General features: G+C 39.3%; 1 protein-coding gene across 10 annotated transcripts; it reads left to right on the forward strand.

The window, feature by feature from the left end:
• Positions 1 to 61,988: 61,988 nt before the first annotated feature.
• On the forward strand, positions 61,989 to 216,179 carry DYRK1A (dual specificity tyrosine phosphorylation regulated kinase 1A). Of its 10 annotated transcripts, none has more exons than XM_034948179.3 (12): positions 61,989 to 66,829; positions 120,966 to 121,051; positions 173,686 to 173,882; positions 179,189 to 179,308; positions 181,636 to 181,824; positions 187,454 to 187,601; positions 191,166 to 191,452; positions 194,007 to 194,153; positions 197,123 to 197,263; positions 206,279 to 206,585; positions 207,098 to 207,222; positions 212,916 to 216,179. In XM_034948179.3, exons 2-12 carry the CDS (start codon positions 121,042 to 121,044, stop codon positions 213,534 to 213,536), a joined length of 2,292 nt encoding a protein of 763 aa, XP_034804070.1. In that variant the 5' UTR covers positions 61,989 to 66,829; positions 120,966 to 121,041; the 3' UTR covers positions 213,537 to 216,179. The 10 variants fall into 10 exon arrangements, with proteins under 10 accessions (XP_034804070.1, XP_063457453.1, XP_057156930.1 ...); XM_063601383.1 differs by having other exon boundaries at positions 179,216 to 179,308; XM_034948178.3 differs by lacking the exon at positions 61,989 to 66,829 and adding an exon at positions 68,206 to 68,268.
• Positions 216,180 to 222,207: the final 6,028 nt, after the last annotated feature.

A 222,207-nucleotide genomic window follows, 5' to 3' on the forward strand; every position in this document is an offset into this window, starting at 1 on the left:
TCCCTTGCTGTCTCTGTCCTTGTTTTAACCCGTACTCTCTTTCCGTAGACAGGATGGCAAACCACGTTGTCCTCCTTATAGTGCAAAACGGGAATTTTCCCAAAAAACTGATTTGGTTTGAATGAACTGTCTTTGGCGATAGTATGAAATTATTATTTATAGGTGCAAAAATAGAACTGTGAACATGTTTTATCTTAAAAAGGGTTCTTGTCTATTAGAGTAACTTTGAAATATTTACACCTGAAATGATGTCAGGAATAGCTTCAAAACAATGCCAGGGCCAGGTGTGGTGGCTCACGTCTGTAATCCCCGCACTTTGGGAGGCTGAGGCGGGTGGATCACAAGGTCAGGAGTTCAAGACTATCCTGGCCAACATGGTGAAACCCCATCTCTACTAAAAATACAAAAATTAGCTGGGCATGGTGGTGTGCACCTGTAGTCCCAGCTACTCGGGAGGCTGAGGCAGGAGAATCACTTGAACCTTGGAGGTGGAGGTTGCAGTGAGCCAAGATTGCACCACTGTACTCCAGCCTGGCGACAGAGCAAGACTCCATCTCAAAAAACAAAAACAAAAACAAAAAAAAACAATGCCAGGGAGGCCAGGCGTGGTGGCTCATGTCTGTAATCCCAGCACTTTGGGAGGCCAAGGTGGGCAGATCACTTGACTTCAGGAATTCAAGACCAGCCTGACCAACATGGTGAAACCCTGTCTCTACTAAAAAGACAAAATTAGCCATGCGTGGTGGTGCATGCCTGTAATCCCAGCTACTTGGGAGGCTGAGGCAGCAGAATTGTTTGAACCCGGGAGGCGGAGGTTGCAGTGAGCTGAGATCACGCCATTGTACTCCAGCCTGGGCAACACAGTGAGACTCCATCTCAAAAACAAACAAACAAAAACAAACTAACAAACAAAAAAACAATGCCAGAGGACAGGAAGTGGGTGAGGATGTAAATGAAACAAGGTCGACCTTGAGCTGATAATTATTGAATCTGGGTGACGAGGGTTCATTGCCCAAGTCTGTCTTCTTCTGTGTATGTTTCAAATTGTCCATAGTGAGAAGTTTTAAAAAATGCTGATTTAGGGGTATACCTATGAAATATCACAAAACCACCAGCCTTCCAAAGTGAGAAGAAGCTTTTTAAATGGGAGATCTAAGTGTGGCTCCAAAGGCAGCTACCCCTAATGGGACTGGGTGTGGTACTGTATGTACAGGTGTGTGAACAAAAACATACGGGGAAATGTCCCTCTTTCCCTTAGAGGAAAATAGGAACTTGGGCTTCGTGTTCAATACATCTCTGATGATGCAATCCAAAAAGAAATATGCTAAGCTCTATGGCTTGCTTTTAAATTAATAAAAGGCACATTTAACTATATACTTTGTAGATTGTATTAAAAGTTATTTGGTAGATTTAAGGGTAAGAAGCATTGCCTCCAACTAGAACATTTTCCTAATAGGTTGAAAGCATATGTGTCGAAAGTAAAGCATTTTGGGAGTTCTCCAGCAGCTATAAAAAACTCAATGTATCTATGCATACCTTCTAATTTAGAGGAGCGAGTGGGAGGTAGGAGGTGGCCGATGCTTGTTGGATATTCAAGAGCATCTGTATTCACTTTTTAATAAATTCATTATGGTTAAGAGTGGTCTTTTGTAGGGGTTTGGATTTCGGGAGAAATCATTCATAATACAAGTTTTCCTTTAAAGTTGTGACTGTCCATTGTACCCTTACGCTCGCCCCGTTTTCAAGGAGGCCAAGTTCTGTTTTCTGTATGAGGACTCAAGGGGGCCTGCTACTCGAATGCCCCGTCGCTGTCTAATTCTGTGGTTAATCTCATAGTGTGGACACACTTGGGGGCCCAGCTCTGAGACCAGGAGTCCCCAACCACTCTGTTCATGTCTGAATGTCTGTCCCTTTTCATTTCCCCCTTCTTTCCATTTACTCCATAATGTCTGCAGTGGAGGTGCTTGCATACTTCACTCGTACTTTGCAATACTTCTCTTTCTTTTTTACTATCATTATATTTTTTGAGAGGCAATCTTCGCTCTGTTGCACAGGCTGGAGTGCAGTGGCGCCATCTTGGCTCACTGCAACTTTCTCCTCCTGGGTTTAAGCGATTCTCCTGCCTCAGCCTCCTGAGTAGCTGAGATTACAGGCGCCCACCAGCACATGTGGCTAATTTTTGTATTTTAATATAGAGACGGGGTTTCACCATGTTGGTCATGTTGGTCTCGAACTCCTGACTTCAAATGATCCACTTGCCTTGATCTCCTAAAGAGCTGGGATTACAGGCATGAGCCACCGTGCGTGGTCATCTTTTAACTGATCTTTCCACTGTAGCCTTCTGCTTTTATAATATATGTGTATTCAGAGCAACGCATCCTACTCTCTAAGTTATGGGCCCTTTGGGTCCAACAATAAAAGACTCACTCTCTACTTCATGGAAACAAGAGTTCATTGTAAGAACACTTTTCATTAAGACACATTGAGACCAAAAATAAAACCGTGTTTCTCCACTCAGGAGCCAGGTGCCCCTCGTCATCACACCTCCACGTATTCATGAGCTGAATGAGACTAAAGGTTTAAAATTACAAGGGTGTTCTTTTAAAATGTTTCTGTTGGCCAGGTACAGTGGCTCATGCCTGTAATCCCAACACTTTGGGAGGCCGAAGTAGGAGGATTGCTTGACCTCAAGAGTTCAAGACCAGCCTGGGCAATATGGTGAAACCCTATCTCTACAAAAAATACAAAAAAGTAGCTGGGTGTGGTGGCACTCAGGTACCTGGGAGGCCGATGTGGGAGGATCCCTTGAGCTGGGGAGATGGAGGCTGCAGTGAGCCATCATAGTGCCATTGCATTCCAGCGTGAGTGATAGAGTAAGATCCTGCCTCAAGAAAACAAATTTTTGTTGAAATAAAATATTTACACGAAACAAAAAATAAAGCAAATAATATTCTAGCTAAGTCATGGACCAATTAATAGTTGACATTATTTTTTCCGAGAGAATAATATTAACAAGAAGTAAAACTTAGAGCAGGCCTCTCATCACTACATTCCAAACCCAAGCTAAATTTTAGTTAAATTGTACATTTCAGATTTTGAAATAATGCATCATTTAAAATATTTTGAAGAAAAATGCAAAGGCCTTTCAAACCACAATTTCTTCTATGGATTATATCTCTGTAGATGTGCCTGACTATGAAACAAACTACTATAATATCAATTATTAGGCCAGGTACTGTGGCTCATGCCTGTAATCGAAACACTATTTTTTTTTTTTATTTGAGACAGAGTCTCGTTCCGTTGCCCAGGCTGGAGTGCAGTGGCGTGATCTCAGCTCACTGCAACTTCCACCTCCCGGGCTCAAGCGATTCTCATGCCTCAGCCTTCCAAGTAGCTGGGATTACAGGTGCACAACACCACGCCCAGCTAATTTTTTCATTTTTAGTAGAGACAGGGTTTTACCTTGTTGGCCAGGCTGGTCTCAAACTCCTGGCCTCAAGTGATCCATCCGCCTTGTCCTCCCAGAGTGCTGGGATTACAGGAGCCACCATGCCCAGTCCATACTTGCTTTAGATCATTTTTTCGAGATCATAGTGGAAGGCACCTGTGTACCCTTCTCACGTCAAATGCATCTTTCTATCTCCCAGAGGCAAGAACTATTCTGAATTTGATGATTACGCTCCCCATGTGTGTTTTTATATAATTGCTCTAGGTGTATGAACCCATAGGGGATATATAACATTGGTTTTAATGTTCACAAATTTAAAACAAATGCTATATTACTCTGCAGCTTATTTTTTTCTGTGTATTATGATGTTTTTAAGATATATTCATATCGGGCTGGGCATGGTGGCTCATGCCTGTAATCCCAGCACTTTGGGAGGCGGGTGGATCACGAGGTCTAGAGATCGAGACCATCCTGGCCAACATGGTGAAACCCTGCCTCTACTAAAAGTACAAAAAAAATTAGCCGGGCCTGGTGGTGTGCACCTGTAGTTCCAGCTACTCGGGAGGCTGAGGCAGGAGAATCACTTGAACCCGGGAGGCGGAGGTTGCAGTGAGCCAAGATCATGCCGCTGCACTTCAGCCTGGCGACAGATTGAGACTCCGTTTCAAAAAAAAAAAAGATATATCCATATTGACATTTTGTTTTGTTTTGTTTTGTTTGAGACAGGATCTTGCTCTGTAGCTTATGCTGTAGTGAAGTGGTGCAATTATAGCTCACTGCAGCCTCGAACTCCTGGGCTCAATCCATCCTCCCACCTTGGCCTCCTGAAGCTGGGACTACAGGCATGAACCACTATGCCTGGTTAATTTTTTCTTCTTTCTTTTCCTTTTTTTTTGTAGGGACAGAGTCTCACTATGTTGCCCAGGCTGTTCTTAACCTCCTGGGCACAAGCAGTCCTTTCCTTGGCTTCCCAAAGTGCTGGAATTACAGCTGTGAGCCACCACATCCAGCTGATGTATTGTTCTAGTTCATGCTTTTTTTTTTTTTTTTTTTGAGACAGAGTCTCACTCTGTTGCCCAAGCTGGAGTGCAGTGGCACAAACTCAGCTCACTGCAACCTCTGCTTCCCAGGTTCAAGCAATTCTCCTCCCTCAGCCTCCCGAGTAGCTGGGACTACAGGTGTGTGCCACCACACCTGACTACTTTTTGTATTTTTAGTAGAGATGGAGTTTCACCATGTTGGCCAGGCTGGTCTCGAACTCCTGACCTCAGGTAATCCACCCGCCTCGGCCTCCCAAAGTGCTGGGATTACAGGCAACTGCAGGGTATTCCACTGTGTAAATGTTCTGTGCTCTTATGATCCATTCTCCTGTTAATGGGTCTTTAAGTTGTTTATCATATTTTATTATTGCCAACAATGTTGCAAAAACATTCTTGGGCACCTCTCATTCTGTACTTAAGCTAACATTTCTGTAGAATATGTACAGGAGCTGAGAGGACTGGATAATGAGCTTTACCACCTATTGACACAAATTGTTCTGTAAAGGGACTTCTGCTCCTACTGGCTGTGTATGAAATTTGCTGCTTGTCTACACCTTGAACAGTGACACAGAGGCTGTCCTTCCAGTCATTGTATCAGCTGTGTCTTCGAGGAGCCATTGCAATATTCTGTCAAGCCAACTGCATCTACATGGGGTGGTATGTGGTTCTATCATTGGACCCCAGGGTCACAGGCCCACTCTGTACCTTCTTGGCTCTGAAATGGGTACCTGGTCACTTCTATGTCATATAGGATTCCTTGTCTGTGGATTAGGCATTCTGTGAACCCCCAGAGAGTGGTGTGTGCAGGAAAGATAAATCCAGAATAGACTTGGTGCGTGTGTGGAAGGATCATTTGGCATGGAAGGGGCTCAGTGTAGACAGGTGCTACCAAGGGATTGGTTGGTCTCGTTGAGGAACACTGTCTTATCGGGAGCTTGACATCGGTCTCTGTTGCTGGCAGTTGGACATTTAGAAGTGGCAGTAGCTAGATTGGCCTTGGTAAGTGGGAGTCCATGCTGTTGCTCCTCCCGTAGCCTCCATATATGCCAAGGGGCAGTCCTATTCAGTTCTCCTTGCTATGGACTGAAGCTTGTGTCCTTAGATTCATGTGTGAAAGCCTAATCTCCAGTGTGATGGTATTAGGAGTTGAGGCCTTTGGCCAGTGATTGGCTCGTGGTGGGGGAGCCCTCCTGAATGTAATTGGTGCCTTTGTAAGAGACAGGAGAGAGCTTCCATTCTCTCTCTCTCTTCACCATGCGAGGAAACAATGAAACAACTGCATTCTGCAAACCAGGAAGAGAAGCAAATTGGCCAGCACCTTGACCTTGGCCTTCCCAGCTTCCATAACTGTGAGAAGTAAATTACTGTTGTTTAAGCCACCCAGTCCATATGAATTTGTTGCAGCTGAACTGACTAAGACACCTGTCATGCCAGTTCCCTAGCAGCCAGTGAGAAAGGCTGGCTCATGTGAACTTGGCTGTTGAGTGTCCCTTCTATAGGGGATACTTTCTCCTTCTCCCCCCCACCCAGCCCCCCATAGCTTTATTGAGACATAATGGATATAAAATAAGCTGCAAATACTTAACGTTTACAAAATGAGTTTTAACATAAGTATGTATCTATGAAGCCATCACACAATCAATACAATGAACATATCCATCACTCCTAAAAATGTCCCTTTGTCCTTTTGTAATCCCTCCCTCCCCAAAAACTTTTTAAGGGACACTTGGAATGTGCTTATCTCAGTGGAAACTGACTTAGGTAAATAGTTCAGAGAAACCACCTGCTTCTCCATACCCCTGACTTCTATAAATAAGGATCACCATAAGAACACAGAATTACCAGAAGGTATATTTTTCTTTAAAAAATTTTTGTTGGGGCCAGGGTCGGTGGCTCATGCCTGTAATCCCAGCACTTTGGGAGGTTGAGACAGGAGGATCACTTGAGTCCAGGCGTTTGAGACCAGCCTGGGCAACACAGTGAGACCCCGTCTCTACAAAATAATTTAAAAATAAGCCGAGTGTGGTGGCATTCACCTATAGTCCCAGCTACTCAGGAGGCTCAGGTGGGAGGATCACTTGAGCCTGGGAGGTTGAGGCTGCAGTGAGCCATGACGGCACCACTGCATTCCAGCCTGTTTCAAAGAAAAAAAAACTGCATTATAACTCATATACCATAAAATTTACCCCTTTAAAGCATAAATTCAGTGTATAGTCACAAAGTTATGCAAGTCTTGCTACTATTTAATTCCAGAACCTTTTTATCATCCCCAGAGAGAAACTTTGTATTCCTTAGCAGTCAGTCCCCAATCCCTTTTCTCCCCAGCCTCTGGCAACCACAGAGCAGCTTTCTGTCTGCTTGGATTTGCCAGTTCTGAGCATTTTATATAAATGGAATCATACATATGTGGCCTTTTTGACTGACAGGCTTCTTTCACTTAGCATAATGTTTTCAAGTTTCACCCATGTTGTGGCATGTATCAGTACTTCATTCCTTTTTGTGGACAAACAATATTCCATTGCATGGATATAGCCATATTTTGTTTATCCACTCATCGGTTGATGGACATTTGAGTGGTTTCTATCTTTTGGCTGTGATAAATAATACTGCTATAAACATTTGTACACAAGTTTTTGTATGGACATGTTTTCCACTCTCTTGGATATCAACCTAGGAGTAGAATTACTAACTCATTTTGTAAAATATACGTTTAACTTTTTGAGGAACTGTCAGACTCAGACTGTTTTTCAAAGCAGCTATGCTACTTTATATTCCCATGTTCCAATTTCTCCATGTCCTAGCCAACATTTATTACCTTTTTTTTTTTTTTTTTTTTTCGGTGGTGGGGCAGAAGGACAAGGTCTCACTCTATTGCCCAGGCTGGAGTGCAGTGGTGCCATCTTGGCTCACTGCAACCTTCACCTCCCGGGTTCAAGCGATCTTCCCCTCTCAGCCTCCCAAGTTGCTGGGACTATAGGCACACGCTGCCATGCCAGCCGACTGTTTTGTAATTACCTCACTTTTTAATGATGACCATCCCATGATGTCAAGTGGTATCTAATTGTGTTCTGATTTGCATTTCCCTAATAACTAATGATGTTGTATATGTTTTCATATGCTCACTGACCTTTTGTGTATTTTCTTTGGAGAAATGTTTATCAAAGTCCTTTGCCCATTAAAAATTGGGTTATTTATCTTTTATTATTGAGTTGTAAGAGTTATTTACACATTGTATATACAGCCCTTCTATCAGATATGTAATATGCATGTTTTCCCCTCATTCTGTGTGTTATCTTTTGACTTTCTTGACAATGTGTTTGGAAGCACAAAAGATCTTAACTTTGATGAAGTTCAATTTATTTCTATTTTTTCTTTTGTTGCTTTTGCTTTTGGTAGCATATCTAATAATCATTACCAAATCCAAAGTCATAAAGTTTTACTTCTATATTTTTTCTAAACGTTTTATAATTTAGCTCCTAAATTTAGTTTTTCAATCATTTTTAGTTAATTTTTATATATAGTGTGAGGTAGGACTATAACTTCATTCTTCTGCATATGGATATCCACAGTCCCAGCACTGTTTGTTGAAAAAACTATTCTTTGTTCTTTTGTGAAATTTTTTTAGTTATTCTGAGTCTCTTGCATTTCCATATGCATTTTAGGATCAGCTGATCAATTTCAATAAAAAAGACAGAGGAAGCTAGGATTTGGATAGAGATCACATTCAATCTTAGATCAGCTTGGGGAGTATTGCTATCTTAATAATATTAAATCTCTCAATCAATGAAACTGGGAAATATTTCCATTTGTAGATGACTTCTCTAATTTTTTCCAATGATATTTTCTAGTTTTCAGTGTACAAGTATAATCTTTCTTTGGTTAAATTTTTTTTCTAGTGTTTTATTTCTTTTGATGCTAAAGTAAATAAATGTTTTTCTTAATTTTAATTCAGAAATTTAATTTTTAATTTAGATTGTTCTTTACTACTATATAGAAACTCAATTGCTTTTTTGTATATTGATCTTCTATCCTGTAATTTTGCTGAATTCATTTATTAGTTTTGGTGAATTTCTTAGAATTTTTGATATGTAAGAAATATTTGATATTTTTGCAAATAAAAATATTTATTCTTCTTCCTTTCTGATGCCTTTTATTTCTGTTTGTTGCCTAATTGGTCTGACTACAACCTCCAATATAATGTTGAATAGAATGGCAAGAGGAACGATTCTTGTGTTGTTCCTTATCTAGGGGGAAAGTATTCCATTTTTCACTGTTAGGTATGACATTGGCTGTGAGTTTTTCATTGATACCCTTATCAGGTTGAGGAAGTTCCCCGCTATTCTTAGTTTGCTGATTTTTTTTATCATCAAAGTGTGTTAGATTTTGTTAAATGCTTTTTCTGCATCATTGAGATAATCTTGTGTTGTTTCCCCTTTTTACATTAATATGGTATATTACATTAATTAATTTTCAAGTATTAATCTAACCTTGCATTCCTGGGATAAATCTCACTTGATAATGCTCTATAATCTTTTTGTACATTGGTAGATTTGGTTTTTTAGTATTTTTTTTGAAGATTTTCATATTAACATTTATAAAGGAGGCTACATGTGGTGGCTCATACCTACAATCCCAACATTTTTGGAGGCCAAGGCTGGAGGATCACTTGAGCCTAGGAGTTCAAGACCAGCCTAGGCAACATAGTGAGATCCTATCTCTAAAAAAAAATATATATATATACATATATTTATAAAATCATGTCATAAGAAAAATTACTGAAGAACTAAAAAGTTAGTGGGGAATTTTCTGGCCAAATTCCTGAGAAAAACTTGAACCAGAGAGGTAAGAGGAATATTAGTACACCTAAGATATTTTTAAACTCTGGATATTTATGATGCTACGAATTTGAGCTTTGATTCTCTGGCTTCAAGCGGGAGACAGAAGTCAAGGATCAGGACTCCCTAGAATACCCACATTTGGCTGAAACCCCGAAGTACTCCACTTTCAACATTAGAGTACAATACCATCACCACTTCCCCTGGTAAAGCATTTGAGACATTACATGAATTTTAGAAGAAGCAAGTTCAAATCTTCTCTAAGTGAAAGCATTCTCATGCTAGGTATTATAGAAACTGCTCAAGTGATTTTTGAACAGCAATAATCAGCAAGCAGGAATACAAGAAAACTTTAGCTAAATACAACAGAAAAAAAAGACAGTAAAAACAGATCTAAAAAACCTGCAAATATTGGAATTATCCAACAGATTATTCAACCATGATTACCATGTTGGAAGAAATAAAGGATAAACCTAAACAAATGTTCAGAGAATAAGAACCTATTAAAAACAACACAGTAAAACTAATTACAACATCTAAACTAAAAATAATATAAATACAATTAAAATTAAAAAGAGGTGCTTGGCAAAGTATTGGACAGTGAAGGAAGTAAGAATTGATGAATTGAAAGTTAGATGAGAAGAAATTTGCAATGTGTAATGCAGACTTTTTAAATATTTATTTATTTATTTATTTATTATTTTTTTGAGATGGAGTTTCACTCTTGTTGCCTAGGCTGGAGTGCAGTGGCGTGATTTTGGCTCACTGCAATCTCCACCTCCTGGGTTCAAGTGATTCTCCTGCCTCAGCCTCCCAAGTAGCTGGGATTATAGGCACCTGCCACCACGCCCAACTAATTTTTTGTATTTTTGGTAGAGACAAGGTTTCACTATGTTGGCCAGGCTGGTCTCGAACTCCTGACTTCGGGAGATCCACCCACCTCGGCCTCCCAAAGTGCTGGGATTACAGGCATGAGCCACCACGCCTGGCAGACTTTTTTTAAAAATGAAAAATAAAGAAGAGAGGTTAGGACATATACATAGGATAATGTCATAAATCTAACACATGTTAGATGGAAATTACATAACAAGAAAATATGAGAGACTGGGGAATAATTAATATTTAAAGGAATAGAATAAGATTTTCTAGATATGATGAAAGACACCAATCCATTAATTCAAAATAACCAACAGTTTCCAGGTAGAATAAATAAAAGGAGATCCATATCTGGATATATCCTAATGAAATTTCAGAATACTTTGGTAAATAAAATCTTAAAAGCCAAGGGGGATAAGAGGTAGCCTTTTTAAAAATAAAAGTATTTAGATTAACAGCTGACTTTTTAATTTTTGTGGGTACATAGTAGATGTCTATATTTATGGGTTACATGAGCTATTTTGATAAAGGCATGCAATATGTAATAATCACATCAGAGTAAGTGGGATATCCATCCCCTCAAGTATTTATCCTTTGCTTTTTGTTTTTGTTTTTCTGAGAGGGAGTCTCGTCCTGTCACCCAGGCTGGAGTGCAATGGTGCGATCTTGGCTCACTGCAACCTCTGCCTCCCGGGTTCAAGCGATTCTCCTGCCTCGGCCTCCTGAGTAGCTGGGATTACAGGCACATGCCGCCATGTTCAGCTGATTTTTGTATTTTTAGTAGAAACGGGGTTTCACCATGTTGGCCAGGCTGGTCTCAAACTCCTGACCTCTGTTGATCCGCCTGCCTCAGCCTCCCAAAGTGCTGGGATTACAGGCGTGAGCTACCGCACCCAGCCAAGCATTTTTCCTTTGTATTACAAACAATCCAATTATACTCTTTTAGTTATTTTCAACTTTCAGTCATTTAAAAATGACAGTTAAATGGCTGAGCGTGGTGGCTCACGCCTGTAATCCCAGCATTTTGGGAGGCCGAGGTGAGTGGATCACCCGAGGTCAGGGTTCAAGACCAGCCTGGCCAACATGGCAAGACCCTGTCTCTACTAAAAATACAAAAATTAGCTGGGCATGGTGGCGCATGCCTGTAATCCCAGCTACTCGGGAGGCTGAGGCAGGAGAATCGCTTGAACCCAGGAGGCAGAGGTTGCGGTGAGCTGAGATCGTGCCATTGCACTTCAGCCTGGGCAACAAGAGCGAAACTCCATCTAAAAAAAAAAAAAAAGACAATTAAATTATTTTTTACTATACTCACCCTGTCGTGCTAACAAATACTAGGTCTAATTCATTCTGTTTAACATTTTCGGTACCCATTAAACATCCCCACTTCCCCTGCCTTCCATTACACTTCCTAGCCTCTGGTAACCATCTTTTTACCTCCATTTCCATGAGTTCAATTGTTTTAATTTTTAGCTCCCACAAATAAGTGAGAACATGCCATATATGTCTTTCTGTGCCTGGCTTATTTCACTTAACATAATGATCTCCAGTTCTATGCACGTTGTTGCAAATGACGAGATCTCATTCTTTTTTGTGGCTGAATAGCACTCCATGTGTCTATTATATACCACATTTTCTTTATCCATTCAGCTGTTGGTAGACACTTAGGTTGCTTCCAAATCTAGATTATTGTGAATAGCGCTGCAATAAATGTGGGAGTGCAGATACCTCTTTGATATACAGATTTCCTTTCTTTTGGGTGTATACCCAGCAGTGGGGTTGCTAGATCATACGGTAGATCTATTTTTAGTTTTTTGAGGAACCTCCAAACTGTTCTGCATAGTGGTTGTACTAAGTTACATTCGCACCAACAGTATACAAGAGTTCCCTTTTCTCCACATCCTCACCAGCATTTGTTACTGCCTGTCTTTTGGATACAAGCCATTTTTGCTGGAGTAAGATGATATCGGGCCAGGCGCGGTGGCTCAGCCTGTAATCTCAGCACTTTGGGAGGCAGAGGCGGGCGGATCACGAGGTCAGGAGATCAAGACCATCCTGGTTAACATGGTGAAACCTCGTCTCTACTAAAAATACAAAAAAATTAGCCACGCATGGTGGCGCGTGCCTGTAGTCCTAGTTACTCGGGAGGCTGTGGCAGGAGAATCACTTGAACCTGGGAGGCGGAGGTTGCAGTGAGCCGAGATCACACCATTGCACTCCAGCCTGGGCGACAGAGCGAGACTTCGTCTCAAAAAAAAAAAAAAAAAAAAAGAGATGATATCTTACTGTAGTTTTGATTTGCATTTATCTGATGATTAATGATGTTGAGCACCTTTTCTATACGTGTTTGCCATTCGTATGTCTTCTTTTGAGAAACGTCTATTTAGATCTTTGCCCACCTTTTAATCAGATTAGAATTTTTTCCCATACAGGTGTTTGAGCTCCTTATATATTCTGGTTACTAATCCCTTGTCAGATGGGTAGTTTGCAAATATTTTCTCCCATTCTGTGGGTTGTCCCTTCACTTTGTTGATTGTTTCCTTTGTTTTGCTGAAGCTTTTTAACTTGATGTCATCCCATTTGTCCATTTTTGCTTAGATTGCCTGTGCTTGTAAAGTATTACTCGAGAAATCTTTGCCCAGTTCAATGTCCTGGAAAGTTTCCCCAATGTTTTCTTTTGGTAGTGTCATAGTTTGAAGTCTTAGGTTTAAGTCTTTAATTCATTTTGATTTGATTTTTGTATATGGCAAGAGATAGGGATCTAGATTCATTCTTCTGCATATGGATGTCCAGTTTTCCCAGCACCATTTATTGAAGAGACTGTTCTTTCCCCGGTGTAGGTCCTTGGCACTTTTGTCAAAAATGAATTCGCCGTATATGTATGGATTTATTTCTGGGTTCTCTATTCTGTTCCACTGTCTGTGTGTCTGTTTTTATGCCAGTACCATGCCTTTCTGGTTTCTGCAGCTCTGCAGTATAATTTGAAGTCAGGTAATGTGATTCCTCCAGTTTTGTTCTTTTTGGTTAAGATAGTTTTGGCTTTTCTGGGTGTTTTGTGATCCCATATAAATTATAGGATTGTTTTTTCTATTTCTGTGAAGAATGTCATTGGTATTTTGATAGGGATTGCACTGAATTTGTAGATTGCTTTGGGTAGATGAACATCTTAAACAACATTGATTCTTCCAATCAATGAACATGGAATATCTTTCCTTTTGGTATATGTATCCTCTTCAATTTCTTACATCAATGTTTTATAGTTTTCATTGTAGAGATCTTTTACCTCTTTAATTAATTCCCAGGTGTCTTATTTTATTCATAGCTATTGTAAACATAATTACTTTCTTGTTTTTTTTCAGATTGTTCACTGTTAGCATATTTTTTGTATGTTGATTTTGAATCCTGCAACTTTACTGAACTTGTTTATCAGTTCTAATAGTTTTTTGGTGGAGTCTTTAGGTTTTTCCAAATATAAGATCATATCATCAGTAAATAAGGATAATTTGACTTCTTCCTTTCTATTTTGGATGCCCTTCATTTCTTTCCTTGTCTGATTGCTCTAGCTAGGACTTCCAGTACTATGTTATATAAAAGTGGTGAAAGTGGGCATCCTTGTTGTAACTGACTTTCTTTTTTGAGACAGAGTCATGCTCTGTCGCCCAGGCTGGAGTGCAGTGCCGCAATCTCGGCTCGCTGCAAACTCCGCCTCCTGGGTTCATGCCATTCTCTGGCTTCAGCTTCCCGAGTAGCTGGGACTACAGGCACCCGCCACCATGCCCGGCTAATTTTTTTGTATTTTTGGTAGAGATGGGGTTTCACTGTGTTAGCCAGGATGGTCTCGATCTCCTGACCTCGTGATCCGCCTGCCTCGGCCTCCCAAAATGCTGGGATTATAGGCGTGAGACATCACGCCTGGCCAACAGCTAACTTTTTAACAGCAATAGTGGTAACTAGAAGAGAGTGGCTTGATAACTACATTGTCCTGAAAAATTTTAAAAATAACTGCTAACCAGTAATTCTACACCAAGAAAATTTATCTTTCTATATTGAGGGCAAAATAAATAATTTCAGACTTCAAATAATTTTCAAATAAAAGCTGAGAAAATTTATTATCAGTATTAAGGAGAATCTAAAAGATATACATAAGCCAAAGGAATAACAAGCAAAAATGGTAGGCCAGGTGCGGTGCTCACGCCTGTAATCCCAGTACTTTGGGAGGCTGAGGCGTGCAGATCACGAGGTCAGGAGTTTGAGACCAACCTGGCCAATATGGTGAAACCCCGTCTCTACTAAAAATACAAAAATTAGCCAGGCGTGGTGGTGCGCGCCTGTAGTCCCAGCTACTGGGGAAGCTGAGGCAGAAGAATCGCTTGAACCCAGGAGGTGGAAGTTGCAGTGAGCCAAGATCGTGCCACTGCACTCCAGCCTGGGTGACAGAGCGAGATTCTGTCTCAAAAACAAACAAACAAACAAACAAACAAACAAACAAGCAAAATTGTTGCTAGATACGTGGGGAAATGGAAGTAAATATTAAATGTATAAAACAGAATAATATTCTAGTGGAATTAGAAAATAAAGAATTAAAATATTTATATACGATATCACGTAGGCTGAGTAAGTAGGTCAGTGGATGGAGTAAGAGTGGTCTAAGATCTTTGTTTTACCTAGAAGAAAGGTAAAGGTTTTTATTATTTTTCATAAGTTAAGTAATACATACTGTAATTTATAAGTGAACAACTAAAAACAATAGAAACAAAGTGTATGACTTTCAAACTAGTAGAGGAGAAAAATCATATGCTAAAAAATACTCAGTAAAAAATAGACAATAAAGGATAAAAGGGATATCATCAAGAAATAACCATAAAAATGGGCAACCAGCAGCCCTCAGGGCTGCTCTGTCTATGGAGTAGCCATTCTTTTGTTCTTTTACTTTCTTAATAAACTTGCTTTCACTTTGAAAAATAAAAAAGGATAAAAGAGAAACAAAAGATGGGAAAATTATGATTTAGTGGCAAATTAAACTATAAATTTATCAGGAGTTACATTAAATGTATGCACAAAAATTGCCATAGTTAAAAGACAAAGATTGTTGAACTAGGTAAAAGTATAAAATGCAACTCTATGCTTTTGATAAGACATACCTAAAATGTAAAACTATAGAAAGGTGAAAACAAAAGCTTGTAGAAAGGTATACTATATAAATACTAACCGAAAGAAAATTGATTAGTAAGACAAAGAGAATTTAAGACAAAAATAATTGTTAGAGAGATTCCCTTCATAAGGTTAATGGTTAAATTCACCTTAAAAATTGTTTTTGGCTGGGTGTGGTAGCTCACACCTGTAATTCCAACATGCTGGGAGGCTGAGGTGGGAGGATGGATCACTTGAGCCCAGGAGGTCTAGGCTGTAGTGAGCTGTGTTCACACCACTGCACTCCAGCCTGGGGAACAGAATAAGACCCTGTCTCAACAAAAAAATACTTTTAAAAATTTTTGTGGGCTTAGAAATATAACTTCAAAATACATAATGCAATATTTACAGAATTATAAGGAGAATTAAACAATCTATAATCACAGCAAGAGATTTTAAGACATATATCTCAATAATTAATAAAACAAGCAGACAAAAAAGTCAGTATTGATATAGAACATTTGAACAATAGAATAAATGAACTAAAGCTGGAGGCATCACGCTACCTGACTTCAAACTATACTACAAGGCTATAGTAACCAAAACAGCAAGGTACTGGTACCAAAACAGAGGTATAGACCAATGGAACAGAACAGAGCCCTCAGAATTAATACCACACATCTACAACCATCTGAACTTTGACAAACCTGACAAAAACAAGAAAGGGGGAAAGGATTCCCTATTTAATAAATGGTGCTGGGAAAACTGGCTAGCCATATGTAGAAAGCTAAAACTTGATTCTTTCCTTACACCTTATACAAAAATTAATTCAAGATGGATTAAAGACTTAAATGTTAGACCTAAAACCATAAAGACCCTAGAAGAAAACCTAGGCAATTCCGTTCAGGACATAAGCATGGGCAAGGACTTCATGACTAAAACACCAAAAGCAATGGTAACAAAAGCCAAAATTGACAAATGGGATCTAATTAAACTAAAGAGCTTCTGCACAGCAAAAGAAACTACCATCAGAGTGAACAGGCAACCTATAGAATGGGAGAAAATTTTTGCAATCCACTCATCTGACAAAAGGCTAATATCCAGAATCTACAAAGAACTTAAACAAATTTACAAGAAAAAATCAAACAACCCCATCAAAAAGTGGGCAAAGGATATGAAGAGACACTTCTCAAAAGAAGACATTTATGCAGCCAACAGATGCATGAAAAAAATGCTCATCATCACTGGCCATCAGAGAAATGCAAATCAAAACCACAATGAGATACCATCTCATACCAGTTAGAATGGCGATCATTCAAAAGTCAGGAAACAACAGGTGCTGGAGAGGATGTGGAGAAATAGGAACGCTTTTACACTGTCGGTGGGACTGTAAACTAGTTCAACCATTGTGGAAGACAGTGTGGCAATTCCTCAAGGATCTAGAACTAGAAATACCATTTGATCCAGCCATCTCATTACTGGGCATATACCCAAAGGATTGTAAATCATGCTGCTATAAAGACACATGCATACGTATGTTTATTGCAGCACTATTTACAATAGCAAAGACTTGGAACCAACCCAAATGTCCATCAGTGATAGACTGGATTAAGAAAATGTGGCACATATACACTATGGAATACTATGCAGCCATAAAAAAGGATGAGTTCATCTCCTCCGTAGGGACATGGATGAAGCTGGAAACCATCATTCTGAGCAAACTATGGCAAGGACAGAAAACCAAACACTGCATGTTCTCACTCATAGGTAGGAATTTAATAAACAACAATTAGAATATCCACAATTTAAAAAATTGAGAAGTGTAGTTTATATAATTTATAAAAAAGTAATCTTTAGAGATATTAGAATTAAAAGATTCATAAAGGATTGCATCCTAAAAGTTGGTGATTGTGGCTAAAATGCTAATTTAGGGAAATTTATAGCCTTGGATGAAAACATTAGAAGTGAAAAAAAATGCTCAAATTATTTTTTCTTTTACTTTTTCTTTTAGACTGTGCCTCACATGATCATGGCTTACTGTAGCCTCAAACTCCTGGGCTCACAAGATCCCCCTGCTTCAACCTCCCAAGTAGCTGCAACTATGGGCACGTGCCACCATGCCTGGGTAGTTTTCTTATTTTTTGTAAAGATGGGATCTCACTGTGCTGCTCAAGGTGGTCTCAAACTCCTGGGCTCAAATGATCTGCCCACCTTAGCCTCTGAAAGTGCTGAGATTACAGGCATGAGCCACCACACCCAGCCTAAAAAGCTGAAAATCAAATTAAATATCTTTCTTCAGAAGTAAGAAAACAAAAAGCAAAATAACTCCCAAATAAATAGAATTATAAAAATTAAATATAAGCAAAGATATTATAAAATAGAAAGCAAGGGCCAGCCTGTAATACCAGCACTTTGAGTGGCTAAAGTGGAAGGATCACTTGAGCCCAGGAGTTCAAGACCAGCTTGGCAACATAGCAAAATCTCGTCTATACAAAAATTAGACGGTCACGGTGACATGGACCTGTAGTCACAGTTACTCAGGAGGATGAAGTGGAAGGATCAGTTGAGCTCAGGAGGTCAAAGCAGCAGCAATCCACGATTGGGGCACTGCATTCCTGCCAGGCCAACACAGTAAGACCCTGTCTAAAAACAAAACAAACAAACAAACACAAAAGAAAAGAAAGTAGGGGGCAAATAAAGAGAACCTAAAAGTTGGTTCTTTGAAAAGACAAACCTCTGGTGACAATGATATTAAAAAGAGAAAGAAAGAATATATTAGAAGTGAGATAAGAGGATACTACTACAGACAGGGTGTACATTAAATAAATAATAAAGTTGTATTTTGCAACACTGTGTTCAATAAATTTTTAAAATTAGACACAATGGAAACAAATCAGAAAAAAATGTATAAAACTGACATAAATAGAAATAGAAAAAATGAATAGTCCTAAAACCTTCAAAGAAATCAAATCAATGCCAGGCATGGTGCCTCACACTTGCAATCCCAGCACTTTGGGAGGCTGAGGCAGGAGGATTGTTTGAAGCTAGGAGTTTGAGACCGGTTAGGCAACATAGCAAGACCCTGTCTCTACAAAAAAAAAAAAAAAAAAAAAAAAAAAAAAAAAAAAAAAAAAAAATTTCTTAATGACCTGGGCATAGTGGTACATGCCTGCAGTCCCCACAACTTGGGAGGCTAAGGTGAGAAGATTGCTTGAGCCTAGGAAGTTGAGACTGCAGTGAGACAGGATCACTCCACTGCACTCCAGCCTGGATGACAGAGCAAGACTCCTCTTCAAAGAGAAAAGAAAAGAAATCAAATCAAATCAACAGTTTAAAATATTCCCACAACAAAAGCTCCATGGCTGATATGAACTCGTTTGTGAGTTATATCAAACATTCAAAAAAGAAATTATTATCATCTTATGAAAAACCATTTAGAAAATAGGAAAAGACTCCTCAATCTATTTTAGAAGACTTTAATAATAATGATACCAAATTCTGGCAGGGATGACATAAGAAATCCAAAACTAAACAAAATATTGGCAAACCCAAACCAGAAATAAAGTATAATACATATGGCGATGTGCGGTGGCTCACACTTGTAATCCTAACACTTTGGAGGCCGAGGCAGTAGGATTGCTTGAGCCGAGGAGATTGAGACCAGCCTGGGCAACATGGCTTTAAACATTAAGAAAATACCTCATTTTTTCTTTAAAGAAATAAAGAACAAGTACAATGAATACAGAAAAGTTACAAACATGGTCAATATTAATTCAACTATATTGAAAACTACTTTAAAAGTGAATGGTCTTTGGGAGGCTGAGGCAGGTGGATCACCTGAGGTCAGGAGTTCAAAACCAGCCTGGCCAACATAGTGAAACCCCATCTCTACTAAAAATACAAAAGTTAGCTGAGCATGGTGGCACATGCCTGTAATCCCAGCTAACTGGGAGGCTGAGGCAGGAGAATCACTTGAACCCAGAGGCAGAGGTTGTGGTGAGCCAAGATTGTGCCACTGCACTCCAGCCTGAGCAACACAGTGAGACTCTGTCAAAAAAAAAAAAAAAAAAAGCGAATGGTCTAAATACACCAATCAAAAGACAGAAGCAGTGGCTTATACCTGTAATCCCAGCAGTTTGAGAGGCTGAAGTGGGCCAGAAGTGTGAGACCAGTCAGGGCAACATAGTGAGACTCTGTCTCTATAAAAAATAAAAAATTAGCTAGGCATGGTAGTGCATGACTGTAGTTCCAGCTACTCAGGAGGCTGAGGCTGGAGGATTGCTTGACCCTGGCAAATCAAGGCTTCAGTGAACCATGATCATGCCACTGCACTCCAGCCTGGGTGACAGAATGAGACCCTGTCTCAAATAATAATAATAGTAATAATAATAATAGCAGAGATCACATTTTAATAATTTAAAAAAGACCCACAATTCACACCCATTAGAATGGCTACTATCAATAATACAGAAAATAACAAATATTGGCAGGGATGTGGAAAAGTTGGAATCCTGTGCACTGTTGATGGGAATGTAAAATGTTGTAGCCACTATAGAAAATAGTATGGCAATTCTACAAAAAACTTAAAATAGAGTTTTATATGATCAAGCAATTCCCCTTCTAGGTATAGATATAAAAGAATTGAATGCAGAATCTTGAAGAGATATTTGTACATGTATGTTCATAGCGTTGTTATTCACAAAAACTTAAAAAGATGGAAGCAATCCAAATATCCATCAATGGATGAATGGATAAACAAAATGTGGCATATATATACAACAGAATATTATTCAACCTTACAAAGGAAGGAAATCCTGACATATGCTATGACATGAATGAACACGGAGAACATTATGCTGAGTAAAACAAGCCAGTCACAAAAAGACAAATATGATAGGATTCCACTTATTTAAGGTATTGTGAGTAGTCAAGCTCATGGAAACAGAAAACAGAATGATAATTGCTGGCGCTAAGGAGAGGGGGAAATGGAGAGTGGTTTAATAGGTATATAGCTTTGTTTTTGCAAAATGAAAAAGCTCTGAAGATTGGTTGCACAATAATGTGAATATATACTTCACACTACTAACCTGTACACTTAAAAATGGTTAAGATGTAAATTTTGTGTTTTGTGTCTTTTACTACAATTTTAAAAAGCACACCCAAAACTATGACCCAACTACATGTCATCAACAAAAAGCCCAATTTAACCGTAAAGACATAGACTGGTTAAAAGTAAAGAGATGGGGAAGAATATGCCATATTAACACTAGTCAGAAGAAAGTTGAAGTAACTATGTTAATTTCAGACAGAGCAAACTTCAGGGAAAGGAAAACATTCAGGGATAAATAGGACTTTACATGATTCTTCAGGAAGATGTGGCAATCCTTAAAATGTATGCAACCACCAACAGAGCACCAAAATAGCTAAGACGAAAATGGATAGAATTGCAAGGAAAAATAGACAAATTAAGATCTATTGTGATAGATCAAGCAGGCAGAAAATCAATAAGGATATGGCTGAACTGTGTATTAATCAACCATCAGTCAACTGCACCATTAATCTGCTGGATCTAATTGATGTTTATAGACTATTTCATCCAAAAACAGCAGAATACCCATTCTTCTCAAGTTCACATGGAATACTCACCAACAGAGATCATATTCTTGGTCATAAAGCATACCTTAACAAATTTAAAAGGATAGAAATCATACAAAGAATGTTCTCACAACACAATAGAATTAAACTAGAAACCAATAACAGAAGACAGCTGGAAATTCCCAAATATTTGGACATTAAACAAAAACACTTCTAAATAGCATATTAGTCAAAGAAGAAGGTTTAAGAGAAAATTTACACTATTTTGAACTAAATGAAAAACGAAATACAATTTATTAAAATTTGTGAGCTGCAGGAAAATTTATAGCATGAAATGCACATATTAGGGAAAAAAAGAACCTAAAATAAAAAATCTAAGATTCTACTGCAGGAAACTAGAGAAGAGAAGAGCCTAAAGCAAGCAGGAAAGAACTAGTAAAAATTAGAGGAGCAACCAATGCAATCAAAAATAACAGAGAAAATTAACAAAACCAAAAGCTGATTCTTTGAAAAGATCAATACAAATGATTAACTTCTAGCCAAACTAAGAATAAAAGAAAGAATATACAAATGGCTAATACTAGAAATGAGAAAGAGGTCATCACTGTTGATTCCATGGACAATAAAAAGATAATAAAGAGGGCCGGGCAAGGCGGCTCACGGCTGTAATCTCAGCACTTTGGGAATCCAAGGCAGGTGGATCACTTGAGGTCAAGACTGGCCAACATGGTGAAACCCTGTCTCTACTGAAAACACAAAAAATTAGCCGGGCGTGGTGGTGGACACCTGTAATCCCAGCTACTTGGGAGGCTAAGGCAGGAGAATGGCTTGAACCCAGGAGGCAGAGAACGCAGTGAGCCGAAATCAGGCCATTACACTCCAGCCTGGGCGACAGAGCGAGGCTCTGTCTTAAAAATAAATAAATAAATAAATAATAATAATTAAAAAAATTTATGAACAATTCCATGCAACAAATATGATAACTCAGATGATGTCAATGAATTCCATGAAACACACAAGTTACCAATGCTCATGCGAGGAGAAAGAATAATCTGAGTGGACCAATAAGTAATAACCTTCTCAAAAAATGTTCCATGTCCAGTTGGTTTTGCTGGTGAGTTCTATCAAATATTCGAGAAAGAAATGATACCCATTCTCCACAATACCTTCCAGAAAACAGAATATACTGTTTATTTCTTTTTTCTATTTTATTTTTTAATTAAATCTACAGAAAAGTGTCAGAAAAAATCCTTATTGGCAAACTAAGAATAGAAGGACAAAATTATAAAACTTTATTAAGAAACATTTAAGAGATCCTAAGTTTATGGAAAGATACATTGTGTTCATGACTTGGAAGATTCAATTTTAAGAAGCTGTCATTTCCTTCTGAATGGGTTTATGCACTCAATGCGATGTCAAATTCCTAACAGTGTGTATGTTTGGGGTGTGCGTGTGTGTGTGTGTGTGTGTGTGTGTGTGTGAATTTGACAAGCTAATTCTAAAATGTTAATGAAACTATAAAGGGATAATAGTAGAGGGATTTAGTTTTGTTCATTTAGTGGTGGTCACATAGCTCCAAAAGCAGAAAGAGAGGGCAAGCCCCATTGCCCTGAGCAGTGCGAGTCTCTACTTGTATCACATTTGCTATAGTTCAACTGAACAAAGCAAGACCAAGCCACGGGTTTATGTGGAGGAGGCAACTCAAAGATCTTCATACATGGAGTGGGAGAATTTCACAATACATGGAGTGTGGACAATTTCACAATCTGCCACGACAAGGTGCCACAATCTGCCACATCACTAGCAAGTGATGGAGGCTGTCCCAGTATGTCCCAGGCAATCTGTCTCCAGGGTTAATGAATGGCCTTATCTACCAGAGTTGCACCGTCCAATATGGTAGCCACTAGCCACATGTGTTTATTTAAATTTAAGCTAATTAAAGTTTCATTACTAACTTAATTATTACCCCAAATTATAAAATTCTGCTTGTAGCCACTAGCCACATGCTAGTAGTGGCTTGTACAAGCCACTCAATACTACACGCATAGAATATTACCATTATTACAGAAACTTCTATTGGATGGCACTCTTTTAAAATATACTGCCTCTCTTAATAATATTGACAATTTTTATATTAGAAATCAAACAGTAGATTAGTTGGATTCTCAACCATGTTCTGTGAAGCCTAAAAGTTCTTTAAAAACCTAAGGGGTCTTGGGAAGGATGCGTCCTTATGGTAGACAGCTCTAACTGACAAGTGTGCCAACATGGATGTGAAAATCACAATTTTGCAACATAAAAGCAATATGTAAGTATGCTCTAACCTAAAAAAAAGAAAAAAAATTCTTACTACATCTTAAAGAGTCATGTTAAAGCTTTTTCAAACAGAAAAATACATAGCTAAGAAACTAATTATTTTAACAGTTAACTACAAGTTAATTAACTTAATGGGAAAAAAATGGGTTCAACTGTTGCTCATGTTTGCTTCAAAGAAATGCCATTCACCTGAGAACTTTGCGCATTCATCTTATAACTGAAAGTTCTGATGTCTGGGGGCTGTAACCCACATGCTACAGAAAGTCATCAGCTCCAAGCATTGGTGGGATGTGACAGACACCGTACAGGCTATCTGACTCAACATCCAATCCCAGTCTCTTCCCCTTACTTACTGTGATTATTGTAGAGTGAAACTGAATGTTTCACTTTCCCAGCCTCGATTGCATTTATGGATGGGCATGACACACAGTTCTGGCCAGTGAATGGAAGTAGCAGGCTTCTGGGAGCCTTATTTCTGGAAAAAGTTGAAGAATCTTAAACTCCCATTGTCTCCCTTCCAATCCTCTCTGCAGTTAACGTTAGATATTTTACTGCCACATATGTAAGTAACTCCACAATATGTTGTTGTTATTATCATTTTTGTTAGCCCATGCATTCTAGCAGAAATGATATTGCTCCCCTGTCACCAGGGGTGGGGGAGATTCTATTAAAATGCCTTAAAAAGCTGCTTGGGAGGATGTTAATACAAAAGTGACAAACATTGCTCTAGAGAGTCAATTATCTCTTAAAGAAAAGTTAAATATACAAGAAAACTACATTTAATTCATACCCACATATTTACAATTTCCCAGTGCTTACTTACTTATTTTATATTTTATATTTTATTTTATTTTTTGAGACAGAGTCTTGCTCTGTTGCCCCAACTAGAGTGCAGTGGCACGATCATGGCTGACTGCAGCCTCGAACTCCCAGGCTCAGGCCTTCCTCCCACCTCAGCCTCTTGAGTAGCTGGGACTACAGGTGCATGCCACCAGGCACGGCCAGCTAATTTTTTGTTTGTAGTTTTTGTAGAGACAAGGTCTCACTATGTTGCCCAGTCTGGTCTTGAACTCCTGGGCTCAAGAGATCCTCCTGCCTTGGTCTCACAAAGTGCTGGGATTATGGGCATGAACCACCACCCCTGGCTTTATTTTATTTTATTTTTTTATATAGAGATGGGTTCTCACTATGTTGTCCAAGCTGGTCTTAAACTCCTGGCCTCAAGCAATCCTCCTGCCTCACCCTCCCCAAAGTGCTGAGATTACAGGCGTGAGCCACCATGCCCGGCTTTATTTTATTTTATTTTTTTACTTATTTATTATTATTACTATGATTATTATTATTATTATTTTGAGACAGAGTCTTGCTCTGTTGCTAGGCTGGAGTACAGTGACACAATCCTGGCTCACTGCACCCTCTGCCTCCTGGGTTCAAGCGATTCCCCTGCTTCAGCCTCCCAAGTAGCTGGGACTACAGGTGTGTGCCACCACGCCCGGCTAATTTTTTGTATTTTTAGTAGAGATGGGGTCTCACCATGTTGGCCAGGATGGTCTCGATCTCTTGACCTTCTGATCCGCCTGTCTCGGCCTCTCAAAGTGCCAGGATTACAGGCACGAGCCACTGTGCCTGGCCCCCACTGCTTTTTATTCCTTTGTGTGGATCCACGTTTCCATCTGGTATCATTTTCCTTCAGCTTTAAGAACTTTCTTTAATATTTCCTCTAGTGCAGACTTGCTGCTGACAGGCTTGGTCAGCTTTTATTCATCTGAAACAGTTTTTTTTCACCTACATTTTTGAGGGATGTTTTTGCTGGATATAAAATTCTAAATTGACAGGTTTAAAAACAAATTTAAAGACTTTAAAGGTGTCCTCCAATTCCTTCTGGCTTTCATAGTTTCTGATAAGAAGTCCACTGTAGAGGCTAAGGACATGAACCTCTGCAAGGAAGACATCCGAGTGACCCACAAACACATGAAAAGATGCTCATCATCACTAATCATCAGAAAGATGCAGCTCAAAACCACAGTGCGACACCGTCTCACACAGTCAGAATGCCTTTGATCAAAAAGTCAAAAAATAACATGTTGGCAAGGCTGAGGGGAAAAGGGAATGCTTACACACTGTTAGTGAGAATGTACATTAATCCAGCCACTGTGGAGAACAGTTTGGAGATTTCTCTCTCTCTCTTTTTTTTTTTTTTTTTTTGAGACAGGGTGTCATGCTGTCCCCCAGGCTGGAATGCAGTGGTGTCATCATGGCTCACTGAAACCTCAACCTCCTGGGCTCAAGCAATCCTCCCACCTCAGCTTTCCAAGCAGCTGAAACTACAGGCGTGTACCACCATGGTTGGCTAATTTTTTTTGGGTCTCACTATGTTGCCCAGGTTGATCCTAAACTCCTGGGCTCAAGCCATCCTCCTGCCTCAGCTGCCCAAAGTGCTGGAATTACAGGCGTAAGCCACTGTGCCCACCCGAGCTTTCTGAAAGAAGTAAGAGTTGAACTATCATTCTGCCCAATAATCCCATTACCAGGAATATACCCAAAGGAAAATAAATTTTTCTACCCAAAGGACACACGCTTCCCGTATGTTCATCACAGTGCTATTCACAATAGCAGAGACACAGAGCCAACCCAGGTGCTCATCAATAATGGATTGGGGCCAGACGCGGTGGCTCATGCCTGTAGTCCCAGCATTTTGGGAGGCCTAAGCGGGTGGATCACCTGAGGTCAGGAATTCGAGACCAGCCTGGCCAACATGACAAAACCCCTACTAAAAATACAAAAATTAGCCGGGCATGATGACAGGTGCCTATAATTCCAGCTACTCAGGAGGCTGAGGCAAGAGAATCAATTGAACCCAGGAGGCGGAGGTTGCAGTGAGCCGAGATCGCGCCACTTCACTCCAGTTTGGGCAAAAGAGCGAAACTCCATCTCGAAGAAAAAAAAAATAGTGGATTGGATAAAGAAAACACGGTACAAATACACCATGGAATACTATGTAGCCATTAAAAAGAGGGAAATCATGTCCTTTGCAGCAATGTGTTTGCAGCTGGAGGCCATTATCCTAAAAAAACTAACACAGAAACAGAAAACTAAATACTGCATGTTTTCACTTACAAGTGGGAGCTAAATTTGAGTACGCATGGACATAAAGATGACAAAAATAGACAATGGAGGCTACTAGATAAGGGAGAGAAGGAGGGGGGCAAGGGCTGAAGAACTACCTATTGGGTGCTCACTACCGGGTGATAGGTTTAGTCATACCCCAAACTTCAGCATTATGCAATATACCTTCATAACAAACATGCACATGTATCCCTGATTCTAAAATAAAAGTTGGAAAAGGAAAAAAAAGGGGCTGGGCATAGTGGCTTATACATGTAACCCCAGCACGTTGGGTGGCCAAAGCGGGAGGATGGCTTGAGCCCCTGAGTTCAATACCAGCCTGGGCAATATAGTGAGAACTGTCTCTACAGTTAATTTAAAAAATTAGCTGGGCGCAGTGCTGCATGCCTGTAGTCCCAGCTACCTGGGAGGCTGAGGTGGGAGGGCCGCCTGAACCTGGGAGGTCGAGGCTACAGTGAGCTGTGATTGTGCCACTGAATTTCATCCTGGGTAACAGAGCGAGACCCCATTTCCAAAAAAAGAAAAAAAAAAGAAAAAAGAAAAACAGTTTACTGTAATATTTTTTGTGCTTTGTATATAATGTGTCTTTTTTCCCCTAGAGCTGCATTTAAAATCTTTCTTCTAATATTAGTTTTCAGTAACTGGATTATAATGTATTTAGATTGGTGGATGTTGTGTGTATGTTGGGTGTTGGGTCTATGTATTTATTGTTTTCAAATTTAGAAAAAAATTTTAGCCATTAATTTTTCAAACCCATTTTCTGTTCTTCGCTCCTTCCTCTCTTTTTAGGTCTCCAATTAAATGTCTGTTAAACTAGCTTATACTTTCTAAAAGTCACAAAATCTGTTCGGTTTTTTTTCCCGGTTTTTTTCTCTATATGTTTTATTGTAGATGTATCTCATTTCCTTTTTTCTGATGGGAAATTTATTTCTTAATTTTACATTGATACATAATAATTGTACGTATTTATGGGGTGAATTCTATGTCTATGTCTTCGAGCTGCCTGATATTTTATTCTGCAAGGTCTAATTTTGTTTAGTTCTAGCCAGTAAAATTTTTATTTCGTATATTGTATTTTCATCTCTAGCAGTTTCATTTGGTTCTTTTTTTACTTTCTAAAATTGCTCATTTCGTTATGTACATGTTTTCACTAACTTTTCTAAACATAGTTGTATTATCTGTTTTAAGGTCTTTGTCTACTAGTTTCTTCATAGCTGTCATTCCAGGGTCTCTTCCATTGACCAATTTTCTCCTGGGTATAGGTCACATATTCCTGCATATTCCTGATTTTTTATATATCTAGAATTTGCAGTTGAATGGTGGACATCGTGTGTGTTACAATGCAGGTGTCTGGATTGAGTTCTCATCTTTTTTTTTTTTTTTGAGACAAGGTGGAGTGCAATGGTGTGATCACAGCTCACTGCAGCCTCAATCTCCCAGGCTCAAGTGATCCTCCCGTCTCAGCCTCCCAAGTAGCTGGGATCACAGGCACACGCCACCAAATCTGGCTAATGTTTTGATTTTTTTGTAGAAATGAGATCTCATTATGTTGCCCAGGCTGGTCTCAAATGCCTGGGCTCAAGTCATCGTCCTACCTTGGCCTCCCAAAGTGCTGAGATTATAGGTGTAGGCCACCACGCCTGGTTGAGTTGTCATCTTTTAAAGACTTTGTTTCAATAGGCAGTTAATTTACTTGAAGTTATCAGCTTGATACCTTCAACCTCTGGGAAGTGGAATGGAGAACACAGAAAGGGAAAGCTTTTCTTTATATATTTTTGTACATGATATTTTTTCAATGAATATGCAATAATTTTTGTAAAAGTTATTTTAAAATCTTTCATGAACATGTGTGGTCATACATTCTTGCCTCGGCTGAATCTACTAAGCATAGATTGAGTATCCCTAATCCAAAATGCTTGAGACCAGCAAGTGTTTCAGATTTGGGAATTTCTTCAGATTTTAGAACATTTGCATCCACACAATGAGATATCTTAGGAATGAGATCCAAGTCTAAACAAAAAAGAATTCATTTATGTTTCATATACACCTTCTCCACATAGCCTGAAAGTAATTTTATACAATATTTTAAATAATGATGTGTATGAAACAAACTTTTTTTTTTTTTAGAGACAGGGTCTTGCTCTGTCATCTCGGATCACTGCAGCCTCCACCTCCTAGATTCAAGCGATTCTCCTGCCTCAGCTTCCTGAGTAGCTGAAATTACAGGCACATGCCACCATGCCTGGCTAATTTTTGTGTTTTTAGTAGAGACGAGGTTTCACCATGTTGGTCAGGCTGGTCTCAAACTCCTGGCCTCAGGTGATCCACCCGCCTGGGCCTCCCAAAGTGCTGGGATTACAGGCGCGAGCCACCGCGCCTGGCCTGAAACAAACTTCTGACTGTGCTGTGACTGTAACCCATCAGGATGGTCAGGTGTGGGATTTCCCACTTGTGGTGTCATGTCAGTGGCTCAAAGAGTTTTGGATTTTAGAGCATTTGGGATTGTGGATTTTTCAGATTATGAAGCCTCAACCTGTATAAATTAATCTTCATTTGTTGCATTGTCATCATCTGCTCTTCAGGGTTTCACTATTTGCACAATAAATACTTAGATATGTGACTGGACTGAAACTATTCTAATCTATTCAGAGTGTTTTGGAATCAAACCCTTTATAATGTTTATTAATTTCCCACTTGCCTTTTTCTAAACATACAATGTATTGTTTTTTTAAAGTTTATGTAAAAGCTTTCCAAAAATGTTATGAGAAGATATGCACATTCCCTACTACTGGGATTATTTGAAATTATTTTGGAGGTTCCAATCAATGCTATAGATATATATAAAACATATATCTATAGCATTGATTGATTAATATATTATATATTATATATTATATATAATATATAATATATTATATATAATAATATATAATATATAATATATTATATAATATATATAATATATAATATATTATATATTATATAATATATTTAATATAATATATAATATTATTATATAATATATTTAATATAATATATAATATATATTATATATAATAATATATTGGATATAATATTATTATATATAATATATATTATATTGGATATAATATATATTATATATTATAGAATATATATTATATAATATAATATATATTATATATTATAGAATATATATTATATAATATAATATATATTATATAATATATATTCTATAATATATAATATATTTTATATAATATATTATATAATATATAATATAATATATTATATATTATATATTATATATAATATATTACTATATATTAATATATATTTATATATAATATATTAAATATTATATAATATATTATATATTATATAATATATTTAATATTATATAATATATTATATTATATAATATATGTAATATAATATATTATATAATATGTAATATAATATAATATAATATATAATATAATATATAATATATTATATATAATATATTATATAATATATAACATATTGTATTATATATTATATAATATATTGTATATTATATATAATATATTATATAATATATATAACATATAATATATATAAAATATGTATATTTTATATATATTATATGTTATATATAATATATTGTATATTATATATAATATACAATATATTATATATTATATAAATATATTATACTATATTTATATTTATAATAATATATTTATATTTATAATTTATATTTATATTTATATTATAAAATATTATAACTTTATATTTATATTTATAAATTTATATTTATAATAATATATAATTATATGTATAATTATATATTATATGTATTATACATTAATATATATTTTATATATATATTTCACATATGTATGTGAAAGAAATTATTTGTGCATGACAGTGTTGTCTACCCAGAAAATCTGAAAAAATAAACTGAAAACCTATTGGAACCAGCAGTAGAGGTCATTAAGGTAACCAGCTACCAGATAAACACCTCCCCATACCAACTAAGAGGAAAAAATTTCAATTTTATTAAAAATAATATTTCTATATACCAGCAGAAACCAATCAGAAAATAGTTCCTAAAAGGAAAAAATTCCATTCCCAACAGCAACCAAAAGCTAAAAAATAGTCCAAGTTTAATAAATGTTTGAGACCTATATGAAGAAAACTGCTGACATTATTGAAAGACGTTCTGAACATATGGCCAAGGGCTGTCTGTTCTTGGATAGGAGGGTTACATTTATGGTGCATTATTATGTGGCAGGCATTTTAAATGCATTATTCCACTGAATTCTCATCATAACCCCATGACATGAGTATTGTTATTACTTCTGCTTTAGAGATAAATAAATTAAAGATTCCTGAGTTGCGCTAACTTGTCAGAGCAGAAAGACTGAGTTTCTGGTGCCTGTCTCCTGTCTTTTTAACCATGGCTGCATCATACTGCATCATTTCTCCCTAAACAGTTATAGATTTGGCCAAGCACGGTGGCTCACGCCTGTAATCCCAGCACTCTGGGAGGCCAGGGCAGGTGGATCACCTGAGGTCAGGAGTTTGAGACTAGCCTAACCAACATGGTGAAACCCCGTCTCTATTAAAAATACAAACATTAGCTGGGCGCGGTGGCAGGTGCCTGTAATCACAGCTACTTGGGAGGCTGAGGGGGGAGAATCGCTTGAACTTTGGAGGCGGAGGTTGCAGTGAGCCAAGATTGCACCATTTCCCTCCAGCCTGGGAGACAGAGCAAGACTCTGTCTCAAAAACAAAACAAAACGAAAGTTATAGATTCAATGCAATTCCTATCAAAACCTTAACAGGAATTTTTTTAACTTAAAAGTTCAGCTGGGAGAGTAAATACTAAATATTGTCAAGATGTTTTTGAAAAGAATGACAAGGTGGAAATTGCCCTATTAGGTATAAAAAGAGACTACCAAAGTAATGGAATTAAAAGTGTTAATAGAAAAAAATTAGCAGGGCATGGTGGCATGGGCCTGTAGTCCCAGCTACTCGGGAGTCTGAGGTGGGAGGTTCGCTTGAGCCTGGGAGGCAGAGATTGCAGTGAGCTATGATTATGCCACTGTACTCTAGCCTGGGCAATAGAGCAAGACCCTGCTGATTTAAAAAAAAAAAAAGAAAAGAAATGAAAAGAAAAGAAAAGGAAGAGTTATGGTTGTACGGGTATTTCAACTTTGGGGTAAAGTAAATTCAGTAAATGGTTTGGAGATAAATGGCTATTCAGTTGTAAACTGTGGACTAGATAGCCACTTCAAACAAAAAATAAAAGTAAAATGAATCATAGTTCTAAACGAAACAACAAGAGCACCAAGAGAAAATCAAAGAGACTATGCCCAGGGATAGTCTAAGTAAGACACTAAACTCAAAAACAATACAGACACAAAATATTAACATTTCTGGCAAATGTGATTAGGAGAAAAAGTTTAACATCACTGGTGAATAGGAAAATGCAAAGAAAATCAAGAAACCATTTTCCTCCTATCAATTTAACAATTGCTTTTTTAAAAATGATACTATCCAAGCTAGGTGCGGTGGCTTACGTTTATAATCCCTGCACTTTGGGAAGCCTAGGCAGGCAGATCTCTGGAGCCCAGGAGTTCAAGACCAGCCTGGGCAACATAGCGAGACTCAGTCTCTACAAAAAATACAAAAATTAGCCAGTGTAGTGGCTCACACTTGGGGTCCCAGCTATTTGAGAGGTTGAGGCAGGAGGATCACTGGAGCCCAGGAGGCTGAGGCTGCAGTGAGACGTAATTACACCATTGTACCCCAGCACGGGTGGCAAAGTGAGACCCTGTCTCAAGAAAAAAAAAAAAAAGGATATTATCTAGTGTCAGTGAAGACTTGGAGAAAAATCCTTATCATTGGTGGAAATATTAACTGAAACAGCATTTTTGGAGGACAAATTAACATATCTATCAAATGTTAAGACTAGATCCTTTTTGACAAATGAGCGCTTATTTAGAGTGGTAGATTGACCATAAAATATGGATCCAATACTGACACAGAGGTTAAAAAGAAAAAGCTCTCTCTCTTACTTTATCCCAGAAGAATTTTTAAATTTTGTATTTTGATAATATATTGTTTTATAAAGATTCAGAGCTATCATCTTTTTGGTGCATTGGATCTTTTATCAATGTATATATTCTCTTTAGCTCTCTCTCTTAAGGTGCTTTATCATAAAATTATATTTTGTCTGATATTCATATTGCCACCTATATTTCTTTCAGTTTGCATTTGCTGTTGTTCATCCATTATTTTCTTATTCTCTTTCTTTCTTTTCTTTGTTTAAATTGAGACAGAGCCTTACTCTGTTGCCCAAGCTGGAGTGCAGTGGCATGATCATGGCTCACTGCAGCCTCGACCCCTCGGCTCCAGTGATCCTCCCATCTCAGCCTCCCAAGTAGCTGGTACTACGGGCACGTGCCACCACCATACCCAGCTAATTTTTTTTTTTGCATTTTTTTGTAGAGACAGGGTTTCAACATTTTGGCCAGGCTGGTCTCCAGCTCCTGGACTCAAGCCATCTGCCCGTCTGAGCTTCCCAAAGTGGTGGGTTTACAGGTGCGAGCCATTGCCCCCAGCTATTTATTCTTCTTCTTCTTTTTTTTTTTAAGATGGAGTTTCCCTGTTGTTGCTCAGGCTGGAGTGCAATGGCGAGATCTCAGCTCACTGCAACCTCTGCCTCCCTGGTTCAAGCGATTCTCCTGCCTCAGTCTCCCTAGTAGCTGGGATTACAGGCGGATGCCACAGTGCCCAGCTAATTTTTGTATTTGTAGTAGAGATGGTGTTTCACCATGTTGATCAAGGCTGCTTTCAAACTCCTGACCTCAGGTGATCTGCCCGCCTTGGCCTCCCAAAATGCTGGGATTACAGGCGAGAGCCACTGCGCCTGGCCTGCCCCTAGCTATTTCTTATTTTCAAAAACTGTTTTGGTTACTGTGTATCTGATGAACATCATATTGTTGGCTTTAAAAATAATTTTAATAGACTATTTTTAAGAGCAGTTTTAGGTTCATAGCAAAGTTTAATGGAAAGTACAGAGAGTTCCCATACACACTCCTCACCCCCACACGCATAGGCTCTCCACTCTCAACATTCCCTACAATAGTGGTATAGCTGTTACAATCGATGAACTAACACTGATGCATGAATATCACCCCAAGTTCACAGTTTACATTAAGGCTTCTTCTTGGCGTTGTACATTCCATGGGTTTGGGCAAATGTAGAATGAAATGCCACCATCATTACAGTATTGAACAGGAGAGTTTCACTGCCCTAAAAATCCCCCGTGTTCATCTATTTATTCCTCTCTCTCCCCAAGTCCCTGACAATCCCTAATCTTTTTACTGTCTCCATAATTTTGCCTTTTCCAGAATGTCATAGAGTTGGAATCACAGAGTATATGGCGTTTCCAGATTGGCTTCTTTCACTTAGTAATTTGCCTTTATGTTTCTTCCATGCCTTATTTATTTTTATTTTTAATTTAATTAATGTTTGTGGGTACATAGTAGGTGTATATATTTATGGGATACATGAAACATTTTGATACAGGCATGCAATGTGAAACAAGCACATCACAGGGAATGGGGTATCCATCCCCTCCAACATTTATCCTTCGAGTGAGTTACAAATGATCCAATTACACTCTAAGTTATTTTAAGATGTACAATTAAGTTATTATTGACTATAGTCACCGTATTGTGCTACCGAATAGTAGATCACATTCATTCTTTCTATTCTTTTGTACCCATTACCCTTGCCCACCTCCCCACCCTCCATGTCTTCTCATGCCTTGATAATTCCTTTCTTTTTAGCTCCGGATAATATTCCTTTGTCTGGATGTACCACAGTGTATTTATCCATTTACTTACCCAAAGACAGTTTGTTTGCTTCCAAGTTTTGGCAATTATGAATAAAGTTACTATAGACATCCATGTACAGGTTTTTATGTAGACACGAGTTTTCAGCTAATTTGGGAAAAACCAAGGAGTGTGATTGCTGGGTCATTTGGTAAGAGCATGTTTAATTTTGTAAGAAACTGTCAAAATGTTCTACACTACTGGTGGGAATGTAAAGTGGTACAACTGCTATGGAAAACAGTGTGGAGATTCCTTAAAGAACTAAAAGTGGAACTAACATTTGATCCAGCAATCCCACTACTGGATGTTTACCCAGAGGAAAAGAAGTCATTATACGAAAAAGATACTTGCCCATGCATGTTTATAGCAGCACAATTCACAATGGCAAAAAATGTGGAACCAACCCAAATGCCCATCAATCAATGAGTGGATAAAGAAACTGTGATTGAGATATATATATATATATAAAACAGAATACTACTCAGCCATAAAAAGGAATGAATTAATAGCATTCGCAGCAACCTGGATGAGATTGGAAACTATTATTCAAGTGAGGTAACTCAGGAATGGAAAACCAAACATTGTATATTCTCACTCATAAGTGAGAGTTAAGCTATGAGTTAAGCATTGAGCATAAGAATGACACAATGGACTTTGGGGACTCAGGGTGGAAAGGGTGCAAAGAGGATCAGAGATAAAAGACTACAAATATGGTGCAGTGTATACTGCTGGCATGATGGGTGCACCCAGATCTCACAAATCACCACTAAAGAACTTACTTGTGTAACCCAATACCACCTGTTCCCCAATAACCTATGGAAATAAAAAAATAAAATAAAATATTTGAGAAGAGAAACTGAAATTCTTCTACTTAAAGAAGAATAGCATTTTAAGAAGTTGCCTTGATACTAAAATTTGCAGGTATTAAAAAAAAGGAACTGTCAAAATGTCTTCCAAAGGGGCTCTTGATTCTGCTTTCCTACCAGCAATGAATGAGAGTCCCTGTTGCTGCATGTCCTTGCCAGCATTTACTGTTGGTGTGTATTAGTCCGTTCTCACACTGTTCTAAATAACTTTCCAAAACTGAGTAATTTATGAAAAAACGAGGTTTAATTGGCTCACAGTTCCTTAGGCTACACAGAAAGCATGGCTGGGGAGGCCTCAGGAAACTTTCAATGATGGCAGAAGGCAAAGAGGAAGCAGGCAAGTCCTACATGGCTGGAGCAGGAGGAAGAGAGCAAAGTGGGAGGTGCCACACACTTTTAAACAACCAAATTTTGGCCAGCATGGTGGCTCACACCTGTAATCCCAGCACTTTGGGAGGCCAAGGCAGGCAGACCACTTGAAGTCAGGAGTTCTAGATCAGCCTGGCCAATATGGTGAAACCCTGTCTCTACTAAAAATACAGAAAAATTAGCTGGGGGTGGTATCGGGCACCTGTAATTCCAGCTACTTGGGAGGCTGAAGCAGGAGAATCGCTTGAACCCAGGAGGTGAGGTTGCAGTGAGCTGAGATTGTGCCACTGCACTCTAGCCTCAGCGACAGAGCGAGACTCCATCTCAGAAACAAAACAAAACAAAACAAAACAAAAACACACAAAAACCTCCCCCAGCTTTCATGAGAATGAACTTACTATCACGAGAACAGTGAGGGGGTCATGATCCAATCACCTTCCACCAGGTCCCTCCTCCAACACTGAGGATCACAATTCGACATGAGATGTGGGTGGGGACACAAGTCCAAACCATATCAGTGTTTTCAGTGTCTGACATTCTGATAGGTATGTAGTGGTATCTCATTGTTGTTTTAATTTGCATTTCCCTTATGACAATTATGTCATTGCCGGATGTTTATGTTTTCATTCAGCCTAAGAGTATTTAAAAGTTTTTTAACTATGGTAAATGACACATGAAATTTACCATCTTTATCATGTTTAAACCTACTGTTTAGTAGCATTGTTGTGCAACCGTCGCAATCCATCTTTAGAGGTTTTTCATTTTGCAAAACTGAAACTCTGTACCCATTAAACAACTCCCCATTGCCCCCTACCCTTAGCTGCTGAGAGCCACCATTCTACTTTCTGTTTCTATGATTTTGCCTATTCTAGACATCGCATGTACATGGAATCATACAGCATTATTTGTCTTTTTGTGACTGGTTTATTTCACTTAGGATAATGTCCTCAATGTTCATCCATGCCATACATTTGTCAGAATCTCCTTCCTTTTTAAGTTTGAATAATACTCCATTGCATGTGTAAACTACGTTTTTTTTTCTTTTGAGACAGAGTCTTGCTCTGTTGCCAAGGCTGGAGTGCAGTGGCTCGATCTTGGCTCACTGCAAGCTCTGCCTCCCGGGTTCAAGTGATTCTCCTGCCTCAGCCTCCTGAGTAGCTGGGATTACAGGTGCCCATCACTAATTTTTTGTATTTTTAAGTAGAGAAAGGTTTCACCATGTTGGCCAGGCTGGTCTGGAACACCTGACCTCAAGTTATCCACCTGCCTCAGTCTCCCAAAGTGCTGGGATTACAGGAGTGAGCTGCCACTGCGCCCAGCCTTTTTTTTTTTTTTTTTTTGAGACAGGGTCTCACTCTGTCGCTCAGGCTGGAGTACAGTGGCACTATCTCAGCTCATTGCAGCCTTGATCTCCCAGCTTAAGTGATCCTCTCACCTCAGTCTCCCGAGGACTACAGAGGTGCACCATCAGGCCTGGCTAATTTTTAAATATTTTTGTAAATTCCAGGTCTTGCTATGTTGCCCAGGCTGGTCTCCAATGCCTGGGCTCAAGTGATCCTCCCACCTTGGCCTCCCAAAGTGCTGAGATTACAGGCATGAGTCACCTTGCCTGCCTTATATTGTTTATCCATTTATTTGCTTCTACCTTTTGGCTCTTGTGAACAATGCTACAATGGACATAGATATGTAAATATCCCTTCAAGATCTTGCTTGCAAATCTTTGGGGTATATACCCAGAAGTTGAGTTACTGGATCTCATAGTAATTCTGTTTAATTTTTCCAGGGACTGCCATACTGTTTTCAATAGTGGCTTCACCATTTTACTTTCCCATCAGCTGTGCACAAGCGTTCTAATTACTTCACATTCTGCCAACATTTGTTATTTTTGTGGAGTTTTTGGTTTTATTTTTATTTTTTATAGTAGACGTCTTAAGGGGTGTGAAATGTTTCCCTTTAACAGAGTTGAGGCTGAGTGTGGTGGCTCACACCTGTAACCCCAGCACTTTGGGAGGCTGAGGTGTGTGGATGGCTTAAGCCCAGGTGTTCGAGAGCAGCCTGGACAACATGGCGAAACCCCGTCTCTACCAAAAATACAAAGATTAACTGGGCGTGGTGGCACATGCCTGTAGTCCCAGCTACTCAGGTGACAGGCGGGAGGGTCACCTGAGCTTGGGAGGTCGAGGCTGCAGTGAGCCATGATTGTGCCTCTGCACTACAGTCTGGGTGACAGAGTGAGACCCTGTCATAAATAAATAAATAAATAGCGAGTTTAACCCATTCACATTTAATATAGTTACTGATTTCTGATATTTTATGTTTTGTATTACATTGTTCTCTTTATTATTTCTTTTACTTTCTTATTTCCTAGGTTTTTTTTTGATACACTGAATTTTCTTTTTTTAAAACTCTCTTCTGGTTGTTTGAAAAGTTATACATACTATTTCTTTTTTTTTTCTTTTTTTTTTTTTAGAGATGGGATCTTGCTATGTTGCCCAGGTTGGCCTTTGAACTCCTGGCCTCAAGGGATCCTACTCCGTCAGCCTCCAGAGTAGCTGAGACTAGAGGTGCACCCCACAGAGCTGGGCTTTCTTCCTATTTGTCTATTTTCAGGTAAAGGCTCATGTTCCTTGAACACCTGCTATGTTCCAGCCCCTATGCAGATCTTTTTATATTGATGATCTCATTTAATCCTTACGACAGCCCTATGAGGTTGCTCCTATTTTTAAAAATAAACTTTATATTTTAGAATAAATTAATTTTAAATTAGAATTAACTTAGAATTATTTAGAATAAATATTTTTACTTCAGAGTAATGTTTTTAGGACTTAGATTCTAAAAAGAAAAAGGAAAGTGCTGTAGGCAGTACAGAGAGTTTCTGTTTACTCTACACCCAGTACACCCAGTTTCCTTTAGTATTCATAGCTTCCATGGATATGGTACGCTTGCCAAAATTAATGAACCAATAGTGACACATTTTATTAGCTAAAATCTGTAGTTTATGCACATTTCCCAGGTTTTTGTCAAAATTTTACAATCTGTGTCAACATACCACACGACATCAGCCTCCTGTCTCCCTTAGGTTCTTGTTGGCTATGACAGTTTCTTTGTTTCGATGACCTTGGCAGTTTCGAGGAGATGGCCTTTAATTTAATAAGACCTTTTAAACATCTTTCTCCATAAACATTTAGAATGAATCAGTATCCATAATTTTTCCCTCTGGAATAAGATAAGATCTTAAACATCTCATGCTTTGTAGGAATAATCTAAAATTTCAGTTCCAATTGAGCAATAAAATTCTTTCTACATTTCTCTTTCTCTTTAAAATAGTTTCTTAAATGTCTTAATCTTAAGATCTCAGTATAAATTTTATCAGTTTATTTATATTTCTTACCACTTTTTCATGTTTTGAATTTAATTATCTTTCTTGAATTACTTTTCCCCTCCCGAAGGAAATATTTTCAGAAAGGATGGATGGGTGATAAACTTTCTGAGCCCTTCATGGTCAAGCTTTTCTTATTTGCAACATGGAGATCAAAATACCTATCCCACAGAATTGCTGAAGATGAACGAGTTCATACTTTTAAGCTTTTAGCAGAGTTCACTATATAAGCAATCAATAAATGTTAGCTCTTGTTACTATTACAATGAGCACATATTATTTTGTAATTATAAGGAAAACTATGCACGGACGCACACAAGGAAGGAGGGATAGTGGTAAAGAAGGTGATAATACGGAAAGTGATGTGACAGAATGGAAGAGCAGGTGACATAACCACTATTTTCAGCTTGATAAATGTGGAAAAGTCCTGAGCATTTCTGCCAACCAGCTTAACCTGGGCTATGCTGTCATCCATGGTCCAGACAGCCACGTGGGTATTAGAAGCCACATGGCCCATCTGTCTCCTCTGAGGTCACTGGAGTTTATCAGCTGTTGTGTACCCTTAGCATGAGTCAGGAGGGTTCTGGAAAAATGTCTTTCTAGTTGAAGGACTGGCAATTCAGTTCAAAGATTAATAAACACAAAATAACACTTGAGAAGCATATGTCATGTCAAATGCAGAACGTGTGTTCCAGAGGGAGGAACAAAACACGAGTGCTCTCTAAACAGACCGAAATTTCTTCAATTGATTCTTTGCTATTCATGAGCAAGGGAGGGAGAACAAATTGTTATGCCTGACACCAGATTTCAGGCCTGGAATTTTGTAGTGTGATTCATGCAGCTATATTTAATATTTGCAGAGTCATCCAGTAACCCCTGTCAGAGCCCAGGGAAGCCTTCACCCTGGGGCAACTCCCTTCTCCACCATCCATGCACTGCTTAGGGATCCTTGTAGGACGGTCTTGGTATGACGTATCATTCCTCGCATGCTTGAATGGCAGTCGTGTCTCCATAAACACCAGTGCCGGCCAAACACAGCCAGGTCTTTCATGTCAATTTAGGAATGTGTTGCCCTCATAAAGATAAGGCATTTAGTGCTCTTGACCTTGTTAAAGGTCTGTGACTGGCTCAGAATTTTTAATACCCGGGGAGTAGTGCGGAGGCGCGGTGGGGGATGGACTCTAGTTGTTTCCTGTGCTCAGGATAGAATCCTGGAACCTGAGTTGCCAAAAAAAAAAGAAAAGAAAAAAAGGAAAAGAAAAATTGGATCATTAAGTTAGGATATTATGTTTAAATCTTATAATGTACTTGTAAATGTTGATGGCATAATATGTAAGTAACAAAAGACATGGCTTCATCAATTTCTACTTTAAAAGCTTTCACAGGAAAGAGATAAAGAATAATGTGGCTAATAAATGACATGCTGATAAAGTATTAAAGAGAACAGAACACTTCTGATGGCTTCACACTCTGGAAGGATGGGAAATAAGCAAACGCAAAATAAAACAGCTGGGTAGACTCAAAGGAAATAAAAAAGGGGTTTCCCCCACCCCTGTACATTCCCTCAAATAGGAGCTAAAAAGGAAAATAAAATTGCACCAAACCATGAGAGGGGAACATTTAAGCATTCTAATATTGTAAATAGACATTCAGGCTGAGTTTTCCATCCAAAAGCTAGGACAGGAAATAAATCCTTAAGCATAACTAAGAGACTAATAAGGAAATATTTTCAGGGGTTTAAAGCAAATAGTTTTTTTAATGCAAAAACAACATAATCAAGACATAGTATCACATGTCATATATGACAGCAAATATGCTTACCAGGCTTCTTCCAAGAGCAAATGAGATAAAAGTACTTTGAAACCATAAAACGTTATGCAAATGTGCAGTGATATTAGCGTTATTTGGGAAAATGAAAGCACTGGGCTTCTCCCTTTTCCTGTTTCCCATTCCTTTTATTTACCTTAAAATACAAGTTTATTTCTTCTCAATATACCTGAGGAGTTGCCTAGTAGGAAATGGAACACACACAAAATCCGGCTTTTTCTTCCTGTCTTATTGTTCGTTTGTCACAATATTTGTTTTTCCTGGTTGTTGTTTAAAAATTGTTATGGAAAATTTCAAACAGACATCAAGTTAGAGAGAATTTGATCATGAACGTCATGTCTTCATCCCTCAGACTCTACATGTGTTATTAGCTTTTTGGCCAGTCTTATTCCATCTATAATCCCACCTACTTTCCAACTCAGATTATTTTGAAGTAAATGCCAGACATCCTGTCATTTCCATTAGAATTCCTAAAAGATAAAAACTATTCAAAAAAAAAACACGGGACAGAGGCAGGCGGATCACCTGAGGACAGGAGTTGGAGACCAGTCTGGTCCAACATGGTGAAACCCCGTCTCTAGTAAAAATACAAAAATTAGCTGGGTGTGGTGGTAGGCACCTATAATCCCAGCTACTAGGGAGGCTGAGGCAGGAGAATCGCTTGAACCTGGGAGGTGGAGGTTGCAGTGAGCCGAGATTGCTCCATTGTACTCCAGCCTGGGCAACAAGAGCGAAACTCCATCTCAAAAAAAAAAAAAGAATACAGGCTGGACGTGGCGGCTCACACCCATAATCTCAGCCTTTTGGGAGACCCTGGAGGAAGGATAGCCTGAGCCCAGGAGTTTGAGACCAGCCTGGGCAACACAGAGAGACCCAGTCTCTACAAAAAATACAAAAATTAGCCTGGCATTTTGGCTGCGCCTGTAGTCCCAGCTACTGGAGAGACTGAGGCTGGAGGATGGCTTGAGCCCAGGAGATTGAGGCTGCAGTGAGCCGTGATTGCAACACTGCTCTCCAGTCTGAGTGACAAAGGAAGACTCTGTCAAAAAAAAAAAAAAAGAAAGAAAGGACCTTACTATAACAATAATTCTTGAATATCACCAAAATCCAGTCAGTGCTCCATTTCCCCGATTCTCCTGTAATTTTTTAAACAAGTTGTTCGAATCAGGATCCAAAAAAGTTCCCATTCATTGTGATTGATTGAGGTGTCTCTTAAGATTTTTTAAGCCTGGAGGTACTGGCACAACCTCCTTCTCTCTCTCTCCCTCCTCCTCCCACTCTTTCTCTCCCACCCCCTCCACCCTCAAACCCAGCAGGTCTGACCAGGCAGCAGTGATCATCTGATTGACGCGCATTGCACTCTCTGCCTGAAAAGATGCTGTACTTCGTTGAGTTCCTTCCTTTTCTGTTCTCCCCAAGCTGTAATGGCTCTGAGGATTTGGAAAAGGTTTCAGAATCTAGGAATGAATGAGAAAAGTGTTTTAAAGGGCCCCTCCACACTACTGAGGTCATTTACTTTTTCTTACTCTTTACCAAAACCTGTATAGATCACTGATATAATAGATGCGAAGGATACTGTAGTGGAAAATGTCATGTAAATGTAAAGGACTGCTGATGGTTATGTTATCATTCAAGAATGTTTTACAGGGGGAGATCTTAGCAAGCGGAAGTACAAGTAAAACTGAATCATGAGCAATTTATGTTATTACCTTCAGGGCAACCATAAATTAAGTTAGATAATTGTTCCCGGGCTCTGAACACTATGGGACAAGAAGCCATGGCTATAAGCCAAGAAAAAAAAAGCTGTATTTTAAAAAAATACCCATTTAAAAGAGGAAAAGCAATTAGGGAGCAGATCCTGTAAGTAAAGGAAGATGGGGAAATAGCATTAAGTAGGTATCCAACAAGTTATTTGATATGACAGTGGTACAAATGATGCAAAAATATTCTCTTTCTTCCCTCAAATTTACAGAAACTGGCCCACAGTTTTTTGAGCAGTGAAGAATTTTAGGGCCGGGCGCAGTGGCTCACGCCTGTAATCCCAACACATTGGGAGGCTGAGATGGGAGGATCACTTGAGCCCAGGAGATCAGCCTAGGCAACATAGTGAGGCCCCATCTCTACAAAACATTTTGAAATTAGCTGGGACTGGTGGTGCACGCCTGTAGTCCTAGTGTATTAGTCTGTTCTCACACTGCTATAAAGGGCTGTCTGAGACTGGGTAATTTATAAAGGAAAGAGGTTTAATTGACTCATGGTTCCACATGGCTGGGGAGGCCTCAGGAAGCTTACAATCGTGGTGGAAGGGGAAGCAAACATGTGCTTCTCCACATGATGACAGGAAGGAGAAGTGCAGAGCAAAAGGGGGAAAAGCCCCTTATGAAACCATCAGATCTCGCGAGAACTCACTCACTACCATGAGAACAGCAGCATGGGGATAACCGCCCCCATGATTCAATTACCTCTCACCAGGTCCCTCCTGTGACACGTGGAGATTTTGGGAACTACAAATCAAGATAAGATGTAGGTGGGGACACAGCCAAACCATATCACCCAGCTACTCGGGAGGCTGAGGTGGGGGGATCCGCTTGAGCTGGGGAGGTCAAGGCTGTGTTGGGTCATGATCGCACCACTATACTTCAGCCTAGGCATCAGAGTGAGACCCTGTCTCAAATAAATAAATAAATAAACAAATAAAATAAAAAATTCAGGCCAGGCATGGTGGCTCACGCCTGTAATCCCAGCACTTTGGGAGGCTGAGGCAGGCGGATCGTGAGGTTAGGAGATCGAGACCATCCTGGCTAACATGGCGAAACCCCATCTCTACTCAAAATACAAAAAAATTAGCCAGGTGTGGTGGCGGGTGCCTGTAGTCCTAGCTACTCCGGAGGCAACCCAGGAGGCGGAGCTTGCAGTGAGCTGAGATCGTGCCACTGCACTCCAGCCTGGGCAACAGTGCGAGACTCCCTGTAAAAAAAAAATTAAAAAAAGAATTTTAGAGACAACTAAATCTGCCATTCCTGCATCCCCATCTTTTTCTTTATTTCTTTTTCTTTTCTTTTTTTTTTTTATTTTGAGACATTGTCTCACTCTGTTGCCTAGGCTGGAGTGCAGTGGCGCAATCTCAGCTCACTGCAACCTCCGCCTCCCAGGTTCAAGTGATTCTTCTGCCGCAGCCTCCAGAGTAGCTAGGATTACAGGCGCACGCCACGGCACCCAGCTAATTTTTGTATTTTTAGTAGAGACAGGGTTTCCCCATTATGGCTGGGCTGGTCTCGAACTCCTGGCCTCAGGTGATCCACTCTCCTCGGCCTCCCAAAGTGCTGGGATTACAGGCGTGAGCCACCACGCCCAGCCTCCCCATCTTTTTCACAGATGAGAAAATGGAGACCTAGATGGGCTATGAGGTATGCCCAAAGTTGAAGAGCCATTTAACTGTGTTGTGGGTTGTAAGCCATAGGTCTCCTGATACTGAATCCAAAGCTCTTTCTCTCTCTTTCCTCTTTCTTTCTATCATGCTTTGAGAGAATTTACAAAGTGTTGGCCATAATTTTACGGAAATAACGCTAGCAATAAAGGTAACTTGCTATCAGCAATAGTCTTGAATCTGGAGTTTCAATTAAATTTATTAAATGTGTTGGGTACCTACCACCAGGTTATAAGAATACTTTGAAATTTCTTTTGCTTTTAACATTACACTTTTTCTCAGGTTTTTTATTTGTTTGTTTGTTTGTGACAGAGTCTCGCTCTGTCGCCCAGGCTGGAGTGCAGTGATGCCATCTCCGCTCACTGCAACCTCCGCCTCTTGGGTTCAAGTGATTCTCCTGCCTCAGCCTCCCGAGTAACTGGGATTACAGGTGCCCGCCACCACACCCAGCTAATTTTTGTATTTTTAGTAGAGACGGGGTTTCACTGTGTTGGCCAAGCTTGTCTTGAATTACTGACCTCAAGTGATCCACCCGCCTCGGCCTCCCAAAGTGCTGGCGTGAGCCACCGCGCCTGGCCACTCAGGTTATTTTAATGCCACAGTTTACTGTCACATATAGGAGGTAGAGATTCCTTTCATCAAACTTACCACTCGTGTTGGCACCATTTATGGTGCATTATTTGCTTTTCTCCTCGCCATCCTCCAACCCATCTCTTCGTCTCCCATTCACAGCCAAGGATTGACTTATTTTGTACAAAAGTGGCCGTGCCTGCTGGTAGGAAGGTCAAGAGGGACGTCCACCAGTGGTGCATGTGGCCGTCTGCCTTTAAACTTAAACTTTCGTTTCTGCTTGCTTCAAAATTATAGTTTGAAAGGTCGCTTTCATTAGTAGCTAGATCTAGCTGCCTCTTTTCACAGGTAAGACCACAGGAACCCAGAAAGGCAGAGGGCTTGCTCAAGGTAACTCGAGGTATCAGTGGTAGATCCAGGCACAGAGCCCAGGTCTCTGCAGTGCTCTATCGTTGGATCTTATACACAAGAGAATCAAATCTACTCAGCTGCCTAGGGATTTGTGCAGAAACAACTTCCATTTGTGGTTGAGATAACTGATGCGAGAATTTTCAGTAACAGGATTTCTTGGGTAGAAGTGGGAAAAAATCCCCACTGGGAACAAATTTAAAATGAAAAGATGTGAAAATATATGCCTCTCAGAGAAAAGATGTTTAAGCTGCTTCCTGGAGTGACTTGGGTTAGAGAATGAGTTTGTAAGTGCGTGGTGACCCAGTTAATGTAGGAAGTATCAAACTCCAGGCACAAGTGACCTGAAAGAGAAGGAGTCCTCTTTTTAATAAACGTAAACAAATGCTATCTTCATTTTTCCATTTAATTTTTTTTTTTTTGAGACAGGGTCTCGCTCTCTTGCCCAGGCTGGAGTGCAGTAGCACGATTGTGACTCACTGCAGCCTCGACCTGTTGGGCTCAAGCAGTCCTCTCACCTCAGCTTTTGAGTAGCTGAGACTAAAGGTGCACAACACCATGCCCAGCTAATTTTTGTATTGTTTTGTAGAGACAGAGTCTCATTATATTGCCCAAGTTGGCCTTGAACTCCTGGGCTCCAGCAATCTGCTCACCTTGGCCTCCCAAAGTGCCAGATAACAGGCAGGAGCCATCACACCTGGCCTAATTTTATTTATTAAAGTAATATATGGCTGGGTGTAGTGGCTCATGCCTATAATCCCCACACTTTGGGAAGCCAAGACAGGAGGATCGCTTGAGCCCAGGAGCTCAAGCTCAGTCCTGGCAACATAGTGATATCCCATCTCCATAAAAAATAAAAATTCAAACATTGGCCAAGTATGGTGACATGCACCTGTGGTCCCAGCTACTTGGGAGGCTGAGGCAGGAGGATTGCTTGAGCCCAGAAGGCAGAGAATGCAGTGAGTAGAGATTGCGCCACTGCACTCTAGTCTGGGTGACAGAGTGAGATCTCAAAAAAAAAATAAACAAATAAAACAAAACAAACAAACAAAAAGAAAGTAACATATGCATATAGGAACAGTTCCACTAGGAACCAGAATCTAATCATGAAGAAACATCTTAGCATGTGAGCCATTCTGAGACAACTAGACTGCTGTCTTCAAAAAAGTCAGTGTCATGAGAAGCAAAAAGGCCTGATGGGACAGGGACTATTCTATATTTTAAAAGTCCAAAAAGACAAAACAACCAAATGCAAAGTGTGAAACTTAACTAGATCCTGGATGAAAAAAGATATATAAAAGATATTTTGGGGACTACTCAGGAAATTCGATTGTGGATTGGATATCCAATGATCATGGGAGATTATTGTGAATTTCCTTAGATGTGAAGATGATATTCTGGGCATGGAGGAAAATGTCCTTGTTCTCAAGAGACAGCATCTGCAATATTTCCGAATGAAGCGTTGTGATGTTTTTTAACTCACTTCAAATGGTCCAGAAAAAAAGGAGGAGAGATAAAGCTTATGTGGAATCCAGGTTAAAGGTATATTGGTATTTCTTGTACTATTTAACTGTTACATAGATGTGAAAAATTTCAAGCTAATAGGAAAAAAAAGTCTAATGCAAAAAGACTCTTTACAAAAAATATGGTCTCCACCCTATCCTTTTCTGTTCCCTGGGATATCTGCTTTTATATTTTATTTTTATTTTATTTTTGAGACAGCGTCTCATTCTGTTGCCCAGGCTGGAGTGCAGTGGTGCAATCTCAGCTCACTGCAATCTCTGCCTCCTGGGTTCACACAATTCTCCTGTCTTGGCCTCCTGAGTAACTGGGATTACAAGCACACACCACCACGCTTGGCTAATTTTTGTATTTTTTAATAGAGATGGGGTTTCTCCATGTTGGCCAGGCTGGTCTTGAACTCCTGACCTCAGGTGATCTGCCTGCCTCGCCTCCCAAAGTGCTGGGATTACAGGTATGAGCCACTGTGCCTCGCCTACTTTTAATGTATCTAGTTGCTTGTTCTAGTATTTAACTCCAAATTAAAAAATAAATACAGATACTGCTATTTCTTGAGTCTATAACTTTAGATAGTTCTAATAATTTTCTCTGATACTAGGTGATGTTTTTAACTCTTTTTACACCCCATGTCTTTTCACCACGTGATCTCAGAATTATTCTATCAAATTTTGTGTTGAGATCCATATTCAATATTTTCATTATTATTACTAAATGATACAGGAACATGTACTGATTAACAAAAAAGCATATAATTATTACAGTTCCTTTATTGTGACACCTGCTATTTTTTTACTGAATTTAATCATTGCTTTGTTTCTTCAGTTGCTTTGCTTTTATAATCCATTGTTAAGTATTTCCTCACCTGAAGAAAACAGCTTGGTTAAACTTCACCCAAGGCCATTTTTTCCCCTAAAATCTCTTCTAGTTCCTTTTTTTTTTTTTTCCTGAGAACACCTGATGTGGAGCTCTCTAACCACCTGCTGTGGTCTGGAGTGCATGCTCACCAGGTTTGCTCCATAATTCCTAACTAGGACTTTCCTCCACCCCTGCCCTGGGAATTCCCGTTGCATTGCTCCTATGTTGGATCCCCTCTGGCTCTTGGGTTCCATGCTTCCTTGCTTCCCTGTCTTACGGCTATCAGCGTTGTGTTGAGAAGTTGAATTCCATTTCAATTCCTGACTCTTTGCATGTCACCTACTTTTTCTCTCTAAAAATTCTTGGGATATTTTCTTCTATCTGATGTCCTGAAATTACACCATGATGTTCTTTGATGTTGGTGTTTTCCATTCAGTGAACTGGACATTGCTTGGAATTTTTCATTTAGAGGGACATGTTCTTCAACTCTGGGAAAATTTATGAAATTATTCAATAATGTTCTTCTTTCCATCTTCTCCGGTCTATCTTTCCAGGACCCTTGTCAGTCAGATATCGAGTTTCTATATCGAACTTCTGAGTGTGTTCCTTTTTTTCTCAATATGATCATCTTCCTTTTGCTCTACATTCAGATAGATATATTAAATGTAATCCTTCAGTCCTTTTTACTATTTTTAAATTTCTGCTATCGTGTGTATTTATTTGTATTTATAGTCACCATATTTTCAGTTTTCAAGAGTTCCTTCTTTTTTTCTAATCCATTCTATTTTAAGCATTCTATTTTCATTTTATGAATATAATATTTCTCTGGTTTTTCTCTTTTTTTTGTTTTTTATTGAAGTTTAATCTCTATATAATAAAATACACAAACTTTAGGGGTAAAACATAATGAATTTATATATAAACATATATTAGATCTATTACATATTATTATGTTTATATATTTGTTAAATATTATTATATATCATATATTTATATAGTTTACATATTTATTTGTAATGAATTTTAAATTTTATATCACTATATAAATATTATTTTATTGTATATAATAAGTTATATATTACAAGAAACTAAATCATATATGATGTGACATATTTGTATATATGATTTATATTCTTATGTATGATTTATGTTTATATTATTTATAAGTTATATGTATTTATAATATAATATACGTAATTTAAATACATCTGCATAGCCACCAGTCAGATCAAAATAGAAAACTTTTCCAGCATATCATTAGACTGCCTTGTGCTGCCTTCCTGATCAATTCCCTTCACAAAATAACCACCATTGCCACTTCTATTGTATTATTCATTTTTTCCTATTAGCTTTTATATTAGATATTCTTACATATTTTTGCAGTAAGAGAGATCACAGTGTGACCTAATAACTTATATAGTCTACTTTGAATTGGTCCTTTTACCACTTACAAACAATGCAAGAATCTAACAATGGCTTAACTCTTTCACTCCTTCCTTAGCTTTGTGATACTGTTGTCACGTATTATACTACTGCATGTGTTATAGAACACATAGGACAGTGTTATTATTGCTAATTTATATGGAAATAGTCCTTTATATTTTCCCATATTACTCTTTTTGGTGCTGTCTGGTGCTTCTTTTAGTAACATACTTCTTTCAGTGATCATTTTACTTCAATTTCCAGAAATTCCTGTGGTATTTCATTGAGTACACATTGGATGGCAACAAATTCTCCCAGTTTTTGTTTGTCTGAAAATGATTTAATTTTGCCTTCATTTTTGAAGGATATTTTCACTAGGTATGGAATTCTATGTTGTCAGTTTCGTTTTCTTTTAGCACTCTAAAGATGCTCTTCCATGATTTTATGGCTTCCATAGTTTTGTTGAAAAATCAGCTGTCAGTCTAATTGTAGCTTCTTACAGATGTGTTTTTTTACTCTAACAGCTTTTAAGATTTTCTGTTTGTCTTCAGTTTTCAGTAGTCTGGATATAACATTGGTGATTTTGTTTAAATTTTGCCTAGATTTTGCAAAGCCTCTTGAATCTGTAGTTTAACATCCTTCCTTCTCAGACATCATCTCTTCAAATATTGCTTCTGCCCCATTTTCTTTCTCCTTTCCATACAGGACTCCAATTTTACATTTGTGAGACCTTTTGCTGTGACTCATAAGTCTCTTATAGCACGTTTTCTTACTTTTTTCTGAGTGTCAGTTTGAATAATTTTCTATTAACCTTTCCTCACATTTGCCATTTCTGTCTTTAGCTATGTCTAGTCTTCTGTTAAATTCTTCCCATAAATTCCTAATTTTCATCATTGTATTTTTCAGTCTATGTTTCTTTTATAGATTTAGATCTATAGGTTGAAGTTTTTATTTAAATTCTCCATTTTTTCATCCATTTTGTCCACCTTTTCCTCCACTTACTTTTACACAGTATTTAGTTATTTTAAAGTCCTAGTCTGCTTATTCCAATATCTGGATTGTCTGTTGGTCTGCTTCTATTGTCTGTTTATATTTTTATTTATTATTGGCTATATGGTCTTGTCTCATTGAAAAGTTAACTGTTTTTTAATTATATATTAGGCATGGTACATAAAAGAAGTGTAGAGCCTCCAGATGATATTATTTTCCAACAGAGAGGGCTTCATTTTTTCCTATGTGAAGTACACAGGGTGAAGCACTAATCACTTCAATCTAGTTAGAAATTAAAGTGGATCAGGGCTAGGCTGCAGTTTTTGTTTGTTTGTTTGTTTGTATTTTTTGAGACAGAGTCTCACTCTGTTGCCCAGGGTGGAGTGCAGTGGCACAATCTTGACTCACTGCAAGCTCCATCTCCCAGGTTTGTGCCATTCACCTGCCTCAGCCTCCTGAGTAGCTGGGACTACAGGTGCCTGCCACCATGCCCAGCTAATTTTTTGTATTTTTAGTAGAGCCTTGGCCTCCCAAAGTGCTGGGATTGCAGGCGTGAGCCACCGTGCCTGGTCCTAGGCTGCAGTTTTAAGAAGATTCAATTCACCTCTGATTCATCTCTGTATCTTGGGTAATCTTCAGCCTGACTTATAGGATTTCATTGGTCTCTCTCAAATGAAAGCATTAAATTAAATTTTTGTTTTGTGTGTTGGGGACTTGGAGTTGGCACTCAATGAATGTCCTTTCTTCCATACCAAATTATATAGTTTGAAGAGAAATTATGGAGGCCAAAATATTATACTTATTAGTGTTAGAAGCCCTGCTGGAGAACAAGGCTGTAAGCTTGCTGAACAAGTTAGCTTGTCTGTATTAAATCTCAAATTAGGCAAACTTTCTTACCTAGAACCAGATAATGCTGGATGGGATCAAGTCTCCTTATACCGGAGTACTGTGTAGGCATGAGGGCACAGCAGAGAATGTTTGGTTCTACAAGCAACTTCCTCCCAAGAAGAAGTAGAGCAGAGTTGAGTTGAGCATGCTCAGTTATCTTCTTAAATTTATCAATCAAATTAATGATTCCACCTCCCTTGTTTATGGGGAAATTTTTCACTGTAGAAAATAGGAGTGGGAAAAGGTATTCCTCCTCTAACATGCACTGGACTGTGTTCTTGATAGGGCCACAACGCTGAGGCAGAATCACCATCCTCATTTGAGTAAATAGTCCCCTTCATGCATTCATTCCCTAGTTAAGAATTAAAGAATGCCTAAAAATTAGTCATCCAAAGGTTTTCTTATTGCCAGTTCTCCCCACATTCTCTTACACCAAGGGCTGATAAACTGTGACCCATAAGCCACATCTGGCCTGCTCCCTCTTTCTGTAAATAAAGTTGTATTTGGAATGCAGTCACAGCTGCTTGTTTACATACTGTTTATGACTGTTTTTCACACTTCAATGGCAGAGTTGAGTACTTATGACAGGGATTGTATGGCCCTCAAAGCCTAAAATATTTACTGTCTAGTACTTTACAGATGAAGTTTATCAACCCTTATATTAGACCATGACTGATTTTGTACCAACCTTTTTCTCTTTCTGAGGCTTATTTAAAGAAAGAAGGAATAACTGGATAAAAGGCCAGCTACCCTCCTCTCTATCTCTAACACACCTAACATTTGAGGATCTCTGAATATTTCTCATAGTTGTTTCTTTCTGCCTTTTAAACAATAAAGGTTCCAGTCAGAAAAACCAAGGCATGGTATGGATCTGGGAGTTAGAAGGAAACAAGGCTTCCATGATTGATATCAGCTCTGGTTTCCTGCAAAGGACAAAGTCAAGCAAGGTTACCTATCAGTTCTCCATAGCAGGTAGTGGCCAACGGGTCTCAGACAATACAATGACCTTGAGTTCATTGTTTCTCAGGCTTGGCAGTCTCACTTTGGACAAGCGGGATAAGTGCTTACACACACTTTAAGAATATCTCTAGCCAGGTGCGGTGGCTCATGCCTGTAATTCCAGCACTTTGGGAGGCCAAGGAGGGCGGATCACGAGGTCAGGAGATCAAGACCATCCTGGCTAACACGGTGAAACTCCATCTCTACTAAAAATACAAAAAAAAATTAGCCAGGTGTGGTGGCGGGCGCCTGTAGTCCCAGCAACTCAGGAGGCTGAGGCAGGAGAATGGCATGGACCCGGGAGGTGGAGCTTGTGGTGAGCCAAGATCGCACCACTGCACTCCAGCCTGGGCAACAGAGCAAGACTCCGTCTCCCCAAAAAAAGAAAAAAAAATTGGTTGATTGAAGTGTTCTTTTAATTCTAGGGCAGTTTTCTTTAGTTATATCTTTAAATAACTTTTCCTATACTCTCCTCCTCTTATTTCTAGTGAGATGAAGCCTATGTGTATTGAATCTTCTTTGTCTTCCATATTTAAAACATATTCTCTCTAATCTTTTAAAATATTTATTCTCATTTATTTATTTTTGCTTTTCTCCTCCAGATCCTCCATATGCTTTATTACGTTTTTCAGTGTTTATTCTCCTTTGTGTTACTTCCTATTTGACCTTTATTTCTAGGATTATTTTCTCAGTTTCTCTCCTGGGCTTTCATTTCTTTGGTTGCCTGGGCATCTTTCCTGAGCACTTGATCTCTATGTGTGCTTTTTTACTGTGGAGAAAATAGTTTTGTTGGGCTTTTGTAATTCAGTTTTATCTATTTGGAATCAATTTTCATCTACTATATCACAATTTCCATCTGTTCCATGACAATATTTTTCTATTTAATGTCCATTATTTGTCATTTTTATATCATTTATTTCTGCCAATATAATTATATAGATTATTTTAATTCATTTTTACAATTATGAGTTTTGCTTAAATAAACTAAATGTACTAGGGATAAGCTCATTTCAGGAGGTTCAGATGGAGGAGAGGTGAGGATTATGTTCCTCACCTATTAGACAATATGTGATGTGCCCTAGTGAGCTTTTTCAGCCTGTATTTCTCCCAGTTATCAAAGCTCAGCCCTGCATTGTTGTTCATAATACAGAGTTGCTCTGTCCACCACTCCTCTACAAGATGTCTCCTATAAATATGACTTTTCTGTGTGAGGCTTTATTTGGTAACATATTCCTTGTTCATCAAGAATCTATGCTTACGCTGGGCATGGTGGCTCATGCCTGTAATCCCAGCACTTTTGGAGGCCAAGACAGGCAGATTGCTTAAGCCCAGGAGTTCGAGACCAGCCTTGGCAACATGGTGAAACTCTCTACAAAAAATGCAAAAAAGGCCAGGTGTGGTGGCTCACACCTGTAGTCCCAGCACTTTGGGAGGCAGAGGTGGGTAGATCACCTGAGGTCGGGAGTTTGAGATCAGCCTGACCAACATGGAGAAATCCCGTCTCTACTAAAAATATAAAATTAGCTGGGTGTGGTGGCACATGCCTGTAATCCCAGCTACTCGGGAGGCTGAGGCAGGAGAATCGCTTGAACCCAGGAGGCGGAGGTTGCGGTGAGCTGAGATCGCGCCATTGCACTCCAGCCTGGGCAACAAGAGGGAAACTCGGCAAAAAAAAAAAAAAAGTAATAATAATGCAAAAAATAGCCAGGTATGGTGGCACATGCCTGTAGTCCCAGCTACTTGGGAGGCTGAGGCAGAAGGATCACTTGAGCCTGGGAGGTGGAGGCTGCAGTGAACAGTGATTGTGCCACTGCACTCCAGCCTGGGTGACAGAGCGAGACCTTGTCTCAAAAAAAAAACACCAAAAAACAAAAAACCATGTCCATTTAAACTACTTAAATCCCTAAAAGTTGATGCTGAAAAGCTAATAGAGAAAATACACATGATGAAATTTATACATGTGCTTGATTTACCCAAGAGAAACCACTAAAGAAAAAAGAGACAAAGTACAGATTGCATTGCACAGGTAGAAAACAAACGCCAAGACAGAGGTGTAAACTCAGTTATATCAGACATCTAATTAACCCTTCTCGTTTAGGAAAAAAAAAAGTGCATCTTGCTGCCAGTGTTCATATTTTACATAAACACTCTCTTTGAGGCTGAAGCAAATCTGACTGATTTTTTTCTTTTTGAGACGGAGTCTCACTCTGTTGCCCAGGCTGGAGTGTAGTGATGCGATCTCAGTTCACGGAAACCTTGACCTCTCGGGCTCAAGCGATTCTCCTGCCTCAATCTCCTGCTGATTGATTTTCAATGTGGAAATAAAATAGAAAAACTGTTCTTGGAGTTACTTCTAAACATAACTAACAGAATCATCAGAATCGTCTATTTCGGAAAAATAGGATTCATCAAATGAATCTTTGGCTAACAACTGTTCGAGAATGATGTTAACATCGTAAATAGGAATGCTACGTTTTCTAGCATTTGACTTTTTCAGTGATCGAGAATTACTATATTTTGTAATGGAAATACCACTACTAAAAACAAAATGAATGCTATAAATAGAATGATGTCTTTTGTTTCCAAAGTAGATAAACTAGAGCGATGCAAAAATAATAATAAGAGCGAGATATTTCATGGCAAAGTTATCTCAGGATAAACACTGCAGCCGTAAGCACCGGAGACGAGTATTCTTGGGGCAAATGGAGAGGGTTAACTTAAAATGCACCACATCCTGCAATTAAAAGGCAAAGATTGTCAGGTTCAATAAGAAAAGCTCCAACTATATACAATTTCACAGAGACACACGTTAAATATAAAGGTAGGGGAAAGGTGAAAGTAACAAGATGGGAAATGACATACCATGTAAACACTAAGTAAGGTTGGTCCGACAAATTAATCTTAAAAACTAGATTGAAAGGCAAGAAGTACTACTAGTGACAAACGGGCATTTTATAACAATAAAAGGGGGAATTCAGCAGGAAGACATAACAATTATAAATGTATCTATATCTAATAATGAATCTTCAAAATATAAAAAGCAAAATTTGACAGAAATTAAAAGAGAAACAAGCAAATTCACAATTGCAATTGAAGCAAATCCACAATCGCAATTGAAGTAAATCCACAATTTCTCTCTCAACTGATAGAGCAAGCAAACAAAAATCAGTAAGGACACAGAAAATTTTAATAGCACTATTAGCCAAATTGCCCTAATTGACATTTTAAAAACTTTCCGCCTAACCACTAAAAAATACACAGTTTTCAAGTGCACATGAAACATTCACCAAAATAGAGTATACACTGAGCCATAAACTGAGTCTTAACACATTTTGAAGTGTTGAAATCACACAGAAAATATTCTCTAAAAACGATAGAGTTAAAGTTGAAATCAGTAACAAAAATTAATATCTTAATTTGAATATTTGAATATTATTCAGCATATTCCTAAATAACCCATATCAAAGAAAAAAGCACAATTAGAAATATTTTGAATTACCAGCCTGGCCAAGATGGTGAAACTCCGTCACTACTAAAAATACAAAACTTGGCCGGGCGTGGTGGCACATGCCTGTAATCCCAGCTACTTGGGAGGCTGAGGCAGGAGAATCACTTGAACCCGGGAGGTGGAGGTTGCAGTGAGCCGAGATCGCGCCACTGCACTCTAGCCTGGGCAACAGAGTGAGACTCTGTCTCAGAAAAAAGAAAGAAAGAAAGATTTTAAATTGAAATAATAATTTAAAAATAGTTTAAATACAACCTATCAAAATGTGTAGGACAGAGCCAGAACAGTGCTTAGATGGAATTTACTGCCTTAATGAATAAACTGGAAGAAAAGTTCAAAGCTATATATATTTCCATCTGAAAATGCTAGAAAAATGAGACCAAATTTAACCCAAAGAGAAAGAACCTTTATACAAACTCTTTCCTCCTCCCCACTCTCTATCAGGCATTCCAGATCTATCACAAGCTGGGAGGGTAAGTGACAAAAACTTCAGGCCGTTGATCTGGGATTCCCCCAGATGGGGTTCAGGGGCCTCTTCCTTCTTACTCCAGAATTTATCACGTTATAGTTTCTTTGACCCATTTGGTCTTCCCTACTGGTCTTGGACGTTTTCAGAACTGGGGTCCAATCTCAACCATCTTTGCATCCCCAGCACCGATCAGAGTAACTGACACAGTGCAGACACTCAACGAGTGCATGTGGTATAAATGAATAGCTATGCACTTCACTGCAGGTAACCTGTGACTCAACTGTAGAAAGATTTTACAGGTTATGGGGTTTGAGAGAATGGTGACTGCATCCACGAAGGCACCGTCTAAGACAGCCGGTTTTGGGAAAAGGTGATCTCTGGTGTGACAAGTTGAGACCTCTGGGCTTTTTGTTCCATTTGTTTTGGTTCTCACTGTCTTGACCTCCTTCTTGGAAAAACCTTTAACATGCAAAATTGCGAGTGGCACGTGATACTTGCTTTTCTCTCTCCAAGGCAAATAATGTCAGTCCCTTTGGTGATCCAGGGATCAGAAACTAGACTATGCTCTGATAAGGACATCACCCGTATGATGGCAGGATTAACTCCTGGCCATTCTATTTTAATTTTACTGGCTTAAAAATACTGCAAAAATGGGGAAGCTGTTGTGCCTTCTATACTTATGTCCCTTTAAAGGGGATGTGTCTTTCTCTTGCTGTTGGAGCTGGTAACTATTAGGGACCTCTGATTAATAGCCCAGACAAGCCAGGTGTGGTGGGGCACGCCTGTAATCCCAGCACTTTGGGAGATAGAAGCAGATGGATCATTTGAAGCCTGGAATTCAAGACCAGCCTGGCCAATGCGGTGAAACCCCATCTCTACAAAAAATACAAAATTTAACTGGATGTGGTGATGAGCACCTGTGGTCCCAGCTACTTGGCAGGGTGAGATGGGAGGATAGATTGAGCCCAGGAGGTTAAGGCTGCAGTAAGCCATGATCGTGCCACTGCATTCCAGCCGGGGGCACAAAGCTAAATCCTGTCTCAAATAATAATAATAATTTTAAAAAGCCCAAAGTGAAACATACAGCAAATGTCCTTTGTAATACGGAGTAGAAATCAAGCCATAGGAAGCAGCTGAGAGAAGGTTTAATGAGATGGAAGGATGCGAGAGTGCTTTTCAAGTACTTAGGAAAGTAAAGAAGAAAACAAATATTTGTTGAGTGCCCACTGGGCTCCTGGTACTCTGAGGCTATTTGCTACACATATTAATTTCTGAAATGAGAAGTAGGAAGAAGCCTATTTTGTGATATTCTAAAAATCAAGGTCTCAGGTCATTAGGTAAAAATTACAGGGACACGGGGTCTATTTTTTCTCCTGATTACCAGTAGTTGATTATAGGAAATTTGAAAAACAAGCACAAAGAAGACAAATTATCACCTGTGATTGTACCCTCCAGAGATAAATGTTACAAAATTTTTTTATTATATACATTGTTTATTATAAAGTTGAAGTCATGCAAAATATACTAACTTACAGCTTTCTTTTTGCCATCTAACTGCTGTAATCATTTTTCTCATGTTGTGAAGTATTCTTCATTTTGTGTTCTATTTCCACAAGTCGATGAGCTATATTTTGAAATTGAGGCTCCACCGCTGGACACTTAGGTTGTTTCCAAGGTTTCACTTAGTGATGTTATTAACAGGAGCCATACGAGGGTGGGGGCTGGTCTGGGGAAACATACTGGATGAGCAAGTGAGAGAAGAAAACGTGTTTAGCCTGGGAAAGTCACAGCTTGCTTCAAATGTTTGAAGGTTGTCATTTGAAAGAACAGTGAGACTTGGTCTATGTGGTCTCAAATGGGAAGATTTAGAAACTGGGTGGAAAGCGTGGGAAGAAGATCCATTCACAGAATGCAAAGGCAAATTTCCTGTAGTTGAGGGTGACTAAAGAAGGTCTGGGCAGCTTTAGGAGGTAGTGAGTTACCGGTTAGTGAAGACATTCAAATACAGGCAAAGAAAAATATTAACTTACAGGAATATAATGGGTTAAATGTGTTTACAGCAGAATGACCTGAATGTTTTGAGAACACGGAAGATGTTATTTATTTATTTGAGATAGAGTCTTGCTCTGTCGCCCAGACTGGAGTGCAGTGGTGTGATCTCGGCTCACTGCAACCTCTGCCTCCCAGGTTCAAGCGATTCTCCTGCCTCAGCTTCCTGAGTCGCTGGAATTACAGGTGCCCACCACCACGCCTGGCTAATTTTTGTATTTTTAGTAGAGACGAGGTTTCACCATGTTGGCCAGGCTGGTCTCGAATTCCTGGGCTCAAGTGATCCACCCGCCTCGGCCTCCCAAAGTGCTGGGATTACCGGCATGAGCCACTGCGCCTGGCCTTTTATTTATTTATGAAAGGGGAAAGGGTCTTGGGAAAGGCTTCAAAAGTTAAAATTTGAATCGAATCAAATCCTCTTATTCTTTACATCGGGGCCCAATATTTACACAATGATTTATAGTTCACAAAGGATTAAAGACTTCCCTTAAAGGATAAGGAAACAAATTCAGACAGGGTAAGTACACTACCCCAGTTCCTGTGGCAAGGAGGTAGTTGAGAATCCCCCATGTTCTCTGTCCCAACAGAGAACTCTTGTTTCCAGTTGCTATTATTATTATTATTATTATCAAGCTCACCAATCCCTTCTAAAACATCCAGACTTGCAAGACATTGTCTGTGCCGTGCTTCATTACAATAAAATGAAAATGTCTCCGATGACTAATGTGAACAAAATGTCATTGTTGTCAGGTAAGTTTTCCTGCATGGAAATTCCATACCCTTTCTTTCCCACAGCAGCCACTGGATGATTAGAGTTTATGATAGGTAACGATTGGGCTCCCCTCAACTCCAGCATCTATGTGTGAGTCTATGATGTCTCTGCTTGCCTTTTGCTCAGGGCGGGCCTCCTTCCCTGGTGGTCTGAGACCCGTGAATGAAGGTACTTCCCACATTAGCCCTGTGTCTCACAGATGCCTTGCATTCTGTCAACTCAGGACCCTGGAAAGCTGGGCTTCCATCCTCCACTCTACCTGTGCAGCTGCAAAGTTCATAGTCCACGAATGTGTTCCTGTTTCCAGCGTCTCCCCTGAACCCTGGGCTCCACCCCAGTTCTTCTGGGCTAGACAAGCTAGAAGGAAATGTGGAGGTCCCCTTTTGGCTACAGGAGTGGGCTGTCACCACCCTCAGGAAACCAGCTCCCTTCTGCCCCTGCTGAGGTGTCCCTTCCCACCCAGCCTTTCTAGCAAAAGCAAATCAGAAGGTCTCTGTGCCATGACCCACCTCATCCAAAAGGCACCCTCATCCAGCACTCCACTAACGCCACCACAGCCATCTGTGGGGCTGACAGCCCTCCCACCGAACAGCCCTCCCTATCTTCAGGAAGCCAGCGTCCAAGCTGGGAGCGAGAGGAAGGCCGGATGCAGATGGCCACCTCTTTCAACTCCAGAGTGAAGTGTAGTTCTCTTGCTTTTAACCATTTCCTGGATTTAATTGCTTGCCTACTCCATCCTGCCCTTGCTGTTTTGCAATTCTCTGGTGACTCTGTTCTTGCAAAAACATTCATTTGGTGATCAGTAGATACCAGGCACTGGGCGAAGCACTGAGAATAAAAATTCCCAGGGAGCTAGGTTTGTACCCCTGGAGGGTTTCCTTTTCTCCTAGTGCATGGAAGAAGAAACCTACCATGAAAATACAGTGATAAGTGACTTGACAAGGGAATGAGGCTTTCCTGGAGACAGCAGAGGAGATAAGAAAGAATGGGTTGTGTTCTGGGAGCGAAAAGTGGTGGACCCTGAGCAGAGAAGGCCTGAGAGGTCAGATCATGAAGGGATTTGGCACCAAACTAACATGTAAGAATGTTATCCCCAAAACAAAAGCTTAAAGTCTTCTAAGCTTTTCAGTGGGCAATGATGTGATACCCAACTGTAGAGTCCCATGAAGCCTTGAGGAACTGGGTGAAGGACAAAGGAGTCCGGGAGGCTGGTGGGAGGCTTGGACTGTTTATTTGACTCTTTTCTGTTCTGTTTGGATGTTTCAACCAGGTACTTGATTTTTTTTTATCTTGAAAACAAACAGGCCAGGCACAGTGGCTCATGCCTGTAATCCCAACACTTTGGGAAGCCGAGGCGGGTGGATCACCTGAGGTCAGAAGTTCAAGACCAGTCTGGCCAACATGGTGAAACCTCATCTCTAATAATAATACAAAAATTAGCTGGGGGTAGTGGCGCATGCCTGTAATCCCAGCTACTCGGGAGGCTGAGGTAGAAGAACTGCTGGAACCTGGGAGGCGGAGGTTGCAGTGAGCTGAGATCATGCCACTGCTCCAGCCTGGGAGACAGAGCAAGACTCCATCTCAATAAATAAATAAATAAGAAAACAAATGGTCATGGCTAGGTGTGGTGCCTCATGCCTGTAATCTCAACACTTTGGAAGGCTGAGGTGGGAGGACAGCTTGAGCCTAGGAGTTTGAGACCAGCCTGGGCAACATGGGGAGACCCCCATCTCTACAAAAAAAAAATAAAAAAATTAGCTGGACATGGTGAGGCATACCTGTAGTCCTAGGTACTCACGAGACTGAGGTGAAAGGATTGCTTGAGCCTAGGATGTCGAGGCTGCAGTAAGGCATGCTTGTGCTACTGCACTCTGGCCTGGGTGACAGAGTAAGATCCTGTCTCAAAAAAAAAAAAAAAAAACAAAAAACCAAAAACCAACCAACCAAACAAAAAACTCCAATCCTAACCAAACCAAACTAAATCAAACAGTATTTATAATATTCCAGATATGGTGCTTGTGATACAAAGATGAAAATACAGGATGCTTGCCCTAAAAGCACTTCTAGTTTAGAAACAGACATGGAAATACAATATAACAAAATAGTACTAATGCTATAACAACTATAAACATATTTTGCATTGAATTGAAGCAAAAATAGGAAAAATGTTGAAAATGATAGCAGTAAGCGTGCAGATCAATAAATACTGTAGAAATATTAAAAGATGTTCACTACATACTTAGATTAAAAAGCCAAGAAAATAAGCTAAAACTCTCAGGAACTATTGAGCTAATGAGCCAATGCAGAAAGTGATCTTTGTAGAACTCTGTGCCTCCTGCCTAATTTTAAATTCCATTACTTAATTGTTTTTCACAGTTTCATTAGGGCATTTTCCTCAACCTGTTAATTTTGAGGAAGCTATTATGTACGTATGAATCAATATACAAAAGTGGATTTCTTTTCAAGTTTTGCCAAAATGTTGCAAAATACGATTTTCTTTTTTTTTTGAGATGGAGCCTCACTCTGTTGCCCAGGCTGGAGTGCAGTGGCGCCATGCTGGTTCATTGCAACTTCTGCCTTCTAGGTTTAAGTGATTCTCTTGCCTCGGCCTCCGGACTAGCTGGGACTACAGGCACCTGCCATGACACCTGGCTAATTTTTGTATTTTTAGTAGAGACAGGGTTTCACCATGTTGGCCAGGCTGGTCTCGAACTCCTGACCTCAATCCGGCTGCCTCGGCCTCCGAAAGTGCTGGGATTACAGGCGTGAACCACCAGGCCCGGCCGCAAAATATGATTTCAAGATATTCTGAAACTGTGGAATACACACTTTAATAATTACATATTTACTATTCAAGCTTTATCTTAATGTCACAAGAAAAGAAAATGTTAATGGCAATTCATAAAATAATATTGGTAAACATGCTTACATGATAAGGAAGGAAATGAATATTGTCCTCTCTCTCTCTCTCTTTTTTAATGGCACCATGAGAACCACATCTTGACATAAACAACTTTGTAACCTTAAGATTCTGGGAGAGAGTCCTTGGTTGCAGGTGCCTGGTTAAGAGGAGGAAGGAGGCCAGGAGCCGTGGCTCATGCCTGTAATCCCAGCACTTTGGGAGGCCAAGGCGGGTGGATTACCTGAGGTCAGGAGTTTGAGACCAGCTTTGCCAACATGGTGAAACCCCATCTTTACTAAAAATACAAAACTAGCCAGGTGTAGTGGCGCATGCCTGTAACCCCAGCTACTTGAGAGGCTGAGGCAGGAAAATCATTTGAACCCGGGAGGTGGAGGTTGCAGTGAGTCTAGATCGCACCATTGCAGTCCACCCTGGGCAAAAAGAGCAAAACTCTGTCTCAAAAAAAAAAAAAAAAAAAAAAAAAGAGGGGGAAGGACAGTGAGAGCAAGAAAGGCGTCGGGCTAGCCCTACTTGGGAGATGGCTAGGAGAATGAAGATGGCCACAGACACATTGACTGGGGTGACATTCATGTATCAATCTAACAGCATCCCATGGCCTTCCATTTTTCTTTTTTTTTCTTCCTGTTTCTTTTTGCAGTAAAATCTCAAAAAAGAAATCAATTAAAAAAAAAAAAAGGCTGGGCGTGATGGCACACGCCTGTAATCCCAGCACTTTGGGAGGCTGAGGCAGGCAGATCATGAGGTGAAGAGATCGAGACCATCCTGGCCAACATGGGTGAAACCCCGTTTCTACTAAAAATACAAAAATTAGCCGGGCATGGCGGCGGGCGCCTGTAGTCCCAGCTACTTGGGAGGCTGAGGCAGGAGAATCTCTTGAACCTGGGAGGCGGAGGTTCCAGTGAGCCGAGCTCATGCCACTACACTCCAGCCTGGGCCACAGAGTGAGACTCTGTCTAAAACAACAACAACGACAACAAAACAAAAACAAACCACAAACAAAAAACCAAAAACCCCAAATACTTCTCTGCTTTCCCAAATAGGCATCAGATAGATATACACAGGCAGGGCACAAATACACAACAAACATATTTTTAAAAAGTCACAAAATGTCCAAATAAATGCAAATAAAAATAAGAGGGTGTGGCAGGGTGTAGGAAAAAGCCATTGCCACACATTACTTTTAGGGAGTGCATATTGGTGGAATCACTTCTGAGGAATATTTTGGTAACATGAATCAAAAGCTTTTTAAGGACGCATACTTTTATCTGAAGGAGATAATTGGACAGGTGTGTAAAATGGATGTAGGCCATGTTTATACAACTTTATCTGTAGTAACAACAACAACAAAAAGGAAAAACTTCCTTAAAAAATAGAGGAGCAGGTAAACAAATTATGGCCTATTCAACTGATGGAATACTAGTAGCTGTTAAAATGATTATCTAAATTTCAGTTGATTAACACTAAAATGTGCCCATAGAATAATTGTAAGTAAAAACGGCATGAAACATATCTGCAGTGTTGTATGCGGGTGAATGTACTCGTGTCTCCCTAAGAAAGTCTGGAAGGACATATGCTAATATGAAAATACCAATAAGGTTTTTTTTTTTTTTTTCCCTGGGTGGTATCTATGAGTAATCATTACCTCTTCATTGTTTTCCATATTGTAAAATCGTCTGTAATGACCATGCATGACTGTTACATTTTGTTTTTGGAACTTAGGTGCAAAGAATTAAGAATTAACTCCTCGGCCAGGCGTGGTGGCTCACACCTGTCACCCCAGCACTTTGGGAGGCTGAGGAGGCAGGATGGCTTGAGTCTAGGAATTTGAAAGCAGCCTGGGCGACACAGAAAAACCTCATCTCTACAAAAAATACAAAAAGTTACCCAGGCGTGGTGGCATGCGCTTGTAGTCCCGGCTACCCGGGAGACTGAGGTGGGGAGGATTGCTTGAGCCTGGGAGGTGGAAGCTGCCGTGAACTGTAATCTTGCCACTGCACTCCAGCCTGGACAACGGAGCGAGACCCTATCTCAAAAAAAAAAAAAAAAAAAAAAGGAAAAAAAAAGAATTAACTTCTTATTTCATAGCATACAACCATTGTCAGTTTATACAAGGCCTTTTTCTTGTTTTAATTAATTTTGTTTCTTTGTAATCTGTTTTAGATAACGAATTACCTTAAAAATAAGAATAAACAAGGCCGGGTGCAGTGGCTCTCGCCTGTAATCCCAGCACTTTGGGAGGCCGAGGTGGGCAGATCAATTGAGGCCAGGGGTTCGAGGTCAGCCTGGCCAATGTGGTGAAACCTTGTCTCTACTAAAAATACAAAAATTTGCCAGGTGTGGTGGCGGGCACCTGTAATCCCAGATACTCAGGAGGTTGAGGCAGGAGAATCGCTTGAACTGGGGAGGTGGAGGTTGCAGTGAGCCGAGATCACACCCCTGCACTCCAGCCTGGGTGACAGAGCAAGACTCTGTCTCAAAAAAAAAAAAAAAGAAAGAATGAACAAACAATAAAGTTTGTACAAGGGCAGCAAGTGAAGACTTTTACCCAGAAGTCTGTAAGAACAGTAGGGGTGTCAGATGCCACGCCATGCCACTGTCTAGGGACCAAATGCAAATTGTTCACCTTCTCGCTTGGCGTGAGGAGCATTGATAGGAATACTGGTTAGTTTGCTTGTTTGTCCTTGGAATATTTATTTGGGTTATAACTCTCAGCGAGATTCCAACTACTGGACTTTCAGGCTTAGAATAGTGCCTCACCAGGAGTGGTCACTAACGGATGTGAAGCCAACCAAAAGAAACCACCATCTTGGCACGCATCTCTGTGTTAGTTTCCCTTAGTGCCACTACAAAGTACAAACAACTAGGTGGCTTAAACAACAGAAATGTACTGTCTTGAATTTCTGGAGGCCAGAAGTCCAAAATCAAGATGTTGGCAGGGTTGGTTCCCTCTGATGGCCGTAAGACAAAATCTGTTCCATGCTTCTTTGTCAGCTTCAGGTAGCCTCAGGTGCGCCTTGGTTTGTAGATGGCCACCTTCTCCTGGTGTCTGTACGTTCTTCCCTGTGTTCGTTTGTCTTGGTCCAAATTTCTCCTTTTTATAAGGGCAGCAGTCATTTTGGATTAGGGTTCAATCTAGAGACCCAACTCGATTACCTCTGTGAAGACTCTAACTCCATATAATCTTGAATCATCTTGGTGTGGTGGAAAGAACATGGGCTTTGCAATTATACCTGTGTTTGAATCCTGGCTTCACCACTTACTGGTGAGTGGTGACTGCCTTGAGAAAGTCATGTAATCACTCAGGACTCGTTTTCTCATCCACATAATGGGGATGTAATGTTGCTGTGAGGATTAGAGATACTCTAGAACGTGCTGGGTAAGTGCAGGCTGTTACTACCTATGAGCTGAGGGCCTTTGCTTTTCAAGGTGAATAGTCTATGAATATACACATCTGTAAGTGAATCTAATGGGAAGATTCTTAGATGACAAGGATTTCATCTGTGAACCAGGTCAGCTGGCATCTATACCGGAGTCCTTCCGGCCTACATGTGGTCACTTGTTTGGAGCCAGCTGTAATTTACAGGTTACGTTTTTAGGTGAAGCCTGTATAAAACCATTTTACAGCATTCCAACCTGGCTATGACATTCATTGACCAATGTTGTCTAAGGCTGTCACACTGGGGAGAAAAGGGGTGCAGCCTTCTAGATACGAAGACCAGCAATGCCTTCTATACCCGCATGTTTATAATCTCAAGATTCTGCCCCACTCCGATATCTTCTAGGTTGATTTGAACTGAAGACAAGGACACATATCTTGAGGCATTGTCATATTCTGTTCAGGTTACCTGGAAGATTAACTATACAAGTTTCTTCCATTACCAGGAATAAAAATTTGAGTCAAATTTAATTTAGTATTAAAGGTTGCAAATGCTGACGTGCTCTGATAGAAGCGAAAGCTTGGTGAATGGGGTGGGATGGGGTGGGGGCAGGAAGGAGACCCACAAGCAGAGAGGAAGAAGTTGGTTGTATAGGTGGAAGCTTGAGCTTGGGAGGAACCAGGTAGGGACCTCTCCTCTGAATAAGGGGCGCTCTGGGCCACTTCCTCTTTCTTCAAAACAATTAAGTTGATCGTGGACCTTAATCACACTAGCAGGGCAATTTTGAAACAATAATCCGAAAGAACTTTTGCCAGCTACGGCAACTTTTTTATATCATGGAGATCAGCCTGAAAGCAAGCTATTTGCCCGACCACTTTTTGACCAATTTATTTTCGGTTTAGTCAGGTTTCTTCCAAGTCTGTGCTAATCTGAATGGTTACCTTAGTAATTACTTTTTGACTAATTTATTTTCGGTTTAGTCGGATTTCTTTCAAAGTCTGTGCTAATCTGAATGGTTACCTTAGTATATCAATGTCCTAGTAACTGTAGCAAGGACATTTTTGCTGGAAATCATTTAAAGCAGGTGTATTTGAGTCATGTAGCATAGACAGCGGCATTTACTGCGAGTTGTTTACATCTAATATTGTTTATAAGATTTTATCTGTTGTCACATTTGTGAAGTTTATGAAAAAAATTGGTTATGAACACTATCACAAGGTGGCAAAATCAAGCTTAGAAATCAATTAGTGACTCTGCTGTAAAATAGTATATATATACACACACACTCTTTTTAGGTATACATTTATTAAATGCCATTAGAGTTGGTACAAAATACAATTTTTAGCTGGTGGCTCTCTACCGATTACAACGCAGCCAGCACAGCATACTTGGGTTTTCACCCAGCAATACACAGCTGGGGAGAAGGGGTAAGAATAAAAATCAGCGAAAGCCAGGATATTAATAAAGAGTTTTGATGGTTAAGGACAAGCAGGCGAATTAAGACTCTGGAAACCGAGAAGGTGTACAGAAAAGAAAACCAGAGAGCTGGACGACAAGGACACAGTAACAGCACAAGGGGATTCATCTAAGGGGCATTCCGATGGAGCAGGCAGGCTGCGCCCAGAAAGGTGGGGAGGGGTTGGAAGCAGATGGGCAGGCACGGGCGAGCGTGCACAGCCTGAAAAAGTTTTCATGATGGCTCCAGCCTAATTTCCCAACGCTGGTCTCGGGCGCCACAAAACCTGGGCGGCCCGACTGGAGCCGGGTGCCAGCCTCAGGGCCGCCGGGCCCGGCGCAGCGTCCGGAATTCCTGCGATGTCTGGGGCGCGGCGGTGGCTCCTCCCCGCCCCCACCACGGCCTCCGCCGGCATTTTCCGGCTAGGAGGCCCGCCAGCCCTTCGAAGAACCGGCTCCACGCGCGGACGGTCGCGGCCGGCGCGCTTCCCGGGGAGAGAGGCGAGCGCTGCGCCCGGACCGCGGTGAGAGCCCTCCAGGCCCGGGCGCGCGGGGTGGGCTTCCCGGGTCCCCGCCCGAAGGCCGCGGCGCCCCTCCCCCTCCCCCGCCCCCGCCCGGGGCAGCCCGCCCCTCCCCCCGGCGCGGGCGGGGCTGCGGTCGCCGACGCGGAAGCGCGGGGCGCTAGGGCTGCGGGGGCGGCGGCGCGGGAGGCCGCGCGCGCTCCCCGGGCCGCAGTCGGCGCGGGCGCGGGGCGGGGCGAGGCGGTCGGCGCTCGCGCACGGGCCTGGCCGCCGCCTCGCCCCCCCTTCCCCAGCCCCTACCCTCCCTCGGCCTAGCCGTCCCCCTCCTCTCCCCTCCCCCGGGCGAATCACGCGCCCTCCTCTGACACTCGTAGCGGACCCGAGCTCCGAATTTATCCTTCACGTGACCTGAGGGGGTTGGGTGGTTGGCTGGGGACAGAGGGGGAGACGGAAAGGAGGGAACGGAATCTGCCGTTACCTGAGCAACAGGCCCCGCCCGCCGGCTCGGTGCCGGGGGGCGGGAGGAGGACGTCAGCACGTCAGCCGGGGTTTTGCGTTTTGATTGACAGTTGCTATAGCGACCGGGTCGGTCCGTCGCCATTTTGTTGGTTGGTTTTTTTTTAAACCCTTTCGCTTCCCGCCCGAATAATAATAAAAAGCCCCATTGGAGTGAGGCGGGGGTGGCGGCGGCAACCGCGGCGGGGGTATCCGGGGAGACTGCTGCTGTCGCTGCTGCTGATCGCGGCCCAGGTCGGCCTCAGGGAGCGGACACCCCGAGCGGGGGGTGCGGGCGCCGCCGCCGCCGCTTCTGCTGCTGCTGTTCCTGCTGCTGCTGTTGGTGCCGCTGCCGCCGCCGGCGAGCGGGCGGGACCGGTGTGAGTGCGAGTGTGTGTGCGAGGGAGCGTGTGCGAGGGCGAGTGTGCGCGCGAGTGTGCGGGTGTGTGCGAGTGTCTGTCTGTCTGTGCGGGGACTCGGGGGCGGGCGGTTCGGGCTCTCCTGGCGGAGGAGCCGCCGCCGCCGCCCGGGCCCCGGCGCTTCTCGCTGCGCAGGTTCGGAGCGCGCGCCATTTTGTGAGATTTACAAAATCCTCCTCGGGAAGAAGCCGCCGGCAGCAGCCGCCGCTCGGCGCCCGGCTTCGCCGACGCCGCCCTCTGCGCCGGGCCGGGCCGTGCGGCCCCGCCGCCTGGAATCGGGGCCCGGGGACTGCGGTATTTGCCGGGGAGGGGGCTGTCGCCTCCCCGGCCCCGGGCGCCGCTGGAACCGCGAGCCGAGGAGAGACTGAGCAGGCTGCGGCGCGGCCAGGAGCCGGAGCGCCGGGGGCGGAGAGAGGCTGCCGGGGCGGCGCTGGCTGCGGAGGCCGCGGCGGGAGCGGGAGCGCGGCGCGGGAGCCCGAGGCTGAGACTCACCGGAGGAAGCGGCGCGAGCGCCCCGCCATCGTCCCGGTGAGTGTCCGGCCCGGTCGCGGCCCCGCCCGGCCTGGCGCTCGGCTCCCCCGGCGGCCCGCAGCCGGGCCCGAGCCGAGGCCGGCCGGGCGGAGGGAGGGACCTGCCATTTTAGGAGGAGGCGCCGCGGGCCCAGGGCCGGCCGCCGGGGGAGGGAGCCTCAGGCCGGGTCCCGGAGGAGCGGCGGGCGCGAGCGGAGGGAAAGTTGCGGAGGGTGGGAGCGGGGGCCGCGGCCTCCCGGGAGCCGGGGCCTGGGGGGCCGTAGACAGCGCCAGACCTTCACTGGCCGCCCGAGCGAAGGGGTGGAGGTTGTCTTCCTCCTCCTCCTCTTCCTCCTCATCCTCTTCCCCCAGCTCCTCCCTCGTCCCTCCTCTCGGTCCCCACCAGTGTGGGAACCGCCGGGGTGCTTCGCAAGGACAATGCACGGGTTAAGAAAATGGGGCCGGCTGCCGGGTGGGCGAGGACGGCGGGGCCGGGCCGGGCGCCGGCGAAGGTCGGGAGCCGCTGCCTCGGCGGCCCTGGGGGTCCGCGCCGGAGCGAGGGGCACTCACTGGCCTCCGAAGTTGGGCGGGGAGCGCGAGTGTCCCCGGCGGCTCGGGGTGGACGGATGACCTGCCCGGCAGCCGGGGGAGTTGATGGCTGAGGAGAGGTGAATTAGAATAGATACCTGTGTATCGCCACAAAACTTCACGAGTCTATTTATAGGCACAAACCCACTCTCGCTTCGGAGCCACCAAAGCTGCTGAGTAGCTCAGCACTTGGCGAAAGGCTCCTCCCTAATCTGAAATAGTTAAAAATGGTAAAATTAGTGAGTCAGTGACTCTGGTTACTTGCCTGTGCCTTTCGCCCAAGCCTAGGTGACACGAATCCCATAATCTGGGCGCAGCGCAGGAATGTTAGCACCATTTGGTTCTTGAATTCCGCCCAAATTGTCAGAAAATACGCCTTAGAACATTGTTTTCAAAAGTGCCAGGCTCTGTTTTCAGGGTTTTCAGTGGATCGACCAGCTTGCCCAGCCAGTAGGAACTGTTCCCATTTTATAGATGAGGAGAGTGAGTCTGGAGAGGGGCACTGACTGGTCTAAGGTCATACAGCTGGGAATCCAGGAGCCAGAAGGCTGTAGCCAGTCTGCAGTTGTGAATCATTAGGGTGTAACTCATTATTAGAAATACTGGCAAATTTTGGAGTGATTCGTGTTTAATGACTCAGGGTTCTAACCTAGAGATGTGTCCCCGTAAGGTTTTTAGCGTGGAATTACCTTTGTGGCTTGCCGAGGCCAAAAGGTAAGGTAATGGTGATGAGCCCTCTTAATAAACTTTTCAGGCCCTTTTCCCCCCCAAGAAAACTATGTAGTCAATTTTTGAATGAAAGGAATTAAAGATATTCCTTGATGTGTTTAGTACTTCAAACAATTTTGATTATAGTCATTTTCTGAGTATTGATGAGTCATAAGAAAGTTTTGTGTAAAGTTATTTTTAGTTATTCTTTGAATGCTTAAGGGTTCCTCTGTGACCCTTTTATAGTTTATGTGTCCAAAGTATTAACGAATATATTTAGCATTTTGATTTTGAGGTGTTTTAATAACTCAGGGGAATTATCTTTAGCTTTTGTTTTCTTTAATTTCTCATATCTTGATCAGTTACTTTAGGAGAATATTGTTTTCAAGTAGACTTTTAAAAATGTGAGACCAGAACTAAAGTTTCATGTGCTAAGGTTTTAAACTGCAGAAGATCATTTCAAAGAAACTGGTTATGAAAAAAGCTTACTTGATTATAGTCAAGATTTTTTACGTATACTTCAGGTATCCCAGTACTTTGGAGGATTTTCCCTGGTATAGCAGTGGTGTTTATGGTAGCTGTCTAAATTTATTTATACTTCAAACCCTGCCAGAAAGTTAAGGACTTCTGTCAGTGTCTACACCTAGTTCTCTTGTAAGACTAGTAAAAAGTTCTCTTGTAAAAAGTTCATTTTTACCTCGAGAGGCATAAGCTCAGAGATTATTGCAGGAGGAAGGGTCACCCCTTGTGTTTGCGCCATGAAGGCACACTCCTTTTTACCTGGTGGGTGTTGAAAAAATATTTGAAGGAACAGACCTGAATGAATGGTAATTATTGGTAGGGGTGGGAAATGGACTAAATGACCTAGTGAGATCTTTGTTTTGAGATCTAAGTATAAGATCATCTCTTAGACCTTTTAACAGTATTTTGGTGGAACCTATTAGAAACTTAACAAACACATTATTGTGTGCAAGATATCTAAAAATAAGTCCAGTTTTTTAGAGGCAGTAACATTTAAGATAATTTAAAACATTCCATATTAGTGTAATGTCTTATTAGGGAATGTGGACAGTAAAAACGACCATTTGTTAAATTTTTTTTCCCTTCCAAAATATTGTCTCATGTTTGCTCCTTCGTGTTACTTATGGAGAGTTACTGTTTATGACTTAAAGATATGGGGGTGGAGAGGCCTAGGTAACTGCAACAATGTATTTAAGTAATTTACATTAGGTTTTTAGAGGGCTATGACTATCTGCAAAAGGAAAATTCAAGATACCTTGTTATAAACATGGTATACAGTGACCTTTGGCATGCATTTTGTTTTGTAACTACACGAAGTGTTAATTTGGATTGAATCTTTGTTTTCACTTGAAAACCTTTTTTTTTTTTAAGAAATAGCTTGGAAATTTAGACTGCCCTGAGGTGTTTTCGTGTGTCTGTTTATGGTTGACAAGTATCTAGTTATGAGAAGAAAATGTGGATAGAATTAACTGTATTATAGACGAGAAGGGAATTGCCTTATAATCTTGTGCCACTAAACACAAGATTAGTAGAAGAGTGGGCTTCACTTGTGACTTTCTTGGTATTTGTGATTAGGCGTGTGCCAATTTCTCTTTGCTTTGGCATTAGCTTTCCTCATATTTTAGAAGACTTTCACATTTCCTGTACACACACAGGAAGCAGTTTCACCCCTCCCCAAAAAAAAACTTATCTAAACCCAGCAAAACCCAAAAACTTCCAGAAAGTCTTTATCAAGAATTTAGTTCCTCATCCCCCAAGTTGTATTAGTCTTATTTTGTAGTAATCATAAGCAGTTATTTAAACTGAACCAAGAATCTTTACTTTCTGTTGAGTGTTTTGGTGATTTTACCTCTATATATGTTCGTCTGTTTTCGATTTAGAAGTAAAGATATTACGTGAAACTATTAGTAATGTTTCCTGAAACTTGATACTAACAGTTTGCCCTGTGAAAGTGAATTGTGTGACCAGTGTAATAGCACCTTATGTATATATGGTGGTTTTGCCTTTTAAAAGACTTTTTACCAGATGTTATCTTGACTGTTGGGCAATTTTCTGATGGCTAGAGAGGTGGTAATTTATAACCCAAAGCTTGCTCAACTTTGGATTAAAAAGTTTGGAGAGTTAAAATTTGTGTTTAATTACTTGGAAAAATCAGCAAATTATATTAAATTACCTAAAATTTCTCCTCAGTTGCTCCCAAATGAAGAAAGCTTTTTGAAATCTTGCCTTATGTCAGTGCTACAATATTAAGCTAGAGTTGTAAAGTTTACCATAGAGTGTTTGAAAGTGAAATGTAGACTTCATGTGACTAAAATAATCATTGAAGGTTCGTTCATATTGGGTAATTGAAGAAAGATCTTATTTGTTAATGTACTGGCTACAAGCAGCCTTAGTTTGATTATTTTTTTTTATATGGAAACAAAATGATTTGGAAATATTGCACTGTGTAAGCCAGCTAGGTATTTAAAAAGTTAAGCTTTTGCTTTGAAATCCTACTTCCAGAGTACTAAAACGAGTGAGAATTGTTTATTGGTGATAATACCCTACATTGAACACCTGAAATGGTGTGGTTTCTCTTGGGCATATATGTTTTGCTAATGTAGAACCATTTTGGTGTCTTGGCAATTGGTTCTTATACCAGAGCTATGTATCTTCTCTTCTAGAAAGCGATATTTAAAAGTTTGTATTACTGTTAAAACTAGGTTTTGACAAATTACATAATTTTTTTTTGGTTTGGGGCAGATGCTCATATCTGATATATAGTGAGTAATAGCTTAAAATGTGTCTTTGTTCTTGTCAGTGAATATTCTTGTTTTATCTCCCCATGTTAGAAAAGTTTGTTTTAATTGATTTTTTGGGGGGGCCCAGTGAACTAACTGGCTTAACATAGAATGAAACTGGCTTTCAGCATCAACTCTATTTTAAATAACATCCCTGTTCATTAAATAACCCCCTGATTTTTCTTGAGTGTATAACATTTCCAATGACAAGATTTGATTTTTTAATTTTTAAAAAAGCTTTCACAAAAAGTTTTTCCATATTATCATTATCTATATTATTTGATAATATAGAGCCATTTCGACATCTTGGCAGTTGGTTCTTCTACCAGAGCTATGCATCTTCTCTTCTGGGTTTTTCACAAAAGCTTTTGCATGTCCATAAAATGTTATGGACATGTATGGTTAAGGCTTGCATCTTGGCACCCATGTATTTGAGTAAAAAGATGCTTGAGGCCTGGCGTGGTGGCTCACACCTGTAATCTCAGCACTTTGGGAGGCCAGGGTGGGCGGATCACTTGAGGCCAGGAGTTCGAAACCAGCCTGGGCAACATGGTGAAACCCTGTTTCAAAAAAAAAAAAAAAACAGGTGTGTTAGTGCCGCCTGTAGTCCAGGCTACTCAGGAGACTGAGGTGGGAGGATCAGTTGAGCCTGGGAGGTGGGGGTTGCAGTGAGCTGAGATTGTGTCACTGCACTCCAGCCTGGGTGACAGAGTGGAGCACTGTCTCAAAAAAAAAAAAAAAAGTTTGAACTGTGACATCTGTCTGTCTGCTTGCTATCCAGTTATAGACAGCAGTTGAGGCAGCATGATACTGTGGAAAGATCCCCTGCCCATGAAACCATGAACAGAGGCTCCAGAGTCTGGGTGATCTGAGTCTCAACAGGTTCTGTTGGCTGTGTGAATTTAGGTACAGTGATTTCACCAAACATCAGTTCCCTCATCTGTAAAATGAGGTTGATAGTAATTAGCATAGGAATCTTGTGAAAATTGAGATAATGCATGTACATTTCTTCATGGATTTCTTTCTCCTCCTTTTTTCTCTCCTCATCTTCATTCATGCTCATTCTGTGATCCTAGCATAAATATTTTCTTCAGAGAGGCCTTCCCCAAACCAGGTGGTCTTCCTTGGCCATGCATTCTTTTTTTTGGCCAAGCAGGACCATTTGTTTTTCTTTCGCAACCCTTACTGCAAATATAATTATTCATATATGTTCTTATATATAATTGTTCATTAAATTTCATTTAATATAATTGTAAATTTAATTTCTCCATTAAATTTTAAAGTCCATTTGGACAGGAAGAAGTCTTTCTTGATCATGGCTGTAACTCCAGTGCCTGGCACATAGGGGGTTTAGATTCATAGAATGACAGAATGCGGAACCTGTATGTTGAATCCTTCCTGACTACCACTCCTTAGCCATGTCATCTTGGGCTGTTAAAACAGCTTCTCCTCGCTTCAGTATCCTGTATGCCAGATATAGATAGCACCGGCTGCCCTGCCCAGGCTTTTGAGAATGTGAAATGAGACACTGTAATGAAGTGCTGAAGTGTAAAATGCCATATAAATATAAAATGGCACAGTAGCAATAATCTCAGTAATGGGGTTATTCACTAGGAAGCTCTATTGTGACTTAAGAGTATAGAATTTTAGCTTTGCCGAGTTGGTTGGTAGCTAATATTTAAGAGTTACGATAAATTTAAGCTTTCTTATATGTACCAGTTAGAATGTAGATGGGCCCTGTTTCTGACTAAATACAGTGGCTTAAACGAGAAGTTTATTTTTCCTTCATAAAACAACAGTATAACTTATCTAAGGCTGATATGGTGGCACCACGATATGAGGGAGCTTGGTTCCTTCTGTCTTGTTGCTTTCCTGTGCTTACCATTTTCTTCATAGTACAAGGCAGTTTCTCACTACATCCACAGTCCAGGAATAGGATTTTGGGAAGGCACATTCCATCCCTTTAAAGACAAACCTGGAAGTTGCATACATGATTTTTCTTCATACCCTATTGGTCATAACTTAGTCATGTGGCCATGTTTAGATACAAAGGAGTCTGGGATATGTGGTCTTTGATAGGTGACTCTTTGGCTGAAAATTTGTGTCTACTGAAGAAGGGGAGAATGGGGGATGATTAAACATTGCCTGTCACACTTGAAAATGTTTTGGGAGACGCTTCCAGAAATAGACTTTGAAAATACAATGGATTGCATTAGTTAATAAGTTTATTTTCTGTATTTAATCATTAATTTTTTAAACTATGGTATGTGAATTCAAATAGACCGTTATGCAAAATATAAGTAAGTGGTCAGATTAGAAAAATGTAGCTATACTTTTAGTAGTGAAGGGATTTTGGGTCTAATAACAGTTATTTTACTGACGCTTTATTTTCTGATAGAAACATGGTTCTTGATTGCTGTGCTTGTATCACATAAGCAATGTTTGAAATCTGAGCTTTTGCATTTAGTGTTAATAGTCCACTGGACCAACTGTATGTCTTCCTGCTCATACCCTCAGCAAACAATGCTACAATAACACTCGCATGTTGTCAGGATGTCATAAAGATTTGAGTCACCGAACACTGCAAGAAGGATGATAGCAGAGATATTTAAACGTACATTTACTATCTAGTATGTTCCTCTTGAATTCCTGTGGGTTTGAAAAAAGAGAAATATAAATATCTAAGATTCCTTTAAACTATGAAATATTATTAGCTCTAGTACAGACTTGGGAAAACTAATGGTTCCCAAACAGTCTTCTGGAGAACTTGTCAAAGTTAAGAGATTTCCAAGCCCAGATGCCTCTCTTTCTGTAGGTTTAGAGTGATGCTCTGGAATCTGCTTTCTTTTTTTTTTGAGACAGAGTCTCGCTCTGTCGCCCAGGCTGGAGTACAGTGGTGCGATCTCGGTTTACTGCAAGCTCCGCCTCCTGGGTTCACGCCATTCTCCTGCCTCAGCCTCCCAAGTAGCTGGGACCACAGGCGCCTGTCACCACGCCTGGCTAATTTTTTTGTATTTTTAGTAGAGACGGGGTTTCACTGTGTTAGCCAGGATGGTCTCGATCTCCTGACCTCGTGATCCGCCCGCCTTGGCCTCCCAAAGTGCTGGGATTACAGGCTTGAGCCACCGGGCCTAGCTGGGATCTGTTTTCTTAAGGACTCCAGGTAATCCTGATGCAGTAGGAACATTTTGAGAAACACCGATACAGTTCATTTCTCACATATTAGAGAAGGAGGTGGGTGCAGAGAAGCTGAGTGACTAATCAGTGCCTCAGAATAAGCAGGCCTGGGACTAGCATTGTTTTTCCTGACTCTTCATTCTTTGTTCTTTCTACAGAAGAGGGAATAAAGGACAAGGTATACAGAGTGCAGCGGGATTTTATAGGAATAGTTATCATCTTAAAGTAAGTATGTGGCTTTTAATGTGGGAGCTCATGTCTAGTGAATGGTTGGCCCAGTTGTCCTTTTTGCCCTATAGAAAAATAATGTGAATATTTAAATACTCAAGTGAATGTTTAAAGGTTAAGTGAATATTTAAAGGTGAGAAGCTGAAGGTTTTAAGTAAGGTTTTGTTAGTATCAGCACTATTGTGGGCAATGTATATACAGCATTAGAATAGATGCATAGGCAGCTACTTACTTGACATGATTAGAAGGAACAAAGGTAGTTCTTGTCCTCAAATTACTACCTTCGTTTTAGGTTGCTTGTAATTTTCACTGTTGGAATTCATTTCATTAGATTAAGGTAAAATCTGGAATTCCCTAGTTTAAAATTTTTAAATTAGAATATTCCTAGAGGAATATTCCTTTTCTTTTTTTTTTGAGATGGAGTTTCACTTTTGTCACCCAGGCTGGAGTGCAGTGGCACAATTTCGGCTCACTGCAACCCCCGCCTTCCAGGTTCCAGCAATTCTCCTGCCTCAGCCTCCCGAGTAGCTGGAATTACAGGCGCCTGTCACATACCCGACTAATTTTTTGTTATTTTTAGTAGAGACGGGGTTTCACTATGTTGGCCAGGCTGGTCTCCAGCTCCTGACCTTGGCCTCCCAAAGTGTTGAGATTATAAGTGTGAGCCACCACGCCCAGCCCTGGAGGAATATTCTTTACCTGTTATGAGGTTAACACTTTATTTGTATCAGTTATTATTATTAGATCTAGCCTGAAAACCCATAGCCCTAAATTGGAACAGGCATGCCTGTTTTTGCACCCAAAAGTTGCCTTTTGGCCCGCCAAGCCCCCCTCTTCCTATACCAATATAAACCTGAAACCCCAGGCCCCACAAGCAGACGAGGAGATGAAGAACAGAATGACAGAATGGCTTGGCAGAGAGAAGAGAGAGTCTGAGTGCTGGGAGGAGTTCCACTGGGAGTGGTCAAAGGGGAGAACAGCTGCTTAGTGCAGGTGTCAGTCCAGAAATCAGAATGATGGCTGCACTAAGAATGTTTTGGAAAGGAGGGAAGAACACAGTCCATGTGCCCTTTACTGAGAAAAATGAAGGGTATGTTTAGGCCAGGCGCAGTGGCTCATGCCTGTAATCTCAGCACTTTGGGAGGCCGAGGCGAGTGGATCACGAGGTCAGGAGTTCGAGACCAGCCTGGCTAAAATGGTGAAACTCCCATCTCTACTACAGATACAGAAATTAGCCGGGTGCAGTAGTGAGTGGCTGTAGTCCCAGGTACTTGGGAGGCGGAGGCAGGAGAATTGTTGGAACCCTGGAAGCGGAGGTTGCAGTGGGCTGAGATCGTGCCACTGCGACAGAGTGAGACTCCGTCTCAATTTTTTTTTTTTTAAGGGTATGTTTAAGAAATGTCACCTTGTGTTATGGTCATGGGAAGGTTCATGTGAGTATTCTCTGGTGGCCAGAGGTTGGTAGTGTTAGCTTGCTTCGATGGCTTCCTATCACTGAGAGTGTTGGTAATGGCACTGTGGGTAATTCTGCCTAGGACCCTGCTCTTGATTAACTACTGGACTAGAGGGAGTGTCCCTGTTTTCTTACTGTCTTATTTGTTAGGGGCTGTATTTGAGCAGTGTTATCAAACATATAAGGTACGGTTCTGATCATCTAGGATATTCTAGTTTTTAAAGAGATCCACAAGTAGTATATAGTTTAAAAAAACAAGCTCTGTGGAATGATAGCAGATCATTTCCCCCTTCTCATGTTCCGTAATAATAACTGTTCAGTTTTTCCTACCAGAAATGTATGCATCTGTATATATACACACTCAATTATATATATTATACTTTTAGTATGTATTGTGTTAGAAAACTATGTATGATTCCATTATTTTTAAGTGCATAGACATTAGGTGTGTGTGTGTGTATGTACACAGTGTCTGTGTATTTAAAATCCAAACCAAATGGGATCATACATACTAAACACACAGTTTTGCAACTTAAGCTTTTTATTTATTTAGTTAGTTTTTGAGACGGAGTCTCGCTCTTTCCCCAAGGCTGGAGTGCAGTGGCGCAATCTCGGCTCACTGCAAGCTCCGCCTCCTGGGTTTACGCCATTCTCCTATCTCAGCCTCCCGAGTAGCTGGGACTACAGGCCCCTGCCACCACGCCCGGCTAATTTTTCGTATTTTTAGTAGAGATGGGGTTTCACCATGTTAGTCAGGGTGGTCTCCATCTCCTGACCTCGTGATCCGCTTACCTCGGCCTCCCAAAGTGCTGGGATTACAGGCTTGAGCCACCGTGCCCCGCCAGCATTTTTTTTACTTGACCTATGTTAGAAATATTTCCATGTCAGCTCACAGAGCTCCCATTTTTTAAAATTTGGGACAGAGTCTCGCTGTCACTGAGGCTGAAGTGCAGTGGCACGATCATAGTTCACTGCAGCCTTGACCTCCTGGGTTCAAGCGATCCTCTCACCTTAGCCTCCTGAGTAGCTGAGATTATAGGTGCGCACCACCACGCCCAGCTAATTTTTAAATTTTTTGTTGAGACATAGTCTTGCTATGTTGCCTAGGCTGGTCTTGAACTCCTGGCCTCAGTGATCCTCTCGTCTTGTCCTCTCCCAGTGCAGCTGTGAGACACTGCCCAGTCTCTATTGTTTTTAATGGTTGGAAAGTATTCTGTTCTATGGTTGTACCTCTATTTAGTCAGACTGCATTAAAGGACTGAGGCCTACTCAAGAACTATTTAAGTTCATATTTTTGCTCTTTTAAACAATGCTGGTGCGTACTTCCTTGCATGTATAGTTGTGTTCTGTGAGTATTGGCCATAGGATGTCTATTTATAAGGAAAGTGGCTGGTTCACCAGGTGTATGGATATTTGAGTATATGTTGCCATATTGTCTTCCAGAGAGTAGCAGTAGTTTATGCTTTCACCAGCAGTGTCTGAGAGTGTATAGTTTCTCAAATCTCACCAACACTGTTGTTATCTTAGATTTTTGTGAATGTAATAGGTGAATAATGATGTCTAGTTTGTTTGGATTTGCATTTCTTTAATTATGACTGAGTTTGAACACCTTAAGTTGTACTATAAGATTTTTATTTTAGATAACAAAATAATTCATTCTTCATCAGATATATGTTATAGTTAAAGTATTTTCTGGGGCCAGGCGTGGTTTCTCACGCCTGTAATCCCAGCACTTTGGGAGGCCGAGGTGGGCTGATCACCTGAGGTTGGGAGTTTGAGACCACCCTGACCGACACGGAGAAACCCTGTCTCTACTAAAAATACAAAATCAGCCGGGTGTGGTGGCACATGCCTGTAATCCCAGCTACTCGGGAGGCTGAGGCAGGAGAATTGCTTGAACCTGGGAGGCGGAGGTGGTGGTGAGCCGGAGATCATGCCATTGCACTCCAGCCTGGGCAACAAGAGCGAAACTCCATCTCGAAAAACAAAACAAAACAAAAGTATTTTTTGGGTTCCCTTTATTTCGTTACTCTGTTGATTGAATAACTGATGTTTTGATAAATTGTAAATGCCTACAGAAAAGGGGGCTCTTGTTCTTCTTCAATTGAGTAAACATTTGCATGTCCTCTGTATGAGATATGAGTCGTGGTAGAAGCTTTTGATTACAAAAGTGAATAAGGTTTGGTTCCATCTGCTTTTAATGTTGAGATAGGTGTGTGAATACAGGAAAACTTGAACACAGATAAGACCATGGCCGTTAACAGTTAGAGGGGTTGACATGTGGAGAGCTAGAAGAGTACAGGAAGTAAGACAATTATGGGGATTCGAGTGTGCATTGTGGAGGAGATGGGACTGGGTCTCGATCTTGAAGAGTGGATGGATGGGCTTTTTATGGTGGAACCTGGGGACTTGACAGTCTATTGGAGGAAGTCATGTGGGCAATGGGTGGTGGTGGGAAATGAAGGTGACTTTGAAGAATGACAGAGTCATATCCCTGGAGCATCAGATGAGGGAGAGAGGGAGGGAGAGTGAGTTTGGTATGCTCAGGGAGTGAAGGGGACACTTGTGGACATGAGAGTGGGGTTGAGTCTTAAATATTATAAAGAATATGAATTTGGGGCGATTGAGGGTTTTTCAGCAGGGATTAGGACAGATCTGTGGGTTGGAGGGAGGTGACACTGTAAGAAGGAGGGTTTGGAAGGCAGGACCATTCTAGATATAACGTATAGGCATGAGGGAATACGAAGAGGTGAAAAGTGGAAGACAGATGGGAAAACCTTAAAAATATTCTTAATTATACTTTAATTTCCAACAGACCAAAGTGAGTATTTCTGGATTCAAACAGCAACATGGCCAAGTTTTTGGAGATAGGAAAAAGAGTATTAAGCTTTGTTGGCAGTATAGTAAAAGGTTCTAGGAATGCAGTGGTTAGGTTTTAGTGGGACATGGATAATATGTCCTACTGAGGACCTGAAGGAACTGTTGAGGAACTGAAGATAGAATTATTATTGTAGTTCAGACCTTACATTAGGGACAGGTGGAAATAATTTGCAGCACCATTAAATATGAGCTAAAAAATAGGGCAATGGGAGAAGGCAATGTTTGAAGCTGTGAATCTGTAAAGGAAAAGGTTGTATCATAATTCATGGTTTGGAAAATGGAGAGTAGCTGAGCATGTGAGCAATTTCATTTTTTCTGAGCATCTTAGTATTTGCCTGAAAAAAATCTCGTATCCTCTTTTTTTTTTCATGTATCCTAATTGGAAGATTGGTTATTTAAAAAGCATTTATCTTGTAGAGTGATAGAACTATTTATTGAGCACCTGCTGGTGCCAAATATAGAAGAACCTGGGGCCTGGGAATCAGTGCTGAAACAAAGGCCACTCCTGTCCCTGCTATCACGGATGTTACATTCTGGCTGGGGGAATCTTTAATAGTTCTTGAGTAGGCCTAAGGACTTAGTCTAGAATAGATATAAATTAAATTTTCCTTAAAGCGAACATAGAGTCTATAAAATGGAATAATTTTTGATGTTGCTTTTTGAAGGTCAAAAAATTTTTGTTTCATTTTAGAGTCCTTTTAACAGTTAATTTTGACTTAAAAGTTTGTTTGGATAAAAATAGGACTCTAGCCCTTAAGACAAATACTGTCTGTTGAAAAATTTATTCTGATTTCGTTATTTTCCCTCGAAAAAAACAACTGTTACCACAGTGGTGTTTTTTACTTTATCTTTACATCAAATGTTCGTTATTGAGAGACATTGCTTCTGTGATATAAAAGATTGTTTTGTAAAAGTTTGTTGAAACAACAATGGTAAGAAAACTAATAGGATCTCACTGAGTATTTTACAGTTTAATTTTTTTTTTTTTTTTTTTGTATTTCGTTGTTGTGGTTCTGTAGTACAATTTAAAACATCAGTAAAGCTAGGTAAATTTACCTAGGAATTGGCCTGAAGGCCCACAGTTACTCAGCAATATTAGAGACAGCTATGCAAAGGGAGAAGCCAGGCGTTTTCAGATTCACGGGAGACAGTTTGTAGGAAGGCTGTTTGCTGAATAAGACAAAGATACAGACATGCAAAGTAAAGGATGTGGGCCTATAGGGAAGGTCAAAGAATAAGGAAAGTTCACTTGAGTGAGCAGAAATGGAAGAGGGATTTAAGCAAATAGATGAACAAGAATTGTCTCTCCTAAAAAAAAAAACCTACACAATTCTTTGATGATTTATTATGACTTTTGGGGTAGAGACCACGCTAGTCACAGGATCTGCAAGCCCTGCCACCTGGATGATCTGGCTCCAGCTGGCTCACTGCCTCTTCTCACCAGTCTCTGGGTCATGTGACTGTACCGGCTCCTGGTCTTTGCATATGCTGCTTCCTTGGCTTGGGATCTTCACTTCTATCAGCTCTTCTATCCCTTCTGTGCGCTCTTCGTTTTAAAAATCTTATGTGTCCTTGTACTCTTCCTTCATAACGCTTATTACAGTTGATAATTTTTTAGTGCTTATTTGATTAATGCCCTCCAGAGATCAGGACCAGTAGTGTTTTGCTCTCTCTTGGAATCTCAGTGGTTGGCAGGGTGCTTGGCACATAGTAAACACTAAATAAACATTTGTTGAATGAATCAGTGAACTACATGCTTTGGTCTTTACTAGTTGGTCTCAAGGACCAAAAACCTACAGTAGGAAGATGTTTGTTGGACTAAGAGATTAGCAGGAAATATGAGAGCTTTGAGGAAAAAGGAAAAGATGAAGTTTTTTAAAGATAGGATTAGAAAGTTCTATGTAGTCAGGAGAAAGAAAATTATTCGTGGAATAATTCAACAAATGCATATGAAATGCCTACTATGTATTGAGAATTAGATACTGGAAATGTGGAGTGGAAAGATTCTGTCTTCTGTATTAAAGGAGTGTATAATTGTAGTAGTTTACTGAAATGGGGACAGTCCTTAGTGGTTGTTTGGAGCAGGTGTAAGTTGTGGAGAGGGATCAGCCTGGATCAGGATATTCTTCACTCTTCTAGCCGACACAGTGAAGTTCATTCAGCAGTTATATCTGGAATGTAGCTCTGGCATTTGTAGTAGCTTTCAGGTGCATATCGAATATAAGTGCTATAGCCAGGTGTGGTGGTGCGCAGTCCAGCTACTCGGGAGCCTGAGGCAGGAGGATCGCTTGATTCTGGGAGGTTGAGGGTGCAGTGAGCTGTGTTTGTGCCAGTGTACTCCAGCCTGAGTGAGTACACTTTGAGTGATACCCTGACTCAAAAACAAAAACAACAAAAATCCCCGTAGCTTTGATTATTTGTTTAAAGACTGACAGAATAGTTAAAGTTCATTTGGATTCTTTTTGGCTTTAACTTCAAGTTTGGACAACAGAACAAGAATGAGGAAAAGTTTGTAGTATGGACAAGTTTTCAAAAGAATGAGTCGTGTAGTTAGAAAATTGAAGCTGTTGATGTTGTCAGCTGAATGAGCTTTCTTAAAGCTTATAAAGGGATATGTTTGAATATAGTTTTATAACCTTTTTCAGTGACTAATTTCTGTAGTAAATATTTGGAAAAGCAAATCATCACATAATTCCTGCAGGTCTCTTTGTGCCTGGCTCCATGCTAAGCTCTTGGGACATAATAGTGAATCAGATGGATATTCATGGTTCCTGCCCTCATGAAGTTTTCTTTCTTTTTTTTTTTTTTAAAAAAAAAAAATTAAATTTTTTTTTATAGTGAATTCACTTTTATGGGGATCTCACTTTGTTGCCCAGGCTGGTCCAAACTCCTGGGCTCAAGTGATCCTCCTGCCTCAGCCTCATGAAGTGTAAGCCACTGTGCCTAGCAGTTGAAGCTTTCAGTTAGTCAGAACTCCCTGGAGTGAGTGTAAAGGAAAACCTGGCTTGTGGATTGGGTGAGCAGTTGTATTGATTTACTTATTTATTTATAATTTCTTGAACTTAGTTTTGGTAGCACCAATTTAAACTACTTTAAACTACTTGTTGCTTTATTTCTGGTAACATAGGGAGTGTGGGATCACACTTATTTTACCAAGGTAAAATAAAAACTTGGATCTTCAACCTTTTGGCAGATTATTTTTTAAAAAAGGTATTCTTGTAAATCTGAGTCTCTCCTCTTAAAAAGCAAGCTACTATTTAGTAACAGTAACAATAGCTACTATTAAATCAGTTACCTGCAGCAGACCAGCCACTGGCCTACTGAATGAATAACTATTTATTATTAGTTATTTTAATATACCTAGAAAGTGATTGGTATTATCCGTGTTTACCTCCAGATGATAAAAAGCCTAAACAGTTAAGTGCCGTAAAGTTGAACATTTAGAGAAAAAGAAGAGTTTCTGTAACCCATTAACTGAAGAAATAGATAAAAGTTCTGGCATGCTGGAATTGATACCTTGTGTTATTGGTTCATTAGTTTTTTTGGATTATAAACAAGATAATCTAACACCTTTCTGTGTTTGGGGAAGTCTTTATCTTAGGAGTCTTTGTGAGAGGGAGAGCGATCTCCACCATTAAGAAAGCTAATTGTTCACTTTCCCCACTGCTTTTGCAGTTAGGATGCAATCCTGTGGCCTCCATGACTGGCTGTGCTTGACTACCTCAGAGGCCAGTGATCTGCATAGGCAGGCGGTATGTAGAATCTGTGTTCTCTAGTCAAGGAGGGATGGGGATGGGATAGCAGCTTATCTTTTCCATAGGCAGCAGTGACTGAGATTCCAGTTGCAACACTTAGTGCCTGGTGTTGGTATCAGTATAAGTTGCAGTGCCTGAGTCTCTTTTGGTCTTCACTGGACCATATCTGTGGTTTGAATTTTGGATGTTCTTAACTATGTAGCTTTCCAGCCTGGTCCCCATGGGGTTTTCTGTGAGTTGCCTAATACACTTTAATAACTTCCTTTCAGCTTAAACAAAACCAGAGCCGGTTTCTTTGTTTGCAACTAAGAACCTTTACTTGGAAGATGCTAATTAAGACAATAGATAATTCCAAGGAACTCTCCTGGGTCAGGTTTACCTGCATGTAGATTAGAATTTACTGAGAAGAGTTCACAGTATATATTAAGTGAAATACTTAGAAACCTGTTTATTGATTTAATTAGTTTGCTGAATTTGAGTGCCTCTTCTTGGCTGTGATATGTTTTAGGTGTTAAGGATACAGGAGTGACAAGATTGACAAGGTCCCTGCACTCACAGAGCTTATGTTCCATTGTAAGATGTAGAGTAAACAAGAAAGCAAATAACATAATTACAAAAAGTGATAAATGCCATGAAAAAAATAAAGATGGGGTGATGTGATAGGTAATGGGGTGTGTGTGTGTGTGTGTGTAGGAGTTGTATCTTAGTGTAAAACATTTAAACTTCAGTGTCAGGAATCATGGCTTCTGCTTTTGACTATTCTGAATTTGCCTTCCTACTGTAAACATCTAGAAAACTGGACAAAACACAGGGAAGAACTGTTTTCAGATATCAGATAATAGGTAGCACAGAACTGTGATCCCTGACAGATGGGAACCAAGTGAGATGAGCCCTGTGATGGCCAGTTTTCTGCTTGAAGGCACTTTTCACACCTCAGTGCAGGAAGGGGATCCCAGATAAAGCCATGTGGCCCCACTAAGTTGAGAAAACAAAGATTGGAGTTAGGGATAACCAAGGGTGGTTGTCATTTGAGGAGCAGAGTTCCAGAGAGGAGGGAGCTATACTGAGAAAGAGTTCTTATACATCTACTTAGTGGTCCCCTTAAATGTTTGATTGTACATGTATAAGGTGAAGTTTCACAAAAGAACAGTTTCTGGGGGAGCTGTAAGCAGAAAAAATCTCAGAGTTTACAGAGGGCTGAGAATTATTTGAGTACCTTGTAACCAGAGTGGAAATGCAGGATTCATTGAGACCCCAGAAGAGTTATGTCTTGGTAGTGGGGCTAAACTAGTCCTGAAGTAAAGACTCCTAGCTTTGCCTGAAAAAAGCTTAAAAGCAAGCCTTCAAAGAAGCAAACTAATCTGAAACTAATGTAATTGCCTGTTACTACAGTGCCCAACATTCTTTAAAGGAATATAACAGATCCCAATATTAACCATGTAAAATGTCCAGCATGCAGTCAAAGATTACTAAATGTGTAAAGAAGCAGGTTAACATGACTCATAATTAGGAGATCAAGCAGTTGAAACCTAGAACTCACACAGATGTTAGGGTTGACAGACAAGGATATTAAAACAGTTATTGTATTTCATATGTTCTGAAAGTTTGGCAGAAACGTGGAAGGTATACAAAAGACCCAGATCAAACTTTTAGCAGCAAAAATTATAATATGTGATATGAAAAATATACTGGATTGCATTAATGGTATTTTAGACATTTAGAAGGAAAGATTAGTGAACTTGAAGACACAGAAGAGAAAACTCAGTCAATAGAAACAGTAATGACAGGTAATAGAATTAGCAGACAAGGTTGTTAAAGTGGCTGTCATAAAATGCAGGATCAGATTGTGGTTAATATTGACATCTTGGACGTGAGGTTTGCTTAAGAACAATTGTGACAAGCAGAAGTTGGCTTCATATATACATCTACATGAAGTTAGAGTAGTTGAAAATCAGTATTTGAGCAGAGCAGGGAGTATGGTAGAAGAACTTTATTATGTAGCAGTATGTTTATCTCTTGCTAAATGACAATATCACCACAGAGTTAGTAGCTTAAAACATACACTTCCATTTATTATCTCAGTTTCTGTGGGTCAGATGTCTGAGCACAGTTTAGCTGAGTCCACTGCTTTAGGGTCTTAGAAGGCTGTAAAGATGTTGGCTGAGGCTGTGGTCTCATTTGAGACTTAACCACAGAAAGATCTCTTCTAAGCTCATATGGTTGTTGGCAGGATTCTGTTCTTTGTACACTGTCAGACTGAGGGCCTCAGTTTCTTGCTGTCAATCAGCAAACATTTGCCATCAGTTTCTTGCCATGTGGTCCTTTCTGACACACCCACTTACTTTTGCAAAGCCAGTAAAAGAGTCACCTTGCAAGAGGTGTACATCTTACATGTCATAACCATGGACATGCCATGCCATTACCTTCGTTGTATTCTCTTGCTTAAAAACAAGTCACAGGTACTGCCCACACTCGGGGAATGGTGTGCACAGGATGTGAACACTAGGAGGTGGGTCATGGGAGCCTCCATCAAAGTTCTCTGAACTTTTCTTTCTTACCGCTTCATGACTTGTTTCACCGGAATTTTAGAGCTATTAGGCTTTATTGCTTTAAGAAAGCACTTTTAGTATTACCATACCATGTTCTTCTAGTTAATGGAGAAATTAGTCTGAAAGATTTTCCCTCTGTTTCTGCTCTTCTTCCCTAAAATTTGCTCTGCAAACCATTCCTCCTTGAGATGGTATGAAGGAAATAAGCCTGGGGAAAATTACCTTCTTGGAGATTGACAGCTCATATTAGCATATTGTAGGAAACCTTCTTTGCACCCGTTAACATAGTTAGGGCAATCTTTATTAAGCTTGTCCTGAGCACTTTATAAACGTACACATACCACTAGCCAGTAAGGTACTGTTTTCATTTAACCTATGATGAAACAAGCTTAGAGGTGAACTAATTTTCCCATTTTAAATGGGAAGTGGTTGATAGGGTAGGATTCAAACCAGGCCTTAGTTTCCACTCTTAGATTTTATTCTGTATTGCTTCTATATTATGGTGAGTTGTATAATTATTTCACTATATATTAATATTACAAGGTAATACTAATAGAAATAAAGTGCACAATAAATGTAGTGCGCTTGAATCATCCCAAAACCATCTCTCCACCCCCAACCCCCACCCTGTCCTTTGAAAAATTGTCTTCCACGAAACTGGTCCCCGGTGCCAAAAAGGTCAGAGACTGCTGCTGTAGAGCAATACTTGTCAAACTTTCTCACGTCGGGACCTTCATGGACGAAATTGAAGACACTGTTTCGGGTATTCTGAGGGTTTTAGGGGGTCTTTGCACATCTAAAACATCTGTGGTGCTGTGTGCCACACACAACAGTTGGCAAGCTCTGCCCTATAGGTAATCATTTTTTCCTCAATTCTTTTAGCTGCTGCTTCAGTTTACCTGTCTATTCTAAACAATGTGCATGTTGTATCAGGATGCTTTTGGATGCAGCTATTGAACCTGATCCATACTGGCTTAAAATAAGAGGACTTAACTCACAATTGGAATTCCAGGGGACAGGCTCAGGGGCTAATTGATTTGGTAGCACAGTGATGTCTTCAGGGCCCCAGGTTTTCTCATTTCCCCCTTTAGTCACTGGCAGGCTCTATCCTCAGATTAATCAGGTGGTTGCGGCAGTGTCAGGAGTTGGATTCAGATGCAACAATGCCCATGGGAAGAAGGGAAGATTATTTTTCTTGTAGCTGGATAAGAATGTGGAACCTTGGCCTAGGAACACACCCTGGATTCAGGAAACACTCACTAGAAAGGGAAATGGGATTACACTTAGACCAGTTAGGCTCACTCCTGGCACTGGGCACGCTCTCCTTGAACACATGTCTAAATGGACGTGGGTCCCTTGGCACTGGGCATGCTTTCCTTGAGCACATGCCTAAATGGAGGTGGGTGTGCAAGTGGGTTCTGAACAAAATTAGCTTCTGTTACAAAGAAAGAAAGGGAATTTGGAGGCCGGGTAGGCAACCCTGTCCCTATTTTTGTATTTGACTTAAGATTTAAGACATTATTTGTTGATTTTATTTAAGGTCGATGCCTATTTAACATTAAGCCACCTATCACACTTTTTTCTTCCAGCTCCTGATTATAGTTATATAATCTTTTTTGGTAAAATCAATATTCCATGCTTAATTATGACTAAGTTTTGTTCACCATAAACCAGATTGTGTACTATGATTACATTTTCCACCTTGTATAATCTTGTTTTTCTAAGAGTTAGTAATTGTATTTCCATTCGCTTTGTTTTCTAGTACTTGTAAGTTTTCTCATTCTTTTTAGTAGCCACTCAATATAGTTTTTGGTATAATAAAAAATATCCGATAGTTGTTTTTGTTCCCTCTTAAGAACCATCTTATAGAGCCTCAATCAAACTGCTCCTCTATGAAATTCTTGCTCTCTGGACCTAATAGGATCCCTTTTGCATATTTTCCAGCATGGTTGGATCTCCTGTTTCCTGGCTTTCTGGCCATTATCGTTTCTGTTTTTATCCTTCGTTTTACTGGAGGACATCTTTCAATACTTCCTGAGAAAAGGGTACATGGGAGGCTAATTTTTTGAGATACGGTCAGAAAATACCTTTAATCTGCTTTCATTTGTAAAAGTTTTGACTGGGTATAGAAATGGAGTTGGAATGTAATTTTTACTGAGAATTCTGTATGTGTGGCTTCATGGCCTTCTAGCTTCATACAGCAGATACAGTTTGAATTTTGGATTCCGTTAAAAAGAAAACACAGCACTATGGAAGAGGTAGAAAATACAATGAGCTCCTCGTACTCATCATTCAAATTCAACATGTGTTAACTCATGACCTCTTTATAAATGTCTATGTTTTTATCTCTCCCTCTTCCCTTCATGACCTCCTTATAAATTTCTGTGTTTTTATCTGTCCCTCTTCCCTTTGATTTTTTTTTTTTTTTTTTACTCTTGCCCAGGCTGGAGTGCAGTGGTCATGGCATACAGCAGTTTTGACCTCCCTGGGCTCAGGTGTTGCCACCTCAGCCTCCCAAATAGCTGGGACTATAGGCACATACCACTTTGCCTGACTAATTTTTCTGTATTTTGTAGAGACGGGGGTCTTGCCATGTTGCCCAGGCTGGTCTCAAAACTCTGGGCTCAAGCAGTCCACCCACCTTGGCTTCTCAAAGTGTTGAGATTACAGGCATGAGCCACCGGCCTGACCCTGCCTCTTTTGCATTTGTAAAAGCAAACCTAGACGTATAATTTCACTTTTGAAAATTTTAATGTGTATCTGTAAAAGATAAGGATGCTGTAGCACCAATTCCTTTGTCATACCTTTAAAAGGTTAACAGTGAGTCTTCCAATATCCAGTAAGAATTCACATTGCCTTGTTTGCCTCATCAATATTTTTTTTAACAGTTTATTTTAATCAGGATCTAAGCAAGGACCAGAAATTGCCTTGTTTGACAAATCTTTTGAGTTTTTTTTCTCCATTTTTTTTTTTTCGGAGTCTCGCTCTGTCGCCCAGGCTGGAGTGTAGTGGGGTGATCTCGGCTCACTGCAAGCTCTGCCTCCTGGGTTTATGCCATTCTCCTGCCTCAGCCTCCTGAGTAGCTGGGACTACAGGCGCCCACCGTCATGCCCGGCTAATTTTTTGTATTTTTAGTAGGGACGGGGTTTCACCGTGTTAGCCAGGTTGGTCTCCATCTCCTGACCTCGTGATCCACCAGCCTCGGCCTCCCAAAGTGCAGGGATTACAGGTGTGAGCCACTGCGCCCTGCCAAAAAAGTTTGTACTTTATTATTTTTTTGAGGTGGAATCTCATTCACTCTGTTGCCCAGGCTGGAGTGCAGTGGCCAAAAAAAAGCTTTTAAATTAAAAAAAAAAAAAATTTTTTTTTTAAAGAGATGGAGTCTTATTGTGTTGTCCAGGCTGGTCTTGAACTCCTGGGCTCAAGTGATCCTTCTACCTCAGCCTCCCAAAGTGTTGAGATTACAGGCATGAGCCACCACTACTTGGCCTTACTTTTCTCTCTCTCTCTTTTTAAAAAAGTATATATATATATATATATTTAAACAAATATATACTGCAGTCTTGACCTCCCTGGGGTCAGGTGATTTTCCCACCTCAGCCTCCTGAGTAGCTGGGAATATAGGCGTACACCACCATGCCCGACTGATTTTTTAGTATTTTTGGTAGAGGCGGGGTCTCATTGTGTTGCCCAGGCTGGTCTTGAACTTCTGGGCTCAAGCAGTCTGCCCACCTTGGCCTCCCAAAGTGCTTGGAATACAGGTGTGAGCTACTGTGCTGGCTTAAAAGAATATTTTTGATTCGAGGTTGGTTGAACTTATGGATATATGGAGGACTGTTTTTTTTGTTTTGTTTTTTGTTTTCCATCATAGCGTTGTCTCAGTTTCCTTTGGATTCCTGTTTTTCTGCTTGTTTTGGTTTCTGTCCTTGATGTTGGCAGCTTTCCTCAAATATTTGGCCATCCTTGGGCATGTGGCTTGTATTTAGGAGTAAGGCATAAAGCTGATGGGAGCTCTTTGTGAGGGTGAGGCTTGTTCGCTGGAGGCTTAGTAGGCGGATTGGTGGACCCATGAATATGAGTATCCCTAAGGTTTTATGGCAGTGCTCTTGGGTCTCAGGTTGGGGTTGTGAATCCCATGCTGGTGTTCTGCAGGCAGAACTGTGGAAGAAGGGCTGGCATGCACAGTTCTGTCTAAACACTCTTACTCACTTCTGTAGTATTTACTTATGTATTTTGTTTGTTTGTTTTTTTTTTTTCTTTAGAGACAGGGTGTTGCTCACTTGCCTGGGATGGAGTACAGTGGCACAATCACAGCTCACTGCAGCCTGGAACTCCTGGGCTCAAGTGATCCTCCTGCCTCAGCCTCCCAAAGTGCTGGGCTTGCAGTTGTGAGCCACCGTGCTCAGCCTTCACTTTTGTTTTCAGTCCTGTGCCTCAAACCTATTTTCTGTTGTGCTTGATACCTGTCAGTACCAAGTCTCCATATTCACTGGTCCCCAGAGAATATGTCTTTGATGTCTTTGGAGCTAGGATAGTTGCCATCCTGGATGGGGTTTGGGCCGCAATTTTGGGGTCTTACTACCTTTATTTATTTATTTTTCTTGACAATAACTGAGAAAACTTGCAGGTATGGTACAAATAGCTTATTTTCTACACCATTTAAACGTTGTTGGCATGAAGTCCATTATTTGAATTCTGTAGTGCATTTTTCCTACAAACAAGGGCATTCTCTTACATAACAGCAATACAGCCATCAAAGTAGCAGTTTAACATGGAGACATTACTGCTATCTAATCCATGTGACTCCATTCTGTTTTTGGCAGTTGCCCCCATAGTGTAGTGTTCTTTTTGGGGAGAGAATGTTGCCTAGGATCATTTACACATTTTGTCGTTACTGTTTTTCTTTTTTTATGAGACAGTCTCGCTCTGTCACTCAGGCTGGAGTGCAGTGGCATGATCTTGGCTCATTGCAACCTCCGCTTCCCGTGTTCAAGTGATTCTCCTGCCTCAGCCTCCCAAGGAGCTGGGATTATAGGTGCCTGTCACCACGCCCGGCTAATTTTTTGTATTTTTAGTAGAGATGGGGTTTCGCCATGTTGCCCAGGCTGGTTTCTAACTCCTGAGCTCAGGCAGTCCGCCTGCCTCAGCCTCCCAAAGGGCTGGGATTACAGGCGTGAGCCACCACGCCCGGCCTGTTACTGTTTTTCAACTGTCCTGATTTAGAACAGTTTCTTACCTGTTCTTTCTTTTGTGATGTTGATATTTTTGAGGAATACAGACCAGTGATTTTAGAGTGTTACCCTCAGTGTGCGCCTGGTGTTTCCTCATATTAGATACAGATTAGATGTCTCAGGCAGGAATGATGCTGTTTTGAATTTTGATGAAGTCTAATTATTAAAAGTTTCTTTTATGGATTGTGCATTTGTTACCAAATTTCAGAACTCTTCCTAGTGCCGTGGTTCTTTGGAATGGAGAATGGCATTTGGAAACCTATGTCTGAATGTTAGGTGTGCTTGGTAGTGTTAGTGTGTGGGCGCTCCTCGGCTTTCAACGGACAGAGCCAGAGAATATGTGCATGTCCTGAGCCTCCTGTTCGTCATCTTTCCAGGTTTGGGGATACATGAGCTAGTTTCCTTGGCATCTCCAACTGTAGACACTTACTCTGTGGCTTCCTTTAGTCTCCTAAGCCTGCCACTACCGTGCCATCTTCTATCCATTGTCTAAAAACTTCTTTGTCCATCACTGTCTTGTATCTTGTTTTATTATTTTTTAACTACTGATTTTAGGTGAGTTTTATCTTCAGTGCAGTTTTGTGAGAGAACAGAGGTAAATGTATGGATTATTCAATATGTTGTTTGCTTGCTGAAGCTTTAATACTCTTTCAAACCAATTTTTGCCTTTTATTATTTTTTGCAGTCATCCTTAACCCCTTGTTTACCTGCTCTGTTCCTGATTGGGCTGTTCTACAGCCTATAATCTTCCACGATTCTCATTTGTATGGAATGAAGACAAATTTATTAAACTATTCAGATTATCTTGATAACCTAGCCCTAGTTTATCTTTCCGTTTTCTTTTCTGCAGTTCTGCCATCTTCCCTCTACTTCAGAGCTTACATTTTCCCACTCGTGTTAGGCTCCTCTTCAGCTTTGCCTTTGGAGCATACTGTGCTTTTCTGATAACGTTTTCTATATGGCACAGAGCCTCTGCCAGGGCATGTAGTAGGTGTGTTCAGTGCATTAAAGAAACATACAGATCCTCTAAACTAATAAAGCCACCCAAACTTGTTTGTTGCCTGTTATCATTTTCCAAATACTGTCATTTAACCCTCAAAGCAACTCTGTAAGCCATTATCCATCTTTCATAAATGATGTTGAGTAAATTGCCCAAGGTTACATAGTTGTAGTTGTTAACACTGAATTTAACAAATGTTTGTGTGCCTGTATGTGACAGGCTGTTTGAGGTTGTAGAGACAGTTGGGGAATAAAGCTGACAACATACCCCTAATGGAAGCAGTGTTAAAATGCTCAATCCAAGTGAAGCTGATTTTGGGGCAAGTCTTCTGTAACCTGACGTACTCATCTCAGATGTCGTCTCCTGTAGTCTTTCCTGACTTTCCTAGAAGGAGGCAGGGGAGAAGTGGAAAGAATAGCTCCATCTTTTGTTCTCATTAGTTCCTTCCTTTCTTATTGTATTATTATATATAGCATTTATAAAATTATTATTTGTATTTGAGGCGTGTCTTGGTCTGTTTGTGCTGCTCTAACAAAATACCTTGGACTGAATAATTTATAAAAAATAGAATTTATTTTTCACAGTTCTGGAGGCTGAGAAGTCCAATATCAAGGCACCAGTGGATTCGGTGTTTGCCGAAGGCCTGCTTTCTGCTTCATAGATGATGCCTCTTTCCATGTCCTCACATGATGGAAGGGCAGGGCAACTTCCTTTAACCTCTTTTACAAGGACACGAATCCCACAGTTCCCCAAAGGCTCCACCTCTTAATACTGTTAGGGCCTAATGTAGAAATTCTGTGGGGAACACCAATATTCAGACTGGTCATAGTCTGTGCTGCTGTAACAAAACACAGGTTAGGTAATTTACAGAAAACAAAATAATTTCTTACAGTTCTGGAGGATGGGAAGTCCAAGATAAAAGTGTTGGCAGGATTGGTGTCTGGTGAGGATCCAGTCTTTCTGCTTCCAAGATGGTGTTTCAAACGCTGCACCCTCTTGAGGGGAGAAATGCTGTGTCCTCACAAGGCAGAATGTGAAAGAGCAGAAGAGACCAAACTTCCTCTGTTAAGCCCTTTTATAATGGCATTAACCAATCTGTGAGGGCAAAGCCCTTATGACCTGAACATCTTCCAAAATCCTCATCTCCCAGCACTGTTATGTTGTGGATGAAGTTTTCAACAAATGAATTTTGGGGAACACATTCAGACCATAGTAGGGCCTTTGATAGATTGAGCTGCTTTGGTGGGGAGCGGTCTCTTTCTGGTATCCAGGATGCTTGCCACATGATGTGTAGTCTCAGTAAGTGAGTGCATTGATAAAGAAGTATCCATGATGTGCTTTACCGACAGCAGGTAGCAGTACTCTCTGTTACTCAAGACTGCCTCTTTGTAAGGGTACAAGTAGTTTCAGAAACTCCACTCTCTGTTTAGTTGGGAGGATGTGCTCTCAAAGAGGTTACCTACAGGCACATTTTTACCAAAGTTTAATAAACTGTCTTTTTTCTGGGTGCATATAGGTCTCTGGTGTGGAAGATGGAGTCTTGACTCCCCCACCACCAATAGTAACCATCTGGTAGGAGTTTTGAATTATTTGTTAAAGAAGTATGCTGATATGAGATGTCACAATGTACAAGCCTCTTTTCAAATCAGGAGATAAATTATTTCAGAAGAGGTAGAATGTTTATTTTGAAACATTTTGCAAACAGGTTTGTTGTAATTCTTTCCTTGTATTTGTTGTCATATAACATGTTGAGGTTATCTATTGCTGCTTAACAAACCATGGCGAAATTCAGTGGCTTAAAACAATATTCATTTCTTTGCTCACTGTGTTCCAATTTGGGCAGGGCCTGTCTCCATCCCATGTGGCATCTGCTGGCACTGGGCAGCCCAAGGTGATGGATTCCCTTCCATGCCTGGTGCCCTGGGCATCTTCCTCCAGGTGGCCTTTCCACCTGGCACACTTGGGCCTTCTCACAGCTGTGACTGGTTTCCAGAGGTGCCCAAAGTTGAGGCTGCCAGGGCTTCTTAAGACTTACACCTTGAACTGGCAGTGTCATTTCCACTCGATTCTGTAGGCCAGAAGCAAGCCACAGGCCAGCCCAGATTCAAGGGGTTGGGGGTGGGGTGGGGATTGTACAAGGTGTGAACACTGGCAAGAGTGGTTTATTGGGCCACCAAGGAACACTACCACATGAACCAAGTCTCTTTCTGAAAGGGAAAAAGAAAGATAACTTTTTTATTCTGTTTGTTTTTTATTGTCTAATCCTACTGACCTATTCATTTTGTAATGCAGTGGTGTATTTCTTTTTTTTTTAAAACCTTTTTTTCTTTTTTTCTAATTTTTTTAAATTTTATTATGCTTTAAGTTTTAGGGTACATGTGCACAACATGCAGGTTTGTTACATGCAGTGGTGTATTTCTAACTTTTGCTATAACTCCATTCAAATAGCAGTATAAAATTAATATAATTTTTTCAAATTTAGTTGAACTGTACTCATCTTGATACGGATCATAAATACAGATTTGGGGGTGAAGAAAGTAGAACAATGAATACTTTATGGCAGGGGTCTCCAGCCACTGGGCCGTGGACCGGTACTGGTCTGTGGCCTTTTAGGAATTGGACCGCACCCCATGAGGTGAGCTTTGGGCAATCGATCATTTCTGCCTGAGCTGTGCCTCCTGTCAGATCAGTGGCGGCATTTGATTCTCATAGGAGCGCGAACCCTGTTGTGAACTGCACATGTGAGGGATCTAGGTTGCATGCTCCTTATGAGAATCTAACTGATGATCTGAAGTAGAAGAGTTTCATTCTGAAACCATTTCCCACCTCCTCCCGTCCGTGGAAAAATTGTCTTCCACAAAAGTAGTCCCTGGTGCCAAAAAGGTTATGGTATACTCAGCTCCACGTTGCACCTAAAGTAGCAAAAGACTAGATAAAAACCCTGAATATGTACTTGTGAAATCCTGAATATGTACTTCGTGAAATCAGTGACATAAACCTCCTCCTGGGTTACGTGTTACAGTTCACAAACGATCTCAAGTATTCTACAGTTCACCTGTGGTTGTCCTTTGTACAGTTGGAAGAAGAGAGGGATCTCAGATTCCCTGTAGTTGCATCCCCGCCCCCAGACAGATCTCTCCCTTCTTCATGCCCTGGATTGTTGCATCCATTTAAATAGTTCTCTTCTTGATTCTGACTTGAGGGATGGGCATCCTGTGATTAGGTTTGGATGTGACAGTGGAAGTTTGTCAGAAACATTTTGGCTCATGGGCCAAATACATTGGAGTCCGTCCGAAAGCTCACTAGGAAATGTAGATTCTCAGGTTTAACCTAACTAGGCTAACTATACCTAAGTATCTTAGTAGAGGCTTGGATGTTATAGAGTTTGAAGATCGCATTTTTAGGCCCTGTATTGTTATTCTCTGTAAGGATGATGTCGCCCTTCAAGGGCGTAAGGATTGTTAGTGGGGAGTATATATTCAGGGCAGGTTGAATTTGTGCTCCCACTCCTCACCTCATTGTTTTTCGGAGGGGGATGGAAAATCTTAGATATTAATCATGGTTTGTGGCCCTCCAGAAGTTAATCTTACCTGACAAAATCTTATTCCTTAATGTTTAATTTCCCTTGTTAAGAATACATTTAATTTATTGAATTAAATTTAAATTAAATTTCTCTCCTGGGGATGGGATACTCAAAAAAAGGTTGAGAAACATAATCCTATAAGAATTACTCTGGCATAGTACCTGCCCTGCATTATCTGTGTCCCCTCTCCCATCTTAGGAAACCTTAGGATGTGATTTTGGCTATATTATTTTAATACTAAGATTTTACTTACATTTAATGGATTAAAAAGAAAAACATTCTAGATGGGTGGAAACATTTACTCTGTGAAATTTTGCATCCAAGTCAATTGGTTTTTATCCTTGTGAATAAAGCCCTGTTAGGATAGACTCTGTTCTGGGATTTGGAAACCTTTTGTCTTCATAATGGCACTGTATACTGAAAACTCTTCATGTTTTCCACCTTGTTAACATACGACAAGCCAGGGCTTTTATATGCCACAGAAAACAGGAGATGTTCTCTCAGGGACATGTTCTTAAGTCATTGCTGTCTTTCCTCCTGGGAGTGACTCCTGGCCCCATGTATCTGTTTTCTGTGTAGTGCAGGCCAGTAGGTGAAGTTGGTGGACCACAGGTCCCTGTGCCCTTGTCCTCTAGGAAGGAGACGGGGTATAGGAGGCATATTGTTATCTGGGTTTATTGGTTTGTGGCTTTGGACTGGGTATAAATGAAAATGCCTCTTTTTTTTTTAGGTTCGGGATGGAGGGCAGTAGTGGGAGAAATAGAATAGGGGTTTCTAATATATTACCCTCTTTAAAGAAAATTTTCAAAATTCGAGTTATTTTTCTGTCATTTAAGGTAATGTTAACTTCTTTGTATTTGTCCATTTTCTGTGTAATTTGTCCAGGCTCAGGAGAGTTAAAGGCATAGTATAGCCAGAAAACCGAAGTCCTCTGGAAATCTCCATTCACCTGAAAATACATTGCTTGGCAATTGATAGATGCTGGGGTAAATTATTTTTTGAGTCAGTGAATGAAATTAATCCAAAGTTTTTTTTGTTTTTTTTTTTTAATGTAATTCCCTGTTCTATGATTTTAGAATCTAGTCCGTAGCGTAATATTGAGGGAAAAGTGAACTAGGAAGTTAAGAGACCTGGCATCCACTATTCTTACTACCTACCATGTTTTAAAATTTCCATGGACTTAACTTTCGTTGTTTATAAACTTGAAGAATTGGTAGACGACCCTTTGAGAGCCCTTCAGGGTGCAGAATTTTATCATCAAGTATGGTGAACACATTAGAATGTCCTCAACTGATGTAGTTGTGAGAAGGAATTAGTTCCATTTATCATGTAGAGAGTAGTGAATTAGGGTAAACAGTTGAGCCACTGTAACAGTTCCAGCAATTTGATGGCTCTAAGAGCATGGAATCATCTGGAGGTGAGTGCCTAGGTTGGTGGTGGTGACTGCCTCACGTGGTCATCTGGAGTCACGCATTTTTTTCCGTCTTGTTCCTCCGCTGTGCCCTAGGGTATAGTCCTCGTGTGTTGTCTCCGCACTAGCTCAGAAGATGCAGAGTAGGAGGTGCAGAGACAGAATAGAAATGCTCACTCAGTGTCCTAAGGCCCAGAAGTGGCACTTGTTTTCACGTTCTTTCCATGCGAACTTAGCCACATGGCCATACCCAGCCACAAGGGAGCCTGGGAGGTATAACCTAGTTGGGCTGTCATGTGCTGGGCTACCGTTACTATGGAAGATGATGACTGGAGTCTCTGCCGCAACTAGTATATATGAAGCTATTTCTTAGTATATTTCTGGGGACCCTTTTTCCTCATTTTTGTTTAGCAAAGAATTAATGTAATTAATGCAAAAAGTAAATTATTTTGGCAAGTTGTGCTAAGGGTAGTATATTGAAAGAGAAGTTTTGAAATTAATTAGAAACCTAAAACTAACCAGCCCTGATTACACCTTTGTCTCCTCTAATTAAAAGTCCGGTGAAGAGTAGTTAGAAGTTTGCTACACTCTGGTTTCTTAGGAGCACTTAAGTACACATTTAGTCACAAGGGACATCTCTTTTCCAGAGCAGGAACCTATAGTTCTCTTCAGTAAACTAGTCCTATAAAAGGAAGCTGCTGCTTGAATATCACCAGGCCTCTTGGGCTCCAAATTCTTACTCTAAATACCCAAAGTTGGCCATGTTTCAGAATTGCCTGGGGTCCTTGTTCAAAATATAGGTTCAGGCCTTACCCTCTGGAGATTCTGATGGTTGTGTTTCTGAATCTGAATTTTTAACAAGCCCCTCAGGGTGATTGTGATGCAGCTGTCAGTGGTATGGGATCCAGTACCTTAGCTAGCTGTGCCCCAATCGCCTTACGTGTGAAAGTGCGTAATTAATACTTGCCTGGCTCCTGTACCACACAGGATTCAGAGAGCATGAGATGAGTTGTATTTCAAATTCTTTCATAAATTTAAAAGTACCGTAAAAGACTGGGCACAGTGGCTCACACCTGTAATCCCAGCAAACTTTGGGAGGCTGAGGCAGGAAGATTGCTTGAAGTTTGAGAGCAGCCTGGGAACATAACATAGCAAGACCTCATCTCTTTAAAAAAAAATATATATATATATATTATATATTTTTATATATTTTATATTTATATATGTGTATATATATATATATTTTTTTACCCTGCAGTGTACACACACACACACACACACACACACACAAAATAGTTAGCCTGGCACAGTGGCAGGCACCTGTAATCCCAGCTACTCTGGAGGTGGGAGGATTGCTTGAGTCCAGTCTTGAGTCCAGGGCTGCAGTATGGTAGGATTGCACCTCTGCCTTCCAGCCTGGGTGACAGAGTGAGACCCTGTCTCTTAAAAAAAAAAAAAATAAAAGTACCATAAAAATTTTTAGGTGGTATTACAAGTTGTTTGGCAAGATTTTGTGTACAACAGCCCTGAAAGGTAAGTGCTATTATCTCCATTTAGGAATAAACTGGGAAATAATAGGTAAAACCCTAGGCTTCTTGATTTTGCGTAATTAAACAGACTCAGAAAAAGTTATCTGTCCAGTGTAACTGCCAATAGCAGAACAAACTGAATAATTTATAGATACTTTTGTTTTTACATAGTTTATAAAATACCAGATGACAACTTGATGCCTTTGGTGTCCTGTGTGGAAGAGTCCGCTTTGTACTTTGGCGATGTCAAGTTGAATGAGACACATTGTCTGCCCGTATGGAAGTTACAGTCCAGTAGAGGAGAGAAGACTTAAAAACTATTCATTATAATGTCCTTAAGAATCATTTTCTTTTTATGAACGAGCCCTACAACCATAACAGGACAGGTTGTGAATATATTGTACAAGTTCAGAGGAACGGAGAGGCCATGTGAGGTGATCCTTTTGTAAAGAGCACAGCTTGAGACAGGAGGAGAAACTTTTTTTTTTTTTTTAAACCGCAGAGGGAACAGCGTCGGTTGCTCAGAGGACTCTTCTTTCTCCCCTGGTGCATTTACTAGGACCTTGTAGGCAAATAAAATGATAGAGAAACTTGCATAGATGAAGGATGTGTCCCATTCCCTGAAGTCAAGGGAAGCAGAGCTAAGATTGGTTATGCAGACCATGGGCTAGGCACTCCCTACAAAGTCATTTTAATCATTCCCAACAGTCTTGTGAGTAGAGAGAGGCAGAGCCCTTTAGTGGAAAGAGCATGAGATTTTTAAAACCTAGAAGTGGTTGGCAGTGGTGGGGCCAAATCTGGATTGTGTGTGGATATTCAAATAAGTGGATTTTCCTTTTTTATAAGACCCATAAGACTCTTCCTCCTTATTCAGCACATTTGGTTTGCCTTGATTTTGACAAGAGTGTGATTGCTGCTACCCCATTATGAAATTGGGGATAGAGATCTGTGGATTCATTGTCAAGCTGGAGGATGCAGGCAGGGAAAGAGTGCGGGAACCATTCCTGCAGAGTTTGTGGTAGGGGACCTTTACAGGAAATGTAAAGGTTAATTTATTTGGCAAAGATTGTACCAGATGTTCGGGGTAAAGTAGTGAAAAAAAGACAAATACAGTTTGTACTTTCATGTTGTTGACAGTCTTGGTGTGGCATTTTAACATTTACTGTTCTTAATAGAATATGTGACAACTTTCTAGACAGGTACTACTGTTTAGGATTGGGTAGCTCAGTGTTGGGTTTCACTGAGCATGAGAGGCGTGGAGAATTTACATTACATGTCTTCCAGTGGTTCTGTCTTTCTAAAGCTTGAAGGTACTCACGAGAAAGCAGTGAGACTGTACATCATTCCAAATGAGATGTTGATGTAGATTAAGCACAGTTTTTCATCCCAGAATGCAGATTAAGAATACAAACACAGGTTGGAGCATTTTTCATAGGTGACATTTGTAGAATGTATATATTTTAAGAACATTTGGAAAACTTTTTTTAACCTCCTTGTATTAGTTCCCTGTGGCTCCTGTAACAAATCACAGATTTAGTGACTTAAAACAACAGAAATTTATTCTCTTACAGTTCTGGAGGCTGGAAGTCCAAAATCAGAATCATTGAGCCTAAATCAAGGTGTTGGCAGGGCCAGGGCTGTGCTTCTTTAGGAGGCTGTAGGAGAGAGCCACTTGCTAGTGGCTGCCAGTACTTCTTGACTTGTGGATGCCAGCATTTACTTGACTTGTGGCCACATTACCTCAATCTCTCCTGCGATGGTTGTGTTGTCTTCTTTCTGTGTCAGATTGCCCCCTCCCTCTCTCAACATTTGTGATGGCATTTAGGGCCCACCTTGATGATGAAGGATAATCCCCTCATCTCAAGATTCTCAACTTAATCACACCTGCAAAGACCTGTTTTTCCCCCAAATCATATAACATTTATAGGTTTCACAGTGTAGGATGTAGATATCTTTTGGTGGACCATTTTCCAGCTTATCACACTCCTGTAAATTATTTGGAAAAGTAGGAAGGTTGCTTTTGAAGTAGCAACTTGTAGATATATCATAAGTATACTTCCAGCTATAATAAGAATTAGTCATAGTTTTATAACTTTTTAGTGTTAACTTGATGATCCAAATTTGAGATCCAACCTGGGAGACAGCTCCCAAAATTTTACCACCTAATCTGTTTTTTATAACAATGGTTTTGAGTGACTTTTCTCTAAATAATGGAAGTTATTGTTCTTTTAGGGTCAGTGTAAGCTGACAGTGGTAATTTTTATCAAGTATTAAAAATGAGTCTGAGTTTAGGGAAATGATATGAATGATTGGAATTTATTTTAGCATCTAGGAATTTTATTGACTGAGAAAGTGCAGATTGCAGAAGAGTAGCCAAAAATATACTGTGATTGTACCCTTTCTAAAGTTGCTTGGTTGAATCAAGGTTGAAAATAGGGGCCAGGTGCAGTGGCTCACGCCTGTAATCTCAGCACTTTGGGAGGCTGAGGTGGGCGGATCACTTGAGGTCAGGAGTTCAAGACAGCCTGGCCAACATGATGAGACCCTGTCTCTACTAAAAATACAAAAATTGTCCAGGTGTGGTGGTGCACACTTGTAGTCCCAGCTACTTGGGAGGCTGAGGTGGGAGAATTGCTTGAAGCCGAGAGGTGGAGGTTGGTGGAGGTTGTAGTGAGCTGAGATCGTGCGACTGCACTCCAGCTTGGGTGACAGAACGAGATTCTGTCTCAAAAAAAAAAGGAAAGAAAATAGGTTATAATTGGACTATATTTTTCTTATTGTGCTATATTAGGTAGTTAATTTTGGACTGGTCTAATATAGCCCATTGTGAATAAAATATAAGCATATGTAGTGTTTAAAAAAAAGATGTTCACACTTAGGTGCCAGTGGAAGATTTTCATGGTCATGAGCCAGTCATGAACATAAACATGTGTGTATTAATTTTAATATTTGATTTTTTTTCTTGAACCTGCCTGTTTTTTGTTACCTTTTACAAAATACTTTTTATTTCTCTACACCTTAAGATACATATTCTGAAGTTTTTCAGATAGTCTTGTTATTTCTAGTTCTTCTTTTTTTTTTTTTTTGGGAGACAGAGTTTCGCTCTTGTTGCCCAGGCTGGAGTGCAATGGTACCATCTCGGCTCACTGCAACCTGTGCCTCCTGGGTTCTAGCAATTCTCCTTTCTCACCCTCCCGTGTAGCTGGAATTACAGGCGTGCCCCACCACACCTGGCTAATTTTTGTATTATTAGTAGAGACAGGGTTTCACCATGTTGGCCAGGCTGGTCTTGAACTTCTGACCTCAGGTGATCCACCCACCTTAGCCTCCCAAAGCACTGGGATTACAGATGTGAGTCACCACGCCCGGCCAATCCTAGTTCTTTTGGTGTGAAATTTGGTTTCTCTTTTGTAATGAAAGGTTCTTTGTATCTTTCACAATTACTGTGTATAAGCTCTTCTTCACATGAACTTTGGAAGGTGTTCTACATTTTGAGGGATATACACATTACATATTTTCAAATATTTAGAGTTAATATTGTTGCATCTCCTACTTCACACTGACAATTTCCACTTCCCACTTCCCATTCCCCAGTTGCCAAATGTAATAGCCATAAAGAGCATCAGATTGATTTATCTGCCATCCCTTTGTGCAATTGCTGCCATGTTTTTACTCCTACTTATATTATACATTATGTACAATTTTATTATTTTTGCTTTAAGCTGTATTTTAAACAACTAAAATTTATTTTTGTTTAAAACTCTCAGTTTTTAAATATAAGTATCCAAAGGAAAAAATATTTATGAAAACTTTGTTTCCATTTGGTATCAGTTTTCTGTCTTAACACTCTTCAGCATTTCTTGTGCAGGTCTGCTGGCAAGGACTTCTCTCACTTTTTTTTCCTTCTTACAAATTTTAATCTCTAAATATCTGTATTCAGTCTTGAGTTTGAAGGTTTTTTCACTGAATGTAGAATTCTAGATTGATACTTTTTGTCTTTTAGCACTTTAATGGTGTTCCATTGTCTTCTGGCTTCCATTGTTTGTGATGAGATGTAAGTGGTAATGACTATCTTTATTCCCTCGATATACCAGTCTTTTCTTCTGGCTGCTTTCAAGATTTTCTATTTCTCTGGTTTAAGCTGTTTTACTCTGCTGTACCTGGGTATGGTTATCATTTGAAAGATTTTAAGCTATGGTTTCTTCAGATATTTATCCCTTTTTTTTTCTGTGACTTTATTTACTTGCATTATACAACTTGATATTGTTCCACAGGTCACTAAGGGTCTGTTCAGTTTTCTTTAGTCTTTTTTCTCTCTCTTCTTTAGACAATTTTCTTTCGCTTTCTCTTTCCCTTTCCTTTTCTTTTTTGAGACAGAGTCTTACTCTGTTGCCCAGGCTGGAGTGCAATGGTGCCATCTCGGCTCACTGCAACCTCCGCCTCCCAGGTTCAAGTGATTCTCATGCCTTAGCCTCCCAAGTAGCTGGGATTTACAGGTATGCACCACTATGCCTGCCTAATTTTTGTATTTTTAGTAGAGATGGGTTTTCACCATGTTGGACAGGCTAGTCTCGAACTCTTGACCTCAGGTGATCTGCCCCCCCCAGCCTCCCAAAGTGCTGGGATTACAAGCGTGAACCACTGTCCCTGGCCTAGATTAGATAGTTTCTATTGATCTGTCTTCCGAGTTTGCTGATTTTTTTTCCCTACCATCTTCAATATGCTATTTAATTTCATCTAGTAAATTTTGCCCTTTGGTTATTATGTTATTCATTTTTAGAGTTTTCTTTTTGTTCTTTTTTTTATAATTTTTATTTTTCTGCTGAGATCCCCTATCTGTTCACACATTAAAGACCATGTGTTCCTTTAAGGTTTTGAAAATAATTCTAATTCTTTGAATGTATAAAATAGCTGCTTTAAAATCTTTGCTGCTAAATTTAACATCTGTTCTAACATGGGGTTGGTGTTTTACTGACTCCTTTTTCCCCCTTATTTGATCACATTTTTCTGTTTCTTTGCTGCCTACTAATTATTTTTGTATTAAAAAACAACAACAGAGGCAAGGTCTTGTTCTGTCACCCAGTCTGGAGTGCAGTGGTGCAGTGGTGCAGTCATAGTTCACTGCTACCTCACACTGCTGGGCTCAAGTGGTCCTCCCACTTCAGCCTCCTGAATAACTGGGACTACAGGTGTGCACCACTATGCTCAGCTAATTTAAAAAAAAAAAAAATATATATATATATATATATATATATATATATGTTCACCAGGCTGGTGTTGAACTCCTTGCCTCAAGCCATCCTGCCTTAGCCTCCCAAACCATGCCTGGCATGCTTCCCTCGTAACTTTTGATGAATACTGTTTTTTTTTTTTTTTTCCTCCTAAGAAGGTTGATTTTTGTTCTAAAGTCTGGTTGGTCACCTTGAACTTGTGTAGGCTTGGTTTTATACTTTATTAAGGCAAAATTTATTTACCTTAGGTAACCTCAAGGTGATTCCTTACCCTGTCTAATATGGTGGACCATGACTTTCAAACTGGGTTTTCCTGTGACTCTTGTCTGGATTTTGTTTTAGACGTTATTGGTGCTGGTTTGGAGTACGCTGTATGCTAGAGTGTGGTTCTTAGTCTTGAAGGAGGAAGGGAATGTTCAGGTGTGTATTAGGGTTCTCCAGAGACACAGAACCAATAAGAGATACACACACACACAGGCGTGTATATATGTATGTATCCATAAGTAAATAAACAAATATAAATTGATGTAAGGAATTGGCTCACGTGACAGTGGAGGCTGAGCAGTCATAAGATGCACATACCCAGAATAATGCTTGACCAAATGTGTGGGCACCCTGTGGCCTAGGCAGGTTGACACATAAAGTTAACTATCACAAGGTGTTAATGAGATTTCTTCTCTGTGGCTGGGTAGGGACCCCAGATCCCCCAGACTTGCTCATTGTCTATCATTTTGGTTCTGGTCTCAGCCTCTAAGTAATCATTCTGTGGCTCAGGTTGTTTCACCTGGCCCATGTGCATTCTGGTCCTCATGGCTCTCCTACATCCAGACTTCTGGAGGTCCCCTTCTGTGCACCTCCCTTCTCTCTGGCACATGGTTTCAGATGCCTGAACTCTAAGCTTTACCAAGCTTCACCTTCACATCTCAGCATGCCCGCCATGCTTTACTGAGCCTCTAGTTCGTTTCACCATGTTGGGAAATTGTTCCCAGACAACCAGGAGACTCATGACCCTTCAGGGATCACAGTCTTGGGCTACCATTTGTTGATTGTCAGAAAACAGTTGGCGCAAATATTTTCTTCAGTTTTGTGGTTGTTTAAAGTGGAAATAGCAGTACTAGTTATTTTCTTGTACAGAAGCAGGATATGTGAGGATTACTGTTTAATAGCCGTTAGGCATACAGGTTCTTTGCAGGTGCTTGGAGGAATGTAAGGATTAATACAGTCAGTTTCCTATTGAGCATGGCTGGGGTGGGATTGTGTAGTGGAATGTATGGATTTAGAATGGTTCAGTATAAGCAAGTATCCAGCGTCATGATTCCAGAATACAGTTTTGCTCTTACGGCATGTACATTCTCAGAAAGTACAGAATCTAAGGATGAAAAAACAAGCTGAGTGGTGGAGACAGTTTTCTTTTAAATTTTAGCTGTTCCTCTGATTATATTTCATGGGGTAGGTAGATATTTAAATGATTTTTTAGTGATGTCGGCCTTTGGGTGAAGATGAGGCCCACTGAGAGGACTCTAGAGCAGTTGAACCCCGCTTCCCACCTAGGGTTGGAATCATGGCCCAGGCAGATGCTGTGGGTCCCAAGCTCTGCAGGAATGACTGGGGGCTGCCATTCATGAAGCAGCTGTCCCATTATTGGATGTTTTTGTTCTTTTATCTATTTTCTGCCTAGTCTCCTGCATCCTTTTCCTAATTCTTGGCTTTAGTTCTGTTTTCTTCAACTATAGGGAGCGAGTCAAGTCATCCCACCTCTGTGAGACTTGCTTGATTATTTGCAGGCATCTATGCATGACTCCTTCAGTCTTTCATTGTCTTGACTACACAGCCTTAGTACCTCCAGATCCCCACCCACCTATTACTTTCTCAGGAGTTTTGAACTTTCTCACTAACTTTTTTAATGTGGATCTAGGATTGAAAAGAATCGTGAGCTTAGGAAGCGTTACAGATACAAAGACTACAAATTCAGGTCTCACTTGTCAAATATCAGAAAGGTTATTTCTGACAGTCCTCCTTCTCCAAATCTAAATGTTTCCCTCTTTTAGCAATCTTTCCCTCCCTCATAACTTTAGCATGGTGTATGGTGTGTGCGTAGTCATACATTAGTGTGATTTTTGTCTGTTTTATACACTATACTGTGAAGTCCACGAGGTGGAGGCACAGTGACAGCAAGCCTCACTCTACATCTTCAGTGCTGGACGTCATCTAGTGTCGTGGCATTATGTGATTTTTAGGGTACTATTCGTGTGTGTTCAGTTATGTAAACTTGTTTCTCAGTTGTATCAATAGGCGTAAATAAGTTCTCATTGTTGATGTTATTGAAGTGTATCCATATGTATGTATGGTCATTCCTCTTTTTTTTTTTTTAAGGATGATACATATATTTATTTCTTAAAAATTTCAGGGGACGTCCCAGTGTTAGCCATTTCTTGTCCCTTCTGTGGCTACATCCAGTTGTAATTGTTCAGTACAACACATCAGGTATTTGAAATGCCTCAAATGTCAAGAAACACTAACTTATCTCTAGCATACCGTACTTTTTAAAGCAGAAGTATTTTCTGTAATGGTTACTACAGAGTGTTTACTGGTTAATTTTTAGTTAACCAGAAGCATACATTCCATAGCTATTCCAGTTAACTGAGGTTTATATCCACAAAGACATTACCAGAGATAGAAAAATTTCCCTTTTCTTCAGCTAGAGACCCCAGGCACCAACACACCCTCACCACCTTCTTGAAAATATAAAGTGATGGGACAGGGTGCGGTGGCTCAAGTCTGTAATCCTAGTGCTTTGGGAGGCTGAGGCAGGTGGATCACTTGAGACCAGGAGTTTGAGACCAGTGTGGTGAACATGGTGAAACCCTTCTGTACTAAAAATACAAAAACTAGCCAGGTGTGGTGGCACATGCCTATAATCTATAATCCCAGCGACTTGAGTGGCTGAGGCATGAGAATTGCTTGAACCCGGGAGGCAGATGTTATAGTGAGCTGAGATCATGCCACAGCACTCCAGCCTGGGATACAGAGTGAGACTCTTGTCTCCAAAAAAGAAAAAAAAAATTATATCTATATATATCTATTTATATGTATATAATTATATATGTCTATTTATATATGTAATTATATATATATCTTTAGTAGTGACTTTTACTAGTGAAAATTTTAATATCCTAATTACCGTTATTTAGAAAAAATTCTTTTTGAGTTGATGTTTAAAATTCTTTTGATTTTTTTTTTTTTTAAGTCATCTTTTACAACTCCTCCCTACCGCTACTCCCCTAGCTCTCCAGGCCCATTGCCCTGACTAGTAAAGGTTTGCTGTTTTTTCTTCTGGACATTTTCCTTTGCGTCTTCATTTATATATAAGTGCTCATATTCTTGTTATACACAGATATATTTACACACGTAGGTTGGGTATCCCTAATTCGAAGTGTTTGGGAGTAGAACTGTTTCGGATTTTGAAATATTTGCATATATGTAGTGAGATATGTTGGGGATGGGACCTAAGACTAAACATTCATTTATGTTTTATGTACTGTAGACAGTCTGAAGGTAATTTTATACAATATTTTCAGTAATTTTGTGCACACAATAAAGTTTTGGCTGAGCTGTGGCTGTAACCCATCATATGAGGTCAGGTGTGGAGTTTTTCACTGGTGGCATCATGTCTGTGCTCAATAGATTTAAAATTTTGGAGCATTTTGGAGTTTTGTATTACAGATGCTCAACCTGCACTTCTGTAACAGAGTAGTTTGAATGCTTAATTAAAATGGCAGTTGACTATTATGTTAATTTTGGTTTTATGATTAAACCTTTTCAAAGTTTTTGTTACTTTCAGATACTCATAAGTAAGGCATATAACCCCTCTAGACCTCACTTTCCACATTTGATAAAGGAACGATTTGAATTAAATGAAATTGAAAATCTCTTAGCTCTAAGTATAACAAATTCTGTGTTAAATTGTGTAATTCATCTCTTAGATATCATGAAGAATGTGTTGTTTATAATATGAAAAAGTATGAAGATAAAAATCAAATATGACTTTGAGTAGCAAGAAGAGATTTTGGGGGAAGTTGCTAATGTGTACAGTTTTTTCCCCTAAGAGCGGCGAGAGAATGGCAGCTGATCAGACTGGTGGTGGCATCTGTCTCTATTGCCCAGCTTGGCACTACGAAGTTTGAGCTGTGTCGATCCCTCAAAACTAGCTGATGACATCTGAAAGGGAGTTTTACCCCGGCTCCCTGAAGTTTCACATTACAGCTCTACATTTGTGTTAACACAATGAATGGTTCAAAAAAAAAAAAAAAAGTTATAGAAATCAAAGCTTACATAGGCAAATCTTTGTTAGTGACTTAGTTAAAAACATTTCATGAATAATAGTTGCTCAAGCTATTTTAACCCTTTTCCCTTTCCCAGAAGAGAAACAAGAAAATCCCACACATTTTGCTCAGTCATGGTATGTTTGTAAGCTCTCTTGTCAGAAAGTGTCACTGATTCTTTAAATTTCTTTTAGTCAGCTGCTTTTGTCCAGTAGCTCACTTACTTTGTGGTTTGAAGATGACTGTACTTCTGACACTTTTCTCACATACTCCTGCTTAATTTTTCGAAAAACTTTCAATGGCAAGAAACTGAAAACATATACAGAAGTGGAGAGAATACTAGAATGAGCTCTCACGTCCCTAGCCTCTTGGCTTCAGCAGTACTCAGTGTTTTGCCCATCAGATTTTCTAACGCTTTTAGTGTAAGTAATGCCACATTTAAAAATACTCCTTTTAGAAAAGAGACTGAGTATTTAAAAGGAAATAAACCAGAGTCATTCCCAAGATTTATCTGATTAGACTGTAGAGTTGATAATTACATAGATTTTTTTTTTTTAGCACATAGAACAGTCATTCTCTATAGCAAAAGTACTAGCTTTTGTGCCCTTTGCATTGGATTGAGTTATAGAGCGAAACCACAGCAAACTCATTTGTTCCACTCTTAGGTTGCAAGTATCACTTAACTGTGCTTACTTATCTCATCTTCAATATTTACAAATTTTAACTCACATTTGTTTCAGTAAAGCAACCCAAAGTAGATGTTTTAGGAGATGAGTTGGTTTGATGGTTATGATTTTCTTTTACTCCTGTATTGACAGTCAGCTGTAGTTGAGACTATTAGCCTTCTGGAGGGTGAGGTGAACAGGGCTTTTTCCACTTCAGGGGCTAGAGGCTGACATGCATGCAGTTACCTGCAGTTCAGGCAGAGTGGGGTTAGGGTGGTAATGGTGGCGTAAATACTGTTGTGCCAGGGTCATGTCTATAGGTGTGTGGTGGGAAGCTCTGGGGGAGACAGCACTGGCATTGGGTTTGGACGTGGCATTTACGGGCAGAGGTGGATAAAGAAGACCCATGGAGTAGCCTTAGCAAAAGAGTGGTATTTGGGTAGTAGGACTTGTTCATGTGGCTGGAGTGTAGATGTGTACTAGGAGATAGAGTGAAAAGGTGGAGGTAATAGTAATTTAAAATATAACAGTAAAAAGAAGCAGCTGTGTATTGATCACTTACTGTGCACTGTTTTAAATGGTTTACAGGTGCCACATCTTTGATAATACAGCAATTCTGTGGGTGCAATAAGTGATGGAGCCAGGAGTTCAGCTGGGTCAGTCTGGCTCCGGAGCATCACTGGTGCCTTAGGGCCTCAAATACCAGATTCAGCAACGCTAAGCACTTTTTTTGGGTCTTATTTTTGGATGGTGATAGCTAGCAGGATATTAACTGATTTTTAAAAACAAATATATTTGTCCACTGTCATGAACTTTTAACTCTGTTGGAGTTTAAAAAATTGGAAGTACTTAGTGGTTACTCATTGTGGCCCCTAGTTACAGTTCATGAAAGGGACTTTTTAATGTTAAGATGGAAGCTGAATTTCTTGGACCATTTTTTTCCTCATAAAAGATGTATATATTTATAAAAATTGCGATACATTGAGAAGTATAATAAATTAGTAATTACTCAGAATTTTATTGGCCAAAGACATTCATTATGAATAATCTTAAATGCTTTCTTCGAGTGTTTTCTATGTATTTATTTTACTCTTCTAAAACTGTGCTTTGGAAAGGGCTTTGAGTCCTTTCTAATATAATGGTATAACTTCCCCCCTCATGTAGTGAAGCTTTCAGAAGAATTCAAGTGATCACACAACATCATATCTGTGTTACCTTTTGTGTTGAACATTTATTATTTATAACATTTAATTTTTAATGATAAACTTTTGTATATACATTTTGTATATTCTGTTATGAAATGGATTTCTAAAATTAGAGATTGAACATGAAGCAGAATGGCCTACAAAAGGAACATGAATCTGTGCTACAGACATAAAAACTATCTTGAAGGCTATAGGAACAACCACATTTGCCAGGACTCATGCTTAAATAGACTGTGTACAGCTGTGGAGATCATAAATTGAGAAAGCATGATATTTGAGCAAGAAAAATTTACTGAGGTTTGTTAAGATTTGAGAAGAGAGATGGAAAGTCTTGCTGTTCAGTTGGAGAAGAAGCTGAGGAATAAGTCTTTGTGCATATGAAGAGTGTTTTGTAGGCTGTGTATAGGTATTTTCTGTTTCTTCAGAATGTAGCAAAAAACAGTGTGAACTTAAGTTGGTATAGAGGAATTTAGGAGATAATTTATGACTAGGGATTGGAAGCTATTGAAATAGTTTATCATGACAATTCTTTGAAATGGATGAGTTTTCATTATATTTAGGATTTTATTCTCCATAAGGAGAGGAGGGGTTAAGATGGTGTCTTACAGGTATTTCTAGAACTTTATTCCCAAGATTTATTTATTTACTTAGAGACACTTTCACTTAGTCACCCAGGCTGAAGTGCAGTGGCATGATCATAGGTGGTCACTACAGCCTCAGATTCCTGGGCTTAAGCAGTCTTCCCGCCTCAGCCTCCCCAGTAGCTGGGATTACAGGTAAGTGCCACCATACTCGGCTCATTTTGATGTTAATTCCAGTTTTCTCACCTATTGCACGTCTCCTGGACTTACACAGAAAATAGAAGACAGTTGGCTGGGCACTGTGGCTCACGCCTGTAATCTCGGTACTCTGGGAGGTCACGGTGGGCAGACCACTTGAGGACAAGAGTTCGGGACCAACCTGACTATCACAGTGAAACTCTGTCTCTACTAAAAATAGAAAAAATTATCTGGGCGTGGTGGCGCCCACTTGTAATCCCAGTTACTAGGGATGCCGAGGCATGAGAATTGCTTGAGCCTGGGAGGCGGAGGTTTTAGCGAGCTGAGATTGTGCCACTGCACTCCAGCCTGGGCGACAGAGTGAGATTCTGTCTTAAAAAAAAAAAAAAAAGGCCAGGCGTGGTGGCTCACACCTGTAATCCCAGCATTTTGGGAGGCCGAGGTGGGTAGATCATGAGGTCAGGAGTTCGAGACCAGCTGGCCAACATGGTGAAACCCTGTCTCTACTAAAAATACAAAAAATTAGCCAGGCGTGATGGTGTGGGCATATAATCCAAGCTACTCAGGCGGCTGAGGCAGGAGTATTGCTTGAACCCAGGAGGCGGAGGTTGCAGTGAGCTGAGATCATGCCATTGCACTCCAGCCTGAGTGACATAGTGAGACTCTGTCTCCCCCCCAACCCCCCCCCCCCAAAAAAAATGACAGTTATACTACATGAAGGTTTGTAGTTTTGACTGCAAGGACAAACCAAAACAAGAAAACAAAGAAAACCCCACCTATAATGCAGGTAGAGTAATAGCATGCTCATGTATAATTGATTTGGCAAGTCTGTGAATGAAGTCCCAGAAATTGTATATTCAGTTTAGTGAGGCCAATGGAATTTGAAGTACAGGTGTAGAAATGTTGACATTAACAAATGTCATATGTATTAGGATTGTGACAGTGTGACTACTGACATGGTAGTGTGCCAGTCATTTTTATAGAATGTCTATTGGTTGAGAAAATTCCAGGGTAACAATTTTAAGGTTTAAGTTTTAATTTCATCACAAAATACACATTCATTTTAGAAAATTTAGAGAATACAGATAAGCATGACAATTCCCTGCAGTTTCTCTCTTCTGAGATAACTATTATTTACATTTTGTATATAATCCACCAGTTTTTTTCCTGCACATAACTACTATTCTCTTTTTGAAAAACAAATACAATCATGTTATCTGCATATTGCTTTACAACCCACTTTTTCTACATGAAGCAATATTTTCATTGTATTCCGCTGTGCCAATCTGTTTATTGAACATGTACTGCGATACAGAAATACGAGATCTAGTGGTACTTTTCACCAAGTAGTAGATAATACCACTGGAGTGAGTATATAACATAAACAATTAACAGAATATAGCAGGAGATAAATGCAAGTTAAGAGGAGAGGCTGGAGTGACTTTAAAGTGGATGAAGGCAAATTGAGGTGATCTTGAAAATGGATAGGCAAGAAGGGGCAAATTTCAGGTAGAAGAAATAAACACTAATGCAGAAGGGGCTTAAATGCACTTTATGGAATGTCACATTGAACTGTGAGTTCAGCGGAATAAGATAAGATCATATGTTTCTAAATTATAGAGGGGTTAAATCCAGGTTGAAAGTTCTGTGTCTCAGAAAAGTATGTGTAGCAGCTTTATGCAAAATAAATTAGGGCAGCGGATACAGCTTTTTAAGCACAGTAGTTCCCAAACTTCGCTGGGTCCAGGATTCATCTGTAACATCTTGTTAAAACAAAACACATATTCTTAGGTCCTTGTCCAGGCTTCCTGAATCAGGATTTTTGGGAGTAGAGTCTGATGTAGTTTAGGGAACCTGCCCTAGAGTTTATGACATAACCATCAGGCCTAGGAGATAGTTAATTCTAGGAAGCATTTGTAATACTTAAGGTGAATTAAGGACTTGGTTCAAGTGACTAAAGTGAGCATGGAGAGGAATGGAAAGGCATGAGGCACTTCAAAAATGGATAGGATTTAGTAAGACCATTTAGATAAAGTCAGCAGCTTCTAATGAAATTACTGAAAGAATGGTGGTGCGGGAATAGAGATGGGAAGTTCAAGTGGATAACGTGGTGCAGGAATGTGATGAGGACTTGTAGGCGTAGAGAATGGAGGCAGGGATGTGGCACTGTAGGCAGCCACCCAACAGCTTGTTAGAGTAGATATTGAGTGAGAAGTTTGAGTGGAGAAGAGAGTTTGAAGTATTAGTTTGGAGTAAACCATTGAAAATACTTCTTTTGCAGGGAAAGATGTATAGAGAAATGAGTGAAGCGGTCAGGGGATAGAACCAGAGGTCACATCTGAGGTTAGGGCTAAATGTGAAAGAGACATGGATTATTTGGAGGATAGCTAGTGTTGTGAAATACAAGAACATACATTTTAAGAATTTTTAAGGGGGTAGCATTTCTCTGTAAACTCCACAAAAGTGTGGGAGGGAAAGTAAGTAAAACTGAACTCACGTTACTGCTTTTAGTAATAGACTCATTGGAAGAAAATGTAAGCTATTCATGCAGTGTATGTTTTTGATTATTTCTGGGCCTTGTTATTTTTCTGTGTTTCTGAGATGCAAGGATTATTTAAAGGCAATGGTTTATAAAATGATATATAATTACATACGTATAAAAGTACATATAACCAACTAAGTATATGTATGCATGCACTCATGCAAATCAATTATATATTAACATTTTATATATAAATTATATATGTGTGTATATATTGTATTATAGAACATCCTGTGTGGAAAAGTTGGTGCTGTCAGAAGGGAGAGAGAGCAAGGCAGTTTTCCAGTGCATTTCTTATAAGCTAGTTATGATAAGGGCTTGCAGGTTACTGATTGAACATATTCTTTCTAAATGTCTTCTCTCTGATAGATACTGCTTTGTTAGGGAATATATACATAAATGAGATTACCCTAGATGTTCAGGTTAGTGAGGGAAACGTTACAATCGATAGCACTAAGCGCTGGATCTCAGCTTTGATTCCCAGAGCACCTAGAGGGTCATTGGGCCACCTCTTTTAAGTTCCTCTTAAGATCTAGAATTGATTTGAATAATAGAAAGTTTGAGTACATTTTGTGTAGGTGACATAAAAGAACATCCTTAAGCAAGCATATCAGTTAAAGGACTTGTCTTCATGGCTCTTGGTGTTTTCTTCATACCACTTTGCTCTTAGTTCCTGTGAGCAGAGGGGAAGAAGCAGGCTCTAAGATTAAAATTCATGCTAGTGAAAATTAGAAACAAGCCACATACCCTCAATAGGTGTTTGCTTAAAATGCATTTACGTCTTTGCAGTGGAGTACTGTGCACCTGGTAAAATGATGATGCAAATATAAATTGTTGATATAAAGATATATATGTATATATACATATATTTAAGGAGCAGAGATTCCAACACCAAATTTTGGGTGGTGGAATTTTATTAGGTTGGTGCAAAGGTAATACAGTTTTTGCCCTTGGGAGATTGGGCTGATAGTGACACCCGTTACCCAAGACTGAGAATACAGAAAGGAGAAGTGATTTTTTCTCTGTTTTTCCTGTTGTTTCCTCCCTTTTTGAGTAGGGGAAATGGTAGATTCAGTTTAATATGGCCAAAAGCAGTGGCTTAGTAGTCAGTTTGCTTGGATTTGAATCTCTCTCTACCATTAGTCGTGTGTGATTTGGGATGGTTTCACTTCACCTCTCTGTGCCTTAGTTTTCTCACCTGGACAGTGGGAATGATAGTGGTACTTACTTTTTGTAATTATGGAGTTTAGTGGTTTAAAATAGAAAATTTATACCAGGGCCCATTAAAGATAAGTCATCTCATGCAGTGAAACATAACTGGGACTTTCGAGCTCAGTTCACTGAGGTCTTCTGGGCCTGGAACAAGCCCGCCTTATAAAAGTTGGCTTTACATACTACATACTAAAGTAGTTCTTAATGTAGACTTTTAACCAACTGTCTTAGAAATGAGCCTTTGGAACCTAGGTCTGCATGTGATAGGGGTACTTTCTAGTGTCTACTTGATAGAGCAGTCACTTTCTAGTAGTGGGAGTTAGGTTCCCGAAAAGCTCTGTGGTCTGAGAATTCATTTTTGAGAATATCTATTCACAAGAGAATAGATAAACAGTTGATAGACTTGAGGGTCATACAAACCTGTGCAAATCATTGTAAATGTTTTCACATTCTAAAGGAAGACAGAGGACAGCAAGCAAAATAGAATATCAGTGGTAGTTTACATATTTTGAATTAGTAACAGAGTACCTGTACTATTACTTTACAATTACTGATGATAACTTAACCCCAGAAACTTCTGTTTCTCCCCTTCAGTTTTAGAAATGATGTGTCAGTGCATTATGTATTGTTGCAGGTAATGTGCATATGAGGCATTTCCCTCCTGTTTTCCTCTATTTGTTGGTACGTCCAAATACTCAGTGCCTGATTTTGTCTTTCAGGCCCAGATGTGGTCTCAGAGATACTGAGTTGATGGTTGAGATAGCCAAAATTTGGGGCAAAACTCATTTAATCTGCTCAGCTTTTAGTTCTTAAACCTTCTCCCTAGTTCTTTTCACATAATTGCATGAGAAAGCACATGCTTCTAGCCTCTGAACACAAATTTCAGCTATTCCACTTCCAAAATGCCATTGGAGTAGTATAATCCAGCACCCATGTTTATAATCCCACATGTTCTTTGACCTTGACCAAGGTTTTAATGCAAAATTGACTCATCTGCTATTGGTTTTTACCTTCTTTTCAGTTTGTCTCCTTTAATATATATATGTTTTTTTTCTTTTTGAGACAGGATCTCACTCTGTTGCCCAGGCCGGAGTGCAGTGGCATGATCAGGGCTCACTGCAGCCTTGACTTCCTGGAATCAGGTGATCCTCCCACGTTAGCCTCCTTATTAGCTGGGACTACAGGCTGCACCACCACACCCAACCAAGTTTTTTATTTTTTGGGGTAGAGATGGGGTTTTGCCATGTTGCCCAGGCTGGTCTCCAACTCCTGGTCTCAAGCGATCTACCTCCCTCTGCCTCCCAAAGTTCTGGAATTACAGGCATGAGCTGCTGTGCCCGGCCTAAAATGTTTGTGGTAAAGGGAAAATATAGCAATCTGTTATATGCTGGAATCAAAATTTTTCTACTAGATGAACTTTTGGGGAAATTTTGTATTCTGTTCTAAATTAAATGCCTTTTTCAAGTAATTACTGCTAATGAGCTCTTGTTTTTTCATGTTTAGGGTGGTTGATGCAGAGTAGTGCATATAGGGGCTAAAATCAGACTTAGACACTTGGGGGTTCTTGCATCTCTGTATTTTCTCACAACTATTTCAGTGATTCTTAGTGAGTGGCGTCTTGGCATAGTGAACTTTAATGTGGGACCATAGTTCACAAACTGTGACCTTAGGCCAGTTAATCCTTCTGACCCTTGCTTTCCCTGTTGATGAAATGGAAGTAACACTACCTACTCGTAGGGCTGTCAGGAGGTCAAATGTGTCAACGTCTATAAAATGCCTTAGCCGAGTGATTGGCACATAGATAGTAAGTGTTCCACAAATGTTCATTTCCCTGTAGTTTTACTAACCATTTTGGTGCAATATTATATTCTTTATAAAGTCTTGTGTTTTGGCCTTTTTTTTTTTTAAAGACTGTGACTGTTTTCTAGGGTTTTGAGGGGAGTGATAAATGTTCTGGGTTTTTAGGATTTCACTTGAAATCCTCCTATATAATTGCTTTTTCTCTGTAATGCTGCTTGATCATCTTATTGGAAATAAGATTTTTTTTCTTGTGTGTTAGGCATCAAAACTGTGATACTTCTATTTTCCCTTTGACTCCTTTGGCTATTATAATTCTAGAAAATTATTTCTAAAATTGCTATATGGAAAAAGTACTTTCTTCTGTCACTTCTTTAATTCGTTAGTGTAAATGAGCCAAAGTTGATAAGAGAATGTTAGTTAACTGTATAAATTTTAGATAATGACATAAGTTTAATTTATGGAATCTAATTTTAGATCTAGTTTTTCTTGATTTCTGTTTTGTAGCTTTTCTGTTGTTGCTTATTTTTAATGGGCATCTTCTGAGCTATCTTTTTAGATCCCAGTGTGCACTGTATTTTATCTTTTCATATGGGCTAAATTTTGTAAATTGTGAAATATGCGAGCATTTATATAACATATAAAATGAAGTAATAAAAAACAACTTGGTATTTTCTTCCAGCTTAAGAAATGAGGCAGTACTTAACTAGTACTTTTGAAGCTCCTTGTATCATACTGATTTTTTTTTCATCTGCTACTTGTAATACTTCATACTACTTTAGTTATTTTGAAATTAGATATAATTTTTAGTTTGGTGTCATTACAAAACACTGTCACATTAGAGAACATATTGCACCTGCCATTTAGTTTATTAGCTCCTGGGTTAGTCTGAACTTGCCTGTCATGCTGATGCATTCATTTCAGTCCCAGTCTTAACATTCTTGATCTCTGTTTATTAGTGTATATATATATATTTTTGGAGACAGAGTTTCCCTCTTGTTGCCCAGGCTGGAGTGCAATGGCATGATCTCGGTTCACTGCAGCCTCTGCCTCCTGATTTCAAGCAATTCTCCTGCCTCAGCCTCCTGAGTAGCTGGGATTACAGGGATGCGCCACCACACCCAGCTAATTTTTTTTGGTATTTTTAGTGGAGATGGGGTTTCTCCATGTTGATCAGGCTGGTCTTGAACTCCCGACCTCAGGTGATACGCCCACCTCGGCCTCCCAAAGTGCTGGATTACAGAGCCACTGCTCCCGGCCTTGTATTTTTTATTTTTATTTTCCTTTTTTCTTTTTTCTTTTTTTCTTTTCTTTTCTTTTCTTTTCTTTTTTTTTTTAACAAATCTTAGTGTATCAGTGCTTTTTATTAGGTGACTTGATTTCTCCCCAACCCCTGCCTGTGGAATACAGACACCAAGAGACTAAGCTCAGTACCTACCTGAGTATACCATGTGTTTAACAGCCTGTGGAAACTGTCCTGTCCCTGAAGATATGCTGTAGATTAATTTTATGCAGTGATTTTAAGACAACTAAAAAAATGGTTTGTAAGTTTAACTTCAAAAAACCATGTAAGCTCAGTTCCTGGATTGTTCGTAGACCTTCACATTGCCTTTGGCAAACTGAGCTAGAACATACTGTAGAAGATTTGAGGGTCATGAGAGGTTCCTGTGGTAAAGAGAGATGTTTGTCATTAGCACTTGATTGTTACTCCATAGTTTGTGATGAAAAATATACTCTATATTTTTCTCAAAAAAATGAAAATATGACTGTCTAGATTTTTAAGCTTCTTTAAGAAGAAAATCATATCTGTAGCTTATCTGCAAAGCACATTTGGTGTGTGGAATTATCTGCTTATTGTCATATAAAAACTCTGACCTCGTATTAACATTTTTGTTTTTGAAAAGTGACTAGCCTGAAGGAAGGATATATGGAATAATCACTAGAGTCCTTATTTAAAGTAATCCAAGGTGAAGATTTCTGGAGTTTATTGTTACTTAGTATATGATGGTTTGGTTGCTATATAAGTCAGCAGAAAATTATGTAACTCAGAGATACTTTAGGTGGCCTTTCAAATGAGTAATGATTAATGGATAATGTTTCAAAAAGGTGTCAGAAATTTGGTGTGTCTTAACTTTAGATTTTTAAAATAGTAATGAAATCTAATTTCTAACAATTTTTAATAAAGAATACTGATATCTTAATTGATTCTACTTTCTTACAAAGAACTTTTCTGTCAGTAATATCTACTTCTATCGAAACTGGCGAGGTGTAAGTAGCATTGTAACATTTTCTGGGTGAAGAATATGATGTTGAGAGCCTAAAGGATTTGATTATATAGTTCATAGCTAGAGATTGAATTTATATTTTCTTTCCCCATAGTTCATGTCATAATTTTAAAGACTGACCATTTTAGGGGAAAAATTATTAGAAAATGATGTCCTTTGAGTAAAGATAATCTTGATTCAATTATTTTTACAAATAAAACTATTCTGATGCAGCACTCTAGTGTTCATCCATCTAGTCATACACCCCCCACAATATGATACCAGCTAGTTGTAGGTCTAGTGTTTAATGTAATACCGTAACAGGCATTTGAATTGGAATGGTAGTTCTTCAGGAATGGAATCTGGAATATAGGCAAAGATTTCAGAGACAATTCCTAATTTAAAAATAACTCATATTGTCTCTGAGGTTCTTTTCCAGTGAAGTGTTTAGTATTGCTGCTATTTGGAGTACAAAGTTGGAGCTTTTAAAGAACCTGGGAGTTCAAAAGTTTAAGGAGAAATAAATGAAAAGCAGAAATATTTTGAGGCAATAAGTATAGACTCAAATCTATTTTATGACCCACTTGTAGCACCACTTGGAATTGTACCAATAAGAGATTTATCTGGGCAAACTATAATGGTTGTTGGAAATTGCAAATCTTAGTGTGAATTATTTTAGTCCAGTTGGTTTCTTTCTTTCGCTTACCTGAAATGAACTATACTGAGGCAATAGGAGCTTTGTATAGGAATTTAGGAGTGTAAAACAACTTAGGGAAAAGGATTATTAAGCAGGATGATTGGGATGACATCATGTGAAATTTAGGAATTGGAGGCATTGGGAATTGAGAGGGTGCTAACAAAGGAAAACAGCTTATTTTAGAATTTGTCTGGAGGATGTAGAATTGAAGAAGTTTTGGTATTTCTTCTGCAGCGGCCCCAGTGCCCTTGACCAGGAACATCTCTTGGAGTCAGTAGTTTTCATGAGGCTGGCATAGGAACTTGGCCAACATATGCAACATTGTTCTATTTAAAATATTCCTTGAATTAAATTCGATAGTATCAATTTAAAACATAAATTTTTTCACTCAACTCATTTAGAAGTTAGATTTTAACTTGTACTTGTCTTTACCTCTTCTGCTGATTATCAGTTGACAACACTGAGATTACTTTCATTTTCCTGTAAGTCATTATGAATTTTTCTGGTCAACCATGAGTTATCAGTGGAAGCAATAAGTAGGAAGTACTGTAAAAGAATTACAATAAAATAAGAGAAACCACTTGGAGAGCAAGAGGGCTTGTGGACTTAGGGGAGCGGTTGTGAGAAATGTCTCAGAACTTAATTTACAAATAACATTGGTAGATTGACATGTTGTCTTTCCTATAAAGTAACTTTACCTCTGTCTTAATAGTAAACTACTATGAAAGTGAATTCGTGTTCCTCTTGATTTGTGAACTGATGAAAATTACAAAATGTGGAGTTTTTTCCCCAGATAAATTAAATAGTGGAATATTCAGGTTTATTTGATACCTGGAAAATACCTGAAATTTTCCGTTCCAATAGGCACATTTTGAAACTGTTTTTCTTTTCTCTGACAATTGAATATATTTTATATATAGTTGATTTTGATTATTGAAGACTAAGGAAAATTTATTTTAAGTAAGTTTGAATGTTAGAAAATGAATTTTGCAAATTTGAAGTAATTTTATTCTGTATGTTTTGGGATTGTAGTTATGTTAGATATTCCTCAGTTGGGGTAATTGTCTTGCATCATTATCTCTTATCATAATCTGTTTTTCTTCACACAGTGTTATAGTTTTGCCGCTGGACTCTTCCCTCCCTTCCCCCACCCCATCAGGATGATATGAGACTTGAAAGAAGACGATGCATACAGGTGACTCAAGTTTTGAAATACAGTAAAACTCTGGCTAAGAGAATGTGGGAATCGATGGTCTATTTTGAATGGGGGAGGTTTCTGATAAATAGCAGTTAGTGGGGGGAATTGTAGATCAGTAAATGCAAAGATAGTTGGGCTATTTATTAAACTTACTTTTGAACTCAGATTGATAATCAGTGATTTATAGTGGTGTTATTACAAATACAGCATAGTAATTGCTAGCACTTAGGCTTTTCAAGAGCTAATATTTTGGTGGGAATTGGAATAATTCTGTTAATGTAAATAACACAGTCACCTTTATGGTTGAATGCATGTCTCCCCCAGAACTCTAACATGGCAGATCTTTTATGGGAGTAGATGTTAGTAGGATATCATCAAAAAGACTGACAAATTAAGGATATTATACCCATACATATGGTTTCTTAAAAAGATACGCTCTGGGATTTTGTTTATTTTTTCCTTGTTCCCAATATCCCTGCCTCCCATTTCCTTCCTTCCCACCCTCCCCCTCTTATCCTTTTGTCATTTGTATTTTTATACAGAAGAAGCAGTGTGAAGGCATTTTTGAAAGAATATTTTTTGATTGCTCTATAATTAATTGAGGCGATCTTTTACATGGGAAACTGGAGGCTATTCCACACATGGCTATGTTCAAATTTCTGAAAATGTAGTGCAGCTAATGTATAAAGTGTTAATAATTTTTGAACTTAAATGTTCTTAAATTAGGCTTATTATAAGGCATTTTGTTGAACTAAGTGACTTAACATTTGAAACTCTGTCAGAGAGCCTTATTTGATTATATTTATAAACTGTTTGAAAATGTGATTGCTAACTGGAAAAGAAATATTTATATAAATTTTGAATTGATACCTAACAGATGCCTAATTATATCATTGGTGTAGTTTTTGTGATTGGTTTTTATTTTTGGCGATCTGGGTTTTGTCTAGGGGAAAAATAATCATTTTATGATTTTAAGATTTTAAAAAATTGTTTCGGTGTACTATTTTGTATGAAGAAATGTGCTTGAATATATTTATAAATTAAATTAGAGAGTATATAATACTTTACGTTCATGTAGAAGTCACCATTTTAAGACCGATGTTAATTCTTGTTTACGTCAAAGGTGATTGAGCAATCATCTCTGTTACGCATCTATCATGCATGCACACAGGCTTGCACATGTATGTTTGCCTGTACATATTAGAAGTATGCCAGGTACACATTCTGGCTGAGTTGCTCGCTGATTGTTAAAAGCAACGTGATGCTGAAGCTGAATATCACCATCATAGAAAAACAAATAGGCATATTTACAGAAACATTTTTAGAATTTTATGCACATTTTTTTGTTGTCAGATTTTATAAGTTTGACCTTTTGGTGCAGGAACTATTTCTCAGCATTGTCAGCTCCTGGATTGCTCCTTGGGCGCTATACTGCACATTGGCTATACCAAGTAGATGCTCACTTTCGACTGAGGTCAGTAGAGGAACAAAGTATTTTTGGGGTATCTCATAGATTTATCTATGAATATTACTGATTTTGGAGATTTTCTCTCGTGAAATTTTGGAGTTACAAAGTTTCTATTTATCCTCACAAGACATGGAGGGTTTCCAAATAGCTCTTTTTTCTTGAAAGGCTTATGGTCTCAATGGAATGAAATAACTAATGAGTAAATACAGTTTATAGTTATCTAGTTAATTTTATGAATGCTAGAACACAAGAAAATTCTACAGATTAGATTTATGATAAAATCCAATCTCTTATTCAGCCTTGTATTCTTTAAAAATTGTCAGCATTTATTGGCTTACAGAGGAAAAAACCTAGGAAAGAAGATCTAGCTGTCTAATAAATATATTAGCTGTTGGTGTATTCCCTTTCTAATAGTTTGAAAGTTAATAATTGTTTTTGAACATAAAATTAACAGCTTTCAGAATCATCATTAATTAATGTAGCAGTTTGGTCTTGTATTACTATGCACACATTTATTCGACTGATAGAATTTCAACACATTAAAACTCATGAGTAGATGTTCACCAAAAGTTGTTTCTAGAGAATGCTTCCTGACATTTGAAAGCAAGTGGTCTGCTTTCTCTGGGCCTTGTTTTTACCCTCTGGCATTGTTCATGGTACTGGCTTTGTTCTGTTGGTTAGATGTGGTAACTTACTCTCATCTTTTCCTTGATGAGGCACAGGTTCAGGGATGCTGGAAAGGACACTGAAGTAGGCCTTGGCTGATGGGCCTTTCAGAAGTGAACACTTAAGAGTAGGTTTTCAGAGTAACTTTGTGAGGTGATGAATATGTTAATTGGCTTGATTGTGGTGATCATTTCATTTCGTATGTGTGTATCAAAACATCATGTTGTACACCTTAATATATACACAATTTTTATTTTCCAGTTATAACTCAATAAAGCTGGTGGGAGGAGAGAAAAAAACAGTTTTACTGAACACTAGGCCAAAGTCAGACTTTGATGTATTTAGTTCATGTATCTATAGGTGTTCCTGTACTTACTTAATTTGAGAATCTTTTTGCATGTTTTAAAATAGAGTTAGAACATGAATGAAGTACATTTGGATTTTCTTTTGATTTTTGGAAGAACAAATGATTTGTTAACAAACATTTATTTGGTGAGCATTTGCTTTGTACCAGGTACTATTATAGGTGCTGCTCTGCCTACAAGGATCCCTGAGCTTATGGATAACAAATCAATGAGGCAGTGGAGGTTTTTGGTAAAGTTTTAAGACTCACCTATTGAATTCAGGGCATGCAGAGAGAAAGTAGAGAGCACTGTCTGGGTAATGACATTGACAGTAATGGCTTTACCTGTAGGCAGAGGTTACCGAAATCTCTGCATCCCATTCTTCTCTTCTGAGCTCCACACTCAGGTAACTGCTTCCTGGACGCCTCTCCCGCATATTCCCTCCTCCTCCCCCATTCAGTCCTCTTAGTAATGAGTGACACCATTCTACCCTAACACAACATCATTTGGGGAACCTAGCAACCACTCTTTGCCCTTTTGAATCACAAGTAACCAAATTCAGTTTATTTAAGGTGTAGAATGACTTCTCAGATTAGATTTGGAAAAAGTACTGCCTCAGAGATTACCAAGTATATGAACATAAAGACTTTTATATAAAGAAACCTGTGTAAACCAGCATTTCTTCAGTTTATTTGATTAAGGGACCTCCCCTCCCTTTTATTTTTGATTTGTACCTATTAATAACATCCTGTGGACCATGATTTGGGAAAATCATGTTGGAAATAGAAGGGGCTGCCATTCTTTGTTTTGTTGAAATGAACTTCTTTAACAACTAAAATTTTTTAAACAATAGTGATATACTAGTCACTTTTAAATGTGGAATAGTTCCAAAGCATACAGAGCTATCACTTTTTGAGGATGAATAAACATGGAAATTTATTTTTAAATGTGCTGATTTGTTCATATTGTCTATGTCATAATTCTTATGCATACACTATATATATACTCATATATATGAATTTAAGTACTTAAAACCGTTTGTGGCAGAGTTTTAATTTTAGATTCTCTTAACTCATTTTAAAATGTGAATTTTGTAGGACAAAATTTTCATATTTCCAGTGGTCACAAATGGGGTGTATTCATTATGCAAGAGTTAGAAATCAGATCTGTAAATTACAAAACCCCAACTTTTAAAATCCCATCATATGTGGGGTACACTAGGAGAATGAAAGGGCATGTAGATTGTAATATTTAGGAAGCTGTCACCAGTTTGCCTCCCCTTGGAATTGTTCTTGTCGTGGTCGTGTGTGTCTGATCTTTTTCTTTGTCTGTGTCTCCTTCTCTAGCTCTCGTTCATGTCTCAACCCAAGCAGTTTGACTTTTTTCTTACTGATTCAATAAATTTATTTTTCTAGTAAGTTAAAAAGATAGTGGATTTGCTTTTGCATTCATGTTTTTACTTTTTGTTTATTAGATAATACAAAATCACTGAAAGAATTCTGAAATGTATAAATATATATAGATAAGTATAAGGAAACATATCCCAAGTTTTAGTGTCCTCTACTGTGTGGCACATTCCCTTCCAGTTTTTTTGTCATGCCATTTTTTAACTAATTGAGGTCATTTTGAATATTCAGGATGCTGTGGTTGGGTAAGATCCATTTTATACTCGTGTTGACTAACATATCATAAATGTTGCCCTACATCATCAAAAGCTAACCATAGTGATCTGCTGTTACTTTGAACTTGGAGCAAATCCAGGGTACTCAATGCTTTTGAAGATAATTACTTTAGATATTTATTTTACAGTATGCTTATTTCCTAGTTAAGTTGGGTATCTCTTATTTTTAGGCATTAAGTTGTTTTTTAAAGCACTAATACCTGTGCGTAGTATTTGGCTGTAAAATTATTTTCTTATAATTGATTCCTAGGAGTCATGATGTTTGAAAAATTTTCAGGCTCTTGATGCAACTTTTCAGAAAGCTGTTTGGTAATATGTACCACTCTGTACATTACAAGAATGTCTCTTAATTTATTTTTCTCAGCATTGAGTATTATAGTTAAAATAAATCTTCAACAGGCAAAAAGAAGAATCTCTTATTTTGGAACAAATAAAGTGGTATTGTATACTTCGTGGAGGAAATATAAGTGCTTTAGAAATGCATAAAGTGAAAAGAGACAGCCACTCCCCTTTTCCTAATAGTTTGGAGTCTGACTTTCTAGCAAGTAGTTTTTGTTTAATACGTTTATGGCATTTGCGCATGTTGTTTACCAGTTTTATGTCCAGCTATTCCGATAGTTCCTGAAGGTCAGGGGGTTAAGGCTTATCCTCTTTGTGTGCCCTGTGACTGTCTGGCAGGATTTCTGGGACACAGGAAGTGCTCAGCAAATGCAAAAAGAATAATTTTTGGCATCCTAATGGCATTTTTAATGCCTAAAAATAAGTATATTAATGCTTGCTTTAATACCTTTCTTCAAGTGGTTTTAAGAGTTTCTTATTATTTTCCATTGCTTTTTATGTTTCATAGTTTTATTTATGTTTCTAAGTGGAAGCAATTAATAATGATTACATTATGTATGTGTCATATGAAAAAGCATTTGATATTTATAGAAAAAATGATGGGAAATCTGAGGTAAGCCACATTGTAAAATTGAATTTTTTACCTTAGTGTGTCTATTTAAGACCCAGGTAAAAGAAAATACATTTATATTCATGATCTTGGATTTTAGGTATACTTATTAAGTGTACCTTGAAAGAATGTCTAAGTTCTAGGAAGATGACAACAGAACATAGTTTTAAAAATTTCCCATTTTCCTCTAGAAGAGACAGAGTAACTAGCTCAGCAAAACCAAAACGTCACATTCAGCATCTGCAAGACTAGGTGAACAGTATCCCCACTGACTCACATACAAGTAAGTAGGTGAGAGTGAATGTTGATAGCAAGACCTGTGTGGTATCAGCATTTGTGCAGAAGGAGGCATGAGGGTGTCTGATGGACCTGAGAATAGGAGAACCCCAAGATAACCAACAGAGGAGACTCACTGCAGTGAGAGACTTGCGGAAATTATGTTTGAGAAGAGCAGCTGGAACTGGAGATAGTTTTGAGTTCCCTGGAGGACACAATAAGTTCTGAAGTGGGGTTAGAGTCATGTGGTCCCCATGAACTCTCAAAACCAGTTTAAGCTCCATTCCCAGTCAAAGCCCTACACCAAGGAGACACTGCTGGGGATAGAATCCACATTAAACAAGATGGAGATAATGAGGGCAAAGGAAAAAATGTCAGATGAAAGTGGGAGAAGATAAAAGCACAGGAGATCTTATTCATGAGTCTATATTTTGGGATCCTTCATGAAAACGGAAGAGAACTCTTATTGAAGTCAGAAAAGCTACTCCAGTTTCCCCAAAGTTTTTTATTTTACATAAAAACGAGCAGTGGACAGGGATCATAGTCAAAATCCCCACAGAGTTTTTATAAGAGAAAAGCATAAGGAGCAGAATATTATTACTGCAGACAATGAAAGCATGCCAGAAAGAAATGTCCACAAAATAAATGAAACTATAACTTATTTCAGAATAATCCCAGAGAAATTTAGAAAATGATACAAATACTAAAGCACAATGTAAATCTGAATAAGGAAAAATCAGAAAAGTGGTGATAACCCAGGAAAGAGAAGTAAAAGATAATTTAAAAAATGAAACCTAAACAGAGTGAAAAACGCCATATAAAGTTTCTCAAAAAACTGTTTAAGATGAATAACTGGCCGGGTGTGGTGGCTCACGCCTGTAATCTCAGCACTTTGGGAGGCCGAGGCGGGCAGATCACGAGGTCAGGAGATCGAGACCATCCTGGCTAACACGGTGAAACCCCGTCTCTACTAAAAATACAAAAAAAAAAAAATAAAATAAAATAAGCCAGGTGTGGTGGCAGGCACCTGTAGTCCCAGCTACTTGGGAGGCTGAGGCAGGAGAATGGCATGAACCCGGGAGGCGGAGCTTGCAGTGAGCCGAGATAGCGCCACTGCACTCCAGCTTGGGCTACAGAGCGAGACTCGCTCTCAAAAAAAAAAAAAAAAAAAAAAAAAAAAGATGAATAACCAAGAAGAAATGAAGAAAAATGAAGCATTCCAGAGAAAGCGACAGTTACTAAAGACAGGCAAGGAAGTTTCAACATACAAATAACAGGAGGCTCTGAAGAAGAACTAAAGCAATGAAACTTAACAGATACTAACAATATAACTCAAGAAAATTTGTTGAAATTTGCTTTGCAGATTTTTTTAAAGAGAATCTTGCTGTGTTGCCTAAGCTGGAATGCCATGTGGCATAAGCATGGCTCACTGCAGCCTTGAACTCCTGGGCTAAAGCTATCCTCCTGCCTCAGCCTCCCAAGTAGCTAGGACTACAGGCACGTGCTGCCACACCTGGCTAACTTCTTTATTTTTATTTCTGTAGAGATGTGGGCTTGCTGTGTTCCCTAGGCTGGTTTTGAACTGCTGAAGACCAGCCTTAAGTGATTCTTCCGCCTTAACCTCCCAAAGTGCTGGAATTACAGGTGTGAGTCACCATCTTGGCCTTTAGTCACTTTTTAGTCTGCTTTTAAAATTTAAACATTCTCCAGCATCAATATTCTTCTATAGTACTGTTTTAAGTGACTAATCAGTATTCTGTGAATTAGTTAATGTTTAACGGTTCCCCATTTTTGCTAATTAGTTCATGAACAATGTTTAAGTGGATACTATTATGGTGTTTTTTTGTTTGTTTTTTATTTATTGCCTTAGGTTCAATTCTTAGAAGTTGGAATTGTTAAGGTGAAGCATATGTACATTTTAAAGCCTTTTGATACATTATTTTCAAATACCTTTTTAAAGTACAGTTTATGCTTCTACCAGCTGCACATCAGAATTTTTCTGCACCCTAGGATCCTAGGTATTTTAAAATGTTTGCCAATTCAATAGACAAAACATAACTCAATATTTACATTTACATTTGCTTGAATATTAGACCGAGTATGTTTTTTGGGGGGTTTGTTACTCATGTTTTTTGTGAGTTTCCTTTTGTTGATATTTCTTTGGGGTTTTAATTTTTTTTCTTAATTTACCAAAGTTTCTCATTGAACCCTTACTAGATGCCAATAACTATTCTAAATTATTTACAGGTATTAACTTATTTACTCCTAATGATAACTCTGGTACAGGTACTGTGATTGACCCAGACAGAGGTTCGGTAGCCTGCCCCAGGTCACACAGCTAGTAAGGGATGGAGCTGGGGAGCAAATTCAGGGCCTGTGAGTCCCTCCTCTTAATGATCATGCTTTTGATTTTAGGGATACTTACTGTTAACTTACTGCTGGTACATTTTCCAGTTTGCATTTGCCTTTTGTTCATGGTGTCGTTTTATACAAGAGCTTTAACTTTTTGTATGGGAGAACTAAGTTTTATTTATTACTGTAATGCCTCAAACATAACAGATTCTCAAATCTGTGTGTTGAACAAATGAGAATGAACCCATCAGCAGTCTGTTGATGGTGATGACCTTTTATGTAGTGTAATATGTATCTCCTTTTAAAGGGATTCCCAGGGCTTCATAAATGAGTTACTCTTTGGTTTTTATCAGGCACAGTAAGCTTATCTGTATTAGCTCTTCTGGAAAGTTTTTTAGATGTAATCACTGCTTTTAAAAGGAACATGTGTTCTTAAGCAAATAGGAGTTGTGAAGAATGTATTTATTGATAATGATTTGAATTGTAGATTCAAAGTGAAATGAAATAATTTCACTCTAGGAATAATTTGATGGGATTTGTTTTTTGTATTTTCAGAAAATTATAGATTTGGCCATTGTTTAAAAAGTTTTGAATAAATTTTGGCTTAGTGTAAGAAGATTCTTTGATAGGAAAACTAAAACTACAAAATTTGATATAAAAAGTTATCATTGCTTAAGATTTGGATAGTGTAGATTATCTCCTCAAAAGGTGAAATTTAAGATTTTACTTTTCTCGAATTCCTGACCTCAGGTTATCCTGCTGCCTTGGGCTCCCAAAGTGCTGGGATTACAGGTATGAGCCACCGTGCCCGACCAAGATTTTACTTTTCTTTAAGCACTCTTTCTCCTCTTCTCTCTGGTGGTGAATACCAGGCTACTTAACGGTGCCTTCTTAGTTTGGCCTCTGTATTCCTTACTTTAGTCTTTTAAAAAAGTGTAGAGATCCATATTGCTAATGGATATACATTAGAGAGAAACACAAATAAGTTAATTTGAATTTTTATAAACCGTCCACAAAATATACTCCATGGAATCAGATACTCAAAAAGATACTCGAGATGTAAATATTTATGTTGTTAACACAAATCCAGGTCTGCTTTGTATAAAGTTACCAAAGCTTAAAAACCATTGTTGAGTGCTTGCTGTTTTTGTAACCTACTGGTTGCAGCCAGCTCTTTCCTCTCCTACTGCTGGTAGTAGTATTCTTCAGGCCATTTGTATTAGTCTGTTCTTGCACTGCTATAAAGGAATACCTAAGACTGGGTCATTTATGAAGAAAAGAGTTTTAATTGGTACACGGTTCCACAGGCTATACATGAAGCATGGCTAGGGAGGCCTCAGGAAACCTAGAGTCATGGTAGAGAGTGAAGGGGAAGCAGGCATGTCTTACATAGCCCCAGCAGGAGGAAAAGAGAGAAGCGGGAGTGCTACACACTTCTAGACAACCAGATCTCGTGAGAATGAACTCACCATCGTGAGAATAGCAAGGGGGAGGTGTGCCTCTGTGATCCAATCACCTTTCAAGAGGCCTCTCCTCCAATATTGAGAATTACAACTTGACGTGAGATTTGTGTGGGGACACATATCCAAAACATAATCACCATGCTTAGCCGATATTGTTAAATTCAGACTTGTTCTTTTAAGCATTAATCAGTCAATTTACACGCTTATGTTAATAAAATTTAATCCATTCTGGAAGTAAAAGAATGAAATGTCAGTTTTCCTTTTCCTCGTTTCCACTTACAGGGGTAACCCCTTTTACTATTTTCCGTTTTAAAATTCTTCTCTTGGTTGCCTCCATGATTTTTAATACATTAGTATGTTTGTAGCTGTGTTTTAGTATTTTAAAAAACCATTGAAAAATGAAACCAGATAGCTCTCAGTGCTACCTCTTTTCCAGCCAGTTTCTCCTGATCCTCTTTTAAAGTTTTTCTGTTGATTATTATTAAAATGTTATAAAACTAACTTAAACCCCATTCTTGGCCATCAGTTTTAGACAGTTTCTCTTGATTTCTCAAGATTTGAAATGAGAGCTTTAGAGCCCTTTATATTTCTTTTTACCTCACAGCTGTTACCCACCAGTTACTTCCAGCTTGTATATAGGTATATTCACTTACACATCTTTCTTTCACTTAATTGAATCCTTTATTTTTGTCTTAGAATCTTCTGAATATTGAAAACAGAGAACTATACTGGAAGAACATAGTGTATTAAGACTCATGGAGAGGGAGATGTGCTACTGTGTCACTGAGGTCGTTCCAGTCATAGGAGAAATGTTACCACTGGATTGAGGTCTGGTACATTTTAAAAGATGATTTAATTCTATGATACGTGTTCAACTTGCACTAGGATAGTTTTTACTTTCACCTTTGTTCCATGCACCGCACAAATACCTGGGAACCCTTATTACCCAACTCAAGAGCCAGAGTCCTCTGTCATCATTTTGCCTCTCTCCTAAGTGAGAGGACTGAGTGCAGACTTGGTGTTTGTGGGTGAGGCATGTGGACTGACAGGCAAGCTTCAGTTTATTTAGCGAGTGTGAACCCTGGCAGGAAGATTCTCTTTCTCTGCTTGCCAGGTTGAGGAGGCCTCATTAAGCAGTTTGAACTTGTGGTTTTGGCGTGTCTAGTCCTGGTGCAGGTGGCTTGGTATCCTCACAGGTATTTCTTTGGCCTCACCCTTGGGGTGACTGTTCACTTGTGTTTGAGCGGCTGGGACTCAGTAGGTTCACTGGAGTAGGTATTTCTTTAGAGCCACTGGCGGAGGCTGATCATGCGGCAGATAGTTGTTTAGTATCAAGCCAATCTCTCCCCTTCTTTCTACTCCAGTTTTTCTTTACCACCCAGAATGGCATCTGCCACTTCTGCTCTGGTTCCTGGTCCCAGCTTTCAGCTCTAGATCTTTTTGACATTCCTTAAATTATTGGTATGATCCCAGTTGCCTTTTCTTGCAGAAAACTGACAAAATCTTTGGTTCACTGGTATGTCTCCATCCCATGCTTTATTTTATTTAGTGATCTTTCACTGCTTGTTTCTGTGGATGGTATAGAGGAATATAGAGGATAAGAACAATATGTTTACTCTATCCAGTGTTCTAGATTTTCTTGTTAGAAGCACCCTCCTTCCCAGCTTGGGAAAACTGAGCTGCTGGGGTGGCTGTTGGCTCCTTCGCTTGCTGTTAGTTTTAAAGGATTGTTTTCAGTCACACTTGAATTGTAGCTATCCTTGGTTCTCTTTTTACCAGTGAATTCTGGTAGTATGTTTTAAGAGCTGGGTGGCCTTCCTGGCCTTTGTAAACATTTCCTGCAATGCCTAGCTTTAGTGAGCTACGAAGTTGCCCATTGGAGATGAGGCTCTATTGAAAGTCAGCACCTGTACTTCACTCCCTGCCTTTGTGACTTTGGGTTTGGATTGGGTGTTTGGAAGCACTGTTTCTTCTGTCCTTGACCTTGTTCCACATGTTTTACCCATTACCTCCTGTGAGCAGGCACAGGGCCTTTTCTTGTCACCTGGGCTTCAGCTGCTTTGAGGATGACTACTTACCCTTGCAGTAGCTTCCCACCAAGGTTCTTGAAAGGGAGGTTTTCATAATGTTCATTTTTTTAAAAAGTTAGACCAGCTATACCCCCTAAACTTAAGTCTGCTTGTTTTCATATGACATAGAAATTGATACAAAAATACTTTATGTAGTTTGTATAGATGTAGTTGCTTAAGAAAGATGACACTTACTGTACTATTTTGTTGTCTGGATAAGTACAGTACAAAAACCAGTTTTTAAACCCTAAAGTTAATTTGCAAGAATCTTTTTGTTTTGACAATATACTATTATAACTTCTAGCTGAATAAAATCTTAAGTCAACTTTTATGTTTTCATGATACCTAAATGAGGGAGCAAAAGTATATTTAGTATATAACAGTATACTGTCATATACTGAATTTTCATAAGGTTCTAGGAGCCTTTTTTTTTTTGTTCTGGGAAAGGGAGGGAGGAAGAGGATGGCACTGTTACCCAAATGTGAGTTAGTTGATTCAGAAGAGTAAAGAATAGTCCAGTAGTCCAGTATTTAAAAATTTATGTCTATAATCCAGATTTAAATACCAGTTTACCTTCTAGCTTTATAAACAGTCTTAATGAGAAGTAGGGGACAAAAAAGAAGCAGGATTGCCCTTAGGTTAGAGAATAGAAATATCTACTTGGCTTAACGTTTTTATGAAAGATGTCCAGCAAAACTGTGGTGGCAGCCTCACTTTAGAGAATGAGGTATTAAAAACTTGACCAAGGTAGTCATGCCAGACTTTTGAATATTTTTCCAAATAAGATGGCTTCAAATTGAAAAATTTTATCCACTTGATGTTTTTCAAAACTATAAAGCTGCGTTCTATTTCTACCTAAAATATAAAATTGTTAATATGGTATGATTTGTCATTTGAGATGATCTTGGCTAATACATTACTGGGCATAATAATGGCTGTTACACATTGAGAGGATAGAGGCTGTTTCTGTGTCTCAAGCATCATTAACTGCAGATAAAAAAAAGTTAACAGTTATTCTAAAAATATTTCTTATAGGGGAGAAAATATAATCAGTATATTGTATGTTTTAGTCTGGTGTGGTGGTGCAAGCTTGTAATCCCAGCTACTCGGGAGGCTGAGGCAGGAGAATAGCATGAACCCAGGAGGCGGAAGTTGCAGTGAGCCGAGATCGCGCCATTGCACTCCAGCCTGGGCAAAAGAGCAAAACTCCATCTTAAAAAAAAAAAAAAAAGTTAATGATTAATTGTATACTTAGAAAACTTACTTTCTTTACTAGGAATTCTAAATATATATATATATTTATGTAATGATTTTAGTTTAGTAAGTTAACTATTTTAAAACATGTTTAATGTTTAATTTCTGATTCTAAAAGTAGTACTTTTTCGTACTTTCCTAAACTCCATAATTTAAGTAACTTTAAAAAGAACTGATGGTAAGCTAAACATTTAAATTGAGGATTATCCCAGAGCATCTGTCACTAGGCAGATGATGTTTCCTTATGTCTCTAGTCCCCAAAGGAAAGTAGGAGTGCCAAGTTTTTAATATTTGTCCCTTTCAAGAAGGGGAAGGTTTTGTGATACAAAAAATGTTTAAGAGGTGGACCAGGAAACAGTCCCTCGACATGGAAAATGCCCAGGCTGAGTTAGGATTGCTTTATCAATATGGAGGGAATAAGAACCTGGGAGAACAAACCAAAATATTAAAGATTCATGAGTAAGAGTATGAATGAAATTGGCTTTAAAATCTTTCCCTTTTATTTCTCTCTTACCTTTATCCTTCGGAATTAAAGGAGGCTAATGCAGGTTCCAAGTAGTTCAAAAACGTACCGAAAGTTGTCAAGTTTAAAGGGCTGAGATTGAGTCTTTCAGGGAATGGATTAAATACTTTGGTTTAGACAGTGATTTTCAAACCTGTCTTAAGCCTTGACTCGTAGCGTGTAGATGATAGTATCGTGAATGATCCTGAGCTAATCTCATGAAAGCTTACTTTTAAACAAGTTTTCATATGGACAAGAAACCAAGAGACATTGATGTGTGACTAAAATATTGATTATTCATGGATTCTGCGAGAGCTTTGCTTTTTATCTGTGGGATCTTACGCATTATGTTTCTAAAAATATAGTTTCTTTGTTTCTAGGATGGGGGGGTTAATATTAGATTATTTTTAAGTTTCCTTCTAGTTTTAGAGTTATTGATCCTTTTTCTGACTTTTCGAACCTGGCTTTTCCAGTCTTGGTTTCATTGGACTTTAACGGGTTCCAGAATTCCTGAGTAGAGAGAACATGGGAAGCAATTAAGGGACAGGTGTGGGTGATGGGTGCTTAGAGATGGTGGAAAAGTGGCTTCAGGAGAAGAGAAATTGTAGTGTTAGGGATAGGACCAACATGCTCTTCTCTTGGAATCTGATGCTTGAAATCTACTCTGTCTTAATGAAATATACTTTACAAATGCTAGACGTCTTTCTGGAGACGTTTATAGACGCTCTATGGAAAAATATTTAAAAATCACGAAATTTTTCATGATGTGGAATGAATCTGTACTCTATTTAGGAGGAGATAATTGCTAGGCTAGGTGGGACAAGTTGATCTATTTTAAAATAAAATTGTATCTTTTATAAGGCACAAATGGGAACTGTGTCTCCTTGACATGTTTCAAAGCATTTCTCTGAATATGTGAGATTAAAGAAACTCTCAACCACTCAGAATTGTCAGAACACTGATGTTCTTTAAAACTATCTTTGTAGCTGTTAGTATGTACTGACACAGTTGAAGTTTTTAATGTTTTATTCATTATTAGACATTTTGCATATGAATGTAATGTCTTTTATTTACAGTTACATCTTAACTGAACTTGGTTCCCAGATATGAGTATTATTTACTTGGTCTCAGTCTTCATATTTTAAGCTCTATAGGTTAATACTTAATTGGGTTTTATTTTAAAATTATTTTTGAAGCTATATATTAAAGTTTGTCATAATAAACCAAATGTTAGTTTTCCTCCACCTGGGAATACTTGAGACTTCAGTGAGCCACGCTTTCTGTTATGCCCACCTCTTTAGTCTTTCCATTATAGAATAAAAATGCTTTGTGTGATTTCTCTAAAATGTAATGTTTGAGAATCTATTTTAATGTATAGAAAGACATTTACATAATGCTTTTGAGTAGGTGGGGAAAAAAGTTGAAATGTTGATGGCAGCATCTGTTAGAAAAACTCATATGTCTATATAGTAAAAAGTTAAAATTACAACAAATGCACTACTTTAACTGTGTTCTGCATGTTATTCCATGGGATCGCCTTTGGAGTAAAGTAGAATATGTTTCTAGTCTTTTATAGCTGCTGTTAATTTTGTTCTAAACGTGAAAGTGTTAACAGCAAGTTGAAAATGTGACAAAGCTCAATTTCATTTCTTGTTTATTGCTTGTTTTCCTATTGGACAATTGGAAGTAGTTTTGCCCTGGCAACTAAAATAGGCTATTTGCATAACCTAGTTTGATTGGCTAGCATCCTGACTAACAGTTCCAATCATATGGTGTCGGTTTAGTGGTAGGCTATGCTAATTAGCCGCTGTTGCTGGGGTTCAGGGATGGTTTCTGTGTGCTGTTCTGCTGCATTGTGTTGCCTGGTGAGAGACATTGATAAATGAGCGTTTAATGATCTGCGGCAGTTCCCACTCACTGCGGGCAGGCGGATTTTAGAACAGAAGTGGAAATAAGGCTTTAATTGCTCTGTTAAATAACTGTAACCAAAATATGTGTATTACATTTTAGAAATTAAGTTGTATGAAATCTTAAATACTTCATAACACAAAAGGAAACTACTTTAGCTTTGTCTCTTAAAATATAACTCAGGTAGCAGCACTATGCACAGGTTTCCTAAAACTGAAATTGATCATTTTTTTCAGATCAGAAATAGTACCCTTGTAGTAAGTAGCATGCTTGATTTTTCTCATGACTTTGACCTTTTATAAAGATACACGTTTGTATTTAATAAAATGTTGCAAGCTTTTGGGCAGAATTTATCTTGTACTGCCTGTGTAGTCTAGCAAATAAGAGCATAAACTTGAATTCCCTGTTCTTCTTCTGTTGAATTTGAAGATCAGGTTGTTATTCACTACCTCCTGCTATTATTACTTTTCTAATTGAAGTCAGATGTTTTAACTGTTGCTTGTACCATTATGTTGGTGTATGTGAAGTTTTTATTGGTACTGTCAGGTGGTAGGTTCTGCAGAAAAAAAAAAATCAGTTCTTTGTTTAAGGAACATGAGGTGAAGAATAAATACATGTGACGTTAGATTAAAAATTCAAGATGACCATATGGAAAAGTGCTGTAAGGATTTATCTGGAAGGGTATAGGGGAAAAAATTCTAGGCCTTTTTATGATAGGGACATGGGAAATGGATTTGAGAGTCTGGGAAAGGGTTAAAGAGGAAGCCCATAGAATTTGTGTTAAGGTTTTAAATATCACTTAGGTTTCAAACAGCTAGAGAGTAATAAGAAGAAAGAACATTTTAGGGTGAGGAATAGATGAGCAAAAGTAATGTTTCTGGTATTCAGTTGTCAAATGTAAGTGGTCACAGTGATCAAGGACTCCGGGGCCTTAGGTGTGTCAGTGCCCCAGCTTCCAGGCAGGCTTGTGTCATTCCCTTGAAATAAGACCTGGTGTCTTACTGTTCCAGCTAGCATCATTTTTGGCTTTTTGTCACTTGGTTTTGTTGGAAGCAGGGCTCTCCACTTTTTGTGTCTGATGGTTAAAGCATAGGACTCTTTTGCCTTCTTTTGTCCCTCCCATTGGCCCTAAAGCATTGAAACAGGGATGCCAAAAATAATCCATGTAAATTTAGATGTTTGTATTAAATTTTCTATAAAGTATATCCGTTTAATTGTTCTGGCCTTTATTTAAGAGCATAGTAAAATTAGACAAGCTAACTGGACAATCTTACAGACTAGTAAAGAATGAAAACCAACATTAAACCATAACATTTGATTCTTAATCACACGTTCCCAGGCATATATACTGAACATGTATTCTAAAATAAATTTACAGAAATGCTTTATTCAACCAGTCAGAGGGGACCTAGATTCAGAATTTATAATTTAACAGAGGTGGATATGTCTTTACATAACTATATGACATGGTGGAGTATGGAGTATCCATGCTCTAAGAGAGGTGGAAATTCAGAAGAGGGAGAAATTTTTGGATTGGGACTAGGAAAAGATTCTTGGCGAAAATGGTATTTCATATGGTCTTGAGGAATGGGCAGTATTTTAACAGGTGGTGTTTGAAGGCTACAGGGTGTGGAAGATGCTATACCAGTTGAAGATGGGGGCCTGTTCGAAAATTGCATTTACTAAGGTAGATGGTAGAGGAGACTATGTTGTTGGGGGCCCTAAGTGGTGGATAGTATAGACTTTGAAGTTTTTCTTGTAAAAAGTGGGGGATTTTTGAATTTTTTACAGCAGTGGTTCACAATGTGTTTTTTAAAAACACATGCCCTCCATGAATGTTTGCAAGTTTCAAAATAGACATTTCTTTGATTTTTAAAATATGAAAATGTGGTATTGAGTAATTCCAAGGGGTTTTTGAGTTGCCATCATCTAAAATGAGATATGTTGTAGGAGAAGCAGATTTTTTTGTGGAGTGGAGGGAAGGGATTGATTGTACTTAGAGTCAGGTTTTGAATGGGTTAAAAGTTTTAAAAACAGCTTTATTGTGTTATAATTGGCCTACAGTAAACTTCACATAATTGAAAGTATACAATTTGATGGATTTTGACAAGTATTACTTGTGAAACTTTTAGCACAAGTCAGATAATGAAGATTTATTACTTCACTTGTTCCAGAATTTTATATAAACAGGATTATATGTGTTCTTTTTGCCTGGTTTTAGTTCTTTTGAGAGTCATATGTGTTGTGATACCTATCAGTAGTTCACTGTTTTTATTGCTGAGTAGTATTTCATTGTGTGTATATACTTTGGTTTATCCACTTACCTGTTGAAGGACATTTGGGTTGTTTCCAGTTTTTGTCTATTACAAATAAAGATGCTATGAATATTGTTGTACAACTTTTTGTATGGACATATGTTTTTATTTCTCTTTATTTCCTAACATTGGAGTGACTCAATCATGTGGTGGGTATATGCCTAACTTTTAAAGAAACTGCTAAATGGTTTTACAAAGTAGTTGTACCGTTTTACATTTTCACCAGCAGTTCAGGAGAGTTTCAGTTGCTTCACATTTTGCCATATTTGGTGGTCAGCCTTTTTAATTTTAGCCATTCTAATACTTGGGTAGTGATATCTCATTGTGTTTCCCTGTGATTAATGTTGTTGAGCATCTTTGTATGTACTTTTTTGCCCCTTGTATGTCGTGTTTGGTGAAGTGTTTGTTCAAATCTTTTGTCATTCTTTTTTCGGTTATTGAGCTTTTAGAGTTTCTTATACATTTGATACAAATCCTTTATCAAATACATGATTTGCTAAGCTTTTCTCCTAGTCCATGGCTTGTCTTTTTATTCTCTTTAAAAGTGTCTTAAAGATCTGATGTTTTAAATTTTTTTGAAGCCTAATTTATTCATTTGTTCTTTTATGAAAGCTGCTTTTGGAAAGTTTTTGCATAATTGTCCCACGATCAAAAATGTTTTTGCCTGTTTGTTGTTGTTGTTTTTTCCCACTAGATTTTACAGTTTTAGGTTTTATATTTAAGTCTATGGTCCATTTGGAGTTAATATTTGTTAATAGTGTGCTGCAAAGTATAGATCAAAGATCACTTTTTTTTTGCAAATGGATATTCATTTATTGTAGAACCATTTGTCTAAAGGACTGTCCTTTCTCCACTGAATTGCCTTTGCACCTTTGTCAAAAATCAGTCTTCCATGTATGTGTGGGTCTGTTTGTGGACTTTCCATTCTGTTCCATTAATCTATTTGTCTGTCCTGATACCAATACCATATTGTGTTGACCTCCTGTGGCCTTAATAATAATTAATGCAATCAGGTAGTTTTAATTCTACAACTTTCCTCTTATTCAAAGTTTTTATAGCTACTCTAGGTCTTTTGCATTTTAATATGAATTTTCAAATCAGTTCGCTAATTTCTTCAAAAAAGTCTGCTAGGATGTTGATTGGGGTTGTGTTGAATATATAGATAATTTCAGAAGAATTGATACTTTAACTATATTGATTCTTTGGACCCTTGCACATATATCTATTTAGCCCTTTCTCTCATTTTTCTAATTTTCAGTATGCAGTTTTTTCATGTATTTTGTCAGGTTTATGCCTAAGTATTTCATATTTTTGTCACTATTTTACATGGCTTTTAAATTTCAGTTTCTGATATATAGTTACAGTACTAGCACATAGAAATACAATTGATTTAAATATATCCTTGTATTCTGTGACCTTGCTAAAATCACTTAATGCAGCTTTTTGGTAGGTTCCATCACATTTTCTATCTAGATAATCACATTTCCTATGATGAGAGACAATTTTGCTGCTTTCCAGTTTGGTTACCTTGTATGTATTTCTTTTTCTTGCCGTTCTACATTGGCTCCAACCTCTATGGAATATGGAATATGGAATATATATGGAACATAGACTACAATGTTGAACAGAAGTAGTGAAAGAGGACATTCTGTTTTGTTCTTTATGTTAGAGGATCAAACAGTATGTTAGCTGTAGAGTTTTTTTTGTCAGTGTCCTTTATCACAAGGGTCCCCAACCCCCGGTACTGTCTGAGGCCTGTTAGGAACTGGGCCGCACAGCAGGAGGTGCCGAGCTAGACTACCACCTGAGCTCTGCCTCTTTTCACATCACCTGAAGCATTAGACTCGCATAGACATGCACATGCAAGGGATCCAGGTTGCGTGCTTCTTGTGAGAGTCTAATGCCTGATGATCTGAGGTAGAACAGTTTTTCATTCTAAAACCATATCTCCCCCCATGGAAAAACTGTCCTCCATGAAACCAGTCCCTGGTGCCAAAAAGTTTGGGGGACCGCTGCTTTATCAGATTGGGAAAGATGCCTTCTATTTCTAGTTAATGAAAGTTTGTCTTAGGTCAAGTATGGATGTTGGATTTGTCAAATGTTTTTTCTGCATCTCCCGAGATTACCACATGGTTTTTATTTTTTAGTTAATTTGATGAATTGTACTCATTGATTTCTTAATGTTAAACTGATAATAGCGTTTGCTGAAATAAAGGTCACTTTGTTATGATGGTCTTTATTTTGATTGTTTGATTCAAATAGTTACAATTTTGTTTAGAATTTTTATATCTTATGTTCATGAAAGATATTGGGGTTTTATTGATTTCTGTTTTTCTGTTTTGTTGATTTCTACTCTGGATCCTTATTTTTGTTATTTCGTTGACTTTGACTTTGTTTGCTCTTTTTTTTGAGACGGAGTTTCACTCTGTTTCCCAGGCTGGAGTGCAGTGGTGTGATCTCGGTTCACTGCAACCTCCGCCCCCTGGGTTCAAGTGATTCTCCTGCCTCAGCCTCCTGAGTAGCTGGGACTACAGTTGTGTGCCACTACGTCTGGCTAATTTTTTGTATTTTTAGTAGAGACAGGGTTTCACCATGTTGATCAGGCTGGTCTTGAACTCCTGACCTCAAGTGATCCGCCTGCCTCAGCCTTCCAAAGTGTTGGGATTACAGGCGTGAGCCACTGCGCCCAGCTTCATTTGCTCTTTTTCTAGTGTATTAAGGTAAAAAGCAGAAGCCATTGATTTAAGAACTCTTTTCCTTTCTAATAGAGATGATTAATGCTATAATATTCTCCGTAACTATTGCCTTAGCTGTATCAAAAATTTTAATATATTTTATTTTCATTCTTTTCAGAATGCTTTATAATTTGCTGTTTGATTTCTTCCTTGAGTTGTGGTTATTTAGGACTATTTTGTTTTGAGTTATGGTTTCTTCCTTGATTTCTTCCTTGAGTTGTGGTTATTTAGGACTATTTTATTTTACTTACATGGTTCTGTTACTTTATTCTGATTTAGTTTGTCACCAGAGAACGTACTTTGAATAACTAGATTTCCTTTAATTTATCAGGGTTTGTTTTGTACCCCATAATGTTGTCTATCTTGGTTAAAGTTGCTTGGTCCCTAGAAAAGAATGTATATTCTGCTGTTCTTTGGTAGAATATTCTCTAAATGTTAATTAGGTCAACTTGGTCGGTAGTGTTGATCAGATCTTGTATATCCTTATTGATTTTCTCTCCACTTGTTCTATCAAATATTGAGAGACGGATATTGAAATCTCTTAATATAATTGTGTCTATCGTTGTAGTTTTATCATTTTTTTTGGTCTGTGTTTTAAAGCTCTGTTAATAGGTTCATAGATGTTCAGGATTTAGTATGTTCTCTTGGTGATTTGACACTTTTATCATTGGAAAATAACTTTCATCTCTTGTGATATTCTTCAGACTGCAGCATACTTTCTTTGATAATATAGCCATTCTGTCTTAATTTTGATAGCATGATATATCTTTTCCCAAATGTTTACTTTTCATCTATTAATGTCTTTGTATTAGAAATTTATTTCTTACAGACACATATAGTTGATCTTGCTTTTCTTGTTGTTGTTGTTCCTGGTCTGAAATCTCTGCTTCTCATTTGAGGTATTTAGATCATTTGTGTTTAATGTGATTATTGGTATGTTTTGGTTTAAATCTGTCACCCTGCTATTTATTTCCTATTTGTTTTGTCTGTTTTTCCCCTTTCCTCTTTTTCTCCTACTGTCTTTTATTCTGCCTTTGGATTGATTGAAATTTTTAAATGATTTGATTTTCTTCCTTTTATTGGTTTATTCATTTTAACCTTGTTTTTTAAATTTAGTGGTTTCTCTTTATCTTATCACAGTCTGCTTCCAAAGGATATTAGATCACTTCATGTATAGTGTATTGACCATACCATAGTATTCTTCTATTTCTCTATTACTGTCCTTTTTACTGACTTTAAAATAGATTTTGTTTGTGCATATGTTATCAACCTTACACTACATTACTATTATTGTTTAAACACTTAGATTTAAATAAGAATTCCTGTATTCTTATCCATTTCGTTATCTTTTCTGGTCTTCATTCCTTTGTATAGGTCCATATTTCCATCTAGTTTTCATTTTCCTTCATCTTGAGTACTTCTATTAACATTTTTTGTAGTGCGTATTTACTAATGATGTATTCTTTCACCTTTTAGGTATCTGAAAATGCCTTTATTTTGCTTTTTTTTTGACAGATATTTTCGGTGGGTATGGAACTCTAAATGACACTTTTTTCTTTCAGTAATTTAAAAATGTTGCTGCACCATCTGCTCTCTCGCATTGTTTCTTACAGAAAATCTTCTTTATTCATTTGTATATAATATGTCTCTTTTTCTGGCCGTTTTTAAGATTTTTCTGTTTATCATTGGTTTTTAGCAGTTTGATAATTATGTACCTTGGTTTAGTTTTCTTTGTGTTTCCTATGCTTGGGGTTTGTTGAACTTTTAGATCTATGGGTTTGTAGTTTTTATCAGATTTGGAAGATTTTTGACCATTAGTTTTTCAGATTTTTTTGTGTTCTCCTCTCTGTCAGGAACTTTAGTTACATGTGTATTATTAGGGTGCTCGAGATTGTCCCAGAACTCAGTGAATGTCTGTTAACTTTTTAAAATCTCTTCTGTTTTGACATCCAATTTCAGTTGTTGAGTACTCATTTGGAATTCTGAGGTAGTTTTTATTGCTGTGTCTTCAAGGTCACTAGTCCTTTTTTCTGTACTATCTAACCTTTTATTAGTTTTACCCTTTGTGTTTTTTATCATTCACATTGTAGTTTTTATTTCCATTTCTATTTCATCATCTCCTCCTCTTCTTTCTTTTTTTAAAATAGAGACAGGGTCTTCCTATGTCTCTGTTTGCTATGACGGGCTGGATTTGAACTCCTGGCCTCACGTGATATTCCTGTCCCAGCCTCCCAAAGTGCTGGGATTATAGGTGTGAGCCACCATGCCTGAACTGTAGTTTTCATTTCTAGTTCAATTTGGGTGTCTTAAAAATATTTTCCATGACATCCCTTAGATATTTGAATACATGGAGTACAGTTATAGTACCTGTTTCTGTTTTTTGTTTTGAGACAGGGTCTCGCTCTGTCACCCAGCCTGGAGTGCAGTGGTGCTTTTATAGCTCACTGTGGCCTCATACTCCAGGGCTCAAGGAATCTTCTCCTGCCTCAGGCTTCTGAGTAGCTGGGACCTACAGGCATGCACTACCAAGCCCAGCTAATTTTTAAATTTGTAGTAGAAACGAAGTCTCTTGGTGTTGCCCAGACTGGTCTCAAGGGAGCCTCCTGCCTTGGCCTCTCAAAGTGCTGAGATTACAGGTGTGAGCCACTGTCCGCAACCATAGACCAGGGTAGGAGATGTCTTTTTTTTTTCCCGTTTCTTTTAGAGACAGGGTCTTGCTCTGGGGCCCAGGCTGAAGTGCATTGGTGCAATCATAACTTACTGCAACCTTCAACTCCTCAAGAGATCCTCCTGCTTCAGCCTCCCAAAGCACTGGGATTACAGATTGAGCCACTGCTCCTGGCCAGTACCTGTTTGTGTCCATTTCTGTTAATTCTAACAGCTGTATCAATTCCTGATTGGTTTCCATTGGTTGATTTCCCCCACCCTTATGGGTTGTGTCTTTCTGCTTTTGTGCGTACCTGGACATTTTTTATTGTGTACCAGCCATTGTGAATTTTCACTTTGTCGGGTGCCGAATATTTTTGTATTTCTTCTGTAAGTTTTCTTGGCTTTTGTTCTGGAGCAGTCGGGTTACTTAGAAATAGTTTGATCTTTGAGTCTTACTTCTGAGATTTTTTAGGTGGGACCAGTGCAGTGTTTAATGATAATTATTCTTCACTACTGGGAGCAGTGTAGTCCTGTGTAGTTTATCCAATGCTCGGTGAGTATCGATGTTTCCCATTCTGGTTGGTGTGGGAAGCTTCTGGTAGTTTGCTGGCAATCTTGGGCATTCCTTGGCTTCTGCTGCATTACGCCTATCTTTGCCTTCTTTCTCACATGGCGGTCTTCCTGTGTGCTTGTCTGTCGCTGTCTAAATTTCTCCATTTTATAATAACACCAGTCATATTGCATTAGTGCCTACCCTGATGACCTCATCTTAACTAATTATGTGTGCAGCAAAGCTTTTTTCCAAAGATGGTAACATTCTGAGGTACTGGGGTTAGGATTTGAGCATAGAATTTTGAGGGGACACAAGTTGACCTGTAACATTGCCCCTGGAATGTTTCCTGAATATACTTCTGTGCTCTTAGGGTGTTACACACCTTCTTCTCTCAGCTTGGTATGCCCCCGTTCCTTTCCTCTGCTTCTCTTTCTTAAAAGCCACCTGCTGATGAGAACCTCTGTTTAGAAGGTTTATCAGATTGTACCTTTTATTATAAATATTTACATGGCATATTTCTGCACATAAAACATTTTTGAAGACCTGGAGAGGATTTGTCCCACTTCTTTCACTGTCTCCCAGTACCACCTGTAGTACTTTATAACTAGTGATTACCTGAATTGAATACGTTAATGAGTATGTCTGAACAGACAAGTTGCAGAATGGACATTTTAAGAAAGATCAGTAACTGCAGGAAGGATTGGAGGCTTAGGCATCTGGAGTCAGGAATTCATTTTGGAGATTATTATAGTAAGTCAGGCACGCATTAATTTATTAAGTGAGCCTACTAAGTACGGAAGCCTTCACTGGGTATCAGGAGTAGACCTGTGACAATTTCAGAATTTGCCTCTGTCCCCATGGACCTTACTGTGTGTGGGGAGTCATGAGGTAAGAACAGAAAAGATGGACAAGAAGGGTTTTCCTGAGGAACCCTAGACAAACCTTGAGAATGATTAGTCATGGAGGTGAGGATGAAGCATCGAAAAACATGATGCCAAGCCTGGATGCGTGGGAGAGGACCGTTAGTAGAAATGAGAAGTCAGGGATTTGGTGGGTAGGGGACGATAAATTAGTTTGCTTCTAGATAAGATGAGTAGAACATCTAAGTAGAAAATCCAGATTGCAGAAAACTCACAGTTGAATGGTGGAGTGGTAGATGTTCTTGCTTGGGTATAAAGGGAGAGAGAGCACCAGCAGTTAGTTGGGTGAAGGGGCTGACAGTCAAGAGCAGAGATTTTTCTGGGTAGGTGCTACACCGAACATATTTGTAGGAAGAGGGGAAGTGACTGGGGCACTGGGAGGTGACATGCAATTATTTCCATTTTACAAATGAGAAAACTGGGACACCTAAAAGTTAAGAAAGGTGCCCCAGGGACACAGCTAGTAAGTGATGGAGCCAGAATTGAAATCTGGGCAGGATGGCTGCAGAATCTGTGCTGCTAGGCACAGGATGGTGCTTCTGATAGTTTTCTTTAAATCTATTAACTTTTTAATATGTTACTTTGCTTTCATAGGGGATTAATACTATAAAGTTAGAACACCAGCCCTGCTTGTCACTTACAGAAGGCAAGAGTAAACACGAATATAGGGAAAGCAGAATAATTCAACAAAACAGAATGCACACCGGAAAGTAATGGAACTATTTGTGATCAGTTAGTAACTAAGGGGTGTTTTCTGTTAGATGCCAGGAGGTTTAAGATGATGAGGAATGTTTCGGAAAATAAGCAACAAGTATTTGAGCATTTACTGTGCCAAGCATTTCATGTTGGTGCGGGGGATGAAGTAGTGAATAAGACAGAGTCCCTGCTTTTGTGGAGCTCGTTTTGTAATGGAGAGAGATACACAATAAACATCTGAACAAATAGAGTTGGGGAAGATGCAGTTTTTGCTGGGAAGATCAGGGATAGTCTTTGCACGGGAGTGCTTTTTTTCAATTTCATTTGGTTTATTTCAAATGAGCAAATGTATCTGTTGGGTAGTCTGGTTTATAGAAGTGCCCATCAGTCGTGCAGATCTCTTGTATCATGAACAGTGTGACATTTTTTCCCCATTGGAGTACAGTAGTTACAGTTTTTCCATATCAAAGCCCAGCACCCTCTATATAAAAGAGTAGTCATTTGTAATCAGATGCCAAGAAAAAGTTGGGAATTTTAGCACCCTGTCCTTAACCAATATTAGCAGTCTTAACATTCTTACTGGCAGGGCACAGTGGCTTATGCCTGTAATCCCAGCACTTTGGGAGGTTGAGGTGGGAGTATTGCTTGAGGAGTTCGAGACCACCCTGGGCAGCCTAGTGAGACCCTCATCTGTATTTTAAAATGAAAAAACAACATTCTTACTGTAATTGATGTGGGAGGAAGAGCATCCCTGCTTCTAAAACGGTAAATCAGTGTTGCTACCGGAGTATCTTAGGCGTTAAGAAGTGAACGCAGTGATGTGCAGGAAAATGTATTGGAAAATCCTTGCTAGTGACCCACACCTGCTGTCCTTGTTGCTCTGAAGAACATGCTACAACTGCAAGTTTGAAAAAGTTTTCCTGAGCATTGGGCCTCTCAACTCTCTCATTTTGCATGTAATGGATTACACTGCTGTCTTATTTTAGCCATCTCCTAAGAAGTATTAGCTCTGAAAACATATTTGCTTTTTTTCTGGAATGCATTGAACTAAATGCATTACTATTAAGATAAATACTGCAGTGGATCCAACTCTTAAAAAAGCTAACAAGTTGCATTTTCAAGAAATTCAAAATGAAAATGGCCTACTAAGGTCTGTGGGGAAAACTTTTAGAAAATCATTTAAATTGATTTTCCCTATTTAATAAAGTAGTTAATGGGAAAATTCACATGGCTTTCTAGCTATTAAAATATTCCTATCCTGACATTTGAGAATCTACAATGTATAGGCAGGTTTGAAATTCTTTTTTTTTTTTTTTTAATTTGAGTGGTGTTTCAGAGTTTACAAGTGTGCTCACACGTGTTACCTCATGTGAACCTCACAGAGATGTCAGAATGGCTTATCATCCCAACTTTACAGTAATGTGCCTTAGGTACGCAAGAGATCTTGTCCTGCGCCCCACCTCGTGGCGGTGGAAGCACACAGGTCAGGCCAGAGGAGGAGTTCTGCTCCTTTTGTGCTCCCTCTGATTTGGGAGCATGCAGTTCTTCATAAGAATCCCCACTCTCCTGATTGTTACTAGTCTTGCCACCATTCCTCATTGCTACCACTTGTCCCCTGTGTGAGAGGGATGGGTTGGGAGGGGAAGAGAGGGCACTTAACATCTGATTACAGAGGCAGAGCTTTATGTGTAATAAATGCTCTACTCTCCTAACAGGAGAACTTGCTTCTTTTATATCCCCTTCCTCCCTGTCAATCTATGATTGGATCTCAGGAGGTGAGTTGAGTGAGACAGTGTTTTCTCTGAGGGCCTTGTTTCCTGCTCATTCACTAAAGATTTGTCAGTGAATGAAGCAGCACTTCCACCCTCAGGATCTTATGTTATAGTTGGGGGGAAAGTGACAATGACACACCCCATGTAACTTATAAATAAATATATTTTATGATACTAATATATAAGTGTACATATATATACACATTTTTATATGTGAACATACATTAAAAAAACATAATTTCAGAATGCCTCACACGAATTTTGCTGCCACTCAAGCCTTTAAGACCTAAATAGTCTGCTTACCTCTTTTTGTAAATAAAGTTTTATTGGAATATAGCCATACTCATTGGTTTATGTATTATATCTGTGGCTGCTTTTGTGCTACATGGGAAGAGTTTTGATTAATTGCAACAGAAGCTTCATCTTCCGCAAAGCCTAAAACATTCACACTCTGGCCCCTTAAGAGAAAGCTTGCTGACCCCTGCTCAGGATGTAGCAAGCATTGTACTCACGGCATTATACTCACGGCCATGGTGCAGCTGCAGACTTAGAAAAGAAGGCTTGAGTTGGCGAGCTGATGGACATGGCAGGTGGGTGGAACTTAGCAGTGGAGTGGGTAGTTTCTAGCCTCTGGGTGTGGGATCACTGTGCTAAGTCAGGAAGTGTGGCTAATCTTTGCTTAGAGGTGGGGAACTTGTGCTTTTAAGAAAGCACTTGGTGTTTTCTAGTAAATGTGAATTGTGGCGATTAAAAAAATTGTATATTAAAATTCGGAATTAACAAGTTTATGTAAATTAGAAAGTGAGAGTTGCCGCTGTCCCCTCAATTCCCACTCTTCAAGGTGTTAAGAGCTGTTAAGAGATGGAGTTTTTCCCACTCTGAGTATTAACTTCTACTTAGTAATTTAAAAATCTGCTATATTTTAGACCATCTTTTTTTACATTGTGACCCTGAGGTTCACTTGATTCCCAAAATGTAGTCGGGATTGTTCAGTTGAGTGTTTGTTACATAGAAGATTAATGTGTAAAATATTTCAGAAGAGATTTTAATAGACATCTCCCTGTCAGTTGATGAGTTGACATTGTTTTTCTAAATAGTTTTAGAATTAGGCTTTTTATGACAAGTATTAAAGCACTTTGTACTATATTACTGGTATTTTAAATTTTTACAAATTTTTTTAAAAACTCTTGTTCTGGTGGAGGGTCCCATAATTAGAGTCACCTGAGAAACTTCAGAACAATGCTGGTGCCTGGTCCCCATTTCAGGCCTAGCAAGTCCAAAACTCTAGAGGTCAGGAGATCATCTACATTTGTAAAAGCTCTGCAAGTGAGCTATGGAGTAGATAACACTTTTTATAACATAACTTTGTTTTTATAATAAAAATTTGTGGGAAAATAGGAAGGTTTAACATGAAATATTATAGGTATAATTTATATTTCTAGTACAGGTCATGATTTATGCTGAAAAAACTTGTATATTTTATTTAAACTCAAATATTGAGCAAAGGAGGGAAATATATATAAAACAAGTATTTAAAAATTTTTTTGTTTGTTTTTGAGGCAGAGTCTTACTCTGTTGCCAGGCTGTCAGGCTGGAGTTCAGTGGCACAATTACGGAGCACTGCAGCCTCAACCTCCTGGGCCTAAGTGATCCTCCCATCTCAGCCTCCTAAGTAGCTGGGACTATAGGCACATGCCACCATGCCTGGCTAATTTTAAAATTTTTTTGTGGAGACGAGGTTTCGCTGTGTTGTCCAGGCTGGTCTTGAACTCCTGAGCCGAAGCAATCTGCCTGCCTTAACCTACCAAAATGTTGGGATTACAGGTGTGAGCCACCATGCGTGGACCTAGGAATTATGTAATTTGATTTGAAGAGTCATATAATTTTTCCCGCTTTACTTTTGTACCTCTTCTCCAAGAGAAAAGTCTACTCTCTCAAAAACCGAAAACACATTTCTTAACTTCTGGGAGGTAGTTTTGTTTGTATTAGTTCAAGTCCATACTGGAATACGTTTGACCAGTGTTTTCAAGCTGAGAAATGACATTTAATTATTTGTTATCATTTCTAGGTAGATGGTAATTTCTGTATTTACTAAGGTAAGCTAACTGGTTTAACGAACACACCTAATATTTCAGTGGTTTAAATCAGTAGAATTTCTTGCCATATAATAGTCCAGTGACTGTTAGTACAATGGGATAACAGCTCTGCTCTGCAGTTATTCAGGCTCTGAACTATGGGCATTTTTCCTATTTTAAATTTAATAGTGTCCAAAGGTCATCCTAGGTTTTGGCATTTGTTGAATGGGGGAAGAGCATGGAGGTTTTCACACGCAATTTTTATGGGTCAGACGTGGTAGTGGCACACATCACTTCTGTTGACATTTCATTGGCTTGGTCTTAGTCACGTGGCCATGCTAACTGCAAGGGAGGCTGGAAATGTAGTCTAGTTGACTCAGGGAAAAAAATGCCTTTGGTTATCAATTAGCAATCTCTTTCGTGTGGTCAAGGTAAACAACATCAGCAAGACATTGACTTCTCTGTGGGCTACCTAGTTATTTCGTTTTTGCTTTTCCTTTTCTCATTTTCCCATGTTTTTGCAATTACTCTCCACTTTTCCCCATAAATATCCTGTTTTTGAGGTGATGTCCCTCATTCTTCATTTACTTTCAAGTCTAGTCAAGTCAAGTCTCTTGGATGCAGACAACAGAAACCCATTCCTGGCCAAGTTGGGCAGAAAACAAATGTAATGGAAGGCTATATGTTAACCCATAGAATTAATTGAAAGCTGGAAACTATGCTAGAAAAATAAGTAGGGGCCAAAGCAGGTGGCAGCAGAGGACACAGCCAGGGTCGCAGCAGAAGACCAGTCTGCTTCGGATCCCACACCTGGCACTTGTGCAATGCATTGCTGTGTGAGCTTCAACTTTCCTGCCTCCACTGTGGATATTCTCTTACTGTCCCTACATCTTGCAGGAGTGACCCATCAAGACTCCAGAGTCTGAACAGGAGCATGTGATTGTCTAAACTTTGGTCACTAGCAAAGCCCTGGTTACCAGGGGGGTAAGGTAGGAGATTTGTTAGTTTGGCTTTTGTACTTGGTGGCATGGCTTTTTTGCCTTCCATGATTCTCATGAACTGTGAAGAGTGTTCAGATACCAAATGGCCTAAAAATGACAAATACCTATGTGGGAACCTTTTTCATCAGGAGAAATAAGTTGTGGCATAAGATGGGAGGCTGTGTTCCAATCTTGATTTTTATCACGTTGTTAAGCCTCTGGGTTGCAGCCGCCCCCTCTGTAAAGTGAGGTGGGGGAACTAGATGTCTGACAGTGTCTGTTCATTTACTCACTCATTGAATAAATATTTAGTAAGTGCCTTTTATGTGCCGACATGAAAGAATTATCACACCCTTGCCTTCCTATATTTGGGTGAGTCAGCAGAGAAGTCATTCTGATACAGTTAGGGTGATGTGCTCAGATACTCTAGCCTTGGGCAGGGGTGTAGGAGCTCGTGAGAGTTCCCAGGCCAGCCTGGGCAGAGAGTGTTGGAGTAGGGGATTCAGGGACCACACTCCGCTTCTTTCACTCATTCGTTTAGTGTTTCCTTTAAGCCTTTGCCTTGTTGTTATGAGAATACAAAAATAAATAAGACCAGTACTTCCCTCCAAAGCACTAATTGTGAGAGCATGCTGATGGCTTTAGCAGGCAGCATGCTTGCTGTGTTGAGATAAGAGCAGAATACAGTCATGCACCAAATAACATTTCAGTCAATGTTGGACTGCATATACGACAGTATTCCCCTAAGACTGTAATGAAGCTACAAAAATCCTATCACCTAGTGATGTCTTGGGATCCTTACCCAAGGAGGTCTTGGCTTACGTGTATGTGTATCTTAATTTTTGAGAAAAATGTTTAAAAAGTAAAAAGTTAAAAAAATGAAAGCTTACAGAATAAGAATGTAAAGAAAGAAAACATTTTTGTACAGTTGTGCAGTGTTTTAAGCTGTTATTACAAAAGAATCCAAAAGTTAAAAAAAGATTAAAAAGTTATATAAAGTAGGCTAAAGTTAATTTATTACTGAAGAAAACAAGTTTTAAAATAAATTAGTGTAGCTTAAATGTACAATGTCTATAAAGTCGACTGTAGTAGACGGTTTAATGTCCTAGGCCTTTGCATTCATTCACTCATCTCTCTTCCTCTCCGTCCCTCCATCCCTCCCCCACCCATTGCAACTTCCAGTCCTGCAAGCTCCATTCCTGTAAACGCCCACCCAAGTGATCTTTTATATCATATTGTTATTGTACCTTTTCCATGCCTATAGCCAAATAATGAGGATTACAGTTGCCCTCATTATTCAGCACGGCTGAACAGGTTTGCAGCCTAAGAGCAGTAGGCTCTACCGTCTAGCGTGGGCGTGCAGTAGGCTCCACCGTCTAGCGTGGGCGTGCAGTAGGCTCCACCGTCTAGCGTGGGCGTGCAATAGGCTCCACCATCTAGCGTGGGCGTGCAGTAGGCTCCACCGTCTAGCGTGGGCGTGCAGTAGGCTCCACCGTCTAGCGTGGGCGTGCAGTAGGCTCCACCGTCTAGCGTGGGCGTGCAGTAGGCTCCACCGTCTAGCGTGGGCGTGCAGTAGGCTCCACCGTCTAGCGTGGGCGTGCAGTAGGCTCCACCGTCTAGCGTGGGCGTGCAGTAGGCTCCACCGTCTAGCGTGGGCGTGCAGTAGGCTCCACCGTCTAGCGTGGGCGTGCAGTAGGCTCCACCGTCTAGCGTGGGCGTGCAGTAGGCTCCACCGTCTAGCGTGGGCGTGCAGTAGGCTCCACCGTCTAGCGTGGGCGTGCAGTAGGCTCCACCGTCTAGCGTGGGCGTGCAGTAGGCTCCACCGTCTAGCGTGGGCGTGCAATAGGCTCCACCGTCTAGCGTGGGCGTGCAGTAGGCTCCACCGTCTAGCGTGGGCGTGCAGTAGGCTCCATCGTCTAGCGTGGGCGTGCAGTAGGCTCCACCGTCTAGCGTGGGCGTGCAGTAGGCTCCACCGTCTAGCGTGGGCGTGCAGTAGGCTCCACCGTCTAGCGTGGGCGTGCAGTGTATACTCAGTGATGTTCTCAGAACCGTGAAATCGCCTGACAGTGAATTTCTTAGAACATATCCTCATGGTTAGGTGACAGGTAAGTGTTCTGAGGGAAGAATGGAGTAGGGGACCAGTTCCCTGTAAGATTCTGAGAACGTTTCTTAGCATGACATTTGATCCTGGGTCTTGAAGTTTGAGTTGAAGGCTTCTAGGAGGAGAAAATAGGAGGGCGGGGATAGCATGCTAGTTGGAGAGAAGAGTTGCTGGAGAGAAGAGTTGCTGAAGAGAAGAGCGAAGAGCTGCTGAAGAGCACCATTGAAGAATAGTGAGAAGGTCGGTGCAGTTAAGGGAAAGGATGTCATGGGACAGGATGGAGAGAAATGGTGGGAAATAAGACGAGAGGTGTAAACACTTAACCTGGGTACTCTGGGTATTTAAAGTATTGTGAAGTATTGATGATTTTGAGCCTTTTTTTTTGGTTGTGGACATGAACTTTGACAGCAGTAGGGGGAATACACTGAGGGAGGGCATGGAGCCTGGATAAGGAGCAGTTATTGTAGGGGATTCCCCTGGCCCCTTTCTGGATTAAGATCTTGACAGAGCATGGAAATAAGCAGCTGGATTCATGAGACATTCCAGAGGCCAAAGTCACAGAATGTAGTTAGATTGAGGGGGGTTGAGGTAAAGGGGGTGGGGAGGTGGAAGTAAGAGAGCGAATAAGATTGAGGTTTCTAGCTTGAGTGGATGGATGGGTGGAGATGCCGTTTATAGAACTGGGTCAAACTTGGCGCTACTGCCTGCTCCCCAGCCTGTGCAGACACAGTTAAATATAGCATGCCGTGCTTTCCAGCTGAGGCTTGAGTTAGCTTTGGAATCTTTTCTATAGCAGTGAGTGCTCCAGACAGCCACTGCCAATCTATTTGAGTTTGTACTGGAGAGGAAACCTATTTGCCTTCCCTGTCATAGGAGATGGGGAGGGGAAGGGAAGGGGAGCAGGGAGAGGAGTCCCACCCACACTAGTCCCTCTTTTCCCTGCGCTCTTTTTTTCAGAACACATCATTTTCTGATCTCACACTCCCCTGTTTTTTTTTTTTGCTTGAGGATTCTTCTGTGCCCAGCAAAATACAAACTCCAGGAGGCCTGAGATTTGGCCCATAATTTTTGCATTTATGCCTTTAATGTTAAGAGCGTTGTCTGGATCAGCACTGCCAATAGAAATGTAAGCCACTTATGTAGTTTAAATTTTTCTAGGAGCCACATTTTAAAAAAAGTAAAAAGAGGCCTGGAGTGGTGGCTTACGCCTATAATCCCAGCATTTTGGGAGGGCAAGGCAGGTGGACTGCTTGAGGCCAGGCGTTCCAAGGCTGCAGTGAGCTATGCTTGCACCATTGCACTCCAGCCTGGGCGACGAGGGAGAGACCCTGTCTCTTTAAAAAGAAAAAAGTACAAAGCAACAGTAAAATTAAACTTAAAATATATTTTAATTTACCTGGTGTTTCCAAAACCTATTATTTCAATTTATAGTAAAAAAAAAATTGAGGTATTTTACATTTTATGTTGCTAAGTCCTTAATCTTGTTTTTTCCATTTATAGCACATCTTAATTCTTTATAGCTACATTTCAAGTATTCAGTAGCCACATATGACTATTGTTGACTGCATTGGACGGTGCAAGTCTAGAATATAGTAGGGGCTCAGTAGATGTTTGTTGAATGAATGAAGGAGAGGAAGATGAGTTGGTTGTTAAAGGTTGATTGTAGAATCGAGGAAGGGTTTTGTTCTCACAGTGAGGCAGGAGCATATTTTTATGTTTAAGACAGAGCTAGGAGAGAGAGAGGCGGAGAGAACAGAAGTCAGCACGTGACTGATGGAGGAAAGCCCGAGCAGGTGTTTGGTCCAGGGGTCTGCAGCCAGGTAGATGGGAGGAGAGATGCCTTGCTAGTTACTTCACTGAAGGATAATCTTCAGTTACATTTTAAGAGACTCAACTCCAGTTTGTTTGGCATAAACTTCTAATTGAAATGTATTATAACTCTTCCTTTTCCACATTTTAGGTGCTGGTTAGTTGAGGGGTCATTTTTAAAGTCTTAAGGTGTTTGCCTAGTGACTTAACAAAAGAAAGGAAAATAAAAGCCTCTTTTTTTACGTACAAAATAGGAAAAGTCTTATTGGTGTATCTCAACATCTTACTTTGGTATCACTCAGCTAGAAAAATAAGTACTTTCTATACTAAAAATTGACTTACTGAATCTGATTTTTAGCATTATTATATTTGGAATTGTATAAATTATATATTTTGCAGTCAATATAAAATAAGGTTATTTTCCCCACAGTTGTCCCTCAGTCTTTACATACTTGAGTCCTCAATCTCCTACATAGTCTTTCATATTATGAGATGTAGTCTCCTTTTTTTTTTTTTTTGAGACAAGGTCTCACTGTGTTGCCCAGGCTGTAGTGCAGTAGTGTGATCACAGCTCACTGCAGCCTCGACCTCCTGGGCTCAAACGATTCTCCTACCTCAGCCTGCCAAATAGCTGGGACTATAGGTGTGCGCTACCATGCCTGACTGATTTTTAATGTTTTTGTAGAGATGGGATCTCTCTGTGTTGCTCAGGTTGGTCTTTTAACTCTTGGGCTCAAACCATCCTTCTGCCTCGGCCTCCCAAAGTGCCGGATTGTAAGTGTAAGCCACCGCACCTGATCTCCATTACTTTGAGTAACAAAGTCTTATTTGAGGTTGACACATAGACATGGAGCAACCTCTGTCAATAGTAGTTTTGGATGCTTATGGAGGTCACTTGATGGAATGAGTCTAAAAAGTGAAGCAATGAAATGTAACAGATTTTTTAGGTTATGACCTCACATGTTCAGGTAATGATATTCTAAATCTTTCAAAAAATCATTGTAAAAAGTATTGTTGTAAGTGAAAATAATTAATATACCTATTGGGTTAATGGAAAACACCACCTTTCTGATGTTAAAAAATTTTATCTCATTGTTACTTGAGATAAAATATCCAGTTATAGTATTTTACAGGGATTCAGTAAGTGTTGTATCTAAAACAACTTAGAAGTTAAGATTATGTGCTGCGGAAAACCAGATGACTTAAACAGGATTTAATGACGACAAAGACGCTGATGTTAAAGATGGAGTAGGCTCTCCACTATATTGAGAAGGGCACCTTATCCAGACTGAGATTTTGATAAGTGAGATTGGTCTTATCTCTTTGCTTTTGGGACAGCTTTATATTCCTGAGTGTGCTGTGCTCAGCCAGATGTGATAATGTCAAAGCCGGTAGTGATTGTAGAGATGGTTATTCAGGGGTGGTCACCTTTTTTTTTTTTTTTCGTGCCCCAGCATACTTGAGCAGGTTAGGTTACATTCTGGCAAAAAACAGGCTCCCAGGACAATTCTTGGGAGATGGGGGAGGGAGAGAGTGGTGTATATATTTTGAAGAGGTCTTAACTACACAGTGATTCTACCCCTGTGTGTGAGGGGCTGGGCTCTTTGGACAGATGACATGTTTTTTCCAGTGTTACGGAGTTAACCTTAGAGCTGGGACCAGAACCTTGGACTTGCTCCTTGTGCCAGTTTTAATTTTCTCAGCCACACCCTTTTCTTTCCTTTTATTTTGTACCCTTTTTTCTTACTATTTTCAATAGAATTTTAAATGTCATATGTTTAATAAGATGGAAACTGCTGATATAAATCAAGCAGTCTTTAAATTTTAAATGATGGTACATTTACGGAGACATTATCAACTAATTTAATTCCTTTTTCTGACTTTTTAAGTCACCTCTTTTTTCCAAGTCACCATGGCTTGGAACCACTGAGTCATTCTTGAATCCAGCTGTCTCTTATCTGTCGTCCATATTAAAACAGGTTTTGAAGTCCTGTCAGTCTGCTCTCAGAGTGTCTCTTCATGCATCTCCTTCCTTTCTTTTGCTGACATTTCCCTCCTTAAAGGCTCTCACCGTCCCATGCTTGGGCTGGTGCAGTAAGCAACTGATAGATCTCTATTTGTGGTTCCTCCTGGTTCCAGTCCACCTTACACATTCGTTCTATCATTTAGCATTTGCCATTTGCCAGGTACCATTTTAAACATTAACTCTTTACTGTTCTTAATACCTTGAGGTTTAAGTACTGTTATAAACCCATTCTGCAGATGGAAAGGGAGGTATGGATTTAATTGATTTGCCCAAAGCGACACAGAAGTTGGTAGCTAGCTAGTAAATGGCAAAATTGAATCCAGACTCCTTATGGTGTTAATTGCTATAGCTAAAGATGAAACTGGAGTTGTGCCACTCCTTGCACACTTTTATCTGGCACCCTCTTAGGCTGTTTTAGAAAATCCCATGTTTTAGCTTGCCATTCTGTTGACCCAGCCTGCCTTTCTAGCCTTAACTTACCCCTCCGTCTATATTCTATTTTCCAGCCAAATATGAGGTGACGTTTAAGCTGCTACTTGAAAGAGAAGTGGGAGTTAGGCAGAGCAGTAAGGGAATCATGTTTGGGGAAGAGTGAAGAGTGTACTTGAGAGAGTGTGGAGGTGCCTTGGAGGAGCTGGAGCCCAGAGGCGCCCCATGAGAACAACACAGGAGGCTGCAGGTGGAGGTGGGTGCCTGATTGTAGAATGCTTTCTAGTTGTCTTCCACAGGACATTTTTGGGAGCTATTCACAAGATTCATGGCTACCGTGCTCTAAAATTTGATGTGAAGTTCATTTTTCCTGGACTTCTTACTTAATTCCTCTCTCTTTTGGCCCAGCCACCCCTTTGCCAGTTTACACGGGTGATGAGCAGGCTGTTTGGAAAGAACGTCCTCGAGCAGGGTGCTGTTTCCTAACCCTGCGTCTTTTTCCCCTCTGAGATCAGTTTATCTTTATTCACTTGCAGGTGTTCAACAATCTTGTCTTTTATGGGGAGTTTCTAATGTGTCTTGAGCACTTTCCCACCCCTCCTGTCTTGGAGGCATGGTTCAGAGTGGAAAAGGGCGCGGGCGCACCTACCTCTGGCCTTCCCACCTCAGCCACCATGCTTAGGGCCGTGGTGGAGTGCTTGACCTCTTTCTGTGTACAATGCAATACATGCTGGAATAATGCCACCTTATGCATAGGACTTTTGTGGGTGTAAGGGCATACTGGAACAAATTGGCATAGAATAAGAGTTCAGTGAATGTTGTCACTACTTTTTATTACTTTTTAATTGTGAAAAGCTCACAGATTCTGTAATAAAGGGTCATAGAAACCTGCTTTATCCATACTATCATTACTGAGAATACTTTCTGGTTTGGAAAATTTGCTTGAGAGGTAAAAAGAAAATTTACTTACTTATTTATTTATTTATTTATTTATTTATTTATTTATTTATTTATTTATTTAGTAGAGACAGAATCTCGCTCTGTTGCTCAGGCTGGAGTGCAGTAGCACGATCCTGGCTCACTGCAAACTGACTCCCGGGTCCAGGTGACTCTTGTCTCAGACTCCGGAGTAGCTGGGACTACAGATGCATGCCACCACACCTGGCTAATTTTTGTATTCCCCCGCAAGACAGAGTCTCACTCTGTTGCCCAGGCTGGAGTGCAGGGGCACGGACTCGGCTCACTGCAACCTCCACCTCCCGGGTTCAAGCTATTCTCCTGCCTCAGCCTCCCTAGCTGAGACCACAGGCGTGTACCACCATGATCGCCTAATTGTGTGTGTGTGTGTTTTTAGTAGAGGTGGGGTTTCGCCATGTTGACCAGTCTGGTCTCGAACTCCTCGCCTCAAGTGATCCGCCTGCCTCGGCCTCCCAAAGTGCTGGGATTACAGGCATGTGCCACCGCGCCTGGCCTTTTGTGTTTAACTTTTAAAGCATCTCTGGTCAGATGAATATTTTGCCTTTTGGGTATTTTTAAATGGAAAATTTCTGTAAATAATCAGTGTTTTAATTAGAATCACAAAGCCAAATGATTGCCTCATTGGATAATTTTAAGTATTATGCTGCAATTCAATATAGGTACCAAGTACTTAACTAGACTTAAAAATATCTTGTATGTTTAACAGCTGTTTAGCTAGAACTAAAAAAGAGCAAGTCCTCTATGTGTATGCTTCTCCCCTTTTCTCCCTGGGATGGGAGAAGGAAAAAGTTAATTTTTTTCCCCCTTGACTGCTGTTGCTGTGCCTGCTTTAGAAGAAGACAGAGGTAAAGATCAGGGAAGGCAACTTTCTTTCCAAAGAAACGTTATGTGCCTGAAACTTAGTAACATCTTCAGACACTTCTTAAAATGGCTTGGTTATGGCATAGCTGAAGGTCTGAGGCCGTGGTAGGTAACCTTCTGCCTGTGTTGTATTCCTGGCCGCCTCTGTGTGTTCTGACCCTGCTCCTCTAGAGAGGAAAGCAGCTAAGCAGGCACCTTTCAACTTTTGAATGGCTTCATAGTATTACAGCATTTAGATGTGTTGTGCCGTTCCCCCTCTTTTTGTACTTACGGGTTTCTTGGAAGACAGCTGTAATATGCCTGTAGGCACGCTAGACAAAGTTATGGTCAAGGGGGTGGTAGGGGAGGGCATCTGGGTAATTTACTGTGTGTGTGTGTGTGTGTATGCGCGCGCGTGTGTGTACATATACATATGTATTATATTTTAAAAATTTTACATAACTAGTATTTCACTATCTTTTTGATTTTGAAAAAAATGAACTAAGTTGAACTTTAACCACCATTTATTAAAACATTTCTTTTAAGCTCTAAGCAGAGGCTCCAGATCGTCTTTGAGGCACATTTCCTGTCCCCTGGCAACTCTGTGTGTAACGTTTCAAACCCAAGGCATTGTACAAGAGAGAGGAGTACTTTGGGTTTACATGGTCGAGGGTGATGATGAATCCTCTTATTTCATATGTAAGAAGACCGGCTTATTTGTTGCCATGCCCCACACTGATGCTGGGGCCAAGGCAAGCTAAAGGGGATGCCTAAGTCCTAGCCTAATGTCTGTCTTCTGTAGAGCAAGCTGAACTTTCAAAGGTATTTCTCGTTTTACCTGTTTTGTAAATGAATATGCTAACTTTGCACGCCGCAGAGGAATGTGAGATATAGAGAGCAGGCCGAGGTCCATGGGGCTTCATAAAGGGCATTTTGAGCAGCTGGAGGCTTGTGGTTACCATGTCCAGGCTCTTCCCCTGCTCTCCTTAACTATCCTACAGATGCCTCTGACCTGGGAGGAAGGAAGAGAAGACCTCATCTCCTGACTGAGAGTGGGAAGTGGCAGTCACTGAATGTGCTTGCCGTGTGACATTACTGCACGTCAGGCTGGCAGTTCACTGTTTTGTGTGTGGAGGACTGTTTCTGATGCTCTCTGCTATTTGCTAAGCCATAAATAAGGATACACCGTCTGACAACTACTATAATAGTATGAAGGACAGCTTTGAAATCAAGACGTCTGATAACCTTAAGCTGTGGTCACTGTCATTTTTCTCTTGAAAGACCCTGGACTCTCAGGATCTGGCTTACCATCTTTGATGGACAATCATTTTATTAGCTTGCTTGAAAGAATTAGTTCCTCTGTTATAATCACTGTAGTGTCAGTTGGAATGACTTGAGCCATTTTTGTAAAACTTGTGAAATCTTTATGTATTTATATGAAAGTTAAACTTACTGAAGGCTGAATGACTGCAGTGAAAGTATGAATCCTTTAATTAAATAAGTGGTTAGCATTTATATAAGCAGTCTAATTAGGACCCCAAATATTTGCTCATTTTCTTTAGGGCTACTAACCTGGATGCCTGATGGAGTAATGATCACTGTCCTATGTAGATCTTGTAGATTTTTGAAAGTACTTTCTGTCTCACAGTGGTGGTAGATTTTGTTTATTTAATTATTTAGGGGGCATGTTCTCAGTTTAGCCTGATTAGTTACCTGCTGAATAAATAATGCTATTCTAATACCCTGCTAGGAAGAAATTTATGTAATTGAAATTCTGATTTCTATGTAACGTTCTGTTTTCGTATTGAGACATGATACTGCCTGACAGGACTGCTTCAGCAGCTGTCATCTGGTTTGTTGTTTCTTGTGTTGTTATATGGATTCTGCTAGCCTAAAAGGCATTCTTCTCTGTGTCTCTGCAGGGCTGTCCAGTGAGTCATCTAAAATTAAACTTCGATCAGAAATAAGTTTCGTTTTTTTCCCGCAAAGGACTTGGAGTGAGTGGGCTTGAGAGTACTTGTATGCAAATTAAAAATATATATATTCGTAAATATTTGGGAGCATTAGGTCAAGTGCCAATTAAGTCAGGAAGGATCCTGCAGCCATAGTCATGAAGATAAACTTTTTAAATTGCATTTGCTCAAACTTAAACATGTTTGTGAGTATTTTGTATAAGCGACCATTATTTCAGTTGCTATGTTAGATTTGTTGCTTTCTTTAGCTTGGATTTTTTTTTTTGGTAAAGTATTAGTTTTTAATGTTTCAAAAGATTTTTTTTTGCAGTCATTTAAAATCAATTGTCGGTTAATACCTAAAATTCGGCAGATTGTATGTTTTATTTATTGCAACATGTTAAGAATCTTTTGTTTCCTGTTGACATTTTAAAAATCTCCTAATGGCAGATTGATTTGTCTGTGCTCTTTTTGTATTATTAAGTCAGGCAGCAGATACTTAGAGAGCTTCTGCTGTTTTAAGCCATGGGGAGGCAGTAGCGAACAAAAGGGGTGGGGGGAGTCTTGTGGCGTTCACATCTCAGAAATGTTACTGCGCTAGGAGGGAGACTTTGGCTTCTAATCCACTGTTAGCCACTAGCCTCCAGTCAAAGTTAGAGAACCACCGGTCTTCATTCTTTTCATTAAGTGGTTGGACTTGTCTAAAAAGGTTTAATTTCACCTCCAGACTTTGTCTTGAGACATTGCGTGTCTTTGTTTACCTGTTTCCAAACTTCCCTACACTCATTCCTAGATTTAATTAAGGGCTCAAAGACTGCTCAATACCTTGTTTTGTACTAAGTAGGGAAGAATTTTAATTTAAATAGGTTTCATTACTGATTATTAATTTAAAATTTATGGGCACTACAAGAAAAACTATTTCTCTACCTGGAATTTTCATGACTGCCAATAACTTAGTACTAGGTGGTATTATCTGCTTTATTCATTCTTATTATTTAAAATATTTTATAACTTTAGGATATTAGGGAAAATATAAATTTACCCATATTATATGTTATCCTGTGTACAATATGATAATTTATGGAATCCAGCAGCTATATGTTGGATTACTATTTTAATCTTTTCTGTCTTCCAGATGGTATTACCAAAAATAAATCCTTGGCCTCCTATTTTAGCTGTAAGAATTTGGCTTACCTTTTGTAATCAAGAGTGGTAAGGGCCCTTTTACTGTAGGGTTAAGTAAGATTTTCTGTTATTTAGTTGTTGAGGATAGTACAGTTCCTAAAAAATGATACGTGCTTGTTAAATACAGAATGAATGAAAAGCACACATCTGCATATTAGTCTTAAAGTTTTAAGATGATTATTTTTGATTTTCAAATATAGGTAGTATTTCATTTTATTTAAGTTATACATTTATTTAAATTATCTAAGTTATAATAAAATGGCAGAACCACAACTACTTTTACACCAACCGAATACTTACATTTATTTCTCCTGTCCTTTGTGCTGTGATTGTTTTATTTATATGTAATAAACTCCACAATGTTATTTTTGCTTTGAACAGTCAGTTGGCTTTCAAAAATATTAAGAAAAAATGTCTTTTATATTTATCTACATACATATTTACATTTCTGGTGCTCTTTATTCCTTTGTGTGAATCTCAGTTTCTGTCTGGAATCATTTTCCTTCTGTGAACTTGTGTGAACATTTTTTGAGGGCGGATCTACTGTTGACAAATTCTTTCACTTTCATGGGTCTGAAAAAGTATTTTGCCTTCGTTTTTGAAGGGTGTTCTCACCGGATATAGATTTGTAGGTTAAAGGTCTTTTTTATTTTCATCATTTAAAGATGTTTTATTTTCTTCTGGCGGTGCACATGGTTTCTGGTGAGAAAGTGGTGACTCCCCTATATGGAAACGGGTGTTTTTGTCTCTGGCTGCTTTTACAATTTTTTTCTTCATCATTGGTTTTCAGCAGTTTGGTTGAGTTGCCTCAGTGTGATTTTTGTGTGACTTTTTCCTTTTTTTTTTTTTTTTTTTTTTTTTACTTGTTTTCAGTTTGGTTAATTTATATTGCTTTGTTTTTCTATTCACTTATCTTTTCTTCTGCGGTGTCTGAACTGCTATTAGGTCCGTTCAGTGAATTTTTCATTTGAGTTATTTTGTTTCTCGTTTTTAGAATTTCCATTTAGTTCCTTTTCGTAGATTCTATTTCTCTATTAAGATTCACTATTCCCTTATTTTGTCCATGTTTTCCTTTATATTTTAAAACATTCATAATAGTGGTTTTGGTCTGCTAACTTCACTCTTTCTGTCATTTCTGAGTCTTAAATGGATTTTTTCCTCCCGAATACAGGCCACATTTTCTTGCTTCTCGCCGTGCCTAGTGAATTGGGCTGGCTATGGGGATGAGGAATGCTGGCCCGTGAGTGTTTGGATTTTGTTGTTCTCTTTAAAGAGTGTTGAATGTCGTCCTGGCAGGCTGTTAATTCACTTGCAGACCATCTTGATCCTTTGAGGTTTATTTCAGTCTCTGTTAGAACAGGGGCCAGCCTTTACTGTAGGGCTGGATTAGCCCTAGCCCTAAGTGTGGATTTTCTGGGGTCTCTGTTGAATGTCTGTGGGTTTCTCCACTGTAGCCTGTTTGAACACTCAATGTCTTACAGTCTTGTGTGAATTCTAGTAGTTATTCAGTTCATAGTTCCCTGGTAGTAGTTCTGTGCCTGGCTTCATGGTCCTTCTCCCAGTGCTTGTGCAGCTTAGCATTTGGCCAAAGAGTCAAGGAGAACCCTATGTACGGATTGATGGAGCTCCTTCTCTTTTTGTTACCTGCTGCACAAATTCCAGCCAATTCAATGGCCTTGAACTCTTCCTTCTGTCTCTGCAGCACAGTGAGATTGCTGTGTTCTGTTTGGGCTCCCCCTTCCTATACTGTACCCTGGAAAGTGCCTCTAGATAGGAAACCAAGGTGATTGTAGGGCTCACCAAGAGTGATTTCTTTTTTCAGTCATCACGATTCTGCACTGCCTGTTGTCCAGTGTTTGAAAACGGTTATTTCGTATGTTTTGACTAGTTCTTTAGTTGTTTATGATGAATGAGGGAGTCTGGTACCAGGTACTCTACAAAGGTCAGAAGTGGAAATCTGATAATACAGATTTCTAAGGGTAACATGTTTTTATCCATAACCCATTGTTACTAACAATTTTAATATATAGATTCAGTTAATCTTTCATGCTGAAAAACCTGAGATTTTATTTATGTCTTACATGAGCAATTTCATTGTGTTTCTAGATAATTGAGTATGCTCTTTTGGCTAGTGGGTTGACAAGCTTGTGTGTGCGTGTGTGTGTGTGTTTATGCATTCTGTAGTAACACTGGCGCGCGCGCGTGTGTGTGTGTGTGTGTGTGTGTGTGTGTGTCCTGTAGTAACACATATTGGCCACTAGAGGGTAATAAGAAATCAGTTCATTTGTTCTTATTGGATCACTGTTACTAAATAGTCCTTATCATTAGACTTTTTGCATAGTCACAGTCATTGCTTACTTTCACTTTAATATATATTTATTTAACACCTTCTGTGGAGCCTGGCACTGCACTGTGTGCTTGGGATATAAAAATGAGTAAGAGCAGTTGACTGAGCAATAGCTGTAGCCTGTGCTATAAGACTTTTCTCTGCTTTTGATTCAAGAACCCCTCATTTAAAAAATACTACATTCATTCTTACCTCCCGTGCAGTCCCCTCCCTCCCTCTCTCAATGATTTCTTCACAGTCTAAATATTCCTGATGGATTCAGTTCATTCCTTTATTGCACAGATATTTATTGAATGCAGGCCATGTGCCAGGCACTGTTCTTGGTGCTGATGATAAAATCGTGAACAAAGCTTACTCATGGACTTTCGTTCACTTACCCTCTTAATCATGTGCCTTTATTTCTGGCCATCATTAGAGGTGCAATTCATTTTGGATGTGCCTTGTTGCTAGGGACCTCGTGGGTTTTTGCCTACATAAGCTTGGTTGCCCTCCTCATTTCTTAGTGGATTCTGTCTTAGAACCTCAGCCTCATAAGTTTCCACATTTAGATGCTATAGTTTTAATTAAATTATTTTCATTTTCTTTTTGTTCTTTAATATTGTTGTTTGATTTAACTGTTTCTCTTTAAAATCTACTATCAATTAATACTGTCACAGGAATGGTCCCCTGTTAACACATTACTAACAAAGAAATTCAGGTTAGGTAAGAATAACATTCAGATCTACAAGTAGAGCTACGTGTGGGTTATGTATCAGAGATAATGGCTTCTGATACTTGTTATTTTTACTTTTTTGTTTTTAAACTTAGGGTCTTTTCTCATGCTTTTTGTATTTGCTGTTTCCTCTGTGTTTACCACTATCTTTTTGAATCTTATGTCCCAGTCTTTGAGATGTGTTGTTTATGAAATATTTCTCTGTAGAATCAGTGCTGATCCATACTGGTAATATGGTCTCTAGTTATTATAGTTCCTTGCTAGAACATAGTAACGTGGCTGAAGTAAGAAAGCTGCTTCATTTTTCTTTTAGTAAAATATTGAATTTTTCCCAAGTTTAGCAAAGTTACAGAAACATGCTCATGGTAAAAATGATCGATACAGTTCAGAAGCACGTAGAGACAGAACTCCACATGCATGATTTTCTCCAACATGCTTTCCATACTGTTTGACAGCAGTTGAAAATACTTTGGAACTGCACTCCAAATGATGATTTTAGATAACTTTGAATTATTTGTTAAGTTCATCATTAAATTATAACATTATCTGATGTTAAAACATGTATTGTGATACATTCTTAAGCTAAGATATTATTATACTGAGTTGAATAAAGATTATATAATACGGTAGATAGTAGGTTGAACCATATGAAATTACTGTTTTTGTAAGCCAAATGTAGTCAGAAATCTATCAGCAGTTTCATATGGTTCCGCATAATACTTTATATGATCATCCCTGTTACAGGATGAACTGAGTCATTTTTTTCATTAACATTTGCATTAAAATTTTAGGAAGATAGAAACTTAAGAGTAAAAACATGGGTAATTTGCTTAATTACGAAATCAGGTTAACTAGAAATATGCATATTAGTTTTGTCCCCTTGGAATCTTATCATAGGAAAGGAATGAATGAATGGATAACTTAAATACTTTTTGATGTTGCAGGAGGAAATTAAACTTAGGTTTATTCTGAATTTCATACACAGCAGTCGAGTTAAGAAAGGAGACAATGAGCATGTGGCAAGCACACCTCGTTTATATACCATGTTTACCAGCAGTCCCCCTGTACTGGTGGCTTAATCTTTCTTCACTTTCACTAAATAACTGATAATGTCACTAACTAGTTATGATAGGTGTTATAATACATAGCTAAAAAGGTACCAGAAGTGAAAAAGTTTTTTCTTGCTAATTCACATTCAGATCACCCACAGCAAATTCCAAAAAGAACATCAGATTCTTTGTCACCTAGCATATCACCGTTATGCATGGGAATGTGTATTATTCTCCCTAAAAAAAGTTTCAACTTTATAACTAGAAAAGTAAATCTATTGGGGAAAAAAAACCCTCTAGTGTATTGTTTAGATAGACTATAACTTATTTTTGGATTATCCACTACTTGAATTAGTTGGAGAACAGCTTTCTTTTATTAAGGTGACCAACGCTTTTCAAAATAGTATTGGCATCATCTGATGACTTGTTAGAAATGTTGACCCTTGGCCAGGCATGGTGGCTCACGCCTGTAATCCTAGCACTTTGGGAGGCCAAAGTGAGTGGATCACCTGAGGTCAGGAGTTCAAGACCAGCCTGGCCAACATGGTGAAACTCTGTCTCTACTAAAAATACAGAAATTAGCTACGGGTGGTGGCGGGTGCCTGTAATCCCAGCTAGTTGGGAGGCTGAGGCAGGAGAATTGCTTTACCCTAGGAGACAAAGGTGGCAGTGAGCCAAGAGTGCACCACTGCCCTCCAGCCTGGGTAACAGAGCAAGACTCTGTCTCAGAAAAAAAAAGGAAATGTTGACTTTCAAGCTCTACTGAATCAGAACCGTCACTTTTAAAAAGATTCAAAAACAATTTGCAGGCACATTAAAGTCCAAGAAGTGCTGTTACAGATTATGAATGGCATTGTCACCTCCGCAAGACAGTGCTGATGCAGCCCCTCAGTAAGTGCTTGTTGAATTTAATGCATATAATTCACTCAATCTAGATTCAAAAAATGAAACAAGTATTTCAGGAGGGTAGTGATAACAGCAGTAATCAAGGGAACTACCTGTTTCTTTGTAATTCTTTCATAGCTATCTGGATGTCACAGAATTACCCATCTTTCCTTCCAGATGCATCTTTCAGTCTGATTCTATCCATGCTGGATGGTCATTTGGATGTCTTGTGAATACAGTAGATATACACACATATGTGTATGGATGAGAGAGCAACAGAACTAAAACAGAAATCAACATAGTGTATGAGTTTAGGGAGTAATTAGATTTTGATTAGTCAAGGATGCATAATCTTTCGTAATATTGTAATATATAAGGTAACTAAAAAATAAAAATATGGGGAGATGATATAAAAAATTCCAGCAAAAGGTAAGAAAGGAAAAGGAACATAAAACAGTTGGAACAAATAGATTGTTGGTGTTCATTTATAGATACAGCTCAACCACATACTCTTTACAAGAGATAAACCTAAAATACAAGGAAACAGAAGAAGGTAAAGGTAAAAAGATGGACAAAAGACATACCATACAAAAATTGATGCAGAGAAGGCTTGGTGTAGTCAGACTGATAACAGATAAAGCAAAAAGCTTTACTAGAAATAAAGAGGGCAGTTTATGATGATAAAAGGTATTATTCATCAGGAAGGCATAACAACCCTGAATTTGTATTATCCAGTATAACACTTTAATTAGGAGATTTTTAATACATTGTTGTTGGTAACTGATAGAACAAGATGAGACCAAAATTTAAAAAAAAATACCTATATAAGACAGCATACTTAATAAAATTAAACCTTTGATGAGGCTGACCATGAAGAAAGAGAAGACCTCATTAACCAATGTTGAGGTGAAGAGGATATCACAAAAGCTTATGAGAAGATATTATAAAAACTTGATGTCAGTCCATTTGAAATTTAGATGAAGTTATACTATTAGAAAACTACAACTTAACAGACACAGCAGAAAATAGAAAATCTGAATAGTCCTATTAAACATGATCCTTAGTGGAAAGAGCTACCCACTAGTTTTGAAGTCTTTGGGATTTACAAAAGAAAAAAAAAAACAAAAAACGGAAACTACCCACAAGCAAAACTCCTGGTCCAGAAGGTTTCACCAGTGAATCTACGACACACACATAAAATCATGACCAAATTGCATTCCAGAAATGGAAAATTTTTTTTTGTTTGTTTTCACAGGATCTTGGGCTAGAGTGCCCTGGGCTAGAGTGCAAGTGGTGCAATCATGGCTCACTGCACCCTCCTCCTCCTGGGCCCAGGTGATCCTCTAACCTCAGCCTCCTGAGTAACTAGGACCATAGGCATGTGCCACCACACCCTACTAATGTTTTAATTTTTTTGTAGAGATGGGGTCTCACTATGTTGTCTAGGCTGGTCTCAAACTCCTGGGCTCAAGTGATTTTCCCACCTTGGCCTCCAGATTGCTGGGATTACTGGTGGGAACCACCATGCTTGGCTCAAGGAAAGTCGTTTATCATTTCAAAAATCAATCAGCATCATTCACCACATTAACAGAGTAAATCAGAAAGGTCATCTCATTTCAGTAGATACAGAAAGAGCATTTAATAAAAGTCAGCATCTATTCATGAGGAAAAGGTCTTAGAAAACTAGCAGTAGAAGGAAACTTTGTTAATCTGGGAATAGTATCTGTTAAAAACCTGCAGCAACCATAATACTGGAGAAATGTTGAAAGCTTTCTTTCTAAGAAAGCTGTATTTCCAAGATTGAGAATATGTGAGAGTAGTGTCTGTTACCTCCTTTTTAAATCATCACTGTACTAAAGGTCCCAGCAAGTAGAATAAGGCAAGGGAAAGAATAAGGATTGGAAAGGAAAAATAAAATTGTTCAGATGCTCACTAGCCACATGTGGCTATTTGCTACATTACTGATACAGGTAAATCCATCATTGCAGAAAATTCTGTTGGGCACCACCATTCTATAGAGATCAATGCAATTTCAATTTCAACATCCCAACATGGGTTTGTTTTGGTGGATTTGATGGGGTGAATCAGGAACTTACATGGAATAGCCAAACTTACTTACTTTTTTTTTCTTTTAGAGGTGAGGTCTCTGTTACCCAGGCTGGAGCACATACAGTGGCACAATCATAACTCACTGCAGCCTTGAAATCTTGGGCTCAGGCAGTCCTCCCACCCGAGCCTCCTGAGTAGCTGGAACTACAGGTGTGCATCACCATGCCTGGCTTTTTTTTTTTCTTACAGAGATGAGGTGGTGGTGTGTTTCCCAGGCTGGTCTCAGACTCTCGGGCTCAAGTGATTCCTGCCTCGGCCTCCCAAAGCCCTGCGATTACAGGCACGAGCCCCTGCGCCTGGCCTGCCAAAACATTCTTGAAGAAGAACAGAATTTCCTGTTGGATCTTAAAAATTTTAAAGCTATTGTAATTTAGGTAGTGTCCAGTTCTTGAACAGAGACCTAGATAGGTAAGTCTGTATCCAGTAGAACAGAATAGGCAGTCCAAAACTAGATCCAAGCATAAAGGGAAATGTGATTTATGATAAAGATGGGGTTACAGAGCAGTGGAGAATGTTTGTCTTTTAAATAATTGGTTAAGGATCAATTGGATGTTAATTTGGAGGGGGAAATGAAACTTGATTCCTATTTTACACAGAAGTCAAATGCAAATGGATTTTGCATTTAGATGTGAGAGAGAAAGCCCAGTGTTTAGAAGGTAATAGATTTTTTTCATGACTTTGATATAAGGAAAAATTTCTTAGATTCCAAAAGTATAGTACTAATTGTAAAGCAAAAGTTGATAAAATTAAGAACTTTTATTCATCAAAGTATACCATTAAGAGGGTGACAAGGCAAGCTGCCTGTAACCAATAGGGGCTCGCTCATATTCAGAATATGGATTTTTTAAAATCCTAGAAATTTGTAAGAAATGGGCTTACAATTCAGTAGAAAAAATAGAAAAGCAACCTGAATGTACATTTCACGATGTGATGTGTAAGTGGCCAATAGACATGCAAAAATGCTCGGAGTCACTAGGAAAATGCAAATTAAAACCACACTGGAGTACCACAGCACAAATACACTTAGCATAATGGCTGAAATTAGACTGATGATTGCATGCCATAGTGAAGGAGTGGAGTGTGAGAATTTTTCATAAACTGCTAGTGGTGGATAAATTGATTGGAACAAAAAAAGACCAGAAAAACAACAGGACAGCATCTCTGTGTATACCAAACGATGCATAACAAGAAGCTTACAAGTGGCAGTGTTCATAGTAGCCCCAAACTGGAAATAATCCAGGTGTCGGTCAGTAGTGGAGTGGATAAATTATCATTTGTCCATACTGTTGTAAAGCAAGGTAATGGACAAACTGCAGTTTATAGGCATAAGATGAAGTAAACAATTCTACTCTATTACATTAGTTTGTACTTGCCCTGCTATAAATAAATACCTGAGACTGGGCAATTTATAAAGAAAGGAGGTTTAGTTGGCTCATGGTTGTTTCTTCAGGCTGTACAGGAAGCATGAAAGCCTCTGGGGAGGCCTCAGGAAAACTTTCAATCATGGCAGAAGGCGTTGGAGAAGCAGGCATGTCTTACATGGCCTGCAAAGTCAGGCAAAAGGGGGAGGTGCCACACAGTTTTAAACAGCCTTTTTTCGTGAGAACTCTTATCACGAGGATAGCACTAAGGGGGATGGTGCTAAACCATTAGAAACCACCCTCATAATCCAATAACCTCCTACCAGGGCCCTCCTCCAATATTGGGGATTACAGTTCGACATGAGAATTAGGCAGGGACACAGATCCAAACTGTATCACCTGCTTATATGAAAACATCACGCCTGTAATCCCAGCACTTTGGGAGGCTGAGGCGGGTGGATCACGAGGTCAGGAGATCGAGACCATCCTGGCTAACATGGTGAAACTCTGTCTCTACTAAAAATACAAAAAATTAGCCAGCGTGGTGGTGGGCACCTGTAGTCCCAGCTACTCGGGAGGCTGAGGCAGGAGAATGACGTGAACCCGGGAGGTGGAGCTTGCAGTGAGCCGAGATTGTGCCACTGCACTCCAGCCTGGGTGACAGAGCGAGACTCTGTCTCAAAACTAAATAAATAAAAACAAATCGGGTTTTGGAGGTCAGGATAGTAGTAACTTTTAAGGAAGAGGAAGGAGGTGTTGGTTAGAAAGGGTCATAGAGTGGTGTGGTGGGTTTCTGGGATGCTGGCCATTTTTTCCCCGTTTCGTGACACAGATTGATTTTATGATAGTAATTTAAGCTTTGTGCTAATGATTTTTATACGCTTTTCTACAATATTGCACTGAATAAGTTTAAACATAGTATATAACAGTGACATAGATAATAAAAACAGAAGCTAACATTTTTATAAAAAGTGTTTGGTGTGTGTCACAGGTTTCATTCTGTGTGCCTGTTGGTGGTATCTCATTTAAACTTTGTAACAAGGAATAGGGTCAGTATAGTAATACCTCTGCTTCATAGATAGGGAATCTAAGGCTTTGAACGGTTAAGAAATTTGCCAGTCACAGCCTTAGTCTTTTACTGTTTATAAGAACTTTTTATATATTAAGGATCTCAATTCTTTTCATTTATATTCATTCCTACCTTTTTCTTTTTAATGTTCAGATTTAAAAGCCCTCATCACCCCCAGTATTTGAATTTAGATGTTCAATGTTTTGCTTTTACAAACAACACCAGGATAAACATGCTCGGCATCTTTGTGCACATCATTGATTATTGCCTTAGTGTAAGTTTGTAGAAGTTCTTTTAAAAAGTGAACAAGGTTGTTCTACAGAATTGAATTGAATGAATGTATTTTTGACTATGAATGATGAAATGTTTAGAAAAGTTGGCCATCTTTCACCACAGTTGTACTATCCTTTTACTTATTTAATAAACATTATTAACCATGTAGATTGGGAAAGTTAAGGACCTCACTGTAATGGAGAGAGACGGAAGAGAATCTAAAGTCTGAAAGCAATGCTAGGGGCAGTTGACATTCCAGCTTCAGCAGGGGTGGAGGACTTGAGATTTGTATTTTAGAAAGGTCACTTTAGCCATGTTATTGAGTAGATCCAGAATTGAAAATAGAATAAAGACAGCTATTAGGAATCTGTTTTGGTAATCTTAAGTGTTATATGTGGTGATGTAGATGAAAAGGTTGTGTTTGAGTATTCTGTTAGGAGAGGGAATGAGCAAGATTGGGCAGCTGTGAGGGAAGAACTCTAACATGACTGCCAGAGTGTTGATTCTCATTGACTGCGTAGGCAATGGTGTCATTCCCTGTGGTGGAAAGTAGAGGTGGAACTTAATGTTTGGGGAGCTTTGTTCTCTTTGTTTTGCAGAGTGTGTGCCACATTCAGGTAGAGATGGTATGCTCCACAAGATGGGCACTGGCCCCATGAGCCTTTACTGCACATTGACTGTGCATTACTCTACAGTACTTGCAGATAACATTGGGCCATTTATTAATTGCCAGAGCTGTTCTGAGTATGTTGTATGTATTAAAGCACTAAACCTTCATAACAACCTTTTCCGGTAGGTATTATTATCATTATCAGGATATTAGGTATGCATCACCATACAGCTGGTCACCGGTAGCGCTGGGATCTCCAACCCCAGCAACCTGGCTGAGAGTCTGTGCCCTTCACTGTTGGGCCACCATTATTGTGTGTCTTGAAAATGGTAGAAGTCGGAAGTATTTTGCTACTGAGCGGTATGGTCGGTTGTGTTGTGGCTGTTAGCTGGTTCATTCAGGAGGACAGGCACAAGTATTTTGAATCTAGTCATTCTTGTTGACCAAGGTTTTAGGCTTTAGTCTGTGATTACAAATTTGGCTGAATTTAAGAAAAATCTTTTTTTTATCCTTTTCTTAAAGAATTACGTTTTATTAGATACCATTGCTTTTATGGACCAAAGTGTTAATTTTTCATTTCCGCCATGGATATCATGATCATGGTTCATCCTACCCGTGGGATAATTATTGGCTATTCTTTCTTTGTGGTGAGCTTGCCAGGTCTAGATTCCCTTAGGACTGTTTGAAAGGTGCAGAGAAATCCAACGACCTTGGGTTGAGAAGTTTAGTTCTGTGTTTTATGTTTGTTTTCCTGTTTTTATATCCAACCTTTGATTGCCTGTGTCAGTGGAGAGCACCATAAGGTTTCACCTGGTTTGGGGGATGCTGGCGATGTTGTTTGCCGTAAACCTGGCAGCAGGTGCAAAATAGCATCGCAGAAATGTTCCTTTGAGTTGGTTTGTGAGGAGCTGGTCTGTTGGAGAAGTCCCTCAATAATTAAAAGATGACTTATTTAACTTGTATTATGGTTCTTAATTTATGAAAATCTCGTAGGTGAAAGTAAGTCTTAAAGGTTGTTGCTGTTGCTTTACAAAAAGATTTTCTGAAGATTTTCTCAATACAAGTTTATATTCATTTTAATCACTATGGATCTTTTATACCATTAAAAACATAACTGTTGTGTTGAGTAACATATACCTGTTTGTAGTTAGAAAAGTTTTTTAATATTGAATATCCTAAAGTTCTTATTTAAGGAGCCATTAGATATGTCAAATGATACAAACATTAGGATATGAATATTTCCTTTAAACCTCACTTATCTTCTTGTAGGAGGAGAGACTTCAGCATGCAAACCTTCATCTGTTCGGCTTGCACCGTCATTTTCATTCCATGCTGCTGGCCTTCAGATGGCTGGACAGATGCCCCATTCACATCAGTACAGTGACCGTCGCCAGCCAAACATAAGTGACCAACAGGTTTCTGCCTTATCATATTCTGACCAGATTCAGCAACCTCTAACTAACCAGGTAAGTTCATGGAGTATCGGAAATGACTATTGGAATGGCAGTTTATTCCTTAAAAATGTTGGAATACTAAGTAGGCAAAATGCTTTAATGGCTTTCAGTTTTACATGCAACGTGGGATTATGGATTGGGAAAACATGTTAAGTTTGCATTAAATTTTTTTTTTTTTAATTTTTACTTGTATTTCACTTAAACACTCATAAACATAACCACAGTCTCTCATTCTGTAATAGAAAGGGGAAAAGTTATTTCTGAAGAATATTAAAGGATCTTAAAGAAAAAGCTTATTTTTATGGAAAGGTGGCTAAGTTAAAACCGTTACAGGAAAGCAAGTCAGATTCCATTACAGCAAACTTACAGAACCAATTTTGTGTTATTTTAAACTACCTTTCTACACATTTGTAAAAATAAATACAAAACTCCCTAAAATTCAAAAGAGATGTATGCAAATTAACCGTGCTATTTATTCTAATATTCAGACAGGCTAGTCACCATTTTTCTATGAAGTGAATGGTGTAAATAGAATACATGCTGAACTCTTGGTACTCACACACACATACACATGCATATATATGTATGTGTATGTATTTTTAATATCTTTCTAAATTAACTGCACCATCTACGTTGAGTTTTGGTTTGGGAGACTTAATAGCTGTAGTTGTGTGAAAGTTTCTTGCCCCACGGATATTTGATGTGTGATGAGCACTGAAAATGGCTGCTTTTCCATGGACTTAGAAATTTGGTTTGCCATTCTTTTGTTTAGGTCTTTTAATATATTGTGTGAGGATAAAAGAGTTGGGAGATTTAAAAGTATGTCTTTTCCTGGTGTCTTGTTTATATTAAAACGTGTTTGTAATAAAATTTTGCTAGTAGGCTGACATAATGTTTAAAATATATAACATGTTAACATTCACAGTTAAATAGTTAATAATAAGATGAATTTTGGCAGGACTTAAGATTTTATGTAGTGAATTGATTTCAGTTTAGTTGCGTGTTTGAGAATTGGGACAGTTGTTCAGAATGTCCAAGTTTAGGAAGTGTTTAATTGTGTACCAGAAGAAAACTGCCTGGAAATCTGATAATAATAACACGATGATCCATTTGCACTTTGAGGAAACCAAGTTGATTCAGATTAATTTTCCTGCTTGTTCAAAAGCAGCCTGTCAGGCAGAGTGCTGTTTTTAATGTGTTTCACAGCTGAAAGGACTGCGCTCCCATTTGTGACTTTTCCGTGTGTGAGCAGGAGACTGTGGGGTCCAGCCTGGGCTTCCTTCTTCTTAGATACAGTGCTCTTTCAGGTCTAACCTCTGGTGTCTACAGCGGGCTAGGAAAACTTCAGTCCTTTAAAGTCACTTTATCATTATATTATTTTAGTAAATAATTTAATTAGCAAAGCACCTATTTTTATATCCAACTAACGTCTTATTTGTATTTGGATCATATAAAATAAGAGATATTTCACTTACTATTTCTGTTTTAAGCTATGAAATACTTTTAAAGATTTGTGTGATGTAAAAAGACTATCTTTAAAGTAATAATACTCAGCCAAATATTTCTGCCAAAATCCAAAAATTTCTGGGCCTAATAAGGGAGTCATATTAGAGGATCCCTTTCCTGTAACTAAAGTGTAGGCTGCGTATTAAGTGGCATAGTCTAGTCATAGGACCTGGCTTCAAGGTCTTGGCCGGCTCATGATCTGGTTGTAGGATTTGAGTTAGGTTATTTGTACCCTTCATATCTGTTCTTTGGGCGTCAAATTGGCACCTCCGACTAGAACCCCCAACACATACAAAGTACCTTTTAGCTATAAACTTACTGTAATTTCATTATTTAATTTTCATTGTTTCTTGTTAATCATCCTGTCAGATGTCTTTTAAAAGAGAAATAGAGCGAAAGTAGGTGTAGAAGAGGAAGACTGATGTTTGGAATGCTGGCTCTCTGGGCTATTCTAGTTTTCACAATATCTTCCATAGTTCTTAAATTCTAGTACCCTGGATATGTGTTATAGATGCTATTCAGCTTTATTAATGCTCTCAAAATAACAAGAAAGGCAGAATACAGTGTTTCTGATTCTTCATTATATAGGAAAACAGGAGGTAAATATAAATAAAATGAAATAGGTATTATAATGGAAAACAGTTTTTGAAAGGAGTCCTAGAGCTTATACTAAAGAATCTTTTCAGGACAAAAGTTAATTATTGTCTTAGCTCTTATAACTGATCTAAGCAGGAGGTTTGTAATCTGGGTGAAGTAAAAGGAGCAAGAGATGTGAGCATTGAGGGCGTGCTGTTTCTAGCTCCTGGAGGCAGATAGCTGAGGCAGCAGGAGGAGGTCACCTCAACTTCCCTTTTATTAGGTTACTTGCCTTGCAAAAGGGGTCATTTCTGCAGCTTGGTGAGCTCCTGGGTCCTCTGAACACCATGGACTTAACTTTTTGCTGTAGAAGGTAGAAGGGAGCTTGCTCTATTACTGTACATTCTCTTGACTTCGGCTAGCAGAAGCAGGAAGTAGAGAAAGTGTCAGATGCTTAGGGCTGGCCTTGAGTGTTAGTATAGATGTATAAGTAGGTATTTGGAAAAGCTGCTTTCTAATTCTGGATATGTACTAATGGCATCACAATGTTCCAAAAGAAAAATTTGGTTAATATGAAATCACAATGAAAGCATAGGGAGTATTACTTGCTTTGTAGACATTTATTTGTTCTTTCCATGTATTTTGAGCATCTCAATGCAGGATGTTGTTTGAAGCATGAAATATAAACAGCTTGGCCTTGTAGGCAGAGTATGACCAGTTGTGGAAAAGATTAGCAACATTTTGTGAAGTGCTAATAAGCACACAGCACACACGCATATTGAGTGCAGAAATTTGATCATGTAACTCATGTTTATATCCTATTTTGTATATGTACTGTATATTTGAAATTTTTTTTTTGATTGTATGTGGTTTTGGTGTTTTTGAGTGAGCATCATTACTCCTGAATGTAGTTACTGATTCTTTTTTCAGATGTTTGAAATACCAGTGGAATTGTAAATGGGCAAGTTAAAAACTTAAAGACATTCACAGTTTTTTGATGTAACTAATTTTAATGAATGCCTTTGCTTATTTTAGGCATACCTTAATTACTTTGCTCAACAAATAGCCTAAAAATGACTGCTAAGAGGGTAGACTAGAGGCGTAACATTGATAGGGAGCTCCTGGCAAGGTGTCCTTGTTAAGAGCCTGGGGTTAGGCATGGACATCTTCAGCTACAATATTATAGTAGCTGCACTACGATAATATTTCGGACCACCCGGATGGTGATTTTCCTGTTCTTTAACTGGCTCTGGGACCTTGGTCAAGTTCTTTAACGTTGGAGACTCTGGTTTCTCATGTGTAAAATGGTCACAGGAATGGTATTTATCTCCCTTGAGATTGTTGAGGGGATTGCATGGAAGACTTGTAAAAATATGCACGCTAAAAACATGTTGTTCAGTAAATACCTGCTACTGTTATTGTTACTTTATTATTAAGTTATTCGGTTGACTCTACCAATGACTTATACTTCCTGTCAAGTTTTATTGTAGCGGTAATGAAGCATTGCACTGATTCAGGTTTTGTGAAACCTCACATTTAGGCTGCACTCCACCAGCCCAAGAAAGGGGCTTACTGAATAAACTACCTGCATGAAAACAATGCTGGGAACTTAAATTAAAAAAGAAAAGACATTTAAGGGAAACCTTTCATCACCCTAAATGCTTACAACATTCATTCACAGAAAAACTGACGTTTATTACCCATATTAATTTATGCATTAAGTCCTTAAGGAATAGTATAAAAATATTCTGTGAACTTAGCATTAGCTACTGTTTAGAAAAGTAAGACTATCTATTTGAAAAATTAAATAATTCAGATCATCTTCTTAATTCTGATGATTTTTGTCAGACAAATAGTTATAATCACCAAGGGTTCCCCCCCCCCCCAGCCTTATTTGGAATTAAGAAGCACAGGACCTTGAGAAGAGATAGTGTTATTTCAGTAAATGGGTGAATTTGCCCCCTGGGTAACAACTTTTTAGAGTTTGAGTATACATGCAGAAGAAACCAGTGTTAATGTTGGTTCATGATAAAGTGCACGTAGTAAAGTTCATGATTTACAGCACGTAAAATGCTGTAACAATTCTGTCTTTTCAGACCACATGGATGGTGATTTTTCCTGTTCTGTCCACTGGTACAAACCTCCCCTCTTCTCTTTTTTGGTGTGGGGTAGGTTAACAATTATACCATGACTCCACACATTTTTGCGAGGTCTTAGTATGATGTGTTTACTGTCACTCTGCCCCTCCGATTGACCCGAGTGTCCTTGGAGAGACGTTGTGTCAGGGTCTTCTGGCTCATTTCCCAGCACAAATGTCCAGAAGAGTTGGGCAGGAACACAAAGATGGGCCAGGGGGAATGGCTGTGTCCACCTTGATGGAAATAATTGGTTTTGAGGATCTGTTGAATGCAAGAACCCCCATTGGGAATCCTTTGACTGAGGCATGACACTTGCTGGAGCAGTGGCACTCGGACAGCAATCCAGGATCATTGACGCTAGCCACAGCACTCCTGAGGTGTGTGTATAGAGGGGGTGCATGCCCCTGCTCTATCATCTGTTGTAATTGCTGTGGAAACGGTCTAGCAGGATGCTCACGGTGGAACCCCTCATTGCCTGTCAGATGGTGTCGAGAGCCATGAGTTGGGAACAGGGAAGGGGACTGTGAGGGCAAGCCTTGGTTAGGGGCAGATATTTGTCAGAGGGCAGCAGGGTCTGGAGACATTAGGAGCTGAATTTCTTCTTATTAGAAGCAGTTGGAGGGAATGGTGCTCTGCTGCCAGCCTCCTTTTTTGGTGCCAGCTGGGTCCTGAAATCCTGTGTTAAGGAAGCTGAAAGTTGCCTCTGAGGGCTGGGTTTATCTTTGTCTGCTAGTTGTGAACCTGGTCAGGTTTTAGGAATAATTCAGAAAAAAATTTTCTTTGGGCTAATTGTGTGGTAGAGAAGTCCTCGTGGGCAGCATCCTGTGTGTCTCCTAGATTGGCGTATGTCTGCATTTCTACCACTTTAAATTCGGCGGAATAGGATCAAAGCCTCAGGCAGCTGGGCATATTATCCTCTAATTTCATTGATTTGTTCTAGTGGTTGTCTTTATTGGAATCCACATGAAAGGGAACTTTGAGAGAGAATGTATAATCATCTAATGTGTAGCGATCTTTAAAAAAGTAGATACATGCAGGTTACAGAAGAGGGAATTTATATCTTATAGTTAAAGTGCTAGTCTTTTCTGTCTATTTAAGGTGATGCCTGATATTGTCATGTTACAGAGGCGGATGCCCCAAACCTTCCGTGACCCAGCAACTGCTCCCCTGAGAAAACTTTCTGTTGACTTGATCAAAACATACAAGCATATTAATGAGGTAAGACTTGATTTGTTATAATAACATCTATCTTGCAATACGTCATTGAGAAAAAAAGTGCGACCTATTTACCCTAAACTTTTTTTCATTCCTAGTAGTTGTCATATTGATGATTATTATGAAGACTAATGATTTAGAAATAATATGATTACAATTATGTAAAAGATATATTAACAAGGACTGCAGAGTATAAAGATAATTGTGGATAACTTGATTTTTTTAAGGTTGTATTTAATATACTGTTATTTCTTTTTTTAATTTTTATTTATTTTTTGTTTTTTATTTCATTTGAGTTCTGTAATAACTTATTCAAAACAAGAAAGGGGAATAAGGACTCTAAAAGTATATATGTGTTAGAATTTTTGCTAGAATTTTTATATATTTGTTTCTGCTTTTGCCATGGGTGTCAGGAAGCTCTGAAATATGTTTAATACCTAGTTACAGGCATTTGGCCTAGTTTATTTGATCTATCTATATTTCTGTGATTTTATTGTCTTTTAACTTTTTATGTGTTCTTTTATCTATATCTTTTTATGATAAGATGTCCAGAAGCTTTTTTGTTGTAAGTAAATAAGATAAAAAACAGACACAGCACTTTGAATTCCTTGCCTGTACTTGGTGTTTTGCCACCGAAAATTTTGCTGGTGTCTTGGACCATTGGCTTCATTGCCATTTGCTTGTGGCTTCAACTTTGTCTCCAAAGTTAATTATTAAAGGAGCATTTCTGGAGAAGAATCCATGTTTTCTTTCCTCTTCTAGTGGGAGCCCTGCACCCTTTCATGTTGAAGGCTTGTCCTTTGCCAGCTTTAGAGCTGCTTAGCTGAAAAGTGAAAAGATGTTCTTAGGTACATGCAAATTTTATAGCAATTTAATGTTATTTAATGACAGTATTACTACATTACAGTGGCAGTGTGGCAACATAAAATTAGAATGAACTCTGTGAGGAACATTTCTGAGTTAGATTTTGTACACATTTATATATTATAAACATGTTCCAGACTAGCTTGTGATTATCTGAATATATCTGATAAATTGTTGATAACAGTATATTAATTTCAATTTGTTATTATCTGATAAATTGTTAACAAAGCTACAGTTAAACTGTTGTTAACAGTAGCTTTGTTGGAGCTTGTTTTTAAGTGTCTTACCACGTTATAAAGTAGACTTTTTCTGATGTTACTCCATGCAGTGTAATTTATAATTTCGCCAAAGTTAGTTTACCAGTTACTTGGACTATTTCCTCGTTCATCTAGTATTTTTTTTTTTTTTTACTAGTCTTAGAAACAGTGTTGGTGTTTTTTGTTTTTGTTTTTTTTTTTTTTTTTTGGAGACAGAGTCTCGCTTTGTCACCAAGGCTGCCAGCCTGGAGTGCAGTGGCGCGATCTCGGCTCACTGCAACCTCCGCCTCCCGGGTTCATACCTTTCTCCTGCCTCAGCCTCCTGAGTAGCTGGGACTACAGGTGCCCGCCACCATGCCCAGCTAATTTTTTGTATTTTTAGTAGAGACGGGGTTTCACCGTGTTAGCCAGGATGGTCTCGATCTCCTGACCTCGTGATCCACCCTCCTTGGCCTCCCAAAGTGCTGGGATTACAGGTGTGAGCCACCGTGCCCGGCCCAGAATCAGTGTTAAAGAAAATAACTCAGCCTGTGATTAACCATAGGCATATGGTCTTTGGGAGTGGGGGCTAAGAGGCCATAGCTGTTTTTCATTAATCATTATATTTTTATAGGTTTAAAAACTGGGCATGTCTCAGAGGGCCTATTTATTTTAGTAAAACATCACTTCGTCTACATTTAAACTTATTTTAAAAATATGTTGCCATAAAATCAAATATAAATAAATTCATGCAAGTTACAGAAGAGGGAATTTATATCAATAAATTCCCTTTATATCCCAAATATAAAGTTGGGATTGACTGGAAGGGGGCATGAGAGAACTTGAACTTGAGGGACATGAAAATGTTACTTGGCTGTTTGGCATTTGGTAACTTTTGTCAAAATTCCTCATGTTGAACTCTTAAGATCTGTGCCACCTCACTGTATATAAATTATACTTCAATTTAACAAATAAATATAAACCAGGTCCTTTTACTTTTCTTGAATGGCATACTTTGGACAAGTAACTTAACATTTTTTGTTTACAAAGTCTATAAACAGTATAACTATAATGAATTTCACTGTAAAAAATTTTTCATTGGTTAGATCAGTATTATTTTCTAACTCAAATGTCAACTGTAGAAAATAGATGTGTGTCAATATACTCTGATAATGCCCTTCCTCACAGTGATTTAAATTTTACAGTTAACACTATGTATTCTCATTTCAGGTTTACTATGCAAAAAAGAAGCGAAGACACCAACAGGGCCAGGGAGACGATTCTAGTCATAAGAAGGAACGGAAGGTTTACAATGATGGTTATGATGATGATAACTATGATTATATTGTAAAAAACGGAGAAAAGTGGATGGATCGTTACGAAATTGACTCCTTGATAGGCAAAGGTTCCTTTGGACAGGTAATTTCATGGAAAATGCTGAATTTCATTAGTTAGAAAGAACTTCTTAGTGAATCTTGTTGTTAACAGCCCTTCCTCAAGAGTGTAATTTTAATATTTGCAAATAGAGCTCAGCAGTGGATATGCAAGTATTTGGATGACCATAATTCTTTAAAGGTAGTGATACTGCATCAGTAATAAAAACTCCTTAGACTTCTAAAAACTTTTATGGCTACCAAGTGCTCATTTTACTAATGACTGATGAATTTTAATCACTTAATAGATAGTATTGCCTCTTTGTTATGGGCCTTGTATAGTCTGTAGATGATTGTTAATTACATATGCTAGAGGTATTTACCTTCTTGTCTGATAGACCACTTCAAAGAGAAAAGAATTACCATGTTCAGGTGGTGCAGTGGGAGTCCACTCACTTTTCAGGAGGCTTTGGAAAGCTGGGGGTTGTTCCCTGGCTTTTTCTCCCATTTCATGTTGTAACTGTATCAGACCTCTAAGCAGGCAGGCAGTCTTAGTCTCTTGTATCAGTCGCACCAATACCAAGAGTTTTGGGTCTTTCTCCTTGTGCTTTATTTATTTATTTAGAGACAGACTTGCACTCCTGTCACCCAGGCTGGAGTGCAGTGGTGCACTCTCGGCTCACTGCAACTTCCATTTCCCAGGTTCAAGTGATTCTCATGCCTCAGCCTCCCGAGTAGCTGGGATTACAGGTGTGTGCCTGTAACCACACCTGGCTAATTTTTGTATTTTTAGTAGAGACAGGGTTTCACCATGTTGGCCAGGCTGGTCTCAAACTCCTGACCTCAGGTAATCTGCTCACCTTGGCCTCCCAAAGTGCTGGGATTTCAGGCGTGAGCCACCATGCCTGGCCTTCTTGTATTTTTAAAAATATTTTTTCGGGTCAGGCGTGGTGACTCACACCTATAATCCCAGCACTTTGGGAATCTGAAGCAGAAGGATCACCTGAGCCCAGTAATTCCAGAACAGCCTGGGCAACATAGCAAGACCTTGTCTCTATTTATTTGGAAAAAAAAAAAAATGTTAGGGGGATCTCTGGCTGTGGTCCCCCAGCTGTTCCCAGTTGTAAGTCCTTCTATCACATTGAGTCACAGAGCTGTGTTTTGTTTGAGGTGTGATTTGCTGATAATCCCAGTCTCCTCTGCCTTGCAACCCTTGTGGAATGAGATGGTTATTAATCTGCAGTCCAAACTTTTGACTTTTCGATGATGAGGATAGAATGGGAATCAAAATGACTTTTCCTAAATTGCCTTTTTTTGTTTTCTTAAACTATGGAACCTGCGTGTGCTTATTTCTCTGTTCCTGCCCTGAGAGAACACAAAATACATGCTCTTTTTTAACCTGTGAGGAAAAAGCCATCATGCTTAAAACAGAAAGTGTACTGTATTATCGGGGGAAATTCAGCCAGATATCGGGCAAAATTCACCCCCGATATTTCATGTAGGTTCTTTTCTATTTTCCCTAAGCGTCGGCCGGTTTGAGAAATAAAGGGACAGAGTACAAAAGAGAAATATTTTAAAGCTGGGCATCTGGGGGAGACATCACATGTCGGTAGGTTCTGTGATGCCCCACAAGCCGCAAAACCAGCAAGTTTTTATTAGGGATTTTCAAAAGGGGAGGGAGTATACGAATAAGGTGTGGGTCACAGAGATCACATACTTCACAAGGTAATATAATATTACAAGGCAAATGGAGGCAGGGCGATATCACAGGACCACAGGACCAGGGCGAAATTAAAATTGCTAATGAAGTTTTGGGCACCATTGTCATTGATAACATCTTATCAGGAGACAGGGTTTGAGAGCAGACAACCCGTCTGACCAAAATTTATTAGGCGGGAATTTCCTTGTCCTAATAAGCCTGGGGGCGCTATGGGAGACTGGGGCTTATTTCATCCCTACAGTCTCGACCATAGAAGATGGCCACACCCAAGGGGGCCATTTCAGAGACCTACCCTCAGGGGCTCATTCTCTTTCTCAGGGATGTTCCTTGCTGAGAAAAAGAATTCAGCGGTATTTCTCCCATTTGCTTTTGAAAGAAGAGAAATATGGCTCTGTTTCGCCCGGGTCAGTGGTCAGAGTTTAAGATTATCTCTCTCGTTCCCTGAACATTGCTGTTATCCTGTTCTTTTTTCAAGGTGCCCAGATTTCATGTTGTTCAAACACACATGCTCTACAATTTGTGCAGTTAATGCAGTCATCACAGGGTCCTGAGGCAACATACATCCTCCTCAGCTTACGAAAATGACGGGATTAAGAGATTAAAGACAGGCATAGGAAATCACAAGGGTATTGATTGGGGAAGTGATAAGTGTCCATGAAATCTTCACAATTTATGTTTAGAGATTGCAGTAAAGACAGGCGTAAGAAATTATAAAAGTATTAATTTGGGGAACTAATAAATGTCCATGAAATCTTCACAGTCCATGTTCTTCTGCCATGGCTTCAGCTGGTCCCTCTGTTTGGAGTCCCTGACTTCCCACAACACTCTATGTCATTAGCAGCCACAGGTCTAAATCCAGAAAAATAAACGTGTAAGCAAATATGAACATTTGTGTTAGACCTGTGTCACTCCAGTGTGGCCCTACCAGTCCCTGATGTCACGTGTATATGTCTTCTTCCCATGATTTGAAAGAATTTTGGTAATTACACATAATCCAGGGACTTTTTCCTTGAATTTCTTCTGAGGGGTTTTTCAGTGCTTTGGGAGTCCTTTCTTTTGTTTTGTTTTGTTTTGTTTTTTTAAGAGACAGGGTCTCACTGTATCAGCCTGGCAGGAGTGCAGTGGAGTGTAGTGATCATGGTTCACTGCCTCGACCTCCTGGGTTCAAGTGATCCTCCCACTTCAGCCTCTAGAGTAGCTGGGACTACAGGCACGTGCCACCATGCCTGGCTAATTTGTTGTTTTTTTGTAGAGGTGAGGTCTTACTATGTTGCCCAGGCTGGTCTTGAACTCCTGGGCTCAACCAGTCCTCCCATCTCAGCTTCCCACAGTGCTGAGATTATAGGCCTGAGCCACCACACCTGGCCTGGGAGTCCCTCTTGATTAAGGTCTTCCTGTTAGTCAGAAGCAGCTTCTCTGTCAGCCTGTTAAGGAAAGGCATTTGTGAGGCCCAGTCCTTAACTATGGGTGTGAATACCCTCTACTGGTTCCCAACTGGGCTACACGGCAGGAGGTGAGTGGTCAGCAAGCATTACCGCCTGAGCTCCGCCCCGTCAGATCAGCAGCAGCGTTAGATTCTCAAAGGAGCTCAAACCCAATTGTGAACTGTGCATGTGAGGGATCTAGGTTGTGTACTCCTTATGAAAATCTAATGCCTAATAATGTGAGGCAGAACAATTTGATCCCCAAACCATCCACCTCACCCCTGCCTACCCTGGCCGTGAAAAAATTGACTGCTGCTCTAGACCTAGAGAGTGCTACCTCCACCATGAAAACTTCACTAACGTTTGGGCAGTTGCACTCAATAGGTCCCCCCCCCCCTTTTTTTTTTTTTGAGATGGAGTTTTGCTTTTGTTGCCCAGGCTGGAGTGCAATGGTGCGATCTTGGCTCACTGCACCCTCCGCCTTCTGGGTTCAGGTGATTCTCCTGCCTCAGCCTCTTGGGTAGCTGGGATTGCAGGCGCCCCCCACCACACCTGGCCAATTTTTGTATTTTTAGTAGAGATGGGATTTCACCACGTTGGTCAGGCTGGTCTCGAGCTCCTGACCTCAGGTGATCCGCCTGCCTTGGCCTCCCAAATCATGCTGGGATTACAGGCATGAGCTGCTGTACAGGGCCTAATAGCTTACTTTCTAACTTTCCTGACATCTACCATGCAAATTGTAGCCATACAGGCTGCTCTCTAAGCTGATTGGCTCCTGATGACTCAGTCTTTGTGCTCATAGTTAGGTTTTTCTTCTCCCCTTCACCTTAGTTTTCTCATACTCAGATTCCACAGAACAAGTGAGCACAGGAACCCTGTGACGATAGAGTCCTGCTTGACGTCGAACTCCTTTTTCCCAGGGCAGACTGATACTTCCCCTCTTGGGCTGAGGTGTTGTGCAGTGTCCACGTTGAGGTTCAGGTCCTGTCCCTCACCAGAATAGTATCTTCTGTATAGACTTGGTCAGACTTTCTCCACATTCTGTGTCAGGTTATTGTCAAATAAGGGATTTCTCCATTTCCGTAGCCAATACTTACCAATCCTGATTGCGTATTGAAATTTCTTGGGGAGCTTACCCAAAAAATTACTGATGTCTGGGCTCCAGACCAGTTAAATTCTCTAGGCATTGATGTAAAAGAAAAAAAAAACCTTATTAAATTTGTAATTCATGGTCAAAAACTGGCAGTTAGCCTGTTAACTGTTTGGCAAGTCAGTAGATACTTGGGCCCCCATGAGTGTCCTTTATCCTGCAGCCCATCAGGATCTGGGCACTGAACTGCAACTCTTAGTGCAGTCAGTACATCCAGTGAAGCAGAAGCATATCAGAACCCCTTGGCTACATGTTTACAAGGGTAGCCTCTGTTATAAAAGACCACAGAGAGTGTCTTTTAGAATTGAGTGAAACCAGAGATTAGTGCATTTTTTATTCCAAGTTTGATTTCAGTTGAGCCATTCAGAATCTGTCACAGTAGATTTAGCCTTGACTGATGAAGATCTGAGAACATACGTTTCATCCTCTTCCTGACCTTATGGTTTCATCCTGCACCTTGGAATCATTTGGAGTTCCTTCCCCATCCCCAGGCTTTTTGAATGTGCTAGAAAGTGTATCTAAAAGAATTACTTATTCAGACAATGTATAATATTATAAATGTAACTTCTGTTTTATTAGTTGTAATGGTTGTCACTGGTTAATAAGAGATAACATTTTCTTTTACTTATATATTGATTTTGTAATGTTTATGTAAATCTTTTATAGTAGTATGAAGCTCGTTTTAAATAGTCAAATTTCAAGTGAGAGGTGTTACATGGTGATGTGTGCTCATGAACGCTGTGGTTTCCTTAGCAGTAATTCTCATTTTAAAACTATCATAATCCCCCAGTTATGGCATTTGTGGCATTGTGGAACTTTACTGGTAATTTGTGTTTGATTTTTTTTTAGTCTAAACCAATTTTTCTTTTATATACTTAGGTTTTTATGTATGAAAATCTAATTGAAAGTTAGAAAGTTATCTGAAGCCTTCTGCCGATAAACTTTTAAATATTTCATACATATTCTTAGGGTTCAGGTATCTCTCATTAAAAGAATAGTTCGATGAGTTGTTTTATAGTGTTATTTAGTAAGAAAGATAAAAAAACCTAAGCATTTGTCAAGAGTCAAAATTTATTTCTGAAGGAGGAAAATAGTTAATCTAATTTTATTAAGAAAATTATCTATTTTGTGGATATTTAGAAATATTGTACAAATGCAAAAAGAAATTCAATTTAAAAGATTGATTTAAAGTTACTGTGTAATAAGTGGATATATATTGAATAGAAATAGATGGCATCTCTTCTACTTAGGAAGGTCAGAAAAATAATTATAAAAACATATAATTGAGAATTAGGTAAATGTTATAATTAAGGTGAATTATAAATTATTGTGAAATTTTTGCAATTAATGAAATAGAGAATTATTCATCTTTCTCTTTTAGGTTGTAAAGGCATATGATCGTGTGGAGCAAGAATGGGTTGCCATTAAAATAATAAAGAACAAGAAGGCTTTTCTGAATCAAGCGCAGATAGAAGTGCGACTTCTTGAGCTCATGAACAAACATGACACTGAAATGAAATACTACATAGGTAAACAAACAGGCAAACAGCGCAGTGTGCCCCAACCCACACCGAAACTTTGAATTAATGGTTCTTTTCTATCAAAATATTTTGATTTTATTTTAAAGTGGCTGATTAAAAATTTGTTTATTTCTGTTGGACAGCAAGATTTATATAAGTGACTTGATCTGGTAGTAATAGTCTAAGTCTTGGGGAATGTGCCTTCCAGGTAGCATACCATGTAGAAACAAATGAGAATAGTGTGTGTGTTTTCTTATTTGCAACTTACTGGTACCATTTGTTTGCTAATAATGATGCATGTTTATCCATAGGGTCATCTTTCCAGTAACTTTAACCATTTCTAATCTAGCTCAGAAACTAGTTGTGAGCTAGTATGTTGTTAGTGGTTGTGGAACCATTTTTGGGGCATCTGCAACAAGATCTCAGGCTCCTCCCCAGTCTCTTCATCAGCTTGGCAGCATTAGAAGCTATTAGATTTATGACTACAGAAAAGAGATAATAGCCACTGCTTATTGAATTTCTACCACATTCCTTATGCTTTTCTTCCATCATCTGTAATAATTTATAGCAGTCTTATAAGGAAGATGGTAGAATCCTTAAGTTATGGTTGGTTTGTATAAGAAGCCCCATACCTAGGGTCATAGGGCTCTGCAGCTAGGATTGGAAGCTACCGTACTTCTGCCTCACTCCAAAGTCTGTTTCATTCTCACATAGTCTTCCTTCTGAAAACAGAAACAGGAGACAGAAGAATTACGACAATACTGAAGTCTAGGGCCATTTGATACATGGGCAAAATATCTTCTAGTACACCTTCTTTTGCAGTATTTTTTAATCAAATCTAATATGTCAGTGATTGTAAGACACCATCATTTTATGTACCGTCAAGGAAAAAACTGTTAAGTATTCATGTAAGATGCCATCAATCGAAGATACAGACCTTAAGATCAGCACAGATCCATAGTCACTTGTGTTCAGAAACACTGACCTTATTTGATACACGTAAGGCTGAGTTTTATTTAACAGATCTTTTAAGAAAACATTATGATTCTTTGGTCCACCCCAAAAAGGTAGAAACAAATAATGGATCTTTAAAAGGGGCAAGCTTCAGATTGTTTAGATTTTGTTTGTGAAATACTTCTCATTCCTCATTATTAAAATATAAAATGAGTTTGTATTAATTTTTCTTAGTTTCTTTATAGATACTGATATAATTCATAATAATACCATTCTTATCTTAAAACCTTGTCACACACAATGAAATTTTGCTGTTCACTGTCAGTTACAACTTACATGAGGTGACCCATTTCCATTCAAGGGTTTTAGAAGCACATCAAGGACATTCTAAGGATGATTGACTTACACAATGATCTCTGAACATGCCTCCTGCCTTCTCCTCACTCTTGAGTATTTGCTTAGGGGAGCAGAAAAAATACTGGTAGTATTACTGTAACATTTAAATTCTGCTTTATTTAAAAAAGACATAGCTGGCATATAGTTAAGTACTGAAAAATGTTAGCTACTCAATTATGTATAATGCTAGTATTTTGTTTTGAATAAAGTTGACATTAATGATCATTTTATTAATTGTATTAGTTATTACAGATACTCTTTGGATGAGTTTTTAAATTCTTATTTCAGAAGATGGTGAATGCATAATGTCTCAAGAAACTGAGATTCTGTTTGGAAAACAAAAGAACTTTAGATTAGACAAGTTCATATCAATTGAATTGATACCTTAAACTTAAGGTATCTGAAAGTCATATTGATTTTTATGTTGTAAATTAGTTTTAAAGTGATTGATGAGTCTAATTTATTCTGATGAGTTTTATTGTCTTGTCTTTGAACTTTAAAAAACATCTACTTCTTTACTGTGTAGCCAAATTTCTTATCTGGATTATTTGGTACCTGCCATGGTCTAGTTAAAAGAAAATTTAGTTTAAGTCTACAACAAAGTCTTGCCAGCCCTCCATTCTCCCCAAAATTCGGTTAAAAAGACTGAACAAATATGCTTGTTTGAGCTTTCTTTGACAATGTCTTTAGTGCTCAGCACATTGTAGATACTAAGTAAATGAATAAAGAATTGTGAGGTCAAGTGAAACTGAGTAGATCTTTCATTGGACGAACATTGTGATCACAGAGCTTCTTAAAGGAATTTTTATAATCACATTAGAATTCTGACAGCAGTTACTTTTTGCATTCATTTAGTGGCACCTGCTTAACCAGGAGATTAAAAGCCATCCACGGACCATGATTGTGAGGTATCATGGAACTATGTTTTTAGTTTTAAACCTATAAACTGAAGTGACTAAGAGCAGATATTTTACATTCTTAGGTAACATTTAAGGATTCCTTTTGTTATTTTTAGTATCGAGTTGTGCTGTAGACTCCTATATAGCCATGTAGTTATTTTTATTGTGTTACTTATTCTAACTTTAGATCACCTATACCATGAAAGATCTAAAAGCAATATTGATGTTCACTGCTTTGAGGCAGGCAGCCCAGGACTATTCCCAGGAAAACACAATGTATCCACAGTTCTTAGTGATCAGACATTGATTACTATCAGTTTATTCCAGATAGATCTGTAGAGAAACCTCTCATTTTGTAATACTATAAAATAAAATGAAAATCACCTTGACAGATGGGTGTTTTATGTCATTGCAGTTGTGTTACAGGTGCTCAGTTTGGTATATATAAGACTGTTAACAGGGAGGGTCAGCACTTTATTGAATAACCTCATCTGATGTGACGTCAGTGTTAATAGTTAAAGCACAATCTTTGAAGCAATTTAGTGAGTATTCAGCCTTTTTAGAGGGTCAACAGTGATAGCGACCTATGTATTCTATGCTGTTTCCCCACTCACAAGCCTCCTTATCATCTCTTCTTGTAGCTGAGCTTTATTTTGAAGTTTTCCAAACCTTCAGTCTCACACAAGAGTTGTCACTTACCAATTTAACAAACACAGTTAAGTCCTCCAATACTTTTACCAAAGCATGATTTTCAGACATTTGTTGTATTTGCCTAAAGGGTAAAAAAAAAAAAAAGGCTATCAATGAAAATTGTGACAGAAAATTACCAGTGAAATCTAAAGTTCAGCAGTGCAGATACATTTCAAAGCCTACACAGAGGGCTGCCAACTACAGCATTGTCACAAACCAGAGATCCCAGTAGGTGGAACTTAGACATAGGAAGTTGTGAGGTAGGGCTCTCGGGAAGTAAAAAGTGCTTTCTTTTATAAATGAAGATAAAATTGCTGAAATATTCTCACTGCTGTTTGTCCATTTGGTACTTATGTTTTCAGATCTGACTTTTAGAGAAACAAGGCATTTTGGTAGCACTGCTTACCTTATATCACTTACTGACATATGCTGTACCTGTTTAATTTAGCAGAAGAGCAACTTAGATATTCTTAACTGATTGAAAACTGCTGTTATTACAAAATGCTGATCTCCAAACTTTAACTGAACTCTGCATTTGATGTAATAATGTTATAGAACATTTGAGAGTGCATGTGTTTGTTACTCTCAGTTTATTGGTATATATAATTTAAAATGAAACTGTTTTCTCTTTCAGTGCATTTGAAACGCCACTTTATGTTTCGAAACCATCTCTGTTTAGTTTTTGAAATGCTGTCCTACAACCTCTATGACTTGCTGAGAAACACCAATTTCCGAGGGGTCTCTTTGAACCTAACACGAAAGTTTGCGCAACAGATGTGCACTGCACTGCTTTTCCTTGCGACTCCAGAACTTAGTATCATTCACTGTGATCTAAAACCTGAAAATATCCTTCTTTGTAACCCCAAACGCAGTGCAATCAAGATAGTTGACTTTGGCAGTTCTTGTCAGTTGGGGCAGAGGGTGAGTATTATTTCAGAACGTGTGAATTAAATAGAAATTAAATAGAAGTAGGTAGGACAGTGTAGGTATTAGGTTGGCGCAAAAGTAATTGCGGTTTTTGCCATTGCAGTTGCCGTTTTTGCAGTGGCAAAAACCGCAATTACTTTTGCGCCAACCTAATAGATATTTGAAATGTTAATAAGGTGTATACCATTTAGAGGCAATTACAGGATGCTTATTTATCTTTAAAATGTAGCACTTAATTACCTTGTGTTGATATCTATTTTGGGGAAATACCTTTTAAAATGCAAATAGCAATACTTTGAGTCAAAAGACATTGATTTTTTTGAAATGGGTATATTTAAAATTGTATGTATGCTAAAAGATTAAGGGAGAGAATAGGAGATGGAATGATTAAATATTAGGGGATTTGTAACTATATTTCCCAAGTAAAGGTTTTAGTATAAATTTTGGGACTTTCCAGTACTAGAACATTGAATCTTTGCTGTAAAATACTTCTCTGAAGATGGATCAAGATAAATCTTTTTTCTCAAAAACTGATGGTTCAAAAAAATGCAGGTAATTTTGCGTTAGTCATGGTATAAGTATAGAAAATTCAGTTGATAGACTTACTTGTTTTGATAAATAAGTTTGTCTTATTTTCCCCACTCTTATTTAAAATTTACATAAATTCTGACACATATCCAAGCTGGTTTTTTTCAGACTGCTAAAAACAGATGTGTTCGTAGTGCTGATAAGTTTAGCTGATTTAGGAAAGCAGTTTTTTCCTGTCATTCTTCCAGCATTATGAAAACTACTCTAACAGCATTGTTTTATGTATAAAATAGAAGTAATAGGGGTCTCCTCTTGAGAGGAATTAGTGTCACCATTTGATAATATTTTACTCATTTTAAACACTATTCTTTTTGCTTTAAGTATTGAAACTATATTTCTTCTGTTTTAAAGAAACCCAGCTAACATACAGATGTTAATTTTTCATACTGACTTTTCTGTTTCTTATTTTTCCAAATTAGTGAAATTTTCTGTCCCATCCTACTTTTGTCCAGGTTTTAACTATAACAGATAAGTTTAATCATAAGGATTTATAGCCAATTAATAGGACTGTCTTTTTGTTATTTTCTGCAACTTCTCATGGTAGTGATGCTATCAAATGTTAAAGTAATTTTTAAAAATTGGAGTAGGGAGCAAACTTTGCAGTTTTAGATGCCTTCAAAAAATCAAGAGATGCTCGTAGTTAATATGTGGTAGAGTATATTGTGAATGAAAAATACATGCCCATCTTGACAGTAATTTGAATAGATTATAGAGTTGGGAAATTTTCCCCCTATTTAAGCCAAATTATGTATTTTGTCCTAATATTAAACATTATTATTTCTCTCTAGCCAAAATGAGCCAGTTATCCCTACAATAAGTTTTTAACTATTCAAGTTCATTGGCATCACATGGGAAGTTATTTCTAAAATAGACCTGCAGTGGTCCTGCCCCTAGATCTGTTGGATTAGAATCAGAAGGTGGTAGGGCAAGTGTGTTTTGGGGAAAGCAACTGCTTTAAACAAATTAGATAGGGAGGTGACAAAGTTCTTGGCATAAGCTGTGAAATAAAAGTCTCAGGAGTGGTGAGTGTTTGGGCCTAGGGAGTTAACAATGGTATTGGCTTATAAAAACCATGGAAATGTAATACTTCTTCCCAGTTCTTTTAAATTAGACTTTCTTCTCATAGTTCCTTAAGGTTGGTTGACCTACCTGTGGAGGCCTGAGATTGTTCTCGAAGACTTGGCTGGAGGTTTCAGTGGGAACCACAGAAAATTTCATGAGCTTTCTGGCTGCATGGTTTGGGTGTTAGGAAATTTAGTTAGGATTTTATTTCTTTCCCACTTTTAATAAGTGAAACAAATTGGTCTCTGAAGACATCCTAACATTACTTCATTGAAAATAGTCCATTTCAGGATTGTCTTTCTATAAGAAGTCTTGGATTGAGGTAGAGAGAGAAGAGGAGAGAAGAAGCTCTTGGTCAGAGACAGCTCTCAATTGAATCTTTATGTGGCAGTGTTTCTGGGATTTATCTGTGAGACAGCAAGAGTACAAATATCTGAATTTTAAATTATATTATATTGAAGTTACTTGACTTTTAACGCTGAGAAATACATTGTTTGGGTTAATTTAAATACTATTTAGTTGTAAAGTTAGTGGTAAACTAAGTGCCAGCCATAGTAGGAAGAAATAATTATTAGGGAAATACATTGCTTTCAGTAGTGTTTTTTTTTTCCTAGTGAGGCATAATTGTTTTAAGAAATATCATGATGACTAGGTAGGATTAGACTAAATGAAAGGGCTTGAATCTTTACGTATTATGCATTTCACAGTCAGATTAACCAATCCCTTGAAATGTTTAGTTCTTTAAGCCGTATTCGTAGTCTAATGTTGAAGTTAATCAATGGAACCCTAATTCAGGAATTAGCCAATTTGTTTCTGTTAATATCGGATCAATGTTTTAATCCAATGCTGACTGCAGTTTTAAGCAATTGAAGTAATACTATTTTGAAATATATTTCAGATATACCAGTATATTCAGAGTCGCTTTTATCGGTCTCCAGAGGTGCTACTGGGAATGCCTTATGACCTTGCCATTGATATGTGGTCCCTCGGGTGTATTTTGGTTGAAATGCACACTGGAGAACCTCTGTTCAGTGGTGCCAATGAGGTAAATGATGTATTGCTTTACAAATTCTGTTTTCATAATTTCTTTTTGTCTTTCATCTATGACAGTGTAATTTAAAAGTTGTTTTTAGGCTAAGATGTCTACTTAATCATTCAAATGTGAGGTCAGTTTGAATATACCTATTTTTCATATTTGTCAGTTGTCATATAAGTTTAGAATTATGAGATAGGAGTAGGATATTTTAATCTACTCATGAAGGAGAACAGTTAGAAAGTGTTAAGTATTTTGGCATACATTTTACAGGTTTTAAATACAATAACAGAAAGCTTAAAGATGATAAGGAATGAAGGCCATCCTGAAGAGTGATAAAAACATCACTCTAAATTTTGAGATTATGATTTGGAGTTGAAGAGTAATGATCAGTAGGATTGATGGATACTCAGTCTGAATAATGTAGAGTAAACGGGATTATAGACTTGTAGGGCTACAGAGACTGTGTGCAATTCTGTAGTCTACAGGTTTTCAGTCTGTGTTCTGGAAGATTTTTCAAGGTCAGAGGCAGTGAATGGGAGGGCAGGGACAGGCCTTACTTCCCTGCAGTCAGAGAAATTAGACTTTCATTGTTTTAAAAACTGTTCACCTGTGGGGTTTTGTTTGTTTTTTAAAAGAAAAACTGACAATTTGCACGTCTTGATCAGTCTATTTATAAATGAGAAGAGAAAGGCCAAAGGCATTAATGACTTGTACCGGATTACGCAGCTGTTAATAGGTGGTGTCAGAAACTTGTTTCTTCCATCCTTCCTTTTAATTCTTCTTCTTTTTTTTTTTTTTTCCGGAGATGGAGTCTTGCTCTGTCGCTCAGGCTGGAGTATAGTGGGGCAATCTTGGCTCCCGAGTAGCTGGAATTACAGGCAAGCGCCACTACGCCTGGCTAATTTTTGGATTTTTACTAGAGTTGATGTTTCACCATGTTGGCCAGGCTGCTCTCGAACTCCTGACCTCAAGTGGTCTGCCCGTCTCAGCCTCCCAAAGTGCTGAGATTACAGGCGTGAGCCACTGTGCCCAGCCCCTTTTAATTCATTTCAACTTGAACTGGTGAGCTACTCTTTTATAGTAACTGCCATAGTTTGTTTTTGTTTTAGTATAAATCTTACTGTGTAAATTAGTATCTGTCTTGGACTTAAACAATATTAAAAAAACTTTGCCATGTTACTCATTGTAAAGGCCGAGGTCCTTTGAGTAGCCCACAGATTCCTACTTCCTCTGATGCCAGTTCTCTCACCGCCACCTGGTCTCTCCTTCTCCCCTCACTCTGTGGTCCACACAGAGCTTTCTCTGTGGTCCCTTGAAAACGCCAGCTACAGGCCCATAGCCCTTTGTATTTCTTCCTTCCTGTGCCTAAAATGCTCTTTTCTGAGATAGTCCTTTGCTGATGTTAGTGTTTGCTCTGATGTCACATTCTCGGTGAAACCATATACCCCACTTACGGTTGCAGTACCCCTTCTCCTCATCCCATAGTTCTTAGCCAGCATCTGACATCATGTATTTAATTATTTATTGATAATGCCGGGCGCAGTGGCTCACACTTGTAATCGCAGCACTTTGGGAGGCTGAAGCAGGCAGATCACTTGAGGTCAGGAGTTCGAGACTGGCCCTGCCAATATGGTGAAACCCCGTCTCTACTAAAAATAGAAAAATTAGCCTAGTGTGGTGTTGCGTGCCTGTAATCCCAGTTACTTGGGAGGCTGAGGCAGGAGAATGGCTTGAACCCAGGAGGCGGAGTTTGCAGTGAGCCGAGATCGCGCCACTGCCCTCTAGCTTGGGAGACAGAACAAGACTCTATTAAAAAAAAAAAAAAATGTGTGTGTGTGTGTGTGTGTGTGTATATATATGTATTTGCTGTCTTCCCACTATAACATAAACTTCTTTTTGGCAGGAATTTTTATGTTTTGTTTATTATTTTCTACCACTGAATATGGTTCCTAGCATATAATAGGCACACTCATTTAAAGTACTTAAAAAAGTACTTTATTAGGTCCATACTTTATTAAGCCTCTGAGATTTTGTGTGTGTGTGTGTGTGTGTGTGTGTGTGTGGTTATTTAACATGCTCTGAAAACTGGGTCGGGTGCCGTACCTCATGCCTGTAATCCCAGCACTTTGGGAGGTCAAGGTGGGAGGATTGCTTTATCCCAGGAGTTTGAGACTAGCATAGGCAACATGGTAAAACCCCATCTCCACAAAATTTTTAAAAATTAGCTGGGCATCGGGCCGGGCACGGTGGCTCACGCCTGTAATCCCAGCACTTTGGGAGGCCAAGGTGGGCAGATCATTTGAGGTCAAGAGTTTAAGACCAGTCTGACCAACATGGTGAAACCCTGTCTCTACTAAAAAATATGCCTGTAGTCCCAGTTACTCGGGAGGCTGAGGCAGGAGAATTGCCTGAACCTGGGAGGTGGAGGTTGCAGTGAGCCGAGATTGTGCCACCGCACTTCAGCTTGGGTGACAGAGTGAGACTCCATCTAAAAAACAAATAGCCGGGCATGGTGGTACATGCCTGTAGTCCCAGCTACTCAGGAAGCTGAGGTGAGAGGATCACTTGAGCCTGGGAGGAGGTCAAGGCTGCAGTGAGCTCTTGAGTGCACCACTGCACTCCAGCCTGGGTGACAGAGACCCTGTCTCAAAAATAAGTAAATAAAAAAATTTTTTTAAATAAAATTCTCCCAAAACAGAAACTTTAAAACTTCCTCTCATCTTTCCTTACTGTTCAACATTGTATCCATGGCTACCTGACATAATATGTTTGTTAATTGACTGTCTTCCCTTCTGTGGGGTATTTGACTTAAGGAAGGAAGGGCCTTTCTTGTGTTTGTTCATTACTGTATGCTGGATGTCTAGAGGAGTGCCAGACACACAGGAGGTGTGCAATTTATTTATGAATGAATGACTTGATGAGCAGGAGTAGATGTACAGTAGAAATTACAGGTTTTGTTGTTTTTATTTTTAATACAGGTAGATCAGATGAATAAAATAGTGGAAGTTCTGGGTATTCCACCTGCTCATATTCTTGACCAAGCACCAAAAGCAAGAAAGTTCTTTGAGAAGTTGCCAGATGGCACTTGGAACTTGAAGAAGACCAAAGATGGAAAACGGGTAAAATAAGGATATATCTGTTTTGAGCCTTTATTAAATTTCTTTATCATACCTGTCTTTTTATAGCTCGTTTTGCATTTACTTGAAATCAGTGTGTTTCAGTTAACGATTTTATTGATACCTTACATAGATATTTTGTTCAGAAGTTGAGTATAGTTTGACCTGAACTATCAGGTATGGACCAGTGTTTGATTAATGGTCAGAGTTATCTTTAAAACTTCATATTAAAAACTGTATGCCTGCATTTTGAGGCAGCTGATCACATCACCATACTTGGTTTCAACAGTAGAATTAATAAATTTGACCTTTGTTTCTCACAGCTTGGGCATGTAATGAGGTCACAGTTAATACTGCAGCTGTGAACAGAAGTCACAATTGGAGTAAATGATTTTTTTTTTAGGTTCAGTTGGTAAATTATGTCAGAAGATGATTTTTGGCTTAAGTAGTATGTGATTTTTTTCCAAGGATATTAACTGACTAGATGGTCCTTTGATAGACTTCAGATTCCTAGCTCATTGACTTGGATAGCAAAAATTTCACATCTCCAAAATCTTTTAAAGTGAGGTTTTTAAAACATTTGGTTTGTTTTAGTAATTTTCTTTTATCTGAGGACTTTTTAAAAGATACCTAAACTATGTCAGTTTAATAGAGTAAATGATGCCAATTTTGCATCTTGATTTTTTACTTTTGTTTTATAGATCTGTAAATAATCATGTTTTGTAATTTACTTTGGTCCTAGTATTGAATGAATGTAATGTATAAATATGTGATTGAATATGACCCCCCCACACACATGTACATACAGAAGTCACCTTGAGATCATAGTTTTGCATTTTATAACATTTAAGAGTTTATTTTTGTTTCAGTTATTATTTTGCCTTGTGTTTTAGCGACGCTGCCACCAGGTGTCATTTTCAGTGAACTGAAGATGGTTGATTGCCTTAATTCACCTCCACACAGCTATGGAGTCATAACTTTTAATATCAGATGATTTTCTTTAGAATATTTAAAAGCACATACGTAGTTGTATCTTTCAAAACTGATTTGTAAGTTATTGTGTTCTGCCATATTCACTAAAGCTATAGGCAGTGCAGTTTCCAACTGCTAAATTATGCCTATTCCCCATAAGGAAAGGATGGAAAATGCCATCGAGACCTCCTGGGCCCTTGTTTTTTCTTTACCCACATAGCTCATTAATCATGGCCCATTTTCCATGTAACCAAAACTTAGTCTGGGAATCCTTACTAGCTTCACCAGCATTTAAAGGAGTTCCTACCAGTTTGAATTAGCATGGAGAGGAAATTAAATCTTTTTTATGTTGTCTCTCTCTGTGATACAGGCTGCTGCTTTCTCCATTTCAGATTGATTTATTTATATTTTGCTTCTGCTATTTTTTTTCCTCAATAAAACATCGCATTCCATCTCCTAAATCTCTGCCTTACAAAAACCACAGTGACCTATCATTTCTTTCAAATTGATCTATAGGTATTACTATTTTTAGTTATTTGGGGTGGGGGCATTTCAGAAATGAGTAGATTGTCTTTTTCCTTTTAAAATTGGAAGTGGATATCTTAACATACATTTAATACATGTGAATTAACTAGGTTTTTATGAGATTTTAGTCGCACTTAGCAATTGACTTAAGCAACTTAATTTTTAAAAATATGAAATAATTATTTTGCTTTTAAGAGATAAATTTTGTAACAAAAAGTCAAATTCAGAATCAAATAATTACATTACAAATGGTACACTAAGAATTTTGACTAGAGATACAAATAGATGTGCATATACTTTCATTGGCTATCTCTTTGTGGTTTGTTTACTGATTTTATTTTTACTTTTAATTTTTCATTTTACATTTCAAAAGCCCCATATTAGGGTTTTCCAATAATGAAATAAATACTATATATTTTTTTCCTGGTGGAGGTGCAGAATGAAGAAGACAATAAATGATGCTTTTTTTGAAGTACAGTTTATATAAGATACATATTTTAAGTGTTGAGTTTGTTTTCACCTTTGTGTACAGCAGTGTCCCCCATCTAAACCAATATGAAAGATTTCTATCATTCCAAGTCCTCTTGTGACCTTTTCTGTTATCCCACTACTTGCTGATTTCTATCATCAAAGACTAGCTTTGCTTTTTCATTGGCAAACTTAGTATAAATGGAGCCTTATAGTATTTATTGTTTAGTTTTGGGTTTTCTTCACTCAGCAAATGTATTGTTTTTGGAAAATCATCAATATTGTATGTCTCAGGAATTAATTTTTTTTTATTGCTTCAACATATTTCTTTGAATGAACATGCCATAATTTATATTCACCTGTCAGTGGTCATTTGGTTTGTTCCCAGTTTGGGACTATTATGAATAAGGCTGCAGGGAACATTCTTTTATACATATGTTTTCATCTCTCTGACAGCACAGTCTAAGAGTAGAATTGCCAGGTCATGGGGTATGTGTTTACCTTCACAAGAAAACACCAGTTCTCCAAAGTTGTTGTATTTTATATTCCCATGATGCATGAGGGTTCCAGTTGCATGACATCCTCACCATTTTATATGGTTTGTCTGTTGGGTTTTAGCCATTCTGTAGTGGATATGTAGTGGTTTGCATTTGCATTTCTTCATGGCTAATACCACCTTTTCATATGTTTATTAGCCTTTCATATATATATTCTTTGTCACAGGTCTTTCCCATCTTTTGCTTGTGTTACTGAGTTGTTTAATAATTGAGTAGTCCTTTGTCATTACGTTTTTTGTCACATGTATGTCAGTGTATTTCCCTAGACTGTGGCTTTGCCTTTTCCTTTCTTAATATGGTATCTTTTGATGAATAGGGAGTTTTAATATTGATGAAGTTGTATTTGTCAACTTTTTTTGTTTGGTATTTTTTTTATCCTGAAAAATCTTTGCCATCTCCAAGTTTGTGAAGATATTCTTCTGTTTTTTCTTCTAAAAGTTTTTTATTTTTATTTTTTAGTCTGCTTTTACAGTTAGGATTCTGTGGTCCATCTTGAATTAATTTTTGAGTGTGGAACAGGGTGAAGGGGTTGAAGTTCATTTTCTTCCATATGCTTACCTAGTAGTTACAGCAGCATTTGCTGAAAGCAATTGCTTTACCCTGTTGATATGTTTTCTATTCTAGGTCCTTTCTTTTCACATATGGATTTTAGAATCAGCTTGTAAATTTCTACCAAAAAAATGGTGCTAGCATTTTGATTTGGGTTGCAGTTGGGATTGCATTCAGGAAAATGGACATCTTAACAATATTAAGTCTTCCACTCTATAAAGATGGGTTATCTCTCCATTTATTTAGGGCTTAAAATCTCTCAGCAGTGTTTTATAGTTTTTAATGCAGAAGTCTTACATATTTTGTTCACTTTATTCCTTAGTTTTTAATTTTTTAGATGCTATTTTAAATGGCATTTAAAATGTATAATTTCATAATTTTTCATTTTTGGTATACAGAAATACAACTGATTTTTGTATATTGATTTTGTATCCTAAGACCTTGCTAAATTCACCTATTCTAGTACAGTTGACCCTTGAACAATACAGGTTTGAACCGCACAGGTCCACTTGTATGCACATTTTTTTCTGACAAATAGAGTCAGCCCTCTGTATCTGAAGGTTCCACATCTGCAGTCAAATGTGGATCAAAAATACAGTATTCCCTGGATGTGAAACCTGTGTATGAGGGCCAACTTTTCACATATGTGGGTTCCGCATGGCCTCCTTGTGGAGCTTGAGTATGTGTGGATTTCAGTATGTTTTGGGGGGGTCCTGGAACCAACCCCCTGCGTATACTGAGGGATGACTGTATTTTTGTTGTTGAAATTTGATAGGGCTTTCTACTTAAACAGTCTTAATGCTCCATGAATGAAGACAGTTTTGTTTTTTCAATTGTATGTCTTTTTTGCTTTTTTAATATCATGAGTGAGTTTTGAATATTGTCATGTTTTTTCTGCACGTATAGAGATCATCATATGATTTTTCTCCTGTTTTGTGGTAAAATGCATTAATTTTTTGAATGTTAAGCCCCACCCTGTGATAACCTACACTTGGCCTTGATATACTATTCCCTTATATATATATTGCTCAGTTCAATTTGCTAATCTCTTGGTAAGAAATTTTGTTTCTATGTCATTAATGGATATTTGCATAACATTTTATTAATAAAACCATCATTGGGGTATTTGATTTTAGGATTGTGCTGGACTTGTGAAACTATTAGGAAATATTTTTTCTTGATTTTCTGAAAAAATTTGTATATGATTGGTTGGCATTATTTCTTTTGTAATGTTTAGTAGAGGTCATTGATGAAACCTTCAGAACCTGGGACATTTTTTGTTAGAAGGTTATTTAATTATAATTTATGTTTTTTGATGAAAATATGGTTATCCAAGTTTTTTTAAGTTAGTTTTGGTAAGTTGTATCTTTCAAGAAACTTTTCTTTCTCATCTAAATTGTTGAATTTGTTGGCATAAAATTATCAATAATATTTTACTATAATTTTTTTTAAATATCTAGAGAATCTGTAGTGATAGTCTCTCTTTTATTCCTGATATTGGCCATTTGTACTTTCTGTTTTTTCCCCAAGTAGTCTTGCCTCAGGGTTGATCAAGTTTATTAATCTTTCCAGACAACCAGCTTTTGACTTTGTTGATTTCTTTTTTTTTCTTTTCTTTTTCTATTCTTGATCTAGTTTCTATTCTGTTTTTTGCTGTTCATTATGTCCATTTACTTGGGTTGAATTTACTCCTTTTCCAGCTTCTTAAAGGTGGAAACTAGATCATTAATTTTTAAGCCTCTTTGCTACTATAGAATTTAATGGTATAAATTTCCCTCCAAGCACTGCTTTAGCTGCATTCTGCAGCTTTTTATATGTTTTTGTTGTTGTTGGTTTTTCTTTTCTTTTCTTTTTTTTTTTTTTAAGACGGAGTCTCGCTCTGTTGCCAGGCTGGAGTGCAGTGGTGTGATCTCGGCTCACTGCAACTTCCGCCTCCCAGGTTCAAGCAACTCTCCTGCCTCAACCTCCCAAGTAGCTGGGACCACAGGCACCCACCACCACGCCCAGCTAATTTTTGTATTTTTAGTAGAGACGGGGTTTCACCATATGACCAGGATGGTCTCGATCTCTTAACCTCGTGACCCACCTGCCTTGTCCTCCCAAAGTGCTGGGGTTACAGGCATGAGCCACCACACCCGGCCACTTTTTATATGTTTTAACAGTCATTCTGAAATGTTTCTAACTTGTGATTTCTTCTTTAACCTGTCATTAGAATTTTGTTACATAATTTCAAAATATTTGAGGATTTTCTAGATGTCTTATTGAGTTCTAGTTTAGTAGCAGTTTGGTCACAGAACGTGATTTTAGTCCTTTAAAATCGAGACTTGTTTTATGGCCTAGCATCTAATGTGTCTTTGTGAATGTTTTATGTGTGCTTGATAAGAATTGTATTTTGTGTGTGTTTGGCGTAGTGGTCTCCAACTATCAATGTAGATCAAATTGTTTGATATTTTTCTTCATATCTTTTATATCTTTGTGTGTATTTGTGTATATTCTGTCAGTAATTGAGAGAAGAGTCTTCATTGATAAGTTTGGATTTGTCTTAGACTCCCTTTGTAACATTGCTTTATGGTTTTTGAAGCTTTGTTAATAGGTATATGCATGTTTGATATTGTTATGACTTATTGATAAATTGACCCTTTTATCATCCTGAAATGTCCCTCTTTGTCTCTAGTCATGTTTGTCTTTAAGTCTGCTTTGTCCGATATCACTATAGTCTTACCAGTGTTCTTATTCTTGATATTTTCATGGTGTGTGTGTGTAGATATGAAAGATATGAAGAAAAATATGCAACATGTGTAGACACACACACACACTTTTACCCTTTTACTGTAAACCTGTGCCTACCTTTATATTTAAAGAATTATTTTTGTGTTGTGTGCAACATATGGTCAAGTCATTTTTTTAATCTAGTCTGATAGTGGTTAACCCATTATTCAGAGTTTTGGGTTTAAGACTGTTGTCTTATTTGTGTTCTGTTTGTCTTTCCTGTTCTTTGTTTCCTATTCCTTCTTTCCTGCCTTTTGCAGGGAGGTTTGTTGAATACTTTTTGGCATTTTATTTTATCTCCTGTATTGATTTTTTTACTTATTCCTCTATGTGTCATGTTTAGTGTTCCTTTTATAATATGCACGTTTAACATTAGTTTACCTTCAAATAATAATATATTGCTTGTTAAACAGTGTGATAACCATGTGATTCTATCTACCTCTTGTGCACTTGTTGTATTACTTTTGCATGTTATAAACCTCACAACACATTGTTGGCTGTTTAAATAAAAAATAGATTTAACACACAAAAGAAATTTAAAAAGACATAAAATAAGGATAATAGATCTTTTATATTTATCCTTATATTTGCTCTTTTCTGGTGTTATTCATTCCTTTTTGCAATTCCTAGCTTCCATCTGGTATTATTTCTTCAGCCTCAAGACCTTCCTTTAACTTTTATTTTGTAATGAATAAGTTATCCCGATGAATTCTCTCAGCAGGTGTTGATCTGAAAATACTTGTTTACCTTTATTTTTTGGAAGATATTTTCAGTGAATATAGAATTATAGATTAACTTCTTTCAGCGAAAGAAAAAGATGTTACAATATTGCTTAAAGATGTATTGACTTTTTTTCTGGATTACACTGTTTCTGTAGAGAAGTCAGTGGTTATTCTTAGCATTGTTCCCCTGCATATAATATTTTCCCCCTCTTCCCTCTGGCTGATTTTAATGTTTTCTCTTTGTTTGATTTCCGCAGTTTGACTATTTACCTAGGTATGATTTTCTTTGTATTTTTTCTCCTGGGAGTTCACTGAGTTTCTTGGATCTGTGGGTTGATCTCTATCATCAGTTTTTGAAAATCCTCAGATACAGTCTTGCCAAATATTTGTTCTGCTTTCATCTTTCTTCTAGTTCTCCAGTGATGTGTATGTTACAGTGCTGAATATTATCCCAGAGGTCTCTGTCTGGTTTATTCATTCTGTTTGTGTTTTTAATTTGGATAATTTCTTTTCCTATCTTCTCATTCACTGATTTCTTTTTTTTCCTTGTGCTGAGTCCAGTCTGCTGTTGAATCCATTAAGTGGATTCATGTGATGTTATTGTTATTTTTGAGACAGGTTCTCACTCTGTCACCCAGGCTAGAGTGCAGTGGTGTGATCATGGCTGATTACAGCCTTGACTTCCTTGGCTCAAGCAGTTCTTCTACCTCAGCCTCCCAAGAAGCTCGGACTACAGGAGTGGTGCAACCACCATACCCAGCTATTAAAATTTTTTGTAGGAATGGGGTCTGGCTATGTTGCCTTGGCTGGTCTTGAACTCCTGGACTCAAGCAGTCTTCCCACCTCAACCTGAGTGTAGAGACATGAGCCCAGCCTATATTTTTTAGTTCTAGCATTTCTATTTTGTTTTAAATATAGTTTTTCTCTTCTGAAATTCTATATCTATTCATATGTTGTCCACTTTTGAACTAAATTGTTTAATTATTTATCATAATTTATCAGAAGTAATTTATCATAATTATTTTAAAGTTCCAGTCTGCTATTTTCAACATCTGCACCATTTATTTATGTGTATCTTCTATTGGGTTTTTTTCTTTTGATTGTGGACGTCATTTTTTAAAAATGTTTGTAATTTTTAAATGTGTGACAAATTTTCTTTGCTTAAGAACAGTTAAAGATGGAAGTGAGTCATATTTTCCCTCAGAAAGAGGCCTCTTAACTCTGTCAGGCCCCTCATGTGGGGCTGAGTTGATCTCTTTTGTAGCTTAGCTGACTCTGGGCTTTGCTTGTTTGACTTAGATTCTACTCCCCACTGTTTTCATATGTTTTGAGCTGGGATCAGGACATTCCCTTCAGCAGTGTTTGTGTCTTTAGAACCAGGGAAAATCTAGTGGTCTCTATACATTACTGCCCAGTCAGCAGCCCCACTCCTAACTCTCTGTGCCTGGGAGATCGCCTTCCTCCTGCTGTACTGCCCCATCCTTCTGTCTGTCCACTCCTGGCCATCAGAAGTTGGTTCAGACTTGGGCTGGAGTCTTCTCGCTCATCTGTGGCATACTTGCGCCTTCTCCCACTGCAGGTCTCTTCCAGGAGAGGCTTTTCATTTTGTAGAATTCAGGAGATTTTTGTTCCAACTTTGGATCCTCATACAGCTCTCTGATGGGTCTTTAAAAGGCAGTGATTTTATGACTTATTAGAGGAGGAACAATCATCTCACACATTTCTGCATTGTAACAGAAGTCAAAGTCTGGTGATGCTATTCTTAATAAATTCAATATTTATAGAGGTTTTAAGGGTTATAGTATTATCTGTCAAAAATGAGTTTTCAGGAAATCTCAACACACGTTAGTTTATTATTACATAGATTTTCTAAAGGGAAGCATACATAATTTTCTCCTACCATGAGCAGGTAGGGTTAGGCCAGTGCCTTTTTATGTAGAACATCCTTGGTGTCATTGCCATAGCTTTCTTGGGCTGCTGTTGCTGAAGGAAGTGTAACAGGTGCTGCGGGTGCACAGTTAGGTAGGAAAGAGGCTCCCAGCCAGGGTGAGCAGGGGCATGCGTGCTCTCTGTAAAAGACGAGAGAAAATGCTTTTAGCCTTGTGGACCTCTGCTGCATATTTTTTGTTTTTGGTTGCTTGTTTTTACAACCTTTGAAAACAGAAAAACCGTTTGTAGCTGGAGCTGTAGAAAACCAGGCTCTGCATCAGGCCATAGTTTACTGACCCCTGGGCTAAATGATCTTTGTAGCCATTTTTGGTCTCAGAATTAATGTTGAGCTGTAACCACCATGCATTTGGGATAGTAATGTGTGAAAAGGCAGAGGATTTAACTATGAAGTGTCCTTTTTAATAAAGGCCTCAACATATATATTTAAACATATTTGAAATTAAATTATGTGAGTGTTTACGTATTCCACCAAATTTAGAGAAAGCCTTTCATCTTCTCTCTCACAGGAGTACAAACCACCAGGAACCCGTAAACTTCATAACATTCTTGGAGTGGAAACAGGAGGACCTGGTGGGCGACGTGCTGGGGAGTCAGGTCATACGGTCGCTGACTACTTGAAGTTCAAAGACCTCATTTTAAGGATGCTTGATTATGACCCCAAAACTCGAATTCAACCTTATTATGCTCTGCAGCACAGTTTCTTCAAGAAAACAGCTGATGAAGGTACAAATACAAGTAATAGTGTATCTACAAGCCCCGCCATGGAGCAGTCTCAGTCTTCGGGCACCACCTCCAGTACATCGTCAAGCTCAGGTCTGTGCTGCTGCGGTTAGATTAGGCTTGGGAATGTTTTGTGTTTTCTTTATGAAAAAGTGGGATTATTTTAAAGTGTTGATTAAATTTGTTAACAGAGTGGGGAGCAGTTACTTTACTTAAATCTGTTCTTTGTAGTTAGTAGTAAATTCATCTCCCCCAAAGCTCCAATATTTAGTTACACATGTAATAAAATCTGCTTGGCAGTTGGAAATCTATTTACTAACCAGCATTTTAAATTACTTCTTAAATGGAATTTTTGTCCACATTGCTTGAGTTTTCCCCTGCCTTAACCAGACTTCATTGTATTTTAGTTCAGTGGTGGACGAGAGAGAACCTGGTTTTAGTCAGAGAATATGAAGACTTTGTGATATACTTTCAAGTTAATATTAGAGATTTTGTATGTGTGTGTGTGAGTACTTTCAGTTTTAATGGTATAGCTTCAGAGTATAAATTTGAACAAAATGAATTTTAAACTCACAGTTGTATTGTTTTGTGTTGTGATATTTCAGGTGGCTCATCGGGGACAAGCAACAGTGGGAGAGCCCGGTCGGATCCGACGCACCAGCATCGGCACAGTGGCGGGCACTTCACGGCTGCCGTGCAGGCCATGGACTGCGAGACACACAGTCCCCAGGTGAGCTCGCACGTGGTTCATTTGCTTGTGTCACCTGCCATGCTCAGGTGGAGCAGCACTGGATGCCAGGTGCCTTTAGAATGACCGTATCATTTACCCTAGAGGTTCATGACGTTCTCCTGTCTAAGGAAATGTAAGTATTTATCATAGAGAAGCACATTCTTGCAGTTTTCCTCCTCCTCGTCTAGAAGTGGCTAACACTTACTGGGGGCATAACAGTTGTTGTTTTGAACAGTTTTTTTCCTGTGTTTATCTCATTTACCAAAGCAGCGTTTTGAGCCTCATGCTTCTTTGATTCCCATTTTACAGTGGAAACTGAGACTTCACGGGCTAAGTAAATTTCCCTGGGTCATGATCTTAATGACTCGACTCTGCTTCCTCCCATGATTTTTTAGCATTTATAGTCCTGGATTCTGAATCAATTTCTGATTTGATTTTAGCCTTTTTGTTGTTGTTGTTTTGTTTGTTTTCTGTTTTTAAACCTGTTGAAGAGGATCTAATTAAGTACTTTTTCAAAATTGGAGTGAAGCAGATGGTGATGGTAAAAATATTTAAATAATCTAATAAAGTTGTAAGTTGGTTCATACCGAGTTTTGCGTGATGGTGTTTGAAGGTGAGAGGCCAGTGTAGTATTTGATGGATGAGTAAACTGCTGTTGATTAAGAGTGCACTCCATTCTTGTGACTAGGGCAGCTGAATGGTGCTGGAGAAAATCCCACATGCAGCTGTTTGTCAGCACTGTTAATACTCACCAACCTCTACTGGGCAGTCTTAACATGTTTTCAAAGTTGTCCCATCCTCTCCTATTCTCTTTAATAATAGTTTCAAACTTTTCTACTCTCAGAAACCTTTGCCCTCCCCTTCTCTGTTCTTACCCACTCTTTGCTTTGTAAGGAAAAGAGTCTTCAGACAGGAACTCTCTCCGCTTTGTAACATTGAATACATGATCCTGCCTATGTGTGCACTGTCCACTTCTCCTCTACCCCTTTTTTGTTAGAAGCAGTGTGTTTCTTTTTGCCTAAGGCCAAGCCCACTCATTGTCCTGATCCCCTCTCTCCTGCCATCATGGGGGCTTTGCCCTTTGGTCTCCCTCAGCTCCGGTGTCTTCACTCTCTACTCTTTTGGCTTTTTCTGTTGATCAGCATTTCCTCATCCTCAGGCCTCTCCCATCTTAAGCAGCACCTTTGCATGTCCCCCTTTCTTTCCCTATACTTCTGCTACCTGTGGTCTTTGTCTCTTTACCCTGAAGACCTCTTTGCCTGTTCCACTTAGGTCCTGCCCTCCAACTCTCCTGCCGGTGTCAGCGGTGACCTTTATTCATGGGTCCAGTGGACACCCTAATGCTATCTTTCTGCATTCTACAACTTCATTTGGCAGTGTTGACTTTTCCCCACTCTTTGAAACACTCACTGCTGGTTTCCTTGGCAGGATGTTCTTCTTTCCCTCCCCCTACCCCTTTTCTTTGCCCTTTCCTTCACTGTCTGTTTCGTTTTTTTTCTTCTACCCAGCACTGAAACCTGGGTGTTCCTCCAGGCATGACCCGTGTCCCTTCCCTACTCCGCTTAATGTTTCCTGGATGATTTCAGCCACACCTGCCAGGGCCTGCAGTCACCATCCTCATGCTAGTTGCTCCTAAGTCTTGACTTCTGACTTAGACTTCACTTCTGAACCCCTAGGGCCTTTCTAATTGTTTACTATAAATGTCACCTTGAAAGTCTCAACAATATGTGCACACACAGCACATAAACTGAAGTCATCATTTTCACTTCCTTCCCAACGCTTCTACTTTTGCCATTCTTTGTAAAAATGGCCCTAAATTTACCCATTTGCTCAAGTTGTAAATTTGGAGGCACTCCTCTCTCCCTCTTTCCCCACACTGAATCAGACAGTAAATTATCTGGATTCACCACATCTTAATACGTTTTTATTCTCCACCTTTCACTTTACCTCATTGTTATGACTTGTCTTACTAGAATGGAGTGTCTAATTCCATTCACCTGTCAGCACCGTTCTCTTCCCTGCACCCAAGTAAGCTTTCACTAAAGTGGTCTCTTCTTGCTATTTTCCCTACCTTTTTTCCCCCCGCTGAGACGGAGTCTTGCTCTATCGCCCAGGCTGGAGTGGAATGGAACGATCTCTGCTCATTGCAAATTCCGCCTCCCTGGTTCAAGCGAGTCTCCTGCCTCAGCCTCCTGAGTAGCTGGGATTACAGACGCACATCACCATGCTGGCTAATTTTTGTATTTGTAGTAGAGACGGGGTTTTGCCACGTTGGCCAGGCTGGTCGTGAACTCCCAACCTCAGGTTATCTGCCCATCTCGGCCTCCCAAAGTGTGGGGATTACAGGCATGAGCCACTGCACCCGGCCTGTTTTCCTTACTTTAAACCAGTTTTGACTTGCCCTTCTACCTGAAATGAAATGTAGACTTATTATCAAGGCGTCGGTGCTTTCCAGGATCTGGTCCCCACCGAGGCCATTCTTTCTCCTCTTCACTCACCCTAGTCACACTAATTCATTTTTCACTTTGTGTAATATGCCACATTCTCTCTTACTTTTCTTACATTTCCTGTGCTCTCAGCCTGGAACACTCTTTTCTTCCTCCTTTTGTTTTGGTAACTACTATTTATGCCTCAGCTCTTAAGTATCACTACTCCCAGGGGCTCTCTCTAAATCTTCAGACCATCCGCCTGTCTTGTCTCTTCCCTTTCTTTCTTCCAGATCTATTCCATACCGCAAATACATACAAGAGTAGCATAAGACACCGCGTTCTTCCCACCTGGATTTCACAGAGGTCAAGATTTTGCTTCAAATCCTTTTTTATTACTTAATTTTTGAGTGGTTGATATAGTCACATGGTTTTAAAAATAAGTAAATATAAAAGGGAATTCAGCGAAAGGTTTTCCTTCCTTCCATGCCTTCTAGCCCCTCAATTTCTAAACCAGTGTTATTAGTTTATTAGTTTTTTGTATACTTTTTGAGATATTTTATACATATTCAAGCAAATACAAATACATATTCTTCATCCACCCTTTGTACACAAATAGTACCATACCAGGCAAACGCTTTCAGAACATCTTGGTTTTTCTAGTCTTGACATATATTTTGGAGCACTTTCTGTATATCAGTAAATAGAGAGCTTTTTCATTCTTTTATTTATTTGCACAGTATCCCGTTGTTTAGATATTCCATAAGTCTTTTCGCCATTCCCCTATTGTTTGTTTATTCATTTTTTTATTTATTTTTAGAGCTAGGGTCTTGCTCTGTAACCCAGGCTGGAGTGCACTCGTGTCATCACAGCTCGCTGCAGCCTTGAGCACCTGGGCTCAAGTGATCCTCCCACCCCAGCCTCCTGAGTAACTAGGCCTACGATTGTGACCCAGCACACCCTGCAGTGAGGTCTCACTATGTTTCTCAGGCTGGTCTTGAACTCCTGGGCTGAACTGATCCTCCCACCTCAGCCTTCCAAAGTGCTGGGATTACCGGTGTGAGCCGTCTTGGCCACCAGTCCCCTATTTATTAATGGACATTTAGTTCATTTCCAACCTTTTTTACTATTTACAAATGGTAGTTTAATAAATAACCCTGTACGGTAGTGTCCCTTCTTATCCATGGTTCCAGTTATTCAGTCAGTCACGGTCCAAAAATATAAAGTGGAAAATTTCAGAAGCAATTCGTAAGTTTTAAATTCTGTTATGAGTAGCACGATGAAATCTCATGCTGTCCCACCCTGGGCATGACTCATCCCTTCGTCTAGCGTGTCCACACAGTAGATAAGTTACTTTGCTTTGTAGCCATCTAGATTATCAGATCAAAAAACATAGTATATAGAGGGTTTAGTCCTCTGCAGTTTCAGGCATCCAGTGGGGATCTTGGACTGTATCTCTTGTGGGTAAGGAGGCACCACTGTACATGTCTCATTCACACATAGACATTTTATCTGTGATATAAATTCCTGAAAGCAGAATGACTGTTTCAAAGGGTAATGTGATTTATAATTTTGATAACTATTGCCAGATTGCCCCCTATGTGATTTTCTAATCCAGTAACTTGATTAACTTCATATAAAAACCATATAGTATTTTCTGAGAACTCACTGCCAACTTTTCTACTGATTGTTTTCAGTAGTATCTCTTAAAAGTTTGGTTCTCAGACCACCTTTGTTGAATAAACACTTAACAATTTGTGCCAGCCATTGGATAGAGACTGAGCCTTTTGCCTTCCTAGAGCTTACAGTGACACAAGTAAATAAAATGAACATGAAGAAAAATGGCAAGTAGCATTAGCTGTTAAAAAGAAAATAAGGATAATTTGGTAGAGAAAGACTGTTTGTTGGATAGGATGTATGAATTAGAATAGGCCAAACTCTGATATAACAGACCCCCAAAATATGGTAGCTTAAAGAGTACCAAGTTTCCTTCATTTTTGTGCAACAGTCCAGAATAGGTGTTCAGGTTAGTGGCTGGGCTGTCTTCCAGGTCCTGATCTCCTACGATCTTGTGGTTCCACCCTGCCCTAGGGCCTAGTTGTCTACTGTGTCCAGCAGGCAGAAGGACTTGGGAGGTATTATCTTGTGTGCCAGGCTAGCAGTGACATACAAGCTTTCATTCACATTCCATTGACAGCTTAGACATATGGCCATCAGTAAGTACAAGGGAGGCTGGGAAGTGTTGTGTAGCCATGTGCTCAGGAACGAGAAGAATATTGTGCACAACCAGTAGCTTCTGCCACAGTTGTTGAGGCAGCATCAGCCAGAGTGGTCAGGGAAGGCTCTGGAACTGAAGCGATGAAAAAGAGACATCCAAGCAATAAGAAAATCCAAGAAATAACATTTCTAGGCAGAAGGGAGCAGCGTGTTACTAGTACACTGAGGCATTTGAGAGATTTTGACCCAGGGGAGGAATGGAAGGCAGGTCTTCTTTGTTTGGAACTCCGGTAGCCAGGGATAGGATGGGTGGAGAAAGAGGTTAGAGAAGTGGGCATTGGCCAGATGATGCAGATCGTTGTATCCATTTGGGTTTGTTTTGTTTTTCTAAGTGCAGTGAGAAGTCATTAAAGGATTTTAAATAGGGAAGTGATTGGATTTGTGTTAAGAAAAGATTGTTCCTGCTACCCTTTGGAGAAGGACAAGGATGGAAACAAGGAGTTCATTTAAGGGGCTGTTGTGTTAGCGTAGGCAAGAGATGATGGGGATGAAGAGAAGAGGCCAAATTTGTAATCTATTTCACAGGTAGACTCATAAGTTCTTGCTCATGGGTTGGACAGAGGCATTGTTGAGCAGCTAGGTAGATAGTAGTCCTTTATTGAAAGAAGAAAGATGGAGAGAGGAAGGACATGAGGGAAAAGTAAAGACTTCCTTTTGGACCTGCCCAGAATACTATCCAGCCCTTTTCAGGAAATATTTGCTGACCCCTGGCATAAACAGTGCTCCCAAGGAAGGACAGTGGCTAGTGAAATAGATGAACCTATTTAAGGATATAACTTCCTAAAAATTGCAGCTTTCATGATGACATTTTTTGCCCTTGAAATGTATTTGGGATTTTGTGTTATAAAACTGTCTAACACATTAAAAGTTTAAAAAACCGCTTCCCCCTGATTAATATGATGCTAGTTTGTTAGTGTCATGGGTTTTGATGGAAGATTAAAGCTTGGAAACAGTCCTCTGAAAAATCCTTTTAAAAATCTGTTCTTTCAGGTGCGTCAGCAATTTCCTGCTCCTCTTGGTTGGTCAGGCACTGAAGCTCCTACACAGGTCACTGTTGAAACTCATCCTGTTCAAGAAACAACCTTTCATGTAGCCCCTCAACAGAATGCATTGCATCATCACCATGGTAACAGTTCCCATCACCATCACCACCACCACCACCACCACCACCACCATGGACAACAAGCCTTGGGTAACCGGACCAGGCCAAGGGTCTACAATTCTCCAACGAATAGCTCCTCTACCCAAGATTCTATGGAGGTTGGCCACAGTCACCACTCCATGACATCCCTGTCTTCCTCAACGACCTCTTCCTCGACATCTTCCTCCTCTACTGGTAATCAAGGCAACCAGGCCTACCAGAATCGCCCAGTGGCTGCTAATACCTTGGACTTTGGACAGAATGGAGCTATGGACGTTAATTTGACCGTCTACTCCAATCCCCGCCAAGAGACTGGCATAGCTGGACATCCAACATACCAATTTTCTGCTAATACAGGTCCTGCACATTACATGACTGAAGGACATCTGACAATGAGGCAAGGGGCTGATAGAGAAGAGTCCCCCATGACAGGAGTTTGTGTGCAACAGAGTCCTGTAGCTAGCTCGTGACTACATTGAAACTTGAGTTTGTTTCTTGTGTGTTTTTATAGAAGTGGTGTTTTTTTTCCCAAAAACAAAGTGCAAAGCTGCTCGAATCAGAAGGAGATTAACACACTGAACCGCTACAAGAGGGCAAAGCTGATTTTTTTTTTTAACTTGAAAAGATTGCAAAGGGACATTGAAGTGTTTAAAAGAGCCATGTCCAAACCCATCTTCATGGATAGCTCAGAGGTATCCTCTTTTTGCTCCCCCATTTTAACTTGCCACATCCCAGTCACAGTGGGGTTTTTTTGTCTTTCTATTCAGCAAAAGTTAATGTTCAGATGTTGGTCTTGGTCATTTGCCAACTAATTTTAAAGTAAAAGGCACTGCACATAATTTGCATAAAGGGCCCCATGAGGGTGTTTTTTTTTTTCTTTTTGTCCCCCCATCCCCCCCTTTTTCTTGTTTTGTTCTGTTTTGTTTTGGGTGGGAGGGTGGGAAATTTGGGTTTTTAAGTCCTCTAAACACACTTGGGCACGGAAATGCAGTACTGTAAGGAAGAGGGACCTCCAGCTTCCACAAACACCATCTTCAGCTGTATGAAGGGGACGGTTGTGGTGAAGTTTGTCAGGCACAGTAAGCATGCTGAGTGGCGGGGATCAGAACTCTCCTATCTGAACCTACTGAGGAGCAAAGCAGCAATTACATGGGATCCTGTGGCTCTCCCGTTGCAGAGGCCACAGGAAGATAGGATGGAACGTGACTGGTCTCCTAACCAAGGTGCACTGAGAAGCAATCAACGGGTCGGTCGTGGCCAGTCCTGGGGAGGTCTGAGTGGTGGTCTTTGGGATAACCTTTGGCCTTATGGATTTGGACTCGAAATTAGAAGAGCCTACCATTTCAGATGCAATCACTTTTGGACATGCTTTTGCAGACAGTCCTTAATGCTGAAAACACAGAGAATGGGTAATTCAAGAGGCCTTTCTTTTAAAATAGACTTTTGTGACCCACTAATTGTAAGGTATTGCAAGGTCACTTTGCGTGTGTCATAAAGTTGACTTCCTTATTGGTTGAAGGTCACAGAAGTAGTGGTTTGCTTTGATGGAAATAGCTACAGCTGTGTCCCTTCCTGCTTTTTACTTTTTCTTTTGCTTTTTCTCGGCACGTGGTATCTCCACCATTTCTTCTGCACAAAGATGTCTTCTGTTCATCCTGAACATTTTTAAAAAATGCAGAATTTTATGTGACTGCTTTTTTGCCTCACAATTATGCTGTGAATTTTACAAAAATTTATTTTCTTTTTTGATAATTTATTGTACCAAAGCTGTTTTTATAGCACATAGATGTCTGTAACCAATAATGTAGCAGTTCTGCACTTTGACACAAGGTGTAACTAGACCATTTTTAAATGTCAGTTGAAAATTATGGCTGTACTATTGCTTAAACAAAACTGGAACTGTTGTTGAATCCATAGCCAATACATTTACAGCAATCTGTGTACTGAACATAATAGATTGACATCTAATTCAAGATTACAACATCTGTTACATTCTAAGTGTGTTCAGGCTTCTGAAGGTAAAGGGACACTGGATCCAGAAGCTATGGAACCAGCAGTTGATTCTTGTATTCCTGATTAACCTACTTGTAGACTTGAAAGCAAGACCTTGATTGCACCAACAGGTCCAGAGTATGAGCGCAAGTAAAGCAGAACTCTCATGCGTGACCTGAGCAGACAGGCTGGTATTTAACAGGTGCCTCGTGTTGAGATTACGCTGCCTTAATGTAACACAGTCTGGCAGTTGCTAAATTTGTGTTCCCATTTTAAATTGACCAATTTTGGGGTGTGACACTTTTGAGCGGTCGAATTGGGAGAATGAAGATAAGTAATTTACCTGTCCAGGATCAAAAGAAGCCTAGAAAAGAAGCAGTAATCTACCTCTGCCGATAACCTGTTTAAGATGACTCAGCAGAACACCGCGTTTCATTCTATTGGTCAATTCCATGTGGCTGACTAGGTCAATTTTTTTTCTGAACAAAAGCAGGTTTTTATATGTAAACAGTGAGAAAAGAAAGGCTAAACACTATGTAAATGTGAATGGAAACTTGGAAATACTCGTTTTTATAAACTACAAAAACTTTTTGTTGTTTATCAGGAAATCCATATTTATTTTGTAATTAACTGTCAAGCCTGTGGATGATTTTTTTGAACTTGGTAGTTCATAAAGGTTTACAGTGAATAAAAGGATATCATCTTGAGTATAGCAATATCAAAAGGAATTCAGTAGTTACTGCTGTTTAGGAATATAAGGTTAAGATATCATATGGGTCAGGTCATTTTTTTTTCTGTGCTGGTTGCCACATCTTAGCAAGCACCAAAAAACTAAAGCAGTTTTTAAACCGATATTTACATAAAGAAAATCATAAAATCCAATGCTTCTGCATACTGTGTTATGTTACAGTCCAGTTTTGTGTGCTTTACTACACAGTTTGGTTACAGGACTTCTGTGCATTGTAAACATAAACAGCATGGAAAAGGTTAAATACCTGTGTTCAGATTGTAAGATCTAGTCCGGACTTGCTGTGTATATTGTAACGTTAAATGAAAAAAGAACCCCCCTTTGTATTATAGTCATGCGGTCTTATGTATGATAAACAGTTGAATAATTTGTCCTCAGACTCTTTACTATGCTTTTTTAAAAATTAATTTAAGAAAAATGTAAACATAGTAAAAATCTTCCTATGCAATTAAACTGGTCCAGGTCTGGTAGGTATAGTATCAAAGTTGAGTTAAATGTGTAAAAAGGAAACTATTTGAGATACATTGACATAGGCATCAGCAATCTCTGAAAGTAAAAATTGGAGGTTTAACAGATCATTTTGATTTTTCACATTGATTTTATTTGAATGTTTACATAATTTTGTGATTCAAAATGCTCATATTTTAGTTGGTAGCATTTCGAATGGATGTGAGGGTCTGATGGTTTTCTCTGATATGCTTTGACGTGCTTGGATGAAGGAGGGAATACGAATACTCATTCTTCCTTCCCTAAATCCTCATACGGGGACATATCAGAATTAATTCTTGCCACTGTGATTCAATTGCTAACCTAAAGTCTTCTCTTTTTACAAATTCACCTGCTTCAGTATATATTAAGGTGGCTTTCGAAAGGCAAGATACTTATTTAAAAGTTAAGCGTGAGTCTGTAAAATTAAGGTTGGTTGCGTAAAGTTGAAGTTAACCACATGTAAGAAAGGAAAACTTCCATTAGTTTTCTTCTTAGGGTGTGAGAATTTTACCTAGGCACATGGATATTGGGCTGAAAAAAAACCCGACATTTTTATTTAAAACTACATGTAAAAAATCATGAAGGATTCAGTAATTATGTTAGGCTCACAAGTGACCATTGAGTTTGCCCCTGTACTGCTTCCCAGCTTTTGTGGTGTTGAACTTTTCTGTTCTTCCAATAGGGAGATACGTAATCAAAATACACACGAAAACAAGATAGCAGGCACTCAGTTCTAGGCCAGTTTCTCAGTTTCCTTTGGGCCTGCCTCTATTTTGATAGTCGCAGAATGCAAGTTCAGATGCGATCCGGTGCATTCTGGGTGGTATCCCCATAGACAGAATACAAGTTCAAGACTCATTTTTATGTCCATTTTTATAGTGGTAGACTGTATGTAATAGACCAGATGGTTCATTCCAAATACATGACTTGGTCTTAGTGCCATATATGAAGGAAGTTTGAAAATGTAATGGGGACAAAAGCCGTGCGTGACTTCGGTATACCCAGACTTCATTCAGATTTCTTAAAAATCTGCTAGGGATGTCTGTTGACCAGACGTTGGAAAACCTTTGGTGTCAGGGAGAGTAGAGGAGAAGTTCTGATTTTCATAACCCTGGTTTCTTATCTAGGCCTGTTTCCTTGCGTGAAAATATACATCATCAAGTAATTTGTAGTACAAAGAACAAGAGAAGAAACCCTAAGAAGATAGCTTATTTGTTATCCTCCCTCTTAATGACTAACCTTAATCCAAATGAATCCACTGAGAACCAGCCTGTGGATGCCTACTGGGCTTTCACCCTGGACCAGGAATTTTTGACGTATGCCTGTGTTGAAGGCACTGGATGCTTGTTTTGTGGAAGACATGTTCATTGAGGTAAGTGGCTCATCGCTTGGTGTGTTTGGCTGTCTTCGGCATTATGCATAGCCAAGGTCCCAGATTTTGGCTGCTCTCAGTGGGTGTTCTTGCATCAGAACTTTAAAAAAAATAGCACTACCTTAACACTGAGACTGTCAGGTATTTGTCAGTATTTATTTCTAATTTCCTACTTTAAATCTTAGGAGACAAAGTGTTTCTCCAACTGGACGCTGATTTGAAACACAACTAGAATGCTACAGGTCTCTCTTCCAGTATGCAGCTGCTGTACCTGAAAACTTTTCCCCATAATTTCCCATCTTTAGGGTATGTCCCTGTTATCAGGTGTGGAATTAATGTGGGTAAATTTCCATTTCAGTTGAATTTCCTGCCATCCCTAGCAAAACCTGTGAATCCTTCTTCAAAGCATAGAGGAGGCAGAGACAAGCCTTAAATCGGCTTCCTTTTGCTTTTACCAGGTAGCCTGGTTCAGTCCCAGCTGGGTCCTGAAGGAGCACAGTACTAGAGCCTGAGTCATGTTGACTATTAATCAAGTGCATTAAGTTTGGGTCAGGCAAAGTGGTGGCAAAAGTTCATGATGCAGGACAGAGGAAACAAGTGGACAAGACAAGTGGAGCCCAGCTCTGTTCGCATGGGAGGCCAGGCGATGCTGGCATGGGTGTGGTTGGCTGAGTTCTCATAGCTAGAGAAAGGCCATGTAGGTATTCGTGCTTAATGTTTGAAAGAATGTCTGTTTGAAAGACCAGCTATTTGATAATCTTTCCGATTAAATTTCTAAAATTGCTACTTTGGGAATTTTTTTCTTCTTGTAAAGTTCTGCTTCCATTATATACTCATTTATTAGTCAGTGTACTTGCCCCTGAATTCCATATCTGAAACTGCAGTCACAGGGGAGATTCAGAGCCAAGGGCAAAATAAAGTGGCAGGCACTGGGTGTGTGTGGTAGTTCTGCACTAGGGTGGCCAGGAAGCAGCCAAGCAGGTGTGCCGGGCAGGGGGTTGTTAATGAACACCCAGGCAAGAGGACGGGCCTGAGCCTGAGTGTGGCCAGCAGAAAGTGTTGAGTTGCTTAAAAGAGACCCTGGGATGATGAATTTGGAATCATCCTCCACTCACTGTTGCACAGAAAGACTGCAGAGAAGGGCACTGCTGGGGTGGGGTTTGTTAACTCCCTCTGAAATGAAAGAAAATACCTCTAGTGGCATGAAACGGCTAAGTTTTTTTTAATGTTACTTCTTTAATTTTAGAGACGGTGTCTGGCTTTGTCACGCAAGCTGGAGTTTGGTGGTGTGATTGCAGCTCACTGCAGCCTTAAACAACTGGGCTAGGTGATCCTCCCATCTCAGCCTTCCAAGTAGCTGGGACTACCGGTGCACACCACCATGCCTGGCTGTTTTTAATACGGGGTTTTGCTGAGTTGCTCAGGCGCTCCTCAAACTGCTGGCCTCAAGTGATCCTCCAGCCTGGGCCTCTCAGACATAAATAGGCTGGGCGTGGTGGCTCACGTCTGTAAAGATTTAAAGCGGAAAAGCGGAATGCAGTGAAATAGCATGAGAAAGAGCGTTTTTATGTACATCACAGACAAGCCTTGTTCTGCTGAAGAGGTGATGCCACGAGGTGGGGAGGAGCTCACTTCAGGCACCACTCCCACTTCCATTGCCCGCAAATCCAGGAAAGAAATGACTAATGAACTCTAGTGATCGCAAACTGCTCAATCAGTACTCATCAATTTAAAATGACTGTCCAGCCTTGCTGCACACTAAACTCATCTGTAGAACTTTATAAAACCACGGATGACCATCACACTGGCAGGATTTTAGATTCAGAATTGGGGTGGGGCCTGGAGCTCTGTTTTCTGAAACTTTGCGGGCCATTCTGAACCTGCAGCCAGGCAGGACTCTGGCAAGAAGAGGCGTGTGGCTAATATGATGGAAGTCTGAATCCAAGGACTTTTTTTTTTTTGGAGACAGTCTTGCTTTGTCTCCCAGGTTGGTGTGCAGGGGTGTGATCTCGGCTCACTGCAACCTCCATTTCCCAGATTCAAGCGATTCTCGTGCCTCAGCCTTTCAAGTAGCTGGGATTACAGGTGCACACCACCACACCCAGCTAATAGTATTTTTGATAGAGATGGGGTTTCGCCATGTTGGCTAGGCTGGTCTTGAACTCCCGACTTCAAGCTATCCACCTGCCTCGGCCTCCCAAAGTGCTGGGATTACAGGCGTGAGCTACTGCACCCAGCCCCAAGAACATCTTGAAATGGAGTTTGATTACCAAAGTTTACATAGAGTAATGGATAATTAAAATTTACAATTTATGGTGCATTACAAAATGTTATAAACAAGCCTCCCGGAAAGGCAGAAATTGCCAGATGTAAGTATATAAAACTTAACACAATTTGTTCCTTTTTGTCGTCTTCCCTTGTGGAGATGGGTCAGTGTGACATCCTATTCATTAATAGCTCTCAGATGTCCCATGAGAATGGCACATGTTATTTCCCAACAGTGGGAATGGAATTAGTTCCTTTATATCTCAGTCTCATCTGGTCTTGTAAGCCGGTGAAGGGTTTCCCAGGGCACCAGCCACCAGCTCTGTATAGTAGTTACAGTTTCCCTCTCTAGAATCCCGAAGAGGTTCAGATCCCACTGCTCCTCTCATTGGCTTCGTGACCCTGGGTACGCTGCTCAACTTGCGCGAGGATCACCGTCCGCTTTGTACAATGGAGATATCTATAGTGTCCACTTAGGAGATGCTGTGCACGCCTCAGTGAGGTAATGTCCGCAGAAAGCACAATGCCTAGTATGTAGAAAGTGTCCGATAAATACAATATGCGGCTAAACAGCGGAGTCCACAGCCTGAATGGAACTTCTTTTTCTACGTAAATACAACAAACAATGCAGGGAAATAAGGTGGACAGTGTTCTCCGTGGAGGGCTAAACAGCATTGCTTTCCAGCTGACTTTTATTTTTGGAGTCTGGGACTAGGTGTTAACATTCCTTTACTAGTTGGTTTTGCATACCGCACAGTCCCTGCATCTATTTAAGAGTTTTGAGGTTTGTTGTGGGGAGTTTTTTTTTTTTTTTTTTTTTTTTTCCCCCCGAGGCGGAGTCTTGCTCTGTCGCCCAGGCTGGAGTGCAGTGGCGCGATCTCTGCTCGCTGCAAGCTCCGCCTCCTGGGTTCACGCCATTCGCCTGCCTCAGCCTCCGGAGTAGCTGGGACTACTGGCGCCCGCCACCACGCCCGGCTAATTTTTTGTGTGTATTTTTAGTAGAGACGGGGTTTCACCATGTTAGGCAGGATGGTCTCGGTCTCCTGACCTTGTGATCCATCTGCCTTGGCCTCCCAAAGTGCTGGGATTACAGGTGTGAGGGAGTTTTTCGGTAGTTTGCTTTGCCTTGAGAAAATATATGATATTTAAATGTTTTATAAGGATGGGTTTTCAGTAGAATTTTTCTATACAACCTCAGGGAGACTGCCTGGAGGAATAACTATGGTAAGGGTCTATTTTTGAACAGGCATTGTCATTAGACCCTTGTGATCACGTGTCCAGGGGCCAGTCCCCACCCTTTGCTCCCACTCCAAGGAAATTCTGTTACATTTTTAGCCTTCAGAGGTTTGATGTAGATAGGAAGAGATGAGGGTGACAAAAATCAGCTCTTAAGTTTATAAATAGAACAGGGTTATTATCGGGGAAGCTTTTGAAACGTGATAGGTTGTAGCCCACATTTTGAAAGCAGTAAGGAAGTAGTTGCTTTTTTCTTTTTTATTCTGTTGACTTTGTTGATAATATTAGGTGACTACATCGAGCCTGGGTTCTCTCAGTGTTAGCCTGTTATTCCTAAAGTATCATCCTCTCCTTGTATCGAACATAAGGACAAAAATGTCTTAGGATAAAAGTCTGTTTGTTTGCATTAGACTATACATGATTTGCATTACAACGGGCCGTGGATTTGGATGGATGGTGAAGCTGAAACAAGGGATCTAATCATGGGATTTAACTGTTCACTTCAGGTAGATAAGATACTTCTGGGAGAAGTAAATTGGATGAGCTTTTGTGCTTCCCAGCAGCTCCAGGTCTTGTTCCTGGCCAGTCTGGGCAGCTCTGCGCTCAGAGGCCTTTGGCACGATGGGTCCTCCCAGCAGGGGCTCCAGCGCTCACCGCTGGGTGAGATCTACAGGGCTCAGTGCGCTTGGAGTCCTGGATTCCTCCAGGACTGCTACTGTATTCCAATTGAGTGGTGGTTTGCTCTTCACAGAGCGCTTACATGGGATTCTTACCTTCTGACTGGAGTGTCACCCTCACCCAGGAATGTGGGTGCTGGAGAGACGGGCTACCTCTTTCTGTAGGCGGATGTTTCTGAAGGCATCTCCCACTGATTATGTAATGGCAGCCACTTAACATCTTCTGTAGCCTTGAAGAATTCAGATGAGGAGCTTGTGCAGGGAGGGCTCCCACGTGCGTATTCACTAACTGTGGTCTTTCTGCCCAGCTCGGTTTTGTTTGCGTATTAGAGTTCCGACCATCTCACTAGAAGTGGGGGCGG

Source organism: Pan paniscus, chromosome 22 (genome assembly GCF_029289425.2).
Source record: "Pan paniscus chromosome 22, NHGRI_mPanPan1-v2.0_pri, whole genome shotgun sequence".
Lineage (NCBI taxonomy): Eukaryota > Metazoa > Chordata > Mammalia > Primates > Hominidae > Pan > Pan paniscus.

Bases quoted from the DNA above. Each gene is read 5' to 3' on its own strand.
- DYRK1A (XM_034948179.3), top strand. The intron at 194,154-197,122 runs GTAAATGATGTA...TTTTTAATACAG, and splicing joins TGTTCAGTGGTGCCAATGAG to GTAGATCAGATGAATAAAAT. The intron at 207,223-212,915 runs GTGAGCTCGCAC...CTGTTCTTTCAG, and splicing joins GCGAGACACACAGTCCCCAG to GTGCGTCAGCAATTTCCTGC.